Source organism: Mesoplodon densirostris, chromosome 15 (assembly GCF_025265405.1).
Source record: "Mesoplodon densirostris isolate mMesDen1 chromosome 15, mMesDen1 primary haplotype, whole genome shotgun sequence".
In the NCBI taxonomy this organism is placed as follows: Eukaryota; Metazoa; Chordata; class Mammalia; order Artiodactyla; family Ziphiidae; genus Mesoplodon; species Mesoplodon densirostris.
In genome coordinates, this window is record NC_082675.1 from 57,850,220 (window position 1) to 58,138,577 (window position 288,358).

At 37.2% G+C, this 288,358-nt stretch overlaps 1 protein-coding gene and 1 pseudogene across 1 annotated transcript; both read left to right on the plus strand.

Annotated features, from left to right (window-relative positions):
• Nucleotides 1-6,583: 6,583 nt before the first annotated feature.
• Nucleotides 6,584-152,773, plus strand: PIK3C3 (phosphatidylinositol 3-kinase catalytic subunit type 3). Its single transcript, XM_060119274.1, has 25 exons — nucleotides 6,584-6,731; nucleotides 9,737-9,925; nucleotides 15,351-15,494; nucleotides 21,484-21,613; nucleotides 56,959-57,045; nucleotides 59,268-59,363; nucleotides 61,993-62,064; nucleotides 66,640-66,744; nucleotides 67,549-67,641; nucleotides 75,369-75,554; nucleotides 83,524-83,678; nucleotides 85,277-85,367; nucleotides 89,071-89,138; nucleotides 95,044-95,149; nucleotides 96,644-96,760; nucleotides 102,336-102,467; nucleotides 104,654-104,782; nucleotides 105,434-105,503; nucleotides 107,426-107,490; nucleotides 110,142-110,226; nucleotides 119,949-120,023; nucleotides 133,970-134,138; nucleotides 140,701-140,791; nucleotides 145,513-145,638; nucleotides 152,224-152,773. Exons 1-25 carry the CDS (start codon nucleotides 6,664-6,666, stop codon nucleotides 152,236-152,238), a joined length of 2,664 nt encoding a protein of 887 aa, XP_059975257.1. The 5' UTR covers nucleotides 6,584-6,663; the 3' UTR covers nucleotides 152,239-152,773.
• LOC132503206 (integrin beta-1-binding protein 1-like) lies at nucleotides 87,145-87,973 on the plus strand (annotated as a pseudogene).
• Nucleotides 152,774-288,358: the final 135,585 nt, after the last annotated feature.

Below are 288,358 nucleotides of genomic sequence, written 5' to 3' on the forward strand. Positions count from 1 at the left end.
CAGTCACATACACCATCCAATGTGGTCTCAACAACACATTGCTCTCTCAGTGCTGTATCCTTGAACCTGGCTCTCACTGTGGGAACAGTAGGCAGAGCACACATTCCAAGGATGGGGGAGGGGCGAAGAGCCTCCTATCGCCCAGGTCCAGCTCCAGGACTGACCAGTGGTCAAGTCCTCTCCTGACCTCCTCCAACAGTCTTTTTTTATTTTATTTTATTTTTTATTTTTGGTTGTGTTGGGTCTTCGTTGCTGCACGCGGGCTTTCTCTAGTTGCGGCAGCGGGGGCTACTCTTCGTTACAGTGAACAGGCTTCTCATTGAGGTGGCTTCTCTCGTTGTGGAGCACAGGCTCTAGGCGCGTGGGCTTCAGTAGTTGTGGCACGTGGGCTAACTAGTTGTGGCTCATGGACTCTAGAGCGCAGGCTTAGTAGTTGTGGCGCACGGGCTTAGTTGCTCCGCGGCATGTGGGATCTTCCCGGACCAGGGATCGAACCCGTGTCCGCTGCATTAGCAGGTGGATTCTCAACCACTGCGCCACCAGGGAAGCCCCCTCCAACAGTCTTTAAGACAGAAAGAGAGACAAAGTTTCACCTTTGCCCTATAGGCAGACTAATTTTCTCTGAGATGAAAGTCCAAGTGTTTTAGTTCTCACATTCTCTCATTTAGTCTTCCTCTGCCTATTCCCTCATCAAATCCAAACTCCAGCCTAAGCATTCCTCTCTGAAGAGTATTAACTTTCATAACTCTCACACTAATGCACAGCTCAAATCCAAGCTGACTTTCAAGCAAGCAATTCTCCTTCTTTTCCTTCCTCTTTTTCATTCCAAGATTTCTTTTAGTGTTTACATAAGATTTTTGTTTTGTTTTTCACTGAAAGATAAATTCTTACAACACAGTGAAGTCTTTCCTCCTTTTTAGGGTCTCTGCCACTCTTTCCCTGTGCATTTACAGAGTCTGGGTAGGTGGCAAAGTGACTTAGAATGACTCCAGGGATCTTGAGGAGTTACTTGTGTCACTAATTACTGTCTATGGACTCAGGCTCTGATTGCTCCTCTTCCTTTTGTCTCAGAGAAGCAAGTCTGAATGTTGGGTCAACAACTTTTCTGTGATTAAATATTCATGCACAAACACAAATGCATACAAGCAAGGCAATAAGAAGTGCCAAAAATAACAGCAGTATCTCTGTCCTTTGGAGCATGTAGAAGCACAAGGAAAGAATGAACACAGACCAGAATTGCAGATCAAACATAATGTGGGCTGAGGTTGCACTCATTGTAATGGGTTTTCTAACAACAGTGGGTTCTCGGAAATGTCTGAAGTCATTATCACCCCACAATATTTATAGAACAAATGAAATAAAGCTCTTTGTCACCTATGATATTAGAGGACAGGTTGCATGTGACATAGGAAACATACACAGAGGGATGCCAGGGGTGGCACCACATGCAGATAAGGTACACTATCCTCTAGTGAGATTGGACAGACCAATGTCTAATACAATGCTTGCTGTAGTTCTTGGCACATTCTAAGCAGTCAGTAAAAATTTGTTAAATAAATGGATGACCTGTAAAGACGCTGAGTGGACCGAAATCTCCTCCCTCCATGGAGTTAATCTGTAATGAGTCAAGATGTTTACCTGAGAGTGTAATCTATAGAGAGGCGGAAGGATCAATGGCAGTGCTAAATAACACCAAGGATGCTATAGAGACTGCCATTAATATTTTTTTCTGTTGCAGAAAGTAAGTTTAGGAATTATTCTGGAATATTCCTTCATAGTTTGGTAAAATATCATGTGTTTTGAAGTCAGACACATCTGGCTCTGCCATCTATTAGCTATTAATCATACGTAAATCACCTAACCTATATTAGAGTTACTTTTCTGTAAAATAGGGTAACGGCGCCTACTTCACTATTTTGTTGAAATAATTAAATAAAGTAATATATGAACTGGTCTAACGTGCTGACAGATAGTAGTTTTTCAAATGCTAGATTCTTTCCTACTTTTCTTATTCAATATCTGCTCTGTGCCAGGAACTAAAGTATAATACAGTGGTAAATAAAATTCACACAAATCCTTCCCTTGCAGAGCTTGTAGTTGAGTGGGACAGCATCGACTGAATAATTATGATAGAAACTCTTGAAAATACTATGGAAGAATAATACAGGAGGAACAGATTTTCAAGTGAGGTGACTTAAACTAGCGTTGGGGAGGAAGGTGAGGTCAGAAGAGGCTTCTCTGAAGCAGCGATCTCAGGCTTGCAATACACAAATCTAATAGTTTTTTTTAGCAAGGGTAGGGGAGGAAGATGGAGACTCTCTCAGGGTCTAGTACGTTTTGTAAAAGCCCAGAGTTTATGGGGCTCAGAGTTTTTTAAATCTTTAAAAATCTTGAATCAAGAGAATATAAATAACACCAGATATTTCTCACAGCTTTATAGTTCTCCTTTCCAAGGTCCGAGTACTAGAGATCACTCCTCTTATTTTTTTTTCTTTTTGTGGTATGCGGGCCTCTCACTGTTGTGGCCTCCCCCGTTGCAGAGCACAGGCTCCGGATGCGCAGGCTCCGGATGCGCAGGCCCAGCGGCCACGGCCCACGGGCCCAGCCGCTCCGCGGCATATGGGATCCTCCCAGACCGGGGCACGAACCCGTATCCCCTGCATCGGCAGGCGGACTCTCAACCACTGCGCCACCAGGGAGGCCCCACTCCTCTTATTGAGTGACGGGGGTGAGGAGGCACAAAGAGCTCAACCCACAACCATGTTCCTGGGGTACGACCTGATCATGCTTTCTGGGAGAGATATGATCCGATTCCTCTTTTATAGCTGAGATTCTTGACAGTGATGTCATTCAACTATCAGGATTTTTTTCTCACTTGTGACACTAAGAGAAGAGCTTCTTTTATTACAGAGTAGAAGGAGCTCACACACAAAATATATTTTTATTGTTTTTCAGAAAATGCATTCTTTTGATCCTTTCCCTTTTGCAGCTGATAGAAATTACCTTTTTGAATGGAACCACCCAGGCTTTGTGGGTTCCTACTCCAGGATCACTAAGAGACATTCTCAAGCCCATCTTTTCAACACTGTCATTTGACAAATGGCCATAAGTCTTGGCCTATGATGTAGGATTTTTCAAGTTTCCTGACAATGCTGTCTGTTCTATCATGTGATTAGGTTCTAAAACCCCTGGAGTTTCTAGAAAACTTGTAAAGGCAATTTTTTTTAATTGGAGAAAAGGCTGTTATGAGATTATTTTAATCTCACAATATCATAGTCATTTTATCTTGATGGAAGGCCAATAATAGATGGTTGCTTTTCTAAGCTACGAGTCAATTTTTTTTTTTTTTTTTTTTTAAGGTGTGCGGGCCTCTCACTGTTGTGGCCTCTCCCGTTGCGGAGCACAGGCTCCGGATGCGCAGGCTCATCAGCCATGGCTCACGGGCCTAGCTGCTCCGCGGCATGTGGGATCTTCCCAGACCGGGCACGAACCCATGGCCCCTGCAACGGCAGGCGGACTCTCAACCACTGCGCCACCAGGGAAGCCCACGAGTCAATTTTTTATTACCAGCTAAAGAGAATAAATTGGGTGCAGAACTGACAAAAACAAACCTAATTATCACGACATGAATCCTGGGCAACTAGAAGGAACAGACCATTATCAACAAGTTTCTCAACCAACATTAAGATTGTATTCTGAATAATTAAACATGAAATTGAAAAAGGATGACAAAGGAAACACAGAATAAAAACTGCAACTACAAAGGTTAATTACATATGAGACAAAATAGTCAATGAAATAGCCTACCACACAAAGAAAACACCTATGCAAAAAGTTATTTTCCTACAGACAGTCAGTGGTCTGTGGAGCTGTGGGTTCTTGCAATGTAAATTGTGTTCTATAAGTGTCTGTTATATTTATGAGTTCACATGGGAAAGATTACATGGGAAAGAAAACATCATTTCTTTCCTTTCAGAATAAGATGCCTAAGGCTTCCATTTCCCATGGTCTTGCTAACTGGAGTCTGATACTCAGGTCTGCTAACCACATCTTCCTGATCCATGGTTGGTCCAGGAAAGGCACTGCCAGTTTTGGTTTCTGTGACTTTTAAAATGCTTCTGTGACTTGCCACAATCCTCCTCACTGGCACATTAGTTTTCCTTGTTGCATTAATGTCTTTGACAGTTACAGTCCAGTCTTCTAAGATTCTCCCATAATACATTCTTAATGTTGTTTTTTTCTTGATGATTACCTTTAAAAAGTTAATATAAGTCTATTCTGGATCCTATGAATGAGTATCTTGGAACTAAGTATTGATATTTCATTTTTATACCTTTATCTGTGTTCTGTCTGTAACTGTGTTGGGACTTTAACTGTTATGGGCTAATGAGAAAAGGACAGAGATAGACCTAAGACAAAAAATGCTTTGGGGGCCAAGTAAAGGCCAAATACCATCATGGTACTTATACTAATGAAGAGTTCATAGTAATTTGAATAAAAAATGAGGCAATAAAATTGAAGTGCCATGTGGTATATGGCAGTATAGATGTCTTGAATTTCAAAGAACCAGTCCTGTAAGAGTAGTCAATGCCATATTCATAATGTTGTAGGCAATAGAGTTTCAGCAAAAAGGCTATGTATTGTATTAAGGTTGTTAATTTGAAGCTTTTATATTTAATTTGTAAATTTGTAAATTTGATTTTTAAATAATTTATAAGAAATATATATGTGTGTACTTATATGAAGTTTACTCAGGTTTATACATTAAATAACATTATAATAAAAGTAATTTAAGTCAACACTGGGATCAGAAAATTTAGCTCTTTACAAATTGTCAATATTTTATTCAAGTTTGAGAAACCTGTTTCCATCAGACCTGACATCCACCGCTGGAATTATCTCATAGACATGGCACTTGTAACTATTTGTTTTACTGTTGGGAGCTCTGACGATTAGAAAGTTCAAGTTTCTTTGCTTGCTGAAATTACATTTCCTATAAGTTCCAACCATTGGTAATAGTTATACTTAGGAACAAATCAAGTTGGCTCTCTTTTTGTTGGAACTGTAAGTAATAGGAGAATAACTATCATGCTTTTCCCTAGTGTTGCTTCCACAAATATTTTTGAAAATTTACTTGGGACAAAACATTGTGCATTAGCCATTGTTTTTGGATTTCTAGGTTAAACAGCTACACTCCTTTCAATCTTTTCTTGAAAGCTTCTTCTTCTCCCCTAATTATAGTAATTTATATATACTCTAGCAGTGCCCCTCTTACAATGTGGCACCTAAAAATAAACACATAGAAAACGGAGAATTTATTCAACATCACCAATAGTAATGAATAGGAATTATTAAACTCAACAATGTATTAGGCACCAAGGGGGCACGCTATTCTTGCCAAGAGTTTTGGATCTAGTTGGAAATGCAGATTACAATTTTACATACTATTAAATATAAAAATAAACATTGTAGGAGTTTAGAGGTCAGAAATCTGAGTCCTAGAGTTGTTACTGGATGTTTCTAGGTTCTAACAAGGGTGAGGTCTTCAAAGGTACATTGGGTCTGAATACACCCTGTGTAAACAAGCACCCAAGTACTTTGATTAAAGTAGCCTATATATTTGTAGCACAAAACTGGAACCCAGGTTTCCTTGTTCTCTGTGTCCTTCCTCCACTCTTTATAACGGAAAGAGGAAATCTTTGCTTGAGATAGCAAATACATGATTAAATCTACACGTTTTGGAAGGGCCCCTGAAATTTAAACTTGGTAAAACTCTTAATTCCTGTGATTGTTCCCTGGTTAACCAACCTCCAGCCAGTGAAAGTTGTGACAATTCTTTTTGAACTGCATTTCCTTTTGGACTGATTTTAGAAATAGCTCAGGGGCTTCCCTGGGGGCTTCCCTGGTGGCGCAGTGGTTGAGAGTCCACCTGCCGATGCAGGGGACGTGGGTTCGTGCCCCGGTCCGGGAGGATCCCACGTGCCGCGGAGCGGCTGGGCCCGTGAGCCATGGCCGCTGAGCCTGCGCGTCCGGAGCCTATGCTCCGCAATGGGAGAGGCCACAACAGTGAGAGGCCCACGTACCACACACACACACAAAAAAGCTCAGGCTCGAAAGACAGTTTCTTATTTTCTTTAAAAAAAAAAACAACAAACAGGGCTTCCCTGGTGGCGCAGTGGTTGAGAGTCCGCCTGCCGATGCAGGGGACACGGGTTCGTGCCCCGGTCCGGGAGGATCCCACATGCCGCGGAGTGGCGGGGCCCGTGAGCTATGGTCGCTGAGCCTGCGCGTCCGGAGCCTGTGCTCCGCAACGGGAGAGGCCACAAAGGTGAGAGGCCCGCGTACCGCAAAAACAAACAAAAACAAACAAGAAACAAACCGCCGCTAATCAGGAAGAACACAGGAAGTCTGGAATGTAGTCAAATAGGCTGCGTTTCCGGAATTCTATTTACACTCAAGCAAGATGGTGGGCTCCCTTTGCACATGCGCAGAAGAACTCTTGGGGGGGAGGGCAGTTCCGCCGCGTGGGGTCGCAGTCCCGCCAGGGATTGGCGGAGCCAGGGCTGAGAGGCGGAACCGGAAGAGCTTGTGTTGTGCGGCTCTGCCAGAGTCTACCCAGCTTCTAGTTTTCAGCATCAGGTGTTGCTCTTTCCCGGGGCTGCCATGGGGGAAGCGGAGAAGTTTCACTACATCTACAGTTGTGACCTGGACATCAACGTGCAGCTTAAAATGTAAGAGAATCTGGGGACCGGGACTGGGATTGCTGAGCTTCAGGGGGGGCGGGGGGGAGGCAGGGGCCTATGGGTTGGGGAGAGAAGATGGTTATTAGCTTGATGGTCGGCCTGCGGACGGCCCGGAAGGCTGAAGCCAGGGAAACGGAGGTGAACGGGAGTTTGGAGAGGGGCCGTGTGCGAGGACTGAGGACGTGGTCTCAGTGAGAAGGACAGCGGTAGGAATAAGTTCGTAAGTCCCACAGGGTTTATTTTGAAGAAAGCGTTTTGCTGTTCACTGCAACCTTTTGTGGGATTATTACCGTCACATCTTACAGATAAAGAAATCAAGTCTTGGTTAAATCGTCGTCCTGCCGTTAATAATTGGAAGATCTTACTTTAAAACGGGGCTGGAAGGTGGAATGGAGACTGAAGAAATTATGAAAAGGTAGATACAGGCAGATAAGGTAGCTGAGCACATGGAGGTAGTACTAAAAACACGAGAGGTGATAGAGGATTAGGTTGAATCTTAGGACAGTCTGGCATTGCTTAGCCAGGGAAGTTGGGAGTCAGTCAAAGGTGAGGAGGGCTCCAGGTGTAAAGGGAACAGAATATATAAGAAGAGAGCCTTGCAGGAAAATCTTGGGCTATCACAGTTGAAGTAAAGGTCCAGGGCATGACATCTTGAGATGAGAATAATGGAACTGAGATGGGGAACAGGTAGCACCAAGTTGGAAATTATGTCCATTGGCAGTCTCATAGATGTTTTTTCATATGTGAAAACTGTCATAAATTATCACAGATTTTTAATCCCAACATCATCATATGTTTTAGTCAGTATTCAACAAATGTGCCTCAGGCATAGGGCTACATACCTGTAGTAAATACATTTTCTGAGTCATTAGATGCTCCTTTGAATGATTGTTTCCAGAAGTTACTTACTTCAGACTCTGACAAGTCCTTTACTGTTCATTTCATGGTGGTGGTGAGAATAATATGCCAAACTGTACCTTTGTATAATACTTTACACACCCATTTAAAGTAATTTTTACAGCATACACCTGTATTGGTAATACAGGACCTGTATTGCCATCATCTGGTAAAGGACTTTCCTTCAGTCTTATTCCTCTCAGTATTTCTTGGACATGTGAATGCATTTTTTTTGAAACTTTTGAACATTAAAAGGAAAGAAGAAAAAATTTTAATAAACTGGTCCATTATTAACAGACACACATTGAGTATTTTGCGGAAAAGATAAAGCATAAATCAGAAGTTTGGCAAAATTCAGTACAAACCACCTTTTAGCATCTGAGACTAGTTTTGGGGAGGGCAGGAAGTATTAGTTTAGAATCATATAGTCAGAGAATAGTAAATTTTAAAATTCTGTTTATTTTCCCCAGGCCTTTTCATCTGTTTCTGTGGTTTTAATAAAACTTGCACTTTGATGTCTCTTTTCTTAGTGCCATAGTTGAATATCAAACTGCCCACAAGACATGATCACTTTGGATGTCCCAAAGCACTTTAAAAGCAACTTGTCCAAAATGGAGCACATCATTAGCACGCCCTCTAACTCTTATCTTCTCTCACCCTATTTTGGTGATTGTTAGCATCGTTCATTGATTTTGGTTAAGACAGAAAAGGGGTCATATGGATTCATGCAGACACCCCCTCTCACCTTCTCTGTTTAATCCTTTACAAGTTGTCTTGAATCTACCCGCTCAGTATCTTTGATCCATGCCCCCTTTAAACCCCATTGCCCTAGCCTTAGTCTACCCTTTTCCTTTTAATTTTGATTGAAAGTCTTCCAACTGATCTTGCTTTCAGTCCCACCTCTCCATTACTTTCTTATACTCCTGCCAAAGTATCATAAACACAAATCTGATTATATTTCTCTCAATTCAAATTGTTCAGTTAACAGGTTTTTGAATTTTCATTTTGCATGAGGCACTGTACTGAATTTGGTGGCTGCTTGGCTTCATTGCCCCCCTACACTTCATTCTCATCTCTAGCTTCTTCTCCACATGAGCTTTATGCTTTAGCTCTACCAACCTGTAGTTCGTCAGACACACCATCTTGCCTTTTTGCAGTCGTATATGCTGTTCTTTTATTCTGGGATGACTCTCTGCCTCTGGTTCTCATCTTTCATATATTGTTCAGGCTCATTTCAGGCATCTATCTGGGTTACGAGCCCCTACCTCCAAGCCACATTAGGTGCTCCTGAGACTTTCTCATATATCTTTCTGTAATGGGAAGAACATTGGCTTTGGCTTCCTCTGTCCTGGTTTTTATTCTCAGCTCTGTTACTTATTTTGTGATCCTGGATAATAAGCTTGATCTCTGAGTCTGCTTCATGATTTATAACATTGGTAATATGGTGAAAAGTAAGTAAGAAAGTCTCTATAAAATGCCTGGCACAATATATGATGTAATCTTGATTTCCAAGCAATGTTCCTACCTCTTTTATAATTTTACGCATATCTTTTACTACTTAAAACATTGTATTTCTTAATTTAAAGAACAGATTAGATAATACATCTACATAGTAAAAAAAAAAAAAAAAGCATAAAAAATACGCAGTTAAAAGTAAGTTTTCTCCCTAGAGCAAGGACTTAATGTTTTCCTGTAACACTGTATTGTTTATCTTGTCTTTCATTTCTGGACCTCTATGCTTAGTACAGTAAATGTTGTTGAAAGACTACAGGAATAAGTGGTCAACTTGAAATTAATAAAATGAAACTAATGCTTGGAAAGCTGGTGACATGTAGAAGGTAGACACAAGAGTTGATGACAGGGTTTAAAATTAAGAAGCCTAAAATAGAGAAATACGTTGATGAAGTTAGGAATGATCTTAGGCATGTTAGTATTTTAAGAGCCCTTTAGTAAATGAAAAAAATTACTTTAATTTCATCTATAGGAAAATGTTCAGGTAGCATAAGGTTACTGTGACATAACCATAAACGCTTAGTATTTGTTGTGTTTGTCTTTTAAAAATGTGTGTCTAAACATTACTGCTTTTATGCTTTCAGAGGAAGTTTGGAAGGGAAGAGAGAACAAAAGAGTTATAAGGCTGTTCTAGAAGACCCAATGTTGAAGTTTTCAGGACTGTACCAAGAAACATGTTCTGACCTCTATGTTACTTGCCAAGTTTTTGCAGAAGGGAAGCCTCTTGCCTTGCCAGTGAGAACATCCTACAAAGCATTTAGTACGAGATGGAAGTAAGTTGTTTTCTTGAATATGGTGGGTTCCAGACTATTCTCCCATTTCTTTATAGATGTTGAAAGTATTATTTGGGATTACAGAGGAATTAAAATTCTTTATTTAATACCTATAAGCAGTGATCAAATAGTTTAAAGTAGGAACCTACTCAGATAAAGTAGGTGGAAGTGAGGTGGAAGTGAATTTATTTACCTAATTGAGGTGGAAGTGAATTTATGTTTGTATTGAGTATATTGACATATTTTTATGAGAACTTGACTGATTCACAAAATGACCCAAACCAAAAACACGTCTCTAAATTTGCTCCCATTCTATGCCCTTGAACACAGAAACACTTTTGGATAGTCTGAGATGTTGTCTAAGCTGATGTTTGGAACTCAGATGTTTAGAGAGAGATATGTTGTCATCTGTTTGGATCAGTTGTTTATGTTAAATATGAAACGAACTTTTTTTTTTAAGTTCTTGGTTTATTAAGCATGCTGCATTAGCAAGCCATTGTTGGAATTCGAGGTAAATGTAATGAACATGAAGTTCCCGTTTTTCCAGGATGGTATTGTAGGTCCTTAATATAATCTCTTGACACTTCTTATTTGATAGATTGTGTGGTGCCGTTTTAATGTTTGATTCGTGAGTATTATTCAGTACCCTGGTAGGCTTGGTACAGGATACACAGGTTGTGTGCCTCTCAGTGAAGGAGTTTATGCCCACAGTATTCATGGAGGACAGGATGTGGCCACATGGACTCCCAGGCTGTACTGTTGAGGATACAACCCTTTGTTTACCAAGTGTGGCCCAGCAGACTGGGAAAAGTTTTGTGGAGAGATCAGAAGCCTAAGCTCTGATGATCTGGCTACACTGAAACCAACTGTTTTAGTGGTGTAGTTTCTTTAGTAGTCTTTTTGTGGCTAGATATATACACACACGAGTATATATATGTATTTATATTTATTATTCTGGAAAATTTCAAGCCTGTAAAAGTAGAGAGAATAATATAATGAACTTCCAGGGCTCCCTCACCTAGCTTCAGTAATTACTAACTCAGGCCAATCTTGTTTCAGCTATACCCAATGTTATTTTGAAGCAAATTCCAAATATTATATCATCTTAACTTAAATATTTCTTTATGTCTGTAACATAACTACATATCATCATTACACCTAAAACAACCCACCAGAACTCCTATAATTGTATCAGAGGTTCTTAAACTGGAATCAGGAAATCTACAAAACTCTGAAACTGTATGCAGAATTTTTTGTGTCTTGCGCATTTTTACAGGGACAGAGCTCAAAGCTTTTATTAGACTTTTTGAGGTGGCTTATGACCCTCCAAAAGACTTAGAACCACAAATTTAGGCCTAGGAAGTCAACATTTATGGAGAATTCCACTTTTCTTGGGAGAAATTGTATGGTGGTTTTGTTCCATGCCTTGGCAATAAAAGAGATTAGAGCAAAAGCAAATTCCCAGTTATAGGGAGATGAACATCTTTCTCCTCTTCCTCCCATTTACCAGCTCCTCTCTGCATTGTTTATGTATTATGTATTTTCAAGGATATAAAAACTTTCATATTTGCTCTCTCAAGGTTTGAGGCTTTTAGTTTATATTTTTTAAATTGTGAAACTAACAAAGTACTCTAAAATAATTAGAATGGCTTTTTTTAATTAAAAGGTTTAAAACAGCTGTGTAGAAGATAGATTGAGAAAATACCTTACGTTGGGTAAATATATGAGGATAGGTTTTTATCTTTTATTTTTTTAATTAATTAACTTACTTATTTTTGGCTGCGTTGGGTCTTCGTTGTTGTGTGCGGGCTTTCTCTAGTTGTGGTGAGCAGGGCTGCTCTTCGTTGTGGTGGTGCACGGGCTTCTCATTGTGGTGGCTTCTCTTATTGTGGAGCACGGGCTCTAGGCACGCGGGCTTCAGTAGTTGTGGCTCGCGGGCCCTAGAGCACAGGCTCAGTAGTTGTGGCACACAGGCTTAGTTGCTCCACGGCATGTGGGATCTCCCCAGACCAGTGCTCGAACCGATGTCCCCTTCATTAGCAGGTGGATTCTTAATCGCTGCGCCACCAGGGAAGTCCCTATCTTCTTTTAAATAAACTCTTTGGGCTTAAGGGAAACATTTACAGATTTTGTACATCCTGCTCTTTAGTATTTAAGAGCTGAAGTGTGTACTAATTCATCAAAACAAAAATAGCACTTATGAAATAAATAAGGGCAGAGTTTTTTTTTTTTTTTTTTTTTTTTTTTTTTTGCGGTACGCGGGCCTCTCACTGTTGTGGCCTCTCCCGTTGCGGAGCGCAGGCTCCGGATGCGCAGGCTCAGCGGCCATGGCTCACGGGCCCAGCTGCTCCGCGGCATGTGGGATCTTCCCGGACTGGGGCACGAACCCGTGTGCCCTGCATTGGCAGGCGGACTCTCAACCACTGCGCCACCAGGGAACAATAAGGGCAAACTTTATACAGCCCTTATTTTCTATAAGCAATGACTTAAAAGAAGATTCTGTAGACTGGGGGGAAAATAAATTATACCACAAAAGGATCTCTTGCTATCTTAATTTTTGCATTTCAGAAAGTATTTTGGGGTAGTATGAGATTCCAAGTTGTCTAAATCTATTTCTGAGTTTCTGATAGTGAGTTGTGAGAGTTCAAATAATGAGAAGCTCATCCAAAATTCATCCGAATCTCTTCTACCATATTCTATTCTATCCTGTCCTATAATAAGAGAGCCCACCGGGAGGAAACCTGTACTTTCTTTAGTTACACTTAGGGTAAAATTATCAGCTTTAGGTGTGAAATACTGCAAATTTTTAAGTTATATATATGAATATTATTCTGCAGGCAAGTGGTTTAAATTTTTTTTAATTTATATTTTGTCTTGTCACGAGGATTTGAAATGGCTTTAGACATAGACTATCTAATATAATTTTAAAATTAGAAAGTTAGGATTTAGGAGTGCATTAATCAGACTATAGAATTAGTACACTGGTCTATGCGTGTGGGGTACATGGTGGGAAGTCATACCATCCAGAATCAGGCTTTAGAATCCTGGAATATTTTGAAAGTTGCCAGGTGAATTTAAGCCTAATTAGAGTTGGGGCATGAAGAAGGGATGGTTCATGGGAAGGGAGAGAACAAAATGGTGTTCAAAGTACACAGTTCTTTGATGTCTGACCAGAACTTTTCATAATTTCTAGAATATCTTGAGTGGTTTTCAAACTATTTTTTAGCTGCAGATTCATTTTCTTCAAAAGAAATCTTCTGCAGAAGCCCAGTATGTAAAACAGGTAAAGTGTTTTTGCTTAATTTAAAGAGGTGTGCGGGTCAGGTGTTGGATGGCAAAAGGTTTGAGGCAAATGATTGCTTGCTCTTATGTATTGTCTCCTAGTCAAAGGATAGAATATAAGGGTGAGTGTTTTCACAGCTCATTTTGTGTATTGTTACTGACTTTTCTCTTTAACTTTAGCCTGTGTTAACTTATCTCTGTGGTTTGTTCATTGGCATAAGGTTACACTTAGTATTTACCCTTTTATTCTGGCCCACCATGTGAATAGTAATTAAATAAATTCATTTAGTTTCTTAAGCTTATCTGTAGGGGAGAAAGGCTTTTTAAACATGTATTTTATTTCTTTAAGAACTTCATAGAAGAAAAGGATTTAATGATGTTTAGAGTCTCCTTGAAATTGATAGCCATCTCTAATTTTCCTGTAGGTCCTTGAATTTTTATGGTGGATGTAAATGTTTTGTTCTTTAATAAGTTTGTGAAAATTCTGTTCGGTTTCTTACTGATGCAGGTGTATTTGACCTAGACTGGGATATGCCCTTTGAGAATAATTTTGAGTAAACAGAGAGAAGCAATTCTGTGTGTCTGCTGGGTATTACTTTGTGTGTTTTTGCGTAGTTTTCTTTTGGGATTTTAAAAGCCATCTGTTGTTTAAGGAAGTTGAGATGATCAGATAAATCCAGTGTTAAGTTTGAATGCAGAAGAAAATTTGCAGGGGTGAATAGAGATTTAAAAAAATGGGAGAGCTATGCTGTCATTACTGTTAGTAAGGACAAACATTCCTTAGTGAAATCATATGTAAAATATGCTTTGAAAGCATTAAAAAAATAGCTAAGCATTAATGAAATAACTTAAGTGGAAGAAAAATCTCATGTAAAAAGTTGTCACATATCTGTCCAGAGCAGTCTAGTAACTTCATGTTACAAAGTTAGTGGATGGTCTCTTTTGATCTCTTTAAAATTTTGTGTTTTTTCTGCTTTATTGAGATACTGATGTATATTATAGGACCATATTATACCTAGCACCATTTTGAGTATAATATGAGTAATTCTGATTTCTTTCTTTTCTTAGTAAAAAACTGTTCTGGAGAATGCTTACAGAAAAAAAAAATCACAGTTTAGTTCTAAAACAACTTTGGTTCTAATAGGTTTATGTGTTTTCCCAGATTTTTATTAGCCATTATTATATTCCTTGTCTCTTAGTGATATCGTCTGTTTCTCTTTTCTTTTCTTCATTGAAGTGTAGTTGATTTACAATATTGTGTTGGTTTCAGGTATATAGCAAAGAGATTCTGTTATACATATATATGTATATATCTTTTTTCTTATTCTTTTCTATTATATTTTATTACAAGATATTGATTATAGTTCCCTGTGCTATACAGTAAATCCTTGATGTCTGAGTTTCTTGATTAAAGAATTTACCAGTGTTATTTTTCATGAGCTTTGTTTTTCAAAATATTTTTTTCATGTGTTCTATAGGCATACCTTAGAGATATTGCAGGTTCAGGTCTAGGTCACCACAATAAAGCGAGTATTGCAATAAAGCGATTTTTTGGTTTTCCAGTGCATATGAAAGTTATCTTTATACTGTAATCTATTAGGTGTGCAATAGCATTGTGTCTAAACACAGTGTTCATACCTTAATTAAAAATTACTTTATTGCTAAAAAATCCTATCATCTGAGCCTTCAGCGAGTCATAGTAGTAACATCTAACATCAAAGATCACTTACAACAGATCATCATAAAAAATATATTAATAATGAAAAAGTTTGAAATATTGAAAGAATTACCAAAATGTGACAGAGAGACATGAAATGAGCAAAAGCTGTTGGAAAAATGGTACCCATAGACTTGTTAGATGCAGAGTTGCCATAAACCTCAATTTGTAAAAAATGCAATATCTGCAAAGCCCAATAAAGTGAAGTGAAATAAAATACAGATATGCCTGTATTTAAAATTGAAGTTGCCTAGAGCAAAATTGAGGTAAGTGCCACGTTATTTTTTGTACTACTAACTTAATCTTTTGACATTTTCTCTGGACAGACCTTCTTGTATGGTTTGTTAATTTAAAAGAAAGTTATACACATGTTTATGTTGACTTTCTTTCCTTAGCTTTATGTTTTTGTTGACTTTATTTCCATAGCTGGAATGAATGGCTAAAACTGCCTGTGAAATACCCTGACCTGCCCAGGAATGCGCAAGTGGCCCTGACTATATGGGATGTGTATGGACCAGGAAAGGCAGTGCCTGTGGGAGGAACAACAGTTTCACTGTTTGGAAAATACGGGTAAGCGTTTTCTTTTCCTATGGAAATGTTGTTGCTTTCTGGCCCTTTTCTTTCTTGGCCTTAATAGTTTATGCCCAGTCTGGTTCTCTGTGCTAGGAAGTGAAACCTATTGGATACATATGATTCCGTAGTACTTGAGACTGAAGTTGACACATAATTCCTTCAGGAGATGCAGATAGATTAATTAAAAAACACAGTTTGTATTTCTCTACTGTTAATGATTGGTAATGCGATTTCTATTACGAAATAGTCATTGGAAACTGTAACCTTATTTTTAGGAATAAAAGGCTATTTGTCATATACTGTAACTGCTTTGTTATAGGGTTTTTCTGCTTTGTCATAATAGTGACAAAAAGGACAATAAACAGGGTTTAAAAAGTACTAAAGCACTAATTTGCTGTAATGGTAATGATTATAATAGGAAAGTTAATTTTGTTTTAAAAAATTTACAGATAATAGAGATTTATTGTAAAAAAAAACAAAAACAAAAACATGAGAGTACTTTAGGGTGTTTTTTCTCTATCCCTTTTCTTCTGAGCAGAGAGATCACTCTTCATCTTAAGAAAATTGTTGACATTCTATTCTTTCTATGTTTATTAATTGGAATTTTTCTCTAAAAAACTTGGTCTTTCATCATATATTGAGTTACCTTGGTATACAGTTCATATAGGAAAGGCAGATGAATGTTTAATGTTTTTCCCCTTTAACAATTTTAAGAATGAATTGGTTGGTGCCTTGGTAACCTTGAAAGTGACGATTGATTTTTTTTGTTATTTTGTTCTTAAGTTTTATCATGAACTTTTAAACAGTTTTGAAATGTTTCAATCCATTGTTCTTTTTATTCTTTATAATTCTCAAAAATTCCAATTTTTGGTCAGTCAGTAGGAGCCCCTTCAGGTTGATCCCATGTTCTTTTGACAGTATAGTACACCAGTAGTCATTGGTAGCTTCTTTACTTTCTGGAGACAAGCTATTCCGGGCTCATTGGGAAATTTCCTGCCCCAGACCTGGACTCTCTGAAAGAAGTCCCAGTTCCTTTAGATCAAATGGTAGAGACCATAATCTAGGTATTATCAAACTTCTTAATTTTTGCCCATTTTAAAATTGAAAAATGTTATCTCCTAAGTTAATTTTCACATCATTAAGTATGATTGAAGATGATCGTATTGTGATATTTCCCTTTACATTTGTGTTTATGTTTCTGTGAATTGCTTTTTCATATCCTTTGCCCATTTCTTAAAATTGAGGTATAATTCACATACCGTAAAATTCTTTGCCTTTTTTTTTGAGTTGTCATTTTTCTTATTAATGTGTAAGGGGTCTTTGTAGATTAGTGAATTAGCCCTTTGTGCGTTACATGTTACACATATTGTTTTTCCTGTTTGACATTTTCTTTTGAATTATCATATACTTGTTTGTTGCTTATTTACTTGCAGCTCATGAATCTTAAATTATGATGTTGAATTTATCAGTTTTTTATAAACCAGTGGTGGTTAGGAAGGCAGGTAGAACTAGATTGTCTGGGTTTAAAACCTGGCTCTTTTGCTTATTATCTGTGTACCCTTGGGCAAGTTATTTAATCTCTTTATGCCTCAGTTTCCTTATCTGTAAAAAGATATTAGTATTTACCTCACAGAGTAGTTGATGATGATAAATTACTAAAGACATGTAGTGAGCTTAATAAGTGCTCAGTAAATATTAGCTGTCATTATTTCTGAACTATTCTTGTTAGTTTTGAATACTATTAATTATAAAATGTTTTAATATTAGAGACGGATAATCTTCCTCATTCGTAGTCCTTTCAAAATTTCTCTGGATAGTCTATATTTTATCAGATAAATATTAATATTATTTCCTCAGTTTAAAAAAAAAGCTCATTGTTATTTTGTTGGGAAACTGTATTGAATTATATATGTGAATTACAGAGAGAATTGATATCCTTATGATATTCAATTTTTCTGTTCAGGATAGGATTTCTCAGAAAAGCTTCAACTCATGAATAAAATGTAGATGTAATTTCATTGAGCATAGCTTGATTGCTTAGTAATGTGTAGGTATTTTACTTTAATGTACCTATTAAAGAAATATTTATTATTGAAATCCATGCAGGAACAATAATTTAGACATAGTCTGAGACATCGTGGCCTCCAGTTTTAAATACGGTTTTTGATAAAATGGCATGTTATAGTAGAATGGACATATTACAAAATCAGTGTGTTTCTTTTCTGGAGTGTTTGTACCTTTTTACTTTCTCTACCAGGGTGGAATTTGCTTGCCATATAGAAAAAAAAAAATGCACAACAGTTTATTACTCTTACTGTAGTCTTAGTGGTTAAATCTTCTTGAGAAACAGCCAGATAGACCTCTTGGTTTTTCCTCCTGGCCTCTTCATTAGTGGTTTACCTTCTGAAATAACAGCGGGAGTTTCCCTCATGAAAACACCTCTTTTAACACTCATATATCGATACATTTTCATTGATCTTAGGATGTAGTTTCAGGAGACAATCTGACTAGACTATAGGTGTGAGACAATAGAAATTTCCACAGAAGTACAGTGAAATGACCTGCCTACAGCCAAATCAATTCTCAGATTGACATTTGTGACACTGTTTTACTTGGCCTTTGGCAAGTTTTTATAAAGTATGTGAAATCAGTAGTAATCATTGTGCGTATGTGTGTATAATGACTCATGTTAGATCACCTACTATTCCCTCTAGGCTGATGCTTATAGTGACCTGCACCTCAGAAAAAGGAAATCTGAGAAGCCCTATGAAATTAAAATAACTCCTTTTTCTCTCTGTGTCCTGGGGCCTTCCCTTGAAGGCTAACTGGGGTGCAGTGGAGACAAGCCAAGGTATTCCCCCGCAGGATATTGGACTTCCTGTGCACCTTTGGATTGTGGAAGAATATGATATTCAGGATGTTCCAGGTGCTATAGCAGAGTGCAGACATCCACTTGCACTGCTGGGTCACAGCTGCTTCTCTGCATGGTGTTGCTGACATTCATGGTGAGAAAGCAGCATGAGTCTTCTGTGTGATCTCAGCAGGAAGCCTGTGCAGATTTTTTTTCCACCTACCATTAAGAATCATGTCATGTGCCACCACAGTTCTCATGACTTAGGGAAATGCTGCTTTAGACCTTCATTTCCTCAAATGTTTCTTAGGCAATGAAATAACACCAGTTGTACCCCACCTTGTTCCTTAAATAGTCCTGGTATGGACTTATTAGCTTTTTAAAAGTGGTCCTCAAAGTGTCTAATAGCTGTGTTATAGTATCGGGAGTCCTGTGACTACCAACTCTTGCTGTTTGCTAATAACTGTTTTGTATACTTGAGTCAGTGTGAAGCAGTGCTTCTTGGAGAATAGTGTAGTTAATCGAAAGACAGATCTGTTAGGATATGGCTGGAGTAACTAATTGTCCTCATTTTGAAAGTCTAGCTTGTGAGATTCCTAAGTAGATAAAGAATTGATTGATCATTAGGTTGAATTGGCAAAGGATCATACGCAAGCTGTATATTTCTCTTGCAGATGTTTTTTCCAAATGTGAATTCTGAAGTCAGGCCAGTTGTTGCTGTAGTAGCTTGGCACTGGGAGCTGGAGCATCTACAGCAGCTGTTGCTGGGGCCTCTGCTTGTGTCTGAGGGAGATCCTGCTGTACCGTTTTCTTCTTTTTTGCCTGTTTGGCTTAATTTCCCAAATGGACTTGATGCTCTGAGCATCTTCTGGCTTGCCACCTGGAGGCTGTGTAACTCTCTGTAAAGGTTCCATTAGTGTCAAAAGAAAGTAATATGTTCACTTGATCATTTGAATCACTTGGCATCACCCCTACCTTCCATGTCCCCTTATCCTTAAATTTCTTCTCCAGATCCATCCCAAGGCACCTAAATCATTTAGTATACTGACTTCCTGCCAAATGTACTTATTTTTGATTTAGTTAAGTTCAGCCAAACTATTCACTTGGGGGCAAGGAAGTGGAGAGAAGGAAGGGAAGCTTTCTGCTGTTTCTGAAGGTACATTTAAGGATATTCATTGAAAGTGGTATTATGACCTTACTGTACCCAGTTTCTTAGAGACTAAGGTCTGCTTGCTGTTGAATGTCTCTCAGTTGAAAGGGAAAGAAAATGAACTTTATAAAGGCTTTTTAAATAATAACACTTTTTTTTTTAATCTTTAACATGATAGATAAATACTGGGTGCATTGAGTCTTCACAACCAGTCAGTACATTTTGTGTTGGGCCTATAAAGTAAGCTTTTGCAGATATGGTTGCTGGATATTACTTGTTTGTTGCCAAACTTAGAGACCTTAACATATTTGATCCTTAATCTTATACTGCTCATCAGCTTGTAGCTGTCCCTTATAGTTTCCAATCTAAATGTTTATGGCATCATTACTTACATACATTACATAATATTCAGTGAAAATTCTCTTTATTACCTCAGGAAAGTCTGCTAAGAAATTTTCCATTGGTCGGTCAGATCATGATAATAATGGGTTAAAAATTAATGTGAACATTTTACAGTTAGGTACAGTGGTTTTAAAGATGGGAAAAGTGCATCACTGTATCCACCTTTTACCTAATTAAGAGATTATTTAATATGGGAGTCTTTGGACTTGCCTACTCACCTGCACACACTTCTAGTCTTATTCTTCTTCTTTTTTTTTTTTTTTTTGCAGTACGCGGGCCTCTCACCGCTGTGGCCTCTCTCATTGCAGAGCACAGGCTCTGCACGCGCAGGCCCAGTGGCCATGGCTCACGGGCCTAGCCGCTCCGCGGCATGTAGGATCCTCCTGCTCCGGGACACAAACCCGTGTCCCCTGCATCGGCAGGTAGACTCTCAACCACTGCGCCACCAGGGAAGCCCTAGTCTTATTCTTTTCATTGCGATTGACAGCTTGGCCTTTCAGCTTTGGGAGGATGCTGTTTGAATAGACTTTATATTGTTTGAAAGGCCTCGTTAAACAACACTTAAAAAAGAAAACACTAACAGAAGACTATCTCTAACCCTCTTCAAAGAAACAAAACTCAGAAACTTGACAGCATATTTAAAAAACATATTTGTCTAGAACTCCTTTTATGAGTTTGTTCAACCTTTACTGTGGGTCTTCATGGTAGCTTTTTGAAAGAAGCTGAAGCATGACAATCAGAGGTCATGTAGTCTTTTACTTTAAAGCAGGATCATCCAGCTCAGGCTGAATTCCAACGATATGTTAAATTTCTGATTTGTAGACATGGGTATTTTTTCTTACTGAATCCACTATTGTATTCCTTTTTAGGCATCTTTGTTATGGAAAAGAAGATGGGAGAAAAATAAGCCTGTACCCAGTGAAAAGGAAAATAATAGCTAACATTTATCGAATAGTTATTACATGGCAGACACTATTCTAAGTACTTTTTACTTGTACTGGTTTATTTAATTTTTCTAACAACTCTGTGAGATACAGTTCCTCTTTATAATCTCATTTTATAGATGAGGAAACTGAGGCACAGAGAAGTTAAGTAACTTACCCAAAGTCCTGTAGGTAATAGATGGCACAGCTGGGATCCAAACCTCGGCAGTTCAACTCCGCTGTCTACTATGCTGAATTGTCACTGAAAGTAGAAAGTTATGTAATTATTTTAATTTTGGTTTCAGTCATTGTAAATGTGACATTCTTTAACTGGGTAGAAATTTGGTTTCTGTTTCTAAGATCTCCACTGAAGTGATGAAGTGCACGTGGTCCATTACTGATGCTTCTCTGTTTCCAGTTTACCTTTAGAATCTCTGTAATAGTTCTAACTGCTTGGAGGAGAAAAGAATGGCACGTGAAAAACAGTGTTACATGGATTTTAGTTGCTTGGTTAATTGCTTTACAGCCCACTGGAGGCTTAAAGCTTGGCAAGAGAGACATGTATTTCCTTGGTAGAATTCTCTCTCTTTACGAATCCGAAATTTCCCATAATGAACTACATTAATTTAAGTCTGTCCTCAACATTCTCTTTTTGCCTAGCATGTTTCGCCAAGGGATGCATGACTTGAAAGTCTGGCCTAACGTGGAAGCAGATGGATCAGAACCCACAAAAACTCCTGGCAGAACAAGCAGTACTCTCTCAGAAGATCAGATGAGCCGCCTTGCCAAGGTAAAAAAGAAGCTATTGGGACAGGTGGAAGGCTCTGAATGATATCTGTTGTAGTATAAATTGACATTATGAATTCTGTCAGATTACTTCTTAATTTAAATTTAATCTTTTAATAATAGTTTTATTGAAATATAATTCACATACCATAAAGTTCACCCTTGGAAAGTGTACAGTTTAATGGTTTTTTAGAGAATTCACAAAGTTGTGCGATCATCACCACTGTTTACTTTTAGACCATTTTTATCAAAAATATAACCATGTACCCATTAGCAGTCATTCCCCATTCCCTCCTTCCTCCAGCCCCTGGCAACCACTCATCTACTTTCTATCTCTGTAGCTATTCCAATTCTGGACATTTCACATAAAGAGAATCATATAATACGTGGCCTTTTGTGTCTGTAATTCCAACAGATTTGAAAATGTAGAGCTTTTGGTGATACCTTCAAGATGACCACCTACTTTTTTTGTAACATCGTGTTAAAGATGCAAGTGCTATTACATGCTAGAGATTCTTATACTGTTTGAAAGTGAAAATTTCTTATATTAGCTCGTCTAAATTACCCTCACTCCACCCCACCTCTCTTTTGGTAAATTGACTGAGTTATTACCTCTTTCTTTCAAAACTGTGTTAATGAAGTGTTTTTATTTAATGTTTGTATTTCTAAGTTCAATTCTATTCTTAAATCACAACAGTGTAACTTATGTTGTGAATATCTGTTCAAAGGGTACTATGTTAGATACTGCTTAAAGATACTTTTACAATACTTTTGTTAAGAGACTTTCTTTTAAATTTTACATGTAATTTTCCTTTGTGATCTTACTAGTTACGGATGACTCTGTTATGTCTGGAGAGAGTTTTAATGCCAAGCATTGTACAACTTTTTTTGTTTTAGATTCCATATATATGTGTTAGCATACAGTATTTGTCTTTCTCTCTCTGACTTACTTCACTCTGTATGACAGACTCTAGGTCCATCCACTTCAGTACAAATAACTCAATTTCGTTTCCTTTTATGGCTGAGTAATACTCCATTGTATATATGTGCCACATCTTCTTTATCCATTCATCTGTCAGTGGACACTTAGGGTGCTTCCATGTCCTGGCTATTGTAAATAGTGCTGCAGTGACCATTGTGGAACATGACTCTTTTTGAATTATGGTTTTCTCAGCGTATATGCCCAGTAGTGGGATTGCTGGGTCATATGGTAGTTGTGTTTTTAGTTTTCTAAGGAACCTCCATACTGTTCTCCATAGTGGCTGTATCAGTTTACATTCCCACCAACAGTGCCAGAGGGTTCCCTTTTCTCCACACCCTCTTCAGCATTTATTGTTTCTAGATTTTTTGATGATGGCCATTCCGACTAGTGTGAGGTGATAGCTCATTATAGTTTTGATTGAAATTCTCTGATGGTTAGCGATGATGAGCATCCTTTCAAGTGTTTGTTGGCAGTCTGTGTATCTTCTTTGGAGAAATGTCTATTTAGGTTGTCTGCGCAATTTTGGATAGGTTTGTTTGTTTTTTGGATATTGAGCTGCATGAACTGCTTGTAAGGTTTGGAGATTAAGCCTTTGTCAGTAGCTTCATTTGCAAATATTTTCTCCCATTCAGAGGGTTGTCTTTTCGTCTTGTTTATGGTTTCCTTTGCTGTGCAAAGGCTTTGAAGTTTCATTAGGTCCCATTTGTTTATTTTTCTTTTTCTTTCTATTTCTTTAGGAGGTGGGTCAAAAAGGATTTTGCTTTGATTTATGTCATAGAGTGTTCTGCCTATGTTTTCCTCAAAGAGTTTTATAGTGTCTGGTCTTACATTTAGGTCTTTAATCCATTTTGAGTTTATTTTTGTGTATGGTGTTAGGGAGTGTTCTAATTTCATTCTTTTACATGTAGCTGTCATTTTCCCAGCACAACTTATTGAGGAGGCTGTCTTTTCTCCATTGTATATTTTTGCCTCCTTTATCAAAAATAAGGTGACCATATGTGCGTGGGTTTATCTCTGGGCTTTCTATCCTGTTCTATTGATCTATAGTTCTGTTTTTTTGCCAGTACCATACTCTCTTGATTACTGTAGCTTCGTAGTGTAGTCTGAAGTCACGGAGCCTGATTCCTCCAGCTCTGTTTTTCTTTCTCAAGATTGCTTGGGCTACTCAGGGTCTTTTGATTTTCAACACAAATTGTGAAATTTTTTGTTCTAGTTCTGTGAAAAATGCCATTGGCAATTTGATAAGAATTGCATTGAATCTGTAGATTGCTTTGGGTAGTATAGTCATTTTCACAATGTTGATTCTTCCAATCCAAGAACATGGTATACCTCTCCATCTGTTTGTGTCATCTTTAATTTCTTTCATCAGTGTCTTATAGTTTTCTGCATACAGGTCTTTTGTCTCCTTAGGTAAGTTTATTCCTAGGTATTTTATTCTTTTTGTTGAAATAGTAAATGGGAGTGTTTCCTTAATTTCACTTTCAGATTTTTCATCACTAGTGTGTAGGAATGCAAGAGATTTCTGTGCATTAATTTTGTAGTCTGCTACTTTACCAAATTCATTGATTAGCTCTAGTAGTTCTCTGGTAGCGTCTTTAGGATTCTCTATGTATAGTATCATGTCATCTGCAAACAGTGGCAGCTTTACTTCTTCTTTTCCGATTTGCATTCCTCTTATTTCTTTTTTTTCTCTGATTGCTGTGGCTAAAACTTCCAAAACTATGTTGAATAAGAGTGGTGAGAGTGGGCAACGTTGTCTTGTTCAGGATTTTAGAGGAAATGGTTTCAGCTTTTCACCATTGAGAACGATGTTGGCTGTGGGTTTGTCATATATGGTGTTTATTATGTTGAGGTAAGTTCCCTCTTTGCCTACTTTCTGGAGAGTTTTTATCATAAATGGGTGTTGAATTTAGTTGAAAGCTTTTTCTGCATCTGTTGAGATTATCATATGGTTTTTATTCTTCAGGTTGTTAATGTGGTGTATCACATTGATTTGCATGTATTGAAGAATCCTTGCTTTCCTGGGATAAACCCCACTTGATCATGGTGTATGATCCCTTTAATGTGCCTTTGGATTCTGTTTGCTCATTTTATTGAAGATTTTTGCATCAGTGGTCATCAGTGATATTGGTCTGTACTTTTCTTTTTTTGTGATATCTTGTTTGATGTTGGTATCAGGGTGATGGTGGCTCCGTAGAATGAGTTTGAGAGTGTTCCTCCCTCTGCTATATTTTGGAAGAGTTTGAGAAGGATAGGTGTTAGTTCTTCTCTAACAGCTAATTTGGTAGAATTCGCCTGTGAAGCCATCTGGTCCTGGGCCCTTGTTGGAAGATTTTTAATAACAGTTTCAATTTCAGTGCTTGCGTTTGGTCTGATTATATTTTCTCTTTCTTCCTGGTTCAGTCTCAGAAGGTTGTGTGTTTCTAAGAATTTGTCCATTTCTTCCAGATTGTCCATTTTATTGGCATAGAGTTGCTTGTAGTAATCTCCCTTGATCCTTTGTGTTTCTGCAGTGTCAATTGTTACTTCTCTTTTTCATTTTTAATTCTGTTGGTTTGAGTCTTCTTTTATTCTTGATGAGTCTGTCTAATGGTTAATTAATCATGTTTATCTTCTCCAAGAACCAGCTTTTAGTTTTATTCATATTTTTTATTGTTTTCTTCATTTCTTTTTCATTTATCTCTGATCTGATCTTTATGATTTATTTCCTTATGCTAACTTCAGGGTTTTTTGTTCTTCTTTGTCTAATTGCTTTAGTTGTAAGATTAGGTCGTTTGAGGTTTTTCTTGCTTCTTGAGGGAGGATTGTATTGCTATAAACTTCCCTCTTAAAACTGCTCTTGCTGCATCCCGTAGGTTTTGGGCCATCGTGTTTTCAGTCATTTGTTTCTAGGTATTTTTTTATTTCCTCAGTTATCTCTTGGTTATTTGGTAGCATATTGTTTAGCCTCCATGTGTTTGTATTTTTACATTTTTTTTCCTGTGATTGATATCTAGTCTTATAGTGTTGTGTTCAGAAAAGATACTTGATACAATTTCAATTTTCTTAAATTTACCAAGGCTTGATTTGTGACCGAAGATATGATCTATCCTGGAGAATGTTCCATAAGCACTTGAGAAGAAAGAGTATTCTGTTGTTTTCGGATGGAATGTCCTATAAATGTCAATTAAGTGCATCTTGTTTAATGTATCATTTAAAGCTTGTGTTTCCTTATTTATTTTCATTTTGGATGATCTGTCCATTGGTGAAAGTTGGTTGTTAAATCCCCTACTATTATTGTGTTACTGTCAGTTTCCCCTTTTATGGCTGTTAGCATTTGCCTTATGTATTGAGGTGCTCCTATGTTGGGTGCATAGATATTTACAATTGTTACATGTTCGTCTTGGATGGATCCCTTGATCATTATGTAGTGTCCTTTGTCTCTTGTGCTAGTCTTTATTTTAAAGTCTATTTTGTCTGATATGAGAATTGTTACTCCAGCTTTCTTTTGATTTCCATTTGCATGGAATATCTTTTTCCATCTCCTCACTTTCAGTCAGTATGTGTCCCTGGGTCTGAAATGGGTCTCTTATAGATGGCATATGTATGGGTCTTGTTTTGTATCCATTCAGCCAGTCTGTGTCTTTTGGTTGGAGCATTTAATCCATTTACATTTAAGGTAATTGTCAATATGTATGTTCCTATTACCATTTTCTTAATTGTTTTGGGTTTGTTATTGTAGGTCTTTTCCTTCTGTTGTGTTTCCTGCCTAGAGAAGTTACTTTAGCATTTGTTGTAAAGCTGGTTTGGTGGTGCTGAATTCACTTAGCTTTTGCTCGTCTGTGAATGTTTTAATGTCTCCATCGAATCTGAATGATATCCTTGCTTGGTTGTAGGTTTTTTCATTTCATCACTTTAAATATGTCCTGCCACTCCCTCTGGCTTGCAGAGTTTTTGCTGAAAGATCAGCTCTTAACCTTATGGGGATTCCCTTGTATGTTATTTGCTGTTTTTTCCTTGCTGCGTTTAATTTTTTCTTTGTATTTAATTTTTGATAGTTTGATTAATATGTGTCTTGTCATGTTTCTCCTTGGATTTATCCTTTATGGAACTCTCCGTGCTTCCTAGACTTGATTGACTATTTCCTTTCCCATATTAGGGAAGTTTTCCACTATAATCTCTTCAAGTATTTTCTCAGTCCCTTTTTTCCCCTCTTTTTCTTCTGGGACCCCTATATTTCAAATACGGCTTCATTTATTGTTGTCCCAGAGATCTCTGAGACTGTCCTCAATTCTTTTCAATCTTTCTTCTTTATTCTGCTCTGCAGTAGTTATTTCTACTATTTTATCTTCCAGGTTACTTATCTGTTCTTCTGCCTCAGTTATTCTGCTGTTGATTCCTTCTAGAGAATTTTTAATTTCATTTATTGTGTTGTTCATCATTGTTTGTTTGCTCTTTAGTTCTTGTAGTTCCTTGTTAAAACTTTCTTGTTTGTTCTGCATTGTATTTCCAATATTTTGGGTCATCTTTACTATCATTACTCTGAATTATTTTTCAGGTAGACTGGCTATTTCCTCTTCATTTGTTTGGTCTGATGGGTTTTTAATCTTGCTTCTTCATCTGCTGTGTGTTTCTCTGTCTTCTCAGTTTGCTAAACTTACTGTGTTTGGGGTCTTCTTTCTCAGGCTGCAGGTTCTTAGTTCCCATTTTTCTTAGTGTCTGCCCCCAGTGGCTAAGGTTGGTTCAGTGGATTGTGTATGCTTCCTGATGGAGGGGACTGGTGCCTGTGTTCTGGTGGATGAGGCTGGATATTGTCTTTCTGGCTGGCAGGACCATGTCCGGTGGTGTGTTTTGGGGTGCCTGTGACCTTACTGTGATTTTAGGCAGCCTCTCTGCTAATGGGTGGTGTTGTGTTCCTGTCTTGCTAGTTGTTTGGCGTAGGGTGCCCAGCACTGTAGCTTGCTGGTCATTGAGTGGAGCTGCGTCTTAGAGTTGAGATGGAGATCTCTGGGAGAGCTTTCACTGTTTGACATTACATGGAGCCGGGAAGTCTCTGGTGGACCAGTGTCCTGAACTCAGCTGTCCCACCTCAGAGACACACCCAGCCGGAGCACCAAGACCCTGTCAGCCACATGATTTAGAAGAAAAGGGAGAAAAAAAAGAAAGAAAGAAAAAAATAAAACAAAGTTATTAAAATAAAAAAAATTAAATTATTAAAAATAAAAAAATTTGGAAGTAATTAAAAAAAAGAAAAAAAGTCAGAAACAACCTTAGGACAAAGGTAAAAGCAAAGTTATACAGACAAAAATCACACAAAGAAGCATACACATTCACACTCACAAAAGGAGAAAAAGGAAAAATATATATATATCGATATATTAAAATAAAAACAGGAAGTGAGCAACCAAACCTACCAATGATAATAAACTCTAAATACTAAAACCAGAAACAAATTAGATGCAGAAAGCAAACCCCAAGTCTATAATTGCTCCAAAAGTCTTCCGCCTCAATTTTGGGATGATTCATTGTCTCTTCAGGTATTCCAGAGATGCAGGGTACATCAAGGTGATTGTGTAGATTTAATCCACTGCTCCTGAGGCTGCTGGGAGAAATTTCCCTTTCTTTTCTTTGTCTGCACAGCTCCTGGGGTTCAGCTTTGGATTTGGCCCTGCCTCTGCGTGTAGGTCACCTGAGGGCATCTGTTCTTCACTCAGACAGGACGGGGTTAAAGGAGCAGTTGATTAGGGGGCTCTGTCTCACTCAGGCCTGGGGGGAGGGAGGGGTACAGAATGCGGGGCTAGCCTGCAGTGGCAGAGGCAGGCGTGACTTTGCAACAGCCTGAGATGTGCCATGTATTCTTCCATGGAAGTTGTCCCTGGACCACGGGACCCTGGCACTGGTGGGCTGCACAGGCTCCTGGGAGTGCAGATGTGGATAGTGACCTGTGCTTGTACACAGTATTGTTGGTGGCTCAGCAGCAGCCTTAGCATCTCATTCCCGTCTCTGTTGTCCATGCTGATAGCTGCGGCTGGCGCCCATCTCTGGTGCTCGTTTATGCAGTGCTCTGAATCCCCTATCCTCGTGCACCCCAAAACAGTGCTCTCTTGCCTCTTAGGCAGTTCCAGACTTTTTCCTGGACTCCCTCCCGTCTAGCTGTGGCTCACTAGCCCCCTTTAGGCTGTGTTCACGCAGCCAACCGCAGCCCTCTCCCTGGGATCTGACCTCCAAAGCTGGAGCCTCAGCTCCCAGCCCCCAACCGTCCAGGCAGGTGAGCAGACAAGCCTCTCAGGCTGGTGAGTGCTGGTCGGCACCGATCCTCTGTGCGGGAATCTCTCTGCTTTGCCCTTTGCACACCTGTTGCTGAGCTCTCCTCTGTGGCTCCCAAGCTTCCCCCCCGCCACCCCCCATGTCCACCAGTGAAGGGGCTTCCTAGTGTGTGGAAACTTTTCCTCCTTCACAGCTCCCTCCCAGAGGTGCAGGTCCTGTCCCTATTCTTTTCTCTCTGTTTTTTCTTTTGCCCTACCCAGGTATGTGGGGAGTTTCTTGCCTTTTGGGAAGTGTGAGGTCTTCTGCCAGCATTCAGTAGGTGTTCTGTAGGAGATGTTCCACATGTAGATGTATTTCTGATGTATTTGTGGGGAGGAAGATGATCTCCACGTCTTACTCCTCTGCCATCTTGATGGTCTCTGAGAATGAATGTTATAATTCATATAATAATGAAATTCTGAATTTGAGGGGGAATGGTCAGAGTCAAGAAATATAAAGCTATATAGTTGCACAATTCATCCACCTAGGTTCTCTTATATTAAACAAATTATATAGGCTTCTATTCACATGTTCCTAATTTTTTCCCATTTATTTTTGATGCAGAGTTCAGAAATAATTTTTGTAACAACTGACATTTTTCAAACAGCAGTAAATGCAGCATTGGAATTTGAAATGGACTTTTTAATGTAGCACAATGTTATAGTATATATTTCTCATTTTTATCTTTTGAATTTTATAATAGGAGAAAAAGGTGTGACTTGATAATGATCAGCTTTTTTTATGGTTGCAACTATAACTCCTTAAAGAGTTGTTTGGGTTCGTGTTTATTCTTTTGATTATCATTGTACATTTGCAGCTCTCAAAATGATTAGTAAGCATATGCAGAGCTAAATGAGGTATTGGGAAGAAGCCTTCTTAACAGTTTTGTTAATCGGTAGCAATCATCAACAGTCTAAATTCTTTATATTCGAGAGGATGGCAAGTAGGATCCTACTTTTTCAAGAGATAGGTATTAAAATTTATACGCTGACTATTACCGAGGGTGGCTAATAGTTTTTAAGTGAGTATTTATGCATTTGTTTCTAAATCTTTAAGCTGGGGATAACAATTAATGAGAATAAGTCTTTCTTATGCAAATTGGAGATGAACTCCTTTCAAAGTTCTTTTTCCCTAATAGAATTCTATTTCTCACTTCTGAGTGGAGTGGAGCCTTCGGAGGTTGCTGTGCTGTGACAGCTTGCATTAGTGTTTAACTCATGTTCCCCAGAGACTAAATGGAAACCATTAAAACCAATAATTACTCTTCTTAAGGGGAAAAAGGCGTCATGTTTGTAGCATTTTTGAAGGAACTGCTCTCCCTTTGAAGGAAGCATTTTTAAATTTTTTGGCACTTGGGCTAATATGTTTTATTCTTTTCTGTACAGCAGTTGGTCATGCTGTTTGAAGTTTCAGAACTGTTATATCCCTGCTGCTATTGAAGATGAATGTGTTTTATAAATGATGCTTTGGTTTGATGAAATTGGAAGCTTGGGCATTTGGAAGCACTTTTCAGTGGGAAGAGCACTGTAGTATGAGGCAGAGATTTGGCCATCCTACCAGCTCTGGGAAAATAATTTCTAAGCCTGTAAAATCAGAAGTTTAGAATGGATGATATTTGAGGTCCCATGTAGCTATTCATATTCTATGATTCTAAAAGTACTGAAATAGTAAATAATTGGGATTTTTTATTTACCTGGGTTTCATAGTTACCACCTTAATAGAGAAACAACATGCAGTCATCAGTTGGCAATTGTGGAATCGTTGTTCATGCCATTCCTTTTCATCTGTAATACATAAGCCTAGAGTAAAGCATCATTCAGGACCTGCCTAATGTGAATGATCTGGCTGTGCTCTTAGATTTTGTATTTGTTGTTTTTCTCTTTTGGTTAGTGCCTGCTTCTTTACTTAAATTTTTCAGACTGGCTTCCTTAGTATTTCCCTTGCCTTATACCAGAAAAAGTATACTTTGATATTTGTTGTGGTCTTAACTTCTAAACTTACCAGAGAGAGTATACTTTGATACTTGGTATACTCTGAATTTAAAATTATACTTTGGTATTTGTTTGTTCCTTAAAATTATGCCACAGTAGCTCTCTTTCTCCCTCCTTCTCTCCTCCTCTCATTTTTCTGGTTCCACATTAAAAAGTTTGTTGAGTTAGATTGTTATTCTCTTCCTCAAAACATTTCGAAATTGTCTTTGGTACAGTATTACAATATTTTGAAATTGTTTTTGGTTCTTTAAAAACCTGGAAAAAAATGTCTATGCTATTGTTTCCATTTTTATATAAAAGGAACAGATACTTCATTTTCTCACAGCATCATTTTAAGAAAAGAAATGAGTATTCAAATAGATGAGGTTTAAGTGGTTAGAACTGAATGGTTTCTTTCTTGTTGTACTTTGATTTTTCCAGTGAATTTACTCTGTTTCTAATTGTTGGGAAAGGTGGCTTAAGAGTAAAAAAGTGTATATTAATCTTAATAATAGCAAAGCATAGTTACCATGCATTGTACCCATGAGCCAAAATAAATAGCATAGTGATGATTTTCAAACTGCAGTTTAAGAGAGTTTATTCAGTTAAAGAACTGCTTTAGTCCTAGCTGCCTGGGGATAATAGGACAAGAGGGCTGTGAAATGAAGATGAGCTATTTAAATGGCCTATAAAGAGACAGTGTTAGATAATTATTAAGCAAAGAACCTCAAACTCAAGTTGTACTAAATATTCTTATTCTGACTTATTGATAGAACTGAAAGTTAAATTATAAGTGCAGTATGAATAACGGAAATTTAAAAGACTGATTTCTAGGTTTAACATTTTTTAAAAATTCAAATTCTTTCAGAATAGTTTTAGTGGAATTAACCTCTAATGATTTTACATCATTTTGTGGACATGCCTACTTTTCCTTTGAGGAAAAATTGAGTGTGAGAAAAGGAAACACAACTGAATAGTCTTGGGACTTCCCTGGTGGTGCAGTGGTTAAGAATCCACCTGCCAATGCAGGGAACATGGGTTCGAGCCCTAGTCCTGGAAGATCCTACATGCTATGGAGCAACTAAGCCCGTGCGCCACAACTACCGAGCCTGCGCTGTAGAGTCTGCGAGCCACAACTACTGAAGCCTGCGTGTCTAGAGCCTATGCTCTGCAGCAAGAGAAGCCACCGCAATGAGAAGCCCGCTCACTGCAACGAAGAATAGCCCTCGCTCGCCACAACTAGAGAAAGCTCGTGGAAGCAATGAAGACCCAACACAGCCAAAAATAAAATAAAATAAGTAAATAAATTTAAAAAAACTGAATAGTCTTCAGTTTAGTTCTTATTTTTTTATGACTTGCATTTCTTAGACTTAGTAGGGAACAGGAAGAAAATTAATATATTGAAATATACTCTTTCCCCCATCTTCCTCATTATCTTCTCTTTCCCATCTCTAAATTTCCCTAATTAATTTTTTACTAACATAATAACTTTCTGTTTGAATTGATTTGTGAAAATAATCAAAGCCCATACCTCTTGGGCATTTATTACTCTTTGATTGTCCATGACCAGCCTTTTAATGATTGTGGGTCTTAATTGAGCAAATTTGCCCATTGTTCCCATCTGCTCCATTTTTCAGCTTGTCGTATTGTAAGAGTTTTATGACTAGGATACATATCCACCTGGGGTTTTGGATGTGACTACCAAGCTTTAGTGTTTGATTTATATTTGAATCCATGTCTTTAGACATGAAAGGTTAGTGCAAAAGCATGCTTCTCCACTCTCTTCATTTTAGCAGCTCTGCTGGATGTCTTTGGAATGTGCTTTAGTTTCTGTCAGTTTGATTAAGAGGAGGCAAAGAGAAAGCAATGAATATTTGAAAAATGCATTGTGGTCTGTGTGACGCAGATGGGGTGGGGAATGTTAGGTAGAGTATATAGGTGAGCATTGCTACAGGGAAGTTGTGGTAAGATGTGACCCCTCAGAGTGCCTACATGGGGTCATTCTGGGTCCAGGGTCCAGACTCAGGTTTATGTCCAGGAAAAATTAGTATCTTGAGAATAGGTTCATGCCAATCAATTCAAGGGGTTATTTTTAATCTAGAGCTGTACTAAGATAATAGCCACAATTTACATGTGGCAATTTAAGTTAATCAAAATTAAATTAAATTTAAAATTCACTTGCTGTGTTACCATAATCACATTTCAAGTGCTGAATAGCCACATGTGGTTAGCGGCTACCTAGTAGACAGTGCAGGTGTGGAGTATTCCCATTATTGCTGTTCTATTGAGCAGCCCTGGTCTAGAGTACCAATTTACTAATTTGTAATGAGTGAGTAACCATATTACCTTTCTGGTAACCGTAATACTTGTGTTTGCTATCCAGGACACCATTTTTTAAGGCAGTTTGGAAATTAAATTAGTCTTCAGGAGTTATTAATTTCTTAGTGAGCCATGAAGGAGCCTGAAGGAGCTACAAAGTTTTGTGAGATATTTCTCTCAGTATGGGGAAATCTTAAAAGGACTCTTCCTCTTTTTCTCTTTTGACATTGTCTTTCTAGTTGCAGGATTACTTGAATATGCTGACTGCACTGTATGTTTTGAATAAACATTGACAAATTATCATGATCACAAAATCCTTTACAATTGAGATTAAGATAAGAAGTTTTCTGGTTACATAATTCTGTGAAATGGGATTGAGACTATTTATTTTAAATTATTTTATTGTACTGTTTGAGCTGCCGAAATATTTGCCCTTGAAAGACAATATTTTACATTGAATGCACTGCATTGAATGGGTACTTGTTTTGAGGTATTAATTTAGAGGAGCTCACTGAGATTTTTATTTTAAGTATGTGGAAAAGTCCCCTATATCCACCATCATCACTTGCTATGTTGAAGACACACTTCTAAATGCTGGAGATTTAAGAATTATGTTACTAGGTTGAAGCTGTCATTATTACTAGTGCCATTATGAGGAATAATAATAATAACTGTAATAATCTCCTCACATGTATAAAGTGCTTTAATAGCTCTAAAACCCTTTACATGGATCAAGAACTAAAAATGGAGATGTGATTAAAATCATGGCTTTGGAGACCATTTTTCATTCAGATTCCAGTTGTGTTCTCTTGTTTACTTGTGATCTCAGATTAGCTACTTAACCTTTACTAAGCCGTGAATTCCTCATCTTTAAAGAGAAATAAGGGTTATATCTACTTTTCTGAGTTACAGGGAAGATTAAATATAAATGAGATAAAATATTTAGTTTTTAACATATTGTGGGACAGTACTGAGCACTAATAAACGTTAGCTGTTGTTACTTGATCTTATTTGCTTTCATTTAATTCTAACAAGTGTAATGATTGGACTTGTAATGCACAGTATTTGTTTTTTGTCTCCCTTTTATTATTTATTTAACATTTTTATTGGAGTATAATTGCTTTACAATGGTGTGTTAGTTTCTGCTGTATAACAAAGTGAATCAGCTATATATATATATATATATATACATATACATATATCTCCATATCTCTTCCCTCTTGCATCACCCTCACTCCCTTCCTCCCTCCCTATCCCACCCCTCTAGGTGGTCACAAAGCACCGAGCTGATCTCCCTGTGCTATGCGGCCGCTTCCCACTAGCTATCTGTTTTACATTTGGTAGTGTATATATGTACGTGCCACTCTCTTACTTTGTCCCAACTTACCCTTCTGCCTCCCCTTGTCCTCAAGTCCATTCTCTAGTAGGTTTGCATCTTTATTCCTGTCCTGCCCCTAGGTTCTCCATGACTATTTTTTTTTTTTTTTTAGATTCCACTTATATGTGTTAGCATATGGTATTTGTTTTTCTCTTTCTGACTCACTTCACTCTGTATGACAGACTCTGGGTCCATCCACCTCACTACAAATAACTCAATTTCGTTTCATTTTATGGCTGAGTAATATTCCATTGTATATATGTGCCACATCTTCTTTATCCATTCATCTGTCGATGGACACTTAGGATGCTTCCCTGTCCTGGCTATTGTAAAAAGAGCTGCATGAACACTGTGGTACATGACTCTTTTTGAATTATGGTTATCTCAGGGTATATGCCCAGTAGTGGGATTGCTGGGTCATATGGCAGCTCTATTTTTAGTTTTTTTTAAACTTGCTTTTTAATTTATTTATTTATTTATTTATGTTTTGCTGTGTTGGGTCTTCGTTTCTGTGTGAGGGCTTTTTCTAGTTGTGGCAAGTGGGGGCCACTCTTCATTGTAGTGTGCGGGCCTCTCACTATCGCGGCCTCTCTTGTTGCGGAGCACAGGCTCCAGACGCGCAGGCTCAGTAGTTGTGGCTCACCGGCCTAATTGCTCTGCGGCATGTGGGATCTTCCCAGATGAGGGCTTGAACCCGTGTCCCCTGCATTGGCAGGCAGATTCTCAACCACTGTGCCACCAGGGAAGCCTATATTTTTAGTTTTTTAAGGAACCTCCATACTGTTCTCCCTAGTGGCTCTATAAATCTACACTCCCACCAACAGTGCAACAGGGTTCCCTTTTCTGCACACCCTCTCCAGCATTTACAGTTTGTAGTTTTTTTGATGATGGCCATTCTGACCTGTGTGACATGATATCTCATTGTAGTTTTGATTTGCATTTCTCTAATGATTAATGATGTTGAGCGTCCTTTCATGTGTTTGTTGGCAATCTGTATATCTTCTTTGGAGAAAAGACTATTTAGGTATTCTGCCCATTTTTGGATTGGGTTGTTTGTTTTTTGATATTGAGCTGCATGAACTGCTTGTAAATTTTGAAGATTAATCCTTTGTCAGTTGCTTCATTTGCAAATATTTTTCAACCCCATTCAGAGGGTTGTCTTTTCGTCTTGTTTATGGTTTCCTTTGCTGTGCAAAAGCTTTGAAGTTTCATTAGGTCCCATTTGTCTATTTTTGTTTTTATTTCCATTTCTTTAGGAGGTGGTTCAAAAAGGATCTTGCTTTGATTTATGTCATAGAGTGTTCTGCCTATGTGTTCCTCTAAGAGTTCTAAAGTGTCTGGCCTTACATTTAGGTCTTTAATCCATTTTGAGTTTATTTCTGTGTATGGTGTTAGGGAGTGTTCTAATTTCATTCTTTTACATGTAGCTGTCCAGTTTTCCCAGAACCACTTATTGAAGGGGCTGTCTTTGCTCCATTGTATATTTTTGCCTCCTTTATCAAAAATAAAGTGACCATATGTGCATGGGTTCATCTCAGGGCTTTCTATCCTGTTCTGTTTATCTGTATGTGTGTGTTTGTGCCAGTACCATACTGTCTTGATTACTCTAGCTTTGTAGTATAGTCTGAAGTCAAGGAGCCTGATTTCTCCAGCTCCGTTTTTCTTTCTCAAGATTGCTTTGACTATTCGAGGTCTTTTGTGTTTCCATACAAATTGTGAAATTTTTTGTTCTAGTTCTGTGAAAAATGCCATTGGTAGTTTGATAGGGATTGCATTGAATCTGTAGATTGCTTTGGGTAGTATAGTCATTTTCACAATGTTGATTCTTCCAATCCGAGAACACAGTATATGGTGTATCTCTCCATCTGTTTATATCATCTTTAATTTCTTTCATCAGTGTCTTATAGTTTTCTGCATACAGGTCTTTTGTCTCCTTAGGTAGGTTTATTCCTAGGTATTTTATTCTTTTTGTTGCAGTGGTAAATGGGAGTGTTTCCTTAATTTCACTTTCAGATTTTTCGTCATTAGTGTATAGGAATGCAAGAGAATTCTGTGCATTAATTGTTTTTTTTTACAACTTTATTGGAGTACAATTGCTTCACAATGGTGTGTTAGTTTCTGCTTTATAACAAAGTGAATCAGTTATACATATACATCTGTTCCCATATCCCTTCCCTCTTGTGTCTCCCTCCCTCCCACCCTCTGTATCCCACCCCTCCAGGCGGTCACAAAGCACAGATCTGATTTCCCTGTGCTATGTGGCTGCTTCCCACTAGCTATCTACCTTAAGTTTGGTAGTGTATATATGTCCATGCCTCTCATCCTGCTACTTTACCAAATTCTTTGATTAGCTCTAGTAGTTTTCTGGTAGCATCTTTAGGATTCTCTATATATAGTATCATGTCATCTGCAAACAGTGACAGCTTTACTTCTTCTTTTCTGATTTGGATTCCTTTTATTTCTTTTTCTTCTGATCTTAGTGCAAATGGTTTCAGTTTTTCACCATTGAGGACAATGTTGGCTATGGGTTTGTCATATATGGCCTTTATTATGTTGAGGTAAGTTCCCTCTATGCCTACTTTCTGGAGGGTTTTTATCATAAATGAGTTTTGAATTTTGTCAAAACCTTTTTCTTCATCTATTAAGATGATCATATGGTTTTTATTCTTCAGTTTGTTAATATGGTGTATCACACTGATTGATTTGTGTATATTGAAGAATCCTTGCATTCCTGGGATAAACCCTACTTGATCATCGTGTATGATCCTTTTAACGTGCTGTTGGATTCTGTTTGCTACTATTTTGTTGAGGGTTTTTGCATCTATGTTCATCAGTGATCATGGCCTGTAGTTTTCTTTCTTTGTGACATCTTTGTCTGGTTTTGCTATCAGGGTGATGGTGACCTTAAAAGAATGAGATTAGGAATGTTCCTCCCTCTGCTATATTTTGGAAGGGTTTGAGAAGGATAAGTGTTAGCTCTTCTCTAAATGTTTGATAGAATTTGTCTGTGAAGCCATCTTGTCCTGGGCCTTTGTTTGTTGGAAGATTTTTAATCACAGTTTCAATTTCAGGGCCTGTTATTGGTCTGTTTATATTTTCTCTTTCTTCCTGGTTCAGTCTCGGAAGGTTGTGCTTTTCTAAGAATTTGTCCATTTCTTCCAGGTTGTCCATTTTATTGGCATATAGTTCCTTGTAGTAATCTCTCATGAACCTTTGTATTTCTGCAGTGTCAGTTGTTACTCTTCCTTTCTCATTTCTAATTCTGTTGTTTTGGTCATCTCCCTTTTTTTCTTGATGTGTCTGGCTATTGGTTTATCAATTTTGCTTATCTTCTCAGAGAACCAGCTTTTAGTTTTATTGATCTTTGCTATTATTTCTTTTTCACTTATTTCTGATCTGATCTTTATGATTTCTTTCCTTCTGCTAACTTTGGGGGTTTTTCGTTCTTCTTTCTCTAATTGCTTTAGGTGTAAGATTATGTTGTTTATGTGAGATGTTTCTTGTTTCTTAAGGTAGGATTGTATTGCTATAAACTTCCCTCTTAGAACTGCTTTTGTTTCATCCCATAGGTGTTGGGTCGTTGTGTTTTCATTGTCATTTGTTTTTAGGTATTTTTTGATTTCCTTTTTGATTTCTTCAGTGTTCTCTTGGTTATTAAGTAGTGTATTGTTTAACCTCCATGTGCTTGTATTTTTTACAGTTTTTTTCCTGTAATTGATATCTAGCCTCATAGTGTTGTGTTTGGAAAAGACACTTAATACGATTTCAATTTTCTTAAATTTACCAAGGCTTGATTTGTGACCGAAGATATGATCTATCCTGGAGAATGTTCCATGAGCTCTTGAGAAGAGAGTGTATTCTGTTGTTTTTGGATGGAATGTCCTGTAAATATCAATGAAGACCATCTTGTTTAATGTATCATTTAAAGCTTGTATTTCCTTATTTAAATTCATTTTGTATGATCTGTCCATTGGTGAATGTGGGGTGTTAAAGTCCCCTATTATGATTATGTTACTGTCAATTTCCCCTTTTATGGCTGTTAGCATTTGCCCTATGTATTGAGGTGCTCCTATGTTGGGTGCATAGATATTTATAATTGTTATATCTTCTTCTTGGATGGATCCCTGATCATTATGTAGTGTCCTTCTTTGTCTCTTTTAATAGTCTTTGTTTTAAAGTCTATTTTGTCTGATATGAGAATTGCTACTCCAGCTTTCTTTTGATTTCCATTTTCATGCAATATCTTTTTCCATCCCCTCACTTTCAGTCTGTATGTGTCCCTTGGTCTGAAGTGTATCTCTTGTAGACAACATGTATACAGGTCTTGTTTTTGTGTCCATTCAGCCAGTCTATATTTTTTGGTTGGAGCATTTAATCCATTTATATTTAAGCTAATTATCGATCTGTATGTTCCTATTATCATTTTCTCAATTGTTTTGGGTTTGTTGTTGTAGGTCTTTTCCTTCTCGTGTGTTTCCTGCCTAGAGAAGTTCCTTTAGCATTTGTTGTAAAGCTTGTTTGGTGGTGCTGAATTCACTTAGCTTTTGCTTGTCTGTAAAGGTTTTAACTTCTCCATCAAATCTGAATGAGGTCCTTGCTGGGTAGAGTAATCTTGGTTATATAGGCTTTTCCCTTTCATCATTTTAAATATGTCCTGCCACTCTTCTGGCTTGCAGAATTTCTGCTGAAAGGTCAGCTGTTAACCTTATGGGGTTCCCTTGTATGTTATTTGTTGTTTTTTTCTTGCTGCTTTTAATATTTTTTCTTTGTATTTAATTTTTGATAGTTTGATTAATATGTATCTTGCCGTGTTTCTCCTTGGATTTATCCTGTGTGGGTCTCTGTGTGCTTCCTGGACTTGATTAGCTATTTCCTTTCCCATATTAGGGAAGTTTTCCACTATAATCTCTTCAAATTATTTCTCAGTCCCTTTCTTTGTCTCTTCTGGGCCCCGTAGAATTCTAATGTTGGTGCGTTTAATGTTGTCCCAGTGGTCTCTGAGACTGTCCTCAATTCTTTTCATTCTTTTTTCTTTTCTCTGCTCTGCAGTGGTTATTTCCACTATTTTATCTTCCAGGTCACTTATCCGTTCTTCTGCCTCAGTTATTCTGCTATTGACTCCTTCTAGAGAATTTTAAATTTCATTTATTATGTTGTTCATCATTGTTTGTTTCCTCTTTAATTTTTCTAGCTCCTTGTGAAATGTTTCTTATATTTTCTCCATTCTATTTTCAAGATTTTGGATCATCTTTACCATCATTGTTCTGAATTCTTTTTCAGATAGACTGGCTATTTCCTCTTCATTTGTTTGGTCTGGTGGGTTTTTACCTTGCTCCTTTATCTGCTGTGTTTTTCTCTGTCTTCTCATATTGCTTAACTTACTGTGTTTGGGGTCACCTTTTTGCAGGCTGCAGGTTGTTAGTTTCCTTTGTTTTTGGTGTCTGCCCCCAGTGGCTAAGGTTGTTTTAGTGGGTTGTGTAGGCTTCCTGGTGGAGGGGACTAGTGCCTGTGTTCTGGTGAATGAGGCTGGATCTTGTCTTTCTGGTGGGCAGGTCTGTGTCTGGTGGTGTGTTTTGGGGTGCCTGTGAACTTATTATGATTTTAGGCAGCTTCTCTGCTAATGGGCGGGGTTGTGTTCCTGTCTTGCTAGTTGTTTGGCATAGGGTGTCCAGCACTGGAGCTTGCTGGTCATTGAGTGGAGCTGGGTCTTGGTGTTGAGATGGAGATCTCTGGGAGATTTTCACTGTTTGATGTTATGTGGAGCTGGGAGGTCTCTGGTGGACCAATGTCCTGAACTCGGCTCTCCCACCTCAGAGGCACAGGCCTGATGCTTGGCCGGAGGACCACCAAGACCCTGTCATCCTCACAGCTAGAATAAAAGGAAGAAAAAAAGAAGGAAAGAAAGAAAAAACTAAATTAAATTAAATTAAGTTTATTAAAATAAAAAATAATTATTAAAAAATTTATAAAGTAATAAAAAAAGAGAATGAAAGAACGAAGAGAGCAACCAAACCAGAAGACAAATCCACCAATGATAACAAGCGCTAGAAACTATACTAAAAGAAAAAATGGACAGACAGAGAGCCCTAGGACAAATGGTAAAAGCAAAGGTATACAGAAAACATCACACCCAGAAACATACACATACACACTCACAAAAAGAGATAAAGGAAAAAAATATATACATTGTTGCTCTCAAAGTCCACTGCTTCAATTTTGGGATGATTCGTTGTCTATTCAGGTATTCCAGAGATGCAGGGTACATCAAGCTGATTGTGGAGATCTAATCCACTGCTCCTGAGGCTGCTGGGAGAGATTTCCCTTTATTTTCTTTGTTCACACAGCTCCTGGGGTTCAGCTTTGGATTTGTACCCGCCTCTGCGTGTAGTGTCCTGAGGGCCTCTGTTCTAGCCCAGACAGGATGTGGTTAAAGAAGCAGCTGATGAGGGGCCTCTGGCTCATTGAAGCCAGGGGGAGGGAGGGGCACGGAATTTGGGGTGAGCCTGTGGCAGCAGAGGCCAGCGTGATAGCAGCCTGAAGCGCGCTGTGTTGTTATCCCAGGGCAGTTGTCCCTGGATCACGGGACCCTGGCAGTGACGGGCTGCACAGACTCCCAGGAGGGGAGGTGTGGATAGTGACCTGTGCTTGCACACAGGCTTCTTGGTGGCTGCAGCAACAGCCTTAGTGTCTCATGCCTGTCTCTGGGGTCCGTGCTGATAGCTACAGCCCGCACCTGTCTCTGGAGCTCGTTTAGGCAGCGCTCTTAATCACCTCTCCTCGTGCACTGCGAAACAAAGAGGCAAGAAAAAGTCTCTTGCCTCTTAGACAGTTCCAGACCTTTTCCCGGATTCCCTGCCAGCTAGCTGTGGCGCACTTGCCCCCTTCAGGCTATGTTCACGCAGCCAACCCCAGTCCTCTCCCAGAGATCTGCCCTCCGAAGCCGGAGCCTTGTCTCCCAGTCCCTACCCATTCCAGCCGGTGAGCAGAGAAGCCTCGGGCTGGTGAGTGCTGGTCGGCATTGATCGTCTGTGCAGGAATCTTTCTGCTTTGCCCTCTGCACCCGTTGCTACTCTCTCCTCTGTGGCTCCGAAGCTTCCCTTCTTCCGCCACTCACAGTCTCTGCCTGCAAATGGGCTTCTAGTGTGTGGAAACCTTTCCTCCTTCACAGCTCCCTCCCACTGGTGCAGGTCCCGTTCCTATTCTTTTGTCTCTGTTTTTTCTTTTTTTCTTTTGCCCCACCCAGGTACGTGGGGAGTTTCTTGCCTTTTGGGAGGTCTGAGGCCTGCGTTCAGTAGGAATTCTGTAGGAGTTGTTCCACATATAGATGTATTTCTGATGTATCTGTGGGGAGGAAGGTGATCTCCACTTCTTACTCTTCTGCCATCTTGAAGCTCCTTTATACAGTATTTTGTAACTCATGAAATATACATTGTTTTAAACTCCTGAAAAGATGGAAGCTTAGAGAAGTTAAGTGATTTATGTTAACTTTTCAAATAAACAGTAAGTTATAGAACCAGGACCTAAAATCAGGTCTTTAAATCCTTTATGTAAACATCTTTCCAAAGATAAGTATCAGTGATGTGTTTTAGGTTTAAGGATTGTGAAGAATTAGTTTGCATAGAGAATGTGTCGTTCTTATCAAGAAGATTAAATTGGAAAAGTAGGAGAAAAGGCAGAGTGAGTATGAAATAAAACAATGTATATTCCTGCAGGTCCTCAGGTATAGCATAAAAGATGGTGCCTAGTGACTCAATAAACAGTGACTTGCCTGTGGTGAATGAGCACCCATTAAATATTTGTGCTATAAATGAACTGGTGTTACACATAGTACTTAGGCTTCAGTTGTTGTTCCTGTTACATAGTGCAAGCACCTAGTGCTTGCCACATAACAGGCCAATTAATGGAGAGACTAGGTGTTGGGGCAAGGAAAAGTGATTTTACTTTGAAAGCCAACAGACTGAGAAGATGGTGGACTAGTGTCCCAAAGAACCATTTTACCCGAGGTAGAATTTAGGCTTCTTTTATACTAAAAGGGTGTGTCTGGTTGTTACAAACTTGTTTTTTTTTTTTTTTTTTTTAATTAATTTATTTATTTTTGCTGTGTTGCGTCTTCATTTCTGTGCGAGGGCTTTCTCTAGTTGTGGCAAGCGGGGGCCACTCTTCATCGCGTTGCGCGGGCCTCTCACTATGGCGGCCTCTCTTGTTGTGGAGCACAGGCTCCAGACACGCAGGCTCAGTAGTTGTGGCTCACGGGCCTAGTTGCTCCGTGGCATGTGGGATCTTCCCAGACCAGGGCTTGAACCCGTGTCCCCTGCATTAGCAGGCAGATTCTCAACCACTGCGCCACCAGGGAAGCCCTCCAAACTTGTTTTTTTTTAATTGAGAATAGTTCATTTACAGTGTTGTATTAGTTTCAGGTATACAGCAAAATGATTCAGTGATATATGTGTGTACATATACATATACACACACATAAACTTTTCAGATTCTTTTCCACTATAGGTTATTACAAGATATTATAGAGTTCCCTGTGCTATACAGTAGGTCCTTGTTGTTTATCTATTTTATATATAGTTGTGTATATCTTTTAATCCTAAACTCCTAATTTATTCCCTCCCTAATTTCTCCTTTGGTAACCATAAGTTTGTTTTCTATGTCTGTGAGTCTGTCTCTGCTTTGTAAATATGTTCATTTATATCCATTTTTTTAGAGTCCACATGTAAGTGATATCATGATATTTGTCTTTTTTTTTTTTCTTTCTCTGACTTACTTCCCTAGTATGGCTAATCTCTAGGTCTATTCATGTTGCTACAAATGGCAAAATTGTATTCTTTTTTATGGCTGAGTAGTGGAATATAATATATATTATATAATATATATAATAGAAAATATATATGCATGTCACATCTTCTTTATCAATTCATCTGTCTATAGACACTTAGGTTGCTTCCATATTTTGGCTGTTGTAAATAGTGCTGCTATGAATCTTGGGGCTCATGTATCTTTTTGAACTAGTTTTCATCTTTTCCTGATATATGCCCAGGAGTGGGATTTCTGGATTACATGGTAACTCTATTTCTAGTTTTTTAAGGAACCTATGTACTGTTCTCCATAGTGGCTGCTCCAATTTACATGTCCACCAACAGTGTGGGAGGATTCCCTTTTCTCCACACCCTCTCCAGCATCTATTATTTGCAGACTTTTTGATGATGGCCATTCTGACTGGTGTGAGGTGAGGTATCATTGTAGTTTTGATTTGCATTTCTCTAATAATTAGCAGTGGTGAGCATCTTTTCATGTGCCTGGTGGCCATCTGTATGTCTTCTTTAGAGAAATGTCTGTTTAGGTCTTCTGCCCACTTTTTGATTGGATGTGGTTTTTTTTTGTTTGTTTGTTTTGTTTTGTTTTTGATATTGAGCTATATGAACTGTTTGTATATTTTGGAAATTAAGCCCTTGTCAGTCACATTGCTTGCAGATATTTTCTCCCACTCTGTAGGTTGTCTTTTCATTTTGCGTATGGTTTTATTTGCTGTGCAAAAGCTTACAAGTTTGATTAGGCCCCATTTGTTTACTTTTGCTTTTATTTCTTTTGCTTTGGGAGACTGATCTAAGAAAGTATTGCTACGACTTATGTCAGAGAATGTTTTGCCTGTGTTCTCTTCTAGGAGTTTTATAGTGTCATGTCTTATATTTAAGTCTTTAAGCCATTTCAAGTTTATTTTTGTGTTTGGTGTGAAGGAGTATACTAACTTCATTGATTTACATGTGGCTGAAAGGGCACTTTTCTTAATGTAAAGAGACATTACAGAGAATACCAACTTTCTCCGGAAAGCCCTAACATAAAATTAATTGAAGGTATCTCTAGGAACTTCATGTTATATTCTGAAAATAGTAAATTACATAATTATAATACGGGAGACAGATCATTAATAGGTCCTACTAAATAATTTATTTTCTTAAACTGATTTTACCCAGAATGTCAGTTTATTCATGAAAATTATTTCACAAAGCTACTTCAGGGTAGAAATGTATTCAGAAGCCAAGAAAAGTATACTTAATCAACTTGCTGTACTATAAAGAAAGTGGTCTCTGAGGTTGTTTCCTTTTCAGAATAGCTGAAAAAAAATCATCATGATGATGACACTGTTATGATTCCTGTAATTAACAGAGAGTAGAGTCCAGCTGACCACATTCTATCAATGAAAAATGTCCACAAATACAGAAATAGCTGGTTATTCAATGAGCCACTGTGAGAGCTATAAATCAGGGTTTTTGACTGCCAGTCTTTCTACCCAGTTATAATGTACCTCATTACTATTTAAATCTTCCATAAATTTTGTTCCATTAATTTTAAAAGCATAAAATAAAAGGTAATGCTTTTAATTACCAAAACACCTCCCTGAAAATTCCATGTTCCTCATTTCTCTAAAATCTAACTACAAATATCATTATGTGGGTACTGGTTTAAAAGTCCACGTAAGTCATCACTTTGATAATCTATTCTTGGATTTATAAACAAAAATGATATCTAGCTTATAAATCACATTTCTAAAAATCAAAAATTTGCCAGCCTTAGTTTTCTAATACATCTTTCTTTCTCTAGGTTCCTCTAACATCAATAGCAGATAAGCAAATAATGTTTGGTTTGGTTTCTGGTTTCAGTAATGTGGAAGACTAAGATAAACTGAAAATCCTCCCCCAACAAACAGCTAATAATATGAAGTAGCAGTAAAATAGGTATAACCACTTAGGAAGGTAAGCCCTACAAAAGATGAGTTTGCAATCTAAAATTTTAAACCAATGGAAGCCAAAATCAGTAATCATAACAAACAACTGGAATATATCCACCAGAAATTCAGATAATGGAATATTGAAAATTAAAAAAACTATTTAAAAATAAAACAGTAATATAAAACCATAAAACATAAATCAAGGAATCAAAACAAAAAGGAAGAAGATATTATTTACTACTATAGCTATATAGTGAACCTTAATATTGGTTAGAGTAATTCTTCCCCCTTTATTCTCCTTTCTTCAAACTCAAGTGGTTTTTTAAGCTGGACCTACAAAGCCTGCTGAGATCAATATGACCATGATACCAAAACTAGAGAAGAAAAGTGAAAGAAAGGAAAATTGTAGACAGTTCTCACTTATAAATACAAATGCAAAATTTCAGCATAAAATTAGCAAACTGAATCGAGTGATTAAAAAATATATCATGCCCAAACACGATGTATTCCAAGAATGTAAGAATAGTTTAACACAGAATATCTATTAGTGTACATTATTATCACAGTATTGAGTGTTTCAGGGGTCCCCCAAGATGAGATGATGAAAGCACAGGACTTAGAGGCAGTTGTAATCACAGCTAAGATTTATTATAAGCAACACAGTAATAATATACAAATATAAAAGAAAAAAATACAGGTGGGGTCTGGAGAAATCCATTTGCAGGCTTCCTATGCTTCCCCTTCCCAGCCTAGGAAGAGACACTGAGTGTGCTGCTTTCTCCAGGAAGAAAAATGAAGCCTTTTAGAAAAGCCCATTTGAGACTCAGAAATTAGGTTTTTTACTGGGGGTCTGGTCACACAGGCATTCTCTGCTCTCAACTACCAAAATTCTGGCCTCCCAGAAAGAAAACAGGTGCTCACCATAAATCACAATGCTACAGGTTTTTGTGTAAATAAGTGTAACTTTTATAAACATAGTGTATTGGATTTGATTCTGTGTTGCTTTTCTTTTGTGTCATAAAAGAAGAGTTTGGGAATCTCTTATAAATTTATTCCTAATGATAACGTGGTAGAATCTTTTTTATCAGTCACTTTGATTTGCTTACTGTTGTCTAAGACTGTCAAGACTTTTAGATTTGTCTTGAAATCGATGGTAGCAAGTAGACTAAATTAGTTTTTGCCAGTGAAAGATTGAGCCCTAAAAGAATATCGATTCATGTTCTGTAAATCTGTTGCTGTCTTTACAGCTATAGTTTCTGCCAGAAAACTAGAAAGTAACAGTGCTTTTAAGACTACATTAATCTCTGAGGAGTTAAACTGAATGAAACTTTTAAGAGGCAAATACCACTCTTCCTGAATGAGATACACATGTAAAATTTCAAAGTAAAATTGAAGATTTGTGGCTAAGACTTCATTAATCAGGGAGATAGAAGCTTTGTAAGAATTAATTATAATAGGTGTGGGTGCAAACTAACATACAGATACAACACCTTTTAAAATCTCAGTTTAAGTGAATATTTTTTTTAACATCTTTATTGGAGTACAATTGCTTTACAATGGTGTGTTAGTTTCTGCTGTATAAGAAAGTGAATCAGCTATACGTATACATATATCCCCATATCTCCTCCCTCTTGCGTCTCCCTCCCACCCTCCCTATCCCACCCCTCTAGGTGGTCACAAAGCACCGAGCTGATCTTCCTGTGCTATGCGGGTGCTTCTCACTAGCTATCTGTCTTACAGTTGGTAGTGTATATATGTCCATGCCACTCTCTCACTTCATCCCAGCTTACCCTTCACCCTCCCCGTATCCTCAAGTCCATTCTCTACGTCTGCGTCTTTATTCCTGTCCTACCACTATGTTCTTAAGAACCATCTTTTGTTTTAGATTCCATATATATGTGTTAGCATTTTGTATTTGTTTTTCTCTTTCTGACTTCACTCTGTATGACAGACTCTAGGTTCATCCACCTCACTACAAATAGCTCAATTTTGTTTCATTTTATGGCTGAGTAATATTCCATTGTATATATGTGCCACATCTTCTGTATCCATTCATCTGTCGATGGACATTTAGGTTGCTTCCATGTCCTGGCTATGGTTTTCTCTAGGTATATGCCCAGTAGTGGGATTGCTGGGTATATTATTTTTAATTTATTTTTATTTTATTTATTCATTTTTGGCTACATCGAGCACATGCTTTCTCTAGTTGTGGCAAGCAGGGGCTACTCTTTGTTGCGGTGCAGAGGCTTCTCATTGCGGTGGCTTCTTTTGTGGAGCACAACCTCTAGGTGCATGAGCTTCTCATTGCAGTGGCTTCTCTTGTTGTGGAGCACAAACTCTAGGCGTGTGGGCTTCAGTAGTTGTGGCACGCAGGCTCTAGAGCACAGGCTCTGTAGTTGTGGTGCATGGGCTTAGTTGCTCCGCAGCATGTGGGATCTTCCTGGACCAGGGCTCGAACCCGTGTTCCCTGCATTGGCAGGTGGATTCTTAACCACTCTGCCACCAGGGAAGACCTATACAACTATATTTTTGTCTTGAATTATAAATTACTGCATAGCTTGTATTTGATTTGACATGGATAGGACTCATTGTTTATTGAACAATTATAATGTTTAATAATACAGATCTCTCAGTGAGCCATAGTGCATCCTGCAAATAGATTACTGACCAATAATGGTATTCTGTTTAATGAGTACTTATGCTCAGTTCTAGTCTAGGCTTAGGGAAGTGTTAGTGTTGAAAGAGTATTATAACCTTTAACTTGAGGGAATTTAGAGGAAGGAGATATGGGGTAGTTGAATAAACACAACCCTCTATGATCATGCTGGAAAAAAATTAGTCCTGTATATGGTAGTACCAAGCATTTTTGTTGGCCAGTATTCCTATAAATGTGTCAAGAGAGACTTTGAACATTCACATAGGCCCTCTGAATCTGAAAGTTTTCCATCTGGTGACAAGAGTAGACTGGGTTTTTTTGTTTATTTTTTCAAGTGGCAGAGGGAAAAAAAAGGAAAAAAGAAAATACAGCTTTGTCATATTTTTCTCCTAAGATTTCCTAAGAAAGCATAAGTGTATCTGGCCAAAGCATCACCTATTGCGTAGCTACTTATTTTGGAAAATCCACTTACCTTGTAACTTCCCTCTTACAGTTTCTTGATGTGAGTAAAGTTTGAAACCTTAAGCCTGTACATTTTTTTATATAGGCGTTTTTATTAACTGCATATTGAAAAGTGGCAGCTTTTAATTTATATGGGTTTTTTTTTTCATTTAATTTATATGGGTTTTTAGTTGGACCCAGTTGAAAGGCCCTTGGAAGAAATAATTTGAGAGAGAACAATTATGTTGATACATGGTTTTCATTTCATATGATTAAGTTAAATTAATCAGATGGGTCTTTTATTCTTTGAGTTTATTATGAAGTAATGTAACTTTATTTAGCATCATCTTGATAAATGCTAATCTTTTATGGTTTTCTCAACAGAGTTTTCTCCACAGTTAATTGTTCTTAAAGTAACTTTAGTTTTTAAATAACTCATCTTTTGTTATTACAAGCTAACATACATCTACAATGGAAGAAGATTGTTAAAGTGCAAAGACTGTAAAAATCACCTCTAATCCTCTACTCACAATAGTCATCGTTAGTATTTTAGTTGATATACTTTTGGTAAATAAATAAGTAAATGTATGTATGTATGTATGGAATGTATATGTATTTATTTTTAATTTGGGATCATGTTGTGTGTGTGTTTAAATGAATCCTGCTTTTACACTTAATGATGTTTCAAAATTGTTCCAGGTCATTTAAGATGCTTACATAACATGATTTGTAACGACTGTCAGGTTTTGCATAGTATGGATATACCATAATTCATTTCAGCAATCCTCTATGGTTGGCTGTTCAAAGTATTTGCAATTCTGTGCTGTTGTAAAGCCTTTATCCATTTTAAACTTTCTACTAGCTTGAAAATAGAAAGTGAGAATTGTTCTTTAAGTTACTTTTATATGGCTTGCTTGATATGTGCTTGTATGCTGTATTTCCAAGTTATCAGACATAGTCATAAGGTGTATGTGGGTGCTTAAAACCAGGATCAAAGTTTGGTGTACATCTCTGAATTCTTTTATCAGTTATATTCTGTCTTATGTTCATCTTGTTCTCCATCTTGTTTTCACAGGTAGATAATAAACTCCGTGAATTATCATACCGTGTCTTGATAAACCAACAAAACTAGCCCACCTTTCATAGCATATGTGAACTTGGGCCATGTGTCTCGTATTTTGATTAATACATGTTAATTGATGCCTTTTGTAAAGATAAAATCGGTATATGAATATGGAAGAAACTGGCCAGGGAAAATTTGTAAAGCAGAAACCATTTTCTCTCCAGTTTCCTTTTGAGTCTATCTCTCCCCATTTACCTTCCTACAGATTCCTAGGCAGATTTGAAATAGATAAATGTTTTTCAGTTCTTTTTACTCTTCCCTTTCTTCCTTTAGGCTGTTAAGTGTGGTATCTACTATAAAGAAAAATCTAGATCATGATGAACCTCAAGAAAGTTGATTCCCAGTAAGCATCTTATGTATGTGTAGATCTTCCTACTGTCCACCTCGCAGAGAACTTGATTTACTTAAATACTTACCGAGGACTACCATCCTAGTCTCTTTAATACCTGGGTACATCAAACTCCCTGATGCGCTGACAAATAAGCTATTTCCTCTGCATGGAAGATTTCATCCTGTTTGTTTGACTTACTCCTTATCCTTCAAGTCTCTGCTTTAATGTTACCTGCCTGAGATGCCTTCTCAAGAACCCCCATTATTTTCTGTCACATCACCCTGTTCATGACTTTCATATTACTGTTTCAATTTGTATATAGACATATAAGCATTTACCATATGGGCGTATAGGCATTACCATACAAATGGCTCACCCCTACCTTAAGTTCTTGAAGGCAGGGAACTTGCTTCTTTTGTTCAACATTCTGTGCTTATCTCCAGAGCAGAGGACCTGATGGAAGTTTGTAACTTACAACAGCAAATTAAGTAATATATATTTATGTTGAAAGTATATAAGTACTAGGGAAAAGTGACTAAGGGCATGAATCATTCTTTTCTCCAGCTTCCTTTTGAGTGTCACTCCCTTCCCCTTGCTCCCCATTTACTCCCCAAAGCTCTTGACCAAAATTGCAGAGTATACAAGCATTTGTTTTCTGTTCTATCACCCTTCCACATTAGAAGTCCTGTCAATAAATATAAATATTCATTGAATGGATAAATGCTAGGTTCTGTCAACCATTCATAGCTCTAGCACTCAAGAAGCTTATGGTCTAGTAGGGCAGATACAAATAAGGAGCAAAGAATTGTGACTTGTGGTGATCATGGAAGTCTGTCTGTTCCCAGGGATAGCTATCCAGTTTGACATTCCTTTTCTCTGCTGTTCCTAGTCTATATACAGTGTAGCAAGTTGGCCTACTTTTAGTTCTGTCCTTGGTACTTGTATTGAACACCTACTAATCTGAGGCATCTTCCTCAAGCACGTATCTCCCATTAAATCTGATATACATGATTAGTACTCCAAGCAGTTTCCTGGGCATGTTCTTATTTGGTTCTTACACAGATTCTTTTACTTAAGTAGCTTTTAAAACCACTTGCTATTTAATTCTTGGAGAAGTTAGAGCTCAATAATTATGCTATTATTTCTGTGACAGTGGGCTTCTCTTCCAAGCTCTATACGATTTCTTGTGAATTCTGTAGAAACTTATGTTCCTTAAAAAGAGAGAATGACTCTTTTACTGATATCTTGACCTAGCTGCTTTCTAGGATGGGCACCCTAGTGAGGATTATCTCTTCACAAGCAATTTGAAACAGATTGTACTAGTTTTACCCTGCTGTTTAACAGAATGCAGATTTTCTCATTTGGGAGATCTAGGTCAGACCCCAAATGAAATATAAACTGTTCAAGTTCATTTGTTGGTCTTCATTATCTATAGACATTCTTAAACTGGAGACAAGTGGAAACTGCTTTGGACTGGTGAAAACCACCCAAGTCTGTCTACATAGTCATCAGCACCTATAGAGATGAAGTGACATAGATTATGGGCTAATAACAGCTGCTCACAGTTTGCATAGTGCTGTATAGTTCTCTAAATTTTTTAGTAAAAATTTTCATCTAATATTTAATTATTTAATCTGCATCAAGTCTTAAAAGTAAAAGACCTTATTGTCTGAAGAACTGAAACGGGTGGCTGGAGTGTAACATCAGTTGGAGAGTTGTAAGAGCTTATTTTGGAGGGGAAGGCAAGGCCTAATCATTTAGGAATTGTGATAGCTAATTCTAGACTTTACCTGATACCTAAAGTCCAGTCAAGAGCTAGCTTTGCCATCTTCAAATTCTCTCCCCTTGTTCTTCTGGAATTGAGCAATCAACTGTATGCTTAGATTGTCCAGTAAATGCTGTGCTAGCTAGTCTTCAAAGGTGACCCTCAATGAAATATGCCTCCTGATATTCACACTTCCATGTTGGATCTGCAGTAGCTCTGTGACTCCTTTTAACTAACATGATGCAGCTGAACTGATGCTATGCCTGTTCCAGGGCTAAACTTAAGACAACTTGAAAGCTTCTGTTTTTTTTGCACTTTTGGGGAATAATGAGCCACCATGTAAGAAGTCCAGCTACCTAGTTGGAGTGACTATGTTGAAAGACTACCTGGAGAGGGAGCAGCACTGAGAGTACCTTCAGAAAGACAGAGGCCCCACCACTCTGGTTTCCCACCTGAGCCCATCCTTGCTCATGAAGGTGTTGGAAATGTGAGTGAAGCTATCTTGGACATTCCAGCTCCAGCTACCACATGACAACAGTCTTATGAGAGACTGTTAGACTAAGAGAAAAAAAATATCCAGATGTCCTCAAGAAAATGACTTCTTGATGTCTCCAAGAATCACGAAAAATATTAAAATGAGTGATGTTTTAAGGCACTAAGTTTTGTGGTGCTTTGTTACATAGTATCAGATAAATAGCACAAGTAGCTAGGGGACATTTTGAGTGGTAACTTTCTAGTGCAACAGAAATTATAAAACTGATTCAAGCAGAGAAATATCTAGAAATTCTGCTGTCAATCTCAAGAGTCTGGTGTGAGACAAACTTGTAAACAAACAGTCATAGCATAAGTGGTACCTCTCATTCTGCAGTTGCTTTTGCATTCAACAGTGTCATAGTGATGTTTCCTATCGGGGTATATGGATTTTTCTTTCTTTTTGATTATAGTATTTCTTAGTGTGTGTGCCATAGTTTACTTAACAGTAACCACTATTGATAGACATTTACATTCTTTTATGTCTAAGTTTTCCATATTGCAAACAGTGATGCACAAATACGAATATATCTCAGGTAATTTAAACTTGTACTCCAAAATGGCTTTACCAGTTTATGGTACTACCGTCCTTGACCATGCATTCTTTGGTTGCTATTTGTAAGGTTGAGAATGGTCATCTTTTAGTATTTAAATACAGAAGGTAAGAATATGCTATATAGGAAGTAATATTTATTAGCAGCAAACATGAATTCTGGAATTAGTGAAATGACTTTAGAAAATTTTCGATTTGTCTGATTATTTAGCAAGGGAGAGAAAAATGCCCAACACATTCTGCCACATCTAAACTTAATATGCTATTGTCAATTTTTTCCTCAAAGGAAACTAGTGGAGAATAAACTACTGTATCATAAGTATGAAACTTGTGTTTAAAAAATTACAAAAGTTAATTAGACTTAAATCTTTTACTATGAATGCATCAATAGAGGAGATAGCAAAGACTGATAGAAGGAGTATGGACTTCGTAGACCTGGGATTTAACTCCTAGCTCTGCCACTTCAGTGTGGTAGTTGATGTGATATGACCCTTTATATTTTTATTCATTTAAAAAAACTAGTTTGGAACATGTGGCAAAATGAGTGAGAATATAATTCTTTAAAGACTGTATGGAATAATACTACCTATCATATTTTGCATCCATTATCCTATTTGAATTTTGCTAGCAGTAATAGAAATTAATACTTCTTTTTGTACATGAGGGTTCAAAACTGATGGAATTCGAAAATGAAGTGCTAGGGTTAGAACCCAGGTCTAATGGCTCCTAGTCTAGCACTCTTTCCTTTAGGTCACATTGCCTGGTGTTCTTTTGGTTCCCTTGTAACTAATTCTTAGTCTGTTTCCACGTTAGTGTATTTGTCTAATGTTCCACCGGAGCCAGCAAAATGTTTAGTCCCTGCTTTGTGTGAGTAATAGTGCTAAACACTTTTTGTTGCCTCATCCATTTTCATTTAGAGATGACCTCAAGTGAAAAGGAATTTGTTATTCAGAAGAAAGCTAAGCTGATAATATTTTTATATTAAAGTGATCCTCAGACTTTTTGTATGAAGCTACTATTTTCATTTCTGAAATAGTATGACCATGTAGTTGTGATAAGAGTCCCTTAGTTGAGGAATATAAAGAATATTGATGAAGATCTTTAGTTCTGTGAGAGAGATAATAATTGGTAGAAGTGTTTGGCATCCTTGTAGGAATACCATCATAACATGTATAATGGAAATGAAGAAAAATCATAAAGACAAGCTACCATTGAAGTCCTTAATGCTCAATTTTGCTTTATGCTATGAATTTGTTTAGAAAGAAAGAGGGGATTTGATACATGAATAATGCTGATGTTTAAAAATTACACTTTCTAAGACAAAATCTAGTTTCAGTTTGAGGACCTTGGAAATTATCTTGAATTCTCTGTATATTTGAAGGGTCAGTGTATTATTTAGTTTGTGAAACAAAGGGTAGGTTGGTATGTAAGACCTTCAGAGGGCTCTACCAACTGCAACTCTAGAAATTCTTTTACCACGGGTTCTTTTATTAGCGTTAATTATTTTATTACTCCTTCTTAAAAGTAAAGCGCACATGCACACCTATGTGCTTAAGTCTTAGAGTAGTAAATTATAGGCTCCAGAGAAATGCCTTATGTATGTAACTGTCTGTTATTTTTCATAGTGAGATGTGAAAAAAATAGAAGTTTATTTCCAATTTGAAGAACTATCATTATAATTTTCTCCCTTTGTAATAATCAAAATGCAAGAAATATAGACCATGGAGATACTTTCAGGAAAGGCTTCATTATTTTTGAGCATGTTTAGATGGCAGATTATAGACCATTTAAAATTTTTTGTTTTTCTGTAAAAACTATGATGATTAGTCTCTAGCCAAGTCCATTTCTTATCTTGATAGTTGTGTATGGCTTCTGTTGTGTATAGGCATATATCAAATGTGAAGGTGACATAACACTTCTTTTTTTGATTTTTTAGATTTTTTAAAGATTTTATTTTTGTTGAAGAGTTTTACATTCACAGCAATACTAAGAGGAAGGTACAGATATTTCTCATATACACTCTGCCCCAGCACATGCATAGCCTCCCCTATTGTCAACACCTCTCACCACAGTGGTACATTTGTTACAATTTTTTACAATTGATGAACCTATACTGACAACTCATAATCACCCAAAGACCATATACCTCAGTGTTCTCTCTTGGTATTGTACATTCTATGGGCTTTGACAAATGTTTAATGTCATTTGTCCATCATTATAGCATGATACAGAGTAGTTTTACTGCCCTAAAAATCTTCTGTGCTCCACCTATACATCCCTTCTTCTCCCCCAACCCTGGGCAACTAGTTATCTTTTTATTATCTCCATAGTTTTATCAATACCTTTTCTTTAGTTGTAATCGAACTGTACCTAGCCTTTTCAGATTGACCTCTTTCACTTAGCAATGTGCAAGTAATGTGTACTTAAGGTTCCTCCATGTCTTTTCATTTATTGATACCTCATTTCCTTTTAGCACTGCATAACATTGTTTGAATGTATCTGTTTATCCATTCCCTTGGTGAAGGCCATCTGAAGTGCTTCTAAGTTTTGGTTATTATAAATAAAGTCACTATAAATATCCATGTGCAGGCTTTGTGTGGGCATTAAGTATTCAACTCCTTTGGGTAAATACCAAGGAGGGCAATTCCTGGACTGTATGGTAAGAGTGTGTTTAGTTTTGTAAGAAACTGCCACACTGACTTCTAGAATGGCTGTACATTTTGCATTCCCACCAACCATTAATGAGAGTTCCTATAGCTCTACATTCTCACCTACATTCCCACCAGCAATTAATGAGAGTTCCTGTATCTCTACATCCTCACCTGCATTTGGTGTTGTCAGTGTTCCAAATCTTGGTCATTCTGATAAGTGTTTAGTGATTTCTCATAGTTTTAATTTGCATTTCCCTGATGGCATATGATGTGGAGCATCTTTTCACATGCTTATTTGCCATCCATATCTCTTCTTTGGTGAGTTGTTTATTACGATCTTTGGCCCATTTTTAAAATCAGGTTGCTTATTTTTTTATTGTTGAGTTTTAAGAGTTCTTTGTATATTTTGGCCAACATTCCTTTATCATATGTGCCTTTTGCAAGTATTTTCTCCCGGTCCATGGCTTGTTTTCTCATTCTCTTCACAATGTCTTTCACAGAGCAGACTTTTTTAATTTTAATGAAGTCCAGCTTATCAAAGATTTCTTTCATGGATTATGCCTTTGGTGTTGCATCTAAAAAGTTGTCACCATACCCAAGGTCATTTAGGTTTTCTCCTATGTTATCTTCTAGGAGTTCTGTATTTTGCAATTTACATTGAGGTCTGTGATTCATTTTGAGTTAATTTTTGTGAAGGGTGTAAGGTCTTTGTCTACATGTATTTGTTTGCATGTGCATGTCCAGTTATCCCAGTGATATTTGAAAAGACTCTTTGCTCCATTTTATTGCCTCTGCTTCTTGGTCAAAGATCGTTGACTCTATTTATGTGGACTCTTTCTGGACTCCATTCTGTTCCATTGATCCATTTATCTATTCTTTTGCCAGTACCACACTGTTTTGATTACAGTAGCTATATATTAAGTCTTATAGTTGGATAATATATAGCTTTCAGTTTTGTTCTTCAGTACTGTGTTGGCTATTATGGATCTTTTGCCTTTCCATATAAACTTTAGAATCAGTTTGTTGATATCTACAAAATAACGTGCTGGGATTTTTTTTTTTTTTTTTTTTTTTTTTGACTAGGATTGCTTTGAATCTATAAATCAAGTTGGGAAGTACTGACATCTTGACAATATTGAGTCATCTTACCCTAAATGGAGTATCTGTCCATTAATTTAGCTCTTCTTTGATTTTGTTCATCAGAGTTTTGTAGTTTTCCTCATGTAGATCTTGTACATATTTTGTTAGATTTATACCAGTTTCATTTTTGGGAGGCACTAATGTAAATGATACTGTGTTTTGATATTGTGTTTTTAATTTCAAATTTGCTGGTAACAATATATAAGAAAGAGACTGACTTTTATATATGAACCTTGTATCCTCCTTGCTGTAATTGCTTATTAGTTCCAGGAGCTTTTTGTCCATTTAAAAATATTTTGTACATAAATGATCATGTCACCTTTGAATAAAGAAAGTATTATTTCTTTCTTCCCAATCTGTATATCAATTTATTTCCTTTTTCTTTGCATTAGCTAGTACTTCCAGTGTCATGTTGATGATCATTACCGTTCTTTATCCTCCTTGCTGTGAGATCTGTCCCTTAAAATTTTCTCCATTATATATTTTTTGCAGCTCACCAAAGCTCATCGACAAGGTCACATGGTGAAAGTAGATTGGCTGGACAGATTGACATTTAGAGAAATAGAAATGATAAATGAGGTGGGTTGTATCCCTCTTTTTTATTTCAAAATATTTTCTCCAGAATTTTAACTGAAAAATTTTTTAGGAGAACTATTTATTGCCAGTTATCTCTCAAATGTGGGAGTATTGAGGATTACCTCTAGTTGTGAGGTTTATGCTAATAAAAGGAAAACTTAGGATGTCTGCCTTTCTTGTATTTTAGTGTTCTCTTGAACCCCGAAATAGGTAGTGGATATCATAAGTGTACTAAATATCATATAAGTGAAGCCTTTGTTAAGCTTGATGCCTCACTTGTATGTTCTCTCTTTCTCCATATGGCAGTTTATGTCCAAGTTGATTGGATAAATCTGTCAACATAGTGTCAGAACAACCTCTTCACTTCAGTTACCTTAAGTCATCAATAACAATTCCTCTCCCCAATTAAGATATTCCTTGTCTTATTTAGTACATATAGGGCTGTGCACACTTAATGAGTTCAAGTAATTCGTGTGCTTTCTTGATCTTGAGTATTGGTCCAGAATATGTTCAATGAAAAGATGGCTTCAGTGAAACTCTTTACAAAAGTTAGAACGACAAAAAACTTTTTTCTGTACACTAGCACTGAAATTGAAATACTAGATGTTTGGCCTAACATTCTGTGTCTAGAAAGCAGAAATAATGGTTATATATTAATCACATTAGGAGAGAGGAATAGCAATTTTGTGAAATGCGTAGCTTATAGTGATCACCACATGGCACAACTGACTTGATTTGTGTTCTTTCAACAGTTTTCAGCAGGTGGAAAGAGAGAAATTTGTCATTTTACAGTGAACACTTAGAAAAGTTAAACTCCGACATTGTTCATTTTTAAAAAACAAATTAGTCGTGTCTAACAACATTTATATTCAGTATGAATACTAGGCATCTTTTCTAAATGTATTCATAATACATTCTTATATACTGAAACTGGAAGAAAATTTTACTTTTTTGAATTTTGATAATAGTCACATTCCAAAAATAGTTTAATCAAAATGCTTTTTTCTTTTTCCTATTTTTAATTAAAAAATATTTTTAATTTTTCTATTCTTCAACTTAGATACCCCTGGGTGTAAACAATGTAACATTAGAGCATACTTTGCCCAGCCTTTTTCACTCACTCTATCTGCACTCTTTAAAAGATAGGAGGCTATCTATTATAATAGATTATAATATGCTTCATAAAGCTGAACAGTTTAAGTGACCTCCTTAGATCTATATGATTATATACATATAGATTTAAAGCCATTTTTCAAACTGTTTTGGATCAGGACTACTCACCCTTTTAAATTTCATTTTATTTTCACTTCATTATTAACATAATATTTGCTTTTTTAAGGGGACACATTTATACGCACAATCAGCATTTTATATGTTGGGGAAGAAGTAACTATTACCAGTGTATTTAAGGTGTATTGATAAAACTTTACAAATTATTACAAGTTATTTTAAGACTGTTTATAAGTTGTGAAAAACTTGTAAATATTGTATCTGTTAAGCTCAAATGACCTCTGTCCTTAGTTACATACTTTGTTTTACTTTTGTTTTTTTTTATACTTATATTAATTTCTGCAGTTAGATTAGTCCATATTGTTTAAAGGTGAACTGTTCTTTGCTTAAAATTATTAGAAATACCAATTTTTTTTTTTTTTTTTTTTTTTTTTTTTTTTTTTTTTTTTTTTTTTTTGCTGTACGCGGGCCTCTCACTGCTGTGGCCTCTCCCGTTGCGGAGCACAGGCTCCGGACACACAGGCTCCGCGGCCATGGCTCGCGGGCCCAGCCGCTCCGCGGCATGTGGGATCCTCCGGGATCGGGGCACGAACCCGTGTCCCCTGCATCGGCAGGCGGACTCTCAACCACTGCGCCACCAGGGAGGCCCAGAAATACAAATTTTTTTAAATAAAATAATTAACTTGCAAATGCATATGAAATACCTTTAAAATGTTATATAATAGAATTCATACTACTGAATAAACCAAAAATGTCATTAAGTTTGAGGAGGGAGTTATAAGTGAGTAGTAGACACTTCTGGATAAAACAGTAGTGCTGTATATAATGAAATAGTAGTGCTATGTAAAACAGTGCATTTATAATAATGAAATAAAAATTTGTTACATTTTAAATTATATTTGATAGAATCCATGTATTACTGAATTGGGAATAATGATACAAACTGATGTTGAAGAAAATCATTTTTCATAAAAAATCTTGTTTTTTTCTTTTAGAGTGAAAAACGAAGTTCTAATTTCATGTACTTGATGGTTGAGTTTCGATGTGTCAAGTGTGATGATAAGGAATATGGTATTGTTTATTATGAAAAGGTATTTTCCTTGGAACTGTTTATGGTCTCTAAAGTAGAAGGGAGGGGAAACATTAAAAAAAATTTACTGTTTTTCCTGCTGGGATGAATTCTTTGGCTGCAGAATGGCAGCAGACAGCTGTCAGCAGCAGCTGTTTGTATATACACAAATCAAATCATATAGCTACAACAAGATTACAAAAGCTGATCACTCATATAATGCAGTTCTGGGTTATAGAATTCAATAAATATACAAGAGATTAAAAACTTTTTGATTAATTGTTCTGTAAATTGGCAAGTAAGACATTAAAGCAGTAGCTTCATTAACAATTAGTGTCCATTTGAAAAGTAAAAAGAGGGAATCATATTTTTTATGTGGTAGGCTATTGAATGGTAAGGGTATGTTTGTTATTTGAGTGTGTATGTAATGTGTTGGAATTGTATATGTAACAATTCCAGCATAAGTATACTTATGAAATACCTTATAAATGTTCATTTATATAATATATGCAGAATTAAGGAAACCATGTTATCAGTAGGCTGAGTGGTAATGAATATGAAGTTATGAATTTGCTCTGGTCTGTTCATTACCAAAAGAAAGTAGTTGTATATTTGATATCTAGGTACTTGAAAAATATCTGTGCCTTAAATGCTTATTTATGGGTCTTCATTTTAGTACTACAGAAATAATAGTATGCATAGTTCAAAACCACATAAATTAAGTACCTTCTGTTATTTTGGAAGTACTGAGACAAGTGCTTATGAGGACAGTGCAAATCAGAATCAGTGTGAATGAGGACAGACTTTCGATACCTGGCATAATAGAATAATATTTCTTCTAGCATAGAGCTAAGCTATATGCAGTTTATTTGTTCATTAGAAGCAGCACTTTTAAATTACCTTTACACATTAGTGTTATTTGTTAAAGTTGTCACAAGTGATTTTTAAAAAATATATGTTTTATAACTATTAAATTACTATTTGAAAGATGTTTTCATAATGCAGGTTTAGGGTTTGTATAGTTAATTTGTGATCATTTTTCTGGTACTTTTCAAGTTAATGTATTTTTCCCTTTAGCTTGTACCCCTTCCTAAAGTAAAAGGTTAGGGAAAAGTTAACTTGTTTCAGCTTTTTATTTTATAAATAGTAATCTCTGGGGGAAAAAATAGATAAGAAGGTAGACTATTTAATATTGTTTGTTAATTCATTAGAAAGACTATATTAAAAAGGGAAATGTAGGTGAGTGAAATTGTTTTGTTACCAATACATCTTAATAAAATCACTTTTTACATTTTTACTATATGTAATTTCATTAAAAGCAATATTTCCTGCCCATATGGAGTTTGTATTGCAGAAACATGCTAATGGTGATGGTACTTTCAATCATTGGAGACTTGAAGGATCTTTTGAAAGACAGCTTTGATGATAGATTAAATAATAACAGAACAGAAATTAGAAGAATTTCAAGTATTTTTGAAAAGGTTCTTGACCCCTTTCTACTGCTTCTTGAAAATTGCCCATAAATTAATTCCTGTCTACCTACCCTGTCATATTTCCACTTAGTGTAAAGATTGCTGGGCCAGTGTATTGAATCTAATGGAAATAGACTTTCTTGTCACCTGTCTTTTGTGACAGATAGCCTTAGTGAAGATTACTTGTCACAGTTTGGCTGATAAATGTGTTTTCTGATGTTGTGACTGAGAACCAGCCTGTTAAACAATGGCTGTGGGAATTTGTGGTTTTCTCTAGGACTCAATTACTGAACCTAAAGTAAAGTCACAATACTTCCCTTCTTTCAGTCTCTCCTGATTTTGTTGTTCATATCTAAAATTGAAAATATGCTAGCATTTGGAAATTGACAGAAAAACTTGATGCTAGGTGTACAGTCGTGAGGAAATGAATTTCAACCTTAATTAGTTTATCCTTTTCCAGGATGTATGCAGTGACATTTATTGTTCAGAATTACCTTTCTTGCCTGAATTGGATAAAAGTAAAAGCCAAAATTCTTCAAAAATGATAATACCAACAAAATAAGACTGATTTATTTCTTAAGAATTGATGGATTGATTCTTGCTATTCAAATTTGCATTGCGTTGAGTAAGTATCCTCTGAGAAGCAATGCTGCTGAGTTTTTAGTCATATATAAGTTTGAGTAATGTTAACCCACATTTAAAATTCTACTTATCTGAGTGGAAATTAATTGTGATAATTTGAAAAATTACCAAAATCCACTTAGTAGTTTCTGCAAATGGTGCGACAGATCCATTGTACCATATTGTAATTATACTCTTTGGTTTCTTGTTCTTCGTTTGAAAATTAGGACATACTATTTTGACTCAGTCATTATAAACAAAGTTTAAAACAAAATCTGGACAAAGACAATCTACTAATTTCCAGACCTGATATCTCTAAAAACTATAATACAGATTTTTTTTATTGTTAGAGTTTATTTTTCTCAAAATATTTTATCAGCAACAAAAGGTAAAAAATGGATATGTATTTTAAAATATAGTTGAATGAAGATAATTTTTTAAAGGGAGGAACGATGTTCATTAAAAATTAAAATACATTAGAGTGTACATGATCATGTATGACATTTTAACCATTTGGTTAAAAAAAATTTTTTTTTAACTTGTTATGCTGTAATCCAGGATGGTGATGAGTCATCTCCAATCTTGACAAGCTTTGAGATAGTGAAAGTTCCTGACCCTCAGATGTCTATGGTGAGTCATTGTCAAATTTCTTATGAAAATTCTTTTTTCCAGAGTGATTATGACTTAGATCCACATCATACACTTTCGTTTCAAAAACTATATCTGTAACTACATTGGTTATTTAAAAGTCATTGATAAATTCACTTCAGCTATTGATATATGTAATCAGGTTCAGATGGAATCTTTACAAGAAATATTAACACCTTAAAATAAGGTCAAGATAGTATAGTGTTGGGGAACCATTTTGTTTGCATTATTGAAAAAACTATGGAATGCAGTCTTGAAGGACTTGGGGAAACAAGTATTTGAAAGATTGTCATTATAACAGAAGGGAAATTAATTTATACCAGAAGATAACACTAAGATCAATGGATGGAAATTTTAGGGAGACTGATTTTGTTGAAAAATAGGGAAGATTATTGTAGCTACTAGAACTATTCAGTTTGGATTATGGTGTCTTGGATGATTTTGATATACCTGCATTGAATTGTTGAGATGATAGCTCTCTCAGGAATAAGAAAGAGGAAGAATTCCTACTTTGCAGCAGAGATTTAATTTGGTGACTTCAGATTTAGAAAGTTCCAGGCAAAAAATCCTTAAAGTAACATAATAGATACTGTGATATTTACACTTAGAATTCATTTATATCACTCTGAACTATTTTCTCCTTATTTTATACATTTCTAATTAGATTAATTACCTTCCTAATCAGAACGAAATAGATAAAAAGTAGTATATGGGAAGATGAAAACATGATGAGTAAATACAGTTCATTAGAGCAGGAAGTAATGGCTGATGGCCTAACATCAAAGGAAGAAATAGGGGGGAAAAGTGAATAAAAAGTTAGAAAACAAAGGTCACTTGGGAATCTTAGAAACAAACACCTAAGTATCTTCACAGATCCTGTGCCTAGCTTAATAAAATAAAGTTAATAGATCTAAATTTGACACCGTGGATTGGAAGAATCAATATTGTGAAAATGACTATACTACCCAAAGCAATCTCCAGATTCAGTGCAATCCCTATCAAACTACCACTGGCATTTTTCACAGAACTAGAACAAAAAATCTCACAATTTGTATGGAAACACAAAAGACCCCAAATAGCCAAAGCGATCTTGAGAAAGAAAAACAGAGCTGGAGGAATCAGGCTCCCAGATTTCAGACTATACTACAAAGTTACAGTAATCAAGACAGAATGGTACTGGCACAGAAACAGAAATATAGATCAATGGAAAAGGATAGAAAGCCCAGAGATAAACCCACGCACATATGGTCACCTTACCTTTGATAAAGGAGGCAAGAATATACAATGGAGAAAAGACAGCCTCTTCAATAAGTGGTGCTGGGAAAACTGGAGAGCTACATGTAAAAGAATGAAATTAGAACACTCCCTAACACCATACACAAAAATAAACTCAAAATGGATTAAAGACCTAAATGTAAGGCCAGGCACTATCAAACTCGTAGAGGAAAACATAGGCAGAACACTCTGTGACATAAATCACAGCAAGATCCTTTTTGACCCACCTCCTAGAGAAGTGGAAATAAAAACAAAAATAAACAAATGGGACCTAATGAAACTTCAAAGCTTTTGCACAGCAAAGGAAACCATAAACAAGATGAAAAGACAACCCTCAGAATGGGAGAAAATCTTTGCAAATGAAGCAACCAACAAAGGATTAATCTCCAAAATTTACAAGCAGCTCATGCAGCTCAATATCAAAAAAACAAACAACCCAATCCAAAATTGGGCAGATGACCTAAATAGACATTTCTCCAAAGAAGATATACAGATTGCCAACAAACACATGAAAGAATGCTCAACATCATTAATCATTAGAGAAATGCAAATCAAAACTACAATGCGATATCATCTCACACCGGTCAGAATGGCCATCATCAGGAAATCTACAAACAGTAAATGCTGGAGAGGGTGTGGAGAAAAGGGAACCCTCATACACTGTTGGTGGGAATGTAAATTGATACAGCCACTATGGAGAACAGTATGGAGGTTCCTTAAAACAACTAAAAATAGAACTACCATACAACCCAGCAGTCCCACTACTGGGCATGTACCCTGAGAAAACCATAATTCAAAAATAGTCATGTACCACAGTGTTCATTGCAGCTCTATTTACAATAGCCAGGACATGGAAGCAACCTAAGTGTCCATCGACAGATGAATAGATAAAGAAGTTGTGGCACATATACACAATGGAATATTACTCAGCCATAAGAAGAAACAACACTGAGTTATTTGTAGTGAGGTGGATGGACCTAGAATCTGTCATGCAGAGTGAAGTAAGTCAGAAAGAGATAAACAAATACCATATGCTAACACATGTATATGGAATCTAAAAAAAAAAAAGAAAAAATGGTCATGAAGAACCTAGGGGCAAGACGGGAGTAAAGACACAGACCTACTAGAGAATGGACTTGAGGACATGGGGGGGGGAAGGGTAAGCTGGGACAAAGTGAGAGAGTGGTAGTGTATATATGGACATATATACACTACCAAATCTAAAATGGATAGCTAGTGGGAAGCAGTTGCATAGCACAGGGAGATGAGCTTGGTGCTTTGTGACCACCTAGAGGGGTGGGATAGGGAGGGTGGGAGGGAGGGAGACGCAAGAGGGAAGAGATATGGGAACATGTATATGTATAACTGATTCACTTTGTTATACAGCAGAAATTAACACACCATTGTAAAGCAATTATACTCCAGTAAAGATGTAAAAAAAAAAAAGACATAGACCTACTAGAGAATGAACTTGAGGACACAGGGAGGGGGAAGGGTAAGCTGGGACAAAGTGAGAGAGTGGTAGTGTATATATGGACATATATACACTCCCAAATGTAAAATGGATAGCTAGTGGGAAGCAGTCTCATAGCACAGGGAGATAATCTTGGTGCTTTGTGACCAGCTAGAAGGGTGGGATAGGGAGGGTGGGAGGGAGGGAGACGCAAGAGGGAAGAGATATGGGGATATATGTATATGTATAACTGATTCACTTTGTTATAAAGCAGAAACTAACACACCATTGTAAACCAATTATACTCCAATAGAAACGTTAAAAAATAAAAATAAAATTGACACTGAATTTTCATTATAAAATCAAATTGTATTTTGCATTCTGGATATTAGAAACACACTAATGGTTACCTTCAAAGTGGTTGAGAGTATTCAAGTTTTGTCATACTGGGACCATATTAACTTCTATCAAAATGTCAGGTAAATGAGATATCTGTATATTTAGTGTATTTTTTTCTAAAGAAAATGCTCGTCAACAATTATAGGTTTAATATTATGGATGCTGTAATTAAAAATCAAAGATCTAGGACCTCTGTCAACAATTTTTAGTTTTAAATACTATCAAGAAAAAACAAAACAAAAGATTAAGAAAAAAAGCTACCCTCCTTACCCCCTATGTTAAAAAACTTTAATTTGTAGCCATTAGTATTAACTAAACAGAGGAATATATTTTTACAAACATTGAGTGCCGCTAAGCTGGTATATCACTGTATCAGGCAATAAAATAGACTCTATAGTTACAAGTGTGGTACTAGCACATGTACATATGCAAATGGACTGGTAGAACTGACTAAAATCCCCAGAAATACATCCAAGTACATATGTAAATTGACAAAGGTGGCATTTCATCACTAGAGCATAGTGCTGGGGAATGAGCCATTTGGAAAAAGATGAAATTAAATCAAATCCACACATCACACCATATATAAGGAAAAACTCCAAATGAATCAGGGATTTAAATATTCTAAAATGAAACCTTACTAGTACTTTACTGTCAGTGTAGGGAAAGACTTTCTAATGTTGAGTCAAAATCCAGAAGCAACAAAATAAATGATTGATAAATTTGACTATGTTAAAAAATTTGCATGGCAGAAACACTGTAACAAAGTCAAAAGACAATTGACAAACTGGGAGAAACTATTTGTGACATACATCACAGACAAAGAACTGAATATCTAATATGTAAAGAACTCTTAAAAACTGAAGAATAAAGGACCAAAAAGCCAAATTAGGAAAAAAAACATGAACAGACAATTCACACATGAAAAAATGAATAAAATAAAGTCTCTTAAGCAAAGACAGTATGTTCAAAACTAACGATTTGGGCCACAGGTAAAATAGTTAAGCATTTTGGTCACTCATTGTCCCTGCCCTCAGTTACTACTGGCAGTTAAACTCTAAGATGATAATACAATTATATCACAAAGTCACTAGTAGCTCATAGGAAGAGGGAGTGCTTTAATCTTAGTTGCCAGGGGAGATTTTGGAGTGAAGGTGACATTTGAGTTGGTAGAGGGTATAAAACCTTGAATACAACGGAGAGTTAAAACAAGAAACTGGAATGGCATGCTCAGGTGCACCTGGTGAAGCATAAGTTACGCTTACTTTCCCTATCACCACAAGATACATAGGAGACTAAAGTTGTAACACGAATAAAATGTTAAATATTATAAACTGGTCTTAAGTAACTATTTACTTTTCTAAATGGCTGTTGAAACTGCTTACTGGTAAAATTTACATTGTTACTTAATATTCTTAAATAATTTATAGGAAAATTTAGTTGAGAGCAAACACCACAAACTTGCCCGGAGTTTAAGAAGTGGACCTTCTGACCACGATCTCAAACCTAATGCTGCCACAAGAGATCAACTGAATGTAAGAGAATTTATAAAATATTAATTTAAAAATAATTAAGTGGGTAGTTTGGTTGCAACTGATGCGATAGCACATCACTTAAAAGTGATTCAGACACAGGTTAATGAACCCTATGTAATTTCGACAACTTCACATTTCTGTAGTTTTATATCATTTTGGGGCTTTCAGGAAATACATGAGCCCTAGAGACAGAACTGCAAATAGTATATGCTTTCTTGATATAGTGTTCTTAGAAACTGGCCGTAAGATACATTGCCTGAGCTTCCGCTGACTTAACAAGAGAAATGTTTATCATTTGGGTGTTTTTTTTTTTTTTTTTTTCCCTTTTCCTTGTGTATGTGTTGGGGGGAGGGGACTTTTTCCCTCATTTTTATTTTTTTTTAAATGTTTTATACAATTTTTAAGGGTTACTTTCCATTTGCAGTTATTACAAATTATTGTCTCTATTCCCTGTGTTGTACAATCCTTGAGCCTATCTTGCATGCAGTAGTTTGGTCGGGGGGAGTTTTTATTATTTGGATTTGTTGTGTCTTTGGTTGAAGTAAATTAGCTCTGTAATTACATACTTTTTTTTTAATATGGAACTTGACTTTTTTTTATCTTATCCTTTTCTCCTCTTATACTCTAATATACTTTTTGAACTGATAAGTACAGCAAATTTAAGTCTTGTCTGCATGTATATTCTCCTTCTATAATAGTTCAATTATAGATATATTTAAATGCATGAAAAATTTTAAATGAAATGGAAATATATAGGAAGATTTTTTTTATTTGACAAAAGTAGTTTTTTTTTCTTTGTTGTAGATTATTGTGAGTTATCCACCAACCAAGCAACTTACATATGAAGAACAAGATCTTGTATGGAAGTTTAGATATTATCTTACTAATCAAGAAAAAGTGAGTTTCTTGAATATTTTCATATATCAAATTATCTATAAACTTTGTTGCTAATGAGCAAAATGAAGTAAAACTGCCATAGAAATACAGACTTATTGTCAAACTTGAAAAAAGAAAGGTTTATAGAGTAATATATATTGTTACTCCATTTTTTAAAAATTTAAAACACAAAGACACATGTACCTATTTGTTGATGTATAGACAATGTCTGAATGGGTTAAGTCAGAGAGACTTAGGCTCAGTTTCCAGCACTACAACTTATTCTTACTGGGTAAGGTGAGGCAAGTTGCTTTGGAAGCTTTGTTTCCTCATTTTTCTAATTATGACAACTCTCCTTCACAGGTGAGATAATACAGATGAATAACCTGGTTGGGTACTTAATGCATAGTAGGTGCAGAGTAAATGTTGACTCACTTTATCTTCATTCTTCTCACCTCTTTGAGCCTGAGTAGCCAGCAAAAGATTTATGTTATTTAAAGAACTATAGAATTCTGGAGGAGATGTGGCTAGAGAGAGAGTATGAGAAATGTAATTTGAAATGGTAAATTGACTTGGTAGAATGGCATCCAGCTTGGCATGAGGATAGAGGCTAGGTCAGAACTAGACATTTGCTTTCCATAATGAAACTATGGAGTAGATAAAGTTTCTGGAGAGACAGAATTGGGATGAAGCACTAGACTTGAGTGTAGAGACTTAGTTTTGAGGCTTACTATTTATTGTCACAAAGAAGCTTTTTGACATATTTAATGTCATAGTTTCCTCATATTTAATATGAGTCCATTAAATTATAGTGAACTTTAAGTCTCTTCTAGTTCATAAAATAGTTGATAAATTCTTAGAACATAGGTTCAAAGACTAACTGTTAAGGTATAATAATAATAACCAGCATTTATTAAACAATCACTGTGTGTCAGGGATATTTGAAATCCCACAGCAACCCCACAATATAGGTATTATTGTTACTATTCTACAGATGAGGAAACCTGAGTCTTAGAGAGATTAAGGAACCTGTGCAGAATCAAAGCTTACAAATGCTGCTTCTTGATAGGCTCACATTTATGAGTTAGTAGAGAAGGTAGTCAGTGAAGTCATAGAAAAGAGGATTATACAGAAAATACAGCATCATGCATGCCTTAACAGGAATTCTGAAATGCATTGTGGGCAAAACAGAGAAGCATCAGGAAAATTAATATCTGTCAGATAGATATATAATTATGTGAGAATGAATGAATGTTTACAATCTTATGAGATTGTCTTTAGCTACTATGTTAACTTGTTTTTCTGAAACAATTGTATTTCCTTTAGTCTCTAAAGTAAAGATAAAAATCCAGTTACAGCTCATTTTAACTCTTCAGCTTTTCTTCTTTATCTTTTATTGATGCCTTGGGAAATTCTTTGTAGATGAATCATATTCAGTCTTTTTATATCTATAACAAGAATGAGAGAGGAATTTTAAATTTGCTATAGCTTTTGAGTGTTATTCTCTTTATCCCTGCAAAAAAAGGAAAGATTCATCAGCAGAAGCACAGGTTTATGATTTTTGCATTTTATAAAAAGATTGAGTTAGTATCGTGATACTCTGTTAAATGAATAAACTTGGTCACAGAAATTGCATCTTGAATGCAGCACAGTGCTGTCTAAAAATACACAGTAAGATATTGAATTAAACTTGTTAGAATGTATAGGTTCAAGAAGCATAGAATAGATTTACAAAGCAGAACTCCCTTAGATAGAAAGGCTTCCAAGGAAAACTGTTTGTTTTAACAAGTCGTCACTTCCCACTGAAATTAAATTACTTCTAGATATGTGAAAAGAAATAAAATGCTCAAGTGATATAAAGTGTGTGACAAGTTTCATTTAACTAATTGGTTTCAACTTTTTGAAAGGTAGGTGATGAAACTTCACTTCTCAGGACATATTATAGGATTCTTAAGATCACTAGAGTAGAGTGAACACTGTTTTTTGTTTAGGAAGCACTTTTCAGAAAACCAAATATATATTGATCTTGAAGTGACCAAAATAATTATTAAAATAGCTACATTTGTATCTTTGTAATAATTTAAAATGGGTTTTGTAGAAAATAAATACTCCTGTACCATTGTCCTTTAATTTATTTATAAAAGAAATTCGTTCAGTGCCAGTTTCTCAGGAACTGTGATTTAGGTTATTTGACAGTTGAACCCTAAGACTGAAAAGACTTCCTAGAGAGAAAGCAGTGCTCAGGAAACAAGTTGGTGGAAATTTTTTCTTACAAAGTTGTACTTCTTATTTATTTTTTAAATAAATAAATAATTTAAATAATAATAAATTTGGTCTTTCCACCTATTTTTTTCTAAATGGCCTGTCTTAAGCATTTCGGATAAAAAGCCCTCTAGTCTAGACTTGATGTTGTAACTGAAAAGTTCACAGTAATAAGTTTGTCCAACAAAATCAGTTGAATTTATGAAGTATTTTTAATTTTGTGGTCCATAGCATATAGGAAGTGACTCATTTTTGCAGAACTCAAAATGTGACTATTGTAACTTTTTAAATTCAGCTTAAAAAAATTTCAGCTTTTAACATGGTAAATGGCCTTTCTTATTAAAATGTTAATGAAAAATAACCGTTATATTAATGCCTTTCCATTATGCTTAGGGAACAAAAATAGTAGGAAGAGTCATAATGGTGAAGGTAATAGTGATGCACACTGAATGCTTTTATGAGGCTGCTTCTGAGACAGTGACATCAGGACAATAATCATATTTGTGCCTCCTGGCAAGAAGTTGATGGCAAACCATAGCAGAAATGAATTCAATTCAGCAAGCATTTGGTATCAACTCTTGGCCTAGTGTTATTTAAGGCTCTGAGCTTCGAGGAATTATGTCCCTGTAAATTTCATATAAATTAAAACTGTTTTGGGGAAAAGATAATTACACACAACCAAAATGGAGGTAGAGGATAGTAACTGATAAAGGGTCACTGTCTTATTAGTAAACAGGTAATTACTACAATAGAGACGTGAAGGAGAACAAGATCAGTGTGCCATGATATGAGGGAGGTTTTACAGAGCCAAGATCGGTCTTGAAGTTTGAACAGACTTTGATGGTCATTCTTACTTGATGATCATTTTTCATGGGAAAGAAAAGCATGAGTAAGGCAGAGTGTTAGGTTCAGGAGACAGAATAGTTTGTATGAAACGTTCTTTAAATAGAAAAGGTGGAATCAGATTGTAATGAGCCTTGAATTCTGTGGTTCGGAGTTGGATATCACTGGCAATAGGAAACCCCTAAAGCAAACAGAATGTGTCTAAACAAGTGATGTTTTAAGGAAGATGAACCAGGTGGATTGGAGCAGAGCTGAGAATGAAAAAAGAGACATAATTAGGAGGCTTATGTATGGATTTTGAGAGCTGTATTGGAGAACAAAGGAAGGAGAGGATAATGTGTAAAATGACTTGGAGGTAATTCCCAAGAATTAGGCCTGAGTGACTGAAATAAGGAAATATGGCAAGTGGAAGGAGCAGGGTAAGGAGATATTTCATTTTTGAATGTTTTGAATTTAAAATATTAGGAGAATAGCTGTGATATGATGATATAATAAGAAATCATATATTTGATCTTCATCTCTGGTTCCTGGCACAGAGTTTCTAAAACCCTAGGAATTTCATGAGTGGTAAGGATGAGAGGAGTGTCTTTTGTTTTTCATAACAAGCCCCTTTCAACTATACCTGTATTTATGGTAATGAGGTGACTCTTGGAGAGTGGGGCTCATTGCCAAAAGAACCAAACCTCTGATTAGAGGGTTGGAATTTTCAGCCCCACCCTTGACCTCTGTGGAGGGAGGAGGGGAGATCGTAAAGGGGCTGGGGATAGAATTAATAACTCAAGGATGGCTAATGATTTAATCAATTGTATCTACCTTATGGAATCTCTATGAAAACCTATAGAGCTTCTGGGTTGGTGAATGCATCCATATGCCAGGAAGGTGGCACATTCCTAACTATGAGGACAGAAGCTCCTGTGCTTGGGACCCTCCTGGACCTTGCCTAATGTACCTCTTCACCTGGTTATTCATTTATGTCTTTTATAATAAACCAGCAATAATAAACTATTTCTCTGAACTCTTTGTGCCATTATAGCAAATTATTGAGCCTGAGGAAGGGTCATGGGAACTCCCAATATGTAGCCAAGCTGGGCTGAAGTATGGGTACCTGAGAATCCAGTGTTTGCTCTTGGCATCTGAAATGGGAAGCAGTCTTGTGAGACTAACCCCTTAAGCTCTGCAATCTGCACTGAGTGTCAGAATTCAGTTAAATTGTAGGACACTCAGTGTCTGCAGAGAATTAGGGAATTGGTTCATGTGGACAACCCACACATTTGATGTCAGAAGTGTCCTGAGTAGAAGAACAGGTTTTCCTTTAGCAACAAGGTAGTAAATTCCAAAATTTAGTTGGTAGAAGTTAATATTAGAAATATATATGATAAATACAGTGTTTTCAGCTCTGAAATGTGATCATGATTCTAAAAGTAGGAGATAACAATGAAGTGATTCTAAGATCAGAAAGGAGGTTAACAAAACATTTATTGCTATTAATATAAAACATGGTAATACATACAATAATGTTAACATTTGATGCTGGACTCAACAACAAAAATAGAATAACAATAATATCAGAGTTGAAATAATTAACATTTATCAACTATTTATTATATATATATATATGCTGTTTTAAGCATTTATATTCATTAACTTATTTCATTTTTACCACGACCTTATGAGATAGATCACTTAAAAGTTAAATAACGTGCTCCATGTGACACAGTAATAATTGATGGAGCTGGAAATTAAGATCTGAACCCAAACACCTTGGCTTAGTCTAAAGCCTATACTATCTGTGGAAGTTCTAGGGATAAAATTGCATTTGAATCCTGTACCTTTTGTTTTACATAGATCAATAAAGCATCTTTAAAGGACCTGAGATTAAGTATCATCATTATTATCACTGTCTTCAAATTGTTACACTTCCTTTCTTTCTCATTACTCTTCTTGTTTCCTCCTTCATTCTATTATCTCCTTGTTTACATTTGTAACATTTAGCATTATCAAGTTGTGAAATCTTTGTACAGTGTCTTAGGTTCCCTGGCAGCAGTGTATTCCATAAATCTTACTAATAAATCTATAAATCTGAGAATCTGGGAGTTAGATTGTTTCAGTTGCTGAACTGAGTACCTTGGCTTGCTGCAAGATTTGCTTATAATAAGTACATACCTGCACATTTCTATTAAGACTACTGATGTACTGTGAAATGGCAAAGCTTTCACTGTAGTTGTTTAAGAAGTATTGCTTTGTTTCCACTTTCAGTCTAGAAATACATTTTGGAAGTGAAAAATAAATGCATAGAATAAGTTAGGAGGGCAATCCATGTTTTTATATGGAGAAGGAGCACTGCACTAAATGGTGTGTAGGAGGTGCAGAAGAAATGGATAGCTATCCTTGGGGGATGCAGACTCCAGTTGTAGACATAAGAATGCCCAGAAAAGCATTTGGTAGTTAGAAGAGCATCATTTAAATGAAGATAGTAAAACTGAGGCAGCTACTAAAAGAAGAGCTGAAAGTTGCTGAAAACTGCCTGGAAAAGTTGAGATTTTGACAAGCTGGCCTTAAAGAAGATGACACTACAGTTTTGGTGAAGAGCATAAGGAAGGAAGGAACTCCTTATAGACAGGAGTTAGTCATTATAAAATAGGTTAGCTTGGTTGAAGCATAGAGGGGCAATGAGAGCTTAATGAGAGTCACAGGTTTGGATTGTGGTGAGAGGTATCAAGGAATGTTTTGAGAAAGAAGCCAAGGTTTAAAAAACAACAAGAATTGTTTCACTGTCTATAAATACAATGAGTACTTTGGAAATTAGTCACTGGAATTACTTAGGTAAATATTGGGTCTCTTTTGGGCAGAGGTATTATAAGGTAAATTTCTGCTGACAGTGGGAGTTTGTGCTAATAAAATCACTTCCAGCTTGAGTGTCTGACAGTCTGTGAAATGATTAGAAAAGAAACTGGTGTTGAGGCTCTTAGCTAGAAGGCTGTGCCAAACTCTAGATGTTTGGTGTAGTGAGAGTCAATCTGAGGGGAACAACAGGAAATATTGCCAGGAAATAATTGACAGGAATTGGGAATGGATTTGAGACAGGAGGGAAGGGAGCAGGGCACAACCATTAAAAGAATGATACAACCATTAAGAACAGGATACCACAAAAACTGGTTAGAACCTAATAGGCCCAAGATGGAGGACGATTTGACTTCCGGGAGACCTTGAGCCTCATTATACACTCATTGTAATACATTAGCTAAATGACACACCCACAGGCACCATGACAGTTCTGAGGCCAGCCATAAAAGGCCAAAAAGTGGGCGGTGGCCCAATTCCTGGAAATCTCTGCCCCTTCCCTAAAATAGTTGGAATAATCCCCCCTCCCGTTAGCCTATGAAATTACCCAGCCCATAAAAACTAACCACCCCCACATTTCTGGGCCACTCTTGCCTTTTGAGACAGACTGCATTCTGTCTATGGAACGTGTATTTCCCATGACCACTCTCCTCAGCCGGCCCACTCTCTGTCTGTGGAGTGTGTATCTCTCTAAATAAACCTGCTTTCACTTTACTGTGTTTGGCTCTTGAATTCTTTCCTGTGCGAAGCCAAGGACCCTCACTAGGTGGCCAGTCCCAGGGACTCACTCAAGACCTGGGGCGTGACCCTTCTCTTGCACCCCATTTTTTTCCTACAACAGATTTAGGAAATAAGTGTTGGTGGAGTAATGGCTCCAAGGGGCATGGGCCTAGCTAAGTAGGAGATGCAGTACCTTAATGATAAGGAGGAGCCATCTGGTGTAACATGCATGGGCTGAGGGTCAATGGATTTAGATTCTGGGTCTAGCCTGTCACCATTTTGAGACGATGGGCAAGCCACTTCACTGAGATTATATACAAATTTGAGCATACTATTTTAACATAGTATGTTAAATATAGTATTAAATAGTATTAAATAGTATTAAAACATACTATTTTAACCATATTTAACTGTACAGTTCAGTGGCACTAAGTACATTCACACTGTTGTGCAACTCTCACCATCATCCATCTCCCGAATTTTTCACCTTCCTAGCCTGAAACTCTGTCCCATTAAACACTAATTCCCCAATAGTTACTTCCCTGTGTAAAAGAGACATACATATTTGACTTCATTTGAGTCCTTGTATGTGCATATCTAGGAAAACCATTGACTCTGGGAGGTGTTCAGGAGTGGGGTTCTGCCCTTCTTGACTTTGGACTCTCATTCACTGGCTGCAATCTCTTATGTCTCACATGTCGATGTTGTAAAATGAAGGTTTTCTTTAAGGTATCTCAGAGTTCGTGAGACATGCATCAACTATTTCCCTGTCTTGAGGTCTGCAGTGTTTTAAAATAACAAAAGCAAAATGAAGAAAAGCTGAAGAAAATTTAAAAATTCATAGTGGTTTGACCTGAAAAAAACATAGTTACAAGGAACATGATTTTTTTTTCCTTGTTCTGCAGTGTTTTTCTAGGATTGTGTGTATGCTAAACACTAAACAAAGTGTTTATGTAAGGAGTCAGTCGTTGACTTTGTGACTCTGCCATCAAGTCCAAGTTGAGCTCTGTTTAGTCACCCTTGACCCTTCCTATCCCAGAATAAGCTGTTGTTTCTAATTCTTAAACCTTTTCTGATTTTAGGCTTTGACGAAGTTCTTGAAATGTGTTAATTGGGATCTACCCCAGGAGGCCAAACAGGCATTGGAACTTCTGGGAAAATGGAAGCCAATGGATGTAGAGGATTCCTTGGAGCTGTTGTCCTCTCATTACACCAATCCAACAGTGAGGCGTTATGCTGTTGCCCGGTTACGGCAGGCAGATGATGAGGTGCATTGTTATTCATTACTCCTCTTCAACCGGGTGCATTTTAAACTAGAGCCTGATTATGGACTGTGTGTGTGTGTGTGTGTGTGTGTGTATGTGTTTGTGTGTGTGTGAGAGAGAGAGAGGGAAATTTTTAGAAGGGAACTGGATATACTATGTGTGTTTGCAGAAGCAAAATTAAAATATTCCTCCAAGGACTCCTCTGAAATGAAAATTTACTTCCTGATCTGTTACGTGATAGGACAGTCTCTCCCAGGACATTTACCTGGCAGTAGAGCTTGTATTGCTCTGTCTGGAAAAAGGAATTCTAGTGAAAAATGGTTTAATGCAGTACCAGCTAGGGAATAATTCAGATCCCCTCTATCAGTCAGTCTACAACAAGCCATGTTTAATTGTAGCCTTGAAAAGCACTTGGGGCCTTTAAAGCATAGAGGTGCATGGTCATTGTATTCTCTTTCAAACCCCTCCTTTAAACTTTGAGCTACTGACAATTATGTGTATATGTAGATTTTCTGAAGGTGGTTTTGAATCCTCTGGAAAGGAAAGACTACAAACATTATGGTGGCTATTTATATACATATAAGGTCACGAGGGAAGGTAGAAAACTCTGTGTTGACCCAAAGCATTGCTGGATTTTGAATTTTAGTAATTCCTAATAAGGTAGATGAATTCACTAATTCTTTTACTTATTAATTTTTATAGAGGGAATGTGTTCTCAAACATAACCTAATAGTTTATGCTAGCCTGCAAGGCTTATGGAATACAGGATGACTCTTCTCAAGCCTCAATATATATATAGGAGTTCCGATCATTATTTTGAATTCGTAGTGGTATCTGAATTTCAAGAGGCAAAATGCAGCATTTATTAAGGTTGATAGTTATATATGTATTTAATTACTATAAAATTTAAACACTGAAGTAAGTAGTATAGTGAATGCTCATACATAATTTACCCATCTTCAGCAGCTGCCAACTCATAGACAATTTGTTTCATCTCTAACACCAATTATTCTCTCCTCCCCATTCCCTATCCTCCTCTAGATTATTTTGAGGTCTCAGATATTGTATAATTTTATTGGAATAGGATGTTTTTCACTCTCCTATCAAAGAGCAATTCCTAGCATTGTGATTCAGCATATTATCTTCTCTGTTACTGTTTTTACTATATCACAAGTAAAAAAATTATTACAACAATATTTACTTAAAATAGTAAAATGTTTGTTTAGAAATTTCACTTTAGTCATTAAGTCTTTATCTATGTTTGACATGAGTCAAACAGAAAGGCCTCTGGGCTATAGTTAAGATAGTCCCCCTCAGCATGGGTTCAGACTTTAAATAGAATATTGTAAATCATTGTTTTTGATTGTCTGACTTTGTTGCCTTACAAGCTTAGAGGCTAAGCATTTGATTGTCTCTGGAGTTAACAGTATTCATGCAAGTACTGAACTATTTCTAGACCATTTTATAATTTTTGTTATGACGTAAAGAATAATGATAGAAATATTGCATGCATCCTAAACTGCAAAATATGGTTGTTAGTTTTGGGGCGTTTTTTGAGGTTTATATATACTCAGCTTAAAAAAAAAAGGTCTTTTAATTCAGTCTCTACTGACTCTTCAGATGTATATTAAGATTTGAATTTTGTCTTTTTTCTATGTACCTATATGTCTTTGGGAACATGTATTGTTCTCACCTCGGTTTCCCATCCAAAAAATAGTGATAACAGCTGCTTATGTCACTTGACAGTTATGAAGGAAAAATTATATGGGGCAGAATTTTGAAAATTGTACTCATACAGTTATGCTGAAGGATTGTAAATTTATATTATGTCAATTTCATACTAAAATCATTCATGTTGTACCTTTCATTTCTAATAGGTTTAAAATTTATCCTTGCTTTTGCTTTGTCTGTGGAATAGTATAATATTTATAGTTTTATAAACTTCAAATGAATTTTGGTATTTCAGAGGATAATATAACCATATATTGGGTTGGTCAAGAAGTTCCTTTGGTTTTTAAGTAAAAGACACATTTTTCATTTTCACCAAGAACTTTATTGAACAGCGTATTCACCATTTTGTTCCACTACCATCTGGCATTTTTCAGGCAACTTCATAATTCCATCTTCCCAAAACTTTTTATCTTTTTGAGCAAAAAACTGTTCTAGATGTCTTTTACAGTCTTCCAGGGAAATTGAAATTTTTTCCATTAAGAGAATTTTATAAAGAACGAAATAAATGGAAATCCAAAGATGCAATGTCTGGTGAATACAGCAGATAAATCAGAACTTCCCAGCTATAACAGTTTTTGACTGGTTATCAAAGAAACATGCGGTCTTGCGTTATCGTGATGGAAGATTATGCGTTTTCTGTTGACTAATTCCAGACGCTTTTCGTTGAGTGCTGCTTTCAGTTGGTCTAATTAGGAGCAGTACTTGTTGGAATTGATCGTTTGGTTTTCCGGAAGGAGCTCATCATAGAGGACTCCCTTCCAATCCCACCATATACACAACATCACCTCTTTGGATGAAGATCAGTCAGCCTTTGGTGTGGTTGGTGGTGGTTCATTTCACTTGCCCCACGATCTCTTCCATTCCACATTATTGTACAGTATCCACTTCTCATCGCCTGTCACAATTTGTTTTAAAAACAGAACGTTTTTGTTACGTTTAAGTAGAGAATTGCATATGGAAATACAGTCAAGAAGGTTTTTTTTGCTTAACTTCTGTGGAACCCAAGCAACAAAGTGATTAAGTTAACCAAGCTGGTGCAAATGATTTTCAACACTTGATTTGGATATTTTGAGTATGTCAGCTATCTCCTTCATGGTATTATGTTGATTGTTCTCAGTTAATGTCTCGATTTGATTGCCGTCAAATTCAACTAGTCTATCCGACCATGGAGCATTGTCCAATGAGAAATCTCCAGCATGAAACTTCGCAAACCACTTTTGACACGTTTGATCCGTCATAGCACCTTCTCCATTCACTGCACAAATCCTTTTTTGCATTTCAGTTGCGTTTTTACCTTTCTTGAAATAATAAAGCATAATATGACGAAAATGTTGCTTTTTTCTTCCATCCTCAATATTAAAATGGCTACACAAAAATTCACCAATTTTGATGTTTTTTTTTAAAATGCACACTTGATACGACAGCTGTCACAATACGATCTAACAAAATTGTTTTGAATGAAGTCAAAGACAACTAAGTGCTACTAGAGCCATCTTACGGAAAAAAAACGAGTGAACCTTTTGGCCAACCCATAATAATATATAATATAATCATATAATCATAGCATCAAAGATACGTCAAAGGTCACTTTGTCTAAATATCCACATCTTGGATGACCAAAAATCTTGAATGAAAAATACTGTGTTTTATATTTGGACAGTCTGATTTTTTCAATATGCTGTAATCCCTCCAGTAGCCAGTCCTGCCAGGCCTTTATATGTGCTACTTCATCGTCCTAGTGGAGTCTTCCTGCTGTTCGTCCTTCAAGCTGTAGCACAGACCTCAACATCTCTGAGAAACCTCTCTTAACCATTCCAAGAAGCAGATGGCATTTTTCTTTGTTTCTTTCCTGATCCCACAGCATTTGGTGTGTTCCTTTACTATATGATATTATCATCTTTTTTTTTTCTGATTCGCTTTGCTTTTAAATTGTAAACGAAATAGTAACATAGAAAGTAATATTCCTTTAACAACTCCACTTCTCCAACTGTTTTTTATCCCTAGAAAGGTAGCCACTCTTATATATTTTCATATATTCTCTATGCAAAGTACAAGCATATGTATGCATGTACGGTATATATTTACACCTCTTTAAAAATTAAGAAAAATAGGAATATCCTATGCATATTATTAAAAACTTGCCTTATTAATTAAACAGTATAGTCTTGGACATTTTCTCATCTTCAACACATATATTTGGTGTCCATAAAGTCTGGAAACATAGGCAAATGAATATCAAGGCAAATGATGTCAAAGGCACATTTAATCTGTAGGAAAGCACTGTGTTTTTAGACTTTATGGATACCTGTAGATGTACCTTATTCCTTTCAAACAGCAGCATAATATTTTACTGCAAATTTATTTTATAATTTATTTAACCAGTCAGCTTCTTCTGGTAGGCAGTTGTTTTATTTTTAATCTTTTGCTGTAACTATTTTAGTGAATAGACTTTTGAATATATGTTTTTCCATATTCTTGAATAAGTAGCTTGCATTGGAATTATTGTCACAATATATATATGCCTTTTACATATGCTTTTTTCTGATAATCCTTTACAAACCTTCTGTTTTTGTGCTTGTATCATACTTTTAAAAAATTGCAGTTGCTTCATAATAACTTTAAACATATGATTGGATAAAACCCCTCTTTCTTTTTTTCCTTAAACAATTTTCTTTATAATTTTTGTATATTTATTCTAAATTTAGAACAATTTTATCATTTTCTTAAAACTCCACCAGAATCTTAAGTGGAATTACATTAAATTTATATATTATATTAGGGAAGATTAACATCTTTATGTTATTAAATCTTCCCTCCTGGAGATACATGATTATTTAAGTCACAATTTTATAAAAATTTTTTCACATTTTAAAAAATTATATTTATTCTCTGACAATTGTTACTATTACGAACTATCTCACCCCTTTTATCTCTTATTTCTGTTTGTTGGTTAAATGTAAAACTGTTTTTATTTTAATATTTATGTTTTATCTAGTTTCTTTAGTGATGTTTCTTTATAGTTCTATTCAGTGTTAGGTGGGTCCCTGTAATTTGTAGGTATAGCATCATGCTATCTGAAAAACATTGATATTTAATATATACTGTGCATGAAATAGATGCTGAATTCCTCATGTTAAACTCACCATACATTTGTAAAATAAATATTAATCAGTCTTTTAATTTCTATTTGATTTGTTTAATGTTCTGTTTCAGAATTTTTAAAAGCCATATTTATTACTATTGTGTGGCTCAAAAGAAGAGAGATTCCCCATTAGAATTTGAGGAAGAAGTGGCATTTGAGATAGACAATGAAGGACGAGAATTTTCAGAGTTGGACATGAGTTTACATGAGCAATATGAGCCAAAGGCAAAGAGATTGAAAAGTACAGGAACAATAGAAAATATTTCGCTTTAACACAAGTGTGGGATATATGTAGCTGTCTGGGAAGCAGGTCGGAACCCATGTATCTAACTGTAACTGTCTAACTGTAAATGTCTATATGAAGAGTTACGCTTAATTCAATAAGAAATGGGAGTGATTTTGACAGGGAACGTTGCATTTATATTCTGAAGCATTAGAATTAACTTGTTCTTGAGAAGAATGGTGATTGCTATCTAGATAGTATTTCATAGCTCTTGGGAAATTTTTACTGAATTGCCTGAGATAGAAATATGATTTTTTGTTTGTTTGTTTTGTTTTACTTGTATGCTTATGTCCTTCATGCTTGGAGGAATTTTATATTTTCCAAGATGTGCCTGTTTAATGAGCAAACAGACTTTGCACTTACTACTGAAGTTAATTCATTTTCATACAAATGAAGGAAAGTGTAGTTTGAATACAGAATACCAGATGACTAACATAATCAGATTGTGATGAATGACTTAAAAAGAGGAGTTTTCTTCCAAACTTCTCCTTCCTGGGGAATTTAATAACAATGTAGCATTTTTTATTTCATGCAGTAAGTCTTTTCTATACTTGGGAAAACACCCTAGGTGATACATTCAGCAACATTTCCAAAGCATGCAAGGCTAGCAGTGAAACTGAATTACTTATACCTCCTAAGAAGGATACTTGATTAATCTATTTTCTGTTATGTAATTTTGTTTCTTAAAATAAGCATATAAGCATACCTAGCTGTTAGATACCATAAATCTCAAATAAAATAATAGAAAATCAAACATTTATTGATCCAATTAAAAATTGTTTTTAGAAACAGAACACTATAGAGATGCTTTGGTAGTCATTTGATTTCCCTGGCCACTGATACTGATATATTTGAGTAAGAATTAATAAGCCAGTTAACGTTTCATTTAGCTTTTTGAGAAAAAATGGTATTTAATGGTAAAATCATGTATATTGCTTTTTGTAATTAAAAGAAACGACTGTCAATATAAGAAAAAATTATGAAAATAATATATTTTGGTTTAAGTAAGGGAAAATATGTTTTTGGGAAGTAGTCTGTCCTCATGGAATTTGTAAAATAGTAGAAATGACGAAGAGTAAATAAACAAGTAATTACAAATGCCATAGTTGTTATAGACATGAAAGGAAAGAGTGGTCCATGAAATATTTACAAGGGATTTAACCTGGTTTCTGGGCTTAAGGAAAGGTGACTAAAATTGAACTGATAGTCACAAAGTCTCAAATTATCTAATTATGAGTTTTGAGTGCCTGAGTGGCAATTGGAACTGGAAGACAGTAGATGCTTTACATTTTTTTTGCGTTTTGTGAGTTTCTTCAATTTGTAATTATTTTTTGTTTTGTTTTTTTAAATTTGTTAATTTATTTATTTTTGGCTATGTTGGGTCTTCGTTGCTGCGCGCGGGCTTTCTTTAGTTGCGGTGAGCAGGGGCTACTCTTCGTTGCAGTGTGCAGGCAGCATGGGCTCTAGGCACAGCAGGCTTCAGTAGTTGTGGCACGTGGGCTCAGTTGTTGTGTCTCATAGGCTCTAGAGCTCAGGCTCAGTATTTGTGGTGCACGGGCTTAGTTGCTCCACGGCATGTGGGATCTTCCCAGGCCAGGGCTCGAACCCGTGTCCCCTGCATTGGCAGGCAGATTCTTAACCACTGCACCACCAGGGAACCCTATAATTATTTTTAAAAGCAAAATTTTTGGAGTTTTCTTAGTAGTCATTGGGAAGGGCTAAGAACTACATTTATAGAGTAAGATAGGAAATATTTCCATTCTGAAGATTAAACCTAGAGTCTTTTTACGTTAAGGGAAAACTCAGAAAGGTAAAAACTACTTTGTTGATACTTTTTTAGTCCATATTATCTCGATTGTCAGTAGAAGTATGAGAAATTTAGGTTTAGAAATTTGTTTTCTTCAAGCCATTATTGGTAGTTAGCAGGAAAGTAAACATTTCCTTTAAACAAGAGTGTTAAAATGCCTGTTTCATTGTATTTTCCATTTAAGAAGCAACCCAAATTCTCTAAACTCTGAACTCTTTAAACTCCAAATTCTCTTTAAAAAAAAAAAAAAAAGTAATATTTAAAAAAATCCCAACCAGAAAAGATTATGAAACAGAAACTTGGAAAACTTGAAAATTTGGAGTTTCTTATGTAATCTTAGACCTAAAATGCCGTTGTCTGATCTATTGCTGAAAAAAGGAAGCTTTGTTAATTTCTCAGTTTTATATGAACCATCTCAATCTTTTTTCTTTGTTTTCATTTTCGCCTTGATTTTGAGATACTATTTTTTTAAATTTTTTATTTTACATTGGAGCATATTTGATTAACAATGTTGTGTTAGTTTCAGGTGTACAGCAAAGTGATTCAGTTATACGTATACATGTATCTTTTCTTTTTCAAGTTCTTTTCCCATTTAGGTTATTACAGAATATTGAGCAGAGTTCCCTGAGCTATACAGTGGGTTCTTGTTGGTTATCTATTTTAAATATTGCAGTGTGTACATGTCAGTGGGATACCATTTTAAACAAGACATTTACTGGTCACTTACTCTGTACCAGGCACTATTCTGTGAGTTTTTTCTGTTAATTGATTTAATCCTCACAACTCAATCTCTAAGGTTTATATGATTATGGCCATTTTAAAGGTGAGGACCCAGTGAGGCACCAAGAGGTTAAGAAGCCTAGTGATCTGCCCAAAGTGACACAGCTGATAAATGGTAGATAAAAGTAAATTGTTAGCTTGATATTTAGGAATAATTAGACGTAACTTGTCTATAATCATATTGCATTTTTTCTAATATTAGCTTATTTTTTGTTTGTTTGTTTTCCAGGATTTGTTGATGTACCTGTTACAGCTGGTCCAAGCTCTCAAATATGAAAATTTTGATGACATAAAGAATGGATTAGAACCCACCAAGAAGGATAGTCAGGGTTCAGTGTCAGAGAGTGTGTCGAATTCTGGAATAAATTCTGCAGAAATAGATAGGTACGGATATCCAGGGAGGAATTATTTTCAAATCTGATAGTTTTCCACCTTTTCAAATTGTCTTCTTTTCTTTTCCCCAGATGTACCGAACCCTAAGTTGGAAGTTTTACCAGTGAATATGGCATGTGCACTCACAGAACACAAACCACTATATTATAGGACAGTGTTTTGCAAGCTATAGAGTCAGAATTCTTAGTTAAAATCTTTACTCTGCCACTTACTAGCTGTGTAAACTTGTGTAAATTAAATATTCTCTGTGTAGCCCCAGTTTCTCATCTTAAAAATGGGGATATAGCAATAGTAACCTTTAAGGATTGTTGAAAGATTAAATGAGTTAATACATAAAGCATTTAGAAAAGTGTCTGACACATGGTGCTTGGTGTCAGATATTATTGCTATTCTTGCAAAAAAAAAATGAAAGACGTGGCAAGTTAGTGGACTCAAATATTTTATTGTAAAGTTGTATTTTTTATTGACTGTTTTTCACCTCTTCAGTAGTTAAAACAACCTGTTAGTTTAATTGAAAGTCAGCTATTAACAGTAATAACAATTAAGAACTCCCACCTCTGTAGCAGGCACCAAGAGATGGTCCACATATATTAAACCTGTTATTAGTAATCCTCTGAGGTAGGTATTCATATCCCTAATATAGATATGAAGGACTTAAGGAGAAGTTAAGTAAATTGCCCAAAGTTTTTTATTTTGCAAATTAGGTAGAGTTGACTCCATAGCCCTTGTTCTTTCTACTTTGCCATTTTGCTTTTCATAAAATCTTAAAATTTGAGATAAATAGGAACATTTGGGTAAGAAATCTGAGGCTAAGGGATACAAAGTTGTTTTGTGAAGGTCATGAGATTTGTCAATGACAGAAGGAGGTCTAGAATTCAGATTATCTGAATTAGTACAATTATTTCGATTATCACATGAGTTCAAGGTTATATTTCTGAGTTTTTCTTAATGATAATGCTGTTTTTATCTTCTGTTTTTCATTTGCAGGAGAACTGAGAAACAGGAAAAAAACATTTTTTCTTACGTAGGCTGCTTTGTGTTTTTCTGTTTTTATGAGAAGAGACCCCTTACATTTTCTTCCACTGTACATTGGAGGCCTTCAATCTCTAGTGATGCTTATTTAACTTCATGTTACTTATGCCCCCTAGAACATTTTATTGGAAGTCTATTTAAAATTTCATGATAGGTTGTAAACTATAACCCAGTATTTCCCAAATTATGGTCTGCTGGTCACTAATATGTATGTTTTCTAAAAAGGTTAAAAAAGGTAGGGGTTGTTTTGTGGTCAAATATGTTTGGAAGATACTGGCTTAAAGTAAAATGTACTTTTTTAAAAAAACTATAGTATTTATCAGAAACTTTAATACATGCAAACTTGCACATACATCTCAAAGAGGCTATTACCCATATTCTTTGACTATGCAGCCTCTTTTTCCAGAACATAATGTTACTCTAGTGCTGCACAGAACACACTTTAGGAAGTAGTGCTTTAACCAGACACAGTTGAGGTGAACTATGCTAAAAATGTGTATCTTCTCTTACAGAAAGAATATTTTACATATCAGTGATATCTCCTATTATTTTTTCAGCTCCCAAATTATAACCAGCCCTCTTCCTCCAGTGTCTTCCCCTCCTCCTGCATCTAAAACAAAAGAAAGTTCAGATGGTGAAAATCTGGAAGTGAGTACAAAGCTTTTCAGGTTTCCTATAGGAGAGATCCTACAAGATAAACATTTAATGTTGGTCTTGAAAATATTGATTTTGATTAATAAACTAAACATTACAACTTTATTAAATAGCCTGGTTTATGATGCATGTTTATAACTTTTCCTCCCAGCAAAAAGTGCCATCTTCAGTTCAAGGCATTTTATTGGTGCTTTGGACATATAAATGGATTCAAATGCAGTGTGAAAATAAACTGGGCTTAAATATTTTTTTAAGGAAACTCAGAATATTTATTGTTAACACATTTATGAACATTACTGTAATTGTTGGTGTTTGTGATTACATTGTAGAAATGTATGACTTTGATACTAGGGGAAATACACTAAGCTGCTGTTTTTAGTTTATACAGAAAAATTAAGTTCTTTTAGCTAAGCAGGGTAATTTTTGAGGTACAACAGGTCTTTTTGACTAGTGCTACTCTGAAAATTATATTTGGGAGTGCATTTGCAGAAGTTGATCTAGTATGTATTGTTGATTTTTCTCCCTAAGACTTCTAATTTGAGAAGAATCTTTCACACCCCTGATGTTGAAAATAAATAATACATGCTTGATATTAGAAAGAAGTTTGATTGTTTTTTTAAATGTATATATTATTGCTTTTAGTAAAATTTTAGGAGTTAATGTTGATAACTGAGTGATGTTTGTTTTCAGTATTAACTGTTAACCAGAGTTTGCTTGTCTGCCTACCTCTTGATGTATTAGAAAATACTGAAAAAAGGAATTTTAAATTACAGGATCATAGAATCCTTAGGGGAGCCCTTTGAAGAACCATTCACCTCCAGTTTAATTATTTTGCCCTTTCAAAACTAAGGGACTGATTTATTGATTCAGTAATCAGTTCATTCACACGTTTTTTTTTGTTTTTGTTTTTGTTTTTGCGGTACGTGGGCCTCTCACTGTTGTGGCCTCTCCCGTCGCGGAGCACAGGCTCCGGACGCACAGGCTCAGTGGCCATGGCTCACGGGCCCAGCCGCTCCGCGGCATGTGGGATCTTCCTGGATCGGGGCACGAACCCGTGTCCCCTGCATCGGCAGGTGGACTCTCAACCACTGAGCCACCATGGAAGCCCGAAAAACTAACTTTTTTCATGGTTTGGATGATACCATACATCCCTTGTTTTCTCCTTCACCTCTCTGTCTGTTCCTTCTTGGTTTCCTTTGTCAGCACTTTCTCTGCTGCTTGACACTTTATTGTTCCTCAGGGTCCTCTTCTTTTCTCAATTTATCCTCTTGCTCTAGGCTGTAGTGATAAACTCAAATTTATATTTCTAGCACATTTCTCTCATCTGAGTTTTAGATTCATATATCCAAATATGATCTCTATTGTATATCTGACAGGCATTTCAAACTTGATATTTCAAAATACATCTCTCTCCCCCACACACTCTTGCGTGTTTCTCACTTGGAATTTCCATCTGTGATGTAACAAATCAACCAGTTTGCTAAATCCATAAATTTGGGAGTTACTGTCAATTCTTTTTTTCCTTCCTACTTCCTCTGCATCAGCAAGTTCTATTAATTGTATTTCCAAAATATTTAAATAATCTGTTACTTCACTCTATCTCCACTCTCACCATTTACTTTTCTAGACTACTGTAATAGCATCCTGACTGATCTCAGGTCTGTACTATTCAGAGCAAATAGAGTCATTTTCAGAAAATGTAAATCAGATCATCTCACTCTCCTGCTAGATCTTTTGTTGAGTAGCGATTGATTTGAAAATAAAATCCAGAATGGGGGTGGCTGCCGCGGCTCTGGTTGCCCTGGCGATGGGTGTCTGACCCTGATCGCAGGTGGGGGTGAGGTACCTTGTTTTTCTGACAAGAATTGACCATGTCGGAATGAAAGGAAGCTATCTGTGCAGACTGCTGTCTGTGAAACCTTTGAAGATGATAAAATAGTGTTCGATTCTGTAGGGGGCTCCTCTGGATCAAGCTATGGTGGAAGATGTTCTGGAAAGACAAAAATCTGGAAAGACAAAAAGCGACAGAGCAGTAGCAGCTCCCAGAATAGTGAAATCAGTACTAAGAGCAAGTCTGTAGATTCCAACTTTGGAGGGCTTTCTTGATTCAGTACTGTGGCAAGCCTTGATATTGATTACACCCAGAGCTCAGTACAGAGCAACAGTCATTCAGATACCTGTGCAGAATTTCAAATAAAGTATGTTGGTGCCACTGAGAAACTGAAACTCTCTGAGGGGAAAAGTCTTGAAGGGCGACTAGACCTGATAAATTATATAGATGTCACCCAGCAAGATGGAAAGTTGTCTTTTGTTCCTCTGGAGGAAGAATTTAATATGGTTGTTTCTAAGTATGCTATAAAAGTATCCACATCAGATCAGTATGATGTTTTGCATAGGCACACTATATTTTATCATCTGGATGGTCTGTTAGGATGATGGTCTGGGGGCAGGAAAAAGCTTATTGGCTCTGAAGACCACAGTTGCCAGCAACGAAGAATACAGCCTGTGGGTTTACCAGTGCAGCAGCCTGGAACAAGCACAGGCAATCTGCAGTTTTATCCACTGCGTTTGACTCTGTGTTGTCATCTGAGAAACCTTGAATTCTGCAATAAGGGGAGGTAGACTTCATGTGCAAGTTCAGCTGTTTTCTCAATAGTTCTGTTTTCAGTCTGCAGAGTTGAACTATTATAGAAATATGAGCAATCCTTTGCTCTAGATTTTCTGAAGAAAATGCAGTGTATAAAATAGCAATCATTTGTTTTTCTGTTAAAATGTGTCTTATTTTTTTTTTTAAAGAACGGGACTTCCCTGGTGGTCCAGTGGTAAAGAATCCACCTTCCAGTGCAGGGGATGCGGGTTCCATCCCTGGTCAGGGAACTAAGATCCCACATGCCGCGGGGCAACTAAGCCTGGGCGCCACAACTACTGAGCTCACGCACCTCAACTAGAGAGCCTGTGTGATGCAAACTACAGAGCCCATGCGCTCTGGAACCCACTCACCACAACTACAGAGCCCATACAACCTGGAGCCTGCGTGCCACAACTAGAGAAGAGAAAACCCACATGCCGCAACTAGAGAGAAGCCCGCACGCTGCAGTGAACAGCCCCTGCACCACAACAAAAGATCCTGCATGCCTCAGCGAAGATCCCACGTGCCGCAACTAAGACCCAATGCAGCGAAAAAAATAAAATAAATAAAATCCATACTCAGTTGTGTGACCTTAAAGGTCTTCACAATTTGGCTTTTACCTACCTTTTCAGCCTCCTTTACTTTACTGTTCACTATATCTCAGCTACATTGAGCCTTTTAAAAGTTCCTTGAACAGTTATGTTCAGGGCCTTTGTACATATTGTCATTTTGGTCTTGCCTAAATATTACATCCTCATTGCTGCCTTCTGACCTCCCAATCTAAACTATTTCTGTGACTTCCTTTAATGCTTCTCTCCTCCACCAAATGTTAAGCTTCCAGGAGGACAAGGAACTCTGCAAACCATGGCGTCCTTAGCCTCTCACATATCACCTGGTTTAGAATAAATACCGGATGGTGGGATGGAAGGATAGATGGATGCATGAAAATCTGATCTGTGACATAGATATGTAGATGAAAACCGATAGGCAAATGTAGACTCTCTTATATCCCCCTTGTTAATAGCAGATGGTAATATAATATGTATACATTTCTTTTAATTCTTTCAGCAAGATCTATGTACCTTCTTGATATCAAGAGCCTGCAAAAACTCAACACTGGCTAATTATTTATACTGGTATGTGAAATAATTTTTTGTTATTTTCTCATCACTGTTCAAGACTGTTTTTTTCCCATACTGTAAACAAAAAGGCAGTTTAAAATAAAGTATGAGCAATCATCAAAAGCCTATGCAGTATTTATATCTAGCTGTATTTATTTACAGCTGTGCTAATGGAAATGCTTATTAGCACCACAGTTTCTCTTCCTTTCACTAACTTTCCAGGATCTAAGATAAAACTGGGTAAGATAATCGTTTTTTTCAGTTTGATGTCTGCTTGCCTTTTATGCTATTTAAGTAGTGTAAGTATGATACTTCACTGTCCTTCAGGAGTATGTATTTTCACATTATTTACTAAAACACTGGAATCATGCAAGGACAGAAAATTAGAATTTGAAGTTACTTATACATGAGGAAACTGAGGCAGAGGCATGATGTAGCTGAACTTGGTAAGACCTGAACTAGGATTAGATCATTTATCTCACATTTTGCCATTTACAGAGTATTTTCAGTGACCTTTTCTCGTTTGTTCTGTGAAGTTAAATAGGGCAAGTGTAAGTATCTATTTTACATGAGAGCAGGTTTCCTGAGTGAGTTACATGAAAGAAGGAGAGGAACTGAGGCAAAGAAAAGCTAACTGATTTATTGAGACACAATTAATGTGAAGCATGGCTCCCTTTATCTGTCATAGAATTCTAAAGTGTAAAGAACAAGTAGCTTAAGCCACAATGAGAAATATTTTGGTTCAATCAAAGAAAACACTAGGATTAAACACTAGACAAAAGAGCCTTATCTAGTTTTATAGCGGAAACAAAGGGCAGAGCCAGTTGGGTAAGCTCTACCTGAAGCTTTCAGTACATTTGAGAGAACATTTTTTTAAACTTCCTGACAAACTTGATACTTTTTTTAACTGTAGAAATGATCTCTGATCTAATCTTACTGCTCAGTTTACTGCGGTTAACTTAAACAGTACAAATTAATAGCTGTTCATTCTGAAAGGTAATTGTTTTTGAAGAATAGTGAGGTGTTTTGCTTTCTGTGTTTTAGACTGAGTTGGAGAACTGTCCTGTAGGTCAAATCATTAACTTCATTTTCCCACTCTCCAAACATAATCTTATCTGGATACTGCCCTTGTAGCCAATAAATAGATAAATAAATCAAAGGCTCTTTAATAAACGTGGGTGTTCATTATTTACATAACAAATATTTCTTTAGTTTCAGCCTTCTCGGTTCTCTTCTCATTGAAGAAAAACCGCTTTCAACAATCTTAACTAAATCACTAATTTCCCCCCCCCTTTGGGACCTGTAATTTTATTTTTCCTGTTGGCCTTAGTAGTGGGAAGAAAAATAGTTCCTTGCTTTTACTTTAGAATTTAATATAATATTCATAAACCACGTTTCCCTCACCGTAACTTTCAGTATGTCCTTGAAAATACATCCACAAAATGTTTTGGCTAGTTGTTAATCACCATTTTTACTTTGAAAATTTTGCTTAGAAATCATTGTATTACCAGATAGGTACTATTTCCTTTTAATGTAACCTCTTGCTTCCTAATGTTTTCCATATTCTAATCTGAATTCTTAAGTGTATGTCTATTCACTGGTGTTATGGAAAAATATTTCCTCATAAAAATCTGAGTAAATAATTCAATGGAAATTTTTTAAAAATGTGGGGCACAATGCCAAGGTTTGAGTAAGTACTTTTAAGCTTCTTAGGTATTTAAAATTAAGGTTTTATATATTTTAAAAATCATTTACTAAGAATTCCTTTATAGATATTTTTATTTCCTTGTGATATTCATGGAAAGTTTACTCTGGCTTTGAATTTATAGTCTAGAGTAGTCACTATTATAAGAGCTGTATGTATGTATACTGATTACGTGGTGTTTAAAATTATATATTCTTTGGATTTGAGTATAGACCAGATTTCATTGTAATATTTGAAATTAGTTGCGTTAGGATCTTTGATATCTTATTTCAAGTAGGAAGAGTTTTCAAACCATTCTGAAAGCAGCTGAACAGTAGGAAACCTATTAGATGAGCAGTTTCCAATGAGGCAACAGTTTCTGTTCAGAAAGAGCACTTTGTTTTCTCCATAGATAATAAACAAAGTACAGCCCTAGCTCCCAGTCTTATAAGCATTCCATCAAACTTAGATTTGATTTGTGTTTTCCCACTGTGTCTCTGATTCACTGATGCAATAGCATGTGCTATGTCTATTCATTTTCTGAGGAGTAATTGTTTTTCCCATATTTATAGTCTGCATATTACATATTCAGAAACACTCATGGGGAAGAAAAAGCTATTGATGTGGACTTCTGACTTTAGTACACACCACTTTTGTGATTGTAGGGTGAAAATATGGGAAATAATTTCAAATAATTGGCTTAAAATAATCATTCTATTCCTTTGAACCTGGACAGAATAGTATAAAAATATTAATCACATGTAACAATTTATATGCCTCTCAGTCTAAGCTTACTCTATTATAACAAATGTATTAAAATATAAATTTTAATTGATTGTGCTATCTCCTTTTGAACATTTTGAATTTCCTTGTTCATTTGTTCCCTTTCCATTAATTTAAACAGGATTCCTGCTATAGTTGAATCCTTAGAGGCCTACAGTAGTACAGACAATCCTTTTAAAATGAATAGTGTCAACATTTTAAACCTCAGAGGGGAGTTATAGTCTCCAGTCTGTAAAGTGTTGGGCATCAGGATCTATAAATTGTTGCAGTTTTTTAATTTTTATAGCTATTCCAGTATGTTGAAATTGAAAGTAAACTTTGGCTGCCTTGACATGTTTTTCTATAACTTTTAAGACCTTTCAAGGTAATAAAGGTTATTTACCTCACAAAATGAAATTGCCAGGAAACAGGTAGCCCACTGATGTCATCATACAATGGGTACCCACGCAATTTTGTCTGCATTTCTACTTGAAGATGACAGATTTCAAGGAAGCACCTGAGAGTGTTTTGTAGAGTCTCCTTACTGCTGTGAACAGAGAATTCAGAAGTGACTCAAATCTAGGTCTTCTAGTCTTGATCTAAATTTGTCCTTCATTTTGGAGATGACACTCATTTTTATTTTAGATGAACTTTTCCTTTGCATAAGAACTTTGGCTTGAATGATTTTGAGAGGTGTTTGATATGTGACCTTTATCACGTAGCTGCAGCCATTGTGTTTACTTGGCAGTCAAGGGGACCTGAACAAAGCAGTGGAGCCTGTATATTGTGGTCATCTGTATTGCTCCTTTAGAAAGGAGTTGCCATGTAAACACAGGAAAACACAATGAATATACTAAGGTGATGAGAATAGTCAAGGACTTTAAAGGGTTAGAGAGTATGGACTGGGTTTGAATCTGTATTGACAGTTTCAAGATTGAAAAGTGCTTTCTTGAATTTTTGGTTTAGAACTCTCATTGGGAACATAAGGTAGATATAGTGTCAGGGTTTAGTTCCTCATACCACTTTACAGAAAATTCTACTATTAGGTTATACAACTCTGAGGACTTCCACTGGGAAGTCAGTGGGAGAAGGCTCTTAACTTTTATCAACCTTTAAAACATTTCTTTGTGTAAGACTATATTGTGTATGTCAAGGGCTACTAAAGATTTTTAAGATACGGAATCTGGCATCGGTTTCTTTATAACCTCTGAAAGGAGCTAGGAGTAAATGTGTGAAACAGTGACGAGCAAGGTAACATTATCAGCACAAGTTGTATGAGAGGCTGTGCCTGTTTTAGGAAGGCAGAGGAGAAAGAAGTTGTTAGGGTTTGCAAAGACTTCCTGGAAGAGACGGAGTGTCACCTGTATTTGAAGTGTGGGTAGAATAAGGAAAGGGGGAGGTGGGAAGGTGTTTCTGGACAACATGAGCGAAAGCACAAAGTGGGGGTGGTGGGGAGTCGAGCTGATTGGAGTGTGAATGCATGAATTGGAGATGGTGGAAGTTTGAACCAGAAGCTTATGGCCACAGAAACTGTTTTAAAATAGTAGAAAAGCGGGAACCATTGATGTTTTTGTTAATATAGGTGGGACATGATGAAGGTAGTTTAAAGAAGAAAAATTTGGATGATCGTATTGATCAATAAGGGGTTTGTTTTTAGAATTAGAGAAGCTAGGTAAGAGGTATCTGCTGGTTGATTCCAGACAGGGCTTGCTAGTAGTACAGCACAACTACAGAAAAAATCAACAGGGCCTAGTGACTAACTGAATATAGGTGTTTGAAGTGAGGGACTGTGACCTAGGTTTGGCTCTAGATGCACAGACCACAAATTAAACACAAAGTGCCACTTATAGTTTTAGGTAGAGCCTGTGTTCTCTGGTTTGGTTACAACCTCACGTGATTCAAACTGTAGCCCAAATGCCTGAAATATTGATAATGCTTTCAACTGAGATAGAAAAATAACTCATTTAGTGTGATAACTTCAGTTTTACACATCTTCAGTTAAAAATGACAAGCAGTGTCTTGAAAAGGGGACCTGCTGCTTGAAAATTAGGGTAGTTGAATATAAAAGCAGATCACCTAATGACATGCAAAGTTAGGCCTTAGATGTGGGAAAAGGGATATATATTCATATTTGAGAATTATCAACATTGAGATACTTGTTAAATCCATGAGATTGGGGTCATTCATTCAACAATAATATATTGAGTATTATGAACCAGGCATGGAAGTGCTGAGGGTATCAAGATGGACAGGTAAGCTCTCTGTTCTCATGAAGTTTACCTTCTAGATGGTTAACTATTTTCTTTGCAGAAATAGTATAAAGGAAAATAGTAAGCCCTGTGATTTGAGATTTGTTAAATACTATCAGTTAAGGAAGTTGAAAAGTTTCATGTGGTTTTTAAAGGTCAAACTGTGAGAGTAAGCTTAGTAGAAAGAATTCTAGCCAAGGACCCCAGAGTCCAGGGTTCTGATTTCAGCTCTTCAGTCAACTAATTGTGCCACCGTGGACAAGATACAGCCACCTCTAAGTTTCGCTATTGATAAAATAAGCAAGTTTGAAACTGCACATCATTATCCACTGAAATCAGTTTTAAGGCTCACAGTCTAGCATTTGTTATTTAAAGAAAAGTGAAATAGAACAGAGTAACAAATATTAACATATTGTTCATAGAATATTGCTTTGTGAAATTTTTTTCAGTTTTATGCATCTGTGTGCACACGTAGGCTGTGTGTAACGAGTTGTGATCTAAAATGTATTTGTTAGTATGGCTTGTTCCAATCAGAACAGTTGGAAACACTGGATTAGACAACCTCTAAAATCTAATCCAGGTCATTATTTATATGATTATATGAATTATATAAGCAGTTTAGGTTTAAGACTATATTTATATTTAAAATTTTTTAACTCTTTAAAACCACAATTTTATGATGGAAAAATTGAAGATTATATATGGAATTTTGAGAAATGGGGAAATTGGATATGAAAGGAAAAATTAAGATTTTAATTTATCTTTCAGAGGTATGTTAATGAGAAAAGCTTCAGTGTTGTTGGTTTTTTTCCCAGAATAAGAGAGCCTTATGTAATACCAAAAGTATTACATATATTTTGAAAATATTTTTGTTCATGAGTTACTTGGTAGATTTGTGAGCTTATATAATTTCTGAAGATGTTAATGCTCTATGTATCTCATAAAGCATTAGGAGAAAATGCTCATTTTGATGCCAAAATTTTTAGAAAATCTAGGATATTGTATACATTAAGGCATTCTGTTATTAATTTACCTTTATAGAAGGTTATATATGTTGTTCCTGAATTTTCAGCTTTAAAAAGAGTGATGATAAAATGTGTTTCATTACTCCCATTAATTATTTTTGCAAATGTGAATTGATCTGTTTTAATAGAAAGGCATAAGTGTTTACAAAATGATTCTGAGTTTCATTTCACATTTACATGAATGACTTAACATTTTTAAGGTATGTGATAGTGGAATGTGAAGATCAAGATACTCAGCAGAGGGATCCAAAGACCCATGAGATGTACTTGAATGTAATGAGACGGTTCAGCCAAGCATTGTTGAAGGTAACCATTTAATGTAGGGGTTGGCAGACACGGTGCATGGGACATATCTGGCCTATTGCCTGTTTTGGTATGCCCTATGAGCTAAGGATTTTTATTTTTAAATAGTTGGAAAAAAATCACAAGAGGAATAATACTTTGAGACACATGAAAATTATGTGAAATTCACATTTCAGTGTTCATAAGTAAAATTTTATTGGGACATAGTCATGCTCATTTGTTTTCATATTGTTTGTGGTCAGTTTTGTGCTCCAGTAGGAGATAAATATCTGGTATGGAATCTCTATAGTCAACAAGACCTAAAGTAGTTAATCCTTGGCCCTTTATAGTAAGTTTGTTGACCCCTGATTTAATAAAATAAACCTATACCTGGAACAAAAAAACCCCAAAGCTTTGCTTTTTTATTTCACTCTCTGTTTTCTATTTTTATTTTTAAGACTAGGTTTATTTATATAAATCTGGTAATGATCATATTACAGATACTTTCTATATAACTTATATTTTTGCTTTTATAGTTTCTAGAGGTATGTAAGCCATTTTTCGCCTGGTATTCTTGTGATTGTTAAGGCAGTGTCACAGTTCAGCCAGCAGAAGGTGCACGGGCAAGGAAAAGAAAACTGTCACGACATTAACTGTGATTTGCTGTAGAAATGTAATATTTTACGTCAGAGCATCTTTTTCTGCTGTTTCATGTTTCATTTAAATTTTCCTAAAAACTTAAGTCACATCTTATTGAACTCTTTGAGACTAAACTTTTGTACAGTTCTCAGAGGCCAGAGATTCTCTATATCTAACTGACTAGCAGATAAGCAGTTGGTCCTCTCGTAATCTCAGTTCTGTCACTTATAACCTCTGTCATCCTGTGAGGAAATTTCAGTCTCTTTGAGCATAAATTTCCATCTCTGAAATAAGGATGACAATTGCCAAGCTGCCTTTATCAGTGTAATTGGAGAGATTAAATGAGAAAATGTTATTTTATAATATTTTATGAACTGAGAATTACTATATGAGACTTTATAGCATTTAGTTTTTATGGCTTCTGTTTTACTAAGCAAGCATATCATATTGCTCTTTGAGAACTTTTTTTTTAAAGTATGTATTTATTTCCTTGAGGATAGTATTGTTTCTGCTGTATGCCCAGCACATTTTTGAAGAAATTATAGGCTTCCAGATATTTATTGAACTGGTGAGTGAATACATTTTGGGTGAATGAATTCTATCTTGTCACATGGTTGCGTGTGGGGAAAAAAGTGCAATTTTTGATAGACCAGTATTCGCTGAAGATTCAGTTAATTTTCAATTGTGGAAGAGTTGGTAGTGTTTAACTAAGATAACAGGTTTATCATTATCTCTGAATAAAGATAATTAATATTTTTCAATACTACTTTGTGTTGAAGTTTGTGGCTATTAAAAGAATAAAGGTCACCCATGCTATTGAAGAAACCCTAATCATTATGCTACATAGAATTAATTTTTCTTTCCTTTGAATCCCTTCAGGGTGATAAGTCTGTCAGAGTTATGCGTTCTTTGCTGGCTGCACAGCAGACCTTTGTAGATCGTCTGGTGCACCTAATGAAGGCAGTTCAGCGTGAAAGTGGAAATCGTAAGAAAAAGGTAAACCTTTGGGCTTTGCTTCCTGTTTATGACTAATAATGTCTTGGTATCATAAAATACTGAGTTTTGGTACTGTCTCTTTGGTTGATATATTTTATGAAATTCTTATCATGCAATTACGGCCATACCTCGGAGATATTGCAGGTTCTGTTCCAGACCACTGCAGTACAGCAAATATCACCATAAAGTGAGTCACACGAATTTTTTGGTTTCCCAGTGCATATAAAAGTTAGGTCTACACTATACTGTATAGTATAGACTATACTGTAGTCTGTTAAGTGTGCAATGGCATTATGCCTAAAGAAAGCAATGTATATACCTTAATTAAAAATATTGCTAAAAAATGCTAGCCATCATCTGAGCCTTCAGAGAATCATAATCTTTTTGCTGATGGAAGGCCTTGCCTTGATGATGTGGCTGCTAACTGATCAGGGTGGTGGTTGCTGAAGGTTGGAGTGGCTGGGGCAATTTTGTAGAATAAGACAGCAATGAAGATAATTAATCTTTGCCACGTCAGTTGACTCTTCCTTTCACTAACAATTTGTTTTCACTGTAGCATGCAGCGCTCATTGACAGCATTTTTTCCCATAGTAGAACTTCTTTCAAAATTGGAGTTAGTTCTCTCAAACTCTGCCACTGCTTTATCAACAAACTTTATGGAATATTCTAAATCCTCTGTCATTTCACCATTATTCATAGCATCTTCACCAGAAGTAGATTCCATCTCAAAAAACTACTTTCCTTTGCTCATCCCTGAGAAGCAGCTTCTCATCTGTTAATTTCATCATGAGTTTGCAGCAATTCAGTTACATTTTCAGGCTCCCCTTCTAAGTCTAGCTGTCTTGCTAGTTACTTCTTCCACAGAAGTCTTGAACCTCCCAAAGTCATCCTAAGAGTTGGAATCAACTTCTTCCAAACTCCTGTTAATGTTGACATTCTGACCTCTTCCTATGAATCACAGTTATTCTTGATGGCATCTAGAATGGTGAATCCTTTCCAGAACATCACCAATTTACTTTGCTCCATCAGAGGAATCACCAACACTCACAGCCTTATGATAGTATTTTTTAAGTACTGAGACTTGAAAGTCAAAATTAGACTTTGATCCATGGGCTGCAGAATGGATATTATGTTAGCAGGCATAAAAAACATTAACTCACTGTACATCTTCACCAGAACCCTTGAGTGACCAGGTGCATTGTCAATGAGCAGTCATATTTTGAAAGGAATCTTTTTTTTTCTGACCAGTAGATCTCAACAGTGGGCTTAAAATATTCAGTAAACCATATTGTAAACAGATGTGATGTCATCCAGGCTTTGTTCTTCATTTATAGAGCAGGCAGTTGATTTAGCATAATTCTTAAGGGCCTTAGGATTTTTGGAATGGTAAATAAACGCTGGCTTAAACTTCAAGTTGCCAGCTGCATTAGCTCCTGACCAGAGAGTCAGCCCATCCTTTGAAGCCTTGAAGCAAGGCATTGACTTCTCCTCTCTAGCTGTGAAAGTCCTAGATGGCATCTTCTTCCAATATAAGGCTGTGTCATCTACCGCTTTTATTATCTTAGCTAGATCTTCTGGATAACTTGCTGCAGCTTCTACGTCAGCACTTGCTGCTTCACCTTGCACTTTGATGCTATAGAGATGGCTTCTTTCCTTAAACCTCATGAACCAAGCTCTGCTAGCTTCAAACTTTTATTCTGCAGCTTTCTCACCTCTTTCAGCCTTCATAGAATTGAGGAGAGTTAGGGCTTGCTCTGGATTAGGCTTTGGCATAAGGGAATGTTGTGGCCGGTTTGATCTTCTATCCAGACCACTAAAACTGTCTCCGGATCAGCAATAAAGCTGTTTTGCTTTCTTATCATCCATGTGTTCATAGTAGTTTAATTTCCTTCAAGACTGTTTCCTTTGCGTTCACAATTTGGCTGTTTGGCATAAGAGGCCTAGCTTTTGGCCTGTCTAGGCTTTGAACATGCCTTCCTCACTAGCTTAGTTATTTCTAGGTTTTGATTTAAAGTGAGAGATGTGTGACTCTTCCTTTCACTTAAACACATAAAAGCCATTGTAGAGTTGTAAATGGTCCTAATTTCAACACTGTGTCTCAGGGAATAGGGGAAGAAGAGAGAGGGAGAACAGCTGGTCAATGGGGCAGTCAAAATGCACGTAACGTTTTATCGATTAGGTTCTCCGTTTTATATGGGCTTGGTTCATGATGCCCCAATTCAATTACAACAGTAACATCAAAGATCAGTGATCACAGATCATCATAACAAGTATAATAATAGAAAGTTTGAAATATTGTGAAAATTACCAAAATGTGATGTAGAGACACAAGGTGAGCAAGTGCTGTTGGAAAATTGGCACCGATAGTCTTGCTTGACACAGGGTTGCCATAGACCTTCAGTTTGTAAACAGTGCAATCAATATCTGCATAGTGCACTAAAGTGAAGTGCAATTAAATGAAGTAGGCCTGTTATAGTAATAGGAGTGGTTAGAAGTGGTTAGATTATGTGTGGGACCCTATTTTATGAGTTTATATACATTGATTTTATCCACACAACAACCCTATAAGTTAGGTACTATTATTATCCCAATTGTAAGGAAAATTAGGTAGTAGGAGTTTAAGTAATTTGCCAGATGTCCTCAGTTAGTAAGTGTTGAAGTTAGGATTTGTACCCAGACATTCTGAGTCCATATTTTTATCTACAGTGTTTTTCTGGCTCTCATTTTAGAATCTTAGTATCTTAGAATACAATTTATTTGACATGGAAAGAACCTCTAGAGATTATTTAGACTAGAATTTTTCTGAGAAAAAGAAGGTCCAGAGTAACTCACCCAAGGTTACAGAACTAGTGATAGTGACTGGCAATGTGTTCTCATGGCCAGTACATTGATTTTGCTCTCAACGGGGTGAGGTTTCTACTTGATGATAATAGATGAGTATCTGTTCTTCAGATGTTATTTTTCCTGATCTTTTGCCCAAATGATATGAAGGATTCATCTGATATCTTCACTTTACCTAATCCCGTAACTGGAAAATCTTTCTTAGTGACCTTTGTAAAACACCATGACACCAGAACACATTCTGTTCTTCAGAATTGTGAGAGGAAGGCAGAGAGACTAAAAGGTGAAAAATTGAGTCAGGAATTTAAAGGCAGGGGATCAGGTCTGGCAGAGATGCGTGCAAGGAATAACGTTAACAAGGTTAGGGAGGAGAAAACAGGCTGAAGAGAAACACATGTTTATTGAGTCGGCATTTTCTTTGTTTTTGAGAAGAATCACAAATCCTGGTTAAATAACTAAATTCCTACTGCTGTTCCTCCTGGAGCCCTTCTCTCCAGAGGTGCCCTGGTGAGCAGCAGTGTGATCCCAGTGCTCACCAGCAGAAAGAATGCCTGTTCTTGTGACTGTCAGTTTGGGGCATGTATTTAAACCGCAGTTTGTTCTTATGTGACATACTCTTTTGTTCGCCACACATGAGCCTCTGGATACACCTCAGTTTTTGCTGTTCTGGAAGATGACTCCCTATTGGAGACAGCACTTATAGTCCCCCAAAATAAATGTTGTTTTTGCCACATATTGCAAAACACATATTGTTTTTCCTATATTTTAAGTCAGACAGTCCCAAATATAGTGTCAACATTGGCTAAAAATCTTTTCAGACAGTTTTTCATGATGTGATAAAAGACAAACATAGTTGTATTTACTTAGTTTTACTAGAAACGAGCCCTTAAGTTTTAGTGAAATGCCAAGATGACTCTCTACCACCATTATTTGTGTTATTACTAGGAATAATGAAATGACTACAGCTAATAATTGGCAATCATATGTAATAGTACTTTTCCATCCCTCATAACAAAGTTGGGAGGGAGTTGCCTTGGTGAGTGCAACGGCGTTAAATATGTGGCCAGGGGATCCATGAGTTAGGTGTCAGATGGTAAAACAAATAATAATATTGTTGCCATCTTCTTTCCTTTGTTGATCTCATTTAGGAAAAATTCTCTTGATTGAGGTCTTTGAATGTAGATATTTGAGTTCTAATAAAAATGCATTGATTCCACACTTTTAAAAAACAAAGCTTTCATTATGAATGTTAAGTAGTCTCTTTTCACTTTGTGATTCTTTATGTTATAATATTTATTCTATAAAAATGTATCACATGCCTACTGTGTGCCAAGCACTTTTCTAGGTTCTGAGGATACAGAGGTGAATATAAAAATCCCTACCTTTAGAATGTAAGGACCTTACATTCCTGTTGGAGGAGAAAGTTAACAAAATAAGTAAAATATAGTTTATGCTAGATAGCTTCACTTGCTTTGGAGAAAAAGCTGGAAAGGGGAATAGGAAGTGCTGGGTTCGAGTATTAAGGCAGCTTTTCACTTCTCAATGGAATGGTCAGGAAGGCCTCACTGAGAGTTGACATTTGGACAGAAACCTGAAGCAAGTAGGGGAGCAAGCCACTGAATATCTAGAGAAGACTATTCCAGCCAGAGGAGCTGCAAGCACAAAGGCCCTGATATGGGAGCATGTGTGACATGTTTGAGAAATAGGAAGAAGCCCAGTGTATTAGGTCAAGTTTTCTCCCTTTAAGAACAAGCTCACCTGTTTAAAGAATGCAATACTCTCACAGCTTTCAAAGGAAGTAGATTGTTATTTTGAAATTGAATAGATGGGCTTGGTCTAAACACTACAGATGCTGCTAAATGACAAAGCCGTTTCATAGTGGCTTGAATTTCTCAATTTCTGAAATCTTGGCTCAATTCAGTATGCATGTGAGCTAAAGAAAATAAATAAATGGTGGTATCTTGGGAAAAGTTTGATCAGACAGAGTCAATGAACAGTAAAAAGTAGGGTCCAAGTTCCTCTAAGTAAATGGAGTTTACTTTCTAAACCCAAAACATGCAGTGGAGCAGCTAATGAAATTCTTGCTTAATATTTGGTCATGAGAAATTAAGCTTCAAATGAAATTAGTTTCTCCTTGTGACTTCACAGATCCTTTGAAAATAGAAATTGCATCTTTAAGTCCAGCTTGAGGATATTCCTGATTCTCAGTTGAAGCAAGAGAAATATATTTCCTAACCTTATGAAAGTTCAGCTTTTCATAGGTCAAGGGATTGCTCCTTTTAAAGCATGCTGCTGCTTTTGTCAGGTGGATTATAAGTGCTTGTCTCTCACACATACTCTCTCCTTTATGTTGTGTTACTTCGCATATACTTTTATGGTGCTTTGCAAATATTTTTTTTTTTTTTTTTTTTTTTTTTTTTTTTTTTTTCTTTTTGCGGTATGCGGGCCTCTCACTGCTGTGGCCTCTCCCGTTGCGGAGCACAGGCTCCGGATGCGCAGGCCCAGCGGCCATGGCTCACGGGCCCAGCCGCTCCGCGGCATATGGGATCCTCCCAGACCGGGGCACGAACCCGTATCCCCTGCATCGGCAGGCGGACTCTCAACCACTGCGCCACCAGGGAGGCCCTGCAAATATTTTAAAGTTAATAGAATCAGTCTTTTTATCTTTACCATATGCTTTAAAAACCCCTTTTCCATTTTAACCTAATTAGTACTTTCTAACTTGTTCTCCTAGAATGAGAGACTACAGGCATTGCTTGGAGACAACGAAAAGATGAACTTGTCAGATGTGGAACTTATCCCATTGCCTTTAGAACCCCAGGTGAAAATTAGAGGAATAATCCCAGAAACAGCTACATTATTTAAGGTAATTGTGGTGGATCTTTAGACACTACCTTTGAAAAAAGATACCTTTTATTTATCAGTGTGTTTTGTTTTAAGATCTTTTTGTATTATCAGTAGACATTTTTATGTGAAATGTATAAAATATTTTTATATATCTGAATTTTTTAATCTTTAATTTTTGAACTATTTATTAATCACCTGCTTCTTCTTATGTAAGCTTTGTTTTTTAAATTAAAAGTTAAATTGCAAACTTAGACATTATAAGTTCCCTGGTTATATATGAGTTCCAGTTAACCTATGACTTAAATTTTTTCTTGTATTTTCAAGTGTAGTAATTCTCTTTAGTCCTTAATAGCATGCCAGACTTTCTTTTGGCTGGCCACCACCTGGATAGTTAGAAAGAAGTGGTAGCAACTGCCTTCTCTAAGCAGGCCAAAGGGCTGAGCATCATTACTTGTGAAGAAGCATCAGTATCTGCTGGACATCGTATTGAAAGGTCTCTCTGAGGCATGATGTTTTAGGTCTTCTTATTCTAAGGGTGGAAGGGCATAAGTTGCATTGGGATATTACTTTGTATCAGATAAGAAAGGGCTCATAGATCAACAAACTTGGGTATATGAAAAGGGGTGTGATAACAGTAAAAAATAGTTGATTTTTTTAAGGGTGTGTTTAAAGGCAGCCCATGGCAGCCCAGCTCACACAACTGCAACGTAAGTTTCATAAAGCAGTACTTAACCTTACTGCATATTACGGATTCTAATAGTTTCTATTCTTTTAAAAACTATTCTATTGCATTAATTTTTAAATGTTGTTTGCAACCTATTTAATTGGTTTTAAAACTCATTATTGAATTATATCCTGCAATTTGAAAAATGCTGGTACAGGAGAGAAAATGCAAGTATTTCTTAGTTCATGCTAGAACTCCCAAGTAAGACCTGCTTCTAATATTCTCATTCCCTTAGGACTAATCAAAACCAGTGAATCATAAAAGGAGTTTTATTATTTTTTTGCAAACAGGATGAAAAAGAATATCTAAGGCATAGAGCAGGAGTTGTAAGAGTGGGGCATAAGAATCTATCATTATTGTTAGGTGTATTCTGGATCATTTTTACCTTAATAATATAATTTTATAATTATGTCTTATATACACAAAGTAGATGGTCAATAAAATATCATGGGACATCTTTTTAATCCTAATATTCAGTCCTGATTTTTTTCTTCCAGCCCTTAGTAAGTATGTGGACATTCTTAAAAATTCTGAATTTCAGTTAACAATTAATGGTTCTAGAGCATTTACTACATAACTCTAGCATTATAATTCTTAACCATTTTTGAGTCATGAATGCCTTTAAGGGTCCAATGAAAGTGATGGATTGGATACTTTAGAATGTTACCCATATGCTTGTACATACACTGAAATGTCTGCACAGAGTTGTAGGGGAATCCATGAATTCCTGTCGTCTTTTTATGAACTCCTTAGAGCTGAAAAGGTTATGCACCTAGTTTTCAGTATTTTTACACAGTATTTTGTAGACCTTAGCTTAAGAATGAAAGCTATCTCCATGGGGAGTGAACCCCTTAAGGCACTGGGATTAGTGCTTAGTTATCCTGAGATTGTCAGCTGCTTGCATTAGATTTCAGATGAAATCTAAATTTCAGAATCAGATCCGAATCTGAAAAGGGAAATTGCAACAAAGAACTTCTTGCTTATCATTTATCTTTAGGAAGATCACTTCCAGTTCTTCTTGAGCTTTTGTGAGCTAGGGTACAAGGTAATTTATAAAATATATTTTTGCCTGAGGTGATAAAAGGATACTACAAATTTAAGATAATTTAAAGTTTGGAGTTTCAGTCCAGTAGAGGTTGTAGGTTCTAGACATATATTCTTTGATGCATTTTTGTTGCCTTTTCCCCCAACATTTTATACGAAAGTTTTCAAACATACAGCAAAGTTGAAAGACTTTCACAGTAAACAACTGTATACCCACTACTTCTATCCTGTTATTAACATTTTACTGTATTTGCTTTGTCACATGTCTGTTCATCCCTCTGTCTGATACTTTTTGTGCTATTATTTCTCATGGCCTGTATAAATTAAGGTTATTATTATTTGTTTTCTTTTTTAGACTCATTTCTTTTCTTTAGATTATTATAAATCTCCCCACATTTCCATCTTATATAATTTGAAAATAATATTTTTATTTCCAGAGTGCCCTTATGCCTGCACAGTTATTCTTTAAGACAGAAGATGGAGGCAAATATCCAGTTATATTTAAGCATGGGGATGATTTACGCCAAGATCAACTTATTCTCCAAATCATTTCACTCATGGACAAGGTGAACATAACCTTATGTTGGTAGGGAACATTTTTTCATTTTAGAACTTGATGATTTAGTGGATATGCTACGCATGGACAGAATTGTTTGTAACATTCAGATGCAGTCCTAGAAAGCTGAACAATCTCCACTTGATCTTGAGCAAAGTTAGTTGTTTTTGTACATTGCAGGATGGCTCTTATGATTAGTATGAAATGAAACTGCATGTGTTCCTTTTTATAAAAACTTTTTTCCCAGTTCTTTCAGTGTTAAATTTAGTAATTTTCTTCCTCTTAGTCAATTAAATTTTCTTCTTTTTTAAATCCTGTTTCTGTCCCTGGCTTATAAAGGAAAATATTTGTCCTCATTTCCTTCTTCTGAGTTCTAAAATACTTTGTGACCAGTAAGGCCCGCATAAATCCTTAGGAGGAACCCTTCTGTTCATTGAAAACTGACAGTGATTTAGAAAAAGATAAAAAATTTGACATACCACCATGTAAAGTGCTTAATACATTTATTTTGATGATCAAAGTTAAATTAACTAATTGATTTAATTAAGCCTTAATTTAGGTTTACCTTCTAAATCTCTGTGTATTAAACTGCTATAGTACTTGTGTGCAAAACTATTTTATAACATTCTTTCATTTGGTTAATATAACTTTTGGTCTTAAGCTGCTACGAAAAGAAAATCTGGATTTGAAGTTGACGCCCTATAAAGTATTAGCCACTAGTACAAAACATGGTAAGTTTATTTTATAACATGATTATTTATTTCAGTGTCCAATGAGTATTTTAATTGAAAATTGTTAAGAATGTTAGAGATTGAACTCATTTGTCACACTGAAGACCACTTGGGCCTTCCTGACTGCCGGCCTACCTTCCGTCTCTCCCTCCGTCCCTCCCTTTCTTCCTTCTGTCCTTCCTTCCTTTTATACCTCTTGGAATCATTAAACAACATATTTGGAAGAAAAATTAGCACCTTTCTGATATATTTCTTTGCATTCAAAACTTTCAGTAGCTACAAACTACAGTAGTTTTCTTCCATGGTGATCTGTATCTGGAATCATTATTGAGAGTTACTAAAACCCAGAGAGGCTGTGCCCTGCTTATACAAGCCACTCAGCAGATGATGTTGCCTTATCCACTAATTTTTTTTAATATATATCTAAGTCTTTTTGATATTGAGTAACCTCTGGAAGTTGGGCAGAAGATTCCCTAGGAATGCTTGCCTAATGCCTATTGTAAATTTTATAATCTTGTTACTCTTAGAGCTTCTTACCCTTAGGTACCTTGAAGAAACAAGTACCTGTTTTATTTTAGGCTTTCTGCCCTTCTCCGGGCCACTCCCAAATCTTTTTGATGGTTTAGTTCCTATTCTCATTTTTCTCTGAGAATGATCTTGTTAAAAGTGCAAATATTCTACCATCCTACATAGATTGATTTATTTAGCTTTCATTTGCTCTTGGGACAAAGACAAAAGCCTTAGCTTAGTTTACAAGTTCTTGCATGGTATGACATACTTCTGCGCCTATCTCTGTCACCTCTTTTTTGCCACTCCCCCCCTTGCTTCTTAGGCTTTAGCCACACCAGCCACCTTCCATTTTCTCAAATGTACCAAGATCTTTTCAGTCTTATATGATCATTGTTTTTAATATCCTTTCCGCTTTACTAATTAATATTTATTATCCTTCAAAACACAGTTCAGATGTCAGATGTCCTCTGATCCTTGTTGCAATATAGGTCTCCCTATGCTATTCTCTTTTGTTCATAGTCTCTATCCCAATAAAACTTGCAAGCTTGTAAGATCTTTGAAAGCAGGGTCAAGGCTCTATTTTTGCTTATCTGGCGAAGTTCTTGCTACATAGTAGAAAAACTATAAACGTCTGTTAAGTGCATTAATGCAGACTGTTCAGTATTTATGATATAAGAATAAATGATACATTTCTTACTCTGAAGAAATATACGGTCTCCTAATTTGCATGTGAATAGTTATAATGTAAGGCTTACCAAAACCAGATCATGGTTGTTTATGATCCTGAAGTAGTTTCCATCATTCAACTTTGATTTTTTTTTTCACAGATTTGTAGTTTTATACTTCTTTTGTTGTCCCTAGACTTACCAGACTTACTTTTTCTCCTTATTCTCCTGTATACTATCTTCTTTCCCTCCTTTTTGGTAGTTTAAGGGATGTATACTTCCCTCTCATATAATTTCCAGGGAATGGCAGAAGATGGAGTATTACACAAAGAAAGCCAATGAATATACTATAATTTTAGGGTTAGGTGATTGATATTCCACAATTCCAGATTTCTTAAAATGATTTTAAATTCAGAATAATTTTAATTGACATGTTATAATACTATAGGTAGAAATTTTTATTCCAGATTTAAGAAGCCTAGCCTATTACTTCGTGTTCCTTGTGTATAATAATAGAAATTGGCCTAGAGAAGCATACGGATTATCAGCTTAATTTTTTTTTAAAGTTTCCTTGTAGTTCCTATGATGTAAATGCCAGTGTATACTAAATACAATGTTTATAGACCTATTTAAGCTATTAGGTTTGTAGTGTATACATTTTCAAATGAAGACTATTCTTAGCAGAATCTTTATTTTTATTGCTTCACCAATAGCTATGCTTAATACAATGCATCTGTTTCTCTGTAGGCTTCATGCAGTTTATCCAGTCAGTTCCTGTTGCTGAAGTTCTTGATACAGAAGGAAGCATTCAGGTACAGTATCTATTTTAAAGATTTATAAATTTCATGAATATATTCTTATTATAAAAATTTCAATCTTTATAAAAAGTATATAAAGTTAGAAATGACAGTCTCTTTTTATCACCCGTCTTCCCTAAAGTTGTTTTCCTTTCCTGAGAAGTAAATAATGCTAAGTTAGAAATGCTTCCATGGTAGATGTTCAGTTCCTTAAAATGGGCCTAACACATAATAGGAGATCAGGAATTAACTGGCAAACAAATTTTAAATTTGTTAAAGTTTATGGTTGCATTATATTTCAAAGTATGGAAATATTATAATTTATTTAGCCATCAGTGAACATTCTGATTATTTCCGATTTTTGTTGTTTGTCAGAACAGTGCTACAGTGATATTTTTGCTTGTACATGTTTTGCACAATTATTTTCTTAAGACCCTTATCCCCACCTCCAAAGTCATTTCTCTCCTTTAATATGAGAAAAGCCAAGTTGTTTCTGGGGCTAAGCCATGTATATCTTTGGATTTTTTTTTTACATTTTAAATATGTGAATTAGTGTTTAATGCAGAATTCTTAATACATCTTAATAGTTTATTTTGTTAATTTTTAAATATAATTTTACTTTTTCCTAAGAAAAATGTATATAATTCACACAGAAAAATTTATATGCCTGAGATGAAAAATAATACAGTGAAAGGCTTGATAGAGGATATTTGCTGTAGTGTGTTTTTTTGTTTCTCAGTTTAGAGTGTCTCAGTAATTCAGTATGGAGTTTAGATTTGCAAGAAAGCGCTACTCTGATTTGTTGGCAAAACAGGTGGTTGATTCTGTTGTTTGGTTTGGGGTACAGTCGTGTTCAGTGGTTAAAGGCTCACGCTCAAAACATCAAACTGCCTGAGTTTGAAGTTTGGCTCTGCAGCTTTCTAGCTATATTTTGAGTAACCTTGCAAGCAGGTTAGCCTTTAGCTGGTACTTGGCTTTCAGTGAGAACTTGGCTTTTAACTGATAAGGGTGGTTCACATACCTAGACTGTACAAATAATATGATTTATAGCAAACAACCTGCTTTCTTTCTAGAATTTTGGTAGTTACTGAACTAAATAGACTGTAGAGGGTGCCTGTATGACCAGCCCCCAGTAAGTATGCTCAGTGTATGCCTTCACAGAAGACAGCAAGGAGGATTGCGCATGGAATTCACAGGCTTTGCCTGTGTATTTTTCCCACGCTGATCCTGTTGTGTATACTTTTACTGTAATACACACTGCTTATGGTACAATTGTAAGTTGAGTCTGTGACCCCACCTAACAAATCAAACCTGTCAGAGGTCTAGGGGACCCCCTAACATACCCTTCAAGTCTCAGTTTTTATATCTGTAAAATTTGGATAATGATGAAGAGTACCTAGCTCTAGAATTGTTCGAAGATGACAGGAAATGTATGCAGAGCTTTGACACAGGTTCTAACTGAAGTTAATTGTTTAATAAAGTTATCAATTATTATGTTGCTCTGTGCAATTATGATTTTGTAAAATAAAACCAATGACAGTTTGTGTCCTGATTCTTAGTTGCATGTGTGATCTGTGTAAATCATTTTGCTAAGTCATAGCTTATCTCATCTTCAACTTTAGTAGATAGTTAAAAATTGTTTTCCAAAATAATTGTTTTTGGAAACAACTGTTTCTCATTGCTACCCATCTTTGCCTAATCTTGGTATTGTCAAACTTCTAAATTTTGCTATTTATTATTATTTAGTTTGCATTTCCCTGATTACCTGAAAGATTGAGTATTTAAAAATATGTGTAAGCCATTTATTTCTTCTGTGAAGTGCTTGTTCATATCTTTTGCCCATTTTCATGTTGGGTTGTTTGTCTTTTCCTTATTGATTTATAGGAGTTCTGTATATATTTTAGATATAGATTCTTTGTCAAACTTAGAAAGTGTTCCAAAAAGCTTAAAATGTAGGATTAACTTACTTTTTTAATAGTATGTTAGTTGTATTTTCAAATAATATACACTTTGTATTTTTCTTTAACATCTAGATGTAAGGGAATAGGTCCAGTTGGTAATCTGGGGGAAAAAAATAAATAAATGCACGATTTTCCCCAGTGTTTCCAGACTCTTTGGACGCTCTAGTGTATTTATCGTGCCCCTATAATTCTTTGGTTCAGTCTGCATCTCTTATATTTATCTTTCTATCACTTTCCTTTGAATCTGAAAATTCTTAGCATTGCATTCTAATTATTTTGAAAATTGGAATGTAACTTTATTGAGTTTGTTAATGGTAACAGTGTTTCAGTGGCCATACTTAAAAGGTAATTTTTAAAACTCATGTTCACTTTTAGGAGAATGTATGATACCCAAAAAACCCCTCATATTTACATTCAGGAGAAAGGTGAAACAAACTAAGTATAGAGATATAGCAGTAAGTTTATTTAATGTGGTATAGAAGTAGCAGGCTTTTATTTATTTGTTTGTTTGTTTGTTTGTTTGTCTTAGCCTATAAGCATAGTAATAAGACTGATTCCTGAGGAATATGCTTCCTAAAGTCCACATTTTATAATTACTGACTGCTGTACACCAGACACCTCTTTGTCATTATTTACAATTTTTAAATGCCTAATTTGTTTAAGGATTGTATTGAATTTATAAACATGTAAATAATATCTTTTCAGAACTTTTTTAGAAAATATGCACCAAGTGAGAATGGGCCAAATGGGATCAGTGCTGAAGTTATGGATACTTATGTTAAAAGCTGTGGTAAGTTTTTCAACTTACTACGTTTCATTGATATGTGGGAATAAAGGAAAACAAGCTATCCTGATACTACCATACTCATACACATTTAGAACATGTTAGGATTTTTTTCTAGTCCATTTGGGCTACAATAACAAAATACCAGAGACTGGGTGACTAATAAACAACAGGAATTTATTTCTCACAGTTCTGGAGGCTGGAAGTCTGAGATAAGATGCCAGCCTGGTCAGGTGAGGGCCTTCTTTGGGTCAAAGACTTGTTATTGTATCTACACCTGTTGGGAGGGGCTCGGGAGCTCTGTGGGGTATCTTTTATAGGGGGCTAATCCCATTCATGAAGGCTAAGCACCTCTAGAAGTTCCCACCTCCTAACACCACTACCTTGGGCATTAGGATTTCAGCATGTGAATTTTGAGGGGACACAAACATTCAAACCATAGCAGTTTTAAATGCTCTATAAGAAGATTAAAAGATACAAAATGTGAAAAAAGAGGTCATTAATGTTTTGACATAATAGTAGGAATAAGGTGTAAATTCTGTTTACTCTTTTATAGATGCATCTTTTTTTTAACATCTTTATTAGAGTATAATTGCTTTACAATGTTGTGTTAGTTTCTGCTGTATAACAAAATGAATCAGCTATATGTATACATATATTCCCATATCCCCTCCCTCTTGCATCTCCCTCCCATCCTCCCTATCCCACCTCTCTAGGTGGTCACAAAGCACCGAGCTGATCTCCCTGTGCTATGTCTCTGCTTCCCAGTAGCTATCTATTTTACATTTGAGAGTGTATATATGTCCAGAACACTCTCTCACTTCATCCCAGCTTACCCTTACCCTTCCCTGTGTCCTCAAGTCCATTCTCTACATCTGCGTCTTTCTTCCTGTCCTGCCTCTAGGTTCATCAGAACTTTCTTTTTTTTTTTTTTTTGATTCCATATATATGTGTTAGCATATGATATTTGTTTTTCTCTTTCTGACTTACTTCACTTTGTATGACAGACTCTAGGTCCATCCACCTCACTACAAATAACTCAATTTCATTTCTTTTTATGGCTGAGTAATATTCCATTGTATATATGTGCCTCATCTTTATACTTTCATCTGTCAATGGACACCTAGGTTGATTCCATGTCCTGGCTATTGTAAATAGTGCTACAATGAACATTGTGGTACAGAACTCATTTTGAATGATGGTTTTCTCAGGGTGTATGCCCATAGTGGGATTGCTGGGTCATATGGTAGTTCTATTTTTAGTATTTTAAGGAACCTCCATACTGTTCTCCATAGTGTCTGTATCAATTTACATTCCCACCAGCAGTGCAAGAGGGTTCCCTTTTCTCCACACCCTCTCCAGCATTTATTGTTTATAGATTTTTTGATGATGGCCATTCTGACTAGTGTGAGGTGATACCTCATTGTAGTTTTGACTTGCATTTCTCTAATGATTAGTGATGTTGAGCATCCTTTCATGTGTTTGTTGGCAGTCTGTATATCTTCTTTGGAGAAATGTCTGTTTAGATCTTCTGCCCATTTTTGGATTGGGTTGTTTGTTGTTTTGATATTGAGCTACATGAGCTGCTTGTGTATTTTGGAGATTAATCCTTTGTCAGTTGCTTTGTTTGCAAATATTTTCTCCCATTCTGAGGGTTGTCTTTTCGTCTTGTTCATGGTTTCCTTTGCTTTGCAAAAGCTTTGAAGTTTCATTAGGTCCCATTTGTTTATTTTTGTTTTTATTTCCATTTCTCTAGGGGGTGGGTCAAAAAGGATCTTGCTGTGATTTGTGTCATAGAGTGTTCTTCCTATGTTTTCATCTAGGAGTTTTATAGTGTCTGGCCTTACCTGTAGGTCTTTAATCCATTTTGAGTTTATTTTTTTATATGGTGTTAGGAAGTATTCTAGCTGCCCAGTTTTCCCAGCACCACTTATTGAAGAGGCTATCTTTTCTCCATTGTATATTTTTGCCTCTTTTATCAAAGATAAGGTGACCATATGCGCGTGGGTTTATCTCTGGGCTTTCTATCCTGTTCCATTGATCTATATTTCTGTTTTTGTGCCAGTACCATACTCTCTTGATTACTGTAGCTTCGTAGTATAGTCTGAAGTCATGGAGCCTGATTTCTGGGCTCTGTTTTTCTTTCTCTGGATTGCTTTGGCTATTCGGGATCTTTTGTGTTTCCATACAAATAGTGAAATTTTTTGTTCTAGTTCTGTGAAAAATGTCATTGGTAGTTTGATAGGGATTGCACTGAATCTGTACATTGCTTTGGGTAGTATAGTCATTTTCACAATGTTGATTCTTCCAATCCAAGAATATGATATATCTCTCCTTCTGTTTGTATCATCTTTAATTTCTTTCATCAGTGTCTTATAGTTTTCTGCATACAGGTCTTTTGTCTCCTTAGGTAGGTTTATTCCTAGGTATGTTATCCTTTTTGTTGCAGTAGTAAATGGAAGTGTTTCCTTAATTTCTCTTTCAGATTTTTCATCATTAGTGTATAAGAATACAGGAGATTTCTGTGCATTAATTTTGTATCCTGCTACTTTACCAAATTCATTGATTAGCTCTAGTAGTTTTCTGGTACCATCTTTAGGATTCTCTATGTATAGCATCATGTCATCTGCAAACAGTGACAGCTTTACTTCTTTTCCAATTTGGATTCCTTTTATTTCTTTTTCTTCTGTGATTGCTGTGGCCAAAACTTCCAAAACTATGTTGAATATTAGTGGTAAGGGTGGGCATCCTTGTCTTGTTCCGGACTTTAGAGGAAATGGTTTCAGTTTTTCACCATTGAGAACGATGTTGGCTATGGGTTTGTCATATATGGCCTTTATTATGTTGAGGTAAGTTCCCTCTATCCCTAGTTTCTGGAGAGTTTTTATCACATGTGGGTGTTGAATTTTGTTGCAAGTTTTTCTGCATCTATTGAGGTTATCATATGGTTTTTATCCTTCAGTTTGTTAATATGGTATATCACATTGATTTGCATGTATTGAAGAATCCTTGCATTCCTGGGATAAACCCCACTTGATCATGGTGTATGATCCTTTTAATCTGCCTTTGGATTCTGTTTGCTAGTATTTTATTGAAGATTTTTGCATCTATGGTCATCAGTGATACTGGTCTGTAGTTTTCTTTTTTTGTGACATCTTTGTCTGGTTTTGGTATCAGGGTTATGGTGGCCTCGTAGAATGAGTTTGGGAGTGTTCTTCCGAGTTTGGGAGTGTTCCTCCTTCTGCTGTATTTTGGAAGAGTTTGAGAAGGATAGGTGTTAGCGCTTCTCTAAGTGTTTGATAGAATTTGCCTGTGAAGCCACCTGGTCCTGGGCTTTTGTTTGTTGGAAGATTTTTTTTTTTTTTTGGTGGTACACGGGCCTCTCACCGTTGTGGCCTCTCCCCTTGCAGAGCACAGGCTCCGGACGCGCAGGCTCAGCGGCCATGGCTCACGGGCCTAGCCGCTCTGCGGCATGTGGGATCTTCCCAGACCGGGGCACGAACCCGCGTCCCCTGCAGCGGCAGGGGGACTCTCAACCATTGCGCCACCAGGGAAGTCCTGTTGGAAGATTTTTAATCACAGTTTCAATTTCAGTGCTTGTTATTGGTCTGTTTATATTTTCTCTGTCTTCCTGGTTTTGTCTCAGGAGGTTGTGCTTTTCTAAGAATTTGCCCATTTCTTCCAGGTTGTCAGTTTCATTGGCATGTAGTTGCTTGTAGTAATCTCTCATGATTCTTTGTATTTATGCGGGGTCAGTTATTCTCCTTTTTCATTTCTAATTCTGTTGATTTGTGTCTTCTCCGTTTTTTTCTTGATGAGTCTGGCTAGTGGTTTATCCATAGATTCATCTTTGCAGTCACTTAACTATTTTGTAATTATAAGTTATTTCTTCCTGGAAGCTGCAATTTTTCCCTTGATTTTCCCTGAGTTTGTGTAAGCAATTAAGTAGACTGTGGGAATAGTCTGTCAGGAATAATTATATTTTTGATAAATCTCTAGAGCTAAGATAACAGTGTTCTGTTAGGAGGTGCCTCTCATGGTATTTTAGACTAGTACTTACGGTCCCTTTCTGGAAATAAGTAAGTAGTGGCATGACATAGGGATTAATTCAAATGTTTCAATCACTTATGCCTATTCTCATGAAGTTTATATTCTAGAGGATTATTTTTTATTTTCTTAGGAGATTTTTTTTTTATAACTAGATTGTTTAAGGGAGGGTTAATAAAGGAGTTGACACTAGAGTTGAGCCCTGAATAGTATATGGCATTTATCATGTTATTCCTGTTTTACATAAATATTATATTTATGTTTATGTCCATATTTCTACTTAAGCAGTCAAGCTTGGGGAAGCAAGTAGAGGATTTTCTAGACATATAACAACTATATTTAAACTTTCCTATCATTTTATGGCTTATAAATTGCTCTCTTATAGATGACATTTTTTTATTTTTCTCAATGCTCCCATGAGGTAGTATTCCATTTTTTTTTTTTTTTTTTTTTTTGTGGTACGCGGGCCTCTCACTGTTGTGGCCTCTCCCGTCGCGGAGCACAGGCTCCGGACGTGCAGGCTCAGTGGCCACGGCTCACGGGCCCAGCTGCTCCGTGGCATGTGGGATCTTCCCGGACTGGGGCACGAACCCGTGTCCCCTGCATCGGCAGATGGACTCTCAACCACTGCGCCACCAGGGAAGCCCCATATTATTTTGTACTACATAATTTATTCCCTAATTTGTACGTGATACACTCTTGGCTGAGAAGTATAAAGAAAATATAATATTCCTAGGAACTTTTAAAATACTGAAATAAAATGTGTATATGTATATTAATATTCCTTGTGGTTTTAATTCTTATTTTAATCTAAGGAACATTACATGTGTTACATGTAACTGTTCTGAAAAATGATCACATACAGTGTATTTAGATTTTAAGACTAAAAAAAATTGAAGCATCTGAGAGAAAATGTTTCCCTTTTCTTACTCACTCTGTATCTCTCTCTCCTGTCCCTCTTTCCCTTCCTGCTTTACTTCCTTTCTTCTGTCCTTTTTTCCCTTTTCTCTTCCATTCACTTTTTTCTCCATTAAATCTGTGTTTTCTAAGATCTGAAAAAATTGATATACTTCTAAAGGCTTGATAGATCACTCAAATGGCTGGCAGCTTACACTGTTTTTCAGCAAGGCTTGTCAATCAAGGCAACCGTACAAGGCTTCCCTATGGCTTGTGTTTCTCAGAGCTGGGTTTCAAGAGGAAGTATTCTAAGAGACAGGAAGTAGAAACTTTTGGTTTCTGAAGGCCTGGATTGGGAAGCTGGCAGTTTGTCACTTCTGTCATATTCTGTTGGTCAGAGGAGTTACAGAACCTGCCTGGATTCAAGGGGAAAGGATATAGTTCCCATCTTGAATGAAAAGTATGTTAAAAAATCTTTAATCTGCCACACCTAGTTTTCAGTACTTTATTACCTGAGAGATATTTTGTATGCCCTCAAGCAATTACCTCGTGTCTTTTTACTTAACTTCCCGATAGTTACTGTAAATTTTTTTACCTTGTAAATCTATTTAATAAAGAAATGTTAACTTTTTCTACTTGAAGTATATATGCACACAACCTATAAGTATTGACTAAAGTTTGAAATCCTTGTTCACTTAAAAAAAGTACTGGAACAATATTTTATAATATGTGCTAAATGTCATAGTATTGTGCCTTTTATGTAATGTTCCATTTTTTCCCATGAGCTAATGAAAATATGACTTTTTTTAATGTAAAAAAAAATAGCCATTTAGGTTGTACCTAGACAGTTAATTTCAAATTAGATATTCTTCCTAATAAAAGCATTTCACATTTATTCATATCCTGATAACTGATTTGATGGCAGGCCTTCTCTTCATGTTATTTTGCATACCCTTCTGTTTTCTATATATATATTGCTGTGTTACAAAATAATTTTTTATGTTTCAGTGAGTTTGGTAGCATTCCAGGTAATGTTGCAAGTTGAAAGCCATTATTTGAATTTTTCATTAGAGGATTCAATGCTTAATAAGTTGCAACATTGTACTAGAATCTGATTGTTGGGCATTATCACATAGATGCATGTATTATAACTTTCATTTTAAAAAGTAATGTTTTAGGTTTTTGGCAAAGTGTAAGAAGAAGAATGCGATTAGTTATGGTGACATTTTTTCCGGATTATGCAGGGTGTCAAATCTATATTGTGCAAGTAAATGTGGGAACACTGATTATTCTCACACTCATATCTTTACTAGTAAAGGGAGATAGTATTGTTTAGTTGTCTATATTTCTCTGTATTTTGCTTTAAGTCAAAGTTGTTTTATAAAACCAATTTCAAGATGTTTGTGTATCTCACATGAAGTCCAAATACTAATGAATAGCATCCTTTTGACAAGATTCTCTTGGACAGGTATAGTGTTTCCATTACAGTTAAAAAATAACTTCAGTTTTCCTGAAACTTTTCTGATCTACTCTGTGCCATCGCAAATCATTCTGAATATTGTTTATATCCTCAAAATTTCTGAGGATCATCCTACTCTTGCCTCAGATACCTTTTTCAGGACGTAATCTTTTATCTTTTAAGTGTTGATATTTGAATTATTGAAACACCCCAAACTCTCATCTCCACCATTTATATATATGAAAGAGAGAAAGATCATATGCTGTCTCACTTGACTTAAAAAACATTTACTGAAATGATCATCCAACATATTTATGACCTTAACACACTGAGGCAGGGTAAAAGGCTCTTTTTCATACATTTTCCATTTCCATTGGAAAATAATCCAGTAATAACAATGAAATATTACTGAAAAACCAAATTTGATGATAAAGAGTAGTTTATAAAAACATCTTGCTTTATCAGCAGAGACAGGCATAATTCATACATGTCTAGTTACATGAAAATTTTAGGTCAAAAATACTGTTGCTGTGTATGTGAATCATTACTTTCATAGAGATAGCTAAACAACTTGAAACAAAGTAAATAGTGATAAAAATTAAACTAATTATAATTTATAATTAATAAGGTAACTAGTACCATGTGACAACTCAGATGCACTAATAACACAATGATGTTCTTTGTGAAAATTGCAGGAATTTCAGCTAGCTTCATATGCATATTATCAGGAGTTTTGTGTCCTTGACAAGTGGCAGCCAGATTTCTAAGTGAATCCCTTATTAGAGAACTCAGTGTGCTAAGTTCTAATGTGTTCTCAGTTCTCTTTACCAATATCAGATTTAATATCCTTCAGTTAAGTCACTTACTAGTTTTTCAGTGGAGAGCCTTTAGTCATTTGTGGAACTGCATATTTTGCAGCAGTTTTAGAGCAGCGCTACTACAAGTATAATCCAACAGCGTTAGCTTCACCTGGGCACTTGTTTGTATTACAGACTCTCAGGCTTTTCCCTGCTGTTTGGATCAGAATCTGCATACAGGATTCCCAGGGGATTCTTAGGTGCATTAGAACACTAGAGAGGGCTTTTCAAACTTTGATGTATATAGCAATCAGCTCTGGACACTGCCCCTGGAGATTCTAATGCATTAGGAATGAAGGAAGGCTTAAGAGTTTGCATTTTTAACAAGATTCTAGGTGGTGGTGAAACTGCTAGTCTGTGTATCACATTTTGGGTAGCAATGCCCTAGATCAAATGTCAGTCAATTTTTCCCTAAAGCCTTTCTGATAGTAAATATATTTATACTTTTCAGGCCAGGTGGTCTCTGTTGCAACCATTCAACCAGGCCATTATAGTGCTTAAGAGATATTGAAATAAATGGGCGTGGCTCTGTGCCAGTAAACTTTCTTTATAAAATATAAAAACAGAGGGGGACCAATTTGGGCCATCAAGCTGTGTTTGCTCATCCTTTATGTAAATGATCCTCCAGTCCCCCAGTGGCCCAACTACCAGTTTCATTCAGCATCAGTTAACATAATCTAACTATAGTGGTTTATACACGTAACAGTTATTTTCTTTGTTGTAAGAAGCCCAGATGTAAGCCATTACCGTTGTTGTTTTAACTCTTTAGGGACGTTAGTGTCAACCAAGGTCTCTGATTCTCTTGGTCAGCTCCCTCTATAAAAATGCTCACCACAAAACTACATTTGCCTACGTCTTACTGGACAGGCCTAACTTCAGGTGAGGCTGGGAAATGTAGTCTTTTATGTAGGTACAGTCTTGCCCCAGCAATCTTAGTTTGGTCTTCTTTTAAGGAAGAAGTGTACATAGGATATTGTGTTCTTGGCAAACTAGTAGTCCTTGTCATACTACAGACTATATTTTGAGAATAACTGATTTGTTTAGTCAACTGTAACTGATTTGTTACAGTTAAGTGAAAATTATTAGTAGACCAGTAATATGATTAGAAGTATTTCTTTGAATGATAGTATGCTTTCATTCATTCTCTACATATGGATATATTTTGAAATATATATAATATATAATTTTATCTAGAATTAGGGTATGGTGAGTTATTTTAAACAAATATACTTGAGCTTAAATACCTTGTGGAATGTTGCATCCATCAAAATAGCCACTTTGGGAAGGAGGAATTACACAGAGTACAGTGCAAAAGTGGCATAAGCAATGATGTTAGAGTCTAACTTAGGTTTAAACCCCAGCCCAGTGACCTGTTAACTTCTGGAGCCTTAGGTTTTTTCCTTTGAAGGATGGTTATAATACTTAACTGACATCATTAAAAGGGTTAGACATGATGAATTTAATGTGCCTAGCTAAGAACCTAGCCTTCAATAAATTGTAACTGTGTTTATAATTATAATTGAAGATTAATCTGATGATGGATGTCATTGCTTAAGTCACTTTTGGACTTCCAGAATGGCCTTCAGAACCTGAATCAAATGAACTTTAATATTAATCGAATTTAGACAGGATTAATTTGGTCATTAACAGGTGGTCCAATCTTTTTTCTACATAGTGTCTGAAATAAACATGTTTGTAAATACTGGCTTAGTCATATGTGTGTTTGCAAGTTGCATTTGTTCTTAAGTTACTAATGCGAGAAACAGAACAGAAAAAAAGCTTCAAACAGGTGTTGTTTGCTTAAATTTTTTGAGCACTTTCATCATGCGCCAGGTTTCCAGACTTTAGAAGAGAAAGAAAAAGAGAATAAAGGTAGAGACAGTGACTCTGCCCCTGGTCCTGCTCATGTAATTTTTCTTAATTTAGAGGATTATGCTGTGAACTTCATACATGCCTTTACCACTCACGTGAATTCATTTGTTTTTCTATCTGCTGGCACTTCAAGATTGTTTCTCTAAAGATTTTTCTTTTAATTCTACACTTACTTTTGTTATAGTATAGATGAGATGGTTGTGGGATGGTTGACTTCATTATGTGTGTTTCTGCAGACACTTTTTTTCACTGTCATTCTTAACATATATCTACTTTGAAATGAGAGACGATAGACACATGTTATAAATAAGGTTTCTGAAACCTCATTTAACTTTTGATTAAAGTGACTTTTATAATTTGACAGATTCTACAGGATATTTTTTCTGTTGTCAAATAATAATTTGAGTTTCAAGTGATAACCTCTTCATAGAGTCAAAGATTACGCATTTAATTTGAGAATTCAGGTAAGAAGTCAAAGAGTAGTAATTTGAAATTAAAGTAGCACAAACTGCTGTTGTATTCAGTTGTATGTATAACCTGGTTTGCATGTGTTTTTCACAATTCTTTTGTCTTTTATTTTTGAACTGTTATTGCAGCTGGATATTGCGTGATTACATATATTCTTGGAGTTGGAGACAGGCACCTGGATAACCTTTTGCTGACAAAAACAGGTAACAAATAATGGCTAGTAGCAGATATACATTTTATATGCCAGTGATTTTTGCCCTGGAATCTACTTCATAAGAAAATAAGTTGCATAAGTGAATTTAAATTGATGTCCTTGGAAGGACATGTAAGGGAAACTCCCATCCCTTATAAGAACTGCTTTAGTAGAAATCCTACAGATGGTCATCTAGCCCTTGCTTCTTGAAATGCCTCCTTTAGTGGGAAGCCCATAATGTATGCAAGCAGTCCAGTCTCTTACTGTACAGCTCTAGTTAGAATGTTTAAATGTTCTTTCTCTTATCAAACAACACTGAACTCACATTAACCTCTATCTTTAATTCTTTACCTTTTCCCCTTGGAGTTATGTGGAGTAATCATTCTCATCCTCCTTCTTCCTAATAACTCCTTGGCCCCGTGGCTTTAAACACCATCTCTGTGCAACTTCCAAGCTTACTCTGTTTCAATCCATTTCATTAGCTGTTTACTTGAAATCCTAAATATACAGCTAGTCATAAAAGTTGTTTTCTTCCTCCACTACCTGCCTGATAAGCTGCTCCTCACTTGGTTTCCCCATCTTAATAAATAGTAACATCACCTACTCAGTTGTTTAAGCCCCAGACTTGGGAGTCATTTTTAATTGCAGTATTGGCTTCATCTTACATATCGAATCAATTATCAAACTGTATCCACTGCTCACCAAAATAAATCATGAAGTTACCCCCTCTTCATTTCCACTGCTTTGATCCCATTTGAAACCACCAATCTCTTCTGCCCAAACTGTATGATTAAAATCTGAACTCTTTACTGTAGCCATTGTGGCTTGCCTACACTAACAGGTTTGAATGTCTGAATGTAAAATCACTCCTGTCTTGGGCAAGTGCCCTTGTTGTTTCTTCTTCCTGGGAAGCTCTTCTCTCAGATCTTTCAAGACTTTGGTTAGTAAGTCTAAGATTGAATGGCATCTTTTTTTTTTTTTTTTTTTTTCCCGATACGTGGGCCTCTCACTGTTGTGGCCTCTCCGGTTGTGGAGCACAGGCTCTGGACGCGCAGGCCCAGCGGCCATGGCTCAAGGGCCCAGCCGCTCCACGGCATGTGGGATCTTCCCGGGCCGGGGCACGAACCCACGTCCCCTGCATCGGCAGGTGGAACTCTCAACCACTGCGCCACCAGGGAAGCCCTGGCATCTTTTTAGAGTAGCCTTTTCTAACTCTCCAGTCAAATAGTATTTATATACCTGCCACCCCACCCCTCTCCATTACTCTCTATTTATTATTCTGTTTTGTTTTATTTATAGCACTTATCACTAGCTGAAGGTATCTTTTTTTAATATAATTCAACAAATATTTATTGAGCACCTGCTATATTTTAGGTATTGTTCTAGGAGCTGGGGATACCAAAATAAACAGGACAGAAATCCTAGCCCTCATGGAGTTTGTTGACATCTTAATCATCATCCTCTCCCATTCCGGATGTAGGTTCCATGAGAGCAGGGACCTTGTCCATGCACTTTGCCACCGTGCCTCCAGAGCCTTGAACAATACCTAGCTAAAATGTTTGATAAATCGTTGTTGAATTCATGAATAAATATTTCTGTTCTTCTGTGTAGCCCTTTCTTCATACGCCAAACAATCCAAGTTTCTTCAGCCCTTCACAGAAAATAGATTTTAAAGTACCCTTAAAATAGTCTCTCAGGTAAGGACATTGTGTAGTTTGTTAGTATTCCTCCAAATTTTGATACCAAAATTGAGTGTAGCCTGACTAATTATTAATATAGTAACAATGTTAGTTCACGTAGTCTGGAATTTCATATATTCAGTTTTAAATTATTAGTGTGAAAAATTATCTGGTAAAATTTGCATGTGGGAACCGTGTCTGTATCAATGCCAGGCAGTCCCTTTAATTACCAAAGCCTGAAGGAGTATAATCAGATTGCATTGGAGGTTCTTGCTAAATTTACTAATTTAGCAAAAGATATTTATAAAACGTTATGCTGTGTTTGGAAAAAATTATAATTCGGAAAAAGTTTTCCTGTGTTTTCTTAGCTCTCTTTTTCAGTTGAATCTTTTAACCACAAGAATCAGACTACCAAAATAATTCCATTTGTTTTTATATTGTAATCATTTTATAACCACAGTGGAATTCTTTAATGTGTAGAGTAACATTACATCTATAATGTTATATTCACAGATCTTACTTGTCTCTTCTTTTGGAAATTGATAAATAATAGAACATTTTCTGTTGGACATTGAGAACTGCTCTGTCTTGTGTATGTCTGTGTGTATTGATGGGGATAATTTAAGAGTAAGATTTGGAAAGAAAGGTCTACCTAATATACTTTTTTGGCCCAGGTCATAGATACTCGTATGGAAATTGAATTATAAAATTTCAAAAACAGGTTTTAAGCTTCTTGTCACCAGTTTTCCACTAGAGGGTGCTCTAAATTTTGTTTTAAGCTTACCTAAAAATGTGCTATAGATGAGAGGCACATTCTCTTTCTTTTAAAACAGGATTTCTTTGAGTTATTTCTTCTTAACTGCTCTTTAATAATTTCATCCACTTATATCATACAACAAGCATTTTACATCTTCCTCACTAGGGTAAATGTTTTAAATTTTTAGATTTAGTTTGAATGAAATTGGATTGTATAAGGAAAGACCGATTATGTCAAGACAAATGGAAGTATATAAAACATTCCTCAACTTCTAGAAGTTTTTAATGATTTATTTTAAAATGTTTGTGTGTCTACTCATTTTTTACTAACAGTCCATATTTCAGAGCAGTTTCGAGTTATATTAATTACATATGTTATAATTTGACTTTGTATAGTTTAGACAACTATTACATATTTAAAATGAATTTTGAAGGTGTTTCATTGCAGGACATAGATTTCAATGCTTGTACTTAAAAATGCCTTGAATATTATGAAGCATCTTCCATTGTATATTTTGGATCCATTGTACCTTCAACACAGACCATAACATATTAAAAACTTAGAACTTTAGATTTTCTTATATAACTCTCCAGTCTCTCAGTGTTGATGGAGCTTTTATTAATGATAAATAGCATTTCTCCCATTCTTCAAAATAAAATACCTTTTGTCTTCTATTCTCATTTCCCAGCTTGGGCAGGTTTGTGTGTGTGTGTGTGTGTGTTTCTTGGACAGGTTTAGATGGTTTGGAATTGTAATCAGAGTACTACTGATTTGTCAGTGCCCAGTTCCCTGGTATGAGAGATGGAACAGAGAGGAAGGAGACACCCAGATTTCATTTCACTGTGGTCTTTTGGGGATTCACCCTAAATACACACTGTTCCACCTGTAAATATAGATGAGACAGAAAAGGGTCAGACTAAGAACTTCAGGAATGTGTGGAGGAAAGTGTTTCACCTCTTATAGAGAATTTCAAAATCTGTACAATGGTAATGTACAAAAATGCAAAATATAAGTCTCGATTTCAGATTTCCCAGAAATTTTTTGCCCATGCTTTAATTGGTTGTGGATATTTTTAACTTGGTTGAAGTTTCCTTAACTTGTGCAGCAGAGGGCGTTGTGTATCTATCACAAATGTAAAAGTCTGGAAATTCCTTTGTCAATGTTATGGTTTTCTACAAGCATATTTGGGGTGAATGATATTTCACTTATTAATGCATTAATATATTATTTTGGCAAGAAACTACAAAATTTAAGCTGTGACACAGGATAGGAAAAAAAGTGAATTTTTTTCAGAGTTACCGTCCTTTGAGGAAGCGTTAAGAAGTTTATTCAGGGTAATTCAGTTGTGGCAGGACTCAAATGAAATTAGACTTGAGTTTATCTCAACTCTTTGGAAAAAGTTTTGTTTTGTTTTTATTTTTGAGAATTTAAGGGGGAAAAAAAGGACCAGTATAACTGAAAAATGTGCTGTTTGTTTATGGTATACAGACTTTATGATATAATTAACATATAAAATTAATATGTAAATAATTGAAAAACATTCACAAAAGAAAAGTAGGAACTGGGTATCTGTAGTAAATGGAAAGTTTTTTGTAGGTCCTAAAGATGGCCTTGTTAACCTGGGTTTATCCATTTATATAGTGAGAGGAGTGCTAGCTTTTTTTGTCTGTGGTGGCACTTCAGAGTAATAACCTCTGAGCCTTTTGTCAGAAAGCTCAGAGCAAAGAAAAATAGTCATTTTTATCCTAATTGCACATTGCTTTCAATACATCTCCTATCCTGAACTTCTTTATCATTCTTTAATTTTATGTACTATTGATTCACTTTCCTTTTTTTAATTCTGGGGAACAATCTCACATAGGAGTTAATATGTCAAACTCTAAAGTCAAATTCTTTGCGTTTAAATTGCCCCTCCACCATTGTATAACGATCAAGTTATCTAATATATCTGTGTCTCAGTCTCTTCTTCTCAATGCATAAATAATAATAGAACTCTCTCCTGGTGTGAGGGTTGAATGATTTAATATGGTAGAATTTTGTATGGTACTGAGCACATAGTAAACATTCCTTGTGGGCTAACTATTATGGTTTTGTTTGTTTATTTCACCACCAGGAAATAAGAATGCCTTCCTTATTTAGCTTATATAGCTGTTATTTGTAATCATAATTTTAGAGATAAGAAAATAATATATCTCAAAAGCTTTTTCCACCCTAAAATCCAAACTCCTGTAAGTTACTGCCCTCTAAAATCTCTTTTGAGTGGCTCATTATTTTAGTAGTATATGTGCTTGTTTACTCTCCGGAACATGAGAGAAAGGAGTATAAAAAGCTCTGTGCATAGTAGGCACCTAGTAAATGCTTTGAAAATAAGTAAATGAACTAGGTATTTTCATGTCATTGTAATCTGTCCTCAGGGATTCAGAAAAATCTGTTTCCTGTCAAAACTTAGTTTTACTATAGATTGTGGATATACTATTATTTACCAGTTTGATTTGTATTTCTCAGTTGATATATGCAAAAGAGAGCCAAGCACATAAGACCTTCCCTTTTTATCCATAAGTACTTTTTTAGTCTCTATTGATCATTACTTTAGATGTTTAAATAATGAGAACTTGTCTTCATGTGAATAATTTTCTTTTTAACATTATTTAAAATCTGATCTTTTGAAAGTTTCTTAAACATTTAGTATCAGGAAGTCAGTCTTTATGTTAACTGAAACCTATCATAAGGAAAATGTTAATTTTGTAGAGGCTGCTTTTTTTTAAGTTTGTTTGAGAAGAACATTGTATCTTCTCCTTAGAGGTAATAAAAAATGATAAAGGGCTATACTCTTTTTACCTAAGGAGGTGCAAATTACTTTATGGATAGAGTAACTTAGACTGGGTCATGAAGAATGTGTTGGATTTGTATGGGATACAAATGGAGAAAAGCACACATTCCAGTAAAATATCCAGAAGCTGAGATAAGCCATGCCTTTGCAGGTAATATATATAGGCTGGTTAGAGAAATTTGACGGCAGATTATGGAGGGAAATCAATCTACTTCCTTTCAGATTACCTTTTATATGGCAAAGCTTAATTCAGTCACTGAAGTAAAACTGTAGATTAGGATAGTAAATCTTTTTTTTTTTTTTTTTTTTTTTTTTGCGGTACGCGGGCCTCTCACTGCTGTGGCCTGTCCCGTTGAGGAGCACAGGCTCCGGACGTGCAGGCTCAGTGGCCATGGCTCACGGGCCCAGCCGCTCCACGGCATGTGGGATCTTCCCGGACCGGGGCACGAACCCGTGTCCCCTGCATCAGCAGGCGGACTCTCAACCACTGTGCCACCAGGGAAGCCCTAATGTAAGTTTTATCAGATGATACATTCCTTAATGCTGGGTAGACACTGTTTTGCTTCGAAATGAATAATTTGGGAGAGGTTACATTTTAATGTATTTTAAAGCATTCAAAGTTTCATAAACTAAAATATTAAAAAGTTATTTTTATAGTAACCTCAGAACAAAAAGAAGTGTCAAATTTTAAGGTAATGATGTTGAACAACACAAGGAAACTATAACCATTAGTCTGAATATGAGTTTTAATTCATTTAGGTGGTTCATCTTGCAACTGTCCCTTCCACGATGACCTGAGTCTGAGAGTTGTATTAGTCAGTATAAAGTAGATCAGAAGTCCTCAAGCTTCTGAGTATATTAGGATCATCAAGAGAGCCAGTTAAAATACAGATTTCTGGGCCCTAGGCTCAGAGTTTTTGATTTAATAGGTATGGTAGGGCCTGAGAATTTGTTTTAATAACAAAGAAAACTATCAGTAATTCTCGAAAAGGTTATTAATATTCTTCTCCCCTTTTAAAATCCATTTCTATTTAGAGGCTTGGTTCTTTCACTTCAGTCAAAACAATATATCATAATAGATTGAAAGAAGAAGCAAATATGAGAATCCAGTTTCTCCTATTAAGCCAGACATTAAAAAGATGTGCAGGGCTTCCCTGGTGGCGCAGTGGTTGAGAGTCTGCCTGCCAATTCAGGGGACACGGGTTAGTGCCCCGGTCCGGGAAGATCCCACATGCCGCAGAGCAGCTGGGGCCCGTGAGCCATGGCCGCTGAGCCTGCGCGTCCGGAGCCTGTGCTCCGCGACGGGAGAGGCCACAACAGTGGGAGGCCCGCGTACAGCAAAATAAATAAATAAATAAATATAAAAAGATGTGCAAGATGTAAGGCAGTGCCACTCTTCTCATTAATTATATTTTGTTTTGGAAAGTAGTTATTATTAATAGAAAACAAATGTATGTTAAAACGTTATTGAATTGTTATTTTTAAGCTAATTAATATTTTTTAAATGTCTCAGTTTCAATTTCAAATGTAGGAAATATCAATATAGGTAGTCCAACTAAGGCTTTTCTTGGGGTCCTGAATAATTTTTAAGAGTATAAAGGGTCCTGAGACCATGATCTTTTAGAATTGCTTTTTGAAGGCCACTGTTTTTCATCTTCAAAGGGTTAATTACTGTTCTGCTTCAGGCATTAAAACAGTTCTCTAGAAGAAAAGAATGTTTCAGGGAAAAAAACTTTGTTTTAATGACTGTAGGAAAAATGAACATATTTAACAGTTAAATATTCGTTTTTCTTGAATGGAAATAGACTATATAATCAGAGATACTAAGTAGACATGGTTTTGCCCCCTTTTCATTAGTTAGCTTAATGTTATCCCTGTTTATAAGAAGCCATCTTAACAATTGAATGTGAAGTGATAATAAATTATGTGAAACATTTAGGTGATTGGAATGTCTATGCTAATCTGTACTTATGTATGACTTATTGTACTTTGTTACTCAAAAACTAGTTTTGAAAAATATTTCCTCATTACTATACTTTTTAACTATAAATGAAAATACCTCTAACCAAGTATATCATAAGGGTTTAACTAATAAGTGTTGGGAGCAGTGGGAGTGTAGGTGTAGGGAGCATTTTTAATTCTAAAATATAAGTTCCATCATATCAATAAATAGTTATTCACAGTCTTCTTTTTTTCTAGGTTTTGTGGTAGGGCAACAGGAAAGATATAACATTCATGTAAGAAAGGCATTTTGGGGAAAAAAATAAAATGTCAGGTTATATACAAAAAAATTGAGAGTGGGAAACTTACTGGGGAGTAGAGTGGCAGGGAAAAATTTTTGAATTTGAGAATTGTGTGGGATTTTCAAAAAATTAGAGTCTGGTTTATAGGACAGATTACAGGAGAGAGTCAAGTAGAAGGAATAAGCAGCAGTGAAAAAATGGAATAAGTACAGTTTTGAGATTGGTTGCATTTAATTATTAAATAGACAAAAGGGAAATTAAAAAAAAAAAGAAAGAAACTCTACCACTAAATACTATTAATTTTGGCAGTATCTAGTCTCTTTAATCCAAGAACTACAAATGTCTTCAACTACAATTTTAAAAATACATTCATGTCACTTATGCAAATAACAGGAAAATTTAATTAACACCTTTTATTCCCTTTATATTGCAAGGCAGGGACAAAAGAAGGTAGTTACAGTCAACATTAAGTTTGTTTTATGTACACTTCGCCCCTTGACTATTTAATGTAATAGATTTGAATAAGACCACATTCCCTGAATTTTTTAACAGTTATTTTAATTTCTTGAAGTGCATTTTAAAAATTCTTAAAAGTTTAATTTACAGATATTAAGTTTAAAAAAAGCCATTCCCTTTGGTATGATGATAAATTTTCTTAAAACGTTGATAGCCTCTTTTCAAAATACATTCCTCTTTGAACTTGCAAAGCATAGTAATGGTTTCATAGTTAGATACTGAATCTTTTATGCCTTATAATTAAGTAGTAATCCTGTCCTTTGAGAATTTTCTTACAAGAAGGATAGAAGGTATACTCTTCATTTGGAGGCAGTGATACATAGATGACATTGGAATTCCAGTAATGCCTGTTAGGAAATGAAGAAAAGCGGGGCTAGGTTTCCTATTAAAAAGCACCAAGCCCATTAAATAAACTCCGTGTGATGGTTGATACCATTCGATACATGATTTATTAAGGGTAGCAGTTTTGAATCAAAGATTGGTCAAATAGGTTCTCTGCTCAAGTGGTGGGTATCAGTAGGAAATATATTGATAACATTATTTAAATAAATAAAACTAAGAAAGGTTTATCTGTACCTACGATATTGTAAGCTTCTAATTTCTTAACCTCTTGAAGGGTAGAATGGTATTTGTCTAACAAGGTAGATAATAAATGGGAAGTCCAGGATGAAAATAAGCAGAAAATGAAGTGCTTAGCTTAGTTGAACAGAGGATATGTGTTTAGCTGAAGGCAGTGAAACCTTTAACAGAAGTTGATCATGAACTTTTCACCAAATCATGAAAAATTCAATGATCGCATCCTCCCTTGAACCTTAAGAGATTAGGAGATGGTGCTTTCCCAGTAAGTACCAAATTTTCAGATTACTTATTCCAAAACTGATCTTCTTTTGGGAATCTTGGACTTCCCTTGGGAAATTGGTGAAGTCTGTGAACTTCCAAAAATACTGATTTCATTGTGTTTAGAGACCCTGAAGTGCATTTTGGAATTCTGAAAATGTGTTTTTCAATCAAGAGTAATACGTAGGACTGTTTTAAACAGAAATGAAACCCCCTGTGTTGACATATTACATTTTATAATCTTAAATATGTACAACATAAAACCTGATCTTAACTTACTATGCATCTACTCATACATAACTGTAAAATACAAACAGATTTATAAGATAATAATGTTACAAACTAGCAAAATTTAACCTAACAATATTAATGTGACAGACAAAGGAATATTGAAACTAAACTGCCACTTGCTAGTGTGAATATGGTATAGATAATATAGTGTGAGTTTCAATTCAGAGTGCTGTTAATGTCCTGTCCCATGCTAATATTCTTACACTACTTTCCTCTGCTTGAACTGCTTCATAACCTCCATTTATTCCGGATGCTGTAATTTAATTTTCAAGGTGCTCTGCTTCTGTTAGTATTAGCCTGCAACAATTAAATTAGCTTTGCTGTTTGATACCAACCCAGTCAAAAACACTGAAATCATAGGACAGTATTAAGTAGTAAGGTAGCATCCAGATGATCCAGACTCAGCCTTTATTAATTTCATTATAGATCTTCACAGAAATGAAGACACAAAAATTTTAAAACATGACAACATCTATAAGAACTATCAGGTTTCTAGAAGAAAATTTCTCACATCAGTAATGTTATTAAAAGTTGTCTAAGGGCTTCCCTGGTGGCGCAGTGGTTGAGAGTCCGCCTGCCGATGCAGGGGACACGGGTTCGTGCCCCGGTCCGGGAAGATCCCACATGCCGCGGAGCAGCTGGGCCCGTGAGCCATGGCGCGTCCGGAGCCTGTGCTCCACAGCAGGAGAGGCCGCAACAGTGAGAGGCCCGCGTACCGCAAAAAAAAAAAAAAAAAAAAAAAAAAAAAAGTTGTCTAAGCTGTAAAGGTGAAATTGAGATGTCATTGGTTAAATAAATGCAGAATAGCCACATTGCATGCTCCTGTATGCTAGGCATTATCCTGGGTTTCAGGACTATAACAAAAATAAATGGAACAAGGTTCTTGATTATAAGACTCTTAATGGTTCATTAAAAGTTTAGTGTTGGGGAGAAAGAGGATTGAACAAATAATTTCAATATACACCTCAGCTAAAGTGTTTTGATAGAAATAGGTGAGGTAGGAGCCTCATTAATAACTGCTTGCCAAACATGCTGATTTAGGTAGCCCTAGTGTGAGCTAGAGGAAACTTTTAGCCAACCTGTTACTGCCTTTGTTTTTTGGGGTGGGGAGACAAAACCACTTTTCAATTCTCCACAGGCTCCTTGCTATCTGTATCTAATTAGAATTCCTTCTCATTTCACCTCCGTCATTTGTCATTTACTATACTAGATACATCCATTTAAAAAAATTCTTAAGAGACTATTGGGGAGGAAGAAATTTTCCTCTACCCTTCTAGTTTCTTCTGGGTGGTCTAAGAACTAAATTGAGATGAGATTATTGACAGATTAACAGGAGAAAAACTAAAGTTTACTAACATGTGAATATGGGAGAGACCTAGAAAAACTGTGAATAACTCACCAAAATGGCTGAAACCCTCACCTTAAATACCATCTTTTGCTAAAGACTAAGGAGGATGTTGGGGATAGTGGTTTGGGACCTCAAAGCGGGAGAGGCGGTTGACAAGGAGATAGAAAAGCAAATGTTTGGTAAATGTTTGCTAGGCCATGCAGAAACAATAGGACACAAAGGAATTTTTAACAAACTTCGCTAGGTTCCTCCCTGTCTGCATACATAGTTCATACTATAATTAATCTATGGTGATAGGTCCTTTCCTGGAACAGATCCTCTACTGACATTGTTTAGGTAGCTGGGGGAAGGTCAAGTTTTGTCCTTTTGGGCCTTGATCGGTTTCAGCTCAAAAATAATTTTCATGTCAGAAAGACATTTTTGGGTGGCAAGTTTTGCTCCCCTATAAGACTTTAACCAATTCTCCAGTTTGAACAGAATATTTTAAACCTGGTATAGCTTAAAAAAAAAAAAAAGATAATTTCGATAAATAGAAAACTGGTATTCAGTGCAATAGTTACATTGATGATGGTGCAGGGGAACAAAATTTCCATTTGCAAGGAATATCTATTTCATCCCCTCCCTTTCAGTCTGTATGTGTCCCTAGATCTGAAGTGGGTCTCTTGTAGACAGCATGTAGATGGGTCTTGTTTTGTATCCATTCAGCAAGGCTGTGTCTTTTTGTTGGAGCATTTAATCCATTCACATTTAAGGTAATTATCGATATGTATGTTCCTATGACCATTTTCTTAATTGTTTTGGGTTTGTTTTGTAGGTCCTTTCTTCTCTTGTGTTTCCCACTTAGAGAAGTTCATTTAGCATTTGTTGTAGAGCTGGTTTGGTGGTGCTGAATTCTCTTAGCTTTTGCTTGTCTGTAAAGCTTTAGATTTCTTCATCAAATCTGAATGATATCCTTGCTGGTAGAGTAATCTTGGTTGTAGGTTCTTCCCTTTGATTACTTTAAGTATATCATGCCACTCCCTTCTGGCTTGTAGAGTTTCTGCTGAGAAATCAGCTGTTAACCTTATGGGAGTTCCCTTATATGTTATTTGTCGTTTTTCCCTTGTTGTTTTCAATAATTTTTGTCTTTAATTTTTGCCAATTTGATTACTGTGTGTCTCAGTGTGTTTCTCCTTGGGGTTATCCTGTATGGGACTCTCTGTGCTTACTGAACTTGGGTGGCTATTTCCTTTCCCATGTTAGGGAAGTTTTCGACTATAATCTCTTCAAATTTTTTTTTTTTTTTACTCCTTTCTCTCTCTCTTCTCCTTCTGGGACCCTTATAATGTGAATATTGTTGCATTTAATGTTGTCCCAGAGGTCTCTTAGGCTGTTTTCATTTCTTTTCGTTCTTTTTTCTTTTTTCTGTTCCACAACAGTGAATTCTACCATTCTGTCTTCCAGGTCACTTATCCATTCTTCTGCCTCAGTTATTCTGTTCTTGATTCCTTCTAGTGCAGTTTTCATTTCAGTTATTGTATTGCTCATCTCTGTTTGTTTGTTCTTTAATTCTTCTAGGTCTTTGTTAAACATTTTTTGCATCTTCTCGATCTTTGCCTCCATCCTTTTTCTGAGGTCCTGGATCATCTTCACTATCATTATTCTGAATTCTTTTTCTGGAAGGTTGCCTATATCCACTTCATTTAGTTGTTTTTCTTGTGTTTTATCTTGTTCCTTCATCTGGTACATAGCCCTCTGCCTTTTCATCTTGTCTGTCTTACTGTGAATGTGGTTTTTGTTCCACTGGCTGCAAGATTGTAGTTCTTCTTGCTTCTGCTGTCTGCCCTCTGGTGGATGAGGCTATCTAAGACAGTTGATGGGAGAAACTGGTGGTGGATAGAGCTGACTGTTGCTCTGGTGGGCAGAGCTCAGTAAAACTTTAATCCACTTTTCTGCTGATGGGTGGGCCTGGGTTCCCTCCCTATTGGTTGTTTGGCCTGAGGCGACCCAACACTGGAGCCTACCTAGGCTCTTTTGTGGTGCTAATGGTGGACTCTGGGAGGGCTCATGCCAAGGAGTACTTCACAGAACTTCTGCTGCCAGTGTCCTTGTACCCATGGTGAGCCACAGCCACCCCCCTGCCTCTGCAGGAGACCCTCCAACCCTAGCAGGTAGGTCTGGTTCAGTCACCCTAGGGTCACTGCTCCTTCCCCTGGGTCCTGATGCACACACTACTTTGTGTGTGCCCTCCAAGAGTGCAGTCTCTGTTTCCCCCAGTCCTGTTGAAGTCCTGCAATCAAATCCCACTAGACTTCAAAGTCTGATTCTCTAGGAATTCCTCCTCCCGTTGCCAGACCCCCAGGTTGGGAAGCCTGACGTGGGGCTCCGAACCTTCACTCCAGTGGGTGGACTTCTGGGTATAAGTGTTCTCCAGTCTGTGAGTCACCCACCCACCAGTTACGGGATTTGATTTTACTGTGATTACACCCCTCCTACCATCTCACTGTGGCTTCTCCTTTGTCTTTGGATATGGAGTATCTTTTTTGGTTTGTTCCAGCGTCTTCCTGTCGATGATTGTCCAGTAGCTAGTTGTGATTCTGGTGTTCTTGCAAGAGGGAGTCCATTTCTTCATTCAACAATGAATGCTTAGTATATGCTAGAAACTATTCTGAGGCTGGGGAAACAGCAATATACAAAATGCATAAGTCCTTGCCTTGGTGGTACTTAGATTGTAGAATCCAGGGTGTTACTTTTTGTGTTATAATGTATGCCTACTATATACCTACTTGTAAATCAAAAGATGCTTTATGAATTCAGTGGTGAATCATTCTCTAAAGTGAATGATCAGTCACATTCTTACATATGTGACCTACGAGTTTAGATGACTGCTCAAGGGTTTGTCTTCATGGGCACTATAGCTGTATTCAGCCCTTGGCAGAGGTGAATACTGTGCTTGGTTTCCTAGTCTGCAGCTAATGAGTGACACAGATTAGTTGGAAATGATTCAAATGAAGCTAACAATATAATTTGAAATTTGGGGGATGTTTTTGAAGGTGGGGAGAATAGTGATAAATTAAAGGAAGGATTCATCTCAGGAATACTTAAAGAAGTGATCTTCCTTTAGCATAAGAAATTTGCTACAAGATACTAATTTCTACTAATACCTTTAAAAGTTGTCCAGGCTTTAGCCATCTTTGGTTCTGGAGATCTAAAAGTAGGACTTAAATTTTAAAATATTATTGTGGGATGATTTTAAGTATAGTTTCATCAAAATGAATGTGGGCTGAAGGGAAATAAAATATGCTCTGAAGGCCCCTCCCTAGCCTGGGGATACAGGATTAAACAATTCAATAGACTTCGTCATGAACTAATATTCTTTATGAAGAGACACTGCTTTACCAATTGTATGACATATCTATTTCCCAGTTCCTTAATATAAAATTCTGGAAACAAATGAGTTTCTTATCAACATCCAGGCAAACTCTTCCACATAGACTTTGGATATATTTTGGGTCGGGATCCAAAGCCTCTTCCTCCTCCTATGAAGCTGAATAAAGAAATGGTGGAAGGAATGGGGGGCACACAGAGCGAACAGTACCAAGAGTTCCGAAAACAGTGTTACACAGCTTTTCTCCACCTTCGAAGGTAAGTTGATTTGCTTGACGTAGAGAATTTTGGTAAATTCATTTCACAGAGTAAGAAAAATATTTGTTCAAATGTATACATTCTTTAGCATCACTCTTTTTAGAATGACACAGACAGCAGTATTAGTTAATGTACATTTGATGACTCTTTTGATGAACAGTCTGATATCAAAGGCAAAAGAGAGTTTCTTGCTTTCTCACTAATTATTTGACTGCTAAATCCCACCAAGTGGGAAGCTGGCATTACACAAGAATGAAGCATTTAGCTCACTTGGAGAGATTAGTCAAATAATTTTTATTTTTTAGCACCTTCATCAGCCTTAGTTTGGAGCATTCCTAAACAATTGAAGAATAAACGTTACATATGATTTTGTCTCTCTTCAGCACCTCATCAGTCATTCTGCTTAAAAAAAAATGTTGATTTTTTTCTCTATCCCTTTTTCTCCAAGGCCACTATATCTCTGCTTCCTTCATCCAAATTTCCTTAGGACTAGACATCATGTATCATCAGGAAAAAGATAAATTAAAAGTCATGTTTGTTAAATTCAGGACATGGCTCTGATGGTTAGTCAAAAATGATGGATCATTTTATTCTAACTCCATTTTCAACTTAACTATGCAAAATGAATATTCTTAGTCTACCAGAAAAATCCCAGCTCAGGAGACACCTGTATGCTCTTCCAGATGAATATGTAACCAGTAGAAGTGAGTTGCCTATGCATGTGGACCCTGTCTTTTCTGTCTTTGTAACCTCAGTTTATAGACAGTATACGTATGTTTAATAAGAACCTTCAGTATTTGTACGAACAGTTCTGCATCACATCTGGAGTGAGTCCATGTTCCCTGGTGATGTTGATACTACTGGTCCCAGGTGAATGGCAGTCCTATATTAATAAGGTTTCATCTTTGCAATGGCTCAATAGGCCTTCACTGTTAACTCAGTCTCGATCACAGGTCACAAACTTTAATGTACATTTCACAAACAGCTGCATTATTATCCTTTGAGTGGTAGAGTGGCTCAGTTTTACTCTCCAGAAATGCTAAAGGAATAATGAGAAGATGGGTGCCTGGTGATGCAGAAGCACTTTCAGAGATGAAAGTTCCACTTTAATACCTAGGATTTTTAATTTAAAATAGAGCCTACAGAAAGCTAGATGAAACTATGGTGATCTCAGTGAGGAGGCAGACAAGATGGTATGCAATTATAACTAGAGAAATGTCAAAGGTGCCCTATCTTATTGAAAGCAGAAAGAAAACAATGTGTCTTATAAACTGTCATTGATAATGGATTAGTAGCAATTCAGCAAAATGAGAAAATAGAGGCAGATTATTAGTACAGAGCCAGAAGTTAACTTTCCTCACTACTAAGAAAAATCATAAAGAGATTTATCTACCTCACTTTATGTTAAGTCTTCATGAAATTGTTTTATTTTTTTATTTTCAAAAATTTCACTGTTAAGATTAGCTAGACCCTAATATTTTGATAAATATTTATTTTTTAATGTTGTATTTTAAAATATGGTTCAGTTAGTAAAAATTTCTCTTAGGACATAAGAATTAACCAGATAGCCAGAAATTTGTTTGGAGGTAAGGATATTTGACACGCTTATTATTAGAATTTTTAGGTGTGACCAACTGTGTTCTTTTCATGGTGTTTGTTGATTGCTGATCAACAAGAAATCATTGAATAAGCTGTGGACCACAAACAGAGCTGTCCCTTTTGAATTAAGTTATGAATGTTACTTGTACAGATGCCGGAACACACTTTATGGTGTGATTTTCATATAACAAGATACATTGTTATACCAATAATAAATTGGAAAATTTATTTTTTGAATACTCTTATGGCAACTCTTTAGTAATGCTAAGACACTTTAAATATTAAGTGTTCAAGGAAAACATAACTTCTCTTAATCCATGTTTACGCCAAACACCATGCTAGACATGATACAAAGAGGGCCTAAACTTTTCAGTAAAAATATTGAAATTTGGAATGCATTTTGCTGTATCAAGCAAAGTTCTTACATTGTCTTAGAGGATGTTTGCCTAGTCACCAAACAGCAGTGAATCTATTGATCACACTACTTTTCATCATTAATCTCATTGTTTTCCCTTCTAGAAGTAGTACACTTGTTAAATAAATATTTTTATAGGATTCTACTGTGATATTTGTTGCATGCAAAATGGATAGATTGTAGGGGAAACAAGACGTCTGAAATGCTGTTAAGAACCTCACTTGTTGTAGTTAATGCTTTTTATTCTTAGTACTGAAGTTTTTTACTGAAAAATTTAGACCATCTTTGTATACCCAGTGAGTAACATGGTGGTTGGCATAAACATGGGTATGAGAAAGAGTACATTCTTCTTGAACTCTGTACTTAACCTACTCCTTTTTAAAAATCTAATTTATATCACATCCATCCTTACATTTTTGTCTAGACTTGGTTTTGCCCACTTTTCCCACTCTATCATTTTTTTAAACTTAACCTTATATTTTCTTTTGATAATGGCTTTAAAGATTTCTGGTAACCTTTCTGTTTCTGGATAGCATTTGAATGACTAATATATAATTTCTGTTTTGTGTAACTGGTTCTGTCTTAAATGGAAAATGCAGGTTAATGGCAACAGATGTAAAAGATTAATACAGTTAAGGTAGTGACAGATTATCCACAAAGTAATTGGATGTTTAAGCTTCTTATAGAATATTCCATTTTATATTTATTTACATTGTTTCCCTTTGCCATAATAATAGAAGCATGGGTGGTTATATGTATACCAGCAGATAATGGAGAAAACATTAATATTTGCCTTTTACAAAAGGAACACACATGCTTCCATAAAGGCAGACGTTTTAACATAGATCCTGGCTGACCATTAGAATCATCTGGGGTTCTTTGTGGGCTGGGGGGGACCAAAACAATTCTGAGCCCCATCAGATTTAATTGGTCTGGGATTTGGCCCAGGCATTGGTATTTTCAAAGAAGCTTCCCAAGTGAATTTAATGGGCAGCCAGGTATGGGATATACTTTGAAATATCCCTTTCAAAACTGAACCTTGGGGCTTCCCTGGTGGTGCAGTGGTTGAGAGTCTGCCTGCTGATGCAGGGGATACGGGTTCGTGCCCCGGTCCGGGAAGATCCCACATGCCTCGGAGCAGCTGGGCCCGTGAGCCATGGCTGCTGAGCCTGCGTGTCTGGAGCCTGTGCTCTGCAACGGGAGAGGCCACAACAGTGAGAGGCCCGCATATCGCAAAAAAAAAAAAACCCTGAACCTTGTATTCCTCTCCCTGTGTTACCCTGTGGTAGATTCCTGAGATTCCCCTATGGCAAGGTTGGGACAAACCCTATATAGTCAACAAAACAGAGTATGAATAATTCAGGGTTCATTGAAAGAATATTATTTTTTCGTAACATAATATGTAGCAGTTGGTTGTATCCTACTGACACCAGTCCTTATAAGCCTTCTCGGTGGACCCTTTTCTCTATTTCTATTTCCTACATACCACAGAGGTTAGAGAAGGGTCTGGTGCCCTTTTTGCTCCCTAATGCCACTTCCGAACCATTTCTTCCCTTGCCTTCTTAAAGAAGGAAAGCATAGACACACACCGTGAAATCAGATGAATTACCTACTGCTGACCATCAACTGCCTATTTCCCTGTCATTTTCATTCATTGAAAACTTTGTCTTCTTCTTCAGGCCTGCTGCTGTGACTTCAACACCTGCATGAATGGTCCAGCCATGACCGGACCGTCTCAGGGCTGTGTCCTCCACATGTAAAGCCAACCTTGTCCACTCCCTCTCATCAGTAGTAAATTTACCCCTCCAAAATCTTGATCCCCCACTTTTCACTTACTAGCCTCCTTTCTTCCTTCATGCTTCTCCAGTAAGTCTTCCAGTCCTACTCTGCTATTGAAACTAATTTTATCAAAATAAACAATTACCTATTCCAAATCCAGTGGCCACTTTTGCTTCCTAGAAGCTTTGACACAGTTGACCATGTCTTTGTTCCTAAAAACATTTCTTTTATTTGGTGTAACCTACTCCTCTATTTTCTTTTTGCCTTACTGGTCACTCCTGCTTCTTTGCTGATACCTTCCCTCTTCTGCCTTACCTCTATATATTAAACTATCTACAAGTTCCATATCAGTATAAAGAGTTCTGGATCTTTTTCCCCTAAACTCTCTCCTTAAGCATTTACATCTAGACTTGTGACTTTAAATAGGATCCAAACGCTGATGATTCCAAACTATTACCACCAGCCCTATTATCTCCTCTGAAATATGTCTAACTGCTTACTTGACATCTCTACTAAGAATGTAGTAGGGATCTCAAACTCAATATGTGTCTAAAATGGAACTCTTTGATTCCCTGCCCCAAATCCTGTTCTTCTTTCATTCATTTTTTTTTAATTTTGATAAATAACCATAGTTCCCCATGTAGACTAAATCCTTGGTGACATTCAGGTCCTCTATTCTCCACTTCATTGAAGCCATCTTGAAGCAAGTGATATCCAGTCCATCTCCAAAATATAGCCTGATAATGTCCATATTATTTCTTTTCCACCTGGACATCTGTAAAATAGTTTCCCTTCCTCCATTCTTTTTCCCCACAAGATAGCCAGTGTGGGCTTTTACAAAATGCATATCTGAGTATGTCACTCTACTCTTTAAACTCACTTATTTCAGTGCAGTTAGAATAAAATCATACCTCCCTAAGATGACTTTTCTCCCCACCCCATCAGTCTTTGACCCATTTTGCTGTTTTTTCTTTATTTTTAAAAATCTTTTGTCAGTCAAGCACTCATGAAATTATCTTCTTTGTCAGTTTATTGTGTGAGTCCCCACCCTCCTCCAGAATGTGAGCTTCATGAGTATGTAGAGACCTTGTTTGTTCAGTTCACCACTATACCCATAGTGCCTAGAACAGTGTTTAGAGTGAGAACTCAATATATGTGTGTTGGTTGAATGAATAAAATTATTATGTGAGTAGAAACGGAATAAGCTGTGACATGCTTTTTATCAATTCCCACAAGGAAATCAGTAACTTTTAAAACTATAAGTTCAAGCTGTTTAGCTATCATCATACTTTTTTTTAAAAGAGTATAATTGAGTTAGGACCTAATTTGATTAGAAGATTATATCATGGTAGAATTTTTTCATTATAGTGCCTGATTTTCATGGATAATATAAAATTCAAAAATGATGAAATAGATAATTTGAGGTTCATATGGATAGTCATTTTTGTCTACAAGTTCTATTATCATTACAGTTCAAGTATTAGTTTTTATGTACTTTTTTATATCATGGATAAGTAGGTGGCTGGAATAAAGGTTCTGCATAACCTAAAGTCCTGACTTCCATCCCCTAGAGAAGACAATGCAAGGCACTTGTGTTGACACTTCTACCGAGACCAGCTAGAAACCTTCTTTGCCTAAAACCAAAGCTTTCTTCACTTACATACATCCCCAAAGTCAAACCTGAACCTCCTTTTATCACTACAGTGCTGCAGGGCCGCTCAGGGCATAACTGTCCAAGGGGAGAGTGTTCTGGAGCAGGAGGTGGGTTGCACCCAGTGTACACTTAATTATACCTTTCCCCACATGGCTGCACTCCTGGAAATGAGATTTGGAATAGTAACATTCTTTCCTCTTGTTTGGAGGAGGATGAAAAGTTTGATGGTTGATGAGGATAAACCTTTAGTTCCTACAGGGGCCAGCATACTCCAAAGGTGAAATTATGTAGATATCTTGCACATTTTTAGTGTAGAAGAGTATGAGATGTTTTCTCCTCCGTTTAGGGTTGCTTATATCCAGACCAGTCACTATATTTTCGAAGATGGTGGGATTAGTGTTCCTAGAGGATATTTATGAATGATTAGTGAAATCACACTATTTCCCTTTGACTCATTTACCCATGACATACTGAGGTAGTCTTAAGGTAGCAGATTCTTGTCAGCATTGAGCAAAGACGGATCTTCATTGCTTAGTAATGCTAATTAATGGTATAAAGCAGATTCCCCTTAGATCCCTTCTAAAAATAATATACTTATTAAAGAGTGAAAAATTGTCATTATTAGATGGTTATTCCAAAAGTGTGTTCCCTAGTGGGGGACCTAAAAATGGCATTATATCAAGACCGTAGAATAAGATATGTTTTCAAGGCTTGCTTTTCATTGAGACAGCTGGTGAATAAGCTCACATTCTTTTTGTTTGTGTGTGTGTGTGTTACATGGGCCTCTCACTGTTGTGGCCTCTCCCGTTGCGGAGCACAGGCTCTGGACGTGCAGGCTCAGTGGCCATGGCTCATGGGCTCAGCCGCCATGGCTCATGGGCTCAGCCGCACCACGGCATGTGGGATCTTCCCAGACCGGGGCACGAACCCATGTCCCCTGCATCAGCAGGCGGACCCTCAACCACTGCGCCACCAGGGAAGCCCTCACATTCTCTTTTCCATAGGAGTAATAGTAATCATTATAAAGCACTACTTCTCGGAGTGCTCTTAATATGAGAAAGAATGGCAAAATTCTAACACATTGCTATTTATTTTTCTTTCCCACTCTCCTTTAGGTATTCTAATCTTATTTTGAATTTGTTTTCCTTGATGGTGGATGCAAATATTCCAGATATTGCTCTTGAACCAGATAAGACTGTGAAAAAGGTAATTTTTATACATCCTCAGATATCATAGTCTACTTTTTTTTTTTTTTTTTTTTTTCGGTACGCGGGCCTCTCACTGCTGTGGCCTCTCCCGTTGCGGAGCACAGGCTCCGGACGTGCAGGCTCAGCGGCCATGGCCCACGGGCCCAGCCGCCCTGCGGCATGTGGTATCCTCCCGGACCGGGGCACGAACCCACGTCCCCTGCATCCGCAGGCGGACTCTCGACCACTGCGCCACCAGGGAAGCCCCCATAGTCTACTTTTCATATGTAAAAAGTATTAGGGTTATAACAACCCATTTCCCCTTGTCCCGACCGCTAGACTCTTAAGTAACGTGAATTAAGAAAAAGACCTTGTGTATATTTTTATTTCGCATTCCAGTATATGACAGCCTCTCAAGTCCTCTGCAACAAATTTTATCCCCTTGCCTGTTTGTACCCACAGTCACATGAATAGGTCACTACACCAAAAGAGGAAGCTTACTATCACAGTCCTTGCTCTTTGTCCTAAAAGTTTAGCTTCTCTTTAATATTCCTAACGGGATACCTGATTCCTGGTACTCCCAGACTAAGCCTGCTAAGGATCAGAAACAAAATATTTTAATAGTATGTAGAAGCAGAAGCAAACAGCCATTCTTTATCCTTCCCATTCAACCCTTGCTTACAGGGGTTTCTTACTGTGTCAGGAGAATAGAGACCTGCCTTAACCTGCAAAGAGAAGAATGAAGGAAAGCCATCACGTAGATGAGCAGTTATTCAGAACTATCTTACCCTAAGTTGCAGCAGGAGATGGGAGGAAGGGTAACAGATTTGAAGATTTTTATTCAAATTAATTTCTGACTCTCTGATTCATTGAGAGGGATGTATGTAGTATACTTTATTTATCTAAAGATAACATAAAATGATCTTAAATACCAGTGTGGTTATTAATATTGAACTTCAAAGTTTAGTTTTTTAACTTATAGAAGTATAAAATTACTAAAATTATAAGTCTCATAGATGGAATTGCCCTGGTGGTTGAAATTAATAATTGGCACCAAAAGCCCTAAGTTCTGATGTAATTGACTCTGAGCATTATTAGAAAGATACCTCTGTGGTTTAAACATTGTCTTGGTCCATTTGGGCTGCTATATATAACAAAATACAAGAGACTGCATGGCTTGTAAACAACAGAAATTTGTTTCTCATACTTCTGGAGGCTAGAAGTACTAGATCAGGGTGCCAGAATGGTCAAGTTAAGGCACTTTTTGGGTCAAAAACTTGTATCTTCATAGGGTGGAAGGCACTAGGAAGCTCTGTGGGATCTCTTTTATAAGAACACTAATCCCATTCATGAGGGTTCCACCCTCATTACCCAAACACCTCCCAAAGGGTCCACCTCCTAATACTATCACATTGGGCATTAGTGTTTCAACATGGATTTGGGGGATACAAAAATATTTACATCATTGCAAACATGAATGAAGCTAATCTCTTTTACCTAATTTTATGAGTCTTTGGCAAGCAATGAAAGGGATTTTAATGTAAATATCTTATTGCTTAACCATTTAAGGAAATTATGTTCTTATTAGGATTTCATTTATTATTATCCAGGAAGCACTGTTTCAGCACCCCCCACCCCCAAACTAGGTAATGGACTACTTATCACACTAGGTTTTGGCCTGGGTTATTTTTTGTCAATTTAAGCTCATCCATCAAGAAACATAATTGGTTGAACGTTTTCTTAGCTAAAGTTGATGATTGCACCAGATTTCAAATGTTGTTGCCTTTTTTTTTTTTTCCGCGTTGCTGTTTTCAGGATCTGTTTTTGCTGTTTATTTTAAACCCATCTATCTCAGTCATATGTTCACTCTTGCCTGACTTCACTTGTGTTCAGAAGTCATTTATGAAAGTTCTAACAGTATTTGTCAAACGGAGTCTTCCAGTTTCTTCTGCCAGTTAAGTTATATAGTTATGGTTCTTATTAGATCTTTTGTTTCAACTTTTGCTTCTCTTTTAGGGAATAATGATTTTATTGTTTAATTTGTTACCAGCTCTCTTTATGGCATCATCTTTTAACACATGAAGCAATTAATTTATGGGGAAGAAAAGCATGTACCTTAGTCATTTTTCTTTACACTATTTATTCCCTAGCTTTTTATTCTAGTTTCAATTACGTGAACCTTGAACAAAAAGTATTTTACTGTATTTTTACCCAAAAGGGTATTCCATAAAGATTTATTTGCTTGCTGCTATTTTATCAGGAATGTGAAGTAACCAATTGCAACATAAACAGATCAGCTCGATGCTTTGTGACCGCCTGGAGGGGTGGGATGGGGAGGGTGGGAGGGAGACGCAAAAGGGAGGGGATATGGGAACATATGTATATGTATAACTGATTAAATTTGTTATAAAGCAAAAAAAAAATAAAAAATAAAGATAAAAAAGTCATAATATTATTGGAAAGTGATGCTGCAATAGACTAAAATTTATGTTTCATATTGGTTGGCTTTTTTAAGAAGTAGAAATAGGTTTTAATACTCTGTGAAATAACATTTGCTGGCATTACTTTGAAGTCTTACTACCTAGAAATTTTTTGCATTGACCTCATGAATGAAAGCCAGCTAAAGAAACAGAGTAGCTCATTTGAGGCTGAAGTCTTCAGAGAAGTACAGATTATTCAAATTATTTAATCATAACAAAGTTCAACAATATTTTCCTTTTTCCTTAACATATTTTAGTACATATATATATATCAATTTCTTTTTATTTTTTTAAACTGTCTACTCGTTTTATGGTGCTTCACAGATAATTGTGTTTCTTACAAATTTTGAAGGTTGTAGCAACTCTGTGTTGAGCAAGTCTGTTGGTGCCATTTTTCCAACAACATTTGCTCACTTTGTGTCTCTGCATCACATTTTGGAAATTCTCACGATATTTTAAACAAGGGGTATCTTATCTACCTTTAAAAGACAGTGCAGAGGCTGAGATTTACAAGTTTATATCCTTTTGCTTAAAGGCACTCTCCAGATTGTTTTGAATGCAGCCTTACTAATGAGGTGTGAAAGGAGAGGGTTTGGAGCTGGTAGGGATAGCCAAGAAGTCAGGGGAGAAATTCTGGAAAGGTGAAAGTCACAGAGGTGACTTAGGGGACAATAACAAGTAGCCTAAGATAAGTCAGTATATATGAAAACAAATCAACCATTTATATGCTGTTAACCTTCTTTGTTATAAAAGAGAATGTCTTCATATTTGGCAAATAACATTTTCTTTATATGCTAAATACATATCTTCTGTTTGTAATTTAAGTACTTATGTAAGTATGCAAGTTTTGATAAATTGGGTTAAAGTTTTATTTTGATTCTCCTGCCCTACAGTTTTTTGACGTTCTTAAAAAATAGTTCCAAAATTGTCAGACATGACCTCTCTAAGTAGAAATCAAGGAATATAGTGGATTAAACTCTTTAACTGGGACCCAGAAATGGGAGAGAGAGTTGATTGAAGGTATACTTTTAGGTCTCCCTCCACCAAATTGTCCTTCACTTATTATATTAACCTCTTTTACCTCCTCTATCCTGAGGCTGCAGGGCTGTCGGATCAGCTGGTATACTTCCAGTGCAGTGAATAGAAAAGAGCACTGAGCAGGGCCATGGGTTGTCATACTGTCTGCCCTTTCTTCTTCCTGGTTTTATAGTAGTTAAACTCTATACTTAAAAGGAAATACTAAATGTGGACCACTTTTTATCCACTTGGAAATCCCATTTTCTCCTAGCCTGCCTTTTCAGAAATATATATGGGTCATTTATAAGAGGAGAAAGGAGTTAGTACAATGGTTAGTGCAATAGCGTGCAATTGTCTGGAAGTGCAAGCCACTTATCATCAGTTAAAGGTCCCTGGATTGGCTTCATAAATTCTGTGTCTCAGTTTCTGCATCTTATAGATGGAGATATTATCTACCTCAGAGCCATCTGAGAGTTGAGTGAAATACTGCATGTAAAGTACTTTGCACAGTGTTTAGCACAGAGTAGTCATTCAGTAACATTGGCTTTTGTGTTTTAGGGAACTATTCTGACATATATCTCTACTAAGTTTTCTAGTACTTATTGCTATTGAGAATCAACTGTATGTTTTAATATGAAATAATGAAAAAGTCCTCCGTCTTTGGAAATTATAGGCCAGTTGAAGTAGTTCTTTGCAGAAGTACAGGGAACTCCTATAGGAAAGGAGACATTTTAGAAGATCTAGTTTAGTTTATTTTGCCAGCAATTGACATAGTTCCTGTTCTTGTGTAGGCAGAGAAGGTGAGGGAGAATAGTAATATAAGCTTACCTTGCTATATCCATTTCATAAAGTGAAGGAGATTGTTAATAATTACTATGTCACAATTTAAATCTTATAATTCTAGCTTTGAAATGCAAATACTAAAGCACGCCTTTGAATTAAAAGAACAATTTTTGTCTGTTTTTAAATTTGCAGGGTCTAACAATTATATTTTCTATTCACTTTGTTAATTTTTTTCTGCAGAAATATTTACAACCAACAAAGATAGGGTGATGTAAAGAGCATATAGCAAAAAGTAAAGTTCCACATTCAAGAGAATAGTATTCAGAACTCCTTACAGGTTGTGAATCATTTCTTTGGCATAGAAATAGTTCATTGTAATAATATCTATATCTGTTTGTTCTTGTCTTTTCGAAATGTGTGTTTTTCTTTATTCAAAAGCTAATAGACTGTGACCTTGTAGGTTCAGGATAAATTTCGTCTAGACCTGTCTGATGAAGAGGCAGTGCACTACATGCAGAGTCTGATTGATGAAAGTGTCCATGCTCTGTTTGCCGCGGTGGTAGAGCAGATTCACAAGTTCGCCCAGGTAAGTTCTCTGAGGGCAGTGTGTTCATCTCAGCTCCTCCGTGTACTACCCTAGAATCCTCAGAGAACCATACCTTTCCCTGCCAAATGACATCTTTTCTGGTTTTTTTGTCAAGCCTTCTTGACATCTCACCAACCTTCCGATGTGAACGTGTTTGATGCACTAGTAACATGCACTAAAACATCCCACTGAAATGTTCTTAGTAACTAAATTGTGGAGTGTCAGCATAGGTGTATCTGTCCTTTGTAGTCAGTGGTGACTATAAACCCTTCTTGAGAATAATCTTGGGTCTAGCAGAGACCTTGACAAGTGAGACTTGGACACTCGTTGGGTTTTGGTAAACTGTGAAGTGCTAGGAAAGGAGGTTAGAAGCTGAGAAAAGTGATGCGTAGCACATAACAGATCTATCTGTAGACTTTTGGTTAGCAGACTCTTTCCTATAAATGTTTGAGGGAAGACTTTTTGATGTTAAAGCTCAGATTAAAAAACTGTTTTAGTTTTGAACTTCATAATGAGGTTGATGCTGGAAGTGATCAGCAAACAGAAAAATTAGGCCGCTTTCCTCTCCCACATCCTCTCACGCCTCTCCTTGTAAACTCCTTCCTGACTTTACACATTCAGTTAATAATAATTTTACAAATAACCCAAGCTCAAAGCTAGTCTGTTTTAACTCCTCCCTCACTCAGTATACAGAATGTCACCAAGCCTTGCTAGTTTCCTTAAGCATTTTTTTAATCATCGTTTTCTGTCATTTTCCCATTATAGACATTTTAACCCAGCTGTTTTTCACTTTATGATACTTTGGGTAACTAAAATCCTTCATAACTGTTCTGTTTTAATATTTGTTTTCTCTCAGCATTCTTATCTTTATTCTGCTAAATATTTCAATTAGATATATCTTCACAAAATACTGTTTTACACTGGGTTTTGTTTTGTTTTGTTTTGTTTAATTTAAATGTGAAAAGTGTTTCCCTAGTGCCTAAAAGTGACATCCAATCTCTAGGAACTCCAGGCCTTCCAGACTGTTGTGTTCTAAACTTCCTTCTAAGCTATTTTCCTAATACTCTCTTTCTCTCAATATTTTTATCCTCTTCCATTTCTCTGGCTAGTTTGCTTTTCTGTTTCTTCAGCCCAGAATATCCATCTTCTTAATAATGAATCATCTGTAAATTCCTGCTTGCTAAAATCCAATCTGTCCTTCCAAGATGTATTCTTCATGCCACTCTGATTAATCTTCCTCTGAATATTAATAATACTTTGTACTTTTATTATAAATTGCACTTATATTTTGTTTTCTATTATAGATATTTGGATACTTACATTATAACTCCTAAAATGCAAACTTCTTAAAGGATGGGATGTGTATCAGTGACCCAGAAACACAGTGCCTTTAAACACTTAAGAAATATCTAGTGAGCATAAGGGAATTTTTTTCCTGTAAATGTTAGCTGATACTCTTTCTCTCTCTGAACAAAACATGTTTCTTCTTTCTGAACACCAATCTGAGTCTTATTTTAAGTGCCAACTCAAGGTTTGCTTCATATGTCATTAATCATAATCACTTCTCGAGAGAGTAAACTGTGACTCAGATGGTAAGTAAGTGACTTGTCGAGCCACCGAGCTAGCTAATGGCAGATCTGGATCAGCATATAGCACAGCAGAATATTTTAGAGCTGTAAGGGAAAAAGGCCCAGAGATGTATAATGACTTAGCCAACTTCATGTGTCTAACAAGGGACAGAATCAAGGCTTGAACCCAGATCTTTTGACCCCCCCGTATCCAACCAATGATAATCTAGATTACTTTGTAGCTTACCGAACTCGGGTCTTCTTTATCAGAATCCCATATTCTTTTTTATTTTCTACTGAGGTATAGTTGATTTACAATATTATATAAGTTTTAGGTGTACAACATATTGATTAACAAGACTCCCATGTTCTTTATCCCAAGAAGTTAACCTGAAAATACTCATGCTTTTAGGTTTCTTTAAATATGTCATCTGTGCTCATACTATTGTACAACTAAAACAATATCAACATAAGAGTAACATAAGAATATTAAATTTAATTGGAACTTGCTTAGGCATTGAAGGGTACCAGAGATACTAAATGAGGTCTTAATTTCACATAAGTCTTTTCAAATTATAAAATTATAGATGCATACTTGTTTCTTAACTAATGTCTGAGGAAGTTTATTTTCCCTTTGAAATTCACATTCCTAAATATACATTTTCTAAATATTGATACTAATAAATCACATGCACACTCAAATTTTGATGATAAACTGTTTTTTGTCACTCATAGCATTTACTATAAGGATGCATTTTGCTAATTGAGTTATGCTAATTTTAGTGCATTCCTGTTAATCACTATGGATTATAGAACCCAGTTTTTAAAAAATGGAGGTAGACAGATACATCTTAACAAAAATTCTTTCTACATAAAAGAAGTATTCTTTAAAATGACTAAAAAATTGCCAGATACAACTATTATGTTGAAATGCTGAAAAGGCTTATTTTATTCCATCACGCCATTTGCTAGGAAGGGTAGAGATTAAACATTGCAATATTTGTTGCCTAGCAACACCCTATTAGTGGTAGAAATTTTCCACTGAAAAACACTTTTATGTGGGTCATTGTCTTTGAAATTGCATCATCAGAACTCTTCTTCCCGGCAGAAAGGTGGAGGTCACTTAGTTTGTATCACTTCCTACTCTAAAACTATGCCTTTCAATAGAAGTCTCTCACATTGCAGCCCATTTCTTTCCAGTTTCTGCTTTTTCCTGTCTCTCTTCACTGATTGATGGTAGAAGTCTGGAGAAAGGGGATGTGATTTTCATTAACCTTAATACATATTAAATCTAATTAAATGAATCTTTATAGATTAGGGTTAGAAATATATTTTTTTGCACACTAAATGTTAAAAAGTAAGAACAGATTGCATTCAGAAATTTTACCTAAGTCCCAGCTCAGGATACTAAGAACAAAGATCACTGCCATCCATCCGGCAAGGACCCTTCCTTAGCCCCGCGATGTTCAAGGAGGAAGAGCACAGGTCCGAGTGGAGGGTCACATGAATGTGCAGTCCCCTCTGTGCACCCTTAACTTACGAGAAGCCAGCTATATGCACACACTCTTACACTTGAGGGGGTTAAAAGAAACAACAGTGAAAGGAGGAAAAAACAGTGTGTTCCTTATGCCTGACATTTCCCATGTGTCTAGTAAATGTGTCAGGGACTCCCTCCGAAGTGTTTCAGATCCCACGTTCCTCCCATAACATAACTTCTTACAATGCTGAATGTCATTCCAATATTGAGGGTTCTCATTTGTTTTTGTACAACATGGCCTCTCAGTACAAGCCATCTGCCCCATCTGCTGTTCAAACAAAGAAATAGGTTTTTTGCATCAGTGTTGAGGGGAAAGCTTCCTATTTTGGACTCTTTGAGAAATGACTGCAGTATGTTGCCTTCTGAAGGGCATTTCTTGAGTAATTTTGTTTATTTATATTCTGTTTTACCTTTATGTACTGATCTTAGATCTTAAACCCAGTGTAGGATGTTTCCACTGTAACTGTTCTACTCTCATCTACTTTAAGAAGGCATGGATGCAAAAGATGCCCTAAGGAGAAGAGACTAGAGCATCATTTCTGATTTTACATTATATGGACCTTATTTTACCATTAGGAATAAAGAACAGCAATGTAAAATATTTCATTGATCAAAACATAAAGTATTGAATTGACCAAATAGAAATTCTTCTGTTCTTCTGTTCTAAAACAAAGTGTTTTTTAATTTAGTAAATATTTTTCTAAAGAGTCAGATGATTCCCAGATACGTGGCTTAAATAAATAACACCAGTATATCATACAAAACTATTTTGTATCATTTTGTGTCCCAGATCTAGCCCTAATATATGTGAGTTATCCTGTAAGGAATAAGAAGAGCAACAAAGAAACCACAATAGTAGCAATAATAACAGCTTATTGAACACTTAAATGTGCCAGGAATTATGTAAACTTTTTCCTCTTCAATGCCACCTTTAATCCTCACACCTGAGGAGTAAGTGTATCACTAGGCTTGTTTACAGATGAGAAAGCTGAGGCTTAGATAGGTTAAATAACTTGCCCAAGGTCTCAAGGTTAATAGGTGAAAAAGTCCAGATTCAAACTCAAACCCTGGATTGTAGAAATAGACAGTAGTTTCTAAATAATGTTTTTCTCACTTTACATCTATGTCTTAATTTATTAGGTATGAATAGATTATGTGATGAGTTTTATAAATAGACTTGAAAATTTAAAAAATGATCTTTTAATTTTCTCTTTAATCTTTCATCTGAGCATCAAAAGAAAGAAAAAAAAAACGCAGCCATGCAGGCAGCCAATAGTGTATGACATAAAAAGGAGTTATTGGGAACAGTTAATCTCTGATAAATATGATCAATATGGGATATCACTTATCTTGTACATTGGCCAAAACCCAGTCGTGAATTTTATCGACTCACATGTGCTCTCTTGTTGCACTGCAGTCAGTACTGCTGCATAACTACGTTAAAACCTATGATGTTATAAACTATAATATAGGCACTTGCTACATTACAAATGTTTTAAGGTTTTAAGATTAGTTATCGTAATAGCAGCACTCAACAGAATGCTCCATAACTTTCAGCTAAAATTCCCTACAGTTTATTTTTCATCAGTACAAATTTAATTTCCTTATCTTTTCTAAGGAAAGTTTTCAGACACTTGAATGCATTCCATGGTAAGATTTGCCTGTTCAGTTTATTTGTAATACTAACTATTGTTTTCCCTCCCCCCTGTTGTATCGAACTTTTATGTAAATTCTTCAAATGTGAAGGGAGTGGAATATTTTGGGCTGGCTCTACTATATAGTGTTACTAATTTTTTCCCCCATAGGTACAGACACTTTGAAATATTTATGAAATCTGTTAGATACCATCTGTTTAGTAGCAGCATTTTTCTCACATACAAACATACGTATACACAGGTGTGGATACATAGGTGTGGTTTTTCACTGTTTCCAGGGTATTTAGACTTCCTAGCATGTCAGTGAGGAACTTTCGCAGTTTGCCTTTAATCTGCATTTTCAACTTTCATCATCTTCTACTAGCCTTCTAAAAGAACCTTCTTTGTAGCCCTGATGAGCTACCCCATGCCACTTCCTATACCCAATATCCCTACTTCCCCAAGTAGTACACCTTTTTCTTTGCCTAGAGTCAGTTCCCCACCCATTTGTCTAACTTTCAGGTGTGTGCAGGGGAGGGGTTGGGGGTAGAGGTAAATAACTGTTTCTTTATATAAGCATTTTGTCTTAAAGTAACTTGGGGTCTCCCACAGAAGCTGAACTGTTCCTGGTACATAGTAGGCACCAAATAAATGTATGTGATTTTATGTAAGTGCCAAGGACCATTTTAGAAGTTTATTTTCTCTGATACTACCTTTAAGAAAATACTTAAATAGCTTCTTAAATTATAAATTACATTCCTTTTATTAGCATTAAAAATAAATCTTACCATATTCTTTCTAGAATTGCCACTTTAAATTATATAGATTAAAATCAGTGAGCATCTTTCACATTTATACGCATATACACTCATGTGCACATACACAAACCCATTTGTCAGCACGGTTCTTTTTCCTTCCCGTTTTCTTTCAGAGTAATAATGAGGTGAAGTTCATAGAAACAAAGTTCCATGACACATAAAAAGCATTCTTAATTCCTCCAAGATAAGCCAGTATGTATTTGACTGAATCAGAGGGCACATGAGGTGTGGATGACTCACCCAAACAAAATGCCCAGAGTTGTTCTTACTGAGAGAGTGGGTGATTGTACATGTTAAAGACAACAACCTTTAACTGTTGCACATTACTTTGAGATGATTTTGAGGGTGCCTAGCACAAAATAGGTGCTAAAAATGTTGATATATTTTATTTTAACTTGATATTTTAATATTGAATACTATTAATGTATTGGCCCCAAAACAACTCTTGACTGGGCCTTGCTTATTCTTTCAGGACTGCTTCCTTTGATTTTTATTTTCCAGACTATTTCTGTACTCTGTATTGTGCATTGGCTGCACTCTGGAATAAGTTATACGTTTTCACAGTTTCTAAAAATGTCATACCAAGAACTAAGCTCACTACTCAAAATATTAATCATCTGTCACTGCAGAATTCAGTGGAATTTTTGCCTTCCTAGTGCTAGATTTGTCTGCCATGTAATAATGAGATCATCTTGAGCTTACAGTTAGCAAACATTCCCTCCCCCAAATATTTGCTCATATAAACTGATTTTTAAGCTAAGTCTTAGGAATCCTGTACATTATAGTTAATTGAAATCCTCTTCATGGCATGTAGTAAAGTAATAATTTCACCTTTTTTTTTTAATAGAAGACTTTTTATAAAAAAAAAATTAAGGCCTGGAATTACCTGAGGGTGTTTTGTGGGGTTTTTTCTATTAAAGAATTATATGTATCTTTCTAAGCAGTTTTTAGAACTATAAACTTGTTTCTCTTTCTTTGTGAACAGTGAAGCTAATTATTTTCTGTTTCTTTGTTTTTAATTTTTGTAGTACTGGAGAAAATGAAATTGGTTTGGCCCATCAAGATGCTTGTCTCTGTAAGAAAACTACTTTAGAAACAACATGTGTATAATGAAGACTTCAGGCTAACGAGCAAGGAAGAGAATATTTAGTCTTCAAAATACCATATATCCTAAATGTTACAGGCATCCTAAATGCCTGAATTCTGTTTCCTTGGTTGTTGTTGCTTAAATATGGTCCCAAAGGGTTTGTTCTGATATATTGTATATATTTATTTTCAAATGTACACATTATTAATAAGCTAAGAAATAAGAATTTTGTTCCAGAACCACATACATATTATGAGAGCTCTGAAGGAATTTCTTGTTGAAATAGTAAAACATTTTAGTCTTCAAGTTTGAAAGTCCATTTTTTTCTTCATCTCTTCACATCAGATGAGCAGTTATGTGAATCTGGATTGTCTTAGTTTTGGTTGTTTGTTTGTCTCTCCCTCCCTTGTTCCCTTTCTCTCTTCTTCCTTCTCCTCTCTCCCTACATTTTTAATTTTTTTAATTTCTTGGCCTAACCTATAACACTTAAAGTTTTACACGTTATGGCCTGTTCATTTATATGTTGAGAATTGTATATATTTCAAATAAGATAGTCATTTTTTCTTACAAATACTGTTTTTTGTTTTTTTATTTTTTTGTGGTTCACATTTCTCTTAGGTTTTAAGTACATAAAGCAGGTTATAAAAATGTAGCTATCTGAATAATTGGCCAAAAGGTAACATGGCAGCAGCTTTTCATATTGAGCCTAAAATATTTTTACATGTAAGCATAAATTGTCTTTCTGCAATAAATTTTTTTGTAATGAAAACTTAGTTTTCAAGAGCTTTTAAAAATAGCTCCCCTAGACCTGTTAATGTAATATATCCTTTTTGATTAAAGCAAACTAATTTTTGGTCTTTTAAGACTAGAAGTCCTACTAATCCACCTAGCTTTTTTGCCTCATGGAACTTTAGGGAAAAGGAACAAACACAAATGAAAAGAGCAACACAGTAATAATCTTTGCAAATTAATGTGTTGCAAAGTCATGTGATTTTGTTTTGGAAGATGAATAATATCTCATTCTTTTGGTGCTGATTAAATATTTAATATCAAATGACAGAAAAGATTAAGAAGGTTAAATTTAGGCAGATTTTCAGAGAATGTCATTAATTATGTTTGTCACCAAATTAATATCTGAGTCTGCCTTGTTGGGGTGGGGTTCCCAGCTGGAAAGCAAGCATATAATTAAGAGATATCTTAGAAGCATATGGAATGTGACTTGTATAAAACATACGTCAGGGGCTTCCCTGGTGGTGCAGTGGTTGAGAGTCTGCCTGCCGATGCAGGGGACACGGGTTCGTGCCCCGGTCCGGGAAGATCCCACATGCCGCAGAGCGGCTAGGCCCGTGAGCCATGGCCGCTGAGCCTGCGCATCCGGAGCCTGTGCTCCGCAACGGGAGAGGCCACAACAGTGAGAGGCCCGCGTACCGCCAAAAAAAAAAAAAAAAAAACATACATCAGCTTAGAAAAATGGTAAAGATGAAAAGGCCTTTGCAAATTATCATAAGAGAATAATGACTAACCTAATTGGCAAGCTTCATCCTCTCTCTTGCTTTTTCTTTGCTTCACATATTTCCATCATTTTTTGTTGCCTAGAAGTTTATATAACTGATCTGCATTCTTATTCTTTTAGTCCTATTTCTATTGGTACCAAAAAGTTCTCAATATGGCACTGCTGAAAGTGACCACTCCAACTTTCTGAACTCTTTTAATTCTTTATTTGTAGCTTTTTTTTTTTTTTTTTTTTTCCTTTTCTTTTTGCGGTATGTGGGCCTCTCACTGTTGTGGCCTCTCCCGTTGCGGAGCACAGGCTCCGGATGCGCAGGCCCAGCGGCCATGGCTCACGGGCCCAGCCGCTCCGCGGCATATGGGACCCTCCCAGACCGGGGCACGAACCCGTATCCCCTGCATCGGCAGGCGGACTCTTAACCACTTGCGCCACCAGGGAGGCCCCCTATTTGTAGCTTTTTAATTGACACTTAGTGGGTAGTTTTGTTACAGTTACAGAGGTTGGCAAACATTTTCTCTAAAGGGCCAAGATAGTAAGTATCTTCAGCTTTGGAAAGCATATGATCTTGGTGATAACAACTGAACTCTGCTTTATGAGTAAAACAGTCATAGACAACATGTAAACAAATGGCATGGCCAGATTTGACCCTCAGGCCATAATCTGCTGACCCCTGTTTGAATTAACTATAGGGCAAACTGTATCATCTTAATTATCTTTATAAAATCCATAACATTTTGCATAGATAGTAACATGTATATTTATATTACATGCTCTATATTTTTTGGACTAGTGTGAAATTGTATAATGGCAAACACTGACAACTAGTAAGGAGGGTTGATCATGAGTAACCTTGTAGTCCATGCTAACTTGGTAGGGATTATGAGGGAGATAGAGCTTTCTAGGAAGGAAGACAGGTATTGACTGAAGATGGATAGCGGCTTTGGTTTTGCAGAAAGTATTTTGGTTCTGGGTGGTGAGCCTACATCAGAAAGAAAAATGATTCATCAGTTTCAGTTTCTGTTGCTCACAGCAACCTCTGTGCTCTTACTATTTTCCCCAAATGCCATTGTTTTTATAATGTAGTCTGTATTTTCCTTTACTATCATTGCCATTCAGATTCTTTGGCAAGTTTTACAGTGTTTCAAGCACAACGCTTGCTTTGAGTTTGAAGAAAGTGTTTGTGAGGACACAGTGCTTTAATTAAAAATTATGAGTGTACTATAGTATTCAGAGTGAGATTTCTGAGGGAAAGAAAATGTGGATAGCAGCCACTGTGAGTGGGGCTATCAGAAAAAAATAAAGTGTGGTTCACATCCCTAAATAAGGGGTTGATACAACCTGATTTTTGTTATTCTCCGTATACTAGGGTTGTATGTTCCCCAGCTCATTTGTTTTATAGAGTTTTCTGGTGGGCATATATTATAATAACAATAGTCAACATTATTTATAAGGGCTTACTATTACATATCAGGATTATGCTAATTGCTTCATATGCATTATATCACTATTCTGTATAGCAGTCCTGATGGAGAATTGTCTCCCCGTTTTCCAGAACTTTAAGGCAAGTGAATCATCTGCCCAACGTAAGGCTGCAAAGTGAGAGCAGAGTTAAGTGTTTTAAGTTGAGTTACTCAGATTCCAGTGATCACAGTCTTGACCATCAAAATATCCTGGCCTTCATTTCTCACTGAGAGGTAATGGTACTGACCTCTAGTATGCACATGTGTAAGTATGTGGTTCATTAGACTTGAATCCCACCAAACAAAGCCTGTTCCTTATTCTTTTTTTTTTTTTTTTTTTTTTTTTTTGTCATGAACAGGATTACCAAAGGTATGGGCAGTAGTCAACAAATTAAACAGATTTCTAAGAAACTGAGTCGTGTCATCATGCCACATGTTCATACTTGCCTTGAAATAGGAAATAAGTCATTCAGTAAAAACATAACAGGCAAAATAAATCTTAAACATGCAACTGTTAACCTACAATCACGATGTACTTTATATTTTTGCACGTAGATCTAACATTGCAATTAAAAAAAAAACAGATTGAGACTTAGGAGGATTGGGGGGTTGGGGGTAGGCAGGTAAATTTCAAAAACAACATGAATTTTCTATAATTAATACAGAAAATACACTGGTTTTCCCAAATGAATAATTTGATATGTTAACACTTCGCCATAAAGAATGCATGCCTCCTGGATGGGATCCTGGCACAGGAAAAGGACATTAGCTAAAAACTAAAGAAATCTAAATAAAGTGTAGACTAGTTCAAAACAAAACATAGAATTAGTAGCCTCAAAGTATAAGGCAGGGGACTTACCTGGTGGTCCAGTGGTCCAGCAGTTAAGAATCTGCCTTCCAATGCAGGGGGCACGGGTTTGATCCCTGTTCAGAGAACTAAGATCCCACATGCTGTGGGGCAACTAAGCCTGCACGCCACAACTAGAGAGACGCCTGCAACGAACAGCCCGTGCACCCCAACAAAGACCCAGCACAGCCACACACACGCAAAAAAAGTATAAGGCAATTATTTTGTAGAAAACCCCACAGTTTGAGTTTGTCTAATTTTCCTCAAGATTTGTTCATTTTTGGTGGGCCAAAAATGCCATGTACTTCTCAAGGCCTCTTTTCAGAAAGCACATGATGTGAATTTGTCCCATTCCCGTTGGTAGTTACTTTTATTACTTGGTTAAGATGTGTTTTCCAACTTTCTTCACTCTGAAGTTAATTTGTATTTGATACTTACAAATTAGTGAGCAATTTATAAGTGTTTTATGGGGAGATACTTTGAAACTATGCAAATATCTTGTTCTTTACCACACTTGTACCCACCAGTTTTAGCACAGGTTGATGATTCTTGCCTGAATCAAGTATTACTATGGTGAAAGCCAAATGGTGATTTTTTTTTTAATTCAGTTTTCTTTCTACACTTGTTAGTTAGTGATCTACTGTTAGGTAGAGCTCTCCTTTTTCCATTATTTATTCATTTATTCATATTAGGATGGACTCTTTTATTTTATTGTACAATGCATTCCTATCATCACTTATTTTGTTGGTAAAATTGCCCCAGGACTGACCTGACTTCAATCTGGTGCGTATGTCCCTGACATGACTTGGATGTTCTTGAGCCCTTTCTTCCTTTTTGGCACAAGATGATCCAGGCTCATCTTACGCTTTATGTGCCCCAGCCCTGGAGTAAGCCATTTCTCTAAAGAGCCCTAGTTCTTTTCTGGTTCAATTTTACCAGATAGCTCCCCAAATAAGGTGCTTAAATTTTCTAAAATAGAAGTTATTATAGCATCCCAGTATTGCCATTCTAAAACTCTGGAGTCTAAACGGGGGGGGGGGGGGGGATGTAGATATAAATAAGCTCAGTAGTAGAGTAATCCATATCTGAATGAACCATAGAATTTAGCTATTTCTTCAGTTCTTCTCAGCTTTAGATCATCACCACCATCTTCCTTGAGACCATCAGGGCCAGTCTTATCATGTTCTTTATCTCTGTTTGTTAGCACAAAGGAAACGAGACCTCCGTAGGTCAATGATAATGGTCTTTCATTCCCATACAGCTTTGTACAACCCCCATCTCTCAAACCCCTGGAGTTCCTTGGGCCATCATCAACAGAATCTATCGGTGTCAAATTTACCTTCCATGCTGTAAAACTAGATACTACACACTTTTTTTTCCCTATTCTCTCTTTTTAGAAGAAAAATACAAGTAAAACCAAGCAAGTTAGTTAAAGGAATTCAGTAAAGTTAACTAAAAAAAAAAAAAATCTCAAAAAGTATATCCATCCTAATGTACACACATTTCCAGCCATCAAAGAAGACCAATGATGTGTAGTTAACTTTAATATTGAATGGTTAGTACAATGGCTAGCTCAGTAAGTGTTTGAAAAATGAGTAAAAGAATGGTTAATTCCTAATTAACAACATTAATTAGAACTTCCTTCACCAACTTTAGTTTCAATAGGCTAGCTTCTTGATCATTTTATTATCAATCTAATAAAAAGAGATCTGAGACATTAAAAAAAAGGTTTAACATAAACAGTATATAAAACTGCAATTCCACTCCTAGGTATCTACCCAAGGTAAATTAAAACATACCCACATAAAGACTTGTATACAATTGTTCCTAGCACGATTCTTAGTAACTCCAAAGTGGAACAACTCAAATGTCCAACTGATGAATGGCTAAACAAAATGTGATACATTCATACAATGGGGTACTATTCAGCACTAAAAAACTACTTATACTGCAACAATATGCTAAGTGAAAGAAGCCAGACACAAAAGACCACATACTATAAGCTTTCATTTACCAGTGAAGGTAAATCTTCAGCAGAAAGCACATCAGAGGCTGCCAGGGGCTGGGTATGGAAATGGGAATTGATTGGAAAGGGACACTGAGGGAACTTTATGCAATGATGGAAATGTTCCAAAACTGGAACATTTACTACATGTACTAAGTCATGTACTAAGTTTACAACTACATTTACTAAAAAGCATAGAATTATGTTTTATGACATATAAGTCATACCTCTGTGATGCTGGTTTTAAGATAAGTGATCCTAAGCAACTCACGGTCTAAAGCCAGGAAACACTGGCTTTCTACCTCACAGGACCCAGGAAGACGTGGCTCACAGCAGTCCCAAGAGGCACTTTCATGGCGACTTCTTCCCAAACCACCCCTTCCAGCCTGTGTCCACCTGGACATCACCACGATCTCCAGCTTCACCTGCGCTGTAGTCACTGTCCTGGCAGACACCACCTCCTCCAGCACTGCTCTCCCAAGTCGTGGGAAAGCGACCCGATACACATTTCCAGGGTTTCTGGCATGGCAGATGAGAAGGACCGACCAGCCCAGGCCACTGCAGGGGAAGAAGAGGAGCCCAGGAAGCGATGGAGGAGCCGAGCGAGGTGTCGGGCTACACACGCCCGCAGACACCAAGTTCCTTAGAAGTCCACCCAGCTCAGTGCAGGATACCAAGTCCAGTTATGAAAAGAAGGCCAAATTGGTATTCTAGGACAATTGTAACTCTTCTTTTTGAACCAGGTGATAAATTTGTATGGCATTCCAAAACATATGCTAGGAATGCCCAGGGTGCTGGTCCACTTGACAGTGTTACTGCTGTAAGCAGCTACCATCAGCTGCCAGGTAGAGGTTTTGTCTTGTCTTTCCTTTGGGAAAAAAGCCACATACACATGCTGCCACAGAACCAGCAGAAGCAGAATTAGCCTTCAAATAGATGCACCTAACCAAAATTTCCTCAAGAGCATCTCTCTGAATCCAAAGGCTATTTAGAACTTGTTCTCAAATGCAAATCAAAACCACAATGAGATATCACTTCACACCTATCAAAATTGCTATCATCAAAAAGTCTACAAATGATAAGTGCTGGAGAAGGTGTGGAGAAAAGGGAACCCTCTTACACTGTTTGTGAGAATGTAAATTGGTGCAACCACTATGGAGAACAGTATGGATGTTCCTTAAAAAACTAAAAATAGACCTACCATATGACCCAGCAATCCCACTCCTGGGCATATATCTGGAAAAGATGAAAACTCTAATTTGAAAAGATACATGCACTCCAATGTTCATAGCAGCACTATTTATAATAGCCAAGACATGGAAGCATTCAGTCAACAGATGAATGGATAAAGAAGCTGTGTTACATATATACAATGGAATATTACTTAGCCATCAAATAGAATGAAGCGTTACCATTTGCAGCAACATGAATGTAACTAGAAATTATCATACTAAGTGAAGTAAGTCAGACATAGAAAGACAAATACTATATGATATCACTTATATGTGGAATCTAAAAAATAATACAAATGAATCTATTTATAAATAGAAACAGACTCACAGACAGAAAACAAACTTATGGTTACCAAAGGGAAAATGGGGGTGAAGGACAAATTAGGAATATGGATTAACAGATACACACTACTTTATATAAAATAGATAAACAACAAGGCTTTACTGTATAACACAGGGAAAAAATACTCAATATCTTGTAAGAAACTATAACAAAATAATCTGAAAGAAAATTATATATATATATATATATATATATATATATATATATATATATATATATATATATATATATATATATATATATATATATATCTGAATCACTTTGCTGTATACCTAAAACTAACACCATGTTGTAAATCAACTATACTTCAATTAAAAATAGATATATATAAACTTGTTCTCAAATGTTATTGTGCTTCCCTGTGAGAACACTAATATCCCAGTCCACCTCAATTAAATGACTCACTTCTGCCTACCCACCCACAGTACTGGTAGTTATACCAGAATCTCAATAGTGAGCCCCTCACACATCAGTGCCATCCCATTTAGTCTGTCACTGAACGAGAGTCCCAAAAAATGCAATTAGAGAATCGTGGCCAGGTAGTCTCATGTCTTCTTACCTTCCTGGCTGCTTTCTCAGTCTCCTTTGTGGACTCTTTCTCCACTGATCAATCTCTAAATGTTGAGCTAACACAGTGCTTGTGGCTGGGACCATTTGTTCTTTCTATCTTCTCTCTCATGGGTGATCTCATCCACTCCTGTGGAGTTAAGTGCCAATTACATGCTGATACCCAGGGCCAGCTTCGTGGACATAGCACTACCTGTGCAGTTGCACACGACTCCACATTCACAAGTCCCTGAGCTTAGTTTAATGGTCTGCTGATGCTGTGTTAAAAGCCTTAGTAATTTTATCTTGGTATTTTGTTGGTAAGTCTGATGGAGTAGTGCAGCGTGTGCAGGAGACAGAAGAGATACCTGTGATATGTGGTCTACCACCATTCCTTGACATCCATTAGCATCTACAGTGCCCCAGGAGCACAGAATTCTGGTAGGCCCACCATACACAGGGTTCAGGGAGACTCAAAGAGAGAACAAGATGATTGTGGTATATCTATGACTGAAAGTGGGAGCACTTACTGCTTCAAGAAGCTACACTTACCATTTGAACCAGAACTTACTTTGAACACAGAAAAAAGACAATGGTGTTCTAAGAACACAAACAGCCAAGAAACTCTACACACATCCTGAAATGTCAGGGAACTCGTGTGTGTGTGTGTGTGTGTGTGTGTGTGCTGTGGGGGCACAGCAGGGAACTCGTGTGTGTGTGTGTGTGTGTGTGTGATGATAGTATGAAGGTTAAGGCCCATCCAGTGCACAGCAGGGCCCAGTATGAGACTTCCCTCTGCAACTATATATATATATATATTTTTAATTGAGGTATAATTGACACATAACACATTACACATAACATTGTGTAAATATAAGGTATACAATGTGTTGGTTTGGTATATTTATATATTGCAGTATGATTACTGTAGTAGCATTAGCTAACACTTTTTTCATGTTACATATTTATCATTTTTTTATGTGCTGAGAACAGTTAAAATTTAGTCTCTTAGTAACTTTGAAATTCATAATACAGTATTGTTGACTATAATCACTATGTTGTGTATTAGTTTTCCAGAACTTATTTATCTACTGGTTATAAGTTTGTACCCTTAAAACAATTTCTCCCCAATTCCCCCACCCCCTTATAACTTCTATTCTACACTCTGTTTTTACAAGTTCAGTGTTTTTAGATTCTACATACAAGTGATATCATAGAGTATTTGTTCTTCTCTGTCTGACTTATCTCACTTAGCATAATGCCTTCAGGGTCCATCCAAGTTTTCACAAATAGTAGGCATTCCTTCTTTGTCATGGCTGAAAAATATTCCACTGTATATATATACCACATCTTCTTTGTCCATTCATCCAATGACAGATACTTAAGTTGTTTATCTTGGCTATTGTGAATAATGCTTCAGTGAACATGGGTATGCAGATAACCATTCGAGATACTGATTTTAACTCATTCAGATATATATCCGGGAGTGGGATTGCTGGATCATATGGTAGTACAATTTTTAGTTTTTTGAGAAACTGTCATACTATTTCCCATAATGGCTGCATCAGTTTGCATTCCCACCAATAGGTTTCTCCACATCCTTACCAGCAATTGTTGTTTCTTTTTGATAAAAACCATCCTAACAGGTGTGAGGCAATATCTCATTGTCGTTTTGATTCATCTGCAACTCTTTTAATTTCACATACTCCTGGGTTTAGTCATTTTCTTCTAGGACCAACAGCTGCACCTGAAAGAGCTCACTGTTTCAATCATCCACATTGTACTTATCCTAGGTCACCAGCCTACACTTCTGATTCCCTCAAGGATATTTTACTTTGAGGTCCTGGCTATCCTCCTTTAAGGCGGCAGCTGTTCCCATAATATTCCTTTATCTCTGAATCTCAGAAAGGAAAAACAAATGGCAACAAGGTGCCATTTTCTAAGTCAGAGTCGTTTGAGATCCTCATGCAAATTGCTCCATCTACTCTCACAAAGTTTGCATGCAAAGATAGGGCTGGAGAAGATGTCAACTCCCTAAATCAAGCCAAAAGTCCCCTCCCATGCCTCCCTGGTGTACATCTGTGTAGCACAGTGGTTATGAACATAGGTGCCAGAGCCAGAGTGCCTGCATTCTAATTCCAGGTTTACTTATATCTTGCCTGGGTGACATTGAGGAAATTGCTTATCTTCTCTGTAACCAGATTTCCTCTCTTTAAAAAAAATGGGATAATAATAGAATTTACCTCATAAAGTTGTTGTGAGGTTTAAATAATTGTTCCATGCAAAGGGCACGTAACAGTGCCTGGCCTATACTAAGCATTATGAAACTGTCCTCTATTATTAATCTTTAGTGGGTAAAAATGAGACATTTATTCAAGTACTGATTTAATGAGCACTTATTGTGTGCTTAGCACTGGGGATACAGTGGTAAAAGGAACAGACATGGTTCCTAGCTGCATGGATCTTACAACTTAATGAGAGAGACAGAAAATAACCAAGCATATAAGCAATTAAATTAATACAAAGTATAATAAATGTGTTAAAAAGAACAACTGTGTGCAGTGAAAGAAGATATGAGAGAGACCTAATTTAGATATATAGTCACCAAAGAAAATTTCTCCTAGGAGATGATACTTAAGCCAAGAACAGATGGGTCAAAGGAACTATCCATGGAATAGTAGGGAGTTGAGGTGGCAGGAGGAGCATTTTAGTCAGAGGAGACAGCATGTCTCAAACCAGGAAGAAGGTTGTCTTGTGTGAGAACCTAAAAGAAATCTGGTATGTTTAGAACCCGAGCAAGGTGAGCAAGGGGAGATAGCAAAAGACAGGCAGGAAAGGTAGGTGGATTCAAATCATGCAAGGGCTTATATGTCATGGGAAAGAGTTGAGATTTCATTTAAGTGTAAAGCACATCAATGAAAACTTTTAAGAGGGGAACAAAAATAATCTGCTTTAAGTTATTAAATTATCACTGTTTCTTGTGAAGAAAAATGGATCTTTGGGGAAAAATCAGTGACACCAGTTAGTATCAAGGAGACAATTCTAATGGCTAGATTAAGGTTTTAAAAGTGGATATGGGGACAAATGAATAAGTTTGAAGTATGGTTTGGAGGAAAGATGGGTGGGACTTGCTGAAGGATTGACTGTGGAGTGAAGAAGAGGGAGGAGTGAATACTGACTGTCAGTTTCCTGCATGAGCAATGGGGTTAATTGTGGGGACACGTATAGTAAGTAAGTGTAGGTGACAGAAGAAATCGGATGGAGCGAGTTATGTGGATGAATTTTCTGTTTCATTTGGACAGTTTGAAATAGCTGTGAGACAATTCATTGGGACTGCCAATTAAAGGCATAGCTTCAATATGAGTCACAGCTTCAGAAAATGATTTGGGTAATATAATTTGGGAGTTGTCTGTTTATGAGATGGTATTTAAAGGACAAAAACTGATGAAGTGCAAGTGATCAAAAATGCCCAGAACATTCTTGAAAAATAACAAATTTAGAGGACACAAACTTCCTGATTTCAAAACTTACTACAAAGCTGCAGTAATCAAGTTAATGTGGTATTGGCATAAAGATAGATATAGAGATCAATGGAATATAATTGAGAACTCAGGAATAAATAATTAATTTATATTCAATTGATTTTTGAAAAGACTGCCAAGAAAATTCAACAGGGTAAGGGGGGAGAATAGTCTTTTCAACAAATGATGATGTGACAATTGGATATCAATGTGCAAAAGGATGAAGTTGTAACTGTAACTCACACTATACACAAAAATTAATTCAAGATAGATCATCGACCTCAATGTAAGAGCTAAACATTGTGACACTGGATTAAGCAGTGACTTTTTAGATATGACTCCAAACCCACACACAACAAAAGAAAAAAGTAGGTAAACTGGACTTTATCAATATTAAAAACTTCTGTGCTTGAAAGTGCACCATTAAGAAAGTGAAAAGACAATCGACTGAAAGGGAGAAAATATTTTCAAATCATATATTTGATGACGGTCTTGTAACTAGAATATATAAAGAACACTTAAAATTTAACAATAAAAAGACAACTCAATTGAAAAATGGGCATTTTTAGTTATTCTTAGTCATTGAGGAGATTACCACTTCATACCTATTAGAATAGCTATAATAAAAAAGACAATAACAACTGTTGATGGGGATGTAGGGAGATTGGAACCCTTATACTCTGCTGGTGTGATTGTAAAATGTTTCAGCCTGCATTAGAAAATGGTTTGGCAGTTTCTCAAAATGTTAAACAAAGTGTTTACCATATGACCTAGCAATTCTACTCCTAGATATAGCCAAGAGAAATGAAAACTTGTACACAAATGTTCATAGCAGCATTATTTATGTTAGCCAAAAAGTAGAAACAGCTCAAATACCCACAAACTGATGACTGAATAAACAACTGTGATATACAAAACAATGGAAATTATTCATCAATAAAAAGGAATGAAATTCTGATACATGTTACAATGGATGAACCTTGAGAACATGCTAAGTAAGAGAAGCCAGCCGCAAAAACACCACATATGATAGGTTCCATTTATTTGAAATATTCAAGTCTATAGAGACAAAATGGATTAGTGGTTGGCAAGGGGTGGGGGGAGGAGAGAATGGGGGGTGAGTGCTTAGTGGGTATGTAATTTCTTTTGGGGATGATGAAAATATACCAAAATTAGGTAGTGGCTATGGTTGTACAACTCTGTATTATGGTAAGTGAATTACATTTCAATAAAACTATTATTTAAAAAATCGATGCCATCACCTATGGAGAAAAATGTTAAAAAAGAGTATAGAGGGTGGGTACATAAGACTGATGTGTGAGAAACTACTATATATGGAGGTCGGGTAGGGCAGAGGAGCAGGAGAAGGAAACTGAGATGGAGTGGCTAGAGAAGTAGGAGAAATACATGAGTGTGTGACAACACAAGCTAATTAAAGAGGGTCTCAAAAACAAAGCAGTGGTCAATATGAATGGGGGAGGAAAGGTATAGGAAGTTTGAAGGGAGAGATTATTTAGTGAAATGATTACCACAATAACGTTAGTTAATATATCCATCATCTCAAATAATTACAGTTGGGTGTGTGTGTGTGTCTGTGTGTGTGTGTTGAGAACTTTTAACATCTATTCTCTTAGCAACTTTCAAACACACAATACAGTATTGTTAACTGTAGTCACCATTCCCAGAATTTTTCTTCTTATAAGTGGAAGTTTGCATCCTTTGATCACTTTCACCCATTCCCCTACCTGTGGCAACCACCAATTTACTCTCTATTTCCATGAGTTCATTTTTTGTAGATTCCACATATAAGTGAGATCATACAGAATTTGGCTTTCTGTGACTTATTTCACTTAATATGATGCCCTTAAAGTCCATCCATCTTGTTGTAAAGGGCAGTCTTCCCTTCTTTTTATGGCAGAATAATACTCCATCCATCCATGAACACAGTTTGTTTCCATTTCTTAGCTATTGTAAATAATGCTGCAATGGACATGGGAATGAATATATCTCTATGAGATAGTGATTTCATTTGCTTTGCACACATACCCAGAATTGGAATTGTTGGATCGTATGATTGTTCTATTTTTAATTTTTAAAGGAAACTCCATAATTTTTCCATAGTGGCTGTACCAATTTACAGTCCTACCAACAGGGTTTAAATGTTCCCTTTTTTCCACATCCTCACTGACACTTATCTCTTGTCTCTTTGATAATAGCCATTCTAACAGGTATGATGTGATATCTCATTGTGGTTTTGATATGCATTTCCCTGATGATTAGTGATGTTGAGCATTGTTTTTCATGTACCTGTTGGCCGTTTGAATGTCTTATGTGGAAAAATGTCTATTTAGGTTCTTTGCTCATTTTTAAGTCAGTTTTTTTTTCTATCAAATTGTATGAGTTTTTTAAAAGTATATTTTGGATATTAATCCCTTAGTAGATATTACAAATATTTCCTCCCATTCCATAGGTTGCCATTTCATTTTCTTGATCATTTCTTTTGCTATGCAGAAGCTTTTTAGTTTGATGTGGTCCCACTTATTTATTTTTGCTTTTGTTGCTTGTACTTTTGGTCATATCAAAACATAATTGCCAAGACCAATTACAAGGAGCTTTTTCCCTATATTTTCCTTTAGGTGTTTTATGGTTTCAGGTCATATGTTTATGTTTATAATTCATGTCAAGTTAATTTTTGTAAGTGGTATAAAATAGGGGTTCAATTTTATCCTTTTGCATGTGAATATCCAGTTTTCCCAACACCATTTATTGAAGAGACTATCTTTTACCAATGGAGTATTCCTGGCTCCCTTGTCAAATATTAGTTGACCATATAGGCATGGGTTTATTTCTGCGCTCTAAATTCTGTTCCATCATTCTGCATCTGTTTTTAATGTTAGTGCCGTACTGTTTTGATTATTATAGCTTTGTAATACATTTTGAAATCAGGACTTGTGATGCCTCCAGCTTTGTTCTTTCTCAAGATTACTTTAGCTATTTGGGGTCTTTTGTGGTTCCACACAAATTATAGCAGTTTTGTTTTCTGTAATGATGCCATTGGAATTTTGTTAGGGATTACATCGAATCTGTAGATAGCTTTGGGTAGCATGGATATTTTAACAATATTAAGTCTTTGATCTATGAGCAAGGGATATCTTTCCATTTATTTGTGTCTTCAATTTCTTTCATCAATGTCTTGTAGTTTTCAGAGTAGAAATCTCTCACCTAATTGGTTAAATTTATTCCTAGGCATTTTATTATTTTTGATGTTATTGTAAATGAGATTGTTTTCTTTATTTCTTTTTCAGATATTTTATTGTTAGTGTACAGAAAGACAACTGATCTCTATGTTGATTTTGTATCCTGCAACTTTACTGAATTTGTTTATTAGTTCTAAGAGTTTTTTTTTGGGGGGTGGGTTGATTTTGTTTTTGTGGAGTCTTTAGGATTTTTTATATATAAGATCAAGTCATCTGCAAATAGAGATAGTTTTACTTCTTCCTTTCTGATTTGGATGCCTTTAATTTCGTTTTCTTGCCTTATTGCTCTGGCTAGGACAATTACTCCAGTAAATAATTGTCAGTATTGATCACCCATTTCAAGATTGTGATCATGAATAAGGTGAAGACAGTTGTGCAATCTCTCCTTTTCTAACAAACTTCAGCTGCAAGCACAGAAAAGTCAGATTGTTGGGGTTGTCCAGAGCTTGAGTTTGGTCTCATGAATGCCAAGAAGGTAGGGAAGAATAAGAGAATTCAGGATTTTTAAAGGGACTGCTTGGATTGATGAGGCATATCATCTATGTTCCTCAAAGAGGAACGTGAAGTTAGGATAGCGGGTAGATTGTGAAAGTGGTGGAGTCAATGCATTGAAAGTCTCCAAGAGATTTAAAATGTTGTAGTGGCAATGGGTGAGCAGGTGAGCTAAAAGGTAGGTGGTAATAGTCATGGAGTGGTATGTTTCATGCCAATATTTTAGAAACAATGGAATTTTAGGTGTTGACACTGCCTATGTAGGATGGAGCAGTGTGAGTGTGTAACTAAGAAAGAGTTGAGGGAAAAATATAAAAATTATTCAATTGAGAGGCCTGGGAATTGGATAGACTATGTGCATATGGAAGACAGTGAGAATTATGGCCCCTTAAGCTGCTAATGGTGGAGGTGGACTGCTCTCTCAAAATCTACTTAATGGTGACACCTAATGTGGCCTGAACAAAGAGCAACTCACAGCATCTTTATCTAAAGAAAATTGGTGTCACCATTTGCACATCGGAAATATTTTCCGGTAGTCATATCCAAGTGTGTACCAAGGACGTTCATGAAGTCTCATTTAAAATTTAGAAAATCTTGAAGATTTTCATTGTGGAATAGATTTTACAATCCCTGTCTGAAAAATGACACTTTATTACTCTGTGGTCCTCTCTAGTTCTATAGTTTTCCCATTCATTCATTCATTCATTTGACAAATTTTTAGTCCTTGCATACACTGTGTCAGGAATGTGCTAGCACTGAAAGTTCAGGTGAAAAAGATATGCATAGTGGTGGCCCTCAGAGCTCCTGGTGTGATAAACTGTACAGTGGTATCCACTGTGTAATCAAGTATTATGTATCATTTGCATAATTCTCTTGTGTTGGTTAAATTTGTGTTTTGTGCATCAATAGATGCTTTATGACTCATCGTTAGGAACTGAAAGTAGAAGTGGAATTTTTTTCTAGTGTTGACATCACCATACCCAGCCATATTCATTATATGTATTATTTTCTCATTGTTTGCTTTGATTTGTTTGATTTCTTTGCCTTCTAGACTTTGATATTTTACTGGAAGACAGTGAACTAAGAATGTCTTGGAGTGACAACACATGATGGTGTTGTCCTAGAGTGTGTGTCACTGAAGTCTGCAAAATTGAAAGATTTCCTAAATCAGCTGTCAGGAACTTGTTGCTAGAGCTACTTTCCCTGATTTCAAATCAGGGTCATTGAGCACATTTCCAAACGCTCCTCAGGGTTGTACAATTTGCTGAGAAAGTGGAAACACAGGTTCTTTTAGCTTGGCATATGGGGCAGTCTGAAGCTGCCTTTGATGATCAAAAATCCCTTCTTTTCGGCCATTTAACATGTTACTTCAGCCTGCCCACAGTTCAAATGTTCAACCAGGAAAGCCAGCTCTTTTCAGTATTTCAGTCAATCAAATATCAGCTCTTTTCAAGGTCCCAGTCAATCCAATTTCTTGGCACATATTATAGAATCAAGCTTAGCAATGAAAGGCAATTTGTTCTTCATTCAACTTCTTTAGGGACTTCATTTTGCAAACCCACTCCTGCCTGCTCTAATAAAAAGGAAAGAGTTGTAAATGTGTTTGCACATATATTACCCTTGTCCCTGTATCCTAGTATTCCTTTGGACTTCAAAAAAAAATGTTTATATTATGCTTTGTAAGGGAGATTTTGATAAAGAAAATAACTCTCTCGCCCTCCCCATTCTCACCATTTTCCTAAAGTTAACTCCCGCAGATTTCCCACTTCTACGTATTTCTGCTTAGTTGAGAATACTTAATGGTGATTAAAAATGAATGTGACATTGAAATTTATCATGCTATTAAAGTATTTCCACAGGTCTTTATATAGAATTTACCTTCACCTTATCAGTGGGATTTTAAAGTTTTCAAATCACAAGCAACTTGGATCTTGAGAATAAAGTACATACTAGGGTAAATAAGTTTGCTCATATTGCTTATAGATATGAATTTTCAAGTTCTTTACACATGAATTGAACTTTCCACCATTTTCCATAGAATGCTGGGTAGAATGTTCATTGTCAGAGAAAATATTTTTAAAGTACTGTTTTCTTATGGCAAGTGATTTGAAAAAGCAAACAAATTAATCTTCATGACCCATAATTGCAATGCCTGAAATCATAAAATAATTAGAAATCATGGGTTCCAAACTCTTTATTTTCTGGAAGAAACTGAAGCCCAGTAAGGTCAATTGAATCTCTGAGTCATAGGGGAATTTGTGCAGGACTGAGACCAGGTGATGGTTTCCCAGTTCCCAAACTAGCTCCTCCCAACATGGTGAAGAAAGTCCTTCCCTATGCTAGTTGGTTCACTGATGATGGATGAGATATCATTTCCTCATCTATAAAATGAAGGGGTTGAGTTAAAACTCTAAGATTCTAGCCTGGCTAGAGAACAGTTGATCGTAGTCTCTGAATTTAATAAGAAATAATGTAAGTGGCCAGAGGAGACTGTGTGAAATGGGGCTGCTTGACACCATCTCAAATTTTAGTCATGTTTTTTCTCTTCCAAATAATAATACATAACTTTTTTACATTTTTGTACCATTCTGTGCAGATTTAGGGGACCTTTCTGTTACAGTGCACAGCACCCCCAGCAACAGAGATGGCTATGTGACTCACACCTGCCCTAATCATAGTACCAAACTTGTAACATACATATGGGATTTTATGTGCAGTCACTGGGAGAGACAGTTAAGAACTTTCCTCCAGGATGATGTAAACTTGGAGCTATCTGTGGATCTGTAGTCTCAATCCTCCATGCCTAACCCCAACCCAAAATCTCTTGACATGAAGGAAATCTAACTGGTGGAGGAGAAATAAAGGGCAAATGAGAAAAAGGGAAGGAGGAAAGGAGGGAAAGAGGGAGAGAGAGATAGAAAATATGAGAAAAAAGGGAGAGAAAATCATTTGAACCCCTGGATTTATCTATGCCTGAAGTGTCTTCCTGGACTTCCCAATTACATGAAGCAATAAAATATTCCTTTTTTGCTTAACTAATTTGAATTGGTTTTCTGTCACCTTTATCTGAAAGACTCCTGACAAATGCAATTACCTATGCCCAATATAAGGGAATTTAAACTGGGTCAGGAAAAATGCTCAAAAAAAAAAAGAAAAATCCCAAGAATAGTGAGTAATATTGGTTGTGATCCTTAGTTATTTTTATTTACTCATTCATTTACTCAGCACTTTCCAGATGTAAAGCACCCTAACTTTGGGGAGTTAAACTGAGAACAGAAAAAAAAAAAATGAAGCAGCAGAGCAAGTCAGAATGTGATGTGACCAACATCCCAACTTCAAGACACATAGTCTATGGAAGGTAGGAAGCAGTATCAACTGGGAAATCTGGGGAAGGCCTCCAAGAGAAGGTGAAGACCCATTGGGACACACCCAAGTGATTGGGCTGAAAGCAGTTTGGTTGAAATGAAGATTGGTGAAAACAAAATAAAACTCTTTTGGCTAGGACTTTCTAGTATTGGTAACTGTGGTGCACCATGAGATAGTTTGATAACTTTTAAAGTGACCTTAACCATTTTTTTTCTACTCAGAATTCATGTAGTTTTCTTCTATCTTGCTTTAAAAATTTTTTTATTACTAAATGCTATTCTTAATGGATAAAAGTTGGTACAATATAGTTGTGTAACAGCTGATGGATTTTTAAATAAATTAAAATAGGTCATAAAACATACTGGATTGCATAATCCCATTTTTGAAGAAATTAATACATGTATATACTGAAGGATCTAAAAGGAGATGCACACCAGTGTATTAGCAGCTGGTGACTCTGGGTGGCTAGGTGGGCTATTCTTTTTTTTTTCTTTAACATCTTTATTGGAGTATAATTGCTTTACAATGGTGTCTTAGTTTCTGCTGTATAACGAAGTGAATCAGCTATACATATACATATATCCCCATATCTCCTCCTCTTGTGTCTCCCTCCCTCCCACCCTCCCTATCCCACCCTTCTAGGTGGTCACAAAGCACTGAGCTGATCTCCCTGTGCTATGTGGCTGCTTCCCACTAGCTATCTGTTTTATATTTGATAGTGTATATATGTACATGCCACTCTCTCAGTTCGTCCCAGCTTCCTCTTCCCCTTCCCTGTGTCCTCAGGGCCATTCTGTACATCTGCATCTTTATTCCTGTCCTGCCCCTAGGTTCTTCAGAACCTTTTTTTTTTTTTTTTTTTTAGATTCCATATATGTGTGTTAGCATATGGTATGTGTTTTTCTCTTTCTGACTTACTTCACTCTGTATGACAGACTTTAGGTCCATCCACCTGACTACAAATAACTCAATATCATTTCTTTTTTATGGCTGAGTAATATTCTATTGCATATATGTGCCACATCTTTTTTATCTATTCATCTGTCAATGGACACTTAGATTGGTTTCATGTACTGGCTATTGTAAATAGAGTTGCAATGAACATTGTGGTACATGACTCTTTTTGAATTATGGTTTTCTCAGGGTATATGCCCATTAGTGGGATTGCTGGGTCATATGGTAGTTCTATTTTTACTTTTTAAGGAACCTCCATACTGTTCTCCATAGTGGCTGTATCAATTTACCTTCCCACCAACAGTGCAAGAGGGTTCTCTTTTCTCCACACCCTCTCCAGCATTTATTGTTTCTAGGTTTTTTGATGATGGCCATTCTGACTGGTGTGAGGTGATACCTCTTTGTAGTTTTGATTTGCATTTCTCTGATGATTAGTGATGTTGAGCATCCTTTCATGTGTTTGTTGGCAATCTGTGTATCTTCCTTGGAGAAATGTCTATTTAGGTTTTCTGCCCATTTTTGGAATGGGTTGTTTGCTTTTGGATATTGAGCTGCATGAACTGCTTGTAAATTTTGGAGATTAATCCTTTGTCAGTTGCTTCACTTGCAAATATTTTCTCCCATTCTGAGGGTTGTCTTTTGGTCTTGTTTATGGTTTCCTTTGCTGTGCAAAAGCTTTGAAGTTTCATTAGGTCCCATTTGTTTATTTTTGTTTTTATTTCCATCTCTCTAGGAGGTGGGTCAAAAAGGATCTTGCTGTGATTTATGTCATAGAGTGTTCTGCCTATGTTTTCCTCTAAGAGTTTTATAGTGTCTGACCTTACATGTAGGTCTGTAATCCATTTTGAGTTTATTTTTGTGTATGGTGTTAGGGAGTGTTCTAATTTCATTCTTCTACATGTAGCTCTCCAGTTTTCCCAGCACCACTTATTGAAGAGGCTGTCTTTTCTCCGTTGTATATTTTTGCCTCCTTTATCAAAGATAAGGTGGCCATATGTACGTGGGTTTATCTCAGGGCTTTCTATCCTATTCCATTGATCTATCTTTCTGTTTCTGTGCCAGAACCATACTCTCTTGATTACTGTAGCTTTATAGTATAGTCTAAAGTTTGGTAGTCTGATTTCTCCAGCTCCGTTTTTCTTTCTCAAGATTGCTTTGGCTATTCGGGGTCTTTTTTGTTTCCATACAAATTGTGAAATTTTTTGTTCTAGTTCTGTGAAAAATGTCAGTGGTAGTTTGATAGGGATTGGATTGAATCTGTAGATTGCTTTGGGTTGTATAATCACTTTTAAAATATTGATTCTTCCAATCGAAGAACATGGTATATCTCTCCATCTGTTTGTATCATCATTAATTTCTTTCATCAGTGTCTTATAGTTTTCTGCATACAGGTTTTTTGTCTCCTTAGGTAGTTTTATTCCTAGGTATTTTATTCTTTTCGTTGCAGTGGTAAATGGGAGTGTTTCCTTAATTTCTCTTTCAGATTTTTCATCATTAGTGTATACGAATACAAGAGATTTCTGTGCATTAATTTTGTATCCTGTTACTTTACCAAATTCATTGGTTTGCTCTAGTAGTTTTCTGGTAGCATCTTTAGGATTCTGTATGTATAGTATCATGTCATCTGCAAACAATGACAGCTTTACTTCTTTTTCGATTTGGATTCCTTTTATTTCTTTTTCTTCTCTGATTACTGTGGGAAAAACTTCTGAAACAATGTTGAATAATAGTGGTGAGAGTGGGCAACCTTGTCTTGTTCCTGATCTTAATGGAAATGGTTTCAGTTTTTCACCATTGAGGATGTTGTTGGCTGTGGGTTTGTCATATATGGCCTTTCTTATGTTGAGATAAGTTCCCTCTGTGTCTACTTTCTGGAGCGTTTTTTATCATAATTCGATGTTGAATTTTGTCAAAAGCTTTTTCTGCATCTATTGAGATGATCACATGGTGTTTATTCTTCAATTTGTTAATATGGTGTATCACATTGATTGATTTGTGTATATTGAAGAATCCTTGCATTCCTGGGATAAACCCCACTTGATCATGGTGTATGAACCTTTTAATGTGCTGTTGGATTCTGTTTGCTAGTATTTCCTTGAGGATTTGTGCATCTATGTTCATCAGTGACATTGGTCTGTAGTTTTTTTACTTTGTGACATCCTTGTCTGGTTTTGGTATCAAGGTGATGGTGGCCTCGTAGAATGAGTTTGGGAGTTTTCCTCCCTCTGCTATATTTTGGAAAAGTTTGAGAAGGATAGGTGTTAGCTCTTCCCTAAATATTTGATAGAATTCGATTTTGGCTATTCTTTATTTTGTTTTGCCTGTCTGCATTTTCTGATATTTTTGTAATGATTATGTATGCTCAATTTTTTAATAAGAACATGATGAGAAACACAGGCATTAGAAAATATGAAAATGGAAGAAAACTGAACACAACCAACACAGCAAGTAGGAAGGGCTGGGTTAATGAAGGGTAAACATGGAAGGGCACAGGCAGACATAGGATGTGGAAGTGTCACAGGCAGAGATAGGACGTGGAAGTGGCATAGGCAGAGATCTGGGCACCTGGGCAAGGGTGGGGAGCATCTTGTGTTGGGTGTTTAGGCGGAAGGAGAAGCAATGAGCAGGACTTTTTGTGTTATACCTGTTTTGGGTCATCACCATTTTAAATAGTAAAATTAATTTTATTTTGAAAGGAAATTTTAAATGAAGAGATATCAGTAAAAAGGCACTGACTTGGGCTAAGAGGGGTTAGGACAGTTTGAGACTATAAGAAAAGGTCATAAACTGAGGTGGACGTTACCCCTTGAGTGGAGGCCTCTTCCTTTGTCACCTTGCTCTTCACTTTGAGAGAAATCCAAAACCCAATGACAAATTGAAACAAATCATTTAGAATGAGAGACTGAGAATCAGGAGCCTCAACAAAAGGGGTGGAGGCTCTACCAAGGGTTTGTTAGGAAAACAGATCAATCGCCGAGTCTCCAGAGCTTAAACAATGACTTGGATTGCTGAAAAGGAAGTGTGTCTCTTTGAATGTGACTGATGGAAGGGATCAACAGCAAGAGTCACCAGGGGTTTGTGAATCTAAATAACCTGCTGAATGTTGTTGAATGTCAGAAAAAAACCCAAACCAAAGAACAACCACAAAACCTATTTTAAGCTTGTTTCTTGAAAGTTCAAATAGAGAAGAAAGGCAAATTAGCCAGGACAACTTTCTGTGGACTGAATAAGAGCATGCTAACAGTGATGGGAAGAACTGAAGTCTTGGCAATAAAGTTCTCTATGTAAGATTAGAAAAAAAAAAAAAAGGAAAATTAAAAGCTTAAAATGTTGGAACAGCCTTTGAATGTATATCCCTTGGAACTGGTGATTATGCAAACCATGTTGTAAAATCTACAAATTATCTGTCAATAGTAGAATTTCATAAAATGTTTACTTTGGGGTCGCTTCTCTAATTGTGGGTTAGGAAGAACACAGGAGTGCTTAACTGAAGAGAAAACAGAATTTGAGATTCAAAAGTGTTAAGTGAAGAGTCTGTGATATCAGACTGTTAATTGAGAAGATACTATAATGTTTCTTAGCACTGCACAATTCCATAGTCAAGACAAATCCCTGCTGAGTTAAAAAGGTTGGAATCTATGTAACTCTTGATGGGACCCAGAATTCCCTTCCTCCAGCTACTGCCTCATCCTTCATATTCTATGACTCAGACTTAAGTCCAAGCCCTTGTACTTGTGCCTACTCTTGGGAGACAGTACTACTGCTCCACTCATTTGCCCTCTTCAGACCCTCTTATGTGAGACACTGTTTTTGTCAAGGGACACCTGTGGTCACGTCCCTCTCAGTGCAGTTCAGCCTATCAGGTTCTCAGCTGGCTGCCCAGAGACTCTGTATTTTACTCCACAACAAAGGACCTCCACATGCGGACAAGAATGCTCTTGCTCAAATGTCCGCTGTTGTATTCTGAGTACTTGTTCAGATCAAACTGCTGTTGTTTGCTGGCTGTCAGGGGTTTTTAAGACCCAGAGAGCATGTTTTTCCGTTTCTTTTCCTCTAAAGCAGATCAGGAATTTCCCCTTTTTCCTTTCTTACACTCTCTTCTGCCCATCACACCTCAAGAGACAAAGTTCTGGAGTCACAGCTTTCACCTCCTTCCTCCTTTTGGTACATGATCCAAATCTCCCATCTAGTTGGTTGCATCTGTAATCAGTGCAGCCTGTTGCACCCTCAGGCAGAGAAACCCCATAATGGCACTAAGAATTTTGCTCTTTCATGCCCATCAGAACCTTAAATCTGGTGGTTAGGTGGTTAGGTGTGGACCAAACAGCTGACATCCCTGTAAGTAGAGAGATTCTCTAATTCAGCCAACAGTGGTTTGGAAATGGCTGAATCTACACTCTGAATAGCAAACTACCTACACCTTATTGAGCATAGTTGATATTTAAGAAATTATAAAGGGCCCTACTGGAACAGGTGATAACCCTGAATAGGTGTGTCTGAGGGAGCAGTTTTTTATATGTTTATTTTCCTTTGTAAATTCATGATGCTCTTATCATACTACTTATTGCTTTAGGGACTTGTACCCTTGCTAAAAATATAGCCCTTAAACACTGGTTCTCTCAGGTCACTTCTGGGGAGGTTTTGCTTTCTTCACCATGCTTCTCAGAGTGCTGGCTGCAATTGTGGGGTACACGGTGTTTCGTTTCCCCCCCTCCCTAGCTCCCTCCCTCCATTCCCTGGGGTAATTCCCACCCTCTCTCCCTAGGACAAATGTTCTCTGCAGTTGTGTTATCTTTAGTATGATATTTACCTTCTGATAGTCTGATAGAACCTGATAGCCAGGAAGAGGACAGTTGGAGGGATCCTTATCCATCTTCTCTATACACCTCTCTTATCCCCACTTGCTAAAATATGTTTTGAACCCTTCCAAGGTAGGTAAATGGGGAGGGAACAGAGTCAAGAGCCCGGGAAGTCATTACTTGAATGATCCTGCCCTGAGAGAGCTTTGTGATTGGTGGGCCCGTAAGTGTTTTTTTTTTTTTTTAACTTTATTGGAGTATAATTGCTTCACAATGGTGTATTAGTTTCCGCTTTATAACAAAGTGAATCAGTTATACATATACATCTGTTCCCATATCCCTTCTCTCTTGCATCTCCCTCCCTCCCACCCTCCCTATCCCACCCCTCCAGTCGGTTACAAAGCACCGAGCTGATCTCCCTGTGCTATGCGGCTGCTTCCCACTAGCTATCTACCTTACGTTTGGTAGTGTATATATGTCCATGCCTCTTTCTCGCTTTGTCACAGCTTACCCTTCCCCCTCCCCATATCCTCAAGTCCATTCTCAAGTAGGTCTGTGTCTTTATTCCTATTTTACCCCTAGGTTCTTCATGACAGTTTTTTTTTCTTTAATTCCATATATATGTGTTAGCATACGGTATTTGTCTTTTTCTTTCTGACTTACTTCACTCTGTCTGTATGAAAGACTCTAGGTCCATCCACCTCATTACAAATACCTCAATTTTGTTTCTTTTTATGGCTGAATAATATTCCATTGTATATATGTGCCACATCTTCTTTATCCATTCATCAGATGATGGACACTTAGGTTGTTTCCATCTCCAGGCTATTGTAAATAGAGCTGCAATGAACATTTTGGTACATGACTCTTTTTGAATTATGGCTTTCTCGGGGTATATGCCCAGTAGTGGGATGGCTGGGTCGTATGGTAGTTCTATTTGTAGTTTTTTTATTTTTTTATCTTTTATATTTTTTTTATTTTACAAATTTAATCAGTTATACATATACATATGTTCCCATATCCCCTCCCTTTTGCGTCTCCCTCCCACCCTCCCTACCCCACCCCTCCAGGCGGTCACAAAGAACCGAGCTGACCTCCCTGTGCTATGCGGCTGCTTCCCACTAGCTATCTACCTTACGTTTGGTAGTGTATATATGTCCATGCCACTCTTTCACTTTGTCACAGCTTACCCTTCCCCCTCCCCATATCCTCAAGTCCATGCTCTAGTAGGTCTGTGTCTTTATTCCTGTCTTACCCCTATGTTCTTGATGACATTTTTTTTTCTTAAATTCCATATATATGTTTCAGCATACAGTATTTGTCTTTCTCTTTCTGACTTACTTCACTCTGTATGACAGACTCTAGGTCCATCCACCTCATTACAAATAGCTCAATTTCATTTCTTTTTATGGCTGAGTAATATTCCATTGTATATATGTGCCACATCTTCTTTACCCATTCATCCGATGATGGACACTTAGGTTGTTTCCATCTCCGGGCTATTGTAAATAGGGCTGCTATGAACATTTTGGTACATGACTCTTTTTGAATTATGGCTTTCTCGGGGTATATGCCCAGTAGTGGGATGGCTGGGTCGTATGGTAGTTCTATTTGTAGTTTTTTAAGGAACCTCCATACTGTTCTCCATAGTGGCTGTACCAATTCACATTCCCACCAGCAGTGCAAGAGTGTTCCCTTTTCTCCACATCCTCTCCAGCATTTATTGTTTCTAGGTTTTTTGATGATGGCCATTCTGACTGGTGTGAGATGATATCTCATTGTAGTTTTGATTTGCATTTCTCTAATGATTAATGATGTTGAGCATTCTTTCATGTGTTTGTTGGCAGTCTGTATATCTTCTTTGGATAAATGTCTATTTAGGTCCTCTGCCCATTTTTGGATTGGGTTGTTTGTTTTTTTGCTATTGAGCTGCATGAGCTGCTTATAAATTTTGGAGATTAATCCTTTGTCAGTTGCTTCATTTACAAATATTTTCTCCCATTCTGAGGGTTGTCTTTTGGTCTTGTTTATGGTTTCCTTTGCTGTGCAAAAGCTTTGAAGTTTCATTAGGTCCCATATGTTTATTTTTGTTTTTATTTCCATCTCTCTAGGAGGTGGGTCAAAAAGGATCTTGCTGTGATTTATGTCATAGAGTGTTCTGCCTATGTTTTCCTCTAAGAGTTTGATAGTTTCTGGCCTTCCATTTAGGTCTTTAATCCATTTTGAGCTTATTTTTGTGTACGGTGTTAGGGAGTGATCTAATCTCATACTTATACATGTACCTGTCCAGTTTTCCCAGCACCACTTATTGAAGAGGCTGTCCTTTCTCCACTGTACATTCCTGCCTCCTTTATCAAAGATAAGGTGACCATATGTGTGTGGGTTTATCTCTGGGCTTTCTATCTTATTCCATTGATCTACTCTTTCTGTTTTTGTGCCAGTACCATACTGTCTTGATTATTGTAACTTTGTAGTATAGTCTGGAATCAGGGAGCCTGATTCCTACAGCTCTGTTTTTTGTTCTCAAGATTGCTTTGGCTATTCGGGGTCTTTTGTGTTTCCATACAAATTGTGAAATTTTTTGTTCTAGTTCTGTGAAAAATGTCAGTGGTAGTTTGATAGGGATTGCATTGAATCTGTAGATTGCTTTGGGTAGTAGAGTCATTTTCACAATGTTGATTCTTCCAATCCAGGAACATGGTATATCTCTCCATCTATTTGTATCATCTTTAATTTCTTTCATCAGTGTCTTATAATTTTCTGCATACAGGTCTTTTGTCTCCTTAAATAGGTTTATTCCTAGATTTTTTATTCTTTTCCATAGGTGTTTAAGGCTGTCTCTTTCTCAGGTGCATGCCTCAGTGGTCTTCTCAGAGGATCCCTTAGGGACCACACTAACAGTGACTTCCTCCATCTGCTGCCTTGCCCTCAGTCCTTCTTTCTTGGCAATTTACTTCAAAGACACTCAGTCTGCCGGAACGCATTATCTTTCCTGACTATATTCTTTTGTGGGATTTCACATGGCTCCCAGCCAGCTCTCCTTCCCCTTTGGACCACTTCTGGTCCATGAGAAACTCTTATGCAGCCTTTACCCCAACAAAGCAGTGACTCCCTGTCCCTCTCCCTCCAAAGCTGTGAACTGGCCATATCTCATCCCCTGAGCTTGCTAGAGTCAGACACTAGGCCACTGAGTACTCTTCTTACTGCAGGGGACCCATCGAATTTTTAGTTGTAGTTTCTTCTCCTTAATGCTTAGATACAGGGCTGGACCACAGGAGAAGCTGAGTGAGAAATACAACTGGGCTCAGAATCTCTTCCTTTCAGTCCTGAGTAAATGTCATTGTACTAAGAGTTTCTTCTCTCCCCTTTCCTGAGACTGTACTTCCCCTGAGCAGGCCACTACAGAGACCCTCTAGACATGTAAAACGAGGATAATAATAGTTCCTACCTCATAGGGTTGTGTGAAGGTTAAATGAGCTAATGTGTTTAAAGCACTTACAGCAGATGCTGGAACATAGTAATTGCCATGTAAGTATCAGCTATTGTTACATTTACAGTGCCATGAGGATGAACCCTCTAGCTCACACCTCTAGTTCTGTGGATCTGAGGCAGAAGGATGGAGCTGGAGGTGGGATAAGCAAGGATTAGTCTTGAACTGGAAGGAGATTTGGGACTTGGAGTGGGTGACATAAGTACATTAGGTTTATTAGCTGTACAGGAAGTAACTAATTAAAAACATTATTACTGAAATTTCTTCAAGCTAGGCTTCATGAAGAGGAAATGTTGAATAGCCAGACAAGTGAAATATTAAAATTATGCATTTGGCTAGACTGGAAGAAACAGTCGATGGAATATACTGTCTTGTTAAATATATACAATAATTAACCCTTTACTCAGTGAAGTAGGTGAACTTTTAAAATCTGAGTTTATGCTTCAACAGTATCTAAATGATTGGCTGAGATTTCAAAGGGACTCTGGAGCCCAATAGAAATTAAGATGCCAACTCATTACCTGTCAGCAGTTGAGTTATCGTCCATTTTAGACCTTGAACAGCTATCATGTTCTGTGTTTTTAGGCTTTTGAAAGGCACAGAGTATGTAGACCCAACCCAAGTACAGTAAGTGCCCTACATACAAACAACTTCTATCCTGAGAGTATGTTCGTTAAGTCCAATGTGTTCGTAAGTCCAACAAAGTTGGCTTAGGTACTGAACTAACACAATCAGCTATATAGCACTGTATTGTAATAGGTTTATAATACTTTTCACACAGATAATGCTTACATAAAAAACAAACACAAAAAATAAAAAAAGCATTTTTAATCTGACAGTACAATACCTTGAAAAGTACAGTAGTACAGTAATACACTACAACAGCTGGCATACAGGGATTGGCATGAACCTTCACATCTTCGAAAGTTTGCAACTTGAAGGTTCGTATGCAGGGGATTTACCGTAATTCAACAAAAGTCCTCCCCTGTTTTAGGAGTCCTATGTTTTCCAAATTTTATAAGATTAGCACATTCTTTACAATCAGATAAAAGACCCCTCCAACCTGAACTAATAAGCACTGTGATCTTTATCCACCTGCCTTGATTGTTCTTTCTGCTTACTTGCCTGCCTGGGCTCTCTCCAGCTTCTGCTGGCCTCCCTGTCTGCCAGCTTCAGGAGCCTTGCTGACCAGATCAGCCTTCACGTGCTATCAGATCCCGTTGGCTATGTCTCTTCTCTCCCAAGAGCTGCATGTAAAACACGGGATGTTCTGCACATTGATTCCATTGATGTCTTGTCAAATACTCTGAAGCCCACAGCCTCATCAGCCACAGAGGACAGATCAGAGATGACCCCTCTGGTCTTTCGACCCTGATTATTCTTTCTTTTCATTCTGACTTTCTCTTGGCATTATAGAATTATATGGCAAAGGAAAGCCTGAGGGAGGGGGAAGGAAGGAAATGAGGAGGAGGGAGTAGGAGGTCAGTGCTCACAAAAACACAAGAACAAAAGAACTGCAAATTCGGACTTCTCTACACAGACACCTTCCTTTCAGAAAGTCAGTGTGGACTGTCCATCATCTCCCAGGACTCCTAGCTCAGGGCTCATTTGGACCAAGTGAGAGCTGCCTAGTCAGTTACTCATCAGGGTCCCCTGTATGCAGTCATCCCACTTTCTTCAGGGGTGCCTCCCACTGCCTTTGGGGGCTTCACATCCCAAATATTTATTAAGGAGACAAAAAGGAATAGTTAATGGAGCCTGTGGTTGGAGAGCAGCAGGTGGCCCAGGGCTGCAGCTGCAGAGCGGGCTCTTGCTTGGCAAATGTTTGCCCAGATTTATTTTGCTGTTGTTTTTATTTTGTTTGGATATTTGTCGTTGTTGTTACTGAACACATCAAGAGATGATATGTGCCCTAATTGCACTTCCGGAGTACTTTCTAACAATTCTGATAATCTACTGTTTTCAAAATTCAAGTCTTGGCATTGGAAGTTCCTCTAATATCTGAGTCTGGTTTGTACATGAAGGTGGGTCAAGACTGAAGAACCTATGAATAATATATGCAATTTGTAACAATCTGTGGAGCTGAAAATGAAATGGATTATGTGTGTGTGTGTGTGTGTGTGTGTGTGTGTATAAAATCTCTGTATTTGCCTCCTGTATTTGGAATTTAGAGTTTTAAGTGAAAGTTGGTGCATTTATCTGACTTGTCAACATTATAGATGATACAGTATATTTATAAAGATATTTGCATATATTTTATCAGACAGATGCTCTTAGATGATTTAGTGTTCTAGCTTATATTTGGAAAAGAAATTAATACATGAAATGAAGATGAAAAGCTCAGGGGATTTGACTCACTCTTAGTCCTACGTTCCTATTGTACTTGGGTTGTGTGACCTTTTGGGCTCAATGCTGGATGTGGGCAAATTAGTGAAATAGGGGTCCTCCCACCTCTTTCTCTTTTGTTACTGCCCACCTGCAGACTACAGTGTATCCTAATCCTCAGAGGTTTATTTTGGGCCTTGCAGTTCACTGGTTATTTAAAATGCACCTCCCTTCTATTGAATTTTAAATGGACAGTCTTGAAAACCTAAAGTATCAAAGATTAAAAAATTGGAGTTCCTTAAGAACTTCTGCAACAAAAACAAACCTGGTTGAAAAAGTGCTTTTGCCCATATTACCTCATTCTGATTTTTCTTTCACAGTTACAGAAGCCCTATTTGATAAGGACAGTTTTTATTAGGTATGCTGTACAGATGATAAAACTGATATTCAGAGCTGTAAGGCATTTAAAGCCACAATACGCCTCAGCCCCAAGATATGAGGGTTCATCTCCCTTGAAGTGCTTTCCACCCCTATGATATAGCACTGCCTCTTCTCTCTAATGATGGAATTTCAGGCAGTAGGACAGAAGAGGGAGAGAGACTTTGGGTCAGGGAAGCTTACTCATCTCCTTGAGGATTGCCCTCTGTCCTACCTCTTCTGGAAGAATAATATGGTAGAGCAAAATCTACTTAGAATCGGACAGAATTTAGTTCTTAATCCACCTCTGCAACTTGCTAGCTGTGTGATCTGGGCAAAGTATTTAACATCTCTGAGCTCCAATTTTGCATTTTGTAAAATGGAGAAACATTGAAGAATTTGAAATGTGCATATAATATTCCTGATTTATATTGGAAACCAAGGTGATATTTCTGATTAATACCTCACATTTGCTTTCTCCCTTTTGGGAATGAGAAAAACTCAAATAAAAGGACAATTCAAGCTACACATACAAGTGTTTACACACAAGTTGGCTTCAGGTTAAAGAGAAAACTGGTCTAATTCAGATAAGCAATGATTTTTCTATTATCAAATAGTTGATTCCATCGAGTTTGAGTTTCCCAAATGAGTTTTAAGTGGAGATAGAGTCTCATTTCATTGAGTTCTCATACTTGGCCACCTAATATGCTCATCTGTAGGACTCATTTTGGGGGTTAGAACACAAACTCGAAGCAACCATGTCAACAAATGTGAGGGGTCTGAGATTTATTTCCCTACTTGCAAGCTAACAGGTTGGTCAACCACAGTTTCATGGGCCCTGGTGGAAGGCTCAAGTGTCCTGAGTCAGAGACAAAGGACCTCACTGCTCACAGCACAGCGAGCAGCAGAAGCTTCATGTTAGTGTCCATTCCCCTTGGCCTCAAGTTCTAAAGCAACGCTGGCAGCCCAGGAGGTGCTGCACAGATAGCGGTAGGCATCATGGCTGAAAACCCCCAAATTTAGGAAACCACGCATTTTATAATGGGCTGCAAGTAAATCTTTTCAACTTTTACCTCAGTGGCAGTTATTATCTTTATTATACTGGGCAGCAAGCAAACCTGCCCTTAACTCTGGAGGAAGAGATCTTCTAAGGCTAGTTGTTATACAAACATCCTTAAAAAGATAATCCTGGTGTGTGTGGGGACAAATTAGGAGTATGGAATTAACAGATACAAACTACTATACATAAAATAGATAAACAACAAGGATTTACTGTATAGCGCAGGGAATTATACCCAATATCTTATAATAACATAATGGAACATTATCTGCAAAAAAGTGGAATCACTATGCTGTACAACTGAAACTAACACAATAGTGTAACTTAGCTATACTTCAATTAAAAAAAAAGATAGTCTACGACAAAGAGAGTCAGTGCCTCTACTTACAAGATATGCAGCAACAAGAAAGACCCATATAGAGTTGTCTCCCTGAAAATGACATACACATTCATTGCCGATTACACATGTACTAATATCCACTAAGAGCACTAAGGCACTGCTTGTTTTGTGATGGGTCAGGGAATTGCTTGGAGTCGCAGGGTCCTCCATAACATCTTCCAGAGTTTCTCCGCTTTGAGAACACTGATAGTTTTCTGCATGAGCTCTTTCTCCCTTACTAGTAAACTGGCCACATTTTATATTTTTAAAAGTTACCGCCTCCCCAAGTATTTAAAATATTTGTTACTGAGTGCTTCCTATGTGCCAGGCATTGCCAATGCTTCTCATAAGTTACTCTTATCTCCATTCCACAGATGAAGAAACCGAGGCCCAAATGTTAAGACAGTTTAACCAGGATCACATGGGTAATCGTGGCAGGGATTGGACTGAAAGATCTGGTTCTTTGCAATCTCACTAAAATAATAATAGTAATAATAATAATAATAAAGAAAAGCAAAATGTGTCTTATGCAGTTCTTCCTTATTGAAATATACTTGGAGAGAGGGATAGAGAATTAGAAGCAGGAACAGAAAAACTGGGGGGAAAATTCTCTTCACATTTTACAGTCACCATTTAAGTCACTATATATACAGAGAATGCTTGGAGAAACCTGTAAAATAGTGAATAGCATATGGGAGAAACATTTATATTCCAATTGTCTACATTTAAGAAATACTTTGCATATCTGTTCAAGGCTTCCAGACATGGTTTTGAATATGAATGAGAGAGGAGGAAACAAAGGAGGCCCAGAGGCAAGAAAAGGCAATTAGAGGGCCTCCGACAGGGCACATCAAGGGAGGGAGAGGCTTTGGCCTGACCTCATCACCAAGCTAGGTGAAGTCTGAGTCTGCTTTTGGCTGTTTTCTCACTGAAAATTGGGTCTCCCTTCATGGCCTCCTCTGAGACTTACCTGTGATTACATCAGAAATTGGGCCATAATTTTCCTTCATAAATGGCTTCTGTGGCTGCATGCAATATACAAGTTATTGGACTGTAACCAGTCACTTCATTAATTTTCTGATGCATTGATTAGGTTAATATGTGCCACCATCTTAGAAGGGGAGGAAACTATTAGGCTTCAGCCAAACTTACCTAAATTCATGGGATCTTGATGAGTCTGCTGTTAGAATTAAAGCAAAAATTAACTTTCATCTTTCAAGTGAAGTTATGAACTAGTAATAAAGACCCCGAGGCTTTGCACTACTTTGTATTTTTACCCCTGTAGCCGAGAGAGTAAATAGAGCAGGCACTCTTACCCCAATTTTATGCATGAGATAGGGGACGCAGAGTTAAATGACTACTGAAACCAGCTCATTGCTGGTAAAACCGAACAAAGTCTTTCCACTAGATGGCGCTGCCCACTAAGCTAGAGGCTTGGCGTTGTGCCTACTGTTCACGGAGCTTGTTTCTCAGTATACAAAACTGCAAGAATTTCTCCCCAACCCCTTAAATAACTGAAAGAAGAAAGCCTCATTAAAAGTTCTGTGGTCTTCCTTAACTTCTCTCTGCTCAGCCATAATTTAGTGTGGTTAGTATTAAGGTGCAGATCTGAACACGGTATTCCTGGAATAGCAGCGTTTTGGAGGCCACATTTATAAAGCAAATTTCTGAAGATTATATCATTTTTTAAACACTTTGGTTTACATGATTAAAATTGAGATGGGTATAAAGAAAGAAATCTGACATTCCAGACAAAACATGGACATAGAAACAAGGATAAACAATTGAAAATAATACTGCTGGAAGAAAAATCATACCCTTTGGATGAGGCTTTGGCAATAGTAACTCAGAATAAATCATAAAAAGAAATACTGTTTTGGGGCTTCCCTGGCGGCGCAGTGGTTGAGAGTCCGCCTGCCGATGCAGGGGACACGGGTTCGTGCCCCGGTCCGGGGGGATCCCACATGCCGCGGAGCGGCTGGGCCCGTGAGCCATGGCCGCTGAGCCTGCGCGTCCGGAGCCTGTGCTCCGCAACGGGAGAGGCCACAACAGCAAGAGGCCCGCATACCGCAAAAAAAAATAATAATAATAATAAAAATAAAAAAAAAAGAAAAAAAAGAAATACTGTTTTGAAACTTCATTGTCTCTCATTTATGAATATCCTAGAAAAAAATATAATAGTATGTGGAATTCTGGTTTCTTTTGTTCAATTAATATGCTCTATTCCAAATATTCTTTTTTTTAAAAAAGCTATTGTTTATAAATATAAACAAATATTGGCCTGTACTTGGGTTTAGTCTGGGTTACTGCACAGCTATCTCTTTGCTGATAGTTTGGATGATAAATATTTCTGTCCTGGTTACCGTTGAGCTAGATTTTTTTTTTTTTAAAAGGATCTTGTTTTTTATATTTAATGGAAATCTTTTTAAAGCAATTTTAGGTTTGCAGAAATTTACACAGAAAGTGTAGAGAGTTCCCATAATCTCCTCTTCCCCCTTTTCCCCTATTATTAACATCTTGTATTAGTGTGGTACATTTGTTACAATTGAGGAACAATACTGATACAAATTATTCTTAACTAAAGTCCATAGTTTAATTAGGGTTCCCTAGTTCTTTGAGTTACATAGTTCTGTAGGGTTTCACGAATGTATAGTGCTATGTATCCACCATTATAGCCTCATGAAGAATAGTTTCAGCATCATAATTCCCTGTGCTCTGTTAGAAAAAACACAATTTAAGAGAATAATTTGGGGCTTCTCTGGTGGTGCAGTGGTTGAGAGTCCGCCTGCCGATGCAGGGGACGCGGGTTCGTGCCCCGGTCCAGGAAGATCCCACATGCCGTGGAGCGGCTGGGCCAGTGAGCCATGGCCACTGAGCCTGCGCGTCCGGAGCCTGTGCTCCGCAATGGGAGAGGCCACAACAGTGAGAGGCCCACGTACCGCAAAAAAAAAAAAAAAAAAAAAAAAGAGAATAATTTGAAGATCTAATTGGGTTTATTAGATGATTCATGAGTTGGGCAGCATTCCATCTAACAACTAGAAGAGTGCTCGGAAGGGTTGTACAAAGTGGAAGGTTTTTATAGGAAGAGGGGTGGGGCAAGGAAGCTATTAGCAAAAGAAGAGATTATTTTTTTTAGACCAGGACATCTTTTTGGGGGTGAAGGGAATGACACAGGCTTTATCATGCCTCTTCTTCCTCTGGGGGGGTGGAGAGGGCCCATTTGACAGATTACCTTACTGGTGCTGATTAGAAAATTCCGAACAGTCTGATTAAGATAACATTTCTGGGGAAGGTTGAAACTGCAATTAGTTAGGTATTAAACCTGCATTTGATATACTGGACATTAGACAACTGATGCCATTTTGGGCCTGTGGTTTTCTTTTTAACAGCTCTGTCTATTCATTGCTTTCTCCCTCAGCCACCAACCCTTGGTAATGACTCATTTTTTTCCCCTGTCCTTTTGCCTTTTCCAGAATGTCATATAATTGGAACCATAGAGTTCCAGTTAGCCTTTTTAGACTGACTTTATTTTCCTTAGTAATATGAATTTTAAATTCCTCCATATATTTTTGTGGCTGATAGCTCTTTTATTTTTATTTGCTGAATAATAATGCATGGATGTTTCAGTTTGTTTATCCATTCACCTGTTGAAATAACATCTTCATTTCTTCTAATTTTTGACAACTATGAATAAAGCTACTATAACCATTTGTGTGCAAATTTGTGTTTGGGCTATAGCCATTTGTGTGCAACTTTGTGTTTGGACATAAGTTTCCAAGTCATTTGGTAAATACCTAAGAGTGCAATTGTTGGATCACATGATAATGAACGTTTAGCTTTGTAAGAAATTGCTGAACTGTCTTCCAAAGCGGCTGTACCATTTTGCATTCCCACCAGCATTGATGCTGGTTCCTGATGCTCCACATCCTTGTAAGAAGGCCATTCTAATAGGGGGGTAGTGTTATCTTATTATTGTATCTTACTGTTGTTTTAGTTTGCAGTTGAGCATCTTTTCATTTTTATTTGCCACCTGCTATCTTCTTTGGTGAGGTGTCTGTACTGATCTTTTGCCCATTTTTTTATTTGAATTGTTTTCTTACTGTTGAGTGTTAAGAGTTCTTTGTTTTATATATACAAATATCAAAAATATATATAAGTTAAAAATATATATATTAAAGTTATATTTATAAAATTAAATATTAAAAATTAAAATTAAGCATATATATAAAATATATGTATATATATATATGTTGTTGTTTTTTCAGCTGCACCACGTGCCTTGCAGGGTCTCAGTTCCCTGACCAGGGATTGAACCTGGGCCATGGCAGTAAAAGCCCGAATCCTAACTACTAGACCATGAGCGAACTCCCTTCTTTATATATTTTGGATACATGTCTTTTTGCAAATATTGTCCCCCAGTTTGTTTTGTCTTTTAATTCTTTTTAAAAAACATGCTTTTTTAGGCCTATTTTAAAACTGTCTTACACTAACACAAAAACTTGATTTTTTTTTTTCTCTTCCTTCTTGTAGTCTCCGCATGTATAAGAAGCCTCTGGATTTCAAGGGAGGCTCTGCTTCTAAATAGAGAAAGTCAGCTTTCTCCCTAAGCATCAGTATCCTCATATGTAAATACAAAGCAATTGAATTAGATTGTTCCTAAGGTTGCATGCAGCTTGAGATTATATGATAGAACTATGAATCTGTTTGATGACTACAGATTCTAAACAGCCATGGATTTTTCTGAAGCTCACTTTTTTCCACATGGATGTTCTTATTGGAGACTTTTATGATTCTCTACATATACTGATGTCAGAAATGGAGAACTCATTTTCCTTGGAATGGGTATTGATCCCGTCTTGAAGTGTTTATAATTCTGTAAGGTAAATAGAAGAATGACATTGGAATACAACACACAAACTCACAAAAAATTAATGACATGGAATCCAAGTTTGTAAGGTTGAAGAAAGAAGAGTGTCAAGAGGGGTAACTTAGGAAACACGGAAGAAAGTCTCTTCTTTCAGATTTTTGCAGGCCTGTCATTTTTGTTTCTTTTTCCCCTTCTCCTTTTTGGCTCTGTTAGGCTGACTGGCAGTTTCAATATCCATTTTTACTTCTACTACTACTTTGCGAGTTATCCACACGATTTGCATTCTACTGGTGGTTAATCTTACATTTTAAACATGTATAATTTCCCAAAAAAGGTTAAAATTAATTAATATATTTCCTGCTCTGAAACTCTCCAAAGTTTAATCATCATCTTTTCTCTTTTTAATCCTCAATATATATTTATGTTTCCTAATGTGTTTAACATCTCTTTTCCTTCTTGCATTCTGCTTTTCTCCTGGGTTTAATCTTCTTGTAGAAGTATATCTCTTGTATAGTTATTTTATTAAGAATTTTTAAATAGTCAACACTTCCAGTTTCTGTATTTCTGAGAATGTTTTTATTTTGCACTTTACTCTTGAATGATCATTTAGTTCCCTGTCAAAATTTAGTCTGATGGTAATTTCTACATACTTTGAAGATATTAGCATTTGTCTTCTGGCATCTATTATTGCTTATAAAAGTATTATTAGTCTAATTATCATTCCTTTATAGAGAGATAGTCATTTCTTTTTGGTAGCAGTTGGAATTTCTCTTTTTCTGTTATAGTCTGTAGCTTCACTAGGAAATGCCTAGTATGGATTTATTTTTATTTGTCTTGCTTGAGACCCATTGTGCCTCTCAAATCTCAGAATCCATATCTTTCTACTGCAATCTGTTTACCTTTCTGTTTACATTGTGTTTCATTTATTCTTCTTTTTCTAGTCTTTCAATGGAAGTTAAGGTCTTTAATTTGAGACTTTTGGTTTTTTCTAATATAGGCATCTTGTACTATAAATTTCATTTTAAATACTGCTCTAGTTATGTCTTATACAATTTGATATGTTGCTTTTACACTTTCACTCAGTTCAAAATTGATAACTTCTCTCTTGATTTCTTCTTTAATTCATGGGTTATTTAGAAGTGTATTATTTAGTTTGCAAATAATGGAGTAGTTTCTAAATATCATTCTGTTATCTATTTATAATTTAACTCTAAATGAGGTCGGGGAAATATGTTTCTTTTTATTACTACTTTTGAGAAATTTGATTATGATATACCTTGGTTTAATTTTCTTCATGTTCTTATGTTTGGAATTTGTTGTGCTTCTTGGATCTGTGAGTATATACTTTTCATCAAATTTTGAAAATTTTCAGTCATTATTTCTTCAAATATTTTTCTGTCTCTCCCCCTAAGGACTCTAATTTTACATCTCTACTTATTTTTTTGAACATCTGGAATATAGCTAACTTTTAAAAGTGTTAGTGCTTAAGCTTGCTATTTTATTATTTTCTGTTTACTTATTCTGTTTCTTGTTCTTCTTTTTACCCTACCTTTTCTTCTTGCAAGTTACTTGAACTTATTTTTTTAATTCCATTTTCATTTATTTCTAGTGTTTTTTAAATACAACTGTTTTTTAGTGGTTGCCTCTAGGTATTAAAACATATATATGTAATATATCACAGTCTTTTTGTATCAACATTTTATCACTTTGAATGAAATGTAAAAACTTTATTTTCATTTAGGTTCCTTTATATTTCCCACTTTTAGAACATAAATGTCTCTAGTATCTCCTCTGCACACAATGAGTACTACATCATTGTTATAATGTTATAAACATGTTATAATTTTTGCTTCATCCATCAAATATAATTTTTAAAAACTCACAAGGGAAAGAATAGTGTATTATACTTACCCCAATTTTTATCCATTCCATTGTTCTTTCTTCCTTTCTTAAGTTCACATCTCTTTCTGTTCTGTTAACACTTCCTTTCTGTTTAGAAAAGTTCCTTTGGTCACTATTTAAGAACAGGTTTTTTGGCAAAAAAATTCTCTTAGTTTTATTTATTCTGAAAATGACTTTGTTTCCCCTTCATTGCTGAAAAATATTTTCACTAGATAGAGTTCATTGTTGACCGGTCTTTGATTTTAGCACCAAAAACGTTGTGCCCTTTTTTAGTCACTTCTTTATGGTTTCCATGGTTTCAGTGAGAACTCTGCTGTCAGTCGAATAGTTTTTATGCACTATAGGTAAGATTAGCTTCTCTCAAGAGTTTTTCTTGGTCTTAGGTTTTAAGAAGTTTGATTATGGTATGTCTTGGTGTGAATTTCTTTGGCTTTATTCTGTGTACAGTTCACTAATCTTAAATTAGTACGTCTGTGCCATTCAGTAAATTTGAGATATTTTCAGCCATTATATCTTTGAATATTGTTTCAGCTCCCCACTTTTCCTCTCCTGTAATTCCAGTGATACAAATATTAGATAGTTTGATATTGTTCTAGAGGTCTCTGAAGCTCACTTCAGTTTTTTTTTTGTTGTTGTTGTTGTTTGTTTTAATCTCTTTTTCTCTCTGCTGTTCATTTTGGGTAACTTCTATTGATCTTTGAGTTCACTGATATTTTTCCTCTCTTGTCTCCAGTTTACTTTCAAGCCTGGCCAGTGAGGGTTTTTTTTTTACTTAGGTTACTGTATTTTTAATTTCTACATTTTTTCTTTAGTTATTTTTTATATCTTCTATTTCTTTGCTGAGATTTTCTATTTTTCATTTGTTTCGAGAGTGTTCATAGTTGCTGAAGGAAGATTTTTATAATGGCTTCTTTAAAATCCTTGTCAGATAATTCCAACATCTGAGTCATCTTAGTGTTGCTATCTGTTGATTCTTTTCTCATTCAATTTGTGATTGTCCTTGTTCTTGGTATGAAGAGTAGTTTTCAATTGTAACCTGGAAATTTTTATTAATATGTTGTAAGACTCTGGATCCTATTTAATCTTCTTTTTTTAGCAGGCAGTCACCCTGTGTTTAGTTCCCTACTAAACAGCACCCTGGGGCCTCCCTGGTGGCGCAGTGGTTGAGAGTCCGCCTGCCGATGCAGGGGATACGGGTTCGTGCCCCGGTCTGGGAGGATCCCATATGCCGCGGAGCGGCTGGGCCCGTGAGCCATGGCCGCTGGGCCTGCGCGTCCGGAGCCTGTGCTCCGCAACGGGAGAGGCCACAACAGTGAGAGGCCCACATACCGCAAAAAAAAAAAAAATAATAAAATAAACAGCACCCTGACAAAAGAGAAGTGTTTCCTCAGGTGGCCTCACTGCACACGAGTGGGGTGCACAGTAAGCTCTGGTTGTCTCTGCTGACATCTCCCTCGAGGAAATGAAGCAGCAACGTGTACCTTCTTGCTGCTGCTGCATAGGCATGTAAGCCCAGCCCCCTGCTTAGTCCTGCCATCACCTCCTTAGTGGGGAATTGGAATACCACCTCCTTTTTCCACTGGGTGGGGGTTGGGTAACCAAATGTCTGCTTGGTTCCACTGAAACTGCAGAAAGGAGGAAATATGAGTGGTTTCTCCATTGGTGTTTATTTTCTATTTTGTTAGGGTTATATTTTCCCAGTCCACTGACCAGAGAGAACAGCTTTTCTTGGAACTTTGTACCCGTTTGGAGTTCTGGAGTTCCAGCTTCTCTAGCATCTTCTCTGGGATATATGGGAGACAGAAAGAAAACCCAGGGAACTCACTGTCATGCTGTTCCTCAAGTCCTTGCATCCTTTCTACCTGTCAGAGTCTTCTTATGGCTGTTTTTTGTGTTATGTCAGGGTTTTCTAGTCATTATAATAACTATTTTAATGTTCTTGTTTGCTAATTGTAACATTTGTGTTAGTTATGGTTTAGTTTCCACTGGGTGATTTTTCTCCTCATTAGGGGTTGTATTTTCTGGCTTCTATGATTGGATGCCAGACATTGTGAGTTTTATATTTTGGGGGGGGTGGGTTAGATATTTTTGTATTCTTACAAATTTTTTAAACTCTGTTTTAGTGCACAGTTGAATTTCTCAGAAATAGTTTGATCCTTTTGGGTATGACTTTTAAAATCTGTTAGGTGTGATAAGAATAGCATTTTGTCTAGGTATAATTATTCCCCACTAATGAAGCAAGACCATTTCAAGTATTCTACAAATTGTGTCCTGAATTATGAGGATTTCCCAATCTGGCATATGGAAACAGGTACTATTCCCAGCCCCCTATAACTGCTGGGCTCTGTTCTCTCTAATCTTCTCAGATTGTTCTTTCCTTGATGTTCAATCTCTTTAAAATTATTTATACAGTACCTTTCTAAAAATTGTTTCAGAAGCGGGAAAAATCTGGTTCCTGTTACTCCATCTTGAGCAGAAGCAGAAGTCCCATGGGCATCTTTAAAAGGGGGAAAAAATCACACACACAAAAATAAGAAAATGCTGTTTGGGGTGGAGGTTTGGGGTGGAGGTGTGAGGAAAGGTTGTATCTTTCTGATACAATCTCACTAGTTTCAAATGACGTTACAGGTGTTCATGATAATCTTCGATAAATACTTATCACCAAACTATATATATATATATATATATATATATATTTCTTCTATACCTACTTTCATTCTAGAATTAATACTTAATGCCAATAATGTTAAAAGATACAGCTAGAACAACTGCCCAATGTCTGTTCTTAGCTTTCTCCAAGAGTCAATGGAAATAAATCAGGTCTTCTCTCATTTCCACTAAATCTTACTGCTTTTCCAAAGATAAATTCAATAGCTACTAGAATATTTTTAAAGCTAAACTTCCTTTCTCCTTCATACAATAATACCATGCATCCAGTACTCAAAATGCTTAATTTTACTTTCACAGATACAGAGAATGTTATTATTAGAAGGATGTTTAGAGATCAAAAATCTCTCATTTTACAAATGGAGAAAGGAAACTGAGGTGCAGATGAAAGTATTAATACAATGCTGTCAAATAACTAAGGAAGATATTATTCTTCATGTGTCATAGTCCAGGAAAGTCAGGCTCAAAGGGCTCAGATGACTTATTCAATGTTATATGAAGTGATAGAGCTCGGGTCATTTACAGGTAAAGAGTGTTGTGTTTTCATATTTCTAGCCCTTTTTTTGAAAATGGAGCTCTTGTTTTCAGATCCTCAAAACAGGACTCCTTTTGCAGCAGCCCAGGAGTAAACTATAAGTAGTCGAAGAACTATCTGACTCATATAATTCTGAGAAATATTGATATAGTGATATTATGATGTAGAAGCCAGGATGTAGACATAGCCATCTTATCTCTGTTATATAACTTATGAACAAGGCTTATATAAGGAAGAGAAAAACCTTTTCTCCGTTGCAACATTTCACAATTCCTTTCCAATATCAGCTCCTTAATACATTGCAACCACTTGTACTATGTGATCTTAATTCAGAAATAGTTGCACTGGGTGGTTCCTCAATAACATAGTGGGGGAGTGAAGTTTTTCTAGACTTTCTGGTCCAACTATAAGCATTTAGGGTCTCCCTCTCCTGTGTAACATCTGTAGACTTGGCAGATATTGAAATACATTGATGCCTTGTAATTTATATCAATTGTATTGGGGGTGGGGGCAAGATGAAAGAAAACATTCCAAAAGAAAAGAATTGCAGGTTATAATTAGGTGTCTCTGTTTAATAGATTAAGAAAAAATATTGGCAGGGCATGAGAAAAACTACCAATTAAATTGGCTTTTATTCCAGATCCCTAATATTTGAGCAGGGACTTCAGAACTCTCCTAATTCCCACAGTAGCCACCACACTCAACATTTTAGCCTGGTCAAGCACAATGATCTCAGAGAAAATGGTTTGAAAAAAACAGAAAACAACAAAGAAAAACTTTGAATAATGAAATGATCTTTTAGTATCAATTTATGGTTCCTTTGGTTCAAGGATTCAAAGTTTCAATATATATATATATATTTTCTTTCCAGCTATTCTTTTTTTAAAATTTATTTTATTGAAATATAGTTGATTTACAATGTTGTGCTAATTTCTTCTATACAGCAAGGTTATTCAGTTATAAATATAATATACATTCTTCTTCATATTCTTTTCCATTATGGCTTATTACAGGATATTGAATATAGTTCCCTGTGCTATACAGTAGGACTTTGTTGCTTATTCATTCTATATATACTAATTTGCATCTGTTAATCCCCTTGGCAACCACAAGTCTGTTCTCTATGTCTGTGAGTCTGTTTCTGTTTTGTAGATATGTTCATTTGTGTCATATTTTAGATTCCACATATAAGTTATATCATATGGTATTTGTCTTTCTCTGTCTAGTTTACCTCACTTAGTGTGATAATCTCTAGGTCTACCTATGTTGCTGCAAATGGTATTATTTCATTCTAAAAGTTTCAATATTTTTTTTGGTAATATCTCAAATAACAACATCCCTAAGATAGCTTTTTGGAGTTCATATACCTAGACATATATTGTCCATGGGATTTAATCATTGACTCCCTCTCTGCCTGATTCAGTGGTATTCACATACTAGGGGCTCAGGCTGTGTTTGTGGTTGATACACATGTCATGGAATGGAGGGTTCTTACTGTTGTATATGAATACTGATCCAAACAACTGATGCTGACTTTTTAGGTCTGTGGTTTGAGCTGTGATGCCTATTCAGAGTGCACAATGAGATACAGAGCTCAGATGACTCTGACATAATCCAACTATATGTCTCTGGAACCCCTGGGACTTTATGTACCCATTTAGAGAGGAATATCAGCTTCTTTATTTTTTAAAACAATTTTTAAAATTTCATCAAAGTTACATATGTAACTATTTTGAGAAATAAGATAGCTTCAAAATCTTGTCCCAATTTTCCTCACCAGAAGCAAATGCTTAAGACTCTTAGTTTTCCTTCTAGCTTTGACATTTTCAAAATAATATGTGTGACAAATTATGTTTTTCAAGATGACCTCAGTAAGATCTCCAACTCATGCACTCTTTTTGCAATGTAACCTTGGTATTTCTCCCATTGAGAGGTAGTGTCTATGTTTTCTTTCCTTAAATCAGAGTATTCCTGTGACTATGCTGGAAATAACACTAAGTGACTTCCATGACTAGGTCATAAAAAATGATCTTGGCTTACACATGACCCTCTTAGGACACTTGAAACCTTGAGCTACCACGTAAAAAGTCTGAGGCCACCACATTATAAAGAAATTCATGGCATATAAAGAGGCTATGTGTGGGTGTTCCAGCCAACAGCCTCAGCTGAGGTCACAACCAACTGGAAGAGTCAACTCCATATATGTGAGAAATAATAAAATGATGGTTGTTATTTTAAACTGCAAAGTTTTGGGGTAATATTTTTTACATCAATAAATAACTGAAACATTTATGTACATTGCTATCTTTTGATTCATCAACTGTAGACATTATCTGTTGTCTTTCTTTTAAGGTATTGACAATTTACCTCTCTTGCACCACCAACTCCCTGGTTTCCTCTCCCTATTCTTCTGATACAATCTTATAATTTTTGGTTAAATTAATAAGTGTATTTACATTCTTATGCCTACAATATACTCTGATTATTTCCTTTCTTACTTTTTATCTTTTAAGTGATTCAGTAAGTAATTACCTTGATTTTTAATCTTAGTTTTCTTTATAATAAATGGTTTCCATCTCATTTCAATAACTTCCAGTACAATTTTCCATAAGGGCTTAATAATGACAGCCCTGAATGAGACTATCTGGAATCCGGGTTGGAATATGTATGTGAAAATTTGGGGAACTTTGCATAACTGATAATATCTTTTTTAGAAGTTGACATTAAAAAAAAAGCAAGGTTTGCTCACAGCAACTTTGCCTAAGTTTGAATGGAAATTTTCAGCTTTGGGGTAATTCTGTGAGATGCCATAAATAAACACATTGATACTAGGTGTATTTCTGGGAACAAACTTAACTTGGACAAGAGAAGTAGAAAAAGGAGTGACCAGCCCCTAGTAGGGAGCCTTTCAAGGATTACTGCTTTCCAGACTAGGGCTGGGAAAGTACATAAACATATTAGTGAGAATAGTGTGTGAAATAAAATTGGAGAAATTGGAACCCTTGTACGTAGCTGGTTGTGATGCAAAATCATTCAGCTGCTGTGGAATACAGCTTGTTATTTTCTCAAAAAGTTAAACATGGGAGGTAGAGACAAGATGGTGGAGGAGAAGGATGTGAGCTCACTGCTTTTTATGAAAACACCAAAATTACAACTAACTGCTGAACAGCCATTGACAAAAAAATGCTGAAACCTACCAAAAAAGATCTCCTACATTGAAAGACAAAGAAGAAGCCACAATGAGACCACAGGAGGGGTGCAATCATGATAAAAAAAAATCCCATACTCACGTTGGGGGGGGGGTTGACCCACAGACTGGAAAATAATTATGCCACAGAAGTTCTCCCATGGGAGTGAAAGTTCTGAGCCCCACATCAGGCTACCCAGCCTGAGGGTCTGGCAATGGGAGAAGGAACCCCCAGAGTATCTGGCTTTGAAGGCCAGAGGGGTTTGATTGCAGGAATTCCACAGGACTGGGGGAAACAGAAATTCCACTCTTGGAGGGTACACACAAAGTCCCCTGTGTGTGCCAGGACCCAGGGAAAAAAGCAGGGACCTCATAAGAGACTGGGCAAGACCTACCTGTTAGTATTGGAGGGTTTCCTGCAGAGGTGGGGGCAGCTGTGTCTCACCTAGGGGACAAAGACACTGGCGGTGGTAGTTCTGTTGGGTACTCATTGGCATGAGTCCTCCTGGAGGCTGCCATTTTCTTAAGACCTGGCCCCACACAACAGCCTGTGAGCTGCAGTGCTGGGATGCCTCAGGCCAATCAAACCACAGGGTGGGAACACAGCCTCACCCATCAGCAGTCAGGCTCCTTAAAGTTTACTGAGTTCATAGCCTTCTTGACATGCCCCTTGACATGGCTCTACCCTTCAGAGGGACAAGACCCATCTCCACCCACCAGTGGGTGGGAACTAGTCCCTCCCACCAGGAAGCCTGCACAAGCCTCCTAGACAGCCTCATCCATCAGGGGGCAGACAGCAGAAAAAAGAAAAACTACAACACTGCAGTCTGCAGAATGGAAACCACAATCACAGAAAGTTAGACAAAATGAGGTGGCAGAGGAATATGTCCCAGATGAAGGAAGAAGATAAAACCCCAGAAGAACAACTAACTGAAGTGGAGATAGGCAATTTACCTAAAAAAAATTTCAGAGTAATGATAGTAAAGGTGATCCAAGATCTCAGAAAAAGAATGGAGGCACAGATCAAGAAGATACAAGAAATATTTAACAAAGACTTAAAAGAATTAAAGAACAAACAAATAGAGATGAACAGTACAATAACTGAAATGAAAAATATGCTAGAAGAAATCAATAACTGAATGACTAGGCAGAAGAATAGATAAGTGAACTAGAAGACAGAGTGGTGGAAATTACTGCCATGGAACAGAATGAAGAAAAAAGAATGAAAAGAATTGAGGACAGTATAAGAGACCTCTGGGACAATGTCAAACACAAAAACATTTGCATTATAGGGGTCCCAGGAGGAGAAGAGAGAGAGAAAAGACCTGAGAAAATATTGCAAGAGATAATAGCTGAAAACTTCCCTAACATGGGAAAGGAAACAGTTACCAAGTCCAGGAAGTGCAGAGAGTCCCAGACAGGATAAACCCAAGGAGGAATATGCTGAGACACACAGTACTCAAACTGACAAAAATTAAAGCCAAAAAGAAATTAAAAACAACAAGGGAAAAGCAACAAATAACATACAAGGGAATCCCCATAAGGTTATCAGCTGATTTCTCAGCAGAAACTCTGCAGGCCAGAAGGGAGTGGCACAATATATTTAAAGTGATGAAAGGGAAGAACCTACAACCAAGAGCACTCTACTCATCAAGGCTCTCATTTGGATTCAACAGAAAAACCAAAGCTTCACAGACAAGCAAAAGCTAAGATAATTCAGTATCACCAGACCAGCTTTGTATGCTAAAGGAACTTCTCTAGGTGAAAAAGAAAAGCCCAAAACTAGAAATGAGAAAAGTCCTAATGGGAAAGCTCTTCAGTAAAGGCAAACACACAGTAAAGGTAGGAAATCATCTTCACACAGATATATCAAAACCAGCAATTGTGAGAAGAGGAGACCACAAGTGCAGGATATTGGAAATGCATTTCAAATTAAAAGACCAGCATCTTAAAGCAATCTTGTTTATATATAGAATGCTATATCAAATCCACATGATAACCACAAACCAAAAATCTACAATAGATACACACAAAAATAAGAAAAAGGAATCCAAACACAACACTAAAGTTATCAAATCACAAGAGAAGAGAACAAAAGAGGAAGAGAAGAAAAAGACCTTCAAACAAATCCAAAGCAATTAACAAAATGGCAGTAAGAACATACATATCAATAATTACCTTAAAGGTAAATGGACTACATGCTCCAACCAAAAGACATAGACTGGCTGAATGGATACAAAAACAAGACCCACATATATGTTGTCTACAGGAGAGCCACTTCAGATCTAGGGACACATACAGACTGAAAGTGAAGTGATTGAAAAAGGTATTCCATACAAATGGAAATCAAAAGAAAGCAATACTCATATCAAACAATATAGACTTTAAAATAAAGACAATTACAAGAGACAAAGAAGAACACTACATAATGATCAAGGAATCAATCCAAGAAGAAGATATAACAATTGTAAATATATATGCACCCAACATAGGAGCACCTCAATATATAAGGCAAATGCTATCAGCCATAAAAGGAGAAATGGAACAGTAACACAGTAATAGTGGGGTCTTTTCATACCCCAATTTCATCAATGTAGAGATCATCTAGACAGAAAATCAGTAAGGAAAACACAGGCCTTAAATGATACATTAGACTAGATGGACTTAACTGATATTTATAGAGCATTCCATCCCAAAGCAGCAGAATACAGATTCTTCTCAAGTGCACATGCAACATTCCTCAGGATTGATCACATGCTGGGCCACAAAGTGAGACTCAGTAAATTCAAGAAAATTGAAATCATATCAAGCACCTTTTCTGACCACAGTGTTATGAGATTAGAAATCAATGACAAGAAAAAACTGTAAAAAACACAAACACGTGGAGGCTAAACAATATGCCACAAAACAGCCAATGGATCACTGAAGAAATCAAAGAGGAAATCAAAAAATACCTAGAGACAAATGAAAATGAAAGCACAATGATCCAAAACCTATGGGATGCAGCAAAAGCAGTTCTAAGAGGGAAGTTTATAGCAATACAGTCTTACCTCAGGAAACAAGAAAAATCACAAACAATCTAACCTTGCTCCTAAATCAATCAGAGAAAGAAGAACAAACAAAACCCAAAGTTAGTAGAAGGAAAGAAATCATAAATATCAGAGCAGGAATAAATGATATAGAGACAAAAAAAACAATAGAAAAGATCAATGATACAAAAAGCTGGTTCTTTGAAAAGATAAACAAAGTTGATAAACCTTTAGCTAGACTCATCAAGAAAAAAAGGGAGAGGGCTCAAATCAGTAAAATTAGAAAGAAGAAAGGAGAAATTACAACAGACACCACAGAAATACAAAAGGTCATAAGAGACTACAAAACTATATGCCAATAAAACGGACAGCCGAGAAGAAATGGACAAATTCCTAGGAAGGAAAAATCTCTGAAGACTGAATTGGAAGAAATAGAAAATTTGAACAGACCAATCACAAGTACTAAAATTGAAATTGTGATTAAAAAACTCCCAACAAACAAAACTGCAGGACCAGATGGTTTCACAGGTGAATTCTATCAAAGTTAACACCTATCCTTCTGAAGCTATTCCAAAAAATTGCAGAGGTAGGAACACTTCCAAGCTCATTCTATGAGGCCACCATTGCCCTGATACCAAAACCAGACAAAGATACTATGAAAAAGAAAATTACAGACCAATAACACTGATGAACACAGATGCAAAAATCCTCAACAAAATACTAGGAATCCAAATCCAACCATACACTAAAAGGATCATACACCACGAGCAAGTGGGATTTATCCCAGGGATGCAAGGATTTTTCAATATCTGCAAATCAATCAGTGTGATACACCACATCAACAAACTGAAGAATAAAAACCATATGATCATCTCAATAGATGCAGAAAAACCTTTTGACAAAATTCAACACACATTTGTGATAAAAATTCTACAGAGAATGGGCATAGAGGGAACATACCTCAACATAATGAAGGCCATACATGACAAACCCAGAGCTAACATCATACTCAATGGTGAAAAGCTGAAAGCATTTCCTCTAAGATCAGGAAGAAGACAAGGATATCCATTCTCGCCACTTTTATTCAATATAATTTTTCAGGTCTTAGCCAAGGCAGTCAGAAAAGAAAAAGAAGTAAAAGGAATCCAAATTGGAAAGGAAATAAAATTGTCACTGTTTGCAGATGAAATGATACTATACATAGGAAATTCCAAAGATGCTACCGGAAAACTACTAGAGCTCATCAATGAATTCGGTTAAGTTGCAGGATACAAAATGAACACACAGAAATCTCTTGCATTTCTATACACTAACAACTAAGAAATTAAAGAAACAATCCCATTTACCATCACATCAAAAAGAATAAAATACTTAGAAAGATAAGCTTATCTAAGAAGCCAAAAACCTGTACACTGAAAAATATAAGATGCTGATTAAAGAAATTGAAGGTGACACATGGAAAGATATACCATGTTCTTAGATTGGATGAATCAGTATTGTCAAAATGACTATACTACCCAAGGCAATCTACAGATTCAATGTGATCTCTATTAAATTACCAATGGCATTTTTAACAAAACTAGAACAAAAAATTTTAAAATGTGTATGGAGACACAAAAGACCCTGAAAAGCCAAAACAATCTTGGGAATCAGGCTCCCTGACTTCATATTATACTACAAAACTACAGTCATGAAAACAGTATGTTACTAGCACAAAAATAGAAATATAGATCAATGGAACAGGATAGAAAACCCAGAAATAAACCCACACACCTATGGTCAATTAATCTATGACAAACGAGGCAAGACTATACAATGGAAAAAAGACAGTCTTTTTAATAAATAGTGCTGGGGAAACTGGATAGTTACATGTAAAAAAATGAAATTAGAACATTCTTTAACACCATACACAAAAATAAACTCAAAATGGACTAAAGACCTAAATGTAAGTCTGGATACTATAAAACTCTTAGAGGAAAATATAGGCAGAACACTCTTTGTGACATAAATCACATCAAAATCTTTTTTGACCCATCTCCTAGAATAATGGAAATAAAAACAAAAATAAACAAATGGGACATAATTAAACTCAAAAGCTGTTGCACAGCAAAGGAAACCATAAACAAAATGAAAAGACAACCCACAGAATGGGAGGAAATATTTGCAAACGATGCAACCAACAAGGGATTAATCTCTAAAATTTATAAACAGCTCATGCAGCTCAATATCAAAAAAACAAACAGCCCAATCAAAAAATGGGCAGAAGACTTGAATAGAAATTTCTCCAAAGAAGACATAGAGATGGCCAAGATGTACATGAAAAGATGCTCAACATCACTAAGTATTAGAGAAATGTAAATCAAAGCTACAATGAGATATCACCTAACAACAATCAGAATGACCATCATCAAAATGTCTACAAACAACAAATGCTGGAGAGGGTGTGGAGAAAAGGGAACCCTCCTACACTGTTGTTGGGAATGTAAATTGGTATAGCCTCTATGGGAATAGTATGGAGGTTCCTTAAAAAAATAAAAATAGAGTTATTATATGATCCAGCCATCCCACTCCTGGGCATATATCCAGAGAAAAACATGGTTCGAAAGGATAGATGCACCGCAGTGTTCATTGCACCACTGTTTACAATAGCCAGGACATGGAGGCAACATAAATATCCATCGACAGATCAATGGATAAAGAAGATGTGGTACATATATACAATGGCATATTACTCAGCCATTGAAAGAATGAAATAATGCCATTTGCAGCAACATGGATGGATCTGGAGATTATTATCCTAAGTGAAGTAAATCAGACAGAGAAAGACAAATATCATATGATATTACTTATATGCAGAATCTAACAAAGTGATACAAATGAACTTATCTACAAAACAGAAACACTCACAGGCTTAGAGAACAAACTTATGATTACCAGGGGAAAGGGTGGGGGGAGGGATTGATTGGGAGTTTTGGATTGACATGTACACACTACTATATTTAAAATATATATAATCAACAAGGACCTACTGTATAGTACAGAGAATTCTGCTCAATATTCTGTAATAACCTAAATGGAAAAAGAATTTGAGAAAGAATAATTACTTGTAAATGTATAACTGAATCACTTCGCTGTACACCTGGAACTAACACAGCATTATAAATCAACTATATCCTGATATAAAGTGAAAATTAAAAAAAATAACAAGCTCTGTAGAAAAAAAGATGTTAAACATAAAATTATCATATGATCCATCAATTCCACTTCTAGGTATTTACCTCAAAAAATTGAAAACGAGTGTTCAAATAAATACTTGTACACAAATGTTCATAGCAGCACTATTCACAGTAGTCAAAAAATTGAAAACAACCCATGTCCATCAATGGATTTAAAAAAAATTGGTATATCCACACAATGAAATATTATTCAGCCTTCAAAAGGAATGAAGTACTGATACACACTACAATGTGGATGAACCTCATAAACTCTGATCTAAGTAAACGGAGCCAGACACAAAAGGTCACATGTTATGACTCCATTTACCTGACATATATAAAATCGGTAAATCCATAGGGACAGAATGCAAACTAGTGGTTGCCAGTGGCTGGAGTAGGGAGTAATGAGGAGTAATTGCATAATGGTATGGGGTTTTATTTTGGGATGATGAAAATGTTTGGGAACTAGATAGCAGTGGTGGTTGCACAACATTGTTAATATGCTAAATGCTACTCAATCATTCACTTTAAAATGCCTAATTTTGTGTTATGTGACTTTCACAAGCTCACTTTGGACAAAGGAAGTAGGATGAGGAGTGCCTTATCTCAAAAAATTAAATTGTAGGGAGGATTATTATTTTCTAGATTGGAGACTTAGCACATAAATATATTTGTGAGAATTGTGTGTAAAATAAAGTGTGTGTATATATGTATATGTATGTAGTATGTATATATGACATCTATTTTGACTGTCTAGAAAACTGTTTTGCTTCTTAATGCTTTTATATAATATAATGTTTTGGGTGCAACAATATTATAGAAAGACGAATTCTGGCTAGATAAGTTGTAACTGAGCCATGTAAGTATATTATGTGGTAATAATCTAAAAATTCATGACCAAGTGAGAGGGAATATGTGGGGAAAAAAATGACATTTAAAAATGTTAAGTCCAAAATAATATCCGGGGATTTCTACACTTAAGATAATATTTGCCAAATGATTTTAAAAGATTCTTAAAATAAAAGGAGGTGGGAAAAGCAACAAGGTGAAGAAGAACCTCATCTTAGAGGGCCTCCCTCTGGGCAGCTGGAGGACTCTGGCCTCTGAGTGCATTTATGTGCAGGAGTGAATGTTGCTCTTCTAGAAACACAGAATGAGTGCCAAGAAGCCCAGCCCAGCCAGCAGCAGAGCTGTTATTAAGCTGTAACCCTACAGCCTCCCAGTTTTATTTTATTGTTTCTGGGTTGAGAGTGCATGTTGTTCTTAGGCAACTTTCTTTCCAAGCAATTAAGTCTCCCATCTCCCCATCCCAGAAGGCACAAAAAGGAAGTAAATAAGAAGGGGGAGGCAGAGCCTTGGTGGGGGCTTCCAGGTTATTTATTACTTTAATAAATCCGGGCTCCTCTCAGCCTGCCTCAGACTCCTGTTTCTGTCAAGCTTGCGAGGACAAACGATCGCTTAATTGTAGGGTTTGTGGGCCAAGGTGGGGCCAAGCACAGTTTATTGTCAGGAAAAGGCTGTTAAGTAAGACAATGTGATAGTGTTCTGGCCAATAAGTCATTAAACAGAAATTAAAAGCAGAAAACTTGCAAGGCGCTGCTCTCTAACTTGCATTTATTAACCTCTTCGGTTGTGTTTGGAGCCCAGGGGCAAGTGGGAGAAGGTTTAGTCAGAGGGGCAGGAGAGCAGAAGGGGCTTTGGAATGAGAGTCACTGGAGTGTCCTGCTGCTTTGAGGACGTGGCCCTAACCTGTTCCGTCACTGCCTGGGGACCAGAGGCTGCCCAACACCTGGCAACACGTTCTCTTCTGTCACTTTACTCGATCTTATTCTCTCCTTTCATTATACGGGCACATTACTATTGCCACAGGAGAAGATGGCCAGGGGCCTTGGGACTGGCTCAGGTCACATCGTTGGGTGAAGTCCTGGCCGGGCCTGCCACATGGCACCCCTTCTCAGCTGCTAAGTTTCCCTGGGAGCAGAAACCTCTTACCTTAGGGAATCAGTCTGGGACTCCAGCTAAAGTTCATTCAGGCAGCATGGCATTCCCTTATGGATTAGATAATTTCTCCCCTCTGGGTTAATAGACTAACTGAAGAACTTTGAATGATGGTCAGTAACTGACCACTGCTTCTAACAATGAGACAAAGAAATCCACAGAGCAAATGAATCATCATGGAATGGAGATTTCAACTTGCTTTTAATTCTCAACTGCCATGTCTTTGCCTATACCTTCCCACTTTGCTCTTTTAACCTCATGTCTTTTTAAATCTCTTCTGTATGTTGCTCCTCCTTGTTTGGGACTTTTCCTGATTCCCACTGTCTCAACTGTTCCCTTCCAATGTTCCTCCTAACCTTTGGTTTTGTTTCTTCGGTTCCTGTCTGGTAGTTTACTCATGTTTCTTCTTTCTACTCTCTTTTACATTTCTCTGTCTTTTCCTACCTTTCTGTCCCTTTCTTCCATTGCAACCTGCGTAAACATGAAATTGAAGGGTCAAATATATTTTCAGCACATATTGGTTGTATTAAACATATTAGCTAGTTCTTAATTAAAAATAGCAAATGTTGAGCATTTTATATTTCTCTAAGGAAAACAGCACCAAAAAAATGAAATTCCTTTTCGTATGTAGCTCTTGATTTATTTTTTTCCATGGAATCAGTAATTCTCAAAAGTGATTTCCTACCACATTATTAATCTGTTTGTAACCTACCCACAAGGCTTTTGAGCAAATAGAAAAAAAATTGATTCTCAACATATTTCTAATCCTGTAAAAATTATCTGCTAAATCCTATATTTCTTAGATTGCAAATGAACCCTATCTTCTCTTATTCAGTCCATAGCTGAGAGTGTTGTTTTTCTCCTAATAGTACACTTGAGTGCATGACACTGTCATCCCAGCTCTTCCTTCAGTTTTAATGATGTTTGTTTCCACTATTGCTCTCTACTTATGTTCTGCCTTTGTTAAGGAGAATTATCCGAAACTTGAAATAAGGCAGAAAGAATCCTGCATGCCTTTTCAATGTCAAACTGGAGCATTTTATAACAAATCCACCCAAGGGCCGTCTCATACTCTAGAGAAAGATAACTTTGTTTGGCTTACTATTTATTATTTTTTTAGGGCTCAGATCTCTAAAGTTGGATGCTAAATGATGGAAGATTTATATGTTACAATATGTTACAAGTGATTTATATTGGATAGAAAAGATATCTCCAAAGGCTATGGTTTTATTGTCCTGTAGGATATTAACCAAATTTCAATCTAAGTTTGTCCTTTTTTTTTTTTTGCGGTACGCAGGCCTCTCACTGTTGTGGCCTCTCCCATTGCAGAGCACAGGCTCCGGACACGCAGGCTCAGCGGCCATGGCTCACAGGCCCAGGCGCTCCGCGGCATGTGGGATCTTCCCGGACCTGGGCACAAACTCGCGTCCCCTGCATCGGCAGGTGGACTCTCAACCACTGCGCCACAAGAGAAGCCCTAAGTTTGTTCTTTTATTCTTTTTTTTCCCACTGACATATATCAGTTTTTTTTGTGTGAAAACTAAGAGCAGTTTTATTTCTGTTTTCATCTTAAACATGTATGGAATGGTTAAGCATCCGAGGAGGTGACTATATTATATATTCAATTTCATTTAGCCTTTAGGGAACTAGTTTATTTTAAATTTTTAATTTATTTTTATTTTTTTACTTGAATAGAATTTTATTTTTTATTTATTTTGGTTGAGTATAGCTGATTTACAATGTTGTGTTAATTTCAGGTGTACAGTACAGTGATTCAGTTATACATGTACATATATTCATTCTTTTTTAGATCCTTTTCTCATATAGGTTATCACAGAATATTGAGTAGAGTTCCCTGTGCTACACAGAAGGTCCTTGTTGGTTATATATTTTAAATATAGTAATATATTATGTGTATGTGTGTTCATCCCATATGCGTGTTCATCCCAGGCTTCTGATTTATCCCTCCCCACCTCATTTTCTCAACTCCTTTTTCAAATCAGCTTTGCCATCCTGCTGGTTCTTCATTAAAGTGTTAAATACATCTTTAACTCATCTCTCTGAACTCATATGACAGTGAATTTATTGAAAAATGTTCTGATACCTTCAAATTTAGCTCTAGTGACACCTTATGCAGAGACCTTCCCTTATTACTTCTGCAACATCTATCTCACCTTTCACAGAGTTTTTGTAATTGATTTAAGTTAGTTAATATCTCTTTATTTACAAAAAATGTACTAGTTTAGAGACAGAATCTGTGTTGTATACTCTTCTATACCCAATTCTTATCTATCAATGGAAACAGAGAGAGCCTCCTTAAATGCTTATTGGATTGAACAGAATTGGACTGAATCTGTTTCAACTGTCTTCAGCTTTTAGCTGCTAACAATAGCTTCCTGGAAAGAAAGCGTTAACTCTCACAGAATATTAGTTTTTGGAGATCTCCATTATTGTTTCTTGGTAATATTTACACTGGCTACTGTTTGTTCTTGTAGCTGTCCACCTCTGGTCCAGTTTTCGAGCCCTTCTTGGAGTCTCTTTGTAAGCTGCAGAGCATATTTGAGTCATCTTGCTTACTGCCAGTAAAATGTTACTGGGGTTCCACCTCAGGGTGCTGGGCTTAAACTAACTGCATCATTCCTTCCTCATCTAGGAGTTTTATCCACACTGGGCTGGTTGCTGCCTGGAAATTAGAGAAAATGTAACATTTATGGTCTTCTTTTTTTGTTTTCATATGTTGAAATTAATGTGTCATTGTGAAGATTCTAAACAGATGGGGAAAGGTCAAGGTTTCTTTGTTACTAAGTTTGTTTCCATGGCTACGGTAATATGTGTGCAGTTTCAGAAAGCATCATTTGTTTGGCTGTGGCAGCTCATTAGAGGAGGGAGGAGTCCCACACTTATGGTTCTGGGTGGTTTATTTCTCTTTGACTTTTTTTTTTTTTTTTTTTTTTTTTTTTTTGCGGTACGCGGGCCTCCCACCGCCATCTCTTTTACTTTTCATCTTTCTCTGAGAACCATAGTGATAGGTTGGAACACGAATAAACCTGGTAGCCGTAGGTGGAGAATACCCACAACAGCTCAATACTTTCATATAAATAACCCAAACAATCTAACTGAGACAGCTGAGCCCAGATTAAATAAACTCCAGGTAAAATAAAGCAGTGTCCAAACAACCACTTCTCTGGGTTTTGCTTGTGTCAGGGCTCAGCACTTGGCACAGCACCTGCCCTTTCTGTTCTTCTGCTTCCTGGTACTTTATTGCCAGTACCCAGGGGAGCCCTATTTTATTCTGGGTTTCCTGGGAAATGCTGTCTTCCATAACTGTTGCTTTTGTCCTTTCTCAGGTGGTTTTGCTGGAAGGCATTTCTGGATTGCTGCATGGAGCACGTGAAGATGAGTATCTTGGATCAGACTGTGTTAGGACTCAGGGACCAAGTTAACCCCTAAGGAATCCTCCTGAAGTGAAATGCTTGGATACGAATGTATGGCAAATTGAGATTTAATTCAAGCAGAATCCAAGATTCTGATATGGGTGAAACATAACAGTGAGGGTCGCTGAGCCTAAGGAAGGCTGGAAGTCAGACCCATGGTGGGCTGTCTGTCTGGTTGCAAGCAGCATCCCAGTCAGTGGCTAAAGATTTCAGGGACATGGCCTGGCTGCCAGGGAGAGAAGTTGACAAGGCAGGCTTTGAGGGATCTCAGACAAGGGAGACTGAGGTTCAAATCAACGCTTCAACTTCAGTGAACACATGGAGTTGGCACTGGTGCCATGGATAGCATTCCAGACTTAAAAAGAGCCAAAGTAATTCCAGACTCCACTAGCCAGTGGGTCCATGCTGTCCACCTTAGCAAAGTGCTTCCCACCTTGGAAAAAACTCATTTTAGACCTGTCACAGTCCTGGGATTTATTTGTCTCTGCATTCCCAGCATCCAGCAGCAGGACTCTTTCTTAGCAGGGTTCAGTGAGCATTTGTCAGTGAATGTGTGATGTGGGAGGGCTGAGCCTGAGGGGTGAAGGATTTGTACCTCTCACTTTGAGCAACCAAGAGAGCCAAGAACTGAGAGCTGCCACCATCCCTGTCAGGAGCACACCCTCCCTCTCTATCTTGGTCTCTCTGGATGCTAATGGATGGTGGTTTCTAGGGTGAAATGTGACAAGAGGTGCACTAGAGTCACAGGAATGGGGCTTTTCTCCCTTATCTGCTGCCAAGACTGGCTGATTCAGGACAGTCCTTGCTATTTTCTTGCCTCAGTCTCCTCATCGATCCAATTCAGGGCTGGGCTTAAAGCCTCTGTTGTCGATCTTTTTAATGTATGCCAAAATCAACAGGAGAAAATTGTCTGGTATCAGTTTTAACATGAAATAAATCCATCTTAGTTAATACCTCCAACTGATACTATGAAAGTAACTCCATTTACATCTGATAGATGAGAAAAATATGTTTGATCCTTTCCCCTGCCACTCTTTTAGTCTGGCCCATCACCATTTCAGGCCTGGTTTATTAATCAGTCTTCTCTACCTCTGGTTCTTCTTCACCTTGATATGTCCAGCTCACTGCTGCCAGAGTTATAATAGCTGACTATTACTTCTGTGCTCAGAAGAGTATTCTGTGCCCCACTATGCATAGAATAAAGAATAAACTCATTAGCTGTCTATTGAAAGCCATGTGCAAACCATCACCACTAGCATAAAATAGATAGCCTGGGGTTCTTTGCTCTCCCACAAACTGGCCATTTCCCCCCCACCCCCACCCCCTGGCCTGCTACATGCTTTCACATGCCCTCCTGCATACATACAAGCTGGTTTCCTGGTCTGAGGTGATCAACACCTCCCATGACACCTGGTTAACTTCTTATGCATTGATTGGCTCCCCACCAGCACTCTGGGCATGCCTCTCTCATGGAATGTATCATATTACATTGACTTTATCTAGAGGGACAAAACTTATGTCACATTCATCTTGGGTCCCCAGTTCAAGGCATATGCATTTGATCAAACTGAACCAACTACACATCTCTGCTCATATTATTTCTCCTTTGGGAATCTTATTTTCTCTCAGGTCTTCTTTTCTCCCCTAGCCATGCCTCTCTCAACCCTGCTACATTCTGTGACTGGTGAGCTACTTTTTATCTTATACTTGCTGCTTATACATCACCTCTTTTGTGAACCCTCACCTAGGTCTCTCCCACCATTTAACTTCATTGCAAGCAGTTGGAGGAAAGCAGCCAGGCTACTCAGGATCATGTTCCTAGACCCTAGCCCAGGCTCTCAATACACATTTGTGGAATGAATATTATTAGTTTTTGTTTCTAAGTTAATTTAAATTTCATAAAATTCTTTTACCTAAATCATCTCTTTTTATAAAACAAGGAGATTATATAGGTATGGTAAACAATGTTAACCTTCTTTTAATGCATAAAGAGATTGAGATTCATACAAAATGGAACCCAGACAAGATCAGAGTTCAAAAGCCAATGTGGGATTCAAACTATTATATTTTACGTAAACTGAGTTTTTGTAGTTGTTGTTTGTTTTCTTTTTTACTATTTCTATAATGAGATAGTCACCAGAGTCCTCTTCTCATGGACTCTGGAAATCCTATCCTCCCAACTGGGATCACCTCAAGCCTTCAACATGATGCTTTCGCACACCCCCAGGCTGTGTGACCTCCTATTTCTCTGTTAGTTGGCAGGTCACCTGTGTGACATGTATGGCAAGAGGGGCCTGACATTTGTGGAGTTCCTATGTGGTAGAAATTTCATATTTACTATGCAGTTCTTACATAAACCCTTTGCTCTACCTAACTATGATCTTTTATTATTTCATGTTGTTATTTTATAAATTCCTCTGTGGGGAGTGTAGGTTTTTGGTTATCATTTGTATCAACCTGCATATAAGAGAAGCCAGACTGAAATTCTTATCTTCTGACTCTGATTCCATGGTATTTTCATCAGACCACACACTGTCTAATTAATGAAAGGTGAGAGTTACAGCCTCTTAGACCTGAGCAGGTCACATTCTTAATAACACACATTTAAAAAATTCCTTGCATTCTCTACCTTAAGAAATTTCCTTCTCCTCTTGGAAAATTGACAAGTAACCAACCAAACACAGAAACGAAGCATCATCTTTGGCCCAACTTGCTCTTCATAAAACCAGAAAAAATATGATTTCTTTATCAGAAAGTGCATTTTTTTTTCATTCCAGTGAACAGCTCTATTTCAAAAGTAACTTTCCTTTGCCAGAAGAATGCCTTTGGTGCAAGCACTGTGTTCTTAGATAAAGCCAGCCTACCAGGGGCAAAATGACAAGGGAAGAATGGCATCCTCTTGGAAATACCTGGTGGGTGTGTTGTTCTTGAATATACCCTCTGTTATGGGCAGTGGTTTGTTCTGTGAAGTTGAGGTATTAGGGAAAGTGGAATTTGTCTGATGACAAAAGGAGCATAAAATTTGGGGAAAAGGGCAAGGACATTTCAAAGCTATTCAGCATCAGAAATTTCATGGAAGTTAGTAGACAGGATGTGTTAGAAGTAGTGTGTGCTGTGGCCAAAATTACTCTGTATGTGGATTTTTCTAGATTTGGAAGGCCAGTTTGACTGTTCACATGATTACAAAGGACCCAACATTAAACACAGATTAAGTAATGATCACTTTCTTGGAAAAGCTTGAGAACTGAATGAAATCCTAGAGTGATGGGATCATTGAATTAAAAGGCTGCAGAGGAATCTTAGAGGATATCCTCTAGAATTATGTTTTTTAAATGATTGGTCATAACCCTTTAGTTAGGCATGAAATCAGTTTAACAGCATTAAAAAAATTAAAATGGAACTGAACCAAAATAGCATAGGGCAATTCATATAACAAGATAAGATACTGTTTCATGAAAATAACTTTTACTCACATAAGCACACAAACACACACACACACACAGAGTGTTTGATTTAAAATATATTTATACATGTCTTACAGTGGGTCATGTCAAAATGTTTAAAAATCACTACCCTAGAGCTAACTTCCAGGAGAACAGGGAAGAATCTGTTTTGTTTTGTTTTGTTTTTCCCCACCACTGAATGTCCTATGTCTAGCACAGTACCTGACCCAAACAAGGTAAATATATGTCGACTAGTCTAGACCACCCCTGCTATCATATTACTGTGGCTCAGAAAGGTGAAATGTCTTGCCTAAACTCACAAAACTGGTTAGTGAAAGAATCAGGAGTTCTTGGTACTGAGTCATGTTTTACAATGTTTTCTACTCCATCCTTCAAAAAAAAAATTCTTCATAGAATTGTCATTGTATTGGCAGCTTAAACTATTTTCCCTTATAACGTGAATCCCTTTTCTAGGAATTTGACCTTTTCCTGATCCCCCCAGTCCTTTCTGGTTCTGCCCATTACACCTGTTCCCCTTTGTCTTGGAATAATTGGCCCTGAGCTTAGCATCTGTCCTCAGACCATTGTCCATCATCTCATCACTCATTTAGCCTAGACTTTTGGTCATAGTGTCCTTCATCTTGGCCCCTACCATGTTGTCTTAGATCTCAAGCCCCATAACCTGGATCATCATTAACTCATACTATTTTCTATTAATTTTACTTAGTTGCAATGATACTAGTTGCATTCTGCTTTCTTCTACTAATATTTTAAATGATAAAGTGTTTAATGAGGATAAGGGTCCTTTTCTTTTTTTGTCCACACTGTATGGCTTGCGGGATCCCCGACCAGGGATAGAACCCGGGCTCCCTGCAGTGGAAGCACAGAGTCCTAAGCACTGGACCACCAGGTGATTACCTGTAAGGGCCTTTCAAACTCTGATATATTATGATAATTGCAGGGAAAACATGCAGGTATTAGGCAAAGCACTATTTTAATTGTACCAGAAGTACAACTCAAACTAGAATAAGGAAAAATAAAAGGAAGATATTTAATGGCTCCAGGCTTCAGGGCTCCACAGTTTGAATTTTGTTTCCTCCTGTGGTTTGATCTTATATTCTCCTTGATGAAGTTTGACTTCCCATATGTGCCAAGGGAAGCTGGCAGGTCTGGATTCACCTACTTCAGATTCCCCAGTGGAAAAGAGAGCTGCCTCCTTTTAGTGTCTGTATATCAACTCCAGAGATCAGCTCTAACTGGTCTTGCTTGGATCATTCTGTCACCTTCTTGGTGTGCTGGGTTATATGATTGACAGTCTTACTATATCTCTCTTCTCTAGAACTTGCTGTTGGGAGCAGAACCTGATTGACTGCCTCTAGTTACCACATCTCTGAATCACACCAGGCCACATTTTCACTGAGTTGCTCCCAGCCAATGACCAAGCACAGTGGGAATACTCAAACCAGACCATTTCTGTCTCCTGAGGGATTCCTCTAATGGGCTTTACTGAGTTCAGAGACCCCCTCCCCCCACCCCACATTGGCCTGGCTGAGACTCTCTCAGAACTGCACTGTAGTCTGATGTCCTTCTACCCAATTCTTCCCTCCCTTTCTCCTTTTATAGATGTCAAACCTGCATCATGGTCTACACGAAGTTTCTCCCTGCCTATTTCTACTGTCTCCTTCTTCGTCTTTCACAAATGTTTCCTCCAATAAACCCTTGCTTTCTAATCCTGACTTGCTGTCTACTTCTGGGAGGATGTGAACTGATTCAGTTTCGAATCACATAGAATGGGAATGAGATGATTCACCTAAGGAAGAGATGTCGGTGTACAAAAGAAAACACATGCGCACTACAGGCTGCATCTTTGGGTGTCTGTCAAGTATGGATCATGATTTAGATAAGATATAGAGTAAGTGCCAAGGTCAGAGCAATTAGGCCAGTTTCAAGCCCTCAGGTGTCTTCTAGAGGAGATGATACTCCTAAGGGACAGTGAAGTCTCTAAGGATCAAGATAAAGACATCACGTCTTGGTTTCTGAATTTGTTAAAAGGGATTACTCTAGATGCTCATTCAGACTTGTTACATGTGTTACTCTGAGCCCTGAACAGACATTAGCCATACAGCCACTTGTGTTACTAACATTGCACTATCCACCTGATGTTTCCAGAGCCTGTTTTGCTTATTTTTTAATTAAAAAAAACAATGACAGAGAAGTAAGACATCCATCTACACATCATTTGGAATTGACAAAAGCTAATGTTTTGTTATATGTGCTTCATATTTGTTTTTCGGTTGTTGTGCAATGATTCTACTTTTTAAGGGGAACATTATCAGGACCAAGAAATGCAGGGTTTTTGGTGGTGAGTAAATATAATTTTTCCACTACTAAGCCTCAGGATATCCACCCTGTAATGTCATTGATTTTCTTGGTGATAATCCATTTGGCATTCATTATTTCTTTCTTTTGGTAAAATTATTTAAGAGCCTATTATTATTATTATTTTTATTTTGTTAAATGATTTTATTTTTTTACATCTTTATTGGAGTATAATTGCTTTACAATGGTGTGTTAGTTTCTGCTTTATAACAAAGTGAATCAGTTATACATACACATATGTTCCCATATCTCTTCCCTCTTGCATCTCCCTCCCTCCCACCCTCCCTATCCCACCCCTCTAGGTGGTCACAAAGCACCGAGCTGATCTCCCTGTGTTATGTGGCTGCTTCCCACTAGCTATCTATTTTACGTTTGGTAGTGTATATATCCCCCTGCCACTCTCTCACTCTGTCACAGCTTACCCTTCCCCCTCCCATATCCTCAAGTCCATTCTCTAGTAGGTCTGTGTCTTTATTCCTGTCTTACCCCTAGGTTCTTCATGACATTTTTTTTTCTTAAATCCCATATATATGTGTTAGCATACGGTATTTGTCTTTCTCTTTCTGACTTACTTCACTCTGTATGACAGACTCTAGGTCCATCCACCTCATTACAAATAGCTCAATTTCGTTTCTTTTTGTGGCTGAGTAGTATTCCATTGTATATATGTGCTACATCTTCTTTATCCATTCATCCGATGATGGACATTTAGGTTGTTTCCATCTCTGGGCTATTGTAAATAGAGCTGCAATGAACATTTTGGTACATGACTCTTTTTGAGCTCTGGTTTTCTCAGGGTATATGCCCAGCAGTGGGACCACTGGGTCATATGGTAGTTCCATTTGCAGTTTTTTAAGGAACTGCCATACTGTTCTCCATAGTGGCCATACCAATTCACATTCCCACTAGCAGTGCAAGAGTGTTCTCTTATCTCCACACCCTCTCCAGCATTTATTGTTTCTAGATTTTTTGACCATGGCCATTCTGACTGGTTTGAGATGATATCTCATTGTAGTTTTGATTTGTATTTCTCTAATGATTAATGATGTTGAGCATTTATTCATGTGTTTGTTGGCAGTCTGTATATCTTCTTTGGAGAAATGTCTACTTAGGTCTTCTGCCCATTGTTGGATTGGGTTGTTGTTTTTTTGTTATTGAGCTGCATGAGCTGCTTGTAAATTTTGGAGATTCATCCTTTGTCAGTTGCTTCATTTGCAAATATTTTCTCCCATTCTGAGAGTTGTCTTTTGGTCTTGTTTATGGTTTCCTTTACTGTGTAAAAGCTTCGAAGTTTCATTAGGTCGCATTTGTTTATTTGTCTGTTTATTTCCATTTCTCTAGAAGGTGGGTCAAAAAAGAATCTTGCTGTGATTTATGTCATAGAGTGTTCTGCCTATGCTTTGCTCTAAGAGTTTGATAGTTTCTGGCCTTCCATTTAGGTCTTTAATCCATTTTGAGCTTATTTTTGTGTATGGTGTTAGGGAGTGATCTAATCTCATACTTTTACATGTCCCTGTCCAGTTTTCCCAGCATCACTTATTGAAGAGGCTGTCCTTTCTCCACTGTACATTCTTGCCTCCTTTATCAAAGGTAAGGTGACCGTATGTGCATGGGTTTATCTATGGGCTTTCTATCCTGTTCCATTGATCTGTATTTCTGGTTTTGTGCCAGTACCATACTGTCTTGATTACTGTAGCTTTGTAGTATAGTCTGAAGTCAGGGAGCCTGATTCCTCCAGCTCCGTTTTTCGTTCTCAAGATTGCTTTGGCTATTTGGGATATTTTGGGTTTCCATACAAATTGTGAATTTTTTGTTCTGGTTCTGTGAAAAAAGCCAGTGGTAGTTTGATAGGGATTGCATTGAATCTGTAGATTGCTTTGGGTAGTAGAGTCATTTTCACAGTGTTGATTCTTCCAATTCAAGAACATGGTATATCTCTCCATCTATTTGTATCATCTTTAAATGCTTTCATCAGTGCCTTATAATTTTCTGCATACAGGTCTTTTGTCTCCTTAGGTAGGTTTATTCCTAGATATATTATTCTTTTTGTTGCAATGGTAAATGGGGGTGTTTATTTTGATTTCCCTTGCAGATTTTTCATCACTAGTGTATAGGAATGCCAGAGATTTCTGTGCATAAATTTTCTATCCTGCTACTTTACCAAATTCATTGACTAGCTCTAGTAGTTTTCTGGTAGCATTCTTAGGATTCTCTATGTATAGTATCATGTCATCTGCAAACAGTGACAGTTTTACTTCTTCTTTTCTGATTTGGATTCTTTTATTTCTTTTTCTTCTCTGATTTCTGTGGCTAAAACTTCCAAAACTATGTTGAATAAGAGTGGTGAGAGTGGGCAACCTTGTCTTGTTCCTGATCTTAGTGGAAATGGTTTCAGTTTTTCACCATTGAGGATGATGTTGACTGTGGGTTTGTCATATATGGCCTTTATTATGTTGAGGAAAGTTCCCTCTGTGCCTACTTTCTGCAGGGTTTTTATCATAAATGGGTGTTGAATTTTGTCAAAAGCTTTCTCTGCATCTATTGAGATGATCATATGGTTTTTCTCCTTCAATTTGTTAATATGGTGTATCACATTGATTGATTTGCATATATTGAAGAATCCTTGCATTCCTGGAATAAACCCCACTTGATCATGGTGTATGATACTTTTAATATGCTGTTGGATTCTGCTTTCTAGTGTTTTGTTGAAGATTTTTGCATCTATGTTCATCAGTGATATTGGCCTGCAGTTTTCTTTCTTTGTGACATCCTTGTCTGGTTTTGGTATCAGGGTGATGGTGGCTTCTTAGAATGTGTTTTGGAGTGTTCCTCCCTCTGCTATATTTTGGAAGAGTTTGAGAAGGCTAGGTGTTAGCTCTTCTCTAAATGTTTGAAAGAATTCGCCTGTGAAGTCATCTGGTCCTGGGCTTTTGTTTGTTGGAAGATTTTTAATCACAGTTTCAATTTCAGTGCTTGTGATTGGTCTGTTCATATTTTTTATTTCTTCCTGATTCAGTCTTGGTAGGTTGTGCATTTCTATGAATTTGTCCATTTCTTCCAGGTTGTCCATTTTATTGGCATAGAGTTGCTTGTAGTAATCTCTCATGATCTTTTGTATTTCTGCAGTGTCAGTTGTTACTTCTTTTTCAGTTCTAATTCTATTGATCTGAGTCTTCTCCCTTTTTTCCTTGATGAGTCTGGCTAATGGTTTATCATTTTTATTTATCTTCTCAAAGAACCAGCTTTTAGTTTTATTGATCTTTGTTATTGTTTCCTTCATTTCTTTTTCATTTATTTCTGATCTGATCTTTATGATTTCTTTCCTTCTTCTAACTTTGGGGTATTTTTGTTCTTCTTTCTGTAATTGCTTTAGGTGCAAGGTTAGGTTGTTTATTTGAGATGTTTCCTGTTTCTGAAGGTAGAATTGTATTGATATAAACTTCCCTCTTAGAACTACTTTTGCTGCATCCCATAGGTTTTGGGTCATCGTGTCTCCATTGTCATTTGTTTCTAGGTATTTTTTGATTTCTTCCTTGATTTCTTCAGTGACCACTTCGTTATTAAGTAGTGTATTGTTTAGCCTCCATGTTTTTGTATTTTTTACAGATCTTTTCCTGTAATTGATGTCTAGTCTCAGAGCGTTGTGGTCGGAAAAGATACTTGTAACAATTTCAATTTTCTTAAATTTACCAAGGCTTGATTTGTGACCCAAGATATGATCTATCCTGGAGAGTGTTCCATGAGCAGTTGAGAAAAATGTGTATTCTGTTGTTTTTGGATGGAATGTCCTACAAATATCAATTAAGTTCATGTTGTTTAATGTATCATTTAAAGCTTGTGCTTCCTTATTTATTTTCATTTTGGATGATCTGTCCATTGGTGAAAGTGGGGTGTTAAAGTCCCCCACTATGAATGTGTTACTGTCAATTTCCCCTTTTATGGCTGTTAGTATTTGCCTTATGTATTGAGGTACTCCTATGTTGGGTGCCTAAATATTTACAATTGTTATATCTTCTTCTTCGATCAATCCCTTGATCATTATGTAGTGCCTTTCTTTGTCTCTTCTAATAGTCTTTATTTTAAAGTCTATTTCGTCTGGTATGAGAATTGCTACTCCAGCTTTCTTTGGTTTCCATTTGCATGGAATATGTTTTTCCATCCCCTCACTTTCTGTCTGTATGTGTCTCTAGGTCTGAAGTGGGTCTCTTGTAGACAGCATATATATGGGTCTTGGTTTTGTATCCATTAAGCCAGTCTGTGTCTTTTGGTGGGAGCATTTAATCCATTTACATTTAAGGTAATTATCAATATGTATGTTCCTATCCCCATTTTCTTAATTGTTTTGGGTTCGTTATTGTAGGTATATTCCTTCTGTTGTGTTTCTTGCCTAGAGAAGTTCCTTTAGCATTTGTTGTAAAGCTGGTTTGGTGGTGCTGAACTCTCTCAGCTTTTGCTTGTCTGTAAAGGTTTTAATTTCTCCATCAAATCTGAATGAGATCCTTGCTGGGTAGAGTAATTTTGGTTGTAGGTTTTTCTCCTTCATCCCTTTAAATATATCCTGCCAGTCCCTTCTGGCTTGCATAGTTTGCTGAAAGTTCAGCTGTTAACTTTATGTGGATTCCCTTGTGTGTTATTTGTTGTTTTTCCCTTGTTGCTTTTAATATGTTTTCTTTGTATTTAATTTTTGACAGTTTAATTAATATGTGTCTTTGCATATTTCTCCTTGGATTTTTCCTGTATGGGACTCTCTGTGCTTCCTGGACTTATTAACTATTTCCTTTCCCATATTAGGGAAGTTTTCAACTATAATCTCTTCAAATATTTTCTCAATCCCTTTCTTTTTCTCTTCTTCTTCTGGAACCCCTATAATTCGAATGTTGGCATGTTTAATGTTATCCCAGAGGTCTCTGAGACTGTCCTCAGTTGTTTTCATTCTTTTTTCTTTATTCTGCTCTGCAGTAGTTATTTCCACTATTTTATCTTCCAGGTCACTTATCTGTTCTTCTGCCTCAGTTATTCTGCTATTGATCTCTTCTAGAGTATTTTTAATTTCAATTATTGTGTTGTTCATCATTGCTTGTTTCATCTTTAGTTCTTCTTGGTCCTTGTTAAATGTTTCTTGCATTTTCTCTCTTCTATTTCCAAGATTTTTGGATTATCTTTACTATCATTCTTTTTCATGTAGACTGCCTATTTCCTCTTCATTTATTCGGTCTGGTGGGTTTTTATCTTGTTCCTTCATCTGCTGTGTGTTTTTCTGTGTTCTCATTTTGCTTATCTTACTGTGTTTGAGGTCTCCTTTTTGCAGGCTGCATGTTCGTAGTTCCTGTTGTTTTTGGTGTCTGTCCCCAGTGGCTAAAGTTGGTTCAGTGGGTTGTGTAGGCTTCCTGGTGGAGGGGACTAGTGCCTGTGTTCTGGTGGATGAGGCTGGATCTTGTCTTTCTGGTGGGCAGGTCCACATCTGGTGGTGTGTTTTGTGGTGTCTGTGGACTTATGATTTTAAGCAGCCTCTCTGCTAATGGGTGGGGTTTTGTTCCTGTCTTTCTAGTTGTTTGGCATATGTTGTCCAGCACTGTAGCTTGCTGGTCGTTGAGTGAATCTGGGTGCTGGTGTTGAGATGGAGATCTCTGGGAGATTTTCGCCATTTGATATTACGTGGAGCTGGGAGGTCTCTTTTGGACCATTGTCCTGAAGTTGGCTCTCCCACCTCAGAGGCACAGCACTGACTCCTGCCTGGAGCACCAAGAGCCTTTCATCCACACGGCTCAGAAAAAAAGGGAGAAAAAGTAGAAAGAAAGAAAGAAAGAGGGTAAAAGAAAATAATATAAAATAAGGTAAAATAAAATAAAGTTATTAAAATAAAAAAATAATTATTAGGAAAAAAAATTTTTTTAAGTAAAAAAAAAAAAAAGGACGGATAGAACCCTAGGACAAATGGTGAAAGCAAAGCTATACAGACAAAATCTCACACAGAAGCATACACATACACCCTCACAAAAAGAGGAAAAGGGGAAAAAAATCATAAATCTTTCTCTCAAAGTCCACCTCCTCAATTTGGGCTGATTCGTTATCTATTCAGGTATTCCACAGATGCAGGGTACCTCAAGTTGATTGTGGAGATTTAATCCGCTGCTCCTGAGGCTGCTGGGAGAGATTTCCCTTTGTTTTTTTGTTAGCACAGCTCCCGGGGCTCAGCTTTGGATTTGGCCCCGACTCTGCGTATAGGTCGCCGGAGGGCGTCTGTTCTTCTCTCAGACAGGGCAGGGTTAAAGAAGCCGCTGATCTGGGGACTCTGGCTCACTCAGGCTGGGGTGAGGGAGGGGTACGGATGCGACGCGAGCCTGCGGCGGCAGAGGCTGGCGTGACGTTGCACCAGCCTGAGGCGCGCCGTGCGTTCTCCCGGAGAAGTTGTCCCTGGATCCCGGGACCCTGGCAGTGGCGGGCCGCTCAGACTCCCCAGAAGGGAGGTGTGAAAAGTGACCTGTGCTCGGACACAGGCATGTTGGTGGCGGCAGCAGCAGCCTTAGCATCTCATGCCTGTCTCTGGGGTCCGCGCTGTTAGCCGTGGCTCGTGGCCGTCTCTGGAGCTCCTTTAAGCAGCGCTCTTAATCCCCTCTCCTCGCACACAGGAAACAAAGAGGGAAGAAAAAGTCTCCTGCCTCTTCCGCAGGTCCAGACTTTTTCCTGGACTCCCTCCCCGCTAGCCGTGGTGCACTAGCCCCTTCAGGCTGTGTTCACGCCGCCAACCCCCGTCCTTTCCCTGCGATCGGACTGAAACCCGAGCCTCAGCTCCCAGCCCTGCCCTCCCCGGGGGGTGAGCAGACAAGCCTCTCAGGCTGGTGAGTGCTGGTGGGCACCGATCCTCTGTGCGGGGATCTCTCCGCTTTGCCTTCCGCACCCCTGTTGCTGAGCTCTCCTCCGCAGCTCCGAAGCTCCCCACCTCTGCCACCCGCAGTCTCCCCCCACGAAGGGGCTTCCTAGTGTGTGGAAACCTCTCCTCCTTCACGGCTCTCTCCCACTGGTGCAGGTCCTGTCCCTATCCTTTTGTCTCTGTTTTTTCTTTTTTCTTTTGCCCTACCCAGGTAAGTGGGGAGTTTCTTGCCTTTTGGGAGGTCTGATGTCTTCTGCTAGTGTTCAGTAGGTGTTCTGTAGGAGTTGTTCCACGTGTAGATGAATTTCTGATGTATCTGTGGGGAGGAAGGTGATCTCCGCGTCTTACTCTTCCTCCATCTTCCCCCTCTCCCTGTAGAGATTCTAATACTTTCTGAATATAAGAGCCTATTATTAACACGCTAGTATTCTTGAGAGGAGTTACTTTTAACTTTGGTCATTTTTTATAATCTCTTCCATGTGAGCTACTGATTGGCTCTGATTTCCAACTGACCACTTGCTGAGAGCAACACAAGAAAGGGACAGTTCACTTTCAGTGAATCTGGAGGTTAAGAGCAGAGATGTTTGTACCACAGTGTGCTGTCTCACAGACTGGCTTTGAGGGCCACAATGTCATGGGTGTGAACTCTGGGGGCCACTGGAGGGACACCATGAGGGGAGGGAATGGGGAGATTGAAGAAGAAATGAGGGAAGCAGAGGTTTTTTTGCTTTGCAGTTTTGACAAGGACCTGGCTTGGACTCTGTTTGCCTTTGCAGGAAAATCTGCAAGAAGTAGTGACATCCGGAGCAGGACAGGTGGTCACAACTTCCCCTGCTTCTCTCTAGCCAGAAGGAGGCTAATGTCCAGCCCCTGGTGAGGCCCACTTGATTCACCAGTTAGAGCATGATGATCTGAGGACCTGTGCCAACTCTCCTGCCAGGTCAAGCTGTGAGACCAACTGTTCCTTATTTTCTAAGCACTGAGCCGTTTATGGACTTTGCTCTTTTGTTTAGAAATTGTGTCCAATCCCTCTCCTCTGGATTTGCTGGATCTCCAAGCCTGAAGTCAAGCCAGCATTGGCTATTACCTATTCCCCCAATCATACATTTAATAACCATAATAACCACACCACAGTTACAGCTTCCCTTCTTGTTTTCAAGGGGTTTCTACATATTCTACCTGATTTGATACTAGAAGGCAGATGTTGTCACCTGTTTGGCAGGTGTAGGCCTGAGGTCCAGAGAAGTTAATATAAAGCCAGTGTCAGAGCCAGTAACCCACCTTCAACATCTTTACCTATAGTTCAGGGATACCAATGCATTACCTTTTGGGAAGAAAATGCACATTCCTACTTCCTACTGGACAAAATTTAAACTCTTATAGGACTTTTATTTTTAGTTCTTTGTTCTCAAGGAGCCAAATGAAGGAAAAGATGTGTTGGGGAGGGGGGTATTTCTTCCTCTACTCCTCTTGAGGTCTTGTGGCTAGGCTAATAATAAAATTGAGATATGACAGATTAACAGGAGAAAAAGAAAAAAATTTATTTTGTGCACACAGAGGTCTCATAGAAATGGGGCTCAAAAAGTGGCCAAAGCTGGAAGCTTTTATACTTTTTGGACAAAGAAATAATAAATTTGTGAGGAATTCACAGGACAAAGAAACTTAGGTTTGAGGTGTTCGATTAGTGAAGCATCTAAACCGAGTTTGGGCTTGAGGTAGTAAATTTTAAAAGTAACATGTTTTGTTCATATAGATTTCTCGGCCTGAATTCCCTATTCTAGTGATGAGGGTGTCCTTTTACCTCCAGAGGCAGGGAATTCACCTTTCACAGGGGAGATTTATTTCCTGCTTTCAGGGAGACATAAAGGAGGGTCAGAGTGTCCCTCTTGTGTTGTCTGTTTCTTAAGTAACTTTAATTCAAAATAATCAATATGCCTTTGAGGCATATTATGGGGTGGGCAGCCCGCCCTCATCCCCAAGAGGGGTACTGGCATCGTGGGGCCCAAGGCTATCCACTTGACAAGGCAAAAGTAGGAACTTGTAGGAGTAGACGGTGTGTCTGTGATTTAACATGAGGAATATAAGAGGAGAAATGAGAAAATTTGAATTTTAATCCTTACTTTTCAGTGAATGAGCTCTGTGACATTTGTTAAACTCAACCTCTCTGAGATTTGCTCCTGTCATAAGCAAGAGTTTACATCCCATAGAGTTGATATCAGATGAAACATAAAACTGTATTTTAAATTGTAAAGCAAATTCAAATAGAGACATATTTTTAGCGTTGTTTTAAATTATTTTTGCATAGAAGGACTAAATAAATATCTCTTGGAAGAACGAATGAAGAAATGAATGAATGCCTTGGCTCTTTTGAATACTCTGCATCTTCATGAGCCCTTGCAGTCTGTTAGCTTCTCCAATCCCTCCTTCTTCCCAGTGCCCCATTGACTGAGGGTAGATTGTCTTTTCCCCTTTTCCTTTAACTGGATATCAGTCTGCTAGGCACCTTGATCCCCAAAGTGTGTGTATAGTCACCAACCAGTGTTCATGATATCAGTGACAGCCCCTCCCATGCCCTAAAATACAGGGAGAATACTTTCTGAACCAACTGGCCTCACCTCCCACTCCTGTTCTTCCCTCTACTGAGCAGTGTCTAAGAAGTTGTCACCAAGTTTAGCTAATGATAAAACTCTTAGACACTACAGGGGAATAGACTTATTGATTCAAAGAACCTTAGAGCTAAAAGGGTACTGAGAGACCATCTTAACCATTCTCTTTATTCTACAGTTGCAAATGCTGAGGTTTACAAAGATGAAAGGGCTGCATTGGGCCCACTCAACTAGTTAACACAAGAACCATTAAATCCAAGACTCTGGACTTCCCAGTACAGTGGTCTTTCCACTATATAATTCTGAAAGGAGGCTGCAGAAAGAGAAAGCCAAATCTGCACTTGAGGCTTTCTTTAGATAGAAGAGTCAATTTCAAAGATATGTCTCTGTTGCTCTCACCTCCCAGTTTTGAAGATACCTCTTTAAAAACTTCTTCAGCCTGTGCAGTGCTCTTCAGTGCTGTATCCTGCTGAAGCTAACTGTTCTAGGCAGTGTTATTTTTCTGATTTATACTTTAGAGGACTCAAGACTTAGTGCTCACCATCTTGTTGTTTGTATACTTTTTAAGTTTTATTTCATTAGAGAGTGAATTCAGTTGATGACAACCTGGAGAGCTTATTGGGGAAAATCCTAAGGGGTTGATTCCAACTTTGTTGAGTAATTTGGAAACTAAGGGGATTTCCAGCCTGGAGCAGGCTGGAAAAAATCTCAGTGGTCATTTTTTTTTTTTTTGGAGGGTGTCTATTTTTTTTTAATTGAGGTATAATTGACATACAACATTGTATTAGTTTCAGGTGTACAGCATAATGATTCAACATTTGTATTCATTGCAAAATGATCACTACAACAAATCTAGCCTACATTCATCGCCATATACAGCCACATAATTTTTTTTTCTTGTGATGAGAACTTTTAAAATCTACTCTTCTTTACAACTTTCAAAGATATAATACGGTATTATTAACTAACTACAGTCACCATGCTGTACATCAGCAGTCCCCAACATTTTTGGCACCAGGGACCAGTTTTGTGGAAGACAATTTTTCCACGGACGGTGGGGGGAAGGGGATGGTTCAGACAGTAATGCGAGTGATGGGGAGCGGCAGATGAAGCTTTGCTCACTTGATGGTCACTGACCTCCTGCTGTGCAGCCCAATTCCTAACAGGCTGCAGACTGGTAGGCGTCAACGGCCCTGGGATTCGGGACCGCTGCTGTACATGACATCCCCATGGCTTATTTATTTTATAGTTGCAGGTTTGTACCTTTTGACTCCCTTCACCCATTTAGCCCACCCTCTACCCCCTGCTGCTGGCAACTACCAATCTGTTCCCTGTATCTATGAGCTTGGTTTCTTTGTTTGTTTGTTTTAGATTCCACATATAAGTGAGATCATATGGACAAATGTCTTTCTTTGTCTGACTTATTTCACTTAGCATATGCCCTCAAGGTCCATTCATGTGGTCACAAATGGCAGGATTTCCTCATGTTTATGGCTTAATAATATTCCATTGTATACATATACCACATTTTCTTTAGACATTAATCTGCCAATAGACACTTAAGTTGTTTCTATATCTTGGCTATTGTAAATAACACTGCAATGAACATGAGGGTGTATATATCTTTTCGAGTTAGTGTATTTGCTTTCTTTAAATAAATACTCAGAAGTGGAATTGTTGGGTTATATAGTAGTTCTATTTTTAATTTTTTGAGGAACCTCCATAATGTTTTCCATAATGGCTGCATTCTCATCAACAGGGCACAAGGGTTCCTCTTTTTCCACATCATTGCCAACACTTGTTTTTTCTTTTCTTTTTGATAATAGCCATTCTAATAGGTATGAAGTGATGTTTTACTGTGGTTTTGGTTTGCATTTCCCTGATGATTAATGATGTTGAACATCTTCTCTGTACCAGTTGGTCAGCTGTATGTCTTCTTTGGAAAAAATGTCTGTTCAGATCCTCTGCTTATTTTTTAATTAGATTTATTTTACTATTGAGTTGTATGAATTCTTTATATATTTTGGATATTAACCCCTTATCAGATATATGATTTGCAAATATTTTATCCCATTCTGTTGGTTGCCTTTTCATTTTGTTGATAGCTTCCTTTTCCTCCAGAATTATACTATGTACTCATAGCATGAGGCAATGAAATAGATAAAAAGATCAAACCTTGGATTTGAATACTGTAGAGTAGCATGTAGCTAGTTGCTAAATTTTTCACTTTTTAACTGTCTGTGTCCATTTTGATTATTTCACTTCCCATGCCATATTGGTTGGTATTTGTGTATCACCTGGTTATGACTCCACCACCAGGCTATACTGTCTTTGTTGTTGTTTTCTAATTTTAAAAAAACATTTTCATTGTGTTAAAGTACAGATAATATTACTATATTAACTATTTTATAGTGTACCGTTCAATAGTATTAAGTATATTCACATTGTTGTGCAACTCATCTCCAGAACTTTTTTTCATCTTGCAAAACTGAGACTCTATACAGATTAAACAACAATTCACCATTCCTCCTTCCCCCACCCCCCCAGCTCCTGGCAAACACCCTTCTACTTTCTGTTCCTATGAATTTTACTATGAGTTACTCTATATAGCTCTTGTAAGTGGAATCATGTAGTGTTTGTTGTCTTTTTGTGACTGGCTTGATTCACTTAGCATAACATCCTCACAATTTATTCATCTTGTAACATGTATCAGAATTTCTTTTCTTTTAAAGTGAATTTCCTGGTGGTCCAGTGATTAGGACTCCACGCTTCTACTGCAGGAGCCACAGGTTCGATCCCTGGTGGGGGTAAGTTCCCGCATGCTGCATGGCCAAAAATAATAATAATAATTTATTTTAAAGGTTGGATAATATTCCATTGTATGTATACACCACATTTTGTTTATCCATTCATTGATGGGCACTTGGAGTTGTTTCTACCATTTGACTATTGTGAATAAAAGTGAAACATGCATGAAGTTAAAAAGTCAATGCATTTCTAAAGGGCTTATAATGTCCTCATCCTTATCTCTTTGCCCTATAATCACACTCCCCAAGGCAGCCTTTTTCAACTCTTTTAGTTGTTCTTCTGGACCTTGAATGCATAATCCTAAATAATATGACCATGCTGTTATTTCTTGATTTATCTGTTTCAGTCATTATTATTTTGTAACTATAACAAAGGTTTAGCATTCTTCAAACACTCTCTTCTTTTGTTCCTCCCATTCTCCCAATATAGTTATATAAATATGTTTAGTTTATTCAATACAACTAAGTGTCATTTACTTCTGATCTATATATTGTAAATAAGTTATGTTTCTTTCTTCTTTTTCCAGATTTAATAATTGCCTCATTTTAAAGTTTGGCCTATTTTCTATAGATTTTCTATATGTCTATTACTAATTCTTCATATAATCCAATGGCTTCTTAGTACAAGCTTTATTAGAGTCAGCTATATCAGACAGCTCATGATTTCCCTGTTTTCCTGGACATGCTCCTCCTGGAGCCCTCTGTTCTCACACTCTTCAAATCTAGATGCATTGTTTTCTAACAGGCTCCACTGTCTTTGAACTGAACTAGCTGCTTAGCTTTGGGAACAGTGTTGGCCAGAAGTTCAATTCCTCGCTGGCCCAGGTCTGGTTTATTCATCTTTTGAACTTCTTTTTCAAGTGTACCCAACCCTGGGACCCAACCCTCTAGCGAGGCCTGGAGATGATGGATCAGATAGGTGCCATGGAGAGAACACTGCACAGACCTCAGTTTCCTCATCTCTAAAATTAGAATGATAAAGTTTATTTCACAGAATCCTTCTGAAAATCAATTGACATAAGGTTTATGGAATCACTTAATAAATGGGAGAAGTAAAAGGTGACATTACTTTTATGAAGGAAAGAATAGAACAGTTAATGCATGTGACATCCTACAGTACATGTCGGCAGGTACACTGATCTAAGCTTCTCTTGTGTGGGAGCTGGGTGGGTGCTAGTCAATGTTACATTTTTGGTTCCCTGCATTGTGTCTGACACATGATGTATGTTTGAAGAAAATAAATTATTTTAGTAAGAAAATAAGAAGTCAGTGCCAAAAGACATGAACCGAAAATAAGTCCTATGGAAGTTCACAGAAGTGACAAAATTCAGTTATGTGGAGATATGTTACAGCAATTTTTGTGTAGGCTTAACTTAAGACAGAACTTTCTAAAAATAAAACTATTAATTATGAAATGAATTGTCATAAGATTATCACAAATGGAGGTAAGTTTCTTACCCTGGAAGTATTCTAGAGAATGCTAGAAAAATGACCTATCAGAAATCTTCTGTATTACATGTAATAAAAATATAATAATCTAGTACTTGTGTATGATACCTACACAATTTAAAAGTAATTTTCCATCAATCCTTTCATTTGATTCTTACTATGATTACAATACTGTGAAAATGATAATACATCCTAAGCACTGTTCTACATATATTATTAATATATTATCATATTATATTAATTGTGTATTAATATAATATATGTAAATTCATTTAATCCTCAGAAAACCTTGTGAGGCAGGTCACTATTTTTATCTTTATTAGACAGACAATGAAACTAAGGCAGGAAGAAGTTAAATAACTTCCCTAAGGTCACATAGCTTATAAATGGCAGAGCTGAGATTTGAATACATGCCATAAAAGTCAGTATCTGTGTGCTCTTACTATTACACCTTGTGGCCAAGAAACAAACTCTGATGTCTATCTGGCCCTGGCCTAAGACAGAAATGAGTAACGTAGAAACACCAGAGAGTGATAAGCCCCCCAAAGACTGCAGCCGACCCTCAATGCCAGGTAGTTTTTGTCATGCTGGAATGCATATCTAATGTTGCTAGATTTTTTGAATTTTATAAAGCATCATTTAGTTTTTAAATGTGGCAATTAAGTAAATATGTGCTTTCATATGTGTGTGTGTATTTGTACATATGTACCCATACGCCTGTGTATAAATGTATGTATATGTATATCATGTATATTAACAGTGTTCACACTGAACAAACCTGTGGGCTGGGTTTGGCTTCCCTGCTCCACAAGCATGTTACCCCTGACTTCACTGAAACCTAGGGAAACCCCATCTTTCCTGACATTCAAGGAGAGGTTAATTGAATTGTTCAAGGTGTTAGCGGTTAGTTGACTCTGGACATAAGGAATACCTGGCTTTTATCTCATTATCATGTTCATTCTGTACCATACTTACATAAAGAGGTGAAGGAAGGAGTAGCTGAAGTGGGGGTGTCCCTCCTTCATGTGGAATATATCTCAACATTCCTGTGGTAGATTAAAATGGCTTTGTTATTCTTGTCATTGAGAGATGGAGTCTAATTCTGCTCTCCTAGTGACTTGCTTTGCTTGACCCAAAGAATGTGGCAGAGATGATGTTCTGAGACTTCTGAGATTAGTCATAAGAAGCCTTACAGCATCTGCCTGGACCTTTTGGTACATTTGTTGTTGGGAATGAGTTCTCTGGAACCTGGCCACCTGCTGTGAGAAGCCCAAACCACACAGAGAGACCAAATGTCAGCTCTCTGGCTGACAGCCACAGCTGGGCTCCCAATAATCCTCCAGAACCAACTGCCAAGCATCCTGCCCAGACTTCAGAGCTGTAAGCCAAGATACCATATTAGATGTGAACCCTTCTTCCTCAGCTGCCCCATTTGATGCTACATGGTTCAGAGCTCAACTCCCCAGTCCAGTCTCTCCTAAATTCTTGACCCACAATGCATAAGCCAAATAAAATAGTCATTTCAAACTACTACATTTTGGGGTAGTGTGCTGCACAGCAATGGATAACCTGAACAATACCTTTAATTAGTTTACTCAGAAAAATACTCCAAAGCTGCCTCCTTCTCTCTGCCCACTTTGCCTTCAAGTTCTACTATAGAAATTGCATTTACTGCTGGGATGTCACACAAGCCTGGTTGTGCAGGGAAGTCATTTTTGTAAAAGATGACTTGGGAGTTTCCATTTTCTTATTGAAAACATTTGTCACTTGGGCACAACTAACAGGTGGAAACCCTCAGATAAAGGGGGTGAATGACATATTAGTGTGTGTTCCTGGCCATAGGATTTATCATCCCATCTCTTGTGGGCCTTTGGAAGACGAGTAGAGTTGGGAGGATGAAATGACTCCAGGCCCTCTTAGGATCCCACCTGATTCACAGTGTTGATTAGAAGCGACTGTTGTGGGAAGAGAGAACAAAATGTGGTCCCAGGATTGCTGTGTCTGGCAGTCTGACACTTGTGGATGTGCCAGGCAGAATATGTTTGTATCTACCCAGGTGGCCCTTCATTTCATCTCACCATAAACAGTGTGCCAGTGGCTGAAGGTATAAAAATAAACAAATAAGCCTCTTGCCTCAAAAAGCTACAGACTAATAAGGTATGTATGTATACATACATACATACATACATCTCCTTTATACATACACACACATACATACACACACATTTTTTACATATATACATAAAAAATAATATACATTTATTACTTGGGCTGAACTTTGTAGCGTGTAAACAGGAAACGGCTTTGTTATTATCTTACCATTTCCTTCATCATGCTTTGTCTCATTTCCCTTCTTTGCCTCTTGATGACATCTTGGGCAGATTCCATAGCTGTCCAATTCCTTTTACTCCTTTTTGACAGTGTAAAGTCCCTTTCTAACATTCAAAAGCCTAATTCTGTCCCTTTTAAAACTCCAAGGTTTATTTTAATTTAAAGCTTTTCTTATTCACTCGGAGCATGTTAACTTGTGTCTTGGTGACCAGAGGTGGGTGTGGGGGGGGTGGCAGTCTGATCTATTCTTTCTCCATCACCTTTCCCTGTTTTGCTTCATGTTCCTCCAGGGTTGGGGGTGGAGGTCAGGAGAGGTAAGATCAGGTTTAGACATTGCAAAGATAAGGGAGGCAACAACCACGTGGCTGATGGTTTGTAAGGCCAACATCCATGCCCTTGGTTGTAGCAGATGTCCCAATGCTGCGGGAGGCACGGTGTAGGTTGTTCACAGGACCTGCTGCCCAGTGCCACCACCCCACATCCAACATGGGGATTTCTTCAGTGTGGTTTCCGAATACAGGGGCCACACTCTCTGGATGACCCTTGGCAACTCCTTTCTAACACCAATCCCTCTGAGGTAAATCTATAGGCATGCAGCCCTCTTGGGCAGGATATCATCCAGTTGCCTCCCACTTGGCCATCCTCTCAGCCTTGCACTTGGTTCTCAGGAAACTCTCATACACTTGTCATGCCCAACACTTTTCTGATGTGCCTGCTGCCCTCTCACTGTCAGCCTGGGCTGCTCTGGGTATCCCGATGTCAGAGTCCTCCAGGGTAAGAAGCAGGTTTCAGTCTCTGTCTCCACAGATGTCCCCAACTCAATCTCTCCCAAGAAAGCTTACTCTGTGTTTCACTTGGATCCCTGGCTGCCGTGATGCCTGTGATTCTGTGACAAGTTAAGCATCCTCCTGGGGAAGAGGGTTCCAGCCTCCCCTTCCTGCAACTACACCCAAGATCTATAAATAATGCTCTTTGAGCCCTTCCTTCAGCCCATTGGTTGAGAAAAGCCAACAACTTTCTATTCATTTACTGAAGCTCTTTCACATTTCTAGAGTTCTTTTACAGCCTGGATGGTTTAGTGGTCTTCAGCTTCTCTTTAGAATGTGTGAGTACTTCTCTGTTGTCCTCAGTTTTAGCCTAGCTTCTGGGACAACAGGACACACCCCATTAAATACAAAGTATTCTGAACCACATTGATAACTGTTAATGGAGCCAGACAATAAACCAGTTCAAGGGGAGGAATGGCAGGAGGGTCTCAGGCATCCAGGCATCCAGGAGGAGTGACCTCTGGAAGGACAGTGAGGAGGAAACTCTAGGCAGGGGGGTGAGAAAAAGCCTGATGACAGAGCGTTTGGTGAACTCAAAGCAGAGCAAGCTGGCAAGTCAGGTCTGTGGGGGATGGAAGGGGCGTCAGGGCTGCAAAGCTACCTGGAGCCAGAGTGTAGGGACATGGGGCCACTGAAGAGCCATAGGAGGGTGGGTGATGTGATATCCTTGCTAGTCAGAAGGTGCCTAGGATAGAGAGCAGGAAGAACAGTTAAGAGACTTGTGCCAGGCCAGATGAGCAATAACAAAGGTCTGCTTTAGGCAGGATAGACTTGGAGAGGAGGGCTGGTTGGAGAAAGAGGTTCAGTTATCATCTGGAAATTGGCTGTGTGGAACTCAGGGCTGTGAGTGGAGGTAAAACCTTGTCCAGGCCCCTCAGGTGATCTTATTTACCTTCAAAATTTTACTCTCTTACATTTTCCTTAGTTATCCTGTTGTCTTGTGTTCTTGAATCTCTTCACCTTCTATGTTCCCCTCTAGAGGGGTAACAGACAGTGGTAAATAGTTGGCAAACTATTTGTTTGGTGGTGGTGGTGGAGCAGGTTCACATCCTATAGTAAGAGTGAAGCAGGTATCTGAAAATGCTCTATAAAGCTCTAACCTGAGGAAATGCAGGGAGCTCTTATTTTTAAACAGATATTGTTTGTAACTCATTTGACAATAATCATGAACTATCTGTGACATTTCTTCTCTTGTTATCTTGAATTGTTATTTAAGCCTATGAATCCACTTGCCCCATCCCTTGGGGCTCTGCTCTTCAGTTTCCAAGGTGACAGTTAGCTAGCTAGCAGGTAGATTAACTCATGCTAAGCCATTGGTTACTACTATAGCAGCAACTCTGAGTAATGCCATGCATTCTGAAACCTAGTAATATTCAGGCTTCTTTTAGAAGGAGAAAAAAATTCAGACCCAAAGTATTGACCTAGATAATTTTAAATTATAACATTAATTAAATAAGTATGTAGGCTATTTGAGTGTGACAGATATGTTCCTTTATTTTATGTACTTTAGTTCACATTGAATAAGACCCTCATCCTGCCAGGCCAGCAGGAAATTGAAACTTAGTCTTATTAGGGCTCCTTGTGGCTCAGCTTACACATCTACTAAAGGCCATGAAAAGGTCTTGGGAGCATCTTAGGCAGTGACAAATCATGTAAGCCATTGGCCTTATTAGAAATCAATGACATGGCCTCATCCAAGTTCTCAAGGCAACTTAAAGTCTACTGCTCTGCTCCCTCTAGACCATATTTGGGGCCCAGGAATTGGATCCCAGATTCCTAGTATCCAAATCTCCAAGGTACACCAAGCCTTGTCCTGAGAAGGAGTAGAACATGTATCCCACTACTTGAGGGACCCTCAGAGACTTATCTCCTCCCAAACTTGGGTAAATCTGCCATCATTTTCTCTACATCCTCCTCTATCCCTGGTGAGAAACTTTGCCTCCTTCCTTACCCTGCTGGTATACTCAGCTTATCTCCTAAATAAGTGAGGTCTTTACAAAAATCCCTGTATGATGTGGTCTTCTAGTAGCTCCACTTTGGGCCCCACAAATGTTCCTGATGTGAGAGAACACAACGCACCTGAAACTGAATAACCTCTGGAACAAAAGTGGTGGGCAACGTAGACTGCAAACAACTTAACACCTTGATAAATTCTCCTACCTCTTGTAGATAAAAGTAGATATGTTTTTTAATGTCTCTAGTTTTTAGCAAAATAATAAACATAATAAAGTTATTATTTAAATAGAAACAAATACACACTCTAATAAAACTTACATTAACAATATTACTCATATGTGATGATGTTTGAATAAAGGTTTTTCTGGGCATCACTATGTCTCTGACTGCTAAGGCACACTCCTTTTGAAGTCAGCATGAGTGTACTATTATGTGTTGTGTGATGATGACTCAGTTTGCCCACAGTTCCTCTGTTTCAGCTATTGTGACATTTTTTCATAAAAACAGCTGTGATGCTATTTGGAATTCACATAGTGCCAAAATTATTATTTACATAATAAATATGTTATACTCTTTTTCCATTACTCTGGGACAATTAAAAATTAAAGAAGTACTAATTGGTACCAACTCCATCACCAACACAACACAAACTTGAACACAGAAATCATGGGGTAATGTTTGGTTATTAGATGGTCATTAAGATAAGCCTATGAATATTCATCATTTTAAAAACAACTGAAATGTAAATAGACAATTCAGAATTTTTTGGATTGAATGCTTTGAATTCTGGGCATCTGTCTGTGAATCCCAGTCCCATGGAAGTCAGTTTGAAAATACTGCTATAGTGGCATGAGTATGAGCTCTGAAGTCAGAGCTGAATTTGAATTCTGCTTCAGTTTCTACATCTGCAACATATGAATGGTGATATCTGTCGCTGTATTTCCTAGTGCTTCATAACAAAATACTACAAACTGAACAGCTTAGAACAATAGAAAGGTATTATCTCACAGTTCTGGAGCCTGGAAGTTTGAAATCCACATGTTTTTAGCCGGTGCTGCCTCTAAAGACACTAGACAAGGCTTTGCTCCCTGACTCTCTCTGAGCTTGCAGTGTCCTCAGGCATTCCTTGGCTTGAAGGTGCATCACTGTAATCCTCTATCTTCACATGGTATTTTCCCTGCTTCTTCACATTATTTTCCCACTGTGTGTGTCTGTCTCTGTGTCCAAATTTCCCCTTTTTATAAGGACACCAGTCATGTTGGACTAGGGCTTGCCCCTAAAGACCTCAAGTTAACATGATTACTCTGTAAAGACACCATTTCTGAATAAGGTCACATTCTGAGGTACTGGGGATAGGACTTCAACACATGTTTGGGGGAACACAATTCAAAGCATAGCACCTTCCTTTGCTGGTCTGAGGATTCGAAGTAATGGATTGGAACTGTCAGGCTCATGTAGGTGTTCAATAAGGAGCAGTTGGTATGTTCCTAACAGGATGGTTCACTGCTCCTCCCACAGACACACTTCACGGCATATTTATATTCAGCACACTGGCTGTAGTTTGGAATTTCTGACACTGCAGTGTGTCAGTGAGAGAAAGGCCCTTGGCAACAGATCAAATTCCACCAAAATGTTTATGTCTACTCAAGACTCAGGCTGACAGATTTCGGTATCTACTGTGTTAGTTTTCAAAAATCACTTTGGACCAGATTGTGAGTCTTTTGATTGCATTCACTACCTTATCTCCACAGTCCAACAGCTGCTTAGCGAATAACAGCCCCTCTGCACTTCCAAGTTTAAGCTGTGAGTTTCTTTTGCTTCAAAGAAGAAGGATGCTATATATTTATTTTCTTTACTTTTTTTTTTAGTTGGATTTTGGGACTGAGTCTGATTCTCCCATAAATAAAGAAAAGTAACCCCAAATTAGAGGCAGTGAAATGAGGGACTCAGAAGACTTTGAAAGGAAGGGAATATGTGTGGTTTGTTGTCATTTCTATGGCCACCTGTTTCCAAGATTTTGAAAGTCTCTGCATTTTAATACTGGGCTTTCATATTCTGTGCAGATTAGATTCTCAAAGAGAACTCTGAACAGTGGTCTTTGCTTCATGGACATAAAAATTTTCTTTGTGGAGTCTCATGTGCATTAAAACAAGGAATGGAGCCTGGCTCATCAGTCTGGCTGAGGGTTTTTATGTGCTGGAGGAAAAGTGGGGCACCAGCTTTATAGAGTGCCCTTTCAGGTAGATACACATTTGACACAAGAATGCTGAGTTATCAAGTTTCCTCCAAGGGCAATCATATATCTTGAGAATCTGGAGGCAAATTATATTTGACATTTCATTTAAAACCTGAGACATCTTGATGATAAACCAGAGTCTAAGAGTGCTAAAGCATGAGGCCATTCAACTTGACAGAGAGGATGTTTCTATTCCTATCTTACCTGCGTGGATAATAGACAAGTCCTGATAGCTCTTCCTTATTTCATCCAGATGAAATCACGGAGTAAGTTCTCTGCTGAAATGACAGTAGCTCAAAGTTATTTCCTCTCTGGAAGCATGAAGGGTGCCCATCTGGAGCCATTTAGAAGCTGCGTTGTGGCTGGTATTATTTATGCAGTGGTAACAAAGCTATATTTACTTGGCTCACATTCCAGATCGAAGAGGTATGAGTGTGTGTGAGTGGGAAACATGTGAGCAAGCCCATCAGATGACATTTCCTCCACATGTAGCGCAGAGGGGGAGGAGGCTGGGAAAATTGACTTTAAATCAAGGTGGTGATGATTCTCATATCTTCTTCATTATTATGAGAATTTTATACTTGTCTATGTGGATTTGGGAAGGAGAGCAGAAAGGAGAAAAGGGGCCAAAAGAATGATAGTTTAGACTGGTGTTTTCCAGAGGCATAGAAATAAAATAATTTATCAAGTAAAAATAAGAAAAATGCAGATGTATTATATTGCATGGTGGTATGTAACATATATACAATTCATAGATAAAGAAATATGTGTGTATTGAGAGATGATGTTCAAATATATATCTATATAGCTATATAGCTATATATCTACATATATATAGCTATATAGATATATATCTACATATATATAAATATATATGTATATCTCCTATTTTTGTACTGAGGGGGTCAAAAAACCAATGTCCTACACTGGTCGGTATGTAATAAACCTTAGGAAGTTATAATTACACAGTCAGTTCATCTTGTAGTTCATAATTATTTTATGAATACCTAGTCCCATAATAGAGAAGAGTAAGAGGAATACGCTGGATCCCCAGTGAGTTGCTGAGGGCAGGGCACACGCCTCCATCTTTCCAAGCCCAGTGTCTGTGTCAAGCCTGCCAAGGAGCTGGGGATCAAGAAGAGTGGCAGAGTGAAGAAGTGAGTGACCAAGTGAACAAACAAATTACAAAGTGCTCTGTCAGACTGGAGCTAAGGGAAAACTCACAATGGACTGGGCTGCAGTGGTGTCAGAGAACTAGAAAGAAGGGTAAATTTACGAGTTGGGAATTCTTATTTTATTTGTGAACATCTACAGATGCAGCCAGTTTCAATTCAGAGGCCTCAATCAGGACCCATGCCCAAAACTGGCTCCTTGAAGGATGAGAACAGACACATCAGTCCCTCCAACACCATCCATCATGATACCTCCCTGCTCCAAGCTGTTTTTTGCCTCATTTATCATCTCTGTTTTTAAAATATTTCTGTGACATTGCAGCCAAATGTTAGAGCACAAGTAGAGTTGTATTGCTAAATTTTAGAGAAAAAAAACCCAAACCAGCACATTTTCATCACTCAGAAGTGACCGTTGTTCACACCTTGTTGCATATCTATCTATTCCTATCTACGACGTTTCACACCAATGTGAGATCATACTGCATATGTTGTTCGGCAACCTGCTTCTTTTTTCAGTAGTGATGTCCACCTTTTTATTTTATTAGATGGTAAACTCATCAATCATTCTCCCAAATGACATTCAAGTAACTTTTACAGTTGGTTTCTCCAGGATTAATCTGGGACCACATGGAACCAGGCAATGTCCTCTAAGCAGTGGCATGCCATAGCTGACTCCGACTGTGTGCTAAAGATTTTGTGAGCTGTTTGATGTCACACAAGTACCCTGAAATTACCTTGGTGGGGCTGTTTACAACATGGAAATCAGCAAACACTGCAAGTCCCTATCACTCTGGACTGGGTGTGAAACATTTACCATCACACTTTTGCCTCTGGTGTCTTTTAATCCAGCATAACACCCCTCTTGCTTTTTTTGTATGACACTGACTTGTTAAAAAGAACAGGTCAGTTGCCCTGTAGAATGTACTACCTTCTGCCTTTGTCTGGCTGTGATGTAATATAGCCCACATATTTCCGTTATACTGCAGGTTATGTCAAAAGGCTTAATGGATTCAAGTTAAACATTTCTGGCTTTCAGTTGAGTTTAAGTATATAATATTGTAGTTTTCCAGAAGACACATAATATTGGGTTGACCTATCATTAATGATACTAATATTGGCCTCTAGATTAAATTTAATGAGGGCAATTCAGTCCCTCCATTGTAGAATTATGTTTTTCTCTTGGGACTAGAAAGTAATCTGTGTAGCATTACTTTGAACTATATGAATGTATTACTGTACAAAACATTCACCTGCTGGTTTTGACACCAATTGATAAACATTGCCTGAAGCAGTTAATTTAATTAGAGTTTCTAAAATGTTTTTACAATTCCACCACTCCTTCATTTTTTAGCTGACATTCCTATGTAAAGAAGAGCTTTTGCTCACCAAGTGGGCGATTTTATTACCCTGAAACCCAATTCCTGCCAGGAAAGCAAGATAAATGATCAATTCTTTTCCTTTATTTCCCAATCTTCAGAGAGGAGTTGTGTTAATACCTTCCTCAAATAGTGACTAATGAGTTTTCTATGACTTTCTTTTTTATAGTATCATTATGCACTCATTGATGTTTCATTGATTCAATCTGTTTCAATCCACTAAACTCATTATTCTCTTTTGAGGTCTAAAGTGTCTCAACTTTGACCAGTGGTACCTTCTCCATATTGGCTCCCAGATGTTTGACATAACCCCATGAATCTTTGCAGGCACATTTGCTTTCTGGCAAAAGAGGTCCCAGATTTACCTGTTCCCTTTCCCTCTTAGACTGGAATCAACCATTTCTTCAAGGAGCCTTGGTTTCTTTCCATGGAGAACGGTAATAGAAGCCACAGCCTGGGCACAAGGGCTGTTAATTGCTGTTGAGATTACATCACTTCTAGAAGTTTCTGAAGTGTTTAAATATATATTTAAAAAGTCATGAGCTCACATTTATCATTTAAATTAAAATGTTTACATCAGAGTGTTTTCACTTTTTCTTATTTTATATTTGTATTCTTTGTTTTACACTGAAAGTTTTGATTAATAAAACAATTAACATAATTTATTTTGATATGCAATATATTTTTAAAAGTTTGAAAATATGGATGCCAGGTTTAAAAACCAACAAAGTGGGGTTTTTTTTGGTATGCTTCATTTTTCCTAAGAATATCTCATACTGTATTATAATATTATAATACCATAAGTATTCACAGTCAAAATACTGTCTTTTCAGGAATTCCCTGGTGGTCCAGTGGTTAAAACCCGGCACTTTCACTGCCATAGCCTGGGTTCAATCCCTGGCTGGGGAACTAAGATCCTACAAGCAGCATGGCCAAAAAAAAAAAAAAAAAATACTGTGTTTTCAAGTCCTTTGAGCGAAATCTTTTCACTGTTACCAATTTGATATATAGATAGCTTCATTTGTTTCAATTTGAGGTGTGTTTCTAATTTAGTTTTCTTTAAAAGTTAATATGTCTATATAATTAAAAAGTCAAAACAATATATAGTGTATATACAGAAAGTCTTGCTTTCATTCCCCCCTCACCAATTTCAATTTCATGTAATCATTTAAAAGTTTCTGCTTTATCATTTCTGTGTCTTTTTTGTTATATATGTATTTCCCCATAGTCCATATACAACATTCTGTGTCTTGCTTTTTGTTATTATGCAGTATTTATTGGGAATCTTTCCATATTGGTTGGTTCATGACTATTGTCCTCATTCTTTTATTCTTCTGCAGAGCATTCCTCTTGAGGGTCTCTCACAGGTGGGGAAGGGAGAAGAAAAGCAGAGGGGAGTTAAGAAAGCAAAAGCCATGCCCCATTGCTTGTGGGCATCACAACAAAGCCAGAATGAGGCAGAGTGGGAAAGGACAGGGTTATGCCGGGGGGAAGAGAAGTGTGCTTTGGAGTGGATAAATTTTCTGTCTCTACCAGACAACTGCCTTCCTTCTCAGAGGTTAAAACTTTCTCCAGCTGATTCCTCCTTCCCCAGTACAATAAGGTTCAAGGCTGTCTGTGCTGTAGTGAGCCTGAAAATAAGAAGAGCCAACATTCTTTAGCAGGTATCAGGACCACCTCCAAAGGGATCTGGTGACAGATGAGAGGGTGGTGATGTCAGGCTATGTCTCCTGTATGGAAGGAGCCTGAAAACTGACCTCACTGAAGTTGTTACTTATGATCAGGTTTTATGTTTAATCAATAAAAATGGGCTGATACAGAGTATGGGAACACAAATGTCATAGCCATGTGCACTTATTACTTCATTCATTATTTTATTCAACATACATTTATTAACTGTCTACTATTTTCTTTTCCTTTTTTTTTAGTGTTTCTAAGAGAATTCATTATCCCATCTGTAGCATTAAAATATTAGCAAGGAAGTATGTTTCCATTGAATTACTCAACAATGTACTCCTATAGTAGAGCCAAAATAGATGCACACACATCAATGGTTATCATCAAAATGTAAATGTGAACACAGCCACATACATCCCTCCCTTTACACTTCCTTCTGCCCCTCTGCTGTCAACATAATGAACAAGTCCTGACTCAGAGATGGTTTAACAATTCCATGTCTTAGATGCTGCTTTTCTATCAATTATTTTTAAAAAGATATTTACAAATTGGTTAATTCACTAGTTCTACTTTTTATCATACATTGTCACCTCAGGATGTTTAAAAAGCTTAGATGTTGCAAAATAAAGAATGAACTTTGTTCATAATAAACACAGGCACTTTACAAAAATGCAAATGTAGACCTATGGTTATAATCTAAACCTGTCTTCTCGATATGGAGATACTAGCCAAGAGCCCTTCCCTTCATCCTTCTTTTCTCTCCTCTATCATTTCAATGGACAGTCTGCTGTTTTCTAACAATTTAACTGGGCAAAATAAGATATAATACAGTTTTAAGGAACTGCTAGTATAGAGCAATGGCTGCCAGATTTTTAAATCTCACATCCCAGCACTAAACACTTTTTGACATGCATTCCAATTATCCTTACTTATTCATAACACAACATACTTTGCTATTCTAATATGAACATTATAAAATGTACAAAGAAATTATAGAAATAGAAATAAAAATTTAAAAATTTTCTCCCTTAGAATGGTTTTGTAAAAATTATTGACTACAATATCAATGTGCTATGGGCTATTGAAAGTGATTGGCCATCCAGGTAGAAATTAGGCCAATTAAAACAATTTGTCAAGGCTCTTCTTACCTGGGTATCCACATACCTGGATTTTCCTCTAATGTTAACATGGAGTTGATTAGTTCAACTATATCAAAGGGATCTCTTATTTTGTTAAGCTAAGACTTAAAAAGACAATAATTTTTTTTGTTGTTGTGGGAAAAAAATGACTATTTGCAATGTATATCACCTGGTTAAAAGCAAAAGTTCCTGAAATTGGTCCTCAGTTCATCTGTCAGAGGAACTGGTAATGATTCTAACTGGTGTGGTTAAGGGGCCAGTTTGAGTCCAGGCTTTATTTTTTTTTGGATGCACCATAGTATTCTGGGTAAATGCTAGTGCATCTTGCTCTTGATTTAAAGGCACTATTACTAAGGCATAGTCTGTGCTTATACATTTGCTCAAAATAAAGCCTTTAAATACTGAACCTCTATTAGTTGAGTTTGGTGAAGGATTTTTTTCCTCTCCAGTGGTCTATGAGAATTTCTGCCTTCAGCTCTGTGGTGATGCAACTTTACATCCACATACATACACTTATAGAGTGCCTGCTTTTCAAGGAGGAAAGACATTAAGCCAAAGCTTTTTATTTCCTCAACCATATTATGAAAAAAACAATTGCTTTCCTTGCCTCTGAGATGGAAAGCCTTGGCTGTCTCCAAGTTACCAAAATATATGGGGGATAAAAGTGACTGAAATTATGGCATTATTTTAAACTGAAGATCAAATCACAGAACCTTGATACTCTTGGGATTAATGAAAACAAGTTTGGAAAGTGAAGTTTTCTTAGGGAGCATTCAGTTGTCTATATGGCTTAAACAGCAGAGAGATGGTGCCTTCATTGAGATGACCATCATGACTCATTATTTGCAGCAGCATCCCAGCCTACTTATTGACTCTTAATTGAGTACTGTGTGATGTATATACATATCCTAAGCACTGTGCACCAGAACCTTGTTTGTAGCCTTTTCATAATTCAGTTGTTTTTCTGTGTGATTATTTTATTAATGTTGGTATTCCCTCAGAACATCTGCCCCGTGAATGCAGAGACCATTTCTGATTTATAGTCAGTTTCTGCACAGGAACTAGTATCTAGTAGTGCTAAATTCATACTGGTGGAAGGAAGGAAGGAAGGAATGAGGAAAGGAAGGAAGGGAGAGAGGAAAAGACAGGGGGAAGAAGGAAGGAGGGAAGGATCAAATACAAAAAATACAACACAGCTGTAGTCCTTGAATTCTTGGTTGGGGAATCTTCAAATGTTTTGGAGAGGTCAGTGAATTTTAGTTACTCAGAACCTTCATATTATGGGACATGAGTAGGGTGACCATAGTTCTGTTTGCCTGACTCTGTCCTCATTTGCTTCTGTTGACCTGGTATAATTATTAATAAAGTCCCTTGTCAGTCTCAAAAGTGTCCTGACTAGCAGACAAATTATATGGTAACCCTAGGCAAGAGGATGTAAAAAATGGGATCTTTTAGAACTTAGCTACCCACTGGCCACTCTTAGCTGACCCAGTACTTTTCTGATTTCATAAAATATGAACCCAGGCTGCATCCCACAAAGCTTTGTAGGGGAGGAAAAATAATTTCCCCCCACCCTTCTGAGTCTTTGACTGAGACTCCTGTACTAAAACATAGATTAACAAGAGAAAAACATATAGAAGTTTATTAGTATGTGAATCATGGGAAGTACCCAAGAAAAAATGAATAGCCGGAAGAAGTATCTTTATAATTCAGGATTAAATACCATCTTAGAGAGAAAAGAGGGAGGAGGTGTAGGCCTCTTAGGGGAGAGTAAATGATTTTGGAAAGATGAATGGGCTCTTAGAATAGATTGAGGGGTATGACACTTTGTGACACACTGTGTCTGGGTGTGGTGTCGACTTCTAGTCTCCTCCCCCATGATAAAAGTCAGTCTTCTCTGGTGGATGAAACTCCTGGGAAGGGGATTTATGACAACTGAGTTCCTTTTGGAAGATCTGTCTTTAGGCAGATAAGGGGAGTTCAGAGAAACCATCACCCTGCAGTTGTTTTTCAAGCGTTTGTAGCTCAAAATAATCAATATTCCAAAATGGCATATTTGGGGCTGGCATATTCTGCTACCCTTCAACTTGTACCTCCTTGAACTGGCCCCATGTGCAGTGATATAAAAAGATCTTTGAATCAAAGTACTTACATCATTTAACCATTTTTTGATTCTTCCAAGGTACAAGATCTGGCTCCAGTTTCTTGGATGCCAAACAGAAATGAAACACCTGGAAGAAGTGATATGTTCCAAGTGCCTTAGTTAATGTCTTGGTTCTCACTAGTTTGTGACTTTTTGCAGCAACCAGAGTGTTTATTTTCACTCCTTGATAACAGCAATATAGAGTGAAATGGGAGCTAGCAGTGTAATTTGGGCTGATTTGGTTTGTACAACACCAAAACATTAGGACAAAAAAGAAACCCTTCAGTGAATTATCTGAATGTATTGTTTATGTGACAGCCATCATATAGATGTGGGATTTGGAAATAGCCAAACTATTCTGATTTTCTACTGTTTATCTGATTTTTTTTTCACCATCCCTAGCTAGTTCTCATTTGGCTTCATGCTTCCTTTGGAGGGACAGCAGGGTCAGATCTGCCAAGTGTTCAGCTGCAGCTCATAGTGAAGAGAATGAACTTCCAAGTAAAAATGAAACTATAAGCAGGCTGCTCAGATCCCTGTAGACTCTGAATTTAAATCTAAGAGGAGCTTGTGTGCTTATCACACCCTCATTTTGGTGATGAGGAAACTGAGGCTCAGAGAGGTTAGATGACTTGGCAAATGTCACACAGCTGGTGGCAGAACCTCTATTTCATTCTGCTGCATATGTAGAGTTCAGAAAAAGCACTTTCCACACTCTGATCTCTGTTGCACTCAGTGTTGAGCAGAAGTCAGAGTTCTTGTTTCAAAAGGAATGTGCTGCAGCAGAATAATCCAGGAACGGCGCAGCAGGCTCTGAGAGCGATTTGCAGCCGGCATGTGAAATTTGGGTGTCTGGCTGAAGCTGACCTCAGTCAATCACTGGCTCTTTCTCTGGCTGTTGGGAAGGAGGTAGTGTAAGTTTTTTGGTTGTTGCTTTAGTTGTAGTTATGGGTTGATATTTTGAACAAATACACTTTTTTTTTTTTTTCAAATCTTTGTTTCTGGTAAGGTTAATTAAACTGGGCACTTGATTTGTCATATCTAGAACCAAGGAAGGATAGAGGCTCCTCCCTTCAAATCTACATGTGGTTCTCGGCCCCTGCTATTTCATATATCCCAAGCCATGTGGTTCATGCATCTTAATCCTGTAATTATTTGAAAAGATTCCAGTAATGTCTACTTATCAAAGATCTCTGGGATTCATACCATACCCCTCTAATTAGGGGTGGTTAGTGAGGATTAGAGAAATACCTGATATCAAGCTCTTTTCACATTTTCTTCTATATTGATTGTCCAAAAGGTGATTATTGTGGCTGCTTGGCTGGCTGTTCTCATTAGGAATCCATTGATTGTTGGCTGGTTATGGTTCCACAGGCCAGGCTAGATGTGCTGCATTTGATTCATAGTGTGAGGAGACAGATAAGAAAAAGGAAAATTAAGGCCAGCATTTTATCGTCCAAGCTCTGGTAAAACTGTTCTACCTTCTGACTACTTCCCCAGCTCCCTCTCCAAAGAAACAACATTAATTAGTGTTTTCAGCAATGCAGCCTTTGGAAGCAATACCCTGGATCTATTGAAGGCTGCATTATTAAAATTATCTGCTGTGTCTGCCCTTAATAAGGTCAAAGAAGGAATCTATGAAAGCTGATTCATTACAAAGGCCCTGGGGATGCACACTTCTGAGAAAGGCAATTTTATTTCCTGTTGCAAGATAGAACTGGGTTGCAACTCCCCTTGCTTATCAGAAAGGCAACGCCTAAAGAATCCACGATTAATTTGGAGAAAGGCTTAATCACTTCATCTGGCCATCTTCATGAAGGTTTCCTCATGACCAGGCCACATATAGGGGGTGCAGTGGTGAGGGAAGGTTTTAACTCTTTAAGCAAATGATAATTCCTCCCGGGAGATTCTTGCCAGAATAGATTTCCCTCTGAGCTCTCAGCTTATATTTCTTTAATAGTTATTCATGCCACTGTATTGGCAATGCCCCCTTCCCACCATGATAAAATTTCCCCAAAGAAGATTGCCATCGCATACGTTCAGCAGGATTTAGGAAGGCAAGATGCTGGGAAGAATAATTGATTTTTCCTCTTTCAATAGAGGACAATGATGGAGACATTGGTCTGCCTCATAGCACAATATCTTCAAATTACTTCAGATTACTTCAAAATTGAACAGGATAGTCTCCATAATATCCTCAAAATGTAAAGGCTCCTAACTTGGTATTTAATTTATGTTTCCTGAAAAAGGGTTGTTTCTTATTTCTACTGAAAAAATTGTAGTTCTGGAATTTTGGGGACTACCAGTGTAGGAAAACAGTTGGTGTTTGGCCCTATACACAGACACATATTAAGTATCAGTGAATATTTGCCAACTTGTGGATAGTTGCCAAGATAAAAAGCTAAAATTCCCCAGGAGTCATTTCAATACAGCACCCATTTGCAGCAAGTAATTTCAGCTTGATCTTTAACATATTTCTTAAATAAGTGTGACTATATAACTGTGGAATCTGAGCACTGGAGTTTCTGCAAGCTCATCCTTCATACCAAATGCAAGCATCAGCTGAGAAGTCATCATCCAGCTTCCAGCTGTGGGCTTGTGTTATTTTTTTTTCCATTTCCAGACTTGCAATGATATTTCTTAGAATATGTGCAAAGTTTTGGCCTCACCCCTAACCAAGTAACAGGAGTATTAATAAAATGAGTGGTGAGGTAGGTTCTTTTTCAAAGCCTTGAAAATTGTATTCGGTCCCTCTTGGCTGAAAATGTTGTGGAAAATTTTTATTACTAGGTCATGTCATGAAGCTTTTTATTCATCATACTAAAAATATTTATCTAGCAGTTTCTAGTGGGTTCTGGGTCCTTTTCTTGGACTTAGAAGTGTAAAGATAACTAAACTGTGGCCTTTAGTCAGCCAGTCTGATTAGATTAGTAAAATGTTATGTGGCATAGAGGAGCCAAAAAGATTTTCCAGTTGGATGTGCCACAGAATCCAAAAGATCATAGTCTACTCTGGAAAATTTAGTCTGCTTGTAAGTGAGTGGCTGGAAGAGAGTTTGAGAACTAAAGATGGGCCGGGCCATTCAGGACTTAATACATCAAACTGGGGAGATTGGATAATTTGCTGTATGGCCGGCAGAAAAATTTAACCTGGGATGAAAAGATCACCCTTGCCCCTTAGAACGTTTGTGGCTGTCCATAAATCCAAAGAAAAACCCCAGATATTCAGTTTACAATATGCCCCATATCTAAAATATCCTGAGATCTACCCCTGGCTGTTGCATTATTCTACTGAGGGCTTTTTCTATTTTTTCAACAATTTCAATAACAGGCTTGGAGGACACATCCCTGTTGAGAGATCACAATTTTTATTTATCACTGCCAACATCACAGAGAAAAATATAATTTGTTTGGCTCTAATAAGACTAACTGATCTTCAGGTGGGATAAATATCTTGCATTTACTCTTCATTTGATTTCTTTTTTTTTTTTTTTCCTTTTTTTTTATTAGTTTCTGCTTTATAACAAAGTGAATCAGTCATACATATACATCTGTTCCCACATCCCCTCCCTCATGCATCTCCCTCCCTCCCACCCTCCCCATCCCTCCCCTCCAGGCAGTCACAAAGCACCGAGCTGATCTCCCTGTGCTCTGCGGCTGCTTCCCACTATCTATCTACCCTACGTTTGGTAGTGTATATATGTCCATGCCTCTCTTTCGCTTTGTCACAGCTTACCCTTCCCCCTCCCCATATCCTCAAGTCCATTCTCAAGTAGGTCTGTGTCTTTATTCCCGTTTTACCCCTAGGTTCTTCATGACATTTTTTTTCTTATATTCCGTATATATGTGTTAGCATACGGTATTTGTCTTTCTCTTTCTGACTTACTTCACTCTGTATGACAGACTCTAGGTCTATCCACCTCATTACAAATAGCTCAGTTTCGTTTCTTTTTATGGCTGAGTAATATTCCATTGTATATATGTGCCACATCTTCTTTATCCATTCATCCGATGATGGACACTTAGGTTGTTTCCAGCTCCAGGCTATTGTGAATAGAGCTGCAATGAACATTTTGGTACATGTCTCTTTTTGAATTATGGTTTTCTCAGGGTATATGCCTAGTAGTGGGATTGCTGGATCATATGGTAGTTCTATTTTTAGTTTTTTAAGGAACCTCCATACTGTTCTCCATAGTGGCTGTACCAATTCACATTCCCACCAGCAGTGCAAGAGTGTTCCCTTTTCTCCACACCCTCTCCAGCATTTATTGTTTCTAGATTTCTTGATGATGGCCATTCTGACTGGTGTGAGATGATATCTCATTGTAGTTTTGATTTGCATTTCTCTAATGATTAATGATGTTGAGCATTCTTTCATGTGTTTGTTGGCAGTCTGTATATCTTCTTTGGAGAAATGACTATTTAAGTCTTCTGCCCATTTTTGGATTGGGTTGTTTGTTTTTTTGCTATTGAGCTGCATGAGCTGTTTATAAATTTTGGAGATTAATCCTTTGTCAGTTGCTTCATTTGCAAATATTTTCTCCCATTCTGAGGGTTGTCTTTTGGTCTTGTTTATGGTTTCCTTTGCTGTGCAAAAGCTTTGAAGTTTCATTAGGTCCCATGTGTTTATCTTTGTTTTTATTTCCATTTCTCTAGGAGGTGGATCCAAAAGGATCTTGCTGTGATTTATGTCATAGAGTGTTCTACCTATGTTTTCTTCTAAGAGTTTGATAGTTTCTGGCCTTACATTTAAGTCTTTAATCCATTTTGAGCTTATTTTTGTGTATGGTGTTAGGGAATGATCTAATCTCATACTTTTACATGTCCCTGTCCAGTTTTCCCAGCACCACTTATTGAAGAGGCTGTCCCTTCTCCACTGTACATTCCTGCCTCCTTTATCAAAGATAAGTTGGCCATATGTGCGTGGGTTTATCTCTGGGCTTTCTATCCTGATCCACTGATCTATCTTTCTGTTTTTATGCCAGTACCACACTGTCTTAATTACTGTAGCTTTGTAGTATAGTCTGAAGTCAGGGAGCCTGATTCCTCCAGCTCCTTTTTTCGTTCTCAAGATTGCTTTGGCTATTCGGGGTCTTTTGTTTTTCCAAACAAATTTTGAAATTTTTTGTTCTAGTTCTGTGAAAAATGCCAGTGGTAGTTTGATAGGGATTGCATTGAATCTGTAGATTGCTTTGGGTAGTAGAGTCATTTTCACAATATTGATTCTTCCAATCTAGGAGCATGGTATATCTCTCCATCTGTTTGTATCATCTTTAATTTCTTTCATCAGTGTCTTATAATTTTCTGCATACAGGTCTTTTGTCTCCTTAGGTAGGTTTATTCCTAGATATTTTATTCTTTTTGTTGCAATGGTAAATGGGAGTGTTTTCTGGATTTCATTTTCAGATTTTTCATCATTAGTGTACAGGAATGCCAGAGATTTCTGTACATTAATTTTGTAACCTGCTACTTTACCAAATTCATTGATTAGCTCTAGTAGTTTTTCGGTAGCATCTTTAGGATTCTCTATGTATAGTATCATGACATCTGCAAACAATGACAGCTTTACTTCTTCTTTTCCGATTTGGATTCCTTTTATTTCCTTTTCTTCTCTGATTGCTGTGGCTAAAACTTCCAAAACTAGGTTGAATAAGAGTGGTGAGAGTGGGCAGCCTTGTCTTGTTCCTGATCTTAGTGGAAATGGTTTCAGTTTCTCACCATTGAGGACAATGTTGGCTGTGGGTTTGTCATATATGGCCTTTATTATGTTGAGGAAAGATCCCTCTATGCCTACTTTCTGCAGGGTTTTTATCATAAAAGGGTGTTGAATTTTGTCGAAAGCTTTCTCTGCATCTATTGAGATGATCATATGGTTTTTCTCCTTCAACTTGTTAATATGGTGTATCACATTGATTGATTTGCGTATATTGAAGAATCCTTGCATTCCTGGAATAAACCCCACTTGATCATGGTGTATGATCCTTTTAATGTGCTGTTGGATTCTGTTTGCTAGTATTTTGTTGAGGATTTTTGCATCTATGTTCATCAGTGATATTGGCCTGTAGTTTTCTTTCTTTGTGACATCCTTGCCTGGTTTTGGTATCAAGGTGATGGTGGCCTCGTAGAATGAGTTTGGGAGTGTTCCTTCCTCTGAAATTGTTTGGAAGAGTTTGAGAAGGATGGGTGTTAGCTCTTCTCTAAATGTTTGATAGAATTCGCCTGTGAAGCCATCTGGTCCTGGGCTTTTGTTTGATGGAAGATTTTTAATCACAGTTTCAATTTCAGTGCTTGTGATTGGTCTATTCATATTTTCTATTTCTTCCTGAGTCAGTCTTGGCAGGTTGTGCATTTCTAAGAATTTGTCCATTTCTTCCAGGTTGTCCATTTTATTGGCATAGAGTTGCTTGTAGTAATCTCTCATGATCTTTTGTATTTCTGCAGTGTCAGTTGTTACTTCTCCTTTTTCATTTCTAATTCTATTGATTTGAGTCTTCTCCCTTCTTTTCTTGATGAGATTGGCTAATGGTTTGTCAATTTTGTTTATCTTCTCAAAGAACCAGCTTTTAGTTTGGTTGATCTTTGCTATCGTTTCCTTCATTTCTTTTTCATTTATTTCTGATCTGATCTTTATGATTTCTTTCCTTCTGCTAGCTTTGGGGGTTTTTTGTTCTTCTTTCTCTAATTGCTTTAGGTGCAGGGTCAGGTTGTTTGCTCGAAATGTTTCCTGTTTCTTAAGGTGGGATTGTATTGCTATAAACTTCCCCATTAGAACTGCTTTTGCTGCATCCCATAGGTTTTGGGTTGTCGTGTCTCCATTGTCATTTGTTTCTAGGTATTTTTTAATTTCCTCTCTGATTTCTTCAGTGATCACTTCGTTATTGAGTAGTGTATTGTTTAGCCTCCATGTGTTTGTATTTTTTACAGATCTTTTCCTGTAATTGATGTCTAGTCTCATAGCATTGTGGTCGGAAAAGATACTTGATACAATTTCAATTTTCTTAAATTTACCAAGGCTTGATTTGTGACCCAAGATATGATCTATCCTGGAGAATGTTCCATGAGCACTTGAGAAAAATGTGTATTCTGTTGTTTTTGGATGAAATGTCCTATAAATATCAACTAAGTCCATCTTGTTTAATGTATTATTTAAAGCTTGTGTTTCCTTATTTATTTTCATTTTGGACGATCTGTCCATTGGTGAAAGTGGGGTGTTAAAGTCCCCTACTATGATTGTGTTACTGTCAATTTCCCCTTTTATGGCTGTTAGTATTTGCCTTATGTATTGAGGTGCTCCTATGTTGGGTGCATAAATATTTACAATTGTTATATCTTCTTCTTGGATCGATCCCTTGATCATTATGTAGTGTCCTTCTTTGTCTCTTCTAATAGTCTTTATTTTAAAGTCTATTTTGTCTGATATAAGAATTGCTACTCCAGCTTTCTTTTGATTTCCATTTGCATGGAATATCTTTTTCCATCCCCTTACTTTCAATCTGTATGTGTCTTTAGGTCTGAAGTGGGTCTCCTGTAGACAGCATATATATGGGTCTTGTTTTTGTATCCATTCAGCCACTCTGTGTCTTTTGGTGGGAGCATTTAGTCCATTTACATTTAAGGTAATTATTGATATGTATGTTCCTATTCCCATTTCCTTAATTGCTTTGGGTTCGTTATTGTAGGTATATTCCTTCTGTTGTGTTTCTTGCCTAGAGAAGTTCCTTTAGCATTTGTTGTAAAGCTGGTTTGGTGGTGCTGAACTCTCTCAGCTTTTGCTTGTCTGTAAAGTTTTTAATTTCTCCATCAAATCTGAATGAGATCCTTGCTGGGTAGAGTAATCTTGGCTGCAGGTTTCTCTCCTTCATCACTTTAATTATGTCCTGCCACTCCCTTCTGGCTTGTAGAGTTTCTGCTGAGAAATCAGCTGTTAACCTGATGGGGATTCCCTTGTGTGTTATTTGTTGTTTTTCCCTTGCTGCTTTTAATATGATTTCTTTGTGTTTAGTTTTTGACAGTTTGATTAATATGTGTCTTGGTGTATTTCTCCTTGGATTTATTCTGTATGGGACTCTCTGTGCCTCCTGGACTTGATTAACTATTTCCTTTCCCATATTGGGGAAGTTTTCAACTATAATCTCTTCAAATATTTTCTCAGTCCCTTTCTTTTTCTCTTCTTCTTCTGGAACCCCTATAATTCGAATGTTGGTGCGTTTAATGTTGTCCCAGAGGTCTCTGAGACTGTCCTCTGTTCTTTTCATTTTTTTTTCTTTATTTTGCTCTGCAGCAGTTATTTCCACTATTTTATCTTCCACCTCACTTATCCGTTCTTCTGCCTCAGTTATTCTGCTATTGATCCCATCTAGAGTATTTTTTATTTCATGTATTGTGTTTTTAATCAATGCTTGATTCATCTTTAGTTCTTCTAGGTCCTTGTTAACTGTTTCTTGCATTTTGTCTATTCTATTTCCAAGATTTTGGATCATCTTTACCATCATTATTCTTAATTCTTTTTCAGGTAGACTGCCTATTACCTCTTCATTTGTTAGGTCTGGTAGGTTTTTATCTTGCTCCTTCACCTGCTGTGTGTTTTTCTGTCTTCTCATTTTGCTTATGTTACTGTGTTTGGGGTCTCCTTTTTGCAGGCTGCAGATTCGTAGTTCCCGTTGTTTTTCGTGTCTGACCCCAGTGGCTAAGGTTGTTTCAGTAGGTTGTGTAGGCTTCCTGGTGGGGGGGACTAATGCCTGTGTTCTGGTGGTTGAGGCTCGATCTTGTCTTTCTGGTGGACAGGTCCACGTCTGGTGGTGTGTTTTGGGGTGCCTATGGCCTTATTATGTTTTTAGGTAGCTTCTCTGCTAATGGGTGGGGTTGTGTTCCTGCCTTGCTAGTTGCTTGGCATAGGGTGACCAGCACTGTAGCTTGCTGGTCGTTGACTGAAGCTGGGTGCTGGTGTTGGGATGGAGATTTCTGGGAGATTTTCGCTACTTGATATTATGTGGAGCTGGGAGGTCTCTTGTGGACCCGTGTCCTGAAGTTGGCTCTCCCACTTCAGAGGCACAGCACTGGCTACTGGCTGCAGCACCAAGAGCCTTTCATCTACCCAGCTCAGAATAACCGGGAGAAAAAGCAGAAAGAAAGAATTAGTAGAAGAAAGAAAGAGAGAGGGAGAGAAAGGAAGAAGGGAAGAAAGGAAGGAAGGAAGGAAGAAAGAAAGAAAGGAGGGAGGGAGTGAGGAAGGATGGAAAGAAAGAAGGAAAGAAAGGAGGGAGGGAGGGGGCAATGAAAGCAAAAGGAAGAGTGAATGGAAGAAGGGAGGGAGGGAGGGAGGAAGGAAAGAAAGAAAGAAAGACAGGAGGGAGGGAGGGAGGAAGGAAAGAAAAAGAAAGTGGAAAGAAGAAGGGTGGGAGGGAGGGAGGAAAGAAAAAGAAAGAAGGAAAGGAAGAGCGGAGGGAGGGAGGGAGGAAGGGAAGGTAGGAAAAAAAGAAAGAGCAGGTAAAGTAAAATAGAATAAAGTATGAAATATAGTAGCGTTATTAAAATTAGAAAGTAATTATTGAAAAAGAAAAAAAAAAAAACAAAAAAACGGACCGATAGAACCCTGGGACATATGGTGGAAGCAAAGCTATACAGAGAGAATCTTACACAGAAGATTACACATACACATTCACAAAAAGAGAGCAGAGGGAAAAATCAAAAATCTTGCTCTCCAAGCCCACCTCCTCCATTTGGGATAATTCGTTGTAAAAAGAGGAAAAGGGCAAGACGTCTGAAATCTTGCTCTCTAAGTCCACCTCCTTACTTTGGAATAATTCGTTGTAAAAAGAGGAAAAGGGGGGAAAGTCTTAAATCTTGTCCTCAAAGTCCACTTCCTCAATTTGGGATGATTCGCTGTCCATTCATGCACTCCACAGACGCAGGGCACATCAAATGGACCGTGGAGCTTTAATCCGCTGCCTCCGAGGCTGCACAGAGAGATTTCCCTGACTCTGCTCTCACAGCTCCCGGGTCTCAGCCTTGGACCTGGCCCCGCCTCTGTGCGTAGGTCGCCGGAGGGCGTCCGTTCTTCGCTCAGACAGGACGGGTTTAAAGGAGCCGCTGATTCGGGGGCTCTGGCTCACTCAGGCAGAGGGGAGGGAGGGGCGCGCAGTGTGGGGCGGGCCTGCGGCGGCAGAGGCCGGCGTGACGTTGCAGCTGCCCGTGGCGCTCCGTGCGCTTTCCCGGGAAAGCCGTCCCCGGGTCTCGGGACCCAGGCAGTGGCGGGGTGCACAGGTCCCCCGGAAGGCGGGGCGGACAGTGACCCGCGCTCGCACACAGGCCCCGCGGCTGCGGCGGGCCGCGGCGGCGGGCCGCGGCGGCGTCGGGCGGCGTCGGGCGGTGGGCGGCGGCGGGCCGCGGCGGCGGCGGGCGGCGGCGGGCGGTGGCCCACGCCCGTCTCCGAGGTCCACGCCTTACCCGCGGCTCGCGCCTGTCTCCGGCGCTTCCCTAAGCAGCCCTTTTAATGCCCTCTCCTCGCACACCAGGAAACGAAAGTGAAAGTGAAAAAAGACTCTTGCCTCTTCAGCAACTCCAGACCCTTTCCCCGGACTCCCTCCGGGCTAGCCGTGGTGCACTAACCCCTTCAGGCTCTCTTCCTGCCGCCAGCCCCAGTCCTCTCCCTGCGCTCCGACTGAAAGCCGATACCCAAGCCTCAGCTCCCAGCCCCGCCCGCCACGGCGGCCGAGCAGACAAGCCTCTCGGGCTGGTGTGTGCCTGAGGGCACCGATCCTCTGTGCCGGAATCTCTCCGCTTTGCCCTCCACACCCCTGTTGCTGTGCTCTCCTCCGCTACTCCGAAGCTTTCCCCCTCCGCCACCTGCAGTCTCCGCCCGCGAAGGGGCTTGCGGTGTGTAGAAACCTTCCCTCCTTCACGGCTCCCTCCCACTGGTGCAGGTCCCGTCCCTATCCTATTGTCTCTGTTTATTCTTTTTTTCTTTTGTCCTACCCAGGTATGTGGGGAGTTTCTTGCCTTTTAGGGGGTCTGAGGTCTTCTGTCAGCGTTCAGTAGGTGTTCTGTAGGAGTTGATCCACGTGTAGATGAATTTCTGATGTATCTGTGGGGAGGAAGGTGATCTCCGCGTCTTACTCTTCCGCCATCTTCCTCCGGGGGCCGCCATCTTCCTCCGGGGGCTTGATTTCTGATTTACATAGTAACTCTCTTTTCAGCAAGGAAGACCCTACATGGCTTCCTGATGCTGACCTAGATTTTACTTACAGCTGCCCTAAATTGTGTTATCCTGGTATACCAGTTGTTCAGTATTCAATGTTCCCCCTCTGTAACTTAATATTATGATTTATTTCTGACTTGGATTTTCTTTATCAAATACTGACTTTCCCTAAGAGGTTCATGTGGAAATGTGCTGCATGGAAAAAAGAGCAGTTTGCCCTCAGGGCAAAAACATGAATACTGATCCAGGGACACAAATACAGGGCAGAAGAGATGGTGCCATGAGTACTTCAGCAGCCAGCAAAATTAACTCATTCCTTGGTCTCTTGTAATGCTCCTAAATGTTGTGGAGTGACTGCAAATTTTAACATATAAAATAAAGTTAGGAAGTAATTGTTGTCTGCTAACAATCTGTTCTTTCAACCTCATAGTTCAAAAATTCGCTTAAAAACTGCAATTTCATTTTATCTTAGCCAATGCACCAAATTTTAAGGTATGTGGTGATTCTGATACTACTTAAAAAGCAAATATTTCTTGCAGTCTATTTCTGAATGATTTGAATGAGCTCAAGTAAATGACTCAGAGATGGATTAAATGTCCCTTGAAATACACCCAAAAATAATAATTAGGAGAAGAGTGCTTGAATAAACACATTTAGAGTGTTATCGAGCATATAGAAGCTTAAATGGTCCATATTTTGAAAAGGCAGTGAGTCTATAGCATGTTCTGGTGAGCTGAGCTGATTACACCATAAATAAAAATGGCAGTGGAGGCATTTGTTTTGTCATTCAGTTAAACAGGAGGAATTCTTTCCTTCCTAGAGGGACTTAGGTAAGACTAATGATCAGACAACTCTAACAATAAGAACAACAGAAAATAAGAAAGCATTACCTTTCAAGAGTATGAAATCACTTCTCTCAGAGTCTTTTAGGATTTAATACTTTTTTATTGGTAATGTCAAATTAAAACTTTCCTTAAAGCAGTGGATAAGTAGATGAGCCTTCACATGCCACCTAAGGCTTATGGTCTCCCATAATTTAACTAATATCCCTGTGTATGTTTCAAAATCCTTCTTTCAATGTCTCCAGTGTTCAGAAACCTGTTGGACAGAGTGAGGTATGGAGGAGGAGTGTGTTCAAATCCTGGCTCTGTCACTGGCTTGCTCTCTTCATTTTGACCAAGGTACTTAGTATCTCTGAGCCTCCATTTCCACATCTGTAAGTGAGGAGTAGTGAAACACCAGCCTCATGGGGTTGCTTTGTGTGTTGAATGAGGTTCACAGGGGAAGGTGCATAGTTGGCTTTGCAACAATCTCCTTATCCAACAATGAATCTTCTTGGCATGTGGACTCATACATGGCCTTCCAGTTTCATCCCTTGACTCTTTCTAACACATCTCTTGCAGTCTCTTCTGGTTGTTGTATTTTCCAGTCCACAAATACCCCTGGCATTGTACCATATCTGTATTCCTTCCACATTATTCCCCCATACATGCAACCTCTAATGACAGTGCAATCTTTTTAGAGAACCTCTGAAGTAGAAATATTACTAGTCCAAAGTGAATATAAAAATAGATTAATATCAAAAGAAAGACTGAATATGATTGAAGATGAAATTATGTATTTCCTTGGGACATATATAAATAAAAAGTACTCTTTTTTTACTTAAAGAAGGGGAAAGTTCTGTGATCTTTCTGTCATTATTCTGACTATCCTAACTGTACAGAAAGTCTTGATTCCCCACTGAGTCTGCTTATTATTGTGATTTTCCCAGGGGCCCCTCTGGAACAGACAGATGTCCTCCCTCCCTGCAAGCTATGAGTCAGACATGGAATCTACATGATTCATTACCAAATGGTTCTTCACCAGAATTCCCCTTGCTTACTTTCCCCCAGTCCAGCCAGTCCTTGTGACTGGCCACCTGCCCTAACTCGTCCTAGATGCAGCTCTTCTGCTTGTTTCTGATGCTTCTCCTCAGAGCCATTTCAAAGAACCTGGCTTGTGCACCGCGACCCCACTCTAATCAGTCTCCAAGGGCTGTCTTAACAGCCAGGTGGTCTATAATGTAATTTGTGTTTAGAGAACACCCAAGGCCAAAATGCCTTTTAGAAACTCACTCCCTTGGGTATGTCAGTCTTCCCCCTGTTCAAGTGCATATGCTCTGGGAAGAACACACAGCAAATCATCTCTCCATTGATAATAGTGTGAATCTCACACAGGGTTGGAGCGAGTTTGTGATGGGCAGCATAAAAGGGAGGAAAAAGTTACAAGGGTTGAGGTGGTTAATATGGGAGATGTCCATGGCAAGACTAGGGAGAGGATTTGGGACAGGTCTGCACACATGGAGGAGGACAGAGAAGAACCAAATCAAACCCCTTATATTGCACAATCATGCTACGAGCTGCCCCTGCTCTCCACAACACTTTAGGAATAGTGGTCACCTGTACCTCTCATTGGGAGCAAAATCCCTTATTGTTTATAGTATATTCCACTTTTTAGAAGATAAAAGTCCCCTGATAGAACTAGCCTGCTCAGAATGGTATTCAAGTTTTCAGAAAAGCCCAGCACCAGCATATTTCTTATCCATTTTGAAGGTTATAATAAGTCTCTCCTATTAATTCATAAGTCCTTTAACCACATGCCATTTTTGGTCCGTATGCTTTCCTTCTTTTTCTAACCCTGGGGAAAATTTTTCATACCCAATCTCTATAGATATATGAATATGAAATTGGGTATGGTTATCTTATTCCTCTAATCAGAAGGTCAGCAGTCACCTGGGGCTTTTCCATCTCTCCTCTAGCTTAACACCGTCATTTAGTAAATCAAAAATTGGTTACAAATTAGTGAAGCTGACTGGCTCAATGAGATATAGCCCAGGGTTTTTGCTGAAAGTGTGAAGGTTTAAATATGATTTGAAGGGAGTTCTGGGTGAACTCTATTTGTCAAAGCAGTAGAGTTAGCAACATAGAAGTTCAGAGATACCCTCCTGGGAAAAGTGTCAAATTGTATGGGGAATGGGAATATTTCACAAGGTGATTATTGAATTTTGAGCATCACTCTGAGTGGATTAGGTGTAGGTTTTTTTGTTTTTGTTTTTGTTTTTTTTCCCCCCACACAGGTATAAGGAAGTAGCTGGAAACAATATTCAACCTAGAAAATTATTTCAGCCTAGAAATAAGTAGGGAAGCCTCTTGTACATGTCTAGCAGTCTGCAAGGTGCTAGAGTGATGCAGGATATGTTTCAAAGTTCACACACCCATGAAATAATTTTCAAACAATGAAGTGCTAACCTATGTGATGTGGATCACAGATGTATCAGGACACTAGAAAAGGAGGGAAAGAGAACACCAGCTGAAGAAATTTCACGGAAGCTTCGCAGACAAGCTAAGTCTTGTACTGGGCAATAAAAAATGGGCATGTAGTATTTTTTGTTTGTTCGTTTGTTTTGTTTTGTTTTGTTTTAACCAGAGGTAGGAAGAGTGGAAACTGGAGTGGGAGGAAAGATACAAGTAATGATGAAAGTGGTTGGTGAGAGTGAGTAAGTCTGGAAATGGGATCAAGTAGGAAGACTCTCCTCCCATGGACACACCAAAACTACAATTACATATAGAACAACTCTCTATGAGAACAACCTGAAGACTAGCAGCACAGCTTTTCTACAATTAAGGATCTAAAGAAAAACCATATTTAGACAGGTATGAATGGGAAAGAAATAATCCAGTCAGAACCCACACCCTCAATGGGTAATCCCAAAGAGAAAGGGGATATCACAAACTCAGAGGCCCTTCCTAAGGAGCAGGGATGTTGAGCCCCACATTGGGCTTTCCAGCCCTGGGGACTGGCTCTGGGAAAATAAGCCCCCTTAATGGGTTTTGAAAACCAGTGGGGTTTATGACTGGGAGAGGCTGTAGGAAACTGAAACTCACAAACTCACTTGCTCTGAGTCCCAGCACAGGGGCAGCAGGTTGAAAAGCACCTGGCACTCTAGCTGGCTTGCCAAGGCCACCTCAACATGACCCACAATCTGCATCTGGCTCTGGCTCCAGCACATTTCTGGAGAAGCCCTGGCCCACAACAGACTCCAGCTCCAGTCCCATCTAGCCAGGGTGGTGGTCTTCAGCATACATTGGGAGAAGCCCTGGTCTGAGCCAGGCTCCACTTTGAACCCTCTCCCCACCAAAGCAGTGGTTTTTTATGTGCTCTGGGAGAAGCTCTGGCCCACATCGGACTCCAGCTCCAGCCCACCTGGCCAAGGTGGCAGCCATGTACCCCAGAAAAAGCCAAAGCCCCCAACCCCTTGCTTTAGCTCCAGCCCTCCTGTCAAAAATACTGGGCATATGCAGTCTGCATAGAGATGCTCCTACACAAAGGAATGGGAGACACGCTGTTTCACCTAATTCATAGAGACAAACACAGAAAGTCAAACAAAATGAGAAGGCAGGAATATTTTCCAAATGAAAGAACAAGATACAACCCCAGAAAAAAAAACTGTAATGAGACAGAAATAAATAATTTACCTGATAAAGAGTTCAAAGTAACAGTCATAGACATGGTCACTGAACTCAGGAGAGGAAGAGAGGAACAGTGAGGACTTCAAGAAAGAATTAGAAAACATTTTTAAAAAATCAGAGCTGAAGCATATAATAACTGAAATGAAAAACATACTAGAGGAAATCAATAGCAGATTAAGTGATACAGAATAATGCGTAAGTGACCTGGAAGATAGAATAGTGGAAATTACCCAGTTAGAACAGCAAAAAGAAAAATGAATTTTAAAAAATGAAGATAGTTTAAGGGACCTCTGAGACAACATCAAGCATAATAACATTCACATCATAGGAGTCCCAGAAGGATAGGAGAGATATAAAGGGGAAGAAAACAAATTTGATGAAATAAAGGCTGAAAACTTTCCTAACCTATGGAAGGAAACAGATGTCTAACTCCAGGAAACATGGAGAACCCCCAAAAAGATAAACCAAAAGAAATGTACACCAAGACATATCATAATTAAAATGGTGAAATTTAAAGTAAAGAGAATTTTAAAGGCAACAAAAGAAAAACAAAGAGTCACATACAAGGGAACCCCCATAATACTATCAGCTGATTTTTTAGCAGTAACTTTGCATGTCAGAAGGAAGTAGCATAATATATTTAAAGTGCCAAAAGAAAAACACTACAACCAAGGATAGTCTACCCAGCAAGTTTTTCATTCAGAATTGGAGAGATAAATTTTCCCAGATAAGCAAAAACTGAAAGAGTTCATCATCACTAAACTGCCTTATAAGAAATGTTAAAGGGTATTCTTTAAGCAAAAAAAAAAAAGCTCTAACAAGAAATAAGAAAATATATGAAGGAAAAAAATCTCACTGGTAAAGGCAATATATATATTAAGGCAGTGGATCAACTACTTAAAAACTTAGTATGAAAGTTAAAAAAACAAAAGTCATACAATCAACTGTAACTACAATAAATACACAAAAAATGTAAAATATTATGTCAAAAACAAAACATTGGGAGGGAAGTAAAAAATGTAAGATTTTAAAATGTGTTTGAACTTACATAACTATCAGTTTAAATCAAATGTGTGTGTATATATAATATGTATGTAATATATAGATATAGATATTGATATATATGAACCTTATGGTAACTACAAATGAAAAAATATACAATTGATACACAAAAATCAAAGAAAAAAGAACTCTAATATAACACTAAAGAAAATTTTCATACCACAAAAGAAAAGCCTAAAAGAAGAAAATAACATAGAACTACAAAAACAACTGAAAACAAATAACAAAATGGTAATAAGTATATACCTATCAATAATCACTTTAAATTTAGATAGACTAATGCCCCAGTCAAAAGACACTGAGTGACTGAGTGGATTAGAAAGCAAGACCCATCTACATGCTGCCTGCAAGATACTCACTTCAGAGCTAAAGACACACACATACTGAAAGTAAAGGATTATATTGAGCAGAGTTCCCTGGGGAAAGAATTAGAAAAACAATGGATACATGTATATGTATAACTGGAAAAAAAAAATAAAGGAATTAAAATAAATAAATAAATAAATACAATAAATAAGTAAACCATAAAAAAAGGAAAGGATAGTAAAAATATATTCTATGCAAATGGAAATGTAAAGAAAGCTAGGGTGGCAATACTCACATCAGACAAAACAGATTTTGAAATAAAGACTATAACAAAAGACAAATTATGGCATTACGTAATGATAAAAAGGCCAATCAAAAATAGAAGTACCTAATATATAAAGCAAGTATTAACAGACATAAAGTGATAAACTGATAATACTACAATAATAGTAGGGGACTTTAAAACCCCACTTACATCAATGGATAGATCATCCAGATAGAAAATCAATAAGGAAATATTGGTCTTAAATGACACAATAAACAGATGGATTTAATAGATATCTACAGAGCAGTCCATCCTCAAATAGCAGAATACACATTCCTTTCAAGTGCACATGGAATATTCTTCAGGAGGCCACAAAACAAATCTCAATATATTTTAAAAGACTGAAATTATACCAAGCATCTTTTATGATTGTGTGAAACTAGAAATCAATTACAGAAAGAAAACTGGAAAAAAACATAAACACCTGGAGACTAAATAGCATACTAGTAAAAAACAAATGGATCAGTGAAGAAATCAAAGGAAATAAAACAATACCTTGAGATGAATGAAAATAGAAACACATTTTTCTAAATTGTATGGATACAGCAAAAGAGGTAATAAGAGGAAAGTTTGTAATGATACAGGCCTGCCTCAAAAGATGAGAAAAATCTCAAATAAACAACCTAACTTTATACTTAAAGGAATTACAAAAAGCAGAACAATCAAAGTAGTAGAAGGAAGAAAATAACAAAGATCAGAGTGGAAATAAATGAGACAGAGACTAAAAAAAGAAAAAAAGAGACAGAAAGAGACAATAATGAAACTAAGAGCTACTATTTGAAAAGATAAACAAAATTGATAAAACTTTAGCCAGACTCATCAAGAAAAAGGAGAGAAGGCCCAAATAAATAAAATTAGAAATGAAAAAGAACTTACAATCAGAATCACAGAAATACAATCATAAGAGAATACTATGAACAATTACATGCCAACAAATTGGACAACCTAGAAGAAATGGATAAGTTTTTAGAAACATATAATGTTCCAAGATTGAATCAGGAAAAAGTAGAAAATCTGAACAGACTGATTACAGTAATCAGTAAAAAACCAAAAAAACAAACAAACAAAAAACTCCTAACAAACAAAAGTCCAAGATCAGGTAGCTTCCCAAACTATTCCAAAAAATTTAAGGGGAGGAAACACTTACAAACTTATTCTATTAGTCCAGAATTACCTTGATACCAAAACCAGATGAAGACACTGAAAAAAAAAAAAGCCAATATCTCTGATGAATATAGATGCAAGAATCCTCAGTAAAATATTAACAAACCAAATTCAACAATACATTAAAAAGATCATACATGATGATCAAGTGGGATTTATTCCAGGGATGCAAATATGATTTGATATCTTCAAATCAATCAATGTGATATACCACATTAAAAAAACAAAAAAATTAAAACCACCTGATCATCTCAGCAGATGTAGAAAAATATTTAACAAAATTCAACCCATTCATTATAAAAACTCTCAACAAAGTGGGTACACAGGGAACATACCTCCACACAATAGAGACAATTTATGAGAAACCCACCAATAATATCATACTCAACTGAGAAAAGCTAAAAGCTTTTCTTCTAAGATCAGAAGCAAGACAAGGATGTCCACTCTCACCACTCTTATTCAACATAGTATTGGAAGTCCTAGCCACAGCAATCAGACAAAAAGAAAAAAAAAACAAATAAAGGCATACAAATTGGAAGGGAAGAAGTAAAATTGTCACTATTTTCAGATGACATGATAATATATGTAGAAAACTCTAAAGACACCACCCAAAAACTATTAGAACTAATAAATGAATTCAGTAAAGTTGCAGGATACAAGATTAATATACAAAAATCTGTTGCATTTTTTTCAATGTCTGATTTAATGTAAAAGTCAGGGTAATAAGAAAGGTATTAGAAGGCACAAAAATTAGATCTCTAGTATCAGATAGCCTAATAATTCACATAGATTATTCTAACTAATGTACAAAAATGTTAAAGCTGCATTTTTATACAATAATAGTGAAGTATCAGAAAGAGAAATCAAGAAAACAATCCCTTTTACAATCACATCACAAAGAATAAAATACACTTGACCTTTGAACAACACAGGTTTGAACTGCATGGGTCCACTTATGCATGATTTTTTTCAATACATATGTACTACAGTACTACACAATCCATGATTGGTTGAATCTGTGAATGCAAAACCACAGATACAGAGGGCCACCTATAAAGTTATACACAGATTTTTGATTGAGTTGGGGGGGTTGGCAAACTTAGCCAAAGCATTGTTCAAGGGTCAGTCTACTTAGGAATAAATTTAACCAAGGAGGTGGAAGACCAGTACTCTGAAAACTAAAAGACACTGATGAATGAAACTGAAGCTGAAACAAGTAAATGGAAAGATATACCATGCTTATGGATGGGAAAATTAATACTGCTTAGATGTTCATACTATCCAAAGGAACTTACAGATTCAGTACAATCTTTATTAAAACACCTATGGAATTTTTCATCAAATTAGGAGAAATACTCCTAAAATTTATATGAAACCACATAAGGCTTCAAATAGCCAAAGTAATCTTGAGAAAGAAGAACAAAGCTGGAGGTATCATACTCCATGACTTCAAAATGTGCTACACACTTATAGTAATCAAAGCAGTATAGTTCTAATTCATTCTTTCACATGTAGCTGTCCAGTTTTCCCAGTACCAATTATTGAAGAGGCTGTCTTTTCTCCATTGTATATTCTTGCCTCCTTTATCAAAAATTAGGTGACCATCTGTGCATGGGTTTACCTCTGGGTTTTGTATCCTGTTCCATTGATCTATCTTTCTGTTTTTGTGCCAGTACCATACTGTCTTGATTACTGTAGCTTTGTAATATAGTCTGAAGTCACAGAGCCTGATTCCTCCAGCTCCATTTTTCTTTCTCAAGATTGCTTTGGCTATTCAGGGTCTTTTGTGTTTCCAAACAAATTGTGAAATTTTTTGTTCTAGTTCTGTGAAAAATGCCATTGGTAGTTTGATAGGGATTGCATTGAATCTGTAGATTGCTTTGGGTAGTAGAGTCATTTTCACAATGTTGATTCTTCCAATCCAAGAACATGGAATATATCTCCATCTGTTTGTATCATCTTTAATTTCTTTCATCAGTGTCTTAGAACACTCCCTAACACAATACACAAAAATAAAATCAAATTGGATTAAAGACCTAAATATAAGGCCAGAAACTATCAAACTCTTAGAGGAAAACATAGGCAGAACACTCTATGACATAAATCACAGCAAGATCCTTTTTGATCCACCTCCTAGAGAAATGGAAATAAAAACAAAAGTAAACAAATGGGACCTAATGAAACTTCAAAGCTTTTGCACAGCAAAGGAAACCATAAACAAGACAAAAAGAGGACCCTCAGAATGGGAGAAAATATTTGCAAACAAAGCAACTGGCAAATGATTAATCTCCAAAATAAGCAGCTCATGCAGCTTGATATCAAAAAACAATCAACCCAATCCAAAAATTGGCAGAAGACCTAAATCAATATTTCTCCAAAGAAGATATACAGATTACAAACAAACACATGAAAAGATGCTCAACATCACTAATCATCAGAGAAATGTAAATCAAAACTACAATGAGGTATCACCTAACACCAGTCAGAATGGCCAGCAGCAAAAAATCTACAAACAATAAACTCTGGAGAGGGTGGGAGAAAAGTGAACCCTCTTGCACTGTTGGTGGGAATGTAAATTGATACAGCCACTGTGGAGAACAGTATGCAGGTTCCTTAAAAAGTAAAAATAGAACTACCATATGACCCAGCAATCCCACTACTGGGCATATACCCTTAGAAAACCATAATTCAAAAAGAGTCATGTACCACAATGTTCATTACAGCTCTATTTACAATAACCAGGACATGGAAGCAACCTAAGTGTCAACTGACAGATGAATGGATAAAGAAGATGTGGCACATATATACAATAGAATATTACTCAGCCATAAAAGGAAACAAAATTGAGTTATTTTTAGTGAGGTGGATGGACCTAGAGTCTGTCATACAGAGTGAAGTAAGTCAGAAAGAGAAAAACAAATACCTAACACATAAATGGAATCTAAAAAAAAAAAAAAAAGGTCTGAAGAACCTAGGGGCAGGACAGGAATAAAGATGCAGATGTAGAGAATGGACTTGAGGACACAGGAAGCAGGAAAGGTAAGCTGGGATGAAGTAAGAGAGTAGCATGGACTCATATATACTACCAAATGTAAAATGGATAGCTAGTGGGAAGCAACTGCATAGCACAGGGAGATCAGCTTAGTGCTTTGTGAACACCTAGAGGGGTGGGATAGGAAGGGTGGGAGGGAGACACAAGAGGGAGGAGATATGGGAGACAAGAGGGAGGAGATATGTATATGTATAGCTGATTCACTTTGTTATAAAGAAGAAGCTAACACACCATTGTAAAGCAATTATACTCCAACAAAGATGTTTAAAAACCCCCCAAAAAACCATATGGTACTGGCACTAAAAGAGACACAGATCAGGGGAACAGAATAGAGTGTCCATAAATAAGCCCAAACACATATGGTCAATTAATCTATGACAAAGAAGGCAAGAACATACAATGGGGAAAAGATAGTCCTTCAATAAGTGATTTTGGAAAACTAGATATGTAGAAGAATGAAACTAGACCATTTTCTTGCACCATATACAAAAGTAAACTCAAAATGGAATAAGGACATAAATGTAAGACCTAAAACTGTAAAACTCCTAGAAGAAAACATGAGTTGTATGTTTTTTGACATAAGTCTTCATAATATTTTTTTTGGGTATGTCTCCTCAGGCAAGGGCAACAAAAGCAAAAATAAACAAATGTTACATCATCAAACTAAAATGTTTTTGCACAATGAAGGAGACTGCCAACAAAATGAAAAGGGAGAATGGGAGAATATACTTGTAAATTATATATCAAATAAGGGGTTAATATCAAAATCATACGAATAACTCATACTACTCAATATCAAAAAAGAAACAACCCAGTTAAAAATGGACAGAAAATCTGAATAGGCAGTTTTCCAAAGAAGTCATACAGAGGGCCATCAGACACAGGAAAAGATGCTCAACATCAGTAGTCATCAGGGAAATACAAATCAAAACCACAGTAAGATACTACCTCACACCTGTCAGAGAGTCTATCATCAAAAAGAGAACAAATGATAAGTGTTGGCAAGGATGTGGAGGAAAGGGAACACTTGTGCACAGTTGATGGTAATATAAAATTGGTGCAGCCAGTATGGAAAACAGTATGGAGGTTCCTCAAAAAAATTAAAAAATAGACCTAGCATATGATCCAGCAACTCACTCCTGGGTATTTATCCTAAGAAAAGGAAAACACTAATTAAAAAAGATATATACACCACAGTGTTCCAATATTCATTGCAGCATTATTTACAATAGCCAACCTGTGGAAGCAATCTAACTGTCCATTGTTGGATGAACGGATGAAGAAGATGTTTATATACATATATATTTATATAATGGAATATTACTCAGCCATAAAAAAGAACAAAATCTTGCCATTTGCAACAACATGGATAAACCTAGAGGGTATTATGCTAAGTGAAATAAATTAGACAAAGACAAATCTCACATGATGTCACTTACATGTGGAATCTAAAAAAGCAAGCAAACAAACATAACAAAATGAAAAGACACTCACAGATACAGAGAACAAATTAATGGTTGCCAGAGGGGAGTGGGGCAGAGGGATGGGTGAAGGGAATTAAGAGGTCCAGACTACCATTTACAAAATAAATAAGTCACAGGGATATAATGCACAGCACAGGGAATATAGTCAACAATATTGCAATAACTTTGTATGGTATGTAACCTATAAAAATATTGATTCACTATATTGTACACCTCAAATGAATATAATATTGTAAGTCAACTACACTTTAATTTAAAAAGTGAAAAGGAGAGTAAGTTTGTCCAGCTGGAGTTGAAGGCAAGTGCTAAGCAATGGTGGAGAAGGATGTTGGTGGTCAGAGAAAGATTGGCTAATGCATTTGGAGGTGATATTTTAGATGAAAGGAATCCAGAGATGTTTCTCCATAATATATGAAAGAAAGATAAAAGTGATATTTTAGTATGTATCTGGCTATTGGGGTTGAGACTGGGAAGAAAATCCATAGTAACCCCCATGCATAACTTGATGGGATTGGATTACAATGAAGTGCTAAAGGGAAGACACAATTTTGCAGTGAAAAATGTCAATGAAAACGAAGAGTACTCCCCCCACACCAAAAAAAAAAAAAAAAAAAAAAAAAAATCAAGAGTACTCCATCACAATGCAAAGAGGATTCTAATCAACTGACAAACTTCCAGCCTGCAGCAGAGGAAAAAAATTGTACCTTGGGCTTCTATAGGGCTTCTTCACTGGAATGTTTCCATTTCAGCCAAATTGCTCAGTACGAATGTGAGGTCTGGGCCCCCTTTAACATGAAGGAGTCTGCTGTGCCTCTCCATGTCCAGGTGGGCTCAGAAAGCAGCTGATCACTGGGGGATCTTGGTGTACCCTTGATGCAGTACAGCTGGGATGGGCCTGCCTAGGACAGGTGATAATGGTGTAGGAGCCTCAGGGTTCTGGGATGTAATAGTTGCAGCCTTTTGTGTTTGTGAAGGATTCTGGAGCTCCCTGGCCACTTGCACCTGGCTTAAGGCACAAAGTTGAATTGTGCATGCTGAGAAGCAGGTGCAAAAGACCTTGTGATGTGGTTTAGCTGTGTGTAGATCTGCTGCCCACCCAGCATTTGCATCTCAGAATGGTGGAGTGTTTCCTTTCTCTCATTATCCTGTACCCAGTATTCTTGTGGAAGGTCTGAAGGGGACACTGAAATTTTTCCCTTTAGAATTTACTGCGTTTTGGCAGAAGTGATATAATAAAATACTATTTGCAAACTTAGGCAAGAGTAAGGGTCTATGAACATATTTATGAATAACAAAGTGGGATTGAATCATGTTGGGCCTGCACCTGTTCAGACTTGGTGTTGCCAGGATGTGGGGTGAGGTGGGGAGGGAGTTGGCAGAAACGGTAAGGGGCAGATGGGGGTCAGGGATGCAGGGTCAAGAACTGAACTAAGCTGAAGCACAGATAGGCAGGGCTGGGCAGTTTAGCTGGATGCTGAGGCAAGAAGAGACTTGCTTTCCCTGCAGATGTTTGTCTAGAACCATCTTTTATGACAGCATTCACTCACAGTTCTCTGAAGTGTCCAGCCTGTGGAAGCTGAGTGATGGGCTGGCAAAACCTCTTTTGGAGCCAAGGTTGGGTATCTGCCATTGATGACTTTTCTGAGCTGGTGATAGTAGCAGTTCTTCCTCAATTTGGCCCAGGGGTTGTGAGGATGTCAGACAGAAACTGAATTCCTGAATCCCCAGGGTCATTTCTGTCTTATTTTGTTGCTGCAACTGGGGCTGAAGGCTCTGAAATGAGGCATGTAACTAGGGCTTTGTCTCCCTTTAGCAGTCATTTTCACACTTTTTCAAAAAATGATGTATTTTCCCAGGAGGGTGTATGGCTGCCTATAGCAACCTTCAGCTAAATGAAAGCATTCTTTTGTTCTCTGGGGAACCAGATGCTGACAGCTAGCTTCTAGGATTTAGAATTTCCTGGGTGTGTTACTTGAGCCTAACAAAAGAGAAAAATCCATTCTGGATGCAATTAGATCATTTTTTCTTTGTCTTCTCCCCCTCCCCCACCTGAGAAATAGAAGAAAAGTGAAGGACAGACCTTTCCCGCTGTTACTGGTAATTTTAAGCCCAGTGTGGGTGAGTTAATATCTGATAACAAATAAAAGGCTTGTATGTGTCCTTTTATCTCATTAAAAAGTCTATAATGCCGTGAGTACACTCTGAATAAGAGGGGCATTCTCAATATATTCAAATAAAGTAAAGGATAATTATATTATGATACCATGCAGCAAGGCTTCTGTGTAGAGCTGGTAGCTCCCAGAGGAAAGCAGTTTAAAAGCAACTAGCACAGACTGGGAAGGTCATGTTGACCCTGAGGATTGTAGCAGGAGGGAGCACATATTCTTGTTATTTGGCATAATAGACAGGGTGTCGTGCCCACAGGTGTTTAGTAATCAATTGTGACACATATCCTCCCAATCTTCTTGCTACTAATAAACACTAGTAAACACTGTTATATGTGATAACTTCAATTTTAAAATTATCTTTGTTGAGTTATATTTTATCTACAGTAAAATTAACCAATTTTAAAAGTACAGTTTAATGAATTTTGACAAATGTGTGTAGTCATGTACCACCAAAATGATCAAGATGTAGGACATGTTCATCACCCTAAATGTTCTCTGTGCCTTTTGCAGTCAATTCCCTTCACCCCCTCCACTCCCATCCCATGGCAACCATTGATCTGCTTTCTATCACTATAGTTTTGTTTTTGTTTTTCCTCTGCTATATTTCTAAACTAATCTTTCAAGTAATTACCATATTGTTTCAATATATTTGTGAATATTACTAATCTCATTTTAGCCACGTCTTTATGGATGGCTTTAGAGCCATTCTGTCAATTTAAGATAACTTTGTTGATTTCCACTTCAATCTATTAACATGTGATCCATATACGATCATAGTTTAGCTCATTTCTTTTTTTTCTTTTTTCTCTCCAAGTTCTTGGTGGGGAGCAGCTCATTGTCACCTTTATACTTTAAAAATTGTGAAAGGAGGTCATATATACACATATATGCTGGGAAGCAGGCAAGGGTCAGGAAGAGAGGGTAACCAGCAAGAGGCTGAGGGGCAGGAAGGGTGAGCATCACTGATGATCTTGCAGGAGGGAAAATATGCGGTTGCATTTGGAGGGGGTGGAGAGTGGAGACATTTCTTCTGTGACAGTAGTTAGAATAGATATTGCTGACAGGTTAACCTGGAGGTGAAGAAATGCCACTGAGTCATGTGCTCAGAGTGACTAGGGTAGATAGAATTAGAGATTCTGAGGAGTGTGCTAGAAATTTACCACCACTGGAGGAAATGCAATACAGCAATAACGAGGTATAAAGAAAGAAATCGCTAAGGAGCATTGAGAGACCAATTGTTCCTTTAGGTACCACCTGGGTACCATTTTCTATGTGTTCTTCTTTGATCAGACAGAGACTTAATCCCACTCAATTAAATTTTTATTAAAAATACTTTCATATCTACAGAAAAGTTTTAAGAACCCTACATTTTATTCTCATATATCCTTCACCTAAATTCAACCCAATGTTAACATTTTGCCACATTTACTCTTTCTATCATATAAAACATATAGAACATTATTCTTATAATTATTACCATCTTGCTGAACCATTTGAAAGTAATTTGCAGAGGTCATGATGCATCATTCGTTCAGCACATATTTCCTAAGAATGTAGAATTTTTTTTAACATAACCATAGTTCAATTCTCAAAATCAAGAAATTTAACATTGATATAATAGTACTATCTAATATGAAGTTCATATTCAAATTTCTTCTGCTGTAGTGGCTTGCATTTTAAATGACTGTAAGTCAAAATCATTTCATGACTCAAAAGAATGATACTGTTGGGGAACTATAGGACGTAGGGTTACTATTTGAGAGAAGAGGGTTACCCATTAACCAGATATATTCCTAGTCTTATGGAGAGTGTCCAATAAATATTTGTCTAATTGACCTGAAGTATTTGAACATTATTTAAAAAATCATTTGCTTTGTTTTCATTTTTTATTTTTAGCTTTGGGGACATTGCTGTTACTGAGTGAGCAAGCTAAGCCATTAGCTATTTGGAACGCTCCATCTCAGCTCCATTTCTCCAGTGCCTTGTAACAGGCAGGACTGCACAAAGGAAAATCCTTTTTATGGCCCCAATTCATATCAATCAAATACCAAGGAAAGGACCCTAATATCTTTCTAAAATGTTTTCATTTATCTTTGTGTTTAGTTGTCATAAAATCGTATGTTTAAAGCGTCCATTGGGTGTAAATGGTCCCATAAACTCTTGTAAGTGACTGATGTGATAATGAAAGTATCTTCACAAAGAACAGCAAAATAGATCTCTTTTCTTAATTATAATCATCAAATACTGTGACCCATGGTATTGATTGAATTATACATAAACCTAATAAGGATGATAGCATGCTGGTTCAAAACAAACCACACACAGATTATGATACAAGAAATAACCTTAATTCTAACAATATCCAGACTCTGCTGGATGGATACCAAAACAAAAATATTTCCAGACAAAAATATTTCCTGTAGGTATGTATTTTTTAGGCTTGTACTGTGAGAAATTTTATCAATCAAAAAGTAGGAAAGACTTTATTAAGTCTTTGTCATATGAGAGAGAATCGAATTCCAAGCACCTTCTCTGAATTTCTTTCTAGCTCTTTGTTTACTGCCACTGTATTCTTTATTTCATGTCTTTCTATTTACTTGGACTTGTTTTTATTTTCTATTGAATCACCTTGAGTAATTTTTAAAATAAAGCTGTGTATTGATGGGTTAAAAAAAGAAGAAACTTAGCGTTTCTTTTTGAAGGTAGATGCACACATATATAGTTAATTTATTTTTGACAGAGATGCCAAAGAAACTCAGTGAGGAAAAGATAATCTTTTGAACAAATAGTGCTGGAATAATTTTACAGTTATATGTACACAAACAAACAAGCAAAAAACAAAACAAAAATACCCTCAATTTTTACCTAATACCATATAGAAAAATTAACTTGAAATGGATTTTGTTCCTAAATGTAATAGCTAAAACTATGAAATATCAAAATTAAAACAGGAAAAAATCCTAGTGACATTCAGTTTGGCAAAGAATTCTTAAATACCACACACAAGGCATAAAATAAAGAGCATTAAAGTAAAAAAAAAAAAGAAATTGACTTCATCAATATTAAAAATTTTTGCTCTTCAGAAGACACTTATGAAAATAAAAAGCAAAGACACATTCTGGTTAAAAACATATCAAAAACCATGTATTTAATAAAGGATTTTGTATCTAGAATATATACTCTTACAACTCAATAAGAGGAAAACACCCATTTTTTTTTAAAAAGAGCAAGAGATTTTATTTTTTTTTAAATTTATTTATGTATTTATTTTTTGAGGTGTTGGGTCTTTGTTGCTGCACACAGGTTTTCTCTAGTTGCAGTGAGTGGGAGTTACTCTTGGTTGTGGTGCACGGGATTCTCATTGTGGTGGCTTCTCTTGTTGCAGAGCACAGTATCTAGGCATGCGGGCTTCAGCAGTTGTGGCATGTGGCCTCAGTAGTTGAGGCTTGTGGGCTCTAGAGCTCAGGCTCAGTAATTGTGGTGCACAGGCTTAGTTGCTCCACGGCATGTGGGATCTTCCCAGACCAGGGCTTCACCTCATGTCCCCTGCATTGGCAGGCAGATGCTTAACCACTGTGCCACTAGGGAAGCCCCAGAGGAAGAGATTCTAAAGATACTTTACCATAGAAGGTGTACAATTGGAAAATAAGCACATTAAAAGATGTTCAACATCATTAGTCATCAGGGAAATTCAAATGAAGACCTTAGTAAGATACCACTACACTCCCATTAAAATGGCTAAAATGAAAAAAACTGACAATATCAAGTGTTAGCAAGGATGTGGAACAACTCGAACTATCACATACTGCTGCTGGGACTGTGACATGGTATAATTACATTGTAAAACGTTTAACAGTGTTTTAAAAAGTTAAAAATGTACCTCCCATATGATCCAACTATTCCACTCTTAGGTATTTACACAAGGAAAAAAAAAGAAAGTATACATTCATTTAAGATTTACACAAATTTTCATAGCAGCTTTATTTGTAGTAGGCAAAATCTAGAAACAACAGATGAATGAACAGTTTATAGTATATCCATACTATGAATTATTACTTAGTAAAAAAGTGGAATAAACTATTGATACATGTTATATGCAGTTCTAGACAATGTAAATTAATTTCTAATGAGGAAAAATAGATCAGTGATTACTTGGGGGTGAAGAGAGGGACAGGAGAAAAGAATTTCAAATAATCCTGAGAAAATTTAGGGATGATGACTTTGGGGTGTTCATTTATTGATTATGATGATGGTTTCACAGGTATAGACATGTTAAAATGGGTCAAATTCTCCTCTTTAAATATGTACTTTATTGTATGTTAATGTTTTTTTTTTTTTTTTTTAATTTTTTTTTTTATTTTACAAATTTAATCAGTTACACATATACATATGTTCCCATATCCCCTCCCTTTTGCGTCTCCCTCCCACCCTCCCTATCCCACCCCTCCAGGCGGTCACAAAGAACCGAGCTGATCTCCCTGTGCTATGCGGCTGCTTCCCACTAGCTATCTACCTTACATTTGGTAGTGTATATATGTCCATGCCGCTCTTTCACTTTGTCACAGCTTACCCTTCCCCCTCCCCATATCCTCAAGTCCATGCTCTAGTAGGTCTGTGTCTTTATTCCTGTCTTACCCCTATGTTCTTCATGACATTTTTTTCTTAAATTCCATATATATGTGTCAGCATACAGTATTTGTCTTTCTCTTTCTGACTTACTTCACTCTGTATGACAGACTCTAGGTCCATCCACCTCATTACAAATAGCTCAATTTCATTTCTTTTTATGGCTGAGTAATATTCCATTGTATATATGTGCCACATCTTCTTTATCCATTCATCCGATGATGGACACTTAGGCTGTTTCCATCTCTGGGCTATTGTAAATAGGGCTGCTATGAACATTTTGGTACATGTCTCTTTTTGAATTATGGTTTTCTCAGGGTATATGCCCAGTAGTGGGATTGCTGGGTCATATGGTAGTTCTATTTGTAGTTTTTTAAGGAACCTCCATACCGTTCTCCATAGTGGCTGTACCAATTCACATTCCCACCAGCAGTGCAAGAGTGTTCCCTTTTCTCCACACCCTCTCCAGCATTTATTGTTTCTAGATTTTTTCATGATGGCCATTCTGACTGGTGTGAGATGATATCTCATTGTAGTTTTGATTTGCATTTCTCTAATGAGTAAAGATGTTGAGCATCCTTTCATGTGTTTGTTGGCTGTCTGTATATCTTCTGTGGAGAAATGTCTATTTAGGTCTTCTGCCCATTTTTGGATTGGGTTGTTTGTTTTTTTGCTATTGAGCTGCATGAGCTGCTTATAAATTTTGGAGATTTATCCTTTGTCAGTTGCTTCATTTGCAAATATTTTCTCCCATTCTGAGGGTTGTCTTTTGGTCTTGTTTATGGTTTCCTTTGCTGTGCAAAAGCTTTGAAGTTTCATTAGGTCCCATGTGTTTATTTTTGTCTTTATTTCCATTTCTCTAGGAGGTGGGTCAAAAAGGATCTTGCTGTGATTTATGTCATAGAGTGTTCTGCCTATGTTTTCCTCTAGGAGTTTGATAGTGTCTGACCTTACATTTAGGTCTTTAATCCATTTTGAGCTAATTTTTGTGTATGGTGTTAGGGAGTGATCTAATCTCATACTTTTACATGTCCCTGTCCAGTTTTCCCAGCACCACTTATTGAAGAGACTGTCCTTTCTCCACTGTACATTCCTGCCTCCTTTATCAAAGATAAGGTGACCATATGTCCGTGGGTTTATCTCTGGGCTTTCTATCCTGTTCCATTGATCTATCTTTCTGTTTTTGTGCCAGTACCATACTGTCTTGATTACTGTAGCTTTGTAGTATAGTCTGAAGTCAGGAAGCCTGATTCCTCCAGCTCCATTTTTCGTTCTCAAGATTGCTTTGGCTATTCGGGGTCTTTTGTGTTTCCATACAAATTGTGAAATTTTTTGTTCTAGTTCTGTGAAAAATGCCATTGGTAGTTTGATAGGGATTGCATTGAATCTGTAGATTGCTTTGGGTAGTAGAGTCATTTTCACAATGTTGATTCTTCCAATCCAAGAACATGGTACATCTCTCCATCTATTTGTATCATCTTTAATTTCTTTCATCAGTGTCTTATAATTTTCTGCCTACAGGTCTTTTGTCTCCTTAGGTAGGTTTATTCCTAGATATTTTATTTTTTTGTTGAAATGGTAAATGGGAGTGTTCTCTTGATTTCACTTTCAGATTTTTCATCATTAGTGTACAGGAATGCCAGAGATTTCTGTGCATTAATTTTGTATCCTGCTACTTTACCAAATTCATTGATTAGCTCTAGTAGTTTTCTGGTAGCATCTTTAGGATTCTCTATGTATAGTATCATGTCATCTGCAAACAGTGACAGCTTTACTTCTTCTTTTCCCATTTGGATTCCTTTTATTTCCTTTTCTTCTCTGATTGCTGTGGCTAAAACTTCCAAAATTATGTTGAATAAGAGTGGTGAGAGTGGGCAACCTTGTCTTGTTCCTGATCTTAGTGGAAATGGTTTCAGTTTTTCACCATTGAGGACGATGCTGGCTGTGGGTTTGTCATATATGGCCTTTATTATGTTGAGGAAAGTTCCCTGTATGCCTACTTTCTGCAGGGTTTTTATCATAAATGGGTGTTGAATTTTGTCAAAAGCTTTCTCTGCATCTATTGAGATGATCATATGGTTTTTCTCCTTCAACTTGTTAATATGGTGTATCACATTGATTGATTTGCGTATATTGAAGAATCCTTGCATTCCTGGAATAAACCCCACTTGATCATGGTGTATGATCCTTTTAATGTGCTGTTGGATTCTGTTTGCTAGTATTTTGTTGAGGATTTTTGCATCTATGTTCATCAGTGATATTGGCCTGTAGTTTTCTTTCTTTGTGACATCCTTGTCTGGTTTTGGTATCAAGGTGATGGTGACCTCGTAGAATGAGTTTGGGAGTGTTCCTCCCTCTGCTATCTTTTGGAAGAGTTTGAGAAGGATAGGTGTTAGCTCTTCTCTAAATGCTTGATAGAATTCGCCTGTGAAGCCATCTGGTCCTGGGCTTTTGTTTGTTGGAAGATTTTTAATCACAGTTTCAATTTCAGTGCTTGTGATTGGTCTGTTCATATTTTCTATTTCTTCCTGATTCAGTCTTGGCAGGTTGTGCATTTCTAAGAATTTGTCCATTTCTTCCAGGTTGTCCATTTTATTGGCATAGAGTTGCTTATAGTAATCTCTCATGATCTTTTGTATTTCTGCAGTGTCAGTTGTTACTTCTCCTTTTTCATTTCTAATTCTATTGATTTGAGTCTTCTCCCTTTTTTTCTTGATGAGTCTGGCTAATGGTTTATCAATTTTGTTTATCTTCTCAAAGAACCAGCTTTTACTTTTATTGATCTTTGCTATCGTTTCCTTCATTTCTTTTTCATTTATTTCTGATCTGATTTTTATGATTTCTTTCCTTCTGCTAACTTTGGGATGTTTTTGTTCTTCTTTCTCTAATTGCTTTAGGTGCAAGGTTAGGTTGTTTATTCGAGATATTTCCTGTTTCTTAAGGTGGGATTGTATTGCCATAAACTTCCCTCTTAGAACTGCTTTTGCTGCATCCCATAGGTTTTGGGTCGTCGTGTCTCCATTGTCATTTGTTTCTAGGTATTTTTTAACTTCCTCTTTGATTTCTTCAGTGATCACTTCGTTATTAAGTAGTGTATTGTTTAGCCTCCATGTGTTTGTATGTTTTACAGCTCTTTTCCTGTAATTGATATCTAGTCTCATAGCATTGTGGTCGGAAAAGATACTTGATACAATTTCAATTTTCTTAAATTTACCAAGGCTTGATTTGTGACCCAAGATATGATCTATCCTGGAGAATGTTCCATGAGCACTTGAGAAAAATGTGTATTCTGTTGTTTTTGGATGGAATGTCCTATAAATATCAATTAAGTCCATCTTGTTTAATGTATCATTTAAAGCTTGTGTTTCCTTATTTATTTTCATTTTGGATGACCTGTCCATTGGTGAAAGTGGGGTGTTAAAGTCCCCTACTATGATTGTGTTACTGTCGATTTCTCCTTTTATGGCTGTTAATATTTCCCTTATGTATTGAGGTGCTCCTATGTTTGGTGCATAAATATTTACAATTGTTATATCTTCTTCTTGGATTGATCCCTTGATCATTATGTAGTTTCCTTCTTTGTCTCTTCTAGTAGTCTTTATTTTAAAGTCTATTTTGTCTGATATGAGAATTGCTACTCCAGCTTTCTTTTGGTTTCCATTTGCATGGAATATCTTTTTCCATCCCCTTACTTTCAGTCTGTATGTATCTCTAGGTCTGAAGTGGGTCTCTTGTAGACAGCATATATATGGGTCTTGTTTTTGTATCCATTCAGCCAGTCTGTGTCTTTTGGTGGGAGCATTTAGTCCATTTACATTTAAGGTAATTATTGATATGTATGTTCCTATTCCCATTTTCTTAATTGTTTTGGGTTCGTTATTGTAGTTCTTTTCCTTCTGTTGTGTTTCTTGCCTAGAGAAGTTCCTTTAGCATTTGTTGTAAAGCTGGTTTGGTGGTGCTGAACTCTCTCAGCTTTTGCTTGTCTGTAAAGGTTTTAATTTCTCCATCAAATCTGAATGAGATCCTTGCTGGGTAGAGTAATCTTGGTTGCAGGTTTTTCTCGTTCATCACTTTAAGTATGTCCTGCCACTCCCTTCTGGCTTGTAGAGTTTCTGCTGAGAGATCAGCTGTTATCCTGATGGGGATTCCCTTGTGTGTTATTTGTTGTTTTTGCCTTGCTGCTTTTAATATGATTTCTTTGTGTTTAATTTTTGACAGTTTGATTAATATGTGTCTTGGTGTATTTCTCCTTGGATTTATTCTGTATGGGACTCTCTGTGCCTCCTGGACTTGATTAACTATTTCCTTTCCCATATTAGGGAAGTTTTCAACTATAATCTCTTCAAATATTTTCTCAGTCCCTTTCTTTTTCTCTTCTTCTTCTGGAACCCCTATAATTCGAATGTTGGTGCGTTTAATGTTGTCCCAGAGGTCTCTGAGACTGTCCTCTGTTCTTTTCATTCTTTTTTCTTTATTTTGCTGTGCAGCAGTTATTTCCACTATTTTATCTTCCACCTCACTTATCCGTTCTTCTGCCTCAGTTATTCTGCTATTGATCCCATCTAGAGTATTTTTTATTTCATGTATTGTGTTTTTAATCGATGCTTGATTCGTCTTTAGTTCTTCTAGGTCCTTGTTAACTGTTTCTTGCATTTTGTCTATTCTATTTCCAAGATTTTGGATCATCTTTACCATCATTATTCTGAATTCTTTTTCAGATAGACTGCCTATTACCTCTTCATTTGTTAGGTCTGGTGGGTTTTTATCTTGCTCCTTCTCCTGCTGTGTGTTTTTCTGTCTTCTAATTTTGCTTATGTTACTGTGTTTGGGGTCTCCTCTTTGCAGGCTGCAGGTTCGTAGTTCCCGTTGTTTTTGGTGTCTGTCCCCAGTGGCTAAGGTTCGTTTAGTGGGTTGTGTAGGCTTCTTGGTGGAGGGGACTACTGCCTGTGTTCTGGTGGATGAGGCTGGATCTTGTCTTTCTGGTGGGCAGGTCCACGTCTGGTGGTGTGTTTTGGGGTGTTTGCGGACTTTTTATGATTTGAGGCAGCCTCTCTGCTAATGGGTGGTGTTGTGTTCCTGTCTTGCTAGTTGTTTGGCATAGGGTGTCCAGCACTGTAGCTTGCTGGTCGTTGAGTGAAGCTGGGTGCTGGTGTTGAGATGGAGATCTCTGGAAGATTTTCGCCGTTTGATATTATGTGGAGCTGGGAGGTCTCTTGTGGACCAGTGTCCTGAAGTTCGCTCTCCCACCTCAGAGGCACAGCACTGACTCCTGGCTCCTCAATTTGGGATGATTTGTTGTCTATTCATGTATTCCACAGATGCAGGGTACATGAAGTTGATTGTGGAGCTTTAATCCGCTGCTTCTGAGGCTGCTGGGAGAGGTTTCCCTTTCTCTTCTTTGTTCTCACAGCTCCTGGGTCTCAGCTTTGGATTTGGCCCCGCCTCTGCGTGTAGGTCGCCGGAGGGCGTCTGTTCTTCGCTCAGACAGGACAGGGTTAAAGGAGCAGCCTCTTCGGGGACTCTGGCTCACTCAGGCCGGGCGGGAGGGAGGGGCACGGAGTGCGGGGCGAGCCTGCAGCGGCAGAGGTCGGCGTGACGTTGCACCAGCCCGAGGCGCGCCGTGCGTTCTCCCAGGGAAGCCGCCCCTGGATCCCGGGACTCCGGCAGTGGCAGGCTGCACAGGCTCCCGGAAGGGCGGTGTGGACAGTGACCTGCGCTCGCACACAGGCTTCTTGGCGGCGGCAGCAGCAGCCCCAGCGTCCCACGCCCGTCTCTGGGCTCCGCGCTTTCAGCCGCGACTCGCGCCCGTCTCTGGAGCTCCTTTACGCGGCGCTCTTAATCCCCTCTCCTCGCGCACCAGGAAACCAAGAGGGAAGAAAAAGTCTCCTGCCTCTTCGGCAGCTCCAGAGTTTTCCCGGACTCCCTCCCGGCTAGCTGTGGCACATTAGCCCCCTTCAGGCTGAGTTCTCGCCGCCAGTCCCAGTCCTCTCCCTGCGCTCTGACCGAAGCCCGAGCCTCAGCTCCAGCGCCGCCCGCCCTGGCGGGGGAGCAGACAAGCCTCTCGGGCTGGTGAGTGCCGCTCGGCACCGCTCCTCTGTGCGGGAATCTCTCTGCTTTGCCCTACCCAGGTATGTGGGGAGTTTCTTGCCTTTTGGGAGGTCTGGGGTCTTCTGCCAGCGTTCAGTAGGTGTTCTGTAGGAGTTGTTGCACGTGTAGCTGTATTTCTGGTGTATCTGTGGGGAGGAAGGTGATCTCCGCGTCTTACTCTTCCGCCATCTTACCCGGAAGTCCCTCTGTATGTCAATGTTATCTCAATAAAACTATTAAAAAAAATTGTTCCCAAACTGATATTTTTGCTGTCTTGTAGCTTAAAAGTAATCTAGTTTCTCTTTGGAAGGCAAATGTAATATAAAGAACATGGGTTGCTGAGTTATGTAGATATGAATTTGTGCTATTGCTCTGCCACTTCCCAGATGAGTAACCTTGTATGAGTTCATTTGAGTTTAAGAACCTTAGTTTTCTCTTTTGGAAATTAGGCATAATAATAACTACCACAGAGGATTGATGGGAAGATTATACAATGTAGGCAAAGCACCCAACACAGTGATTTCCATGTCAGGATCATTTCTCTTCTCGTTCCCTTCTTCTCTCTTCTCCACCAAGCCGAGCACAGTTTGCATGTGTAACAAGTGCTGAATAAATCCTTGTTTGAATCATTCATCATTTGTTTGTTTCAATCTTCAGTTTATGAGAGCACTCTCTTTATGAGAGCACTCTCTTTCTTCCTTTCTACCTTGCGAGGTTACAGGGAAAGATGACCACCTAGGAAGTGAGGCCTCACAGAAAATGGATATGCTGGCACCCTATCTTGGACTTCTCAACCTTCAAAGCCATGAGAAATACTTTTTTTGTTTGTTTATAAGTGAACCAGTTTATGGTATTTTGTCATAGCAGCCTAATGGACTAAGAAAATATGATTAATAAGCACTTTCATGTGTATCACCTTATTTGAGCAGTGTAAAATCTGTGAGATAGGAGTGGCAAGAGCTTTCATAACTGTTTTGAAAATGAGGAAATAACCTTTCTGGACCTTTAAGTGACTTGAGCATCATCCTATAACTTCCGAGTATTTAAACGAAATACTTTTTTGATTTCATTATCTTTTTAGTGTGGTGAAATAAGATGTATTTTGTTGTTTACAGAATTGGTAATAATGCCCAAGATAATTGCACAGTCAAATATATTTTGATTGCACAAGCGTAAATGGCATTCAATGGATTTTAAAAGACATAAATGATAATCTAACAGAATAGCTAATTACATTTCATATTATTTTCTTTCAGTTTTTGTTGGTATGTAACTATAATAGTAGGAATTATACATTACTGAATCTGAATTTTTTAGTTAACAATATGTTATAAATATTTTTATTTGTAGTTTAATACAGTGCATTGACATTATTTATTATTATTTTTATTTATTTATATTTTTTGTGGTATGCGGGCCTCTCACTGTTGCAGCCTCTCCCGTTGCGGAGCACAGGCTGCGGACGTGCAGGCTCAGTGGCCATGGCCCACGGGCCCAGCTGCTCCGCAGCATGTGGGGTCCTCCCGGCCCAGGGAACGAACCCCTGTCCCCTGAATCGGCAGGCGGACTCTCAACCACTGCACCACCAGGGAAGCCCCATTGCCATTATTTTTTAAATATAATTTTATTGCGTTTAACATTTTATTCAATTATTTTAAAAATATATAGTTTAGACAATGTGCAATGACTATTTTTTTTCAACATCTTTACTGGAGTATAATTGCTTTACAATGGTGTGTTAGTTTCTGCTTTATAACAAAGTGAATCAGCTATACATATACATATATACCCATATCTCTTCCCTTTTGCATCTCCCTCCTTCCCACTCTCTCTATCCCACCCCTCTAGGTGTTCAAAAAGCACCGAGCTGATCTCCATGTGCTATGTGGCTGCTTCCCACTAGCTATCGGTTTTACATTTGATAGTGTATATATGTACATGCCACTTTGTCACAGCTTACTCTTCCCCCTCTCCTCTGTCCTCAAGTCCATTCTCTACTAGGTCTGTGTCTTAACTCCCATCCTGCCCCTAGGTTCTTCATGACCTTTTTTTTTTCTCTTAGATTCCATATATATGTGTTACCATATGGTAATTATTTATCTTTTTCTGAATTACTTCACTCTGTATGACAGACTCTAGATCCATCCACCTCACTACAAATAACTCAGTGTCATTTCTTTTTATGACTGAGTAATATTCCATTGTATATATGTGCTACAACTTCTTCTTCTTCTTTTTTTTTTTTTTCTACATCTTTATTGGAGTATAATTGCTTTAAAATGGTGTGTTAGTTTCTGCTTTATAACAAAGTGAATCAGTCATACATATACATATGTTCCCATATCTCTTCGCTCTTGCATCTCCCTCCCTCCCACCCTCCCTATCCCACCTCTCTAGGTGGTCACAAAGCACTGAGCTGATCTCCCTGTGCTATGCGGCTGCTTCCCACTAGCTATCTATTTTACGTTTGATAGCATATATATGTCTCTCGCTTTGTCACAGCTTACCCTGCCCCCTCCCCATATCCTCAAGTCCATTCTCTAGTAGGTCTGTGTCTTTATTCCTGTCTTACCCCTAGGTCCTTCATGACATTTTTTTTTCTTAAATTCCATATATATGTGTTAGCATAAGGTATTTGTCTTTCTCTTTCTGATTTATTTCACTTGGTATGACAGACTCTAGGTCCATCCACCTCTCATTACAAATAGCTCAATTTCGTTTCTTTTTATGGCTGAGTAATATTCCATTGTATATATGTGCCACATCTTCTTTATCCATTCATCGGTCAGTCAACACTTAGATTGCTTCCATGTCTTGGTTATTGTAAATAGAGCTGCAATGAACATTGTGGTACATGATTCTTTTTGAATTATGGTTTTCTCAGGGTATATGCCCAGTAGTGGGATTGCTGGGTCATATGGTAGTTCTATTTGTAGTTTTTTAAGGAACCTGCATACTGTTCTCCACAGTGGCTGTATCAATTTACATTCCCACCAACAGTGCAAGAGGTTTCACTTTTCTCCCACCCTCTCCAGAGTTTATTGTTTGTAGATTTTTTGCTGCTGGCCATTCTGACTGGTGTTAGGTGATATCTCATTGTAGTTTTGATTTGCATTTCTCTAATGATTAATAATGTTGAGCATTCTTTCATGTGTTTGTTGACAATCCATATATCTTCTTTGGAGAAATGTCTATTTAGGTCTTCTGCCCATTTTTGGATTGGGTTTTTGTTTTTTTTTGTTTGTTTGTTTGTTTTTGATGTTGAGCTGCATGAGCTGCTTGTAAATTTTGGAGATTAATCCTTTGTCTGTTGCTTTGTTTGCAAATATTTTCTCCCATTCTGAGGGTTCTCCTTTCACTTGTTTATGTTTTCCTTTGCTGTGGAAAAGCTTTTAAGTTTCATTAGATCCCATTTGTTTATTTTTGGTTTTATTTCCGTTTCTCTAGGAGGTGGGTCAAAAAGGATCTTGCTGTGATTTATGTCATAGAGTGTTCTGCCTATGTTTTCCTCTAAGAGTTTTATAGTGTCTGACCTTACATTTAAGCCTTTAATCTATTTTGAGTTAATTTTTGTGTATGGTGTTAGGGAGTGGTCTCACTTCATTCTTTTACATGTAGCTGTCCAGTTTTCCCAGAACCACTTATTGAAGCGGCTGTCTTTTCTCCATTGTATATTCTTGCCTCCTTAATCAAAAATAAGCTGATCATATTAGCATGGGTTTATCTCTGGGCTTTGTATCCTGTTCCATTGATTGATATTTCTGTTTTTGTGCCAGTACAATACTGTCTTGATTACTGTAGCTTTGCAGTCTGAAGTCAGGAAGCCTGATTCCTCCAGCTTTATTTTCTTTCTCATGATTGCTTTGGTTATTCAGGGTCTTTTGTGTTTCCATACAAATTGTGAAATTTTTTGTTCTAGTTCTGTGAAAAATGTCATTGGTAGTTTGTTAGGGATTACATTGAACCTGTAGATTGCTTTGGGTTGTATAGTCATTTTCACAATGTTGATTCTTCCAATCCAAGAAAATGGAATATCTCTCCATCTGTTTGTATCATCTTTAATTTCTTTCATCAGTGTCTTATAGTTTTCTGCATACAGGTCTTTTGTCTCCTTAGGTAGGTTTATTCTTAGGTATTTTATTCTTTTTTTGTAATGGTATATGGGAGTGTTTCCTTCATTTCACTCTCAGAGTTTTCATCATTAGTGTATAGGAATGCAAGAGGTATAAATTTTTCTATTTCTTTCAGGTTGTCCATTTTATTGGCATATAGTTGGTTGTAGTAATCTCTCATGATCCTTTGTATTTCTGCAGTGTCAGTTGTTACTTCTCTTTTTTCATTTCTAATTCTGTGCATTAATTTTGTATCTTGCTAGTTTACCAAATTCATTTAACAGTTCTAGTAGTTTTCTGGTGACATCTTTAGGATTCTGTATGTATAGTATCATGTCATCTGTAAACAGTGACAGCTTTACTTCTTTTCTGATTTAGATTCTTTTTATTTCTTTTTCATCTCAGATAGCTGTGGCTAAAACTTCCAAAACAATGTTGAGTAATAGTGGTGAGAGTGGGACATCTTTTCTTGTTCCTGATCTTAGTGGAAATGGTTTCAATTTTTCACCATTGAGAATGATGTTGGCTGTGGGTTTGTCATATATGGCCTTTATTATGTTGAGGTAAGTTCCCTATATACCTACTTTCTGGAGGTTTTTTATCATAAATATGTGATGAATTTTGTCAAAAGCCTTTTCTTCATCTATTGAGAGGATGATATGGATTTTATTCTTCAATTTGTTAATATGGTGTATCACATTGATTGATTGTGTATGTTGAAGGATCCTTGCATTCCTGGGAAAAACCATACTTGATCATGATGTATGATCCTTTTACTGTGCTGTTGGATTGTGTTTGCTAGTATTTTCTTGAGGATTTGTGCATCTATGTTCATCAGTGATATTGGCCTTTAATTTTCTTTTTTGGTGACATCTTTGTTTGGTTCTGGTATTGGGGTGATGGTGGCCTCATAGAATGAGTTTGGGAGTGTTCTTCCTTCTCTATATTTTGGAAGAGTTTGAGAAGGATAGGTGTTAGCTCTTCTCTAAATGTTTGATAGAATTCACCTGTGAAGCCATCTTGTCCTGGACTTTTGGGTGTTGGAAGATTTTTAATCACAGTTTCAATTGCAGTGTTTGTGACTGGTGTTTATATTTTCTATTTCTTCCTGATTCAGTCTCAGAAGGTTCTGCTTTTCTAAGAATTTTTCCATTTCTTCCAGGTTGTCAATTTTATTGGCATATATTTGGTTGTAATAATCTCTCATGATCCTTTGTATTTCTGCAGTGTCAGTTGTTACTTCTCCTGATTCATTTCTAATTCTATTGATTTGAATTTTCTTCCTTTTTTTCTTGATGAGTCTGCTTAATGGTTTATCAATTTTGTTTATCTTCTCAAAGAACCAGGTTTTAGTTTTATTGATCTTTGCTATTGTTTCCTTGATTTCTTTTTCATTTATTTCTGATCTGATCTTTATGATTTCTTTCCTTCTGCTAATTTTGGTTTTATTTTGTTTTTCTTTCTCCAATTGCTTTAAGTGTATGGTTAGGTGGTTTATTTGAGATGTTTCTTTTTTGTTAAGGTAGGATTGTATTGATATAAACTTCCCTCTAAGAACTGCTTTTGCTGCATGCCATAGGTTTTGGGACATCATGTTTTCATTGTCATTTGTTTCTAGGTATTTTTTGAATTCCTCTTTGATTTCTTCATTCACCTCTTGGGTATTAAGTAGTGTAGTGAAAAACACCATTGGAATTTGGTAGAGATTACATTGAATCTGTACCTTGGAGTTTTAATATTTTCCATTTACTCTTTGTAACAAGAATGGATATTATCCTTCTCCTTTAGCTACTTGCAACAGGATAACAAACCTGGATTAAGGTTAGGAATTGAGGCATGGAATAGCTTTATACTGCTAAGAAGATTGAATCCTATATTTAGTGTCATTGAGTTGGCTGGAGTAATATGTGGCTAATAAAACATTCACTTTATTTAAATTGTTTATGTGACTTTATGTCATAAGGTGTTTATTCACTGTTCAGTGTCATCCATTTTTTAAAAATGTGTTACTATCCTTGGTACCCAGAGTCATACTAAATTTTCACATTCTTTGAAGCTTGAACTCAAGGGGCTAGCCATAATAACCAGGAGACCACTTACAATTATTTATTTATTTATTTTAAATTTTTTGCTTTATAACAAATTAAATCAGTTATACAAATACATATGTTCCCATATCCCCTCCCTTTTGCGTCTCCCTCCCACCCTCCCTATCCCACCCCTCCAGGCGGTCACATGTCTTAACTAAAGACATATGTTGGCTTCACAATTGAAATGGGAAGTCTAGAGAGGGAACAGACTTTATGTCTTTTGCCTATTACAGGTTTTGTCACATAAAAGTGGATTAATAGAGTAACATTTCACTGTAAATGGACATTAATGAATGCTAAATTACCACCACATTCCTACGGAACTTCACAGAACAGCTACTTTCACATTCAACGAATTTTTCATGATTGATATTATTGTAATGAATATCAAAGAAATTAATAAACTTTTGTCACTTTAAAAGAGTTGCTGATTAATTTTATGTTATTATTCTATTCTCATTTGTCATTAGAGTGAGAACCTCGATTTTTAATGTTTAATATGCGGTGTGAATTAAAGAAATAGCCATGCCCCCCCCGACCTTTTCAATATTCTAATCTTTGGTTTCCTGACCTCTCAGAACTCTTTCTGGCAACAGTTAGGATTTGAGAAGAGGGAGATCTGAGCCTGTTGGGTAAGTGAATGGAATGAGGAAGCATTTTAAGACAAATTTTCATAATTTACTGACTATTGGAAATTCAAAATTTCAGACTATTCATTATCTTGACAAACATTGTAATATGTGCAGAATATGGCACCACATAAATCCATTCTGGTGACAATGCAATAAGAATTGGAAATAGTAGAAACCCAAAGCAATCACTTTACAGTCCGGCTCCTGGAGAAAGCTAAGGTCCCATCAGGTTTCACAGCAGCTCTTTTTTGGCACTCGTAACAATTGCTTTCTACAGAAACCACAGCATGGCACCATATCCAAGCACTCATAATGGGAGTTTGGACACGTTCATTTGAAAGTGGCCTCCATCCAAGTAGAACATCAATTTAATCAATTCATGTTCTTTACTCTGTGTGGGGCAATGATTTGACATCATTGTTGATTTATATTGAAAGTGATTCATTCGGATTTTGAAGGACATAAATATTTTCACTTATTAGTGTATTCATTAATCTATTTCATTTATCTATTTGACTATTTGATAAGTATTTATTAAATTACTGGTGTGTGCATAGCATTGTGCTAGTTAATATAAGGGGCTTACAATAAAAGAATTGGATATGGATGGACGGACCCTAAAAGTACAAATGACTGAGGATAGATTCCCTCAGAATGAAAAACTATGACTATAATTTTTGGAATAATATGAGGGAGATCACTCTATTCATGAGGAGCTTGAGCAGTTGTGTGCCAATAAGGGGGTATTTGGTCCCTGGAAGTGTGAGGATGGCCAATCTGCATGAGAAAGGAATTTAAAGATACGAGGAAAAATGAAGAAATATTTGTATTTTTAACAATTTTGTAAACAAGTAGACATATCATTATAAGTTTTTACAATTGTTGCCAACAAAATCTTAGCCAGAAGTAGCACATACTTAGCACCAACAAATGTGCTTAGCACCTACTTTGGGAAGGACTCATCCTAGAGCATTTAGGGAGTAGAAGCCACTGAACTATAGTTGTTTGACACTGTCCCATTCAAACATACCAATATTTTCATGTCTTTGGTGATTACACAACCATGTGTCTAGTCTATGTGACTGAAATTTGCAGTCAGAATAGTTTGCTAGTGGGAACCTGAGAGCAGGTGACCAATCTGGACAGGGAGTATATCCAATTGCTGAACTTTAAAGCAAGATCATATATGAGTACTGAGTAGAGGTCTTAGAGTCAGGAGTTAAAACTGGGGCTTAGAACAGATTGGCCATATGACAATGTGTTAGAGGTCAGGAAACAGGAAATGAGGATCAAAAAGGGAAATAAGAGCACTAATAAGGCAAGCAGCAAATGGAAGCAGCAGTTAAGACAAGGAAATCTGAAAAATCTACAAGAGTGAGGCAAAGTGATTAAAAATCTTGTTTTTGAGGTAGATTGTAAAACATGGCATTTTATGACAGCAGGTCAGACAAGTAAGTGATTGTGACATTTTCATTCACTTTATACAGAATATTAGCACTTAAAGGAAACAATTCTATCACCAAAATTTCTGGAAAGGAAGTCCTTAAGGGGTGCCTGACAAAGCTGATACTTACAGGTTGTACAGTCAAAGATAAGTAGTGTTACAAATAATAAATGTTGGAGAGGGTGTGCAGAAGAGGGAACCCTCTTGCACTGTTGGTGGGAATGTAAATTGATACAGCCACTGTACAGAACAGTATGGAGTTTCCTTAAAAACTATAAATAGAACTATCATATGACCCAGCAATACCACTACTGAGCGTGTACCCTGAGAAAACCATAATTAAAAAATAGTCATGTATCACAATGTTCATTGCAGCAATATTTACAATAGCCAGGACATGGAAGCAACCTAATTGTTGATTGACAGATGAATGGATAAAGAAGATGTGGCACATATACACAATGGAATATTACTCAGCCATAAAAAGACAAGAAATTGAATTATTTGTAGTGAGGTGGATGGACCTAGAGTCTGTCATACAGAGTGAAGTAAGTCAGAAAGAGAAAAACAA

Excerpts from the sequence above, each read along its gene's own strand:
- PIK3C3 (XM_060119274.1), top strand. The coding sequence starts at position 6,664 with ATGGGGGAAGCGGAGAAGTTTCACTACATCTACAGTTGTGACCTGGAC. Across the intron at positions 120,024-133,969 it reads CCTTTTGCTGACAAAAACAG|GCAAACTCTTCCACATAGAC; the intron begins GTAACAAATAAT and ends ATCAACATCCAG. Across the intron at positions 140,792-145,512 it reads CAGATAAGACTGTGAAAAAG|GTTCAGGATAAATTTCGTCT; the intron begins GTAATTTTTATA and ends GTGACCTTGTAG.